This window comes from Dasypus novemcinctus, chromosome X, assembly GCF_030445035.2.
Source record: "Dasypus novemcinctus isolate mDasNov1 chromosome X, mDasNov1.1.hap2, whole genome shotgun sequence".
Lineage (NCBI taxonomy): Eukaryota > Metazoa > Chordata > Mammalia > Cingulata > Dasypodidae > Dasypus > Dasypus novemcinctus.
In genome coordinates, this window is record NC_080704.1 from 189,132,500 (window position 1) to 189,420,857 (window position 288,358).

General features: G+C 40.4%; 1 protein-coding gene, 1 non-coding gene and 2 pseudogenes across 7 annotated transcripts; 1 reads left to right on the top strand and 3 right to left on the bottom strand.

Annotated features, from left to right (window-relative positions):
• The first annotated feature begins 9,584 nt into the window (after positions 1-9,584).
• LOC101420430 (myotubularin-related protein 10-like) lies at positions 9,585-16,021 on the top strand (annotated as a pseudogene).
• Positions 16,022-38,782: 22,761 nt separating this feature from the next.
• On the bottom strand, positions 38,783-191,454 carry LOC101420875 (zinc finger protein 705D-like). 6 transcript variants are annotated; one of them, XM_071213093.1, is made up of 8 exons: positions 190,914-191,454; positions 178,307-178,554; positions 165,035-165,120; positions 160,440-160,466; positions 156,413-156,539; positions 155,573-155,665; positions 154,927-155,018; positions 38,783-42,896 (listed from the first exon to the last, which is right to left on the bottom strand). In XM_071213093.1, exons 3-8 carry the CDS (start codon positions 165,065-165,067, stop codon positions 42,837-42,839), a joined length of 432 nt encoding a protein of 143 aa, XP_071069194.1. In that variant the 5' UTR covers positions 165,068-165,120; positions 178,307-178,554; positions 190,914-191,454; the 3' UTR covers positions 38,783-42,836. The 6 variants fall into 6 exon arrangements, with proteins under 6 accessions (XP_071069194.1, XP_058147997.1, XP_071069195.1 ...); XM_058292012.2 differs by lacking the exon at positions 38,783-42,896 and adding an exon at positions 151,153-154,473; XM_058292014.2 differs by lacking the exons at positions 38,783-42,896; positions 160,440-160,466 and adding an exon at positions 116,824-119,108.
• LOC101419998 (small acidic protein pseudogene) lies at positions 123,085-126,189 on the bottom strand (annotated as a pseudogene).
• LOC111766163 (U6 spliceosomal RNA) lies at positions 132,587-132,693 on the bottom strand. Its single transcript, XR_002798277.1, has one exon. It is a non-coding gene; the product is annotated as a U6 spliceosomal RNA (small nuclear RNA).
• Positions 191,455-288,358: the final 96,904 nt, after the last annotated feature.

Below are 288,358 nucleotides of genomic sequence, written 5' to 3' on the forward strand. Positions count from 1 at the left end.
TAGTTCTTTCCGGAATGTTTTGTAGAATTCACCTGTGAAGCCATCTGGCCCTGGGCTCTTCTTAGCTGGGAGATTTTTAATGACTGATTCTATCTCTCTGCTTGTGATTGGTTTGTTAAGATCATCAGTTTCTTCTTTCGTCAATATGGGTTGCTTATGTGTTTCTAGGAATTTGTCCATTTCCTCTAAATTGTCATTATTGTTGGAATATAGTTTTTCAAAGTAGCCTCTTATGATAGTCTTTATTTCTGTGGGGTCAGTGGTGATATCGCCTTTCTCATTTCTTATTTTGTGTATTTGCATCTTCTCTCTTTTTTTCTTTGTTAGTCTCGCTAAAGGTTTGTCAATTTTGTTGATCTTCTCAAAAAACGAGCTCTTGGTCTTGTTTATCTTTTCAAGTGCTTTCTTATTTTCTATTTCATTTAGTTCTGCTCTTATCTTTGTTATTTCCTTCCTTTTTCTTCCTGTTGGGTCACTTTGTTGTTGTTTTTCTAATTCCTTCAAATGTGCAGTTAATTCTTCAGTTTTTGCTCTTCTTTTTTGATATATGAATTTATGGCTATAAATTTCCCTCTCAGAACTGCTTTTGCTGTATCCCATAAATTTTGGTATGTTGTGTTATCATTATCATTTGTTTCAAGGTAGTCATTGATTTCTTTTGAGATTTCCTCTTTGACCCACTGTTTTTCTAAGAGTGTGCTGTTTAATTTCCAAATCGTGGTGTGAAACCTGGGCCTCTGTCCCTTGCAAATTTCCGGCTTGACTCCACTGTGGTCAGAGATATTGTTTTGTATGATTTCAATCTTTCTGAATTCATTCAGCCTTTCTTTGTGGCCTAGCATATGGTCTATCTTGGAGACTGATCCATGTGCGCTTGAGAAGAATGTATATCCTGCTGTGTTTGGGTGTAATGATCTATATATGTCTATTAGTTCCAGCTCCTCTAATATACTGTTCAAATGTTTTGTTTCTTTAGTGATTCTCTTTTGAGATGTTCTGTCCAAGGTAGATAGTGGTGTATTAAAATCCCCCACTATGATTGTAGATGCATCTATTGTTTCACTTAGTTTTTCCAGCGTTTGTCTCACGTACTTAGAGGCACCCTTGTTAGGAGCATAAATATTTATGATTGTTCGATCTTCTTGACAGATTTTCCCTTTCACTAAAATGTAGTATCCTTCTTTGTCTCTCACAATTGTTTCACATTTAAAGTCTATTTTTTCTGATATTTAATATAGCTACTCCTGCCTTTTTTTGGTTATTGTTTGCTTGTATGATTGTTTTCCAGCCATTCACTTTCAATCTCCATGCGTCTCTGGGTCTAAGATGTGTCTCTTGTAGACAGTATACAGATGGGTCATATTTCCTTATCCAATGTCCCAGTCTGAATCTTTTGATAGGTGAGTTTAATCCGTTGACATTCAGTGTTATTACTTCCAAGGAATTATTTGTGTTAGCCATATTTTTATTGGATTTGTGTTTGTCATATTTTGTTTGTATTTTTTTTCCCTTCTAATTTATCTTTTTTTGTTGCTCTTATACTCTCCTCCAACTATGCCTGTCCTGTTTTTTCCTTTCTTCCTGCAGAACTCCCTTTAGAATTTCTTGAAGGGGAGGTTTCTTGTTGGTATACTCTTTCAGTTTCTGTTTATCTGCAAATATTTTGAACTCTCCATCATGTTTGAATGTTAGTTTAGCTGGATAGAGTATTCTTGGTTGGAAATTTTTTTCCTTTAGTACCTTGACTATATCATACCACTGCCTCCTTGCCTTCATGGTTTCAGATGAGAAATCAGCACTTAATCTTATGGAGCTTCCCTTGTATGTGATGGTTTTCTTTTCTCTTGCTGCTTTTAGGATTTTCTCTTTCTGTTGAGCATTGGATAATTTGACGAGTATATGTCTTGGGGTGGGCCTGTTGGGGTTTATGACCAGTGGAGTGCGCTGTGCTTCTTGGATATGTACGTCTGTCTCTTTCAGTAGATTTGGGAAGTTTTCAGCCATTATTTCCTGCAGCACTCCTTCTGACCCCTTTCTCTTCTCCTTCTGGAATACCTATAATACGTATATTTGAGAGTTTTGCATTGTCATTCAGGTCCCTAAGTCCTAGCTGGATTTTTTCTATCTTTTTATTGACCCCTTCTACTATCTGTTTGATTTCTGATGTACTGTCTTCCACATCACTAATTCTCTGCTCTGCCTCTTCTAGTCTGTTGATATTTGCTGCAAGTGTATTTTTGATTTCTTGAACTGTGGTGTTCATTCCCATTATGTCTGTTATGTTTTTGCGTATGTCTGCAATTTCACCTCCCAGTGTTGTCTTCATGTTGTTAACCTCTTTCATTACTTCATCAAATTTGTTGGTGATAAATGTTCTGAGATCTTTCATTGCTTGTGCGAAGTTCTGCTCCCCTTCCTGATTTTTAGTTTGTTGATTGGATTCAGCCATGTTTTCCTGATTACTGATTAGGTTTGTCAATTTTTGTTGCTTTCTGGTCATCATTTTATCTTGACGGGTTTAATCAGTTCCTTAGCTTCTTTGTCTAGTCTTGGAGATTAATTAGCTGTTATTTTTGCGTAAGTGTTATATCTTCTTTTTGTCACTTTGTTCTTCTTATTCTAATTTCTTGTTGCTGGTTAAGTTCACTTTAAAGGAAAGTATTAGTGCGGGGAAAGGCAATTGTGTAAGCAAGGAAAAAGTGTAGAGTACTATTGGTGATATATGTTAACAAAGCAAGAATATGAGATCTGGGAGGATGGAGGTTAGATTCATGTAAATTGTGTAGAGTTATAGCTGTAGGTAGAGTACCTATTGTGGTTGTTTTCTTGTGGTCTTTAATTTGTTCTAGGTTCAGTGCGGGTTTTCATGCGTTTCTAGGAATTTCTGCATTTCATCAATGCTGTCAAGTTTGTTGCCATACCATTGTAGAAAGTATCCTCTTGTGATACTTTCATTTCTGCTGGGTCAGTGTTAATGTGCCCCCTTTCAATTTTGATTTTATTTATTCACGTCTTCTCTCTGTTTTATTTGTTAGACAAGCTAAGGATTTTTAAATTTTATTGATCTCAAAGAACCAAAATTTGTTCTATTGATACTCTCTTTTAATCTCCATTTTATTTATTTCTGTCCTAATATTTATTGTTTATTTTTTTCTGCTTGCTTTGGGATTGGTTTGCAGTTCTTCTTTGATTTCCTCCAAGTGTCAAGTTAGGTCTTTAATTAGATTTTTAATTTCCATCTTCATTCCATTGTGATCAGGAAAGTACTTTCTATAACTTTAATCTTAATTTATTTAAATCTGATTTATGTCCCAGCATAAGTTCTACCCTGGAGAATGATCCACGAGCATTGGAGAAGAATGTATATCCTGTCTTTTGTGGCATAATACTCAATAAATGTCTGGTAGGTCTCCTTCATTTAGCATATTATTCAAGCTCCCTGTTTCCTTATTTAACCTGTGTCCAGATGTTCTACCAATGTTGATAGTATTTTGTTGAAGTCTCCAAATATTCTGTAGAGACATCTATTTCTCCCTTCAGTTTTGCCAGTATATGCATCATGTGTTTTGTGGTACCTAAGTTAAATGCAGAAACATTTATTATTGCTATTTCATCTTGGTAAAGTGTCCTTTTTATTAATATATAGTGACCATTTTCATCTCTTATAACTCTATTGTGTTTAAAATTTGTCTGGTATTAGTATCACTACTTCAGATATTTTTTATTTTTTTAAAGATTTATTTTACTTATTTCTCTCCCTTCCTCCCATTGTCTGCTCTTTGTGACCATTCCCTGTGTGTTCTTCTGCATCTGCTTGCATTATCTGGCAGCACTGAGAAAGAGCATCTCTTTTTTATTTCATTGTCTTGTTGCATCAGCTCTCCGTGTGTGTGGCACCAGTCCTGGGCAGGCTGTGATTTTTTCACATGGGGCAGCTCTCCTTGCAGGGCTCACTCCTTGCGTATGGGGCACCCCTATGTGGGGGACACCCTTGCGTGGCACAGCACTCCTTGCATGAGGCAGCATTGCACGTGGGCCAGCTTACCACACCGGTCAGGAGGCCCTGGGAATTGAACCCTGGACCCTCCATATGGTAGACAGATGCTCTACCAGTTGAGCCATGTCCACTTCCCCAGGTCTTTTTAAAAAATTATTATTTGTATGGAATATCTCTTGCCAACCTTTCAGTTTCAGCTTGATTGTGTTCTTAAATCTAATGTGAGTCTTTTTAGTCAACAAATAGATGACACACACTTTTTATTCATTTTTTCATTCTATATCTTTTGACTGGGTAGTTTAATTCATTAACATAGAATGTTATTACTGTACGGGCATTATTTATCCATTTTATTCCTTGGTTTTCCATTGTCATATCTTGCTATCTTCTTTCTGTTAATCCTTCCTTATTTATCTTCATTTCTGAACTCTTCTCCAAGCCTTTCACCATTGTCTTTTCTTTTCAGGCTGTAACACACCTTTTAGTATCTCTTCTAGATCCAGTCTCTTGGTGACATGCTATCTAGATTTTTGTTAATCTGTGAAGTCTTTAAACTCACCTTCATTCCTGAAAGATAGATTTTCAGATAAAGAATTCTTGGCTGCATGTTTTTCCTTTCAGTATTTTACCATTGTCTTTTTATTTTATTTTATTTATTTTTAATTAAATTGTGTTTTTATTTAAAGATACATAGATCACAAAAAGTGTTACATTAAAAAATATAAGAGGTTCTCATATACCCCATGCCACACCACACCCCACTTCTCCCATATTAACAACCTCTTTCATCATTGTGGCACTTTCATTGCATTTGGTGAATACATTTTCAATCACTGCTGCACAGCATGGATTATAGTTTACATTACAGTTTACACTCTCCCCCTGTCCATTCAGTGGGTTATGGCAGGATATATAATGCCTTGCATCTGTCCCTGCAATATCATTTAGGATAACTCCAAGTCCTGAAAATACCCCCACATCTCATCTCTTCTTCCCTCTCCCTACCCTCAGCAGCTACTGTGACCACTTTCTCTGATCAATACTACAGTTTCTTCCATTACTAGTCACAATAGTTCTATAGTAGAATACTAGTAATTTCACTCTAATCCATATTTTATTCCTCCATCCTGTGGACCCTAGGTTGATGATGTCCACTCCACCTCTATATTGAGAGGGGGCTTTGATCCACATGTTCACCACTGTCTTTTTAATCTCCATGGTTTCTGCTGAGAGATCAGCACTTAGACTTATTGAGATTCCCTTGCAAATGATACATTTCTTTTCTATTGCTATTTTCAGAAACATCTCTTTCTGGCATTTGACATTCTGAGTAGTAGACATTTCAAAGCAAATCAATTCAAATTTGCTCTATTTGGGTATGTTGTAATTCTCTAAAGTGATATTCATTTCTTTCATGTTTGGGGATATTTTGGTCGTTATTCACTGAAGTAGTCTTTCTGTCCCATTTCCACTCTCTTCTCCTTTTCAGGCACTTATAATGTATTAGTTTGTGTTCATCATGCTAATATTCAATTCCTAGAAACCCTATTCAATTTTTTCCATTATTTCTTCTTACTGTTCTTTTGTCTTTTCAAATTAATATGTTCCACCTTCAAATTCACTAATTATATCCTCAACGAATTCAAGTCTGCTATTTTATGCCTCTAATATATTTTAATCTCATCTATTGTGTCTCTCATTACCATAAACTCTGTACTTTACAGGCTTTCAAACTGTTCTTTATGCTCATACAGTATCATCTTAATATCTTTTATCTCATTAGTCACATTTTCCTTCAAATCCTTGAATTGATTGAGATTTGTGTAAACATCATTGATTAGCTGCCTTTACTCATGCGTCTCATCTGGATTCTTGGTTTATCCCTTGGTCTCTGCCATATCTTCTTGTTTCTTAGCATATCTTGTTATTTTTTGTTGATATCTGATTGAGTTGGCGATTTTACTGTTGATTGATTACTCTCTCGCCAGTGTTTTTTTAAGATTTATATTATTTATTTCTCCCACCACTTGTACATGCTCTCTGCACCCTGTGTCCATTTGCTGTGCATTCTTGTGTTTTTGCTTGTCTTCTCTTCTTGTGTTCTATTTAGGAGGCACTGGGATCCAATCCCAGGACCTCCCAATGTGGGAGAGAGACACTCAATTACTTGAGCCACCTTAGGTCCCTGGTTTATTATGTCTCTCATTGTCTTTCCTCTGTGTCTCTTTTTGTTGCATCATGTTGTTGTGCCAGCTAGTAATGTGGGCCAGCTCTCCACATGGGCCAGCTTTCCGCATGGGCCAGCTCTGTGTTCAGGCAAGCTCTCCATGTGGGCAAGTTCATCTTTACCAGGAGGCCCCAGGAACTGAACCCAAGACCACCCATATGGGAGAATGGAGCCCAATTGCTTGAGCCACATCAACTTCCCTCTAACCAGTGGTTTTATTTCACAGCACTTCTTGATTTATGGCTTTTTTTCCTAAAACTTAGTGGTTTCCCTGTTTAAGTTATGTAAACAGGGGCAGGTAGCCCCTAATTGAGCATATACCAAATCTAAGGTGCCTGGGAAAGAAACGGGATGCAAGGGTTGACTTTCTTCACTTTCCTCACTGGCCATTAGAGGGTGCTCTTTGGCAAGTCTTTCCACTGTGATGAATGCCTCAATTTCCAATGACTTCCGAGCCAGAGATTCAAAACTTGCTTAGTGGTTAAACTCACTGAACAGAATCCACTCTCAGGCCTCTGCTGCACCCTCTCTCTTCACTAAGGGGAATATGTCCTTCCCCTTTTTGTTGGCTGCTCAGCTGCAGGTTTTATGGATGCTGTTCACCTCAAGGGGGGATGGTTGCCATTCCAAGCTGGGGGGTCAGCAACTCACAGTTTTCCTTTTGGCCTCTTAGTCTCTCCATTCTCTGTCTCTCTTGGATGGTGCATGCAGGACTCCCCTCTTACGCAGGTTCCCAAAGTAGCACCCTGGGATAACTTCTGTGCTTTCCTCCTATTTTGTGAGAGCTTCAACCTATATCAGCTACTCTGATGCCATCTTCCCAGTATACACACCATTGATTCCTGTTGTTAGAGTTTCACTTTTGCCAAAAACTCTAATTTCACTTAATTGCAGACATTTAGGAAAAATTAGATCACATACTAATTTTTAAAAAGCTTTCCATTGCTCTTTGCTATAAAGGGGCATGGCTTATTTTCATATTTATGAGGAATCTGAATACATGAGTCCCCTCTTTCATATCTTTCCTCATGAATATTGATTTATTATTTTGTCCAACCCATCAGAACTAGAGGCCATATTGAGACAGATACTCTCCTGAGGTTCATTAATGAGAGATTTTCATATAGTTCCAGCATCTGTTATAGGACCATTTGTAATGGGAGATATTTATTTATTTATTTATTTATTTATTTCTCTCCCCTTCCTCCCACCCTGATTGTCTGTTCTCTGTGTCTATTTGCTGCATCTTCTTTGTTCACTTCTGTTGTTGTCAGCAGCATGGGAATCTGTGTTTCTTTTTGTTGTGTCATCTTGTTGTGGCAACTCTCCATGTGTGCGGCACCATTCCTGGGCAGGCTGGACTTTCTTTTGCGCTGGGCGGCTCTCCTTACAGGGTGTACTCCTTGCGCGTGGGGCACCCCTACGTGGGGACACCATTGCGTGACACAGCACTCCTTGTGCGCATCAGCACTGCGCAAGGGTCAGCTCCACAGGGGTCAAGGAGGCCCGGGGTTTGAACCGCGGACCTGTAATAGGAGATATTTAAACTTAAATTCTCACCACCTATGAGTGTTCCATTTTTTCAGGATATATGGGATGAATGATTAATCTTCCCTAATTAATCTCCTTCAGTAAATTTAACTTATTGCCCTAGGACCATTTACATAAATGTATGTACCACCAAGCAGGGAGATAAGCAACTCCAGTCAGTCAATGATAACCACATTAGAAAATAATGCAAGAGGAAAAACCCTCTCTCATCATGGTGAAGCCAGACAACATTACTAATATTATTATTATTTGTAATATTATTGGTAATAATTTGTTCCAAGGTTTGGGGGAAGCAGCATAAACCAAGAAAAAGCCTATCAGATGCAGATCTGCACCATTCTGTTGGCTTTTTCTTTTTCCTGTTATTGTTCTAAGTGCTTTCATTGATTTGCTTCCAGAGGCTGAAACCTTCCAAATAAGTCATTCTTTCAAATAAAGATGTCAAATGCTGAGGGCCACATGCCATAAAATTTGGCTAATACAAGCTCTGTAGTACAAAGACCTTGCTGACTTGTCTATCTCCAGTTGAACAAACAATTGAGGCAAATGGCCCATAATAATTGGGTTAATTGGAGGATCTGACTACAGGTTAAAGCTGCAGTTCCAAACTCAGTCACAAGTATTTCAATTACCAAACCTGACAATATTAGCAACATGCACCCAAAAGAGGTCATATGATTTAAAACCTATTTACAACAGTTTCCTACTCACCACTTATCTAGAAAAACCTTGAACTATTGGGAGATTTTATATTCAGCTACCATTAATTGGGGCTTATCTAGTACTAATTTGGTCATGACTTTTTGGTCAGATTACAGCAGCATCAACTCTGCTAGCTGTGTACTGATAAAACTCCTTGATTTAATAAATATTTGCAAGTTAGACTCTTGGCCTAATGTTATCTTCAAATTCTACAAGCAACTAGAGGCCTGGAACTGCAGTCCACAGGACCTGTGTGTACAGTCTCTTGGGTGGGGCAGTGGGCCCCTTATGGGAATGGGTCCTGATGCCAGCATAGGCCCAACCCCTGGCCCTAATCCTCCTTTTCCAGCAGTTGTTCCTTCATGTCCTGGCCTGTCAGTCTGCCAGTCCCTGCTTGAAGCTGGGCCTGGGCTTCAGGACCTTAAGCTATAAGCCCAGAAGCATCTGGAGATGTCCAGAGCCCTCTATGATGTCACTGGTAGTGGCAGATCCCAGATGAGGCAGCAGCAGCATGTTCTCCATCAAGCCACCCAGATCCATGTTAAGATCTTATCTCCTGTTCTTGACTAGACTGTTGAGAAATTTAATTCAGAACCAAAATTTTAAAAACTGAAACCAGGAAAGTGCATGTGGCTCAAGTGATTATGCTCCCATCCATCATAAAGGAGGTCCAGGGTTTGATTTCCAGGGCCGTCTGGTGAAAGCAAGCTGGCTGTGAGGTGAGCTGGCCCAAGTGGAGAGCTGTCCCACATGAAGTACTGGCCTGTGCAGGAGTGCTGGCCCATGCAGTAGTGTTGGCCCACATAGAGTGCTGACCTGCATGGAGAACTGGTACAGCAAAATGATGCAACAGAAAGAGATACAGAGGAGAGAGAATAAGAGATGCAGCAGACCAGGGAGCTGAGGTAGCACAAGAGATTGAGTACCTCTCTTCCACTCCAGAAGATTCCAGAATCAGTTCCCAATGCCACCTAAAAATAAGATGCACAATCACAGAAGAACACACAGCAAATTAAGAGAGAAGAGAGTGAGCACACACATACACACACACACACGCACAAAGGGGAGAAATAAATTAAAAACTCTTTAAAAAATAAATACAAGTAAAAATTGGAACCAATCCTTTTTCCAGGAGAAATTGTCATAAATGAAGTCAATTTTTGTATGAAAATGCAGTGCAACACACAAGTCAATATAATTAGTGGGGAAAACGGACTGACAATAACTTCAAACTTTCCTTTATTCTTAACACTTTGTAATGAAGATCATTCTTATACTAATAACCACAATCAACATCCACCACCAAAATCACTATCTTATGAAGTCCTTACATTATTCATTAGCTTCCTTTCAATTGAAATATTACATCCACAGACTACATCTTTCAGCTACAATCACATTTATAAATCAGCAGTGCAACTTATCATAATGTATTATCACCAACTCTATTCATTTCCACACATTTACAATAAACATTATTAAAATGTCTACATGCATTAAGCATCTGCTCCCATTGTCTTATGCCATTTTATTAGAGGTTTGCAATAATTAACAAGCTGCAGCTCAGTTTCCCCTGATATGCACTGGGAAAAAGGCAAACCACCTCCCCCTTGTCTGAGGGCAAGGCACTTTCCCACAGATTAAACAAAGAAATCCCATAGATACAGGAGTAAAGGGAGATAGAGATCTTCACCATCTGCATATCAGAGAGAGATAGAGATCTTTACTACCTCTACCTGTATATCAGGGAGAGACAGAAACCTTCACTATTTACATATCAGAGGGAAATAAAGAAACCCTTAAAAACCCTACAGATCAAAAGAAACATTTACTCCTGCAACATTCCAAGAGACCATAAACTCCCTAGTCATTATAAGGAAAATTTTCACCTCTAGAGCTTCCTATTGGTCCCTGCACTTCACTCAGACCTTCAACCCCCCTCCCACTATCATTTCCCTGCCTATGAAAGTTCTGTATAAATTCAAGTACCCCCTTTCCAAGAGGGAGCTGAAATCTCTCTTCAGACCCCCACCATGCTGGCAGGGGGACTGAAGTCTTCAGACCCCCTCTGTTGGGAGAACTTCTCAGGAAATAGATTTTCTACATGTGGTCAGTCAGTCTCCATGTCCCAGTGAATGCCATTTTTCTCCAACACATTCTATTTTCTAGGATGGTATAAGGGATATGGGATTTTTCTCTTTGGGTAATGAAAACATTCTAAAATTGAGGTGGTGACAGCATAACTCTGACAAATATAAGAGCCACTGAGTGTACGTTTTGAATGGATTTTAAAAAGCATGGGCTTGTATAACACAATGAATCCTTTGGTGGATGATAGACTGTGGTTAACCATACAAATATGAGAATATTCTCTCATGAACTATAACAAGTATATACTAATACTGGGTGTCAGTAACTGGGTGGGTTGGGGGAAAATACACCTAATGTAAGATACTGGCTACAGGTAATAGTAGTGTTTTGATGATGTTCTTTCATAGTTTGTAGCAATTGTTTCACAACAATGCAAGGATCTGGTGTTAGGGTAAAGTATGGGAGCAGTATATGATGATATACATGTTTGTTTTGTAAGTTCACAACTTTTACTATATACTTATTGTTCATGGATGTACATATATGAATGACAAACTTCAATTTGAAAAAAGTTTTATAATATTTCCTTTGTTCCAGATGATCCAATGCCTTACAAAAATTCCATTATATGTCCCTTTAAAATGTATTGAGCAAATCATCACAGTAACGACCACAAAAAGAAGCAGAGGGAAGTGGATGTGGCTCAGGTGATAAGGTCTCTGCGTACCATTTGGGAGGAACCAGGTTTGATCTCTGAGGCCTCCTGGTGAAAAAGAAGAGAAAGCATGCCTGTGTGGTGAGCCATTGCCAGTGTGGCTGGCTGAGTACTCATGCAGTGAGCCAAGTGCCTGCATGGTGAGCTGAGTGCTCATGTGGGTGGGCACCCACATGGTAAGCCAAGTACCCACATGGGTGCCCTCATGGCAAGCCAAGTGCCCACACAATTGCCCACGTGCTGAGCTAAGTGCCCATTTGAGTGCCCACATGTTGAGCAAGTGCCCATGAAGTTGAGCTGAGTGCCCATGCAAGTGCCTGTGTGGCAAGCTGAGTGCCCATGTGGTGAGCCAGTGCTTGTACAGTGAGCCAGTGCCCACACAAGTGAGTCATGCAGGAAAGGTGATGATGCAATAAAAGAGAGACAAGGGGACAGTCAAGGTGAAGTACAGCAGAGATCAGGAACTGAAGTGACACAATTGACAGGGAATCTCTCTCCACATCAGAGGCCCCCAGGATCAAATCCCAGTGAATCTTAAAGGAGAAAGGTGAGAAGAGAAGAAAAAAAACAGAAATAGATACAGAAGATCACACAGTGAATGGACACAGACAGCAAAAAACAGCAGAGTGGGAGAGGGGGAGGGGAAGAAAAAATTTTTATAAAAAAATTCCTAAGCCCCAAGCAGAAACTGAAATTTAATCCAGCAGAATTTATTTATTATGAATAATTCAGGATTGTCAGATTTTGCTTTGATGAATCAGGTCCCAAAACTACCAAAAAAATACATTTTACAATAGCTTATTGTTCCTAGCCAACAGACCTGCAGCTACCCTTTGTATTTGATTATGTGGGGGAAACCTACCACAATTCAGCCACCAAAATAAATGGATTCCCCTCAGGAGAAGGTGGTGGAGCTGGTGGTTGCAATAGCTAAAAACTCCTGTGTTTGAAACTTACGCAGATTGGGACAGGGAAATCAAGAGGATGGGTGATTCTGGGTGGAGAGTTTGTTCCATTAAGAGGGTAATGTGATATCCACTTGCATTCTACAATACTTTGCAGTGCCAAATTCTTTAGCAGAGCAAGACCTAAAGATCTTTTCCCATTCTTTTGTTGGAAGAAGGGCATCATTGTTGTGCTGGAGCCACCCTAAAGGCCTTGGTGAGAACGGCCCTCATAATAGTTGTGTTGCAGCACTGAAAAATACATCAAAGGATCTGTAATGCAATAACCAGAAGTCATCCACAGAGACATGATTTTTACAAATTGGATTTGGATTAGACCTTGCCTAATAACTAAGAAATAAATGTGGCATTTGTAACACTTAAGAAACTATGTGTTAATGCATTTTGGAAACACAAAAGAAATGGCTATCTTCATTGGAAAGAACTAGGTTGTTAGAATGTGAAAGGGTATTCCTTAAACATTTTATTTGAGCCAAAAATTAGCACTATACTTGATAAATGTATGTCCCAGAGACTTAAATCTTTGGTGTGTCCATGTGCCATTTGAGACCTGAATCTCAGCAAAGTTGCAACACCTACTCTCCTGTTCATTGGACTCACCCAGGACAACTAACAATGAAATAATGATGGACAACACCCATCCCAGGGAACAGAGAGTGTCTGAAACTGCAAGCAAGATTTCCATTTATCTGCCCAGTGGGGTCTAAGCTCTGTCTCAATTAGAAGCAGAAGGGGCATCACCACCCTCAAATCCTCAAGATTGGGTAAAAAACAATGGACTAAAGTAGAATTATGATTATTCTACTATAAACTTATTATTATTCTAAAAATGGAAGAATTTTTATCACTAATGTGGAGAGAGTGGCCTCCAGAGGTTCTGAGGAGAGGGAATCATTGTAATATGGGGGCACTTTTGGGACATTAAAGTTGTCCTGCATGACATTGCAGTGACAGATACAGGCCATTGTTTATTTTGTCATAACCTACAAAATTGTGCAGGATGGAGTGTGAACTATGAACTGTAGTCCATGGTCAATAACAATACTTCATATTTGTTCACCAATGGTAACAAATGTGCCGCATTAATGAAGGATGCTGTTAATGAGGGAAAATATGGGAGGGGTGGGTATGGGCACATGGGAATCCCTTGTATTTTTTGTGTAACATTTGTCATCTAAAGCTTCTTTGAAAATAAAAAAATTAATTAAATAAAAGAAACACACTAGGATCCTCATTCCCTGGCAATGGTGGAGTGGCCACACCAGCTTGAACACTGTACCTCCAGATGTCTTTCACTGGAGAAAGAAATAAACATAATTTTTTAAGAAAAAAATCATTCAATGGAAATTGTGTACAGGAAGGAAAACAAACTTCTCTCTGTAATCCTACAAGAGGAAGAGAGGAGAGATTTGAGTTATTTCATACTTTCTCTTATTCAAGTGATGCTGGATCCCTATTTTAGGACAATTGCTGTATTTTAGTGTCTGATACAGAAGGAGTGACTCATGGCTGCCTATCAGTTCCTAGACAGATCCTACTATTTAAAGAGATTGGAAATAGTGTCTCCCTTATTTTTGCCATTTGGATGCCACATGGCAACTGTTAGGACAATATCCAGTGGTGCTGGGGTTCTCTGAAATTTCCTTAGAGTCCTGTAGAACAGTAACCCCATCTCACTCTTTGGCACATTCCTATTTGATAAGTAATCCTCATAAAGAATATTATCCACAATGGATGAAGAATTGTGCACTCACAGTAAAATGTAGCTTTGAGATTAATAAGTGACCAGAGAACAAGTTCCTATGAATGATTCATGCTTAAACTACTCTTTGCTTAATACAAACACAGGAGCTCATTGACATGGGTCCCTGCTCTGTAGTTTCTGTTTTTCCCAAGGAATCATAGCAACTATCTAAGATGATGAACACTGAACATGGAAACTATGCATTCCTATAGTTTTTAGTTACTGACACATTTATAGAGTAGAGAGCTTTAGGGCATGATGTCCCTCCTCGTGGGACCTGGCCACTCTCCTGAGTATGGACATTGTTCTAAAGACAACTGACACACATTGAGTTGCATGACCACCCTTGGATCATTATTTGGTCTCATAAAAGTGGAGCCCCTTTTGGTTGCTGGTTGAAGTCTCACCCAGGAGGGGACACTCTGCCGGGGACTGTGATTCCAATTGGAACTCTGGCTGACTGTTGAAGGGACTTCCCAGCCTCGTGAAATTCCAGATGTTGATTTTTCCCCTGATTTGGTGAGTGGTTGTATATACCTTCATTCTTTCCTATGTCATTAATTATTTTCCTTTGTGATTGCTCAATTGTTATAATCATTTGACATAAACACAAACTCATTTGATTAAATAAAGTTGCCTTTGCATAAGCATTTAAAGTTTCTTCCTCTTCCTTAACAAAACACTATTCAACTGGCCTCACCAGCAGGTGAAGCCAAGCATGAAATTTGCTATAAATGAAAATATCCAATTGGGTGGTGAAAAGCACTTGAACTTCCTCTTGGTTTGGGCCTGGTCTCTTCAGGTTACAACTAAAGATCACTCCCTTTTCCATATCCCTTTACCATTGAGAAGAGCATGACTTATGTACAGAAAGGCTCTGTGAAATCTTTTAAATGGTCAGAGAAAAACTATAGCTCCATACTAAGAGGACTGCCAACCTCCTTCAGGAATGGATTCATTAGCAACAAAGAACTGTTTTGAAGGAACAACTCATTAATTTTATTTATTTTTTAAAAGATTTACCTATTTTATTTCTTTCTCTCCCCTTTCCACCCACCCCCCCCCGCCCCAGTTGTCTGTTCTCTGTGTCTACTGGCTGCGTCTTCTTTGTCCACTTCTGTTGTTTTCAGCAGCACGGGAATCTGTGTTTCTTTTTGTTGTGTCATCTTGTTGTGTCAGCTCTCTGTGTGTGCGGTGCCATTCTCGGGCAGGCTGCACTTTCTTTTGCGCTGGGCGGCTCTCCTTACGGGGCGCACTCCTTGCGTGTGGGGCTCCCCTATGCAGGGGACACCCCTGCGAGGCAGGGCACTCCTTGCGCGCATCAGCACTGCACGTGGGCCAGCTCCACACAGGTCAAGGAGGCCCAGGGTTTGAACCGCGGACCTCCCATGTGGTAGACGGATGCCCTAACCACTGGGCCAAGTCCACTTCCCACTGGGCCAAGTCCACAACTCATTAATTTAAAAACTGAATGGGAGAAGATGTATCTTCAGTGGTGAGCACCTGCTTCCAATCTATGGGTTCCTGGGCTCAATCCCAGTACCTCCTTTAAAAAACTGAAGCCAGACTCTCTTCAGCACATGGACAGCCAAGATAGCAGCTTGGAGTAGTAATTTAAGGAATGGTTTTCCAAGGTGGTATACCTGCATGGTATTATTCTGCAATGGTACTCTGGAGCACACATAAAACTGTGGAAACTTTGATACTTCTGCTGGGTTCCAAAGTCACAGGTCAATTGTGACAGCTTTGTCACTACCTTCCATAGGCTTTCCTCCTGGTGGATGAAGTCAACCTGTTAGGCAGGACACTCCTGCAGCACATGAGAGGCCCTTTGCAAGCTTGCTTCCCAGAGGTGGAGCAGAGCAGGAGATACTTCTTAGCTGGCAAGCCTCATGAGGCCTCTATTCTTCATTTCTGTTTTCCCCTGCAGGGAATCTATGCAGACAAATTATTCTAGGAATGCAGGAAGCAAATTTTTAAGTGGGGCCAAAATATCTTTATCTACTAGATAGTAGCAAATGAGGACTAAATGTAGTATTTTCTTAACATTTGAAGAGAAGCTGCAGTTTTTTTTTCCTCTGAATTGAAATTGCTAACATAGGCATTTGAAGGTCTAGTAATTTTATATGTAAGAATAATAGTTGATGTTTCCACTATTTAAAAATCTGAGTTATACTTCCTTCATATTAAAAAATATTTTTTAATGTGAAGGAAAAAAAGCATAAATTTTATTTTTTCATTATTTAGAGAATACTTTATTAGTTTCTGTAAACAAACCCATCTAGATAAGACCTTACCTATTCATACAATGTGTTACCCCCGTGCAAATGGAAAAAAATAAATTTAACATTTCTTGACCAATATGGCTGTTAATTTCTGTACAATATCAACTCAACATGGTATTACTGGGATACTTTTTCCAAACTTGACAGCGCAGCTGAGGTTTTCAAAAATTCAAATTATATATATGTGTCTATATTATATTTATATAAAAAGACAAATAGCAGTATGTTGTGCATCAATAATAGCAACAGGTTTTCCAGGTTTGGCAGTCATCCAAACACAATTACAGACAATCTGGTATATACTTTTTTAAAAAAGAAAAAAAGTTTAAAAAAAACCCTCAGAAAACAGCAAATTCTGTTACTGTTATGGTACATGGCTCCATTTTTTATTAGCTACCCAATTATCATCTGGAATTAAAACATTCCAGAATAATGCCATTAAAAACAGGTCTGATGTAGCATGGTTGTCTTTCTGTCTTTATAGGTCTTGTTTGTTTTAGGGGTATTTTCATGCAGACATTCTCCTATTTTAACCATGGTGGAGGTAATCAGATTTGTTGCTGCATTTATTTTGTCTACAACTATTTTTTCTACCACCTACTAAAAATTACCTGATCCTTGGTCAGATCAGCAACCCAGAGAAGCAGGCAGCAGGAAAAATAACCAGTTAGTGTTTAGCAGTTTTCCAGAAACAACTGCTAACCCCCCCAAAAGGCTAGTAGGTTTTCTTGTTTTTCTGGTTACTGTCTGTTCTCTCTAATGGGATTCACCTGATGCAGGTTCAGTGTTCTAAGACCATTCTTTATTAGTTCCAATCACCTTGTTTGGGGCTTCAGATCATTGTTTGAAATAATGAGTTTGGTTTAACTCTGTAGGAGTAATTTAAAAAGGATATGCACTGTTGCCTGTACCAGTGGGTTTCCTGAGGGCTCTAGAGACTTCTAGACACTATATACAAGGCAGACAATCTCAGGCTTTGAGCACCCTCACCTTGGAATATGCTCCCCAATATAACAAAGTTAAAATCATTTATCATCTCCCTACACATTGCTCTTCTTCCCTTATATTTGAGCCAATAATTAGCACTATGCTTTTTAAAGATATGTCTCAAAGACTTAAATCTTTGGTCTGTTCATGTGCCAGCTGAACCTTGAATTTCAGCAGAGTTGCAACACCTACTTTCCAGTTCATTGAACTCACTCAGGACAACTAACAAAAGGATGATGATGGACATCCCAAAGAACAGAGTATTTACAACTGCAAGCAAGACAGTTCCATCCATCTGCCCAATGAGGTCCAAGCCCACTCTCAATCAGAAGCAGGTTGTGTATTACCATCCCCAAATCCTCAAGAATAAGGAATGAATAAACATAATGGGGGAATGCAACTATGGACTAAAGTAGACATTATTAATATAGCAATGGAAGAACTTGTATCATTGATGTAAAGGCAGTGTCCACCAGCAGTTCTGAATGAATGGAGAGAGAAGAATAGGTGTAACATGGGGCATTTTGGGGACACTGGTATTTTCCTGCGTGACATTGTAATGACAGATACAGGCCATTATATATCTTTTCAGAACCTATAAAATTGTGAGGTGCAAAATGTAAACTATAATGTAAACTACAGACCATGATTAGTAGCAGTGTTTCAATATGTGTTCATCAATTATAACAAATGTACCACACTAAGGAAAGATGTTAATGTGGGAAAGTGTGGAGGGGAAAAGGGGGAGGTATACGGAAACTTCCTTATATTTTTTATGTAACATTTATGTAATATAAAGTTACTTTAAAAATAAAAAACTACAAAAAGAAATAGGAACTCTTTCTCTGATTGCTGAAATCACTTTTAAGGCCTACAATGAATTGGTTGAGAGATAACTCATTGCTGAAAGCAAGTTTATCAGTTGATTGCAGATGTAATCAGTCATATATACAATCAGCTTACTGATGATTAAAGTCCTTGAAATGGGGAAACAGACTTGGCCCAGTGGTTAGGGCGTCCGTCTACCATATGGGAGGTCCGTGGTTCAAACCCCCGGGCCTTCTTGACCCGTGTGGAGCTGGCCCTTGTGCAGTGCTGATGCACGCAAGGAGTGCCCTGCCACGCAGGGGTGTCCCCTGCGTAGGGGAGCCCCACGCGCAAGGAGTGCGCCCCATGAGGAGAGCCGCCCAGGGCAAAAGAAAGTGCAGCCTGCCTACGAATGGCGCCGCACACACTTCCCGTGCCGCTGATGACAACAGAAGCGGACAAAGAAACAAGAGGCAGCAAATAGACACAGAGAAACAGACAACCGGGGGAGGGGGGGATTAAATAAATAAATCTTTAAAAGAAAATAAATAAAGTCCTTGAAATGCCCTTATATTACAATTACTCCAGCACTTGCTAGAAAAACACCTAGGCAACATTACCAGGCTGTGTTGACAAAATAACCTAATCATCAGAGCCCACCCCTGTTAATTTGAACCTATACACATTATCTTAAATCATACCTGAAAAAAAATGTTAAGTGATATCTACTGTGAAATTTAAAGCATTTCCTGTCAATAATGTAATTAACTTAGAAGGGCCTTTGATATTAAGGTATGAGTATGAGCGAAATATAATTTCAGTTTTCCATTGCATATTGGAAATAGTCTTTGCACATGGGCCTTCATAACATTAGCTGGGGCTCTCCAAAGCCATGTTTCTCTCCATCTGAATGTCACTGAAGACACAGAGGGCCTATGGGTATAATTCTTAGAGAGCCCTGGGAGCTGCCTCTCTGGTTGAGAATGCTGGCTGCTCTGGAACACCCTCCATGCAAATACAGGACTTGCTTGCAGGCATTTTTGCTAACCTGAAAAATGTCAATATTTACATTCTGGTAAACTCCCCTTTGCAAGAAGGGTAAACTACAATTTGCTTAGGAAGTAATAGAGGTGACAAGACAGATGACCTGCACAGAATTCCCTCTTCTCCCTGACAAGATTATTAACACTAAGGAATCAGAACAGAGGGCAGGGAAATAAAAATGTGCTTCTCAGAACACTGCCTTTTTCTTTTTATAAAGAACAAAAGAAGCCTCTCCCCCGACCCCATTCCTGGCTTTTGGCAGCAATATCAAGAGTAGAATGAGAGGCTGACAAAGGTGTCATCTTAGTCTGAAACACCCTCGTTTTCAGATTGTTGGGAGCCTAGCCAAAACTGTGAGGGGGTTAGCTTAGCTTATTACAGCAATGATTTTAGCTCCATTCTGCCCCCTCTGCCCACTCTGTTTGAAAGAGATGTTTTCAGGGAAGCGGACTTGGCCCAGTGGTTAGGGCATCCATCTACCACATGGGAGATCTGCAGTTCAAACTCCGGGCCTCCTTGACCTGTGTGGAGCTGTCCCACGTGCAGTGCTGATGCACTCAAGGAGTGCCGTGCCATGCAGGGGTGTCCCCTGCATAGGGGAGCCCCACACGCAAGGAGTGCACCCCATAAGGAGAGCTGCCCAGCACAAAAGAAAGTTCAGCCTGCCCAGGAATGGTGCTGCACACATGGAGAGCTGACACAACAAGATGACGCAACAAAAAAGAAACACAGATTCCCATGCCGCTGACAACAACAGAAGCGGACAAAGAAGAACATGCAGCAAATAGACACAGAGAACAGACAACCGGGGGGGGGGGGGCGGGGGAAGGGGAGAGAAATGAAAAAAAAATAAATCTTTTTAAAAAAAGAGATGTTTTCAGATTTGGTTTTACTGTTTAGAGTTTCTGAAATTGCCATCTTAATTAAGATTTTAAACATTTTTATACTAAAGTGTCCAGGTTGCTTATTTCACTTTCTAAAACAAGTTTTTTTTCAAAATACCGTGTTTTACCTTTTATGTAAAGAAAAGTTATTTCTATTTTAATTAATTGCCTTTTAAAAATTGCATGGTAGTGTATCTGGATTTAGAGACAGAAGTTTTTTTTATAAAAAGCTTTGGGGAATTAATCTTCCTGGTAAAGTCAATATTTCTGCAAACTTGTCTAGAAAGTAGGGACTATATTAAATTTATACAAATAATATTATTTTCACTTAAATTTTTTTTGAGGTAACAGGGCTGGGGATTGAACCCTGGGCCTTACATGTGGGAAGTTGGTGCTGAAACCACTGAGCTCTACTGTCTCCCACACTAAACATTTTATAGTTAGTGGTTGGAAACTAGCCCCAGTCCCCTTAAAGTATAACAAAATATTCTGTCACTGAAATTGTAATATTTCTCCCTTTTTCATTAAGCTACTCTGTTTTTGGAGGTACAGGGGCTTGAACCTGGAATCTGATATATGCAAAGTAGGCACTAAACCACTGAGCTATACCTGCTCCCATTTAAGCTGATTTTTTTTTATTACAAATTGTTCTAAACTCACTATTTTCATTTGCTTGAGCACCTATTTGTCTTATTTTCTTCCCTCACATATTCACTTCAAATCCAAATTGCTTTATTAATTTTTAATTTAAAAAAATTAAGTACAATTAGAACTGTTAAAATAGATGTGCCTATTTTTGTATGATAATCAAATGAAGTAAAACATATTCATTTGTTTTATTTTTGCTGGTCAGTTATTATACCATGATTATTGTGTGTATGAGTCAGCCAAAGGGGGGCTGAGGCAAAATACCAGAGATTGTTCAGCTTTTATAAAGGCTCTTTATTTGGGGTAAGAGCTTACAATTATCAGGCCATAAAACATAAATTACTTCCCCCATCAAAGTACTTCCACAAGTTGGAGCAAGATGGCTGCCAATGTCTGTCAAGAGTTCAGGATTCCTGGGTTTCTTTCTTCCTGGGGCTCTGTTTCTCTTTGGTCTCAGCTACTGTGCTCTCTCCACAAGGCCGACTGTAGACTATCAGATAAACAGTTCTGTCTCTCTTCCTGTAGCTTCTGCCATGTGTAAGGAGGCTGTCTATTCCTCTGTGTTCTTCTCCTGTGTGTTCACTTCCCATGCTCCAGCTCAAAACTACCAACTCTATACTTTATCATGTATTTTCTCTGTGAGTCCCCACCCACCAAGAAGTGGTGACTCAATGCCCTACTGATATGACCTAATCAAAGTCCTAAACATAATTTAATCAATTAAAAATGATTCCTCTGGAGAGAATCAACAAGATGGCAGTGGAGATAAGTGCTCCCAGAGTCAGTTCCTGCTACAGAGCAGTTAGGGAACACCCAGAGCTCTCTCAATCTAGCTGAAGCACCTGTTTGGGGGCTCCAGGAGGCCAGAAGAGCATCCTGCAACAAACTTGAAGGAATGAAAGGAGGAGACTGCCCATCTGCAGAGAAGACTCATAAGTAGATTGCTCCTTGCCATGAAGGCCAGTGCCCATCTTCCACTGGGGGCACAAGCTGCCTCGGGAGATGTTCCATGGCTGGAATTGAAAGCTACACTTCCCCAAAATGGGGGAAGAAGAGATGTTTGGGCACCAACCTCAGCTACTGATGAGTAAATTCAGCAGGCTAAAGTATAATCCTGAGAACATCTAAAGTTTGAGCCTGTCCAAGTCAGAAAGAGGTTGGTAGCTGCCGTCTTAATTCCACACCTGGCACAGGTGGAAGCAGGGTGGACTAAAAATCAGTGCTGGTAGGGACTGGCTTCTTTCTATCCAGATCAGACTGCAGTCTAGCCTAGGCCCCAGGCCCACCTCCAGCAGGGAGGAAGCTGTGGGAACCTGCACTAGCTTCTCTGGGAAATTACCAGTCAAGCCATGGAGGCTGGTGATTGTCCTACTCTGGCAGCATGAGCCACCCCAGGAGCTATTCTGTGGCTGGAATTAGAAGCTCCATTTCCCAAAAAAAAGTGGAGGAGGAGACAGTTGACTGCCAATTTTGGCTACTGATTGGTAGACTTGGCTGGCTAAGATATAACCCTGGGAATAGCTGGGGTGTGAATCTGCCAAAGTCAGAAAGAGGATGGTGACCAGTATTTTGAATCTTGCCCCCACCCTGAGGGGAATCCCAGCTGACCTAAAGTCACAGTGATGATAAGAAATGGTTTCTTTTACCCAGATCAGCCTGTAGCCCTAGACTAGGCTTCAGCCCCACCTCCAGCTGGGAGGAGGCTGGCGGGCCCTGCACCAGCTTTTCCAACTGCAATACTGCAGGTAACTTTGAGTGGTCCAGATTGAAAATCAGAAGTCTACTGGGACAACTCTGGTCATTTTGGACCTGCACTACATAGATTGCTGCCTACACCTGCAGCTCCATCCCCACCTCATACAGGGGAGAAAGGGGCATGAAGCTTCATCAGTCTCTCTGGGCAACTACAGTATAGACCTGCATGACTTGTATTATTCCACACAGCTGTGGCTCTGTTCTACCACTGTAAGAAGTGAAAATTAATTTAATTTTCACATAAAGGAAGAAAATATTAATTAATGTAACCTGGCATCCTACTGCCTCAGTCTCACACTCCCGGGTTAAAGAGGAACAAAGGAAACCAGTTTAAGCCAGTCCTAAAGCCAATAAAAAGGAGGCACAAGAAAAAGCTAAGTCAATACCAATTCAGCACTAAATTCCATTCCTTATTTGGCAAAAGGAACAGGTTAAAGCTAAAATAGTTGAAATGTGAGGGGGAAGTGGTTAATCAAAAACTAAAAAATGTGTTTGCTTGGGAAAGTTAGACTTCTCAGATAGGCTGTAACCTCTGAAGTATCTGCTCTATGGAGAAACAGAGGAAGGGCTTGCATGCTAGGCTTAGGGGTAAAAATTGTGTCATTTTTCTTTGTTCAGCACACCACTCATGTTTTCTGGTTGTGTGCCCCTTCTTGCAAGGATGAAAATAAATTCTTTTCTTCTCCACAACTGGGTGAGCCTTATTTTCTTCCAGAAGAAAATTTCTTTCTTACGGCTATGGGGGCTCATCCAGGATTCTGAAGCTTAAGAGAGCAGACTTCTGGGGTGGAAGACAGGGAGGCACACCCCACAGTTTTAGTGGTCTTGGGCTCCACCGGTGGTTGCCTTGCCTCTGGCAGTCAAGAGACCTGAGAACAGATGCTTAGATCTGCTGATTGTGGATGAGAAAAAGGGAAGGGAAAATCTGCCTCTCATTGACCAGGTAATTCCATGCATGGACCAAGGTAAGAACAAACGCTATTAAGTATTACCTTGGTGGTCAGAAATTCTGTTGAATCTGAGGTTGATTGTGCATGCAAGAGACATGTGACATACTGTGTGAAGTGAGTGTGGAGTCCCAATTTGCATTTCCCTTCTCCAGCGAGGGAAAGGGCTGGAGAGGAACAAAGCAAAAGATTCAAGAGAAAGAGACCCAGACAAGATTGAGAATGGGAAATAGAGGCAGTCAGTCATCTGGGATAAAGGGAAAGGGGGTATCTGTAGGATCCCCAGAAATATTCCTCCAGATAGTCCATTAGGAAGGATTTTAAGGCATTGGACCAGGGGAAAAATCAAAAAGAAAATAATTAAGTACTGCTTTTGTATCTAGACCAAGCAAAGTATTTTACCATGTAACATATTCTGGCCAAAATACGGGGCAGATGAGGATTGGCTTTGTGCTGACCTTATACTGTATGTTAATGGGAAAACACCCTTCTCCAAAGAGAAGTCTGACCATGCTGTATGCTGGTTAAAGGGAAAGGAGGGCACTCTCTACCCTATAATAGCTGAAAGTCTAGACCCCAAGGCTAAGCTTGCAGAAACTAAGGCTGCAGAAACTAAACTAAAGCTGCAGAAACTAAACTCTAGGACTCCCTATTGAATCTCCCTCCTCCTTACATTCTCCCTCCTCTCCCAGGAGAAGGGCCATTAGACTTAGAGGGCCCAATAGAACACATTTTAAACCCTGAGGAACTGGAAAATCAAGTGGGGCTAACAGCCCCACTGGTTACAACCCACCAACACCTGAGGAAAGAATTGGAACAGTGTAAAAAAGGTATACAAAATTTTCCAGTCCCCAGAGCACCTGAGAAGAGAGTAAAAGATCAAAACTCTGTTGAGCCTTTGTATCCACTGAGAGAAGTACCAGTGGTGCCAGGGGAGATTAGCTATATAAATGCCCTGCTGATGTGTACTTTTGAAGTTAAGAAACTTCAAAAAGGAGATGGAATCACTAGTGGAAAATCCAGCAGGGCCAGCCAAACAAGTAGATCAATTCCTAGGTCCTAGTTTATATACCTGGCCTGAACTTATGTCCATAGTGAATATCCTCTTTATGGGAAAAGAAAGAGGAATCATGCAGAGGGAAGCTATGAAGAAGTGGGAAAGGCAACATCCCACTGGTCAGGGGGTAATGGCAGCAAAAGAGAAGTTCCCAAACACAGACCCAATTTGGGATAATAATGACCTGAGGGACAGAGAACAAATGAAAGATCTTAGAGACCTCATTATACAGGGAATGGAATTGGCCTTACCTAGATTTCAAAATTTGAATAAAGCCTTTGAAATAGCCCAAGAGAAGGATGAGACTCCTTCTGCTTATCTGCAACGATTGAGGGACCAAGTAAGGAAATAATCAGGAATGAACCCTAATGAACCTGTGTCTCAGGGAATGTTAAAAGTCAGCTTTGTAAAGGGGTCTTGGTCTGATATTCAGAAGAAGGTTCAGAAAATAGAAGGATGGATCAATAAGTCATTGGAAGACCTATTGAAAGAGTTCCAAAAAATGTGTTTGTAAGGAGAGAGGAGGAAAAGCAGAAACAAAAAGCAAAGGTTATGATAGACAGTTAACCAAATGGTTAAAAAAAAGATTGGGGATGAGTCAGGGAAGGAATAGGCAGAGATGAGATAAAGATACTAAAGGGGCAACGAGAATGCAAGGCTCTGCAGTGTGCTATCACTGTGGGAGGTCTGGTCATTTCAAAAGGGAATGCCCAAGTTTAAAGAAGGAGAGTTGGATAATCCCTCTCATGAATTTCGAGGATTAGGGGGACCTGAGGCTCCTCACTTCCAAAGCCCACCAGAAGCTTTTAATAAATCTAAGGGTGGGCCCATATCAGGAAGAAATTATATTTTTAGTAGTTACTGGTGGAGCCCAGTCCTCTGTCACTTATCTTCAGAAAGGAACCAAACTATCTAGCAGTTCCCTTACAGTCTCAGGGGTAAAAGGTGAAAGATTTGAGGTCCCCATTCTTTCTCCCACTAGTATTTGTTAGGAAGACAATCATATTGTAGGCCCCTTGTACATTCCAGAAGCCAGGAGTAATTTGTTGGGAAGAGACTTATAATAGTATTCATGGGTCTGGATTTGGAAGTAAGGGATTGGCAGATAGAAGTAGTCTTAGCCATGCTCGCCGAAGAAGATGAAAAAGAAGTGTGGGTAAGAGAAGGGAATAGAGGGGATTGGCACATATCACCTATTCAAAGCAAATTGAGAAAGGGAGGGGAAATTATTTGTCAAAGACACTATCTTATTCCCCTTAAGGGAAGGCAGAGACTTCAACCCATCATTGAAGGCCTCCTTCAGGATGGACCCTTGGAACCCTGCATGTCCCCCTTCAATTCTCCTATCATGCCCATTCAGAAATCAGGTGGTAGTTGCAGGATGGTACAGGATCTAAGGGCCATTGATCAAATTGTTCAGGTTTGACACCCAGTTGTCCCAAACAAGTACACTCTCCTTAGTAAGATCCCTTCCCATCATAGTTTAGTGTAATAGATCTAAAGAATGCCTTTTGGGCCTGTCCCCTTGATCCAGAGAATACAGACTTGTTTGTCATTGAGTGAGAGGATCCCTTTATCAGAAGAAAACAGCAATATAGGTGGACAGTTTTGCCCCAAGTCTTCACTAAATCCCCCAACCTCTTTGGACAAGAACTGGAAAAAGTATTAGAAAATTTTACAGTCCCTTCTGAAATTTCCCTTTTACAATATGCAGATGATATGCTAATATTAGGTGAAGAAAGGCAGATAGTGGCCTGAACTACAAAGAGCTTATTGAATTTCCTGGAAGATCAAAGGCTAAGAGTGTCAAAAAGTAAGCTACAATTTATACAAAAAAAGTCTAATGCCTGGGTCTTCTCATTAGTGAGGGAAGGAGGAAAATAAATCCAGAAAGAATTCAGGCCATTACTGAACAACTTCTTTCACAGACCAAAAAAAAACTAAGAAGAGTTTTGGGATGGGTGTGATATTGTAGATTATGGATAGATTCTTACGTATCCCAAACACAAAGTTTATACCAAAAACTGTTGGAGGAGGAGCATGACAAATTACAGTGGAAGGAGGGGGAATTAAAGGCCATAGAGGGGATCAAAAGGGCCCTGTTCTAGCCCTTCCCTTCCTCAAAAGCATTTTCCATCTGTTTGTTACAGTATATAAGGGGACAGCCTTAGGAGTCCTAACCCAGATCTGGGGAGGCCAAAGGAAGCCTGTGGCCTTCCTTTCCAGAATCCTGGACCCTGTCTCCAGGGGATAGCCAGGGTATATACAGGACATGACAGCAACTGCTTTCTTAGTAAAAGAAAACAAGAAACTGACCTTTGGTGGGGCCTTAGTTGTTAGCACCCCTCATCAATTCGGGACTATTTTGTTTCAAAAAGCAGGAAGGTGGTTAACAGATTCCCAAATTCTAAAATATGAGGTGATCCTAATGGAGAAAGATGATTTAATACTGACAATTGATCACAGTCTAAACTCAGCCTCTTTCCTTTGGAAAGGGTCCAACTAGGTAAAAACTGCTGAACATAATTGTTTAGACTTAATTGAATACAAAACCCGAGTCCAGCCTGACCTAGGGAACCTTCCCTTACATTTGGGGGAATAATTGTTCATAAATGGTTCTTCTAAGGTCCTGGAAGAAGAAAGGCAGAATGGCTATGTGGTTGTTGATGGGCTAACTTGTGAGGTGAAAGAAGCTGACTGCCCAATGATTGGTCAGCTCAGACTTGTGAGCTGTATGCATTAAATAAAGCCCTTAAATTGTTAAAGGAAAAAGATGGCACAGTCTACACAGATTCTAAATATGCCTTTGGCATGGTCCACATCTTTGGAAAAAATTGGGGAAAAAAAGGGAATTGATCAATAGAGGGAAGGAATTAGTTGAATGTGGAACTTATAAAACAAGTGTTAGCCAGTCTGCTCTTACCAAAAAAAAAATCCCTGTACATATAAATGGGCATCAGAAATGTCACACTTTTAAAACAAAAAGCAACAGATTAGCTGATGAAAGGGCCAAAGAGTCTTCCCTCTGTTCCCCTCTGGAACTAATGGTCCTAATACCCTCCACCCTCCCCCCCAAAAAATTGAAATCCCTGTATTCTCTGAAAAAAATTAAAATAACTAGAGCAATTGGGGGTGACCTTAGATAGCCAAGGGAAGTGGCTCCTTTCAATGGTCAGATGTTGAATAAGCAAATAATGAGGGAAGTACTAGTGGTTTTTGCACCAAGGGAGTCATTGGGGAGTACAAGCCATGTGTGACCTGGTCCTCAAACATTTTGGGTGTGTGGGTCTTTATACTATAGACAAACAAATAAGCAAACAGTGCATAATCTGTCAGAAAGTTAATAAGAAAGTTTTAAGAAAGCAAGTGCCAGAGGGGAGGGAGCTGCACCTCAGACCATTCCAGAGCCTTCAGGTTGATTATACTGAAATGCCCCCCATGGGTTGACTAAAGTATATTCTGGTTATTGTAAATCACCTAGCAGGGTGAGTAAAAGAATACCCTCTTGCTTCAGCTACAATATCAGGGACTTCAAAAGTTATCCTTAAACAAATCATTCCCCAGTATGGGTTAGTAGAAAATATAAATTCAGACAATGGTAGTCACTTTACACTCAAACTGTTGCAAAATATTATGCAGGGTCTAGGTGCCACGTGGAATTTCCATACACACTGGCACCCACCATCCTCAGGGAAAATGGAGAGAATAAACCAAATATTTTTAAAAATCTCTCTAAGTTGGTCTTAAAAACCAAATTACCATGGGTTAAATGTTTATAACTCTGTTAAGAATCTGAACTGCCCCTAGGAGGAACTGGGAATTTCCCCTTATGAAATGTCTTTTGGTCTGCCCTACCCTGGGAAGCCTGGAGAACTCCCTTCCTTTGAGTCAAAGGATCTCTTTCTTCAAAATTATATACTGGCCTTGTCTTCTACTCTGTCATCCCTCAGATATTAGGGTTTGCTGGCTCAGACTCTGCCTCTTGAATTTGCAGCCCACCAACACCAACCTGGTAGCTGGGTCCTAACAAAGCTGTGGAAAAAGCCCAAACTCCAACCGACCTGGGAAGGACCTTATCAAGTCTATCTGACAACCGAAACAGCAGTCCAAATGGCAGGAAAAGGCTGCACTCACTACGCTAGAGTTAAATGACCAGTACCTGAATCCAACGATAAGTACCGAACAACTTTGTCTGAGTCTTGGAAAGTAATTTCAGGCACAGATCCCTTAAAGATCACACTGAAGAGACAATAATGTGGGGGGAGGGTGTTGAGCTGTGTATCATTCTAGTCAACAATATCCCTAGTCCTATCAAAATATCAAAGGAGGAATTCAAACCTTAAGTTACAGGTAAAAGTAATCTTACTAGCCATGATGTTTCAAACTCAAAAAGTGACTAACCCCATCAAATTAGTTATAAATATGACTGAACGTCTGAAGTCCCAGACCATGCAATTTGATACCTGCCAAGTAATAAACTGTGGGAATTTAGAGCACCAGCAATGACTGAGTGGAGAAAATAAATACCTATGCCGAAAGCCAGTGGGGAATGGTTACAGTCAAGCTCCCACCCCTTGCCCCTCCTGGGATGATGTATAGTAAACTACCCAGTTTAAGGGATAGACCATAAATATGGAATGGGTCTCCCCAAGTTCAAGGCCATTAAAGGGTAAAATAACCTTTTATAAAGGTAATGGCCTGCCAGACTGCAAAAATCATCAGTGCAATCCAGTAGTAATAACTATTAAAAAGGCAAAGAAATTAGAAACTGGAAATAGCACCAGGGACCAAGTAGTCAATAGAGTGCATGGAATGGGAGCAGACATTACAGGTAAAAATCTTCTGGGGAGGTTCTTTATCCGAGTCCTTCCTCCCCCTGTAGAAATGACATCTACAATGCCCTCTCCAGCTAACCTTTCAGAAATACCATGGGAAAACCAACCAAAAGCCAGTTCTCTAATTCAAAATAATCCCAAAGTAGTCAGGATACTGAAAGCAGAAGATTTAAAACAAGCCATGGAAATACAGACAGGTGTGAGGACACAAATGCCTGTGTAGAATGAATCAAACATAGAGTCCAGAGTCTGAACAAAAGCAACTGTTATGCTTGTGCAACAGGCTGGCCCACACCTCATATTGTACCCTTTCAGCTAGGTATGGAAAAGCATAAAAGGGAGTTTAAGTGCATAACACTTCTCTTCCAAAATACTACTCTGTGAAAATTGTAGTACATTGTTCTCTCTCTTCCCACTGGCCAAAAACAGAAACATCAAGGCCATACCTGCCTTCCATCTAGTCCTAGGGAATCACTTTGCTTGTCTCTCTAGACAGGGGAAAGGATTCCAGGACCTTGGAACCATGGCCTCATGTACACGAGTGTGAAATGTGAGCAGTGATAGTACTGACAATTTTTCCAGTTTAATCATACCTCGAGCAGACCTGTGGTGGTACTGCAAAAAGGGTGTTCTCTGACCAATATTGCCTGAGAGGTGGGGCAGAACCTGTGCTCTAGTCCAATTGGATATCCCATTAACATTGGCATTTGGAAAAAAAGCAAAAATAACATCCAAGGAAGGGAGAGAGAAGACAAGTCTACTTGGTTCTTTTGACAAGTAGATGTATCTAGACAATATAGGAGTTCCCTGAGGAGTCCCAAATGAATTTAAAGCTAAAAATCAAGTGGCAGCTGGGTTTAAGTCATTCTTGTTCTGGTGGGTCACCATTAATAAAAATGTAGATTGGATTAATTAAATTTATCATAATCAACAAAGATTTATTAAATTACACCAAAAATGCAGTTAAAGAAATTGCATAACAATTAGATGCTACTAGCAGAATGGCATGGGAAAATAGAATGACCTTAAATATAACGCTAGCTGAAAAAGGGGGAGTCTGTGTTATGACTGGAGGTAGTTACTGTACACTCAACCCAATAACACTGCCCCTGACAGAACTATCACTAAAGCTTTACAAGGCCTAACAGCCCTATCTGAGGAATCAGCAAAAAATTCTGGCATTAGCAATTCACTCACAGGATGGCTTAAAAATTGGTTTGGAAAATGGAAAGGGGTTGCACTGTCCATCTTAACTTCCCTCATTTTCTCAACTGGGATGCTTACCACAGTCAAATGTTGTATCATTCCATGTGCCCGAGGACTGTTCAAAGACTCATTGAAAATGCCCTAACCAAACAATTGCCCAACAGTATAAACAAAACAATATACCTCCTTAAAAAAAAAAAAGTCCTTATAATAGAGAGTGAGAAATAACACTTTAAAATTTTTTGAAGAATGGAAATGTGGGGGTAAAAAGTTTTTAAAAAGAGGGGTGATTGTAAGAAATGAAAATAATTTAGTTTTCACAAAAAGGAAGAAAACATTAATTAATGTAACCTACTGCCTCAATCTCCCACTCCCAGGTTAAGCAGAAACAAAGGATACTAACTTAGGCCAGTCCTATAGTCAATAAAAAGGAGGCACAAGTAAAAGCTAAGTCAATACCAATTTAACATTAAATTCCATTCCTTATTTGGCAAAAGCTAAAATGGTTGAAATGTGATGTGGGAAGCAGTTAATCAAAAACTAAAAAACTTGCAGGGGAAAGTTAGACTTCTCAGTTAGGCTGTAACTATGAAGTATCCAATCTATGGAGAAACAGAGGAAGGGCTTGTGTGCTAAGTTTTGGGGTATAGATCGTGTCAATATTCTTTTTTTTCTTTTATTTTTTATGGGTATCTGTGTTTCTTTTTGTTGCATCATCTTGTTGTGTCTGCTCTCCGTGTATGCGGTGCCATTCCTGAGCAGACTGCACTTTCTTTTGAGCTGGGCGGCTCTCCTTATGGGGCACACTCCTTGTGCATGGGGCTCCCCTGCACTGGGACTCCCCTGCATGGCATGGCACTCCTTGCACGCATCAGCACTGTGCGTGGGCCAGCTCCACATGGGTCAAGGAGGCCCAGGGTTTGAACTGCAGACCTCCCATGTGGTAGATGGACGCCCTAACCACTGGGCCAAGTCTGCTTCCTGCATTATTCTTTGTTCAGCATGCCAGCCAGGTTTTCTGGTTGAGCGCCCCTTCTTATAAGATTGAAAACGAAATCTTGTCTTCTCCACAATCAGGTGAGCCTTATTTTCTTCCATAAGAAAATCTCTTTCTTACACCCCTGGCAAAGGAGAAAACTGGGAGATGCTTCATCTGTCCCTGGGGCAATGAGGACAGCTTAAGCCTCCACAGCTTACAGCAACAACTACATCCTTGGCTCCTACTACACAACCAGCAAGGGAGAAAGGGCAGGAAGCCCTAAACTAAAGAGAAAAACTGCATCCACAGTAAATACTCTAGTAAGCCAGCTGCCAAGACACCAACAAAAACTATAATCCACACCAAGAAACAGGAAGCTATGACCCAGTAAAGGAACAAGAGAAGCCTCCAGATGATGTAAAGGAGTTCAGACAACTAATCATAGATGTTCAAACAAATCTCCTTTAAAAATTCAATGAGATGGCTAAAGAGATTAAGGAATTTAAGGAGACACTGGATGAGCACAAAGAAGGATTTGAAGGCATACATAGAAAAATAGCAGATCTTATGGGAATGAGAGGTGAAATAAATGGAATTTTAAAAACTCTGGAATCATATAATAGCAGATTTGAGGAGGCAGAAGAAAGGATCGGTGAGATTGAAGAAATGGCCTCTGAAAGTGAACATACAAAAGAACAGATGAAGAAAAGAATGGAAAAAATGAACAAGGTCTCAGGGAACTAAGCGACATCAAAATGTATGCAACCATATGTGTTATAGGTATACCAGAAGAAGAAAAAGGAAAAGGAGCAGAAGGAATATTTGAAGAAATAATGGTAGAAAATTTCCCAACCCTATTGAAGAACATAGATAACCATGTCCAAAAAGCACAACGTACTCCCATCTGAAAAAAATCTGAATGGACCAACTCAAAGACACATACTCGTCAGAATGTCAAATGCCAAAGACAAAGAGAGAATTCTGAGAACAGCAAGACAAAAGCAATGCACAACATATAAGGGATATCCACTAAGATTAAGTGCTAATTACCCACCAGAAACCATGGAGGCAAGAAGACACTGGTCTGCTATATTTAAGATACTACAAGAGAAAAACATCCAGCCAAGAATCTTATATCCAGTAAGACTGTTTTCAATAATGAGGGCAAGATTAGAATATTCACAGATAAATAGAGACTGAGAGAATTTCTAAGCAAGAGACAAGATTTTCAGGAAATATTAAAGGGTTTGCTAGAGCCTGAAAAGAAAAGACAGGGGAGAGACCTGAAAGAGAGTCTAGAAATGAAGATTATATCATTAAAAGGAGCTAAAAGTGTTAAAAGAGTGGTGAAAATAAAACATGACAGATAAAGCTCAAACAGTAATAAACTTAACCAATGATGCAAAGCACTTGTATTCAGAAAATTGCAACTCAATGTTAAAAGAAATAAAAAAGGCCTAAATAACTGGAAGAGATTTCCATGGTCATGGATTGAAAGACTAAATAACATTAAAATGTCAATTCTACTCAAATTGATAGATTCAATGCAATCCTGATAAAAATTTCACAAGCATTAAAATAAAGAGATGTGATGTGGGAGCATTTTCAGGACTTGGAGTTGTCCTGGGTGGTACTGGGGGACAGTTACTGGACATCATGTGTCCTCTCATGGCCCACTGGGTGGACTGGGGGAGAGTGTAAACTATAATGTAGACCATTGACCATGTGGTGCAGCGGTGCTCAGAGATGTGTTCACCGAGTGCAGTGAGTGTCCCATGATGTTGGAGGAGGTTGTTGTTGTGGGAGGAGTGGGGTGACAGGAGTGGGAGGTATATGGGGACCTCATATTTTTTTAATGTAACATTTAAAAATAAATAAAGACAAAAAAATGAATCTACTTTGGCTGTCTCTGGGACCCTGCTGAGGCCTGCATAAGCATGACCCCAGGTAGTGGTTCTCCTGAGGGCTACAGAGACCCACAGATTCTACAGTAATGGCAGATGGCTCTGGAGTTCAGTGCCATGTAAGTTGGCCCTACTTTGGAGTTTGTGTTCCTGAGTGTGATGGAGTTGGACTCAGATGTGACCTTTCTACACATGCTTCTCCTGTTACTTTTACCAGACCTGTTGTTGGCACTGGGGTTGGTGTATACTCAGGAGACCTGAATCTCTGGACTGTCCATGTGACAGCCAGGCCCTGAGCCTCAGAAGACTTGCAACTCCTACCCTCTGGTTTATTGGACTTACCCCAGCCAGCTAACAGGGAGGTGAAGAAGGCCAACCACCACACCAAGGAGCCAAGAGTGCCTACAGCAGCAAGCAGGAGAATTGCATCCATCATTCATGTGGAATCTAAGTCCCCTCCTGATATAGAGGTGGAGTGGACATAACCATCCCAGGGTCCACAGGATGGCGGAATAGAGTATGGATTAGAGTGGACTTACTGATATTCTACTATGGAACTATTGTGATTAGTAACGGAAGAAATTGTAGCACTGATGTGGTGAAAGTGGCCACAGTAGCTGCTGTGGGTAGGGAGAGGGCAGAAGAGATATGATGTGGGGGCATTTTCAGGAATTGGAGTTGTCCTAGATGGTACTGCAGGGACAGATGCTGGACATTGTATGTCCTGCCATGGCCCAGTGGGTGGACTGGGGAAAAGTGTAAACTACAAAGTAAACCATTATCCATGTGGTGTAGCAGTGCTCCAAAATGTATTCAGCAAATGCAATGAATGTCCCATGATGATGAAAAAGGTTATTGATGTGGGAGGAGTGGGGTGGGGAGGTTGGGGGATATATGGGGACCTCATATTTTTTTAATGTAGCATTTAAAAAATAAAAAGAGAAAAAATAAAATAAAGTATGGTAACTATAAGAAAAAATGAAAACAATCATAAAATTTATTTGGAAGGGTAAGGGGTCCTGAATAGCCAGTAACATCACAAAAAGGAAAAGCAAACCCTCATCTCCAGACTTTAAATCATATTACCTAGCTATAGTGGTAAAAACAGCATGGTACTGGCATAAAGACAGACACATAGACCAAGGGAACCAAATAGATGGTTCAGAAATAGACCCTCACATGTATGGTCAAGTGATTTTTGACTGATCTATGAAACCCACACAGCTTGGGCAGAACATTCCATTCAACAAATGGTGCTGAAATAATTGGATATCCATAACCAAAAGAAGGAAAAAGGACCCCACTCTCACACTTTATCCAAAAGTTAAGTCAAAATGGATGAAAAATATAAAAATAAAAGCAAGAACAATAAAATTTCTAGAAGAAATTGGAGGAAAATATCTTTAAGACATCAAGGTAAGTGATGGGTTCTTAAAGGAGATAAGAGGAGGACTGAGATGGGCTACTGATGTTTCATGTATGTAGAAGTTATAATTAGCTTTACTGTAAAAGGGTGAAAATGTATAGAGTCACGGTAACACATATTGAGTAACAGCTAGTTTACTAATAGGGATGTGGCTGAAAATGGTAGTCTAGGTATGTAATTGCCAACTGAAAGAATGCTAGAGAATAATCTAGGAACTGAACAAAGCACAGCAAACCAAGAGTGGATGAGAATTGTGGTTTATGGTACAGACACAAGAGTGTATTTGTGAGCTAGAGCAAATGTACATCACTACTGCAGGGTGTTGGGAATGTGGAGAAATACAGGAAAAATACAGCTGGAGTGACATATGGACTGTTGTTAGTAATGATAAAATATTCTTGTAGCTATGTGAAAGATGTACTGTGTTGATAATGAAGCAGTATGGAAAATGTGAGCCAAATGTACAGTATGGACATGATAAAATCAAATATTATATTATCTGTAGAAAAATTTTCCCCACGGTGTGGTGTGTTGATGGAGGGGTGTTGTGTGGGAATTCTGCACATGTGCATGATTGTTTTATAAGTTTACAACTTTTGTCATAAAAAAATATATTTAAAAAATAATAATACAGTGGGTTGGGGGAAAAACACACCAAATATAAGATAAGGACAATGATTAGTAGTAAGATTTTGACAATACTCTTTCATAATTTGTAACAAATGTCTCATGACATTGTAAGGTGGTATAGGAGGGTTGATGTATGAGACCCCTGTACGATGTTATGCATGTTTGCTTTGTAAGTTCACAACTTTTACTATACACTTATTGCTTATGTATGTTCACATATAAATGATATAAAGATAATAATAATAGGGTTGGTTGGAGGAAAATGCTTTGGTTAGTAGTAATATTTTGACAATGCTCTTTAATCATTAGTTTAAAAGGTTTAACAATAATGCAAGTTATTGGTGGTAGGGTGAGTTACGAGAGTCCTGTATGGTGTTTTATATGTTTGCTTCGTAAGTTCACAACTATTATTATACACTTATTGTTTATGTATGTTTATGTATGAGTGATATACTTCAATAAATTAATTTTTTAAAAGTGATTCCTCTGACAAACTAGCTTACAAACAACCCAATAACTGTTTTTGGAATTCATGAACAATGCCATATTGCTACATTGTGTCACAATTATTCATGCATCATCTGAAAAACAACTATAGCAGCCTTAAGTCCTGCCCATTGAAAAGCTCTTGGCAACTCTGCTAACAAAAGGCACATTGTGGTGACAAAGTCATGAGTGGCTTGCATACACTGTTCAAAGGCATCTCAGCACTCCAAGTCCCACAGCCTGTGGGTGAAGCCTCAGTGGTGGATTATTTGATGATTTTGGACTCTGTTTGAACTTGAAGAGGTACACTGTCTTACTGTTATTCTCTTTTGAAAATCAATTTTAAAACAATGTTAATTTATTTTAAAGAAGATAGCAATGTGTCCTAACAAATGATGAAAACTATTAACACACACTTCAACAAAATATACTTGTTGTAGCAGCAACATCAAGTAGTTAAGACGATTTTGAGAGAAAACTAGAACATTTGTTCCTAAAACTGATTATGATTTGAATTAAAGTAGGATGAGCAGGAAGGTTAAAGGTGGTACTCCATGGTGTGGTGGTTGACATTCTTCAACTCCATGTTAGCTGAGTGGGGTAAGTCCAATAAATCAGAGTGTAGGAGCTGATGTCTGTTGAGGCTCTGGGCCTGGGTATCATATTGTCAGTCCAGAGATTCAAATCCCCTAAATATATCTTAAACCCCAGCACCAACTACAATTCCAGTAAAGTAGCATGCAAGTCTTGTGAAAAGAGATCCCCTCTGAGACCAGTTCCATCATGCAGAAACACCAGCTCCAAAGAAGGGCCATCTGACATGGCAGTGAACGGGACATTGTAGATTCCCCCAGGGCCCACTGGATGGAACGTGGGAGAGTGTGGGCTATGATGTGGACCATTGACTATGGGGTGCAGTGATGCTCAGAGATGTACTTACCAGGTGCAATGGATGTGTCATGATGATGGGAGAGAGTGTTGCTGTGGGGGGAGTGGGGGGTGGGGGCGTTGGGGTTGAATGGGACCTCATATTTTTTGAATGTAATATTTTTTAAAAAAATAAAATAAAATAAATCTAAAAAAATAAAAAGGTGGTACTGTACAACATTGATGAATATGAAGGACATTCTGAGTGGTAAACAACATGTCCACGGGGAAAATATTCTACAAGCAGCTAAACCTCTTTTTAATGCCATAGAGCTAAAAAAAACAATACCCATATCAATCCAAGTGGGTATCCATCTGGAGAGAATGCCCCTGTCCCACATCCCAGATGATGTCATCACAGCCCAGAAGCTCATTGCTACAGAGGACAGCAATTCCCCAGCCCAAGAATTCACAGTTGGAGTTGATTTACTCCTGCAACCTAACCAATTGTCAGGAGTCCCAACTATAACTGATTTTGGAAACTCTTGCCACCCATGAAAGACCTCAGACACCCTCAATTTTCCAGTCACTAATCACACTGTCAAGTCCTGCTTTAAAAAGTGAAAGACCCACAAGAATGAGTGATTTTCCAGGTAGTGCAGTTTGCTTGCCCTGTGAACAACATTGCTTGGTGATACCTATAAAATTGTAATTTAATTTATGACCCCTCATAACTGTAATACTAATTTTACCTGTTAAGTGCCTGTGAGACCCATTCCAATAAGTTCACATGGTCTCCAAAATTAAGGTAACTGCCATCACCTCTCTTGCCCAAAAGTGGGCCTTACTGAGGTATTCATGCTATGTGCTCTCCTTGGTGAAACAGAATTCTGCTGAGTGCCTAATGTGCCATCTATTCATGCCAATCCACTTTCTTTCCCTCCCCCTTTGTCATTATTCATCATGAATAGTCTCTCCTGGGAAATGGACTTGGCCCAGTGGTTAGGGCATCCGTATACCACATGGGAGGTCCGCGGTTCAAACCCCGGGCCTCCTTGACCCATGTGGAGCTGGCCCATGTGCAGTGCTGATGCGCACAAGGAGTGCCCTGCCATGCAGGGGTGTCCCCCGCGTAGGGGAGCCCAACGCACAGGGAGTACGCCCCATATGGAGAGTTGCCCAGCGCGAGAGAAAGTGCAGCCTGCCCAGGAAGGGCACCGCCCACACTTCCCGTGCCGCTGACGCTGACAACAGAAGCGGACAAAGAAACAAGACGCAGCAAATAGACACAGAGAACAGACAATGGGGCGGGGGGGGGGGGGGGGGGGACTAAATAAATAAATAAATCTTTAAAAAAAAATGAATAGTCTCTCCTACCCTAACAATGCCTGTCTGTCTTGCTCTCCAAAAAACTTCAGGGAAAAGTAAATCCAAACCCATCACCCCAGGTCCGTGGATATTTACACAGATTTCCTATGTATACATACATCAACCGAACTAGTCTCTTATGCACTGACAAACTGCAGCTACTGGATTTGCCATCATCCTGCTTCTAAACCTTTATCCAACTCATATCTGGCTCTGAAATGGAAAATATTGGGAAAATAAAACCTCTTGCAAACTTCTACCTCCCCTGAATCTAGGGTGCCTATCCCCTCATTGGCAACTGAGGCAATTGCTCCCATGTTTCCTAAATTCACAATAAGTATAAGTGACCTAATGGACAACTCCACACCCTTTTGGTTGTTTTTTGTGCTGCAATCCTGGGTATGCTGGTGTGAGTGAATATGCTTACTTAGCATCTATGTGAATCAGGAATGACTCTGAACAAGTCCTAGCTCCCAGGAGTTTATGATCTATGTCAATCACCATCAGGGATACTCACAAGGAAAATCAGATTCATAATTACACACATTTGCAGAAATAGACATAGAAAATACACGAGTCTCATATAATTTCTGTGCATTATTTCAGAGGTCAGTGTGAAGAAGGGAGAAAAAATCTGTAAATTTTTGCAAATAAGTACAAATCAAATGAATGTTACTGTTAAGCAATTTTATTATCTATTCATTATATCATGACATCATTTTAAATATCATATAGGAATTATTTTCCTAAGTAATTTAATTTAAGAAAAGAATATAGTTATTTTCCACATCAATAAAACAGTTCTTATAAATGTACAAACTTAGTAAGATCAGATGAATTCATGCCCTCCTCCACCTGCTGTGGGGGTAAAATACAGTCATAAAATTGTAAAAAAAATTGTTTACATTGATCTTATTCTTATTCAAAATTCAATTCCATTATTAGTCCACTTTGAATAGTGGTACCTTATGCATTTCGAGAAATTAGGAAAAGGGAATGCATGCAACAATCTTTTATAGTTACCTAGTTATTAACCATATCCAGTGATCTTGTAACCATTTGGTGCCATTTCCTTTCACCTGTAGGAATTTCTTTAGTATTTCTTGAAGGAGAAGTCTTGAAAAATCTCTCAGTTGTATTTAAAATCTTGGAATGAGGGAAGCAGACGTGGCTCAAGGATTGAGCTCCTGCCTACCACATGGGATATCTGGGTTTCAGTTTCTGGTGACTCCTGGAGAAGACAAGCAAGACAGTGAGCTGGTGCAAAGGGCAGGAATGGCATGCTGATGCAATGAGATGATACAAGGAGACACAAAGAGGAAAGACAATGAGAGACACTACAAAGCAGGGAGCTGAAGTGGCTCAAGTGATTGAGTTCCTCTCTCTCACATGGGATGGTTTCTGGTGCCTCTTCAAGGAAAGACAAGCAGAAACAGAGAGCACACAGTGAATGGATACAAGGAGCAGGCAGAACAATGAGGGGATAACAGATAAATAAAATAAGTCTTTAAAAAAGAAAAAAAATTTGGAATGTGTATAATTTATCCTTCTTTTTTAAAAGAAAATATTCTATTTTGAAATTATATTACAAAAGATATAGTACATATTAAAAAGATCATACAGCATTCCATGTTCTCATAAACCAGCATCATCTAATGTTACCTCATATAACCACAGAATATTTGTCAAAAATGAGAAATCAACATCATTACATCATTAGAATAGTATGTATTAAACTACAGAATTATTCAGTTTTCACCAATATTTTCCAATAATGTCATTTTTGTGGTTCAATCACCCAATCTAGAATGTGATGTTGCATTTAATCATCATGTCTCTTTAGTTTCCACTCTGACAGTCCCTCAGTCTTTCACTGTCTTTCATGACCTTGACCATTTTTTAGAATACTAATCATGATCAGTAAATTTGTCCTCAATTTGGGTTTGTCTGGTTCTCATTTCTAGATTGAGTTTATGGATTTTTGGGAAGAGTACAACAGAGATGAGGTGCCCTTCTCATCATATCAGGTGGTGCCTGCTGTCAATATGTATTATAGTGGTGATGTTACCTTGTTTCCTTGGCCAAGATGGTATAAACCAGATATCTGCCTTGTGAAGTTATGTTTTCTTTCTACATTCTCTTTACTGCAAGTGAGTCTCTGAATCCAGGCACACTCAAGACAAAGGGAATTAAGGTCAACCTTCTGAAAGAAGAGGCATTTTCATACATCAATTTGCCTTCATTTTTGTAAAATACTTTTGCTCTATATAAAAGTATTGGTTTTACTTTTGTTGTAACTCTTTGAACAAATCAACCTTCTCTCTTCTGGCCTCCATTGTTGATGATTATGTCTGCTATTAATCATCTTGATGTTCCTCTAAATGTGGTGAGTTCTTTTTCTTTTTCTGCTTTCAAGACTTTCTCATTTTGGGGGTTTCCATATTTTGGCTATGATTTGTCTTGGGGTTGGTCTTTATTTTTTACATACTTTGGCTTGTTCTGTTTCTTTGATATGTTTATTATTTTTCATGAGTTTGGGGAAGTTTGATGTCATTTTTTTCTTAAGACCTCACTGATCGTTTATTTCTCATTTATGCATATTTCAGATTGGGTGGGACAGCTCTGCTGATTTCATTTGAGCTTGGCTTCAGGCCACAGTTTCTATTCAGGACTGCTTCAAGTGATTTTGTCTCCTGCAGTAAGAAGGCTTCTCAGGACAAGTAATTTTCATGCTGGATAACAGTCTATGAGAGAACTTAGTGGCAACTTGTAATTCCTCTTATGAACTAGGTTCAAAACTCATACCCTTCATTTCTTCCCACATGCCACTGGCCAAGTCCAACCTCAATGGGGAGAAAAACATGTTCGTTGCCTCTTTTGAGAGGAATTGCAAAGTTGCATGACAAAGGACAAAGATATGCACAGTTTGATGCCCCAGGGACAGTTACCGGACATTGTATGTCCTCCCATGGCCCACTAGATGGAACGTGGGAGAGTGTGGGCTATGATGTGGACCATTGACCATGAGGTGCAGTGGTGCTCTGAGATGTATTCACCAAATCCAATGAATGTCTCATGGTGATGGAGGAGATTGTTGCTATGGGGGGAGGATGGGGTGAAGGGGGTGGAGGGTACATGGGGACCTAATATTTTTTGAATGTAATATTAAAAAAATAAAGACAAAAAAAATAAATTCTGCTAATTTTTGACAATAAAAAAAAAGATAGGCAGCGGACTTGGCCCAGTGGTTAGGGCGTCCGTCTACCACATGGGAGGTCCACGGTTCAAAGCCTGGGCCTCCTTGACCTGTGTGGAGCTGGCCCACATGCAGTGCTGATGCGTGCAAGGAGTGCTGTGCCATGCAGGGGTGTCCCCCGCGTAGGGGAGCCCCACGAGCAAGGAGTGCGCCCTGTAAGGAGAGCCACCCAGCGCGAAAGAAAATGCAGCCTGCCCAAGAATGGCACTGCACACACGGAGAGCTGACACAGCAAGATGACGCAACAAAAAGAAACACAGATTCCAGTGCCACTGACAACAGAAGCAGACAAAGAAGACACAGCACATAGACACAGAGAACAGACAACTGGGGTTGGGGGGGGGGAAGGGGAGAGAAATAAATAAATAAATAAATAAATAAATAAATCTTTTTTTTTAAAAAAGAAGATATTAAGAGAGCCCAGTAGTTGGTGCAAGAAAGGCTTAAAGAGAATGGAAGCTGAGAACATAAACTGAGGTCATCTGAGAGCTAACCCAGCTGTTCCCAGAATGGAGAGATCACAGTGTTTCCTTGTTTGCTTGACTAAATAACTAATGAATTTATTTATTATGTTAAAATGGTGGTGTTGATTGGACTGAGCAAGGGAGAGTTTATCTTTGACAATTAGTAATGGCAGGCAAGCAGATTTGGCTCAACTGATAGAGCATCTGCCTATCACATGGAAGGTCCAGGGTTCAAACCCAGGACCTCCTGATCCATGTGGTGAACTGGCTCATGCTCAGTGCCCATGCACACAAGGAGTGCCATGCCATGCAGGAGTGTCCCCCACATAGAGGAGCCCCACGTGCAAGGAGTGCACCCTGTAAGGAGAGCTACCCAGAATGAAAAAAGCACAGCCTGCCCAGGAGTAGCACCACACATATGGCGAGCTGACTCAGCAAGATGATGCAACAAAGAGACACAGATTCCCAGGGCCACTGACAAGAATACAAGTGGACATAGAACACACAGTGAATCGACACAGAGCAGACAACTGGGGGAGAGAAAGGAGAGAAATTTAAAAAAAAATCTAAAAGAAAAAAACCTTTAAAAATTTAGTAATGGGATTAGGTACCCAAACAGAAGAAAGAATGGGAAAGAGGAATTACTTCCAAGAGAAGAAAAACATTTGCCCGAGGAAATTTGCCATTAAGGGGAGGAGGGGAAAATTGGTTAATAGCAGTGAAAGAACATCCAGGTAAGTAAGGGCATCTCTTTGTTTATTTCATTATATATGTAGATGTTTAAGCTCTTGCACTAGGTTTTTACAAGATGGACAACACTGAAAAATTATTTCTCCCACAGAACTATAACCACACATTCCCAAACAGTATAAATATATAGTTGAATTAACATTAACATGCATCATCATTTTATCAATGACAAAGTAAGACAAATTATCAAACATCCAAATATTAAGTTACACAGTTCAAAAGGCATATAGAATACCAGATGTCTGGGAGTGGATTCAGCTCAAGCACTTGGGTGCCCACCTACCAAATGGGAGGTTCCATGTTCAGTTCCCACTGCATCCTAAAGAAAATGAGCAGACAGAGTGAGCACAATGAGCACACAGATGAGGGAGCCATTTCAGGGAAGGGGGAAATAAATCTTTTTAAAAATTAGATGTCAGCTGAAGTCATTCACTGAAATTTAATCCTTTTTTGCAAGAATTAGGAAAGAGAAGGGAAAAATTACACTTCAAACAAAATAGCTGGTAAACAACTTCCAATAGATATGGAAAAAATTACAAGAATTTTAGAAATTTTATGATTAAGAATTATGGTAGCTACCATGACATAGCATCTCTATCTTTTAAAATATATTTATTAAATTAAAGAGATGATTCTACATGTTCTGCACAAGATGAAAGCAACACTTTACTAAAAATATTTAATAGCCTCCTCCCATTCATTTGTCAGGCCCTCACAGGTAAATTTCACTCCAAATTGCAAACAGCAAATTAAATATGAGGCTTTTTTTTTCCTGTCTGGAGATATTAAAGTCATGTGTGCTTCTGTACAATGCAGATTTTCAAAATAGAGGTTTTCTCTGAAGTTACAAAATGAGATTTTATAGATAAACATTAAATAATCACCATAAGACTCAGTAAAAATCCCACCAAAATTCAATGGTTGTGCAAACCCGATGCATACTGGTATGAATGTGGGAGAAGTAAACATAATGTGAACAGGCAAATAACCATATAGACCTTACTTTCAGTGTTTGAAATGACTGAAGGAATAAACCACATAAGGTCTAGAATGTTCATAGTTCCTGGGGATTTTATGTTCTGTATGAAACTAAAAATATACAAGTATTGTGCTGGGTAATTTGGCTCCTAACATTAAAGCAGGTTAGTATAGGGGAAATGAAAAAGGGTCACAGCTGAAGACCTGGCAAAAGACATGCCCAGGAGACAACATGGCCAGTACACCACATGGCCAAGTGACCCCAATCAGAATCCTTTTGAGAGGAAATCTGTGAGAAAGATCCCATGAGACCCTGGCCATTAGCTACCATTTGGAACTCTTTCCAGGGTCAAGGGGAATCCCCAGATACCTTCAAGCAAAAAGTCTCACCATTGGCCCCTGAGAACTAAGAGGGCAGCCAATCAGAAGAGCAAACAGCCCCTCCTCAACATTATGAAGGGGAGAAGGAAAGACTTTAAAAAGACTGACCTGGGGTCCCAGATGTGTGACTCATCCTGTAGCACACCCACAGTCCATATCCGGGACCGTGCACTCTTTTCTTGTTTCTTAATAAACTCTTTACTCCCTTGCCTATCCCTTAGCATGTCCTTAAATTCTTTTATTGACATAAGCCAAGAACCTAGAAGCCCAGAACTCAGAGCCTTCTGCAAGCAATCTCAAGCTCTCCTATATTTTGATAAGATCCTGGCATGGGAGTAGAGTTAAAGACTTATAACTCAATACTGCATGATTTCAGGAAAGGTCTATTGTTAGATATGATAAGCCCATTTTAAATGCTGACCAGCAAGAATCCAAATAGGCTGATCATAGCCCACAGCGGTTGCAATTCTGTCAAATTTGTATTGTGGTCAAACTGTTTTTCAATGCCCTATGGAAGCTTTGTTAGGCTTCTTCAACAACATATTGGGTAATATGTCTGGCAAATTGGGTACTCTTTCAAATTCCACTTCCAATGCAATAGTATCAGGCACCCCAATTTTATTGAATACAACAGTTTTTTCTGTGACCATTGGAGTCTTTGAAGTGCAACCACATTTTAGGATGATACTTCTCCAAATATAAAAGTTGCTTGCTGTTAAAAACTCCATGCCACCTTTGTCTTATGAACTGTACTACATCTTTGTATTTCATTCCACCTCAATCAATGCTAGAGCAATAAGCACTGGAGCTCTCCCAGACCGGGTGGCACTCCGCTATGCTTGTGGGCTGGACAGCAGTCTGCGGTGTGTGGCGAGCCTGCCTTCACAAGGAGGCCCTGGGATGCAAACCCAGGGCGTCTCATATGGGAGATGGGATCCCAACTGATTGAGCCACAGCCACTTCTCAACATCTCTTACTTTTAAGATGCATTCTATTTGAGCATGTTACTCTATTGATGAGAAAGATCTGACCAACAGACATCTTATTACCTTGCAATGTAGTTCCTGAGACATACTCTTTGTGGCATGCTGTCTCTAGATGTCTATTCTCATTTTTAAAAATTATTTAGGGAAAAAGATGTGACTCAAGCAGTTGGGCTCCCTCCCATTTACCATATAGGGTTTGATGGCCAGGGCCTCCTGGTGAAGGAAAGCTGGCTCATGTGGTGGGTTGTCCCATGTGGAGTGCTGACCCATGCATGAGTGCCGTCCCATGCAGGAGTGCCACCCTGTGTGGGAATGCCACCCTGTGTAAGAATGACCCCCATTGAGGAGTGCCACCCTGTGGAGGAGTGCCAGCTAATGTGGGGAGCTGGCACAGCAAGATGATGCAACAAGAGACACAGAGGAGAGATAATAAGAGATGGAGCAAAATAGGGTGCTAAAGTGGTGAAAGAAAATGATCGCCTCTCTCCCACTCTGGAAGGGTCCAGGATCACTCACTCTCACACTCTTGAAGGCCCCAGGATTGGTTCTCAGAGCTGTCCAATGAGAATACAAGCAGACATAGAAGAACACACAGTGAATGGACACAGAGAGCAGACAACAGGGGAGATGGGAGGAAGACAAATAAATAAATAAATCTTTAGTGGCTATATGGGTTATACCAAAGAGCTGTCCTTTGTGGTTATTTTATTACTGGTGGGGCTGAATATATTTGTGCCTGTGTTTGCTGATTACTTACTATCCCATTCTTTTTGTTCACATCCTTTCCTTCTGTATACTAGGGACTGAGTGGTTTTGAAACAGGCTAGTAAGATATGGAATCAATAGATGAATCTGGAACCTTGCAAGAAGTCTACATGGACAGCAATAACCCCAAAATGGCTGCTAGAAGACCTTCTCCAAGATTGTGCCACTCAGAAGAAGACTTCCTCCAGAAGCCAGAAGAAGCCCCAGATATTCCCCAAGGACATTATCATTGGGCCCTCATGGGAGATTGAGGGGAGAGATAATCAATCAAAACAGTAAACAGCTGTAACTCCTCCCCTGCCATTAGCAAAGGGGTGGAATAACTACCAGTTCAAAAAAGCAGGCACAGGGCCTTAAGCTTTCTCTCTCTCTCATGCACTCTCTCACCTGACGCCCCTGTTCCTGTCCTCTGTGCACCACAGATGTGTTTCATGTTTAAATTCTTGCTTTATATCATTACGAGGTCTTCTGCCAAGTAGACATTTAACAAATTCCTTACTCCTCCACTCCTTTATTTTTTTCTGACCATAAGTGCTTCAGTATAAAATGTTATAAAATAGTCACCATCCTCAGGATGGAGGAATAAAATATGGATTAGAGTGGACTTATTGGTATTATACTATACAATTATTGTGACTCTAGCAATGGAAGAAATTGTATCATTGATGTGGAGACAGAGGCCATGGGAGTTGCTGAGGGCAGGGAGAGGGAAAAAGTGGCATAATGTGGGGACATTTTTGGGACTTGGAGTTGTCCTGAATGATGTAGCACAGACAGATGGAGGACATTATATATCCTGCCATAACTCACTGAACGGACTGGGGAGAGTGTAGACTACAGTGTAAACTGTAGTCCATGTGCTGTAGTAGTACTCCAAAATGTATTCACCAAATGCAATGAATGTGCCACAATGCTGAAAGAGGTTGTTGAGGTGGGGGGATGGGGTGTTGTGTATATGGGAACGTCTTATATTTTTTAATGTAACATTTTTTGCAATCTATGTATCTTTAAGAAAAAAAGATAATTAGATTTAAAAAAATGATAACTGGGGCTTTCCATGACTTTAAAATTGGCTATTAGAACAACTAGCAAGATGACAGTGAAGGAGCTCCTAGAGACAGTTCCTGCTACAGGGCAGTTAGTAAACACTGTGAGCTATCTGGAGGTAGCTGAAGCACCTGTTTGGAGGCTTCAGGAGGCCAGAAGAGCATCCTGTAACATCCTTAGGGGAATGGAAGGAGGAGACTGCTCATCTGCAGAGAAGACTCATAAGTAGAGTGCTCCACACCACAGAGGCCAGTGCCCATCATCCACTGGAGATACAAACCACCTCAGGAGCTGTTCTGCACTGGAATTGAAAGCTCCACCTCCCAAAAACAGGGGAGGAAGAGGTGGTTGGGCATCAACCTCAGCTACTGATGAGTAAATTTGGTGGGCTAAAGTATAATCCTAAGAACAGCTAAAGTTTGAGTCTGTCCAAGTCAGAAGGAGGCCTGTAGCTGCCATCTTAACTCTGCACCAGGTGTGAGGGGAAGCAGGGTGGACTCAAAATCACAGTGCTCATGGGGATAGGCTTCTTTCCATCCAGGTCAGGTTGCAGCTCAGCCTAGGCCCCAGCCCCACCTCCAGCAGGGAGGAAGTGGGGAGTCCATTGCCAGCCTCTCTGGGAAATTACCAGCCAAGCTGCAGAGGCCAGTGATTGTCCTACTCTGGCAGAACAAGCTGCCCTAGGAGATGTTCTGTGACTGGAATTAGAAGCTCCATTTCTGAAAAACAGGGGAAGAGGAGACAGTAGGCTACCAATTTCAGCTCCTGATTAGTAGACTTGACTGGCTAAGGTATAACCGTAGGAACAGCTGGGGTGTGAATCTATCCAAGTCAGAAAGAGGCCAGTGGATGTCATTTTGACTCCACCCCCAGCCTGAGGGGAAGCCAGGACCAAGAATCATGGTGACAGTAGGAACCTGTTTCTTTCCCCCAGATCAGCGTGCAGCCCTAGAATAGGCTTCAGCCCCACCTCTGGGAGGGAGGAACCTGGGAAGCCCTGCACCAGCCCATCCTGGTAATTGCAGGTACCTTTGGATGGCAGACTGAATAATCAGAAGTCTACTAGGGAAAGTGTGGTCATCTTGGACCCACATCGCATAGATTCTGCCCACACCTGCAGCTATATCCACACCCCAGGCAGGGAAGAAAGGGGTGTGAAGCTTCATCAGTCTCTCTGGGCAACTAGAGTCTAGGCCTGCATGACTTGGATTATTCTACAGTGCTGTGACTCTGTCCTATCCCTGGAAAAGGAGAAAGCTGGGAGAAGTTTCATTGGTCCATAGGGCAATGACGGCAGCTTGAGTCTCCACAGCTTATAGTATCAATTACATCCTTGGTTCCTACTGCACAACAAGTAAGTGATAAAGTGCAGGAAGCCCTAAACTAAAGAGAAAAACTGCATCCACAATAAATACTCTAGTAAGCCAGATGCCAAGACACCAACAAAAAATTACAATCCACACCAAGAAACAGGAAGCTATGGCCCAGTTAAAGGAACAAAATAAGCCTCCAGATGACATAAAGGAGTTGAGACAACTAATCTTAGGTGTTCAAACAAAACTCCTTAATAAAGTCAATGAGATGGCTAAAGAGATTAAGGATATTAAGGAGACACTGGATGAGCACAAAGAAGAATTTGAAAGCATACATAGAAAAATAGCAGATCTAATGGGAATGAAAGGTGAAATAAATGAAATTTTAAAAACTTTGAAATCATATAATAGCACATTTGAGGAGGCAGAAGAAAGGATTGGTGAGATTGAAGAAATGGCCTCTGAAAGTGAACATGCAAAAGAACAGATGAAGAAAAGAATGGAAAAAATTGAACAAGGTGTCAGAAAACTCAATGACAGCAAAAGCATGCAAACATACATTATCATGGATGTCCCAGAAGGAGAAGAGAGGGGAACAGGGGCAGAAGGAATATTTGAAGAAATAATGGTAGAAAATTTCCCAGCCCTATTGAAGGACATAGATACCTGTGTCCAAGAAGCACAACATACTCCCATCTGAAATAATCCAAATAGACAAACCCTGAGACACATACTCATCAGAATGTCAAATGCCAAAGAGAGATTTCTGAGAAGAGCAAGAGAAAAGCAATGCATAACATGTAAGGGATTAACAATAAGATTAAGTGCTGATTTTTCACCAGAAACTATGGAGACAAGAAGACAGTGGTCTGATATATTTAAGATACTATGAGAAAAAAACTTTCTGCACTATTTTATGTATTTTTAATGGAAATTGTTTTAAGCCCTTTAAAACCAAAATTTTAAAAAGAGAGACTTACATAACAATTATTTTATTCTATATTATAAATTTCACTGAATTGTCAAATAGTTTTAGGCTTTTTCAATATGAATGATCATTTAAACTATCTCACTGTCTTTCAGTTAGTCCCAAGAATTAAGAATATGAATAAAATTAAAATAGATTCTGTGAAAAGAAGAAAGTAGGCCCATAGAATTGTTACGATATAAAAAGTTTTGCTTCGCCTATGAAGCCATCTTTTCTTGGACTTTTCATTTTGGGGATTTTTTTTTAACAAATCAGTTTTATTGATTAATATTTATAAAGTATCAGACCATCCAAAGTGTAAAATCAATGGTATTCTGTTGTGCATTCATCACTCCAATCACTCCCAGAGCATTTTCATTATTTCAATAACAGTAATAATACTAAAAAACAAAAATGAACTGTAGCATTTTGATATAGTTATGAATTCCAAAAAGAGATATTGGATTATGCTTGTAATCTGATCTATACCTGGGCATGACTGAGTTATGATTAGGGCATTGAGTCCCCACCCCTTGGTGTGTGGGGACTCACAGATAAAAGGCATGGCAAAGAACAGAGTTGAGGGTTTCTGATGTTGGAATTTGATGCTGAAGACTTAAGCTCGAGCCCCAGGAAGTAAACTCACAGAGGAAAGAGAAGCCAGCCCCAGGAAGAAAGGAACCTTGAACCCAGAGAAAAGCAAGCCCCAGGAACGTAGGAACCCAGGAAGCCTGAACCCTTGCAGACATCAGCAGCCATCTTGCTCCAAACAGATTTTGGTGAGGGAAGTAACTTATGCTTTATGGCCTAGTATCTGTCAGCTCATACCCCCAATTAAATACCCTTTATAAAAACCAACCAATTTCTGGTATTGTGCATCAGCATCCCTTTGGCTGACTAATACACCAACCAAGCAAACAAAACTCATCATCTCTCAATCTATCTATGCTTCCCCTGACATACATGCAATTGTTTCCTTCTCTCTAGTTTATTTGTACTTACATTTTGTAAAAACAGTCATATATGCAATGTCACCATATTCATATTTTACATGAGGTTTTACTATGTTATACAGTCTCATGTTGCATTTTTTAGCTTTCCTTCTAGTAATATAAATGTCCTTAATATAAATGTCTCCTTGGTGGGAAGCGGACTTGGCCCAGTGGATAGGGAATCTGTCTACCACATGGGAGGCCCGCGGTTCAAACCCCGGGCCTCTTTGACCGGTGTGGAGCTGGCCTATGCGCAGTGCTGATGTGCACAAGGAGTGCCCTGCCATGCAAGGGTGCCCCCTCGCATAGGGAAGCCCCACATGCAAGGAGTGCGCCCCATAAAGAGAGCCACCCAGTGAGAAAGAAAGTGCAGTCTGCCCAGGAATGGCGCTGCACAGACAGTTGACACAGCAAGATGATGCAACAACAACAAAAGAAACACAGATTCCCCTGCCACTGACAAGAGAAGCGAACAAAAAGAAGAACACCCAGCAAATGGACACAGAGAACAGACAACTGGGGTGGGTGGGGGGAAGGGGAGAGAAATAAAAAAAGTAAATCTTAAAAAAAATAAAAATAAATGTCTCCTTGGACCTTCTCTTTCAACCACTGTCATTTTGGGAATAATTTTGATGACTGTTTCAATTTCACTTTTTTGTTTGGTTTGTTGACGTGTTCTATTTCTTTTAGGTTCAGTGTGGCTTCTTCATGTTTTTTAGAAATTTGTCCATTTCATCAATGTTGTCTAGTTGGTTGGCATACAGTTTTTGATACTTATAGTATCCTCTTATAATCTCATTTATTTCTGCTGGTCAGGGATAATGTCACCCTTCTCATTTCTGATTTTATTTATTTTTCATTTGTTAATCTAACTAAGGGTTTATTGATTGTTTTTGTTCGTTTGTTTTTTTTTTATGATCTGCAAAATTTTATTTAGCAATAGCTGGACAACTCTTACAACTCCAAATCATCAAGGAACAAAAAAAAAAAAAAAAAGAGAGTAACCCATCTCAGTAATAAAGACAGAAAATAATCTGAACAAACCACATCATTTTGAATGCAAACCAGTAATGTCTTCTAGAACACCTCCTGCACAATCGAACACATGAAATACATAACAAAGGAGGCGGGTAAGGGCGAGCTTGTTAAAAAGCAATCAGGAGTCTCAACAGATCTTGCTCAGAAAGTCAAACAAGGCAGGATGCTGAATTAAAAGAATGCAATGCTACAGGAAGGAGGCACTTTTCTAAGAAACAACTTTTGGTTCTCTTGATTTTCTCTACTGTTTTTAATTTTCCATTTCATTTCTTTCTGCTCTAATTTTTGTTATTTCTTTTCTTCTGCTTGTTTTGGGATTGATTTCCTATTCTTTTTCTAATTCCTCCAGGTGTGCAGTGAGGTCTTTTATTTTAGCTCTTTCTTCTTTTTTAAAGTGAGCATTGAAACCTATAAATTTCACTCCTACCATTCCCTTTTCTGGAACCCCTATGTTTTGTTCTCATTTTCATTTTTCTTGAAGTATTTACTGATTTCTCTTCCAAATTCTTCTTTAAACTTATTATTTAAGAGTATATTGTTTATTGTCCATAATCTGTGAATTTTCCTTTTTAACACCTGTTATTCATTTCCAACATTTTCCCATTATGATTAGAGAAAGTGCTTTGTATAACTTCAATGTGTTTAAATTTATTGAGATATGACTTATGTCCCAATATATGGTCTATTTTGGAGAAAAATCCATGAACACTTGAGTAGAGTATATATCCTGCTGTTTTTGCAGTGTAATGTTCTATAAATACTAATATTTATTAGACCTAGTTCATTTATGATATTAGGCAAGCTTTCACTTTCCTTAATTATCCTCTGTCCAGGTATTCTATCTAGTGCTGATTGGCAGTGTTGAAGTCTAAAAATTACTGTAGAGACAGCTACATCAACTCCCTCATTGATATTTTTTCTAACTTTATCGCAAACTCTAAAAATAAAATAATAGACAAAAGGCAGCTTAACAACCTGTGGAAACATTAATCTAAAAAATTCTGTCCAGGCACATTTATCTTATTAATCCTAAAAACAACCCTACTTGTTTCTCCAGTGTTAAGAAGATTACATGAATGCCTCCTCCTTCTTCCACGGACCAGCGGGCAAGAAGGCAGGACAGTCGGCATGGCCACCACGGCCAACCCCACCCCTACTCCTTGGGCTGAGGCCTCGGGCAGCCCTGGAGGCCCGGTGCCCCCACTCTGCCCGCCCCGGCCTCAGTCGGCCGCCCCTTTAGCTGTCCTGGGCTTCTCTCCCTGCCCCGAGAAGGCTCAGGAGCCGAAGGAGCAGCACCAGCTCTTTCTGTCAACGCTGCCGAGGGAGCAGGTCAAGGACTGTGCTGACTGCGAAGCCAAAGGGACCGCTGCTGCCGCCTCCCTGGCCGGGCTTCATGCGACTGGTCCCTCGTGGCCCCAGCAAAGCAGCGGGCCGTGTCCCGCCGCCCTGGCCTCGACAGGAGGGAGGGCGGCGCTGGACTCCTCGGAGCTACCCTCACCTCCGCGGGGGCGGCCGGGAGGTCAGGTCCGCGGGCGGGGTCACTGGTTCCACCCTCCCCTCCTCCCCGGTAAGGGGCAGAGCTGGGTCCGCGTCTCCACGCTCGGGCTTTCTCTAAGCTCCGACTCTCCCTGGCCGGCCCCAAGCCCGGCTGGATGCGGACGACAGCGGGGCAGGGCCTGGGGTTCAAGGGCTGCTCTCTTCCTTCTCTGCTCATGGTGGGGGCCGCCCGTAGTTCTAGTGCCCTGCCTCCGCCCGCCCTGTCACCCTGTCCTTCCTTTCTGCTTGGATGCTTGGTTTTCCAGGGGAGCCCTACCACCTGCCCACCTGTCAGCTTCCTGAAGGAGGATGGTGGTCTTTTTTAGAGGATGGTGGTCTTTTTTAGTGGCTAGGAGTGTTATTGAATAAAATAAATGGAGAGAAGTCATAGTGATTATTAATAGTAGTAGTAGTAGTCCTAGTATTGTATTTATGTTTACACATTAGCCAGAATGAAAAGGAATTCCATTACTTGAGTCTCTTGTACAGTGGGCTTATGTTCCTCAACATTTTAATAATTAGAATCTTTCTGACAAACTAGACAGAAGGAGAATATGTGGTCACTGGTTTGTGTGCTTCATAGTTGCTGAAGGTTTGTTTATAAGTCCAGAGATAGAAAAGACCTAATTTTAGTTTGTTCTGCTACAGCCTTTGAAATAAACTATTTTTAGCCTGTAAAAAAAAGAGATGCATAAATGATTAGAGATTGGTTAAATGTCATGACCTGTATCTCCTTCTTAAGGAAGAAATGGAAGAAAAAATTTTTAATCATATTCATATCTCATAAAACTAAGCCCATATTATTTTTACCTTTAGCATTGATATAGTACTTTCTTTGCCATTTCTACAAAACAGATTACAATATTACTGGTAACTATATTCTATAAATTATATTAGTTGTATTTTTCCTATTTATCGCCAAATTCTTGACATCTTGTAGTTGAAGAGTGTTCTGGTATTTATAGTATTAACTACAATCCTCATCTACCACCAAAATCAATATGTTATACACTCTCTGGATTATGCTTATGCTCTCTTTCAGTTAACATTAACCTCCCTAGACTACATCTTTCAACTACAATCCCATGTTATAAATAAGCAGTGTGCCTAATATTATAATGTGCTACTGTTGACTCTATCCATTAAACATATTTACAATTGACCTTATTAAAAATTCTACATACATTATCATCTCTACCTTCTTAACCAGCATTCTGTCTTCTGCTAACCTATACTCTATAGTGTAGTTCCATAAACTTACTACGCATATTGAGTGCATATCAGTGAGAATATACAATATTCATCTCTTTGTCTTATTTCACTCAACATAATATCCTCAAGGTTAATCCTTGTTGTCACATGCATCCTGACTTCATTACTTCTTTTTTTATTTTACTTTATTTCTCTCCCCTTCCCCCACCCCCACTGTCTGCTCTCTGTGCCCATTCACTGTGTGTTCTTCTGTGTCCACTTGTATTCTTGTCAGCAGCACTGGGAATCTGTGTCTCTTTTTGTTGTGTCATCTTGCTGCATAAGCTCTCTGTGTGTGCAGCGCCACTCCTGGGCAGGCTGTGCTTTTTTCATGTGGCACGGCTCTCCTTACAGGGTGCACTCCTTGCGCATGGGGCTCCCCTACTCATGTAACATCCCTGCATGGCACAGCACCCCTTGCATGCATCAGTACTGTGCATGGGCCAGCTCCACATGGGTCAGGAGGCCCTGGGTTTGAACCCTGGACCTCCCATGTGGTAGGCAGATGCTCTATCTGTTGAGCCAAATCCACTTCCCCCATTACTTCTTATACCTCAGTGGTACTCCATAGAATGTATATATCACATTTTGTTTATCCATTCATCAGTTGACAGGCATTTAGGCTGTTTCCATCTTTTAGCCATTGTCAGTAAGGCCACTGTGAACATGGGTGTGCAAATATCTGTTAGCATCCTTGTATTCTGTCCTTCTGTATATATTCCTAGGAGTAGGATTGCTCGATCATATGGCAGTTCTCTACTGAGCTTTCTGAGGGACCGACAAATCATCCTCCACAGAGGCAACACAGTTTACATTCCCACCAAAAGCAAATGAGTGTTCATATTTCTCTACATCCTCTCCAACATCCATGGTTCTGTTTTTTTTTTTTTTTAAAGTCCCATTCTTCAAGGCATAAAAGAGTATCTGATTGTAGTTTTGATCAGCATTTCCCTAATAAGTAGTGATGCTGAGCATCTTTTCATGAGATATTTTGACCATTTGTATTTCCTCTCTGGAAAAATGTCTATTCAAGTCTTTTGTCCATTTTAAGTTAGTGTCTTTCCTTTGTTGAATTATGCAATCACTTTATATAACATGGAAATAAAATCCTTGTTGGACATGTGGTTACTGAAGATTTTCTCACCTTCTCAAAAAAATTGTTTGAAACACAAAAGTGTTTCATTTTCAGGAAGGCCTAAGTCCTATTCATCTATTTTTTTTTTCGTTGCTTTTGTTTTGGGTGAAAGGGCCAAGAAACCTCCACTTACCTCAAGATCTTAAAGTTCTCCCTACATTTTCTTCTAGGAGTTTTATGGTTCTAGATTTTTACATTTAGGTTTTTGACCCATTTTGAGTTAATTTAAGTTAATAAGGTTTGAGATAGGGGTCCTTTTTTTTGAGATATGTGTATCCATTTTTCCCAGCAGCATTTCTTGCATTTCTTGAAGAAACTAACTTAGCTAGGTTGGTTTTCACAACCTTGTCAAAAACCACTTGACCATAGATGTGAGGGTCTATTTTGAACTCTTGATTCAAGGACATCAATCAATCGATCTTTATACTAGTACATGCTGTTTATTACCGCTTTAGGTAAATAATATGTTTTAAAGTCAGGAAATGAGAATCCTTCAACTTCATTCTTCTTTTTCAAGATACTTTTGTTATTCAGGGGCCTACGTCCTTCCACATAAATTTGATAATTGGCTTTTCAAGTTTTACAAAGAGGGCTGCTTGATTTTGTTTTGGGATTACATTAAATCTATAGGTCAGTTTGGGTAAAATTGACATCTTAGTGATATTTAGTCTTCAAAGACATGAACACAGAATGTCCTTCAATTTATTGAGGTCTTCCTTGGTTCCTTTGAACAGTGTTTTGTAATTTCTTGAATAGAGACCCTTTATGTCTTTGGTTATTTATTCCTAAATATTTGATTATTTCAGTCAATATTGTAAATGGAATTTTTTCCCTAACTTCCTCCTCAGTTTGCTCATTAGTAGTGTATAAAAACTCTATTGATTTTTTGCATATTAATCTTGTATTCTGTTATTTTGTTGAAGTTGTCTATTAGTTCTAGTAGTTTTGCTGTGGATTTTTAAAATTTCTAATTAGGATCATATCATCAGGAAATAGCGAAATTTTACTTCTTCTTTTCCTATTTTGGTGCCTTCTGTATCTTATACTTGCCTAATTTCTCTAGCTAGAACTTCTAACATAATATTAAATAACAGCAGAAAGAGTGGACATCCTTGTTTTTTTCCTGATCCCATTGGGAAAAATGGTCCTTCACCATTCAATCAAGTGATTTTTTTCCTTCAAGTTATTAATGTGGTATATTACACTGATTGATTTTCTTATGTTGAACCATCCTTGCAGGCCTCTTATAAAACCCACATGGTCAGGAAGTGGACATTATTCAAGCAGTTATTCACCTGATTCCCACATGGTATGTACTATGTTCAGTGCCTGGTGCTTCCTAAAAACAAAAATGAATAATAAGTAAACAAATGAAAAAACTAACTCAGGGGAGCCAATGTGGCTCAGGGTTTGAGCACCAGCTTTCCACATATGAGGTCCTGTTTCCAATCTCTGGCACCTGTACCTCAAAACAACAACAAAAATACGATCATGGTGTATCACTTTAATTTGCATTTGAATTTGGTTAGGAAGCATGTTGTTGAAGATTTTTGCATCTATATTCATTAGAGATATTGTTTTATAATTTTCTTTTCCATAATAGTTCTATTTGGCTTTACTATTAAGGTGATTTTTGCCTTCAGAGACTGGATTTTGTAGCATTCTTTCCTGTACAAATTTTTGGAAGAGGTTGAGCAAGATCAATGTTAGCTCATCTTTGTGGGGTTTTTAAAAAGATTTATTTTTTATTTATTCCCCTCCCAAGTTGTCTGCTCTCTGTGTCCATTTGCTGTGTGTTCTTCTGAGTCCACTTGTGTTCTTATCAGCAGCACCAGGAATCTGTGTCTCTTTTTGTTGTTCATCTTGCTGCATCATCTCTCTGTGTATGCGGCGCCACTCCTGGGCAGGCTGCACTTTTTTTGCATGGGGCAGCTCTCTTTTTGGGCTCACTCCTTGAGCATGGGGCTACCATATGCGGGGGACACCCCTGCATGGTATGGCACTCCTAGTGCACATCAGCACTGCACATGGACCAACTCATCACATGGGTCAGGAGGCCCTGGGTTTGAACCCTGGACCTCCCATGTGGTAGGCAAACACTCTATCAGTTGAGCCAAATCAGCTTCCTGAGATCATCTTTGAATGACTGGTAGAATTCACTATGAAGAAATCTGGTCTTAAGCCTTTCATTTTGGGGAAGTTTTGATGACTTTCATTTTTTAAAATTATGCTTGCTTGTTGAGGACTTTGATTTTTTCTAGGGTCAGTGTGGATTGTTCATAGGTTTCTAGAATTCATCCATTTCATGAATATTGTCAAGTTTGTTAGCATACAGTTGTTAATAGTATCCTCTTTTGATATTGTAACTTCCGCTGGGTTAGCATTAATGTCCTCCATCTCATTTCTTCTTTTATTTGCATCTTCTCTCACTCTCTCTTTTTTTTATTTAAACTAGCTAAGGATTTTTAAAATTTTGTTTATCTTCTCAAAGAACCAACCTTTGGATCTGTTGATTTTCTCTTTTGTCTACTTTTATCATTCATTTTATTTATTCCTGCTCTAATCTTTGTGTCTTTTCTTCTGCTTGCTTTTGGATTGGTTTGCAGCTCCTTTCCTAGTTCTCCAGATGTGCAGTTATGTCTGGTTGGAGCTCTTCTTCTTTGTTAAAGTAAGCATTGAAGGCTATAGATTTCATTCTCAGCACTGCCATAAAATTTTTAGTAGGTGCAGGGGATTTAACCCAGGACCTCATGCATTTGAAGCACATGTACAACCACTTGAGCTACATCTGCTCCACTGCCATAAGTTTTTATATATTGTGTCTTTGTTCACACTCATCTTGAGATATTAACTGATTTTGTTTGCAATTTCTTCTTTGATTCACTGGTTATTTAAGAGTGTATGGTTTAATCTACATATATTATATAGATTAATCATGTTTATGATTTTTCTTTTTTTATACCTGTTATTAATTTCAAACTTAATTCCATCATGACAAGGGTTTTCTCATAAATTTCAATTTTTAAAAATTTATTGAGATGACTTATGTCCCAACAAAAGTTCTACCCTAGAGAAAAGTCAATGAGAACTTGAGAAGAAGGTATATCATTTTGTTTTGGGGTGTACTGTTCTATCAATGTATGTTCAGTCTACCTCATTTATCTTATTATTTAAGCTCTCTGTTTCCTTATCTATCCTTTGATCAGATATTCTATCCACTGCTAAGATTAGTGTGTTGAAGTCTGCAACTTTTATTGTAGAGACATCAATTTCTCCCTCCAGTTTTGCCAGTGTATGCCTCTTGTATTTTGGGGCATAAGTTATGTCCATAAACATATATTATTGCTATTTCATCGTGCTGAATTGTCCCATTTATTAATATATAGTGACCTTCTTCATCCATTACAACAGTTTTGCAGTTTAAATATATTTTCTCTGATATTAGTATCACCCCTCTAGATATTTTGTGATTACTATTTGCATGGAATATCTTTTCCCAACCTTTCACTTCCAGTCTAATTGTGTCTGTGCATCTAAAGTAAATCTTGGACATCTGCATAAAGTGGCATTGAGGTAGGTAGGTGGGGCCCGACTCTCTCACAGAAAGGAGTGAAGAAAGGGTGGAGACTTGTCCAAGGGAACTGCTTTGAATGTATATAAAACTGGAAAGGGCTTTGCATCATTCAGGAGGGACCTGCCCAAGGTTAAGTTGCTCACCTCTGCCACTAGAAACAGCACTTGTGACCCCTCCTCAGTGCAAGTGGTCTTGGTGCAGCCCGTGGTTTGCTGCTGCCAACAGAGTGGGAGGGAGCATTCTCTGGGAGGGGGAGGTGTCTTCCAAAGAGTGGTCTCTTTGCAGTGGGTTTGGCCAGCTGAGCTCCTTTGAGTCCTGAAGAGACCCTAACCTGACAAGGAGAGTGGAGCAGGGATCTGCTCAGGCAGGCTTTCATTCCCAGCCACGCAGGGAGAGAGAGGAACTAGATTAGACAGGGGCAGAAACAGGCACCTTAGGGCTCCACCAAACTGTTGGAAGACTGTCCCACCTGAGAGAAAAGGGGCAGATGGAGCCAGATAAGCTCTTTGAAGTCTAGTTAACCTGTGGAAACAGTTTAGTTCAGTGGAAGTATTCCTGCCTTGTGGATATGAAGCTGCTGCTTTGATTCCCAGGTCTACTTAGAGAAGTTATACAGAGAATGTTTCACTGGGTTATCAGGTAACTAGCTGCTTCCTTATGACAGGGAACATACAGACATTTTTATTTGTTTTGCTTTAGGTTTTCTTGGATCTGTAATTTTTTTGTTTTTAAAACTTCCTTTGTTTTCCTCTCCTTACTTTGCTTGCTAAAACCTGGTACATCATCTGTGGAGAGCAGGCTGCAAGGTGATTGACTGATGAACACTGGCAGCCTGAGAAGCTCCTTAGAGGCCTAAGAGGGAAGGCTCGTTTTCCTGCATTGTTGTTGTTGTCTGTTTGTGTCCTGTTTGATGTGTTTTCCAATTCTTTGTTTCCTTTTTTCTTTTACCTATTTTTCCACTTCATTTCTTTCTTTTCCTCCATTTTTCTATCTTCTGTGTTTTGTTGTTCTTTCATTCAACCTCTTTTTGTTTGGCCTTCAATATTTTTGTTTCACTTTTTTCCTTTCTTTTTCCTCATTTCCTCTTTGCTCATCATTCAAGCCTTTAAATACATTCTATACATTTTTCTCTATTTTGTTTCTTGTCTCATTTTTTTCTATTCCAATTTTTATTCTTATTCCTTTTTAATTATGATTTTTTACTTGTGTTAATTATCTATTTTCCTAGGTTTTACATGGTTCCTCTTCTACCTTTGTTTTTATTATTACTATTATCCTTTTCCTCTTCTTATCTCTTTGTATTTCTCAGGTCCTAATATTTATTTTTCAAGGGAATACAGACAACAGCAAGGAATTAGAATAAGAGGAGCCAAGTGTCAAAGAAAAAACTTAACACACATACCCACAAACAACAAAATGAAGCCCTAGAGTAGAAAGAGAAGCTAATCAACCAAACAAGCACCTCAAGATAAACAAATGCCTAGAGACTACCAAAAATTACAGGCTAATACTAAGAAACAGGAAGATATGTACAGTCTAATGAACAAACTAAAATACAATAGGAGATGCAGAATGTGGAACAACTAATCAAAGATGTCAAAATATGAATCAACTTAATGAACTGAATGAAGAGATTAAGGATATTAAGAAGACACTGGGGGGAAGCGGACTTGGCCCAGTGGTTAGGGCATCCATCTACCACATGGGAGGTCCACGGTTCAAATCCCGGGCCTCCTTGACCCATGTGGAGCTGGCCCATGCGCTGTGCTGATGCACACAAGGAGTGCCATGCCATGCAGGGGTGTCCCCCGCATATGGAAGCCCCACGCGCAAGGAGTGCATCCCATAAGGAGAGCTGCCCAGTGCAAAAGAAAGTGCAGCCTGCCTAAGAATGGCACCACCCACATGGAGAGCTGACACAACAAGATGATGCAACAAAAAGAAACACAGATTCCTGTGCTGCTGACAACAACAGAAGCAGACAAAGAAGAAGATGCAGCAAATAGACACAGAGAACAGACAACCAGGGTGGGGTAGGGGGGAAGGGGAGAGAAATAAATAAAATAAATAAATCTTTTTAAAAAGACACTGGGAGAACACACTGAAGAAATTGTAAACATACATAAAAAGATAATAGATATGGTGATGAATGGCACAATGCAAGAATTCAAAAATACACTGGAAGCATATAAGAGCAGATTTGAGAAGAGAGAACAAGAATCTAAAATGTGGAAGATATTCATCTGAAATCAGACAGATAGGAAAAAAGATAGGAAAACATCCAGCAGGGACTTAGGGATTTGAGTGACAAAACAAAACACACAAAAATATGCCTAATAAGCATCTCAGAGAGAGAAGAGAAGGGAAAGGGGACAGAAGGAGTGTTAGAGGAAATACTGTCTGAAAAATTTCCCAATTCTTCTGAAGGGTATGAATGTACATGTCCAGGAAGTGCACAGAACACAGAACAGTATAAACCCTGAAAGGCCTACCCCAAGATATACACTTGTCAAAATGTCCAGTGATCATGACAAAGAGAAAATACTGAAAGCAGCAAGAGAAAAGACATCCATCATAAACAAGGGAGGCTCAATAAGATTAAGAGCTGATTTCACATCTGAAACCATGGAGGAAAGAAGGCAGTGTTATGGCATAGGCAAAGTGCTAAAAGAAAAAAGAAAACTACCAGCCAAGAATTCTGTATCCAACTAAGCTGGCATTCAAAAATGAAAGAGAGTTCAAAATATTCACAGAAAACAGAGATTAAGAGAGTTTTTCAATAGGAAATCTTCCCCTCAAGAAAGGCTAAAGGGATTCTGCAGGTTGAGAGGAAAAAAACAGAAGAGAAAGTGTTGGAAGAGAGTGTAGGAAAGAAAATTATTGGTAAGAAAAACAAACAAAAAAAAAAGAGTAATAAAAACCACATATGGCACAAATAAAGCTAAAGAAAATATGGCTAATGTATGTAATTCTTTGACAGTAATAACATTGAATTTTAATGGATTACACTTTCCAATGAAGAGACACAGAATGGCAAAATGTATAAGGAAATAGGACTGATTTTTATGCTGTCTACAAGAAACTCACCATAGACCCAGGGAAAAAAGGAGGCTGAATGTGAATAGGTGAAAAATAATTTTACAAGGAAACAATAACCAACAAAAGGAGGGAATAGCTATACTAATATCAGACAAAGTAGATTTTATTGTCTTTACTTGTTTTTTAATGTTACATTAAAAAAATATGAGGTCCCCATATGCCCCACACCCCCTTTCCCCCACTCCTCCCCCCATAACAACCTCCTCCATCATCATGAGACATTCACTGCATTTGGTGAATACATCTCTGAGCACCACTGCACCTCATGGTCAATGGTCCACACCATAGCCCACACTCTCCCACAGTCCACCCAGTGGGCCATGGGAGGACATACAATGTCTGGTAACTGTCCCTGCAGCACCACCCAGGACAACTCCAAGTCCTGAAAATGCCCCCACATCACATCTCTTCCTCCCACTCCCTACTCCTAGCAGCCACCATGGCCACTTTCTCCACACCAATGCCAAATTTTGTTCAATTACTACTAATCACAATAGTTCATGAATAGAATATCAGTAAGTCCACTCTAATCCATACTCTATTCCTCCATCCTGTGGACCTTAGAAAGGTTGTGTCCACTCAACATCTATATCAAGAGGGGGCTTAGATTCCACACGGATGCTGGATGCAATTCTCCTTTCAGTTGTAGGCACTCTTGGCTCTCTGGTGTGGTGGTTGACCTTCTTCAACTCCATGTTAGCTGAGTGGGGTAAGTCCAATAAACCAGAGTGTAGGAGCTGAAGTCTGTTGAGGCTCAGGGCCTGGCTATCATATGGTCAGTTCAGAGATTCAGATCCCCTGGGTATATCTTAAACCCCAGCACCAACTACAATTCTGGTAAAGTAACAGGAAAGGCTTGTGAAAAGAGATCACATCTAAGTTCAGCTCCATCATACAGAAACACCAGCTCCAAAGTAGGGCCAACTGACATGGCAGTGAACTCTATCTGCCATGACCATAGAACCTGTGGGTCTCTGTAGCCCTCAGAAGAACCAAGAGCTGGGGTTTTATCTACTTTATCTGTCTCTGGGACTCTGCTGAGGTGTGCATAAGGGCAACCCCTCTGATAACCTCCCAGCTCTTTTTGGAGACTCATAGCCATATAAACTCATTTGTCCTTTCCATTTCCCCCTTTATTCAGATCAAAAAGCATTATTAACTCCTGGTATTATATGTAGACAGAGATATTCTGCTGGTCCGAGTTGACCCTTTTATTCAAGGTCATTTTCTAGTTACATCATCAGCTGGTACTTGGTAGTAATCCCTCGGTGCCAGGGAGGCTCATCCCCAGGAGTCATGTCCCACGCTGGGGGGAAGGCAACACATTTACATGCTGAGTTTGGCAAAGTAGATTTTAAATGCAAAACTATCTTAAGAGACAAAGAAGGACACTATATATTAACAAAAGTGGTGATCTATCAAGAAGAAATAGCAATCATAAACACCTAATCAGGGTGCCTCAAAACATAGGAGCAAACATTGGAATCATTGGAAAATTAAGTGGAGAAATAGATGCCTCTAAGTTAAAGTCCTAGTGGGGGACTTTCATACACAATTTTCACCATTAGACAGAAATTCTCAACAAAGCATCAGTAAAGAAACAGAGACCTTGAATAATGCATTAGAGGATCTGGACCTAAGACACATATACAGAACATTACACCCAAATACAGTGGGATATACATTCTTCTCAAGTACACAAGGATTAGTCTTCAGGATAGACCATATGCTAAGCCACAGAACAACGCTCAATTAATTCAGAAGGATTAAAATTATACAAAGTAATTTCTTTAAAAGCAAATGGAATGAACCTGGAAATAAGTAAGGGGCAGAAAAGCAGGTTGGGCACAAAGATATGAAGTTAAACAACACATTCTTAGACAATCAGTGAAATTGCAAAAGAAATCAGAAACTTCCTTGAAACAAATGGAAATGACAATACAATGTATCAAAACCTATGGAATGCAGCAAAAGAAGGGCTGACAGTGAAATTTATAGCCATAAGAGCCTATATTAAAAGAAAACAGAGCTAAAATCAAAGACCTAACTGTGCACCTGGAGGAATTAGAAAAAGAACAACAAAGTAAACATGAAGAAAGTAGAAAGAAATAACAAAGATTAGAACAGAACTAAATGAAATTGAAAATAAGAATGCACAAAATTTTTTTAAAAACAGAAGATGGTTCTTCAAGTAGATTAATGAAATTGACAAACTCTTAACTCAATTAATAAAGAAAAAGAATATGCAAATACACAAAATAAGAAATGAGGAAGGGGATATCACCACTGACCCCACAGAAATAAAGACTATCATAAGAGGATATTTTGGTAAATTTTATGCCAACACGATTGATAATTTAAAGGAAATGGACAAAATTCCTAAAAACACACATAATCAACCTACAATGATGAAAGAAAAAAATTGATGAACCAAGTAAACCAATGACAATGAGTGAGATTTATTAGTCATCAAAAAACTCACAAAGAAGAGCACAGGACCAGATGGCTCCACAGGCTTCACATTTGAGAAAGAAATAACACCAGTCCTGCTAAAATTCTTCCAAAAATAGTGGAGGGAACATTGCCTAACTTATTCTGTGATGCCAACATCACCCTAATACCAAAGCCAAACAAAGGCATCATAAGAAAGGAAAAAAAATTACAGATCAATCTCTCTAGTGAACATGCTAGAGTCCTCAAAAAAAATACTTGCTAATTATATTTAACAACACATCCAATGAATTATACACCATGACCAGAGGAGTTTCATCCTTGGTATGCAAGGATGGCTCAACATAAGAAAATCAATGTAATACATCACATAAACAGATTGAAAGAAAAAAATAACATGATCATCTCTATAGATTCAGAAAAAGCATTCAACAAAATACAGTACCCTTTCCTAATAAAAACACTTCAAAATATAAGAATCAAAGGAAACTTCCTCAACATTATAAAGGGCATATGTGAACAACCCACAGCTAAGATCATATTCTAAGGTGAAATCCTAAAAGCTTTCCCTCTAAGATCTGGAAACAGACAAGGATGCCCTCTGTTACCACTCTTTTTTAACATTCTGTTAGAAATACTGGCTAAAGAAATTAAGCAAGAAAAAGATATGAGGCATCCAAATTGAATGGAAAGAAGTAAAAATTTCAATATTTGCAGATAACATGATCCTGTACTTTAAAAGCCCTGAGAAATCTATAATAAAGCTTCTAGAGCTTATAAATCAATTCAGTAAAGTAGCAGGTTATAAGATCAATGTGCAAAAAATCAGTAGCATTTCTGTACACCAATCATTAGCAATCTGAGGAGGAAATAAAGAGAAAGTTTCCACTTATAATAGCTGTCAGATTTGAGGACCCAAATGGTATTGGGAATGAGAGACAAAGAAAGATTGGGATCAGGGGATCTGAGAGCATTGAAGCCTCAAGCTCATCAGACAAGTTTATTGATCTCAGGGGCTTCCTTTTATACCCTGCCAGTCTGTTAAAGCGGGCGGTTAGTTATTACCATTATATCAACCCATTCCAGTAAAAGTAGATACACAGCTAAGGTACAGGACCTACATGATTACACCTCTAGGTACAAAATCACCATGTTCTTTAACACTATTCTATAGACAAGCCTATAAATCTTGTTGCTTACTTTGCCTTGTTCCACTTGAACACACACATCTCCTTGCTGGCCTTGTGACCTGCACGCATAGCTATGGAGACAGTATGCCTCATTGGTCAAGGAAGTAACTTGCTCCATGGAAACAACATGCCTTTGTTTCCCACATTTCCCCCTTTTTGTTTTAGTCAGGGTGGCTATGCCTGTCTTAGGTTGCCCTCTTCTGAGAGTCTTACCCATCACTGACTACCAGTCAAGCTTATTGACTCTGGGGAACTCTTCGTGGGGTTTTTTGCAAGCACCAGATTATGAGCTCGTCCCATAGCATCTATGCTGTGCAGTCTTCTTTGAATGCAGTGCCCTAGACAGGCAGCAACAATGAGCAACAAGACCAATACACAGAATCCTATTCCAAGAGCTGATAAAAAATGTTGAGATTTCCACCAACTTACTGGATTATACTTGTTAAAATGTGAAATCAGATCAGAAAATATATCCTTATCATCAGTCACATAAATCTGATTATGAGACATTTCTAATTCAATTATTTCCAGAGAGATATTACTTTTTGGCCTAACAAATGATTCTTAATTTTTCCCATACTATATCTGATGAATTATAGGCAAGAGGAGTAATACAAAAGTTGCTTTAATTCCAATCACATTTCAATCCTCTTAGCAAATTTAAATTATACAGTTGATCTCCAATATACAAAACAGCCAATTCTAAATCATTAACCTGATTATTCAAGTGTTCATCAATGTGTTCTTGGCTATGCCACAAATCACTAGCATTCCTATGCCAATTATGTATATATTGCATGTAAGGCTACGGCTGCACTAGCAGCTGCAGTAATAATTCCAATCAGTCCCAAGATGCTTATAATAAGCAGTCCAATAAAGAATTTAGTCCATTTCAAGAATTCTTGTGCCATATGTAGCAGTAATTGACTCTCAGGAGATGACTGTCAATCTGCACCATTCTCACAGGTATCCAGATTCCTTTTCTTCTTCTGGCCATTGCTATTATTTCTCCATCCTGCAACACATTTTCTGATAGACATGTATATATGGCACCATTTTCATAAAACAATGAGTCATTCTTAATAGTTATCTTACCAGTTATGAAAACAAATGGATCTTTAACACAGGCTTTAAGATGATATGTTTGATTAAGGGTCAAATACCATCCTGTCTTATTTTTATTTCCCAACCATTCATAAGTAGGGGCAATTCCAAGAAATATTTTCCACAAATTCTTTTGTAGATTACGACTGTGTCATTAGCCCGAGGGCCTGGTATTCATTTTCCTTTGTAATGTTAAGATTTCCTGCCACAATAGCATAAAGAGAGAGCACACAGGCCCAAAGCCCATAGGCAGACACAAGCTGCAAGCTCACAGTTCCAGGATTTGTAAAGTTAATGTGATGTGTGGCAGCAATTGCCACAGATTTCAGTGAAGTATTTTAACCTCCAGCCATATCTCTACATTTCCCCCTTTTTGTTTTTGTAAAGTAATGAATACAGGTTGGATGGTTTTTTGTTGTATTACTCCTCAGAGCATTTGTAGCATGCATCTGGGGCTCATTCCTCTCAAGAGCAGGAGGGATCTGATGTCACAGTCATTGGAGTAAGCATGAAGGAACTTATAGGGGATGTCTATGAGCTGTTGGTAACAGGTAGCCAGAACTGCTGGGCTAGGCACAACAAGGTTTGGTGTTTATGATGTTCACCTTTTTGGTGGAGCCACTTTGCCCTTTTCTCAGATTTTAGTGGTAGGGAGCAGGATCTTCACAAAGGCATCTGCATCGACAGTCCTAAAAGGGATGTTAGAGAAGTGGGCAGGGACATGGCAGACAGTCACCTGTTACTACTAGTAGGTATCCCAGATGTTTTTTCATAGATTTGAGTGTGATTTACAACAGTCCATCATTTCTGTCTTGCTTTTAGTATTTGCAATCTACCCCTGGATAGGGATGGCAGTCTTCAGAGTAACCAGACACTATTGGGTTAAATCTTTCACTTTTAGCAAGACCTCCCATGCTGCACATAATTGCATTTTTATATTTTACTTTTGGCATCCTTCCAGAATTGTGATTAAAACCCAAGGGGTACTTGTTTAGAATTTTGCCTTTGCCACAAACTCCATCCAAAGCCAATATTGATGCTTACCACATCCAATTCACAGGCTAAGTTAATGTCCACAATTTACCTCCCTTTTATTATTATTTAAAACAGCTTGCTGGAGGTTTTCCTACTTCCATGAAGGACTTTTCCCAATTAATACATACAAACATAAAATGGTTTTAAATATTTGAACTAAGTGAGGGATGAAAGATTTTTAGTATTCCAACAATATTACAAACTATATTAACATGAGAAAAAATTGTACTTTATCAATTACAGCAGAAGTTATAGTTTTGTCTGGGTTCAAACCCAGGACCTGCTTGACCTGTGTGGAGCTGGCCCACGTGCAAGAACAACTCTTTATGAAAAAACATAGTAATTTTGTTAATCGAGACTTACAATTTTTATCATTGTAGATATCTTATTAACATTTAAACTTATGTATTAATATAAACACTTATTTAATTTTTGGCCATTTGAATAGAGCGCTTTTAAAAATTTTTTATTTATTAATTATATTACCATCCAGAGGTATTAAAATATACACTGACATTGAACAAATGGACAAACACAAAGGAATTACAACACACCAACAGAAACATAGAGTTTACAATTGACTCATAATTCTCACTTTCTTACATTTTTGGTATAGCTGTTTAAGCTGTTTAATTTCTCCATAATTTCACATCTTTTACTGTTTTTAAGATTTCTTCTGGAATCCTGTTGCCTGTAACATACAAGCCTGTTCTTGGAAACATTTTTATCAGCAATCAGTTAAGATAACTTGAGCAGCATAAATGTAGTTAAGCTCTTATTTAGCAGTTTAGACAGACCATTAACACACATTTTTTGGATTACTATGCTTTAAGACTACACTGAGACTTGAAGTTCAGGAGTAAACTATTGATTTAAAACTGAAAATTGCTTTTAACACCTTGATAAAAATTTTGTATTAATTTTATTATTTTGGTTAAATAGGCCTAATCAGAATTAGAATGGAAACAAAACAGAACACCAATGTTGCAATATTTTTCTCCTTTTCCAGTGGCTTAATTCTATTAACCTTCACTAGCCCACAGCTACATTATCATGTAGTCAGTAGGGGGTTTGCAGAGTTGCTGCCAGAATAGCTTCCTTATCTCAATTAACACTTTTGTTGTAGAATTTGAGAGAGGTTCAATTATTTATGTATAGAGAGGCCAGGACTCAGGAATGATTTTGAGAAGGAAAAATGGTTTATTGATGGCTGGCTGGACTCGGGAGCTTTCTGTTTCAATCCCGAGCCCTGAACAAGATTCTTGAGTCCCTTTTATACAGAGAGGAAAGGCCAAATGATTCTTTTGTTTCAATACTCAACAGGTTTGAATTAGTATATATATCTTCCACATCCTAGGTAAGCTGTTAGCATAGACCTTATACATTTTAGATAAGCTTTTAGCCCATTTGGTTTGCATTTCCCCTGAATATTTAAAGTTTATAGAGTTTGCATTGATAAACTGTTTCCTGGGACTGGAGTCATTGCCATGGTCACCAAGGGCAGGACTACAGCCTCTCATCATCCCACACCCACAAGTCAGGACAGACAGCTTAGGTTAAGGTTATCTCTGAAGAGACAAAGAGCCTCTCACCCAGAGCTCACATCATTTCCCCCATTATGCCAAAGTTTAACTTGCTAAGCTTTGGCATACTTATTGTTGGAGCTTTGAGGTGGATGGCTGCTTGTTGTTTTGATTGATTACTTTACTTATCAATTTTTTAGTGTAGCATCCAGGCCTTTGTTTTTAGAAGTTTAGAAGTTTTTTATTCTGGACAGCAGAATCCTGGGGCGGGGGCCCCCCTGCAGTTATTCTGGGGCCACCAGCACCAACGTAGATTTCCAGCCAGGCTCCAGATCCATCTATCAATCCTGTTTCATCTTTAAAGAGTTTACACCTTTAATCTAAAAGGGGTGCTGAAGGGAGATGATCTCTTTTCTGAAACTGCTTCCTGCTGACCATGGGCTGTAGTCATTGCCTACCAAGGTGTAAAACTTTTATTTTATTTTAACTGGAGGAAGATGGATCTGGCATTCTGTATGAAGTTGGATGAAGTTTTCATATGGTTAATAAGATGCTCACTCTGAAAGAAACAAACTTAAATAAAAATTTGGAATACCCATTTTTAAAAGAGGACATTGGATTACAGAGGTAGACAAGGTTAGGTGCTTATAAAGATGGCACTCCTTTTTAAAAGCTGGTGGGAGCAGTATATATATATATACTTTTTCTAAGTTATTTATTTTTAGAGAGAAATTGCAATAGATACTTAGCTTTGTTTGAAGACACATTTTAAGCTGTTTAATGATTGGCACTCATGTTCTCTGTCAGATGCTCCTGGTGAACTGGCACCCTTTGGGCAATTGCTTTCATTCAGGATTAGTACACCGAGTTGGAAATTTTTTTAGTTTTTAGCTGTGGGAGTGATCAGAACTGCAGAATAAAGGTTTTTTACATTTTTGTTTTAATTGTACAATTTCTAGTAATTTCGACTTGTTCAATAGGTGACTCATTATTAGCAAGCAAGCCTCATTTTTGCTACACAGCAGAGTACAGTAGAATATAGTAAGTTGACTGAGCCTGGATGAGATTCCCACCTTATTCTATAGACATGTTTATTAACTGTTTAGAAAATAAATTTTCTAAGAATTTAACATGTCTAATATACTTTTGCACTTGATCCAAAATAGAAAAGATAACATTATAATTATTAGGCATATATTTAGTACAGGATAAGAGTACAGCACTTAATATTAATTAATGTATTACTTTATGCAAAGGATTCAGAGTTGCAATTAATAGTTTACGTTTCAGGTTTGTAATACTTTACATGTTATCTCTCCACGAGAGCAGGCCTTAATGCCAATTGTGTTTAAGTTTTACTTACAGTATCCTGGTATCATGGCTCCACTTAGCATGTTCTTCATGCAATGAGCAAGTTGCATCATTGTTAATTCTAGAGTTTCCAGTATTTTACCAGCCTGGTGCATAGTGCTCTCTGGCACTATGGAACAGTGCCAGTCTGGAGGCAATATCCATTGTGCACTTGGCTGTACTGAGTCATCATTGGCTGCTACAGGAGCTGGAAACTGCAATATAGTTTCCATTGACTTCAGGAGCAGAACCAGAGGCTGATATAGCAAATATTTCTAATTGAGGGGTCAGTGACCAGCCTAGCCAATAACTCACATGGACAGGCAACCTGTAATGTATTCACAAGGCCTGGTTTGAATGCACAAGAGTTTGACAATGTTAAAGTATATTCCTTGTGTTATATATATTTTTTAAACAATTTAATGCAACACATCATATATCAAATGACTGTTTACTTATACAATTTTACCATGAAGATAATAGTAGGTATTTTATTTTAGTAATAGAGGGAAAAAATATTTTTCATTGTTAAAGTGAAAACAGAAGATTCCCAATAGAATTAAGATAACTTTTTATTACTATTTACTTAAATGTGCACCTTGGGGTGGCCTTCAGACAGGTTTTATTACCAAGAAGTTATTTTCTTGCAACCAATACCAATTCAAGTTTTTAATTAACAATGAGTTCTAGAACTAGAACTATTTAAACATTTTCAGTTTGGAAGATGTTTTACAAACTTTTTATAATTGACTACAACCACACTGGCTAAATTTATTAAATTAAAATTACTAACTAAAGAAATTTAATTTATTTCTTTAAGAGAGTATATCTACAATTTTTCATCTTTATTTTAATTTCATTAATGTGAACTTAACATTTTATTATTCTAAAGATTTTGTACATGTTAATTTATCTAATGGGTATTTTATAAACTAAGGGAGATTACACTTAAGCTAAATAAAATTGAAACCATTATAGTTTATGCAAAAATTTTCTCTTTTTATCTTTACAGGAAGCTAAAACTTTTTCTTTGTTTAAGTTATGAAAATGAATAATTTTTTTAAAAGCACATTGACTACCAGGTTTCAAAATACACTACACAATTACTTAATTCATTTAATCATAATCCCAGAGAGATTTTTCCATAGTTTTTATGGACTTTTCTTTACTTACTGAAATTTATCAACAGAGCCACTAATTACCTTTATTTTTGTTGGAAAGAAATCTTCTGGAAGAAAATAAGACTCACCCGATTGTGGAGAAGAAAAGAATTTATTCTCAATCTTGCAAGAAGAGGCACACAACCAGAAAATAAAACTGGCGCCCCGAACAAAGAAAAATGACACAATTTATACCCCTAAGCCTAGCATGCAACTCTTCCTCTGTTTCTCCATAGATTTGGATACTTCAGAAGTTGCAGCCTATCCAAGAAGATCTAACTTTCCCACACAAAAGTTTGTGACTTAACCACTTCCTCTACCACATTCCAAACATTTTAGTTTTTACCTGTTCCCCTTTGTCAAATAAGGAATGGAATTTAGTGCTAAATTGGTATTGACTTTGCTCTTTCTTGGACATCTTTTTATTGCCTATAGGACTGGCTTAAGCTGGTTTCCTCTGTTGATGTTTAACCAGGGAGTGGGAGACTGAGGCAGTAGGCTGCCAGGTTACATTAATTAATATTTTCTTTCTTTATGTGAAAACTAAACTAATCTTTGTTTTTTACATTTATGACTGACAAAAGGTTTATACTGGGAAATTACAGGGCAAACTGATTCTTAATTCCCTAGCCTAGTAGATGGGTTTAATCTGCCACACCTACTCTTGCCTTCAAAGCTCTTGCAAAGAGGAGGCCCTTTCCCAATAGTTTTATTATCAGATTTTTATATGACTTTTTCATCCTGCTTAGTCTAATTTGGGCTCTAAGAATATTTATTCACATATATAACTGCATATTTAATTTTTAATAATTTGAATAGAGCTCTTTTAAGAATTCTCACTTGTTAATTTGATACTATCATTCTGATGTATGAAGACATACACTGAGCAAATGGGCAGACACAAATAGAGTTAGACACAGAAACACAACTTATTGATGTTACTTATAATTTGCATTAATTTATATACTGTTTAGCTTAATTTGGGGTCCAGAAATATATATTAATTATATAACTGCATATTTAACCTCAACAATTTGAGCAAATAGGCAGATATGAATAGTTTGACACAAAAACATAACTTTAGTTACTTAAAACTTCCATTTTTTTATAAATAAGTGTGACTGCAAAACATTTCAAAGACTCATGAAACTTTTCTTAATTTGCACTATGACTGTGCAGTTTTACACTATGACCATGCAGTTTTACACAAGAATTTTGTTTCTTAACTAATGGCTTGTAACTAAAATGTTTCCAATGTTTTAGCACCAATTTTTTTGTTTCAGAACTTTATATTTTACTTTGAATTTAGCAGAATTTTGGATAAGCAACAAGATTAATTTTATGTATATTTATTTAGGCTATTTGAAGCCTCAGGGAGACAGACTGGTTTCTCTCATGAATTGCCACTCTTAGGAACACTGATAGTTAAGGCAGGAGATTTCCTTTTTTTTTTTTTTTTTTTTTTGCCCAGTCCTTGGAGATAATAAAACTCCAGTGATCGTTTAAACCTAAGGGCTAAGAATTCCACCAGGCAGCAATTATTTTATGCTTGGATTCATTGGATTCATGAGAGAAAGCAGGGTTACTAATACCAGGACAGGAGACAGGGATGTTCCAGCTTTTTTCTGAACTGTAGGGGCAGAAGCTATCATGAAATAACCATAGGCAAAGACAAGGGGTGAGGTCCGGCTTGAAGCAACCATAAACAAAGGAAAGGTTAGTTTAGAATTTAGACTTACAATAATAGTTTCAGGCTAAATTTACTCCATTATAATTTCAGTTATTATTTTTCTGTGTTTTATAATATAAATGCATTTATAAATTATTTTAACTCTTAGTTACAGTTTTTATTAATTTTTTTAAACCTGTTAATTTTATAACACTTTTAAACACCTTTCATTCACATTATAACATATTAAATGAACTTAACTATTACTTTAATTTTTCTTTTAAGGTAAAAGAACAAATCTCTTGCAGTTAGTTTGAAATAAAAAGCTACTTTTCAGGATTTGATTTCTAGAACATAATGTTCTTTTAAAAATGATAAGATCCTTTCTTCTTCAAACACTGAGGAAATGATGAGGTTAAAGCACAAGAAGCTATTTTGATAAAATAGATTTTCTTTGTATATTGATTATTCAGGAAACTTTTACTAAAAGAGGTTAATGACTTGACAGACTTTGAGAAAGAACAAAATTTTTAACTTTGCATCAGTATACTACTTGACACTAAACCTTTTAAAAGTTTATAGACAGACTTATCAAATCTTACTCAATTTTAATCATAAAAATTTTTCTTCCACAGACCTTCTACGCTTTCAGTATTCATTCAGGTTTTGTCATACACTCTACTCTTTCCCAATAATCAATCATTTTATCTTAGGACAAAATCATCTCCTGTTTCCTTAACAATAAACACACATTCCATGGTAACATACTAAATTACCAGGCAAACTTCTTACAACATATAATTGCCATTAACACTAAACAAGTTTGTTAAAATAATGAACTTTTCTTCACTTTAAATACTTAGTAGCATGTAATACCAGAAACAGTTTTTTAGAAGCAAGTTGGCAGGGGAAGCTGGCCACCAACAAGTTTTCCTGTTATAAAATTACCTTTTATTAGTAGTATTATCAATTCAGGATTTGTTTAATAAAGACTTTTTGGAATTAGCCATTTAAATACCTTAATCTGAACAATACTTTGTTAAACTTTTTATAATTATTTATAATTTTAAGACAAATTTTACCTTCACAGAACACATTCCCTTACTTAAAGTTACCACAATACCTTCTAAGAACCTGGGCAGAATGCAAACGTATTTTGGCTTTGACACGCTAGGGAGGGAACTTTACTGCATTTATTTTGATTCTGCTTTTCATCCCCTTCACTTCCCCCCTTTCCAGGCAGTTGGGTACACAACAATCAAATAGGAATGTGGCTTATGAATAGAAGGTGTGTATTCACTGGAAAGGGGCAAGCCATCCCCCCTTTCCAGCTTTCTGCTAAAATGGGCAGACAGAACTTACTCAAATTTGGCACCCCTCTCAGGGACCCAGCCACCCTGACTGGGCAGCCCCAACAAACCCGGGTGCATGGCACAGACACAGGTGGCCTCCAAGCCCCGGCAAAGGGGCATACCAGAGATGAGGCAGCAGAGCATGTGTAAACATCCAGACTGCAGTTTTACCCCATAATCAATTCATCCCCTTTCCAATGGCAAGGGAGGGTTCCAGCTCAATTAAATTATACCACTTTACATAACCATACAACTCCAACACAAGCATTGAGCTGACAGACAGAAGCACAAAGATTACTATTCTGATCCACAAGTTCTCTCTCTATATATTTTTCCAGTATGGCTGCCTCCGCAGCCATCACAAACCTTAGAGAGAACTTAACATTAACATCTGGTATAAAGCAAATTCATTCACAATTCAGCACCATAACAAAAGATTCCAGCTGACCTTTTTCACTGTTTAACTTTACACTCAGACCAAGCTTCACTAGAAAATCTGATCCATTTTCCTGTAACCAAGATTTTTTAAAAATCCAGACCAATTTCCAGGACGTTAGGACTTGAACCTATAAACATTCCTTCCTATTATAATCAAGCCTCTACTCTTTCAGTGGATATAAGACAAGTACCAGATTCTAACATGCAGTTAGACAAACCCAACACACCAGGGCTTTTTCCCAGATTTTTTCTCCAGGACATTAGGACTTGAACTTATAAACAACCCTCCCTATTAAAATCAAGCCTCCACTCCTTCAGTGGATGTAAGACCAGTACCAGATTCTAACATGCAGTTAGACAAACCCAAAACACCAGGCTTTTTCCTGGTTTTCCTCCTTTTTCCAGACCTAGAGAGAACGGCTTCCCCCCAATTTTCTGGGGCTACTAGGGTTCTCTCAGGAGGTGATCAGCCTCCCCCCCCCCAGCAATTAAAGCTAGGGCTTTCCCGACTGTGCTCACCCAGGGAGTCTTACCTTCTTCCATGTTTGGAGTTCTTTTTTGTTCCCAGAATCTTTCTCTTCAGACCTTCCATTGCCCTCAATTTTTGTCTGGAAGATTCTGGTGGAGCCCACATCTTTTCTGGATTAAATTTAATCTAGGGGTGCCCAGATTGGGGTTCACCTGAGTCCTCCTGGCTTCCTCAGGGATTTGGAAGTGGCAGCAAAATGCTACCATCTCTGGCCTTTGTTTGAAATCCCAGGAGAGCCCCCAAAATGTTGTAGAATTTGAGAGAGGTTCAATTATTTGTGTATAGAGAGGCCAGGACTCAGGAATGATTTTGAGAAGGAAAAAATGGTTTATTGATGGCTGGCTGGACTCGGGAGCTTTCTGTTTCAACCCTGAACCCTGAACAAGATTTTTGAGTCCCTTTTATACAGAGAGGAAAGGCCAAATGATTCTTTTGTTTCAGTACTCAACAGGTTTGAATTAGCATATATATCTTCCACATCCTAGGTAAGCTATTAGCATAGACCTTATACATTTTAGATAAGCTTTTAGCCCATTTGGTTTGCATTTCCCCTGAATATTTAAAGTTTATAGAGTTTGCATTGATAAACTGTTTCCTGGGACTGGAGTCATTGCCATGGTCACCAAGGGCAGGACTACAGCCTCTCATCATCCCACACCCACAAGTCAGGACAGACAGCTTAGGTTAAGGTTATCTCTGAAGAGACAAAGAGCCTCCCACCCATAGCCCACATCACTTTAACAGAGAGTTTTCTTACAAGCCTGATTTCACTAACAAGGATTTTATTTAGTATTTTTGCCTGTTTTAAATCTTTCAATAGTTTAAAAGGTATTGGCTCAGGATGAAACTAAACATCCCCTTGCGGATTATTCATATCTCATAGTATCACATGTAATGTTACTGGGAAAACAGATAATAATTGCATAGCTTCAAGGTCCCCCTGTCTGGATCCCTGCAATAAACAGTGCATCAAAGGTGTTTGCAGAGTTGGATTAGGAACAACAATCTTATTAACATAAGACAAAGCATCAGCAACATTTGAAACACTTCTAGTTTAGGCTTAGTAACAGAAGGTAATTCAGTAGGTGCAGATGGTTGTATTGGATGCATAGAAGATATTTCATTAAGACACTTCATTGAGTTTTTGTTGATGAAAGGTTTAGTATCAGGATGAGGGAGAAAACCTGATGGTTCCCCATTCAACTCAAGCTCCTGTTCTTGTTCCAATTTACTTTCTTTTATTTCAAATTTATTTATGGGCTTAGAAAAGACAGTAATTCCATCTTTCTCTCCTTCTTCAGACTGTAAAGGATTTAAAGCTGCTGCTATCTGGTGGCATAAGGGCCATACTGATAATGAGATGAATTCCCTTTTTTGATATGCTCTTTGTAGTGCCTTCATTACTTGCTTCCACTGTTTAAGGTTTAAGAGATTTTTACCTTGTGGCTGAAACCAATAGGAATGTTTTTGAACGAGAGCAAAAAGTTCAAGCAAGTCAGCTATTTTTACTGATACTCCAATAGTATTTAAAAGAGTTTTAACACTTGATCATATTCTTCCAGACAACCTGGTTGATTACTCATACCCTGATGCTAGCGGAAAGCAATGATTTTAAAAATTCTTACCACAATAGAAGACTCGAGTCACCTTGATTTTGACGTCTCACCAGACCCTTGGAAAGGTCTGCAGTTTCCACGTTCCCAATACTGCAATGGAAGAATCTCTACAAAACTCATTTCTTTGGGCCCCATGTTGGGCACCACTTGTTGGAATCGAGGACACAAAGGATATTGGGAATGAAAGACAAAAAAAGATTGGGATCAGGGGATCTGAGAGCATTGAAGCCTCAAGTTCATCAGAGAAGTTTATTGATCTCAGGGGCTTCCTTTTATACCCTGTCAGTCCATTAAAGCAGGCAATTATTCTTAGTTATTACCATTACATCAACCCATTCCAGTAAAAGTAGATACACAGCTAAGGTACAGGACTTACATGATTACACCTCTAGGTACAAAATCACCATGTTCTTTAACACTATTCTATAAACAAGCCTATAAATCTTGTTGCTCACTTTGCCTTGTTCCACCTGAACACACACATCTCCTTGCTGGCCTTGTGACCTGCATGCATAGGTATGGAGACAGTATGCCTTGGTGGTCAAGGAAGTAACTTGCTCCATGGAAACAACATGCCTTTGTTTCCCACAAATAGCAACTAAAAGAATCAAATCCTAGGAATAAATTTAACTAATTATGTAAATGACTCATATATGGAATACTGCACAACTCTGTTAAAAGAAATCAAAGAATAAATGGAAATAAATAAGTGGAAGAATATTCCCTATTCATGGAGGATATCCATATCCAAAAGAATGAGAGGAGTGCTAGCTCAAACCTTATACAAAAATTAACTCCAGATGTATCAAAGATCTCAATATAAGAGCCAAAACCATGCAGATCTTGTAAGAAAATGTAGGGAAGCATCTACAAGATCTGATATTAGGAAATTAGGAAATAGCTATTAGGTAAATGCAAATCAAAACCACAGTGAGATATCATCTGACACCATTAGACTGGTGGCTACTAAAAAAATCAAAAGACTACAAGTGTTGGAGAGGATGTGGAGGAATGGGAACCCTCATCCACTGCTGGTGGAAATGTAGAATGGTAGAGCCATTGTAGAGGACAATTTGGTGGTTCCTCAGGAAGCTATAGAACTCCCATATGATCCACAAACCCACTTCTGGGTATATATCCAGAAGAATTGAAAGCAGGGACATGAATAGATATTTACACACCAATGTTCATAGCAGCATTATTCACTATTGCCAAAAGTTGGAAACAACCCAAATGTCCACCAACAGATGAATAGATAAGCAAACTCTCCTATATACTTACAATGGAATATTACTCAGCTGTAAGAAGGAATGCAGTAGTAACACATGGGCTAACATTGATGAATCTTGAAGACCTCATATTGAGTGAGGCAAGCTGGCACTGAAGGACAAATATTACATGATCTCAATGATTTGAATTAAGCAAATTGAGCAGACTCACAGAACTAGATCCTGGAAGATAGGTTTTCAGGGGATAGAAAGGGAGTAGAGGATTGTAAGACAATGCCCATATGGGAAAGATCTATGAGGAGATAGAAGGGTATAATTGTGCATTGGGTTGTAATGACAGTGGTGCAGTGTTGCTATTGGCCTGGGTAGAGCTTATCTGTGAAGGGGTAGGGTAGGTGGTAGTTTGGACTGTCCATGGAACTGGCAGGGAGAGTCAGGTGTGGGAGCAGGTGAACACTGGGATTTGTGGATATGTGGTTGAAACTACAGTTTTGGGAATATTCTTTTCTCAAATATGGCAGGGGAGGGTTACTGGTTTAGGGTGTTGGATGTGGGGTGCACATGGAATATGGCACACCTGGGGCAGGCTTCTAGTAGTGTGTAAGTGTTCATCTTATCATATTGTATTGTATCACTGAGTAGAGACCTACACAATGAATGAGATTTGCTGGAATCCCATCCTGGGGAGTCCTGTTAAGTTCTGAGAGAGAGAGGCAGAAATCTCATGAGAGCATAGACTGTGCCTAATATGGGAGGACAGGCTAGTATGTTAAGCCCTCAACATAGTTGCAAGTACCAGAATCTTGTTCTTCAATGGGTGAAGCTTGGTGGTTGCTGTGGGTCCCAAGGGGAGGGGGAAGGAAGAATACAACATATGGAACATGGGGTATTTTGGGGGGCATTGGAATTGTTCTATATGATCTTGCAATGATGGATACAGACCAAGTTAATTTTCATCAAAATTTATATTGTGTATGATCTAAACTGTAAACCATAATGCAGTAATAAATCATTGACCATCACTAGTAGCAATGTTTCAATATTTGTACATCAATTGTAACAAATGTACCATCCACATGTAAAATGTTAATAGGGGAATGGGGAAAAGGGGGAGGTGGTTGGATATATGGGAATCCCCTATGAGCTGTACATAACTTTTCTGTAGCCTAAAGCTTCTTTGAAAATAAAATGAAAAAAAATAAGGCAAAAGGGGAATATATGGAGCAAAAAGTCACCGTAAATACAAAACAACAGATCTTGCAGTGATGAAAGACATAACATCAATTTTTATTTCAAAAGTCTTTAATTTTTGTATTTTAATTGTTATTTTAAAGACCATCATTATTTCATTTTCTTATTAATTTTACTTGATTATTTTGTTGGCTTCATTTTTGAAGAAATTTTGGATCACAGAAGGGTTACAACTGTGGCAAGGGAGGATCATTCATATGGAGTGTCAGTGATGGGGGATGCATGGGAGGAGGTTCACCTTGGGCATACCTATAAGGCATGAATGTGTTCAAGTGTTCATGGGGCAGTGTCACTGTGGGTGGAGACCCACAAAATAGCTGAAAGAATATCAAATTCCCATCCTGGGGAGCTCTGTCACATCCTCTAGTGGGACAGCAAGAATCCCCCAAGTACAGGGGCAGTGACTACAAAAAGAGGGTGGATCATTGACAGGCCCTTGATATTGATGAATGTACAAATGAACCTTTTCTTTTGAAATTGAAAGCTAACCTATGTTGCCTAAGGGTTTCCTTCTGAGAGCCTCCTTGTTGCTCAAATGTAGCCTTTCTCTAAGCCAACATCTGCATATGAATGAATGTACTATCTTCCCCCTGGTATGGCACTTTGACTCTTTTGGGGGATGAGCCTCCCTAGCACAAAGGGATTACTACCAAGTGCCAATTAGCAATGCAACTTGAAGAAGATCATGACAAAAAGGCAGAAAGTGTAAATATGAATGAGTTTTTATGGCTAAGAGACTTCAAGGTGAGTCAGGAAGTCATTCCAGAGGTTACATGCATGCAGGTCTCAGCAGGATCTCACTGACTGCCACAGTAAATATTGTCTCAAACAGTGGGTCTCCTGATGGCTCTGGAGATATTCAGACACAATAGGCAAGGCAGAACTCAGGAGTTTGGCACCCCTCCTGCAGGCTCTACTTTGGAATTTATGCTTCCCAGTGTGACAGATTGCACTCATTTGTGGTTTTCCTGCACATGGCTCTTCTGCCCATTCTATTTGAACTCATAGATAGTACTAGAGTTGATAGGTGTATTAAGAGACTTAAGTCTTTTGGCTTTCCAGTGCTACTTGGGCCCTGAATCTCAACAGAGTTGCAACACCACTCCAGTTCACTAGACTCACCCAGGACGACTAACAAGGTGATGATGATGGGCAACAGACATCACAAGGAACAGAGATTCTGCAATTGCAAGCAAGATAGTCATATCAATCTGCCCCCATGGAAACTAAGCACCCTCTCTATTAGAGGTTGAGTGCTGAGAAAACTTGATATCTATTATCAAAAAAAAAAAAAAAAAAAGGAAAGAAAGAGGACCCCTATCTCACTCCCTATACAAGAATCAACTCAAAATGGAACTAAGACCTAAATATGAAAGCCAGGACCATAAAACCACTACAAGAAATGTAGGGAAACATCTTTAAAAACTTGTGGTAGATGGAGGTTTCTTGGGCCTTACAGCCAAAGCATGGGCAACAAAAGGAAGGACAGATAAATTGGACCTCTTCAAAATTAAATACTTTTGCACCACACAGGATTCTGTAAAAAGTTGAAAAGGCAGCTGACTCAAAGAGAGAAAATATTTGGAAATCACATGTCCAATAAGCATTTAGTATACATGATATTTAAAGAGGCATTACAACTCAAAATAAAAAGAAAAATGACTCAATTAAAATATAGGCAAAAGACTTGAATTAGCCATTTGTCCAAAGAAGAAACACAAATGACAAAAAAAAAAGTTCACTATCACTAATGATTAGGGAAATACAAATCAAAACTACATTGAGCTATCATTTCACACCTATCAGAACAGCCACTATTAAAAATACAGAGAACAACAAGTTTTGTCGAGGATGTGGAGAGATAGGAATTCTTATTCACAGTTGGTGGGACTGCAGAATGGTATAGTCACTGTGGGGGACTAAAGAAGTTAAATATAGATTTGCCACATGACCTTGAAATACCACTACTGGTATATACCCAGAAGAACTGAGAGCAGTGACAAGAACAGACATTTGCACACCATCATTCATAGTGGCACTGTTCATGATTGTCAAAAGTTAGAAAAATTCTCTGAGGAAATTGCACTCTGGAGCATTTAGAAAATGATGTCTTTTTGGTTCCATCACTCAGTCCTCAGTTAGAGAAGGTTTTCTTTGAAACCATTTGCCAAGCAGCTTTTCTCAATCTCTTAACAGCCTTTAATGCTTTCAAATGCCATTGCTGTCTTTTTACAGACAAAAATACTTTCTTAAATAATTTCTGATTTTGGCAAAAGTGAATAAATTCATGTAATATGACTTTTCATTCAAATGAATAAAAATAATAAAGTATAACTCAGGAGCACCACTTATTTCATACTAGGCTCTATTCTAAGCATTATATAAATGCATATATAAGTGTTCTCAACAGCTAAATCGGGTAATTTTTTTCAGGTGAATAATCTGAGACACACAGAGGTAAAAGAGAGAGCTGGGATTAAAATTCAGTCTTTCTCTTGGAGTTGTCCGGGTGATGCTGCAGGGACAGTTACCAGACATTGTATGTCCTCCCATGGCCAACTGGGTAGAATGTGGGAGAGTGTGGGCTATGATGTGGACCATTGACCATGAGGTACAGCAGTGTTCAGAGATGTATTCACCAAATGCAATGAATGTCTCATGATGATGGAGGAGATTGTTGTTAAGGGGGGAGGATTGGGGTGAGGGGGTGGGAGATATATGGGGGCCTCATATTTTTTAATGTAATATTAAAAAAATAAATAAAGACGAAAAATAAATAAAAATTCAGTCTTTCTGACTTTAGAGCCAATGAGTCTAATTACTACTTTATGCAGCCTCTTTGAGATGAAAATTAGCTATAAATTGGACTCTTGACAAATAACACAAAGAACCCTTTTAACTCCTTGTTTCCTATACATCAAGGGCACAAATATTTGTTCAAAAGTGGAGTTTTAATGTGCTACTCAGATATTCAGAGCCAAAAGTTCTTTCACCTAAATGTTGTCACAGTCTACTCTCTGTCCAGATTTAAATTTATTCTTAGTCTTAAGTTTGACTTAAATGTAAGTTTTGTCCAGGATGCTGATGCCTCTGAAACTTAGGTAACTACACGAAGTCTTGTCCCTCCCCCAAAAGTACTAACAAACTATTTCAAAATGGTTCAAATATGATAGTGAGGTGAAGAAAGTTGAAGAGTAACTCCAAGTTTCCCTAGAGCATGTTGGGCCTGTTCCCTGTGTAGATGGTTGTCCTGGATATCTGTCTCCCTTATCTAGGAAGGGAGATCTCTTCTATGGCATTTATTTTAGAAAAAGCATGAGATAAAGGACATCTAATCAGGACCCAGCAGGTTTAAAATGCCTGGTAGTTGACTCTGTACAAAATTAGGCAGGACTCATCATGAAGCAGCCCCTAGAACATCTGACTTGGAAACTACTTTATGAAAGGAACAAGGTTCTGCAGTAAGAAACAAGAAACCATAGGAGATATTTCTAAGCCCTGGAAACACAAGAGACCTGCAGCCAGAAGTATTGTCTTGCTTCACAAAGTGGGCACCAAGAGCAAGAATCTTGGAGGCATAGATGAATAAACTCCAATCAGCTAGTGACCTTCCAGGGAGGTCAAACAAACATTTCACAAAAGTGATGAGATAAAGCTTAGGCTGGGGTAGCTCCCTCCCTACATCCAGTGTTACTGATGTAGGCTATAGGTGGGAGGTTGTTCATCTCTTCATAGATAACCTAAGCTGTATGTGTCCTGACCTGTGGGTGTGGGACAGTGAGAGGCTGCAGCCCTGCCTTTGGTGACCATGGCAATGACTCCATCCTGGAGAAACACTTTAGCAATGCAAACTCTATAAACTTTAAATATTCAGGGAAAATGCAAACCAAATGTGCTAAAAGCTTATCTAGAATATATGAAGTCCATCCTAAAAACTTACCTAGGATGTGGAAGATATATGCTAATTCAAACTTATTGAGCACTGAAACAAAGAACCATTTGGCCCTTCCTCTGTATAAAAGGAACTCAGATATCTTGTTCAGAGCTTGGATTTTGGAATGAGAATCTCCAAGACTAGCCAGTCATAAATAAATCATTTTTCCTTCCCAAAATTATTCCTGAGTCCTGGCGTTTCTTCTATACATAAATAATTGAACCTCTCAACTTCTACAACATTACCATTTCTGACCTTTCTTTAACTAGAGAGGAGAGGGACAAATGCTGAAGGGAAATCCCTCTGGTAGTAGTCAAGACAAGAAATCAAGACTTTCCACATCATCTGGTAATTTGGGGTCCTGAAAATATGGTTGCAATTGAATAAAAGTGACAAAATGATTCCTATTTGGGATTCCCCAGAACAATGATTATAGACATAGTGACCATATATTCTACTTTGGCCTTTGCTCAGATATCTCACTCTTTTGGTCTCAGTGTGGTGCAGCAGTGCTCCAAAATGTATTCACCAGGTACAGTGAATGTGCCATGATGATGGAAGGGGTTGTTGATGTGGGAGGAGTGGGGTAAGGGAGGTGGGGTTGTAAGAAATGAAGATTAGTTTAGTTTTCACATAAAGGAAGAAAATATTGATTAATGTAACCTGGCAGCCTACTGCCTCAGTCTCCCACTCCCGGGTTAAGCAGGAACAAAGGAAACCAGCTTAAGACAATCCTATAGGCCGTAAAAAAGATACCCAAGAAAGAGCTAAGTCAATACCAATTCAGCACTAAATTCCATTCCTTATTTGGCAAAGTGGAGCAGGTAAAAACTAAAATGGTTGGAATGTGATGGGGGAAGCGGTTAATCACAAACTTTTGTGCAGGAAAGTTAGATCTTCTCAGATAGGCTGTAATTTCTGAAGTATCCCATCTGAGAAACAGAGGAAGGGCTTGTGTGCTAGGCTTAGGGGTATAAATTGTGTCATTTTTCTTTGTTCAGGGTGCCAGCCATGTTTTCTGGTTGTGCACCCCTTCTTGCAAGAGTGAGAATAAATTCTTTTCTTCTCCACAATCAGGTGAGCCTTATTTTCTTCCAGAAAAAGATTTCTTGCTAACAGCTTTGGGGGTTCATTTGGGATTCTGGGGCTTCAGAAAGTGGACTCCTGGGGTGGACGACAGAGAGGTAGTTTTGGACTCCACTGGCGGGCCGAGAACAGACACTTAGATCTGTTGATTGTGGACAAGAAAAAGGGAAGGGAAAATCTGCCTCTTTGTTGACCAGGTGACTCCATGCATGGACCAAGGTAAGAACAAAGGCTATTAAGTATTACCTTGGGGGTTTGGAATTCTGATGATTCTGAGGTTCACTGTGTGTGCATGAGACATGTGACATATGGTGTGAAGTGAGTATGGAGTCCCAATTCACATTTCCCTTCTCCCATGAGGAAAAGGGCTGGAGATGGACAAAGCAAAAGACTCAAAAGAAAGAGACCCAGACAAGATTCAGAATGGGAAATAGAGGCAGTCAGTCAACTGGGAAAAAGGGGAAGGAGGTATCTGTAGGATCCCCTGGAGACATTCCTCCAGGTAGTCAGAAGATTCAGGAAATAGAAGGATGGATGAATAAACCACTGGAAGAGTTTTTCAGACAGTCCCAGAAAGTGTTTGTAAGGAGAGAGGAGGAAAAGCAGACATAGAAGGCAAAGGTTATGATTAACACAGTAGATGAACTGGTTAGGAAAAGACTGGAGAAGTCAGGTTGGGAACAGGCAGAGGCAAGATAAAGATGCAAAATGGGCTTATTTAGATAAGGGGACAAGGAGAATGCAAAGCTCTGCAGCGTGCTATCACTGTGGGAGGCCAGGTCATTTCAAAGCGGAATGCCCAAGAGTTTAAACAAAGAGTTTAAAGAGAGTCTGGTAATTCCCTCATGAATTTTGAGGATTAGGGGGGGGGTCTGAGGCTCCTTACTTCTAAGGCCATGGGGAGCCTTTAGTAAATATAAGGGTGGGCCCATATCAGGAAGGAATTACATTTCTAGTGGACATTGGTGCAGCCCGATCTTCTGTGACTTATCTCCCCAGAGGAACCAAATTCTCTGGGAGTTCCCTTACAGTCTCAGGGGTAAAAGGAGAAAGATTTGAGGTCCCTATTCTTTCTCCCACTAATATTTGTTGGGGAGACAATCGAATTGTAAGCCCTTTGTTTTACATCCCAGAAGCCAGGAGTAATTTGTTAGGAAGATACTTAATAGTATTCATGGGTTTGAATTTGAAACTAAGGGATGGGCAGATAGAAGCAGTCTTAGCCATGCTCACTGGAGAAGATGAAAAAGATATCTGAGAGGAAGTGTGGGTAAGAGAAGGGAATAGAGGGGTTTTGCAGGTACCCCCTATTAAAATTAAATTGAAAAAGGAAGGGAAAATTATTTGTCAAAGACAATATCCTAATCCCCTTAAGGGGAGGCAGGGACTTCAATCCATCAATGAAGGCCTCCTTCGGGATGGACTCTTGGAGCCCCTGCATGTCTCCCTTCAATTCTCCTATCTTGCCCCTTCAGAAATCAGATGGTAGTTGGAGGTTGGTACAGTATAAAGGCCATTAATCAAATCATTCAGTCTGACACCCAGTAGTCCCAAATCCATACACTCTCCTTAGTAAGATCCCCTGCCATCATAAATGGTTTAGTGTAATAGATCTAAAGGATGCCTTTTGGGCCTATCCCCTTAATCCAGAGAGTAGAGACTTGTTTGCCTTTGAGTGGGAGGATCTCTCTACAGGAAAACGGCAATATAGGTGGACAGTTTTACCCCAAGGCTTCACAGACTCCCCCAAACTCTTTGGGCAGGAATTGGAAAAGTATTGGAGAAATTTGCAGTCCCACCTGAAATTTCCCTTTTGCATCCCAAACCAAAGGGTTATACCAAAAACTTGGAAGAGGAGTCTGACAAATTAGAATGGGAGGAGGAGGAAGTAAAGGCCTTAGAGGGGCTCAAACAGGCATTGGTGCAAGCCCCTGTTCTAGCCCTCCCCTCCCTCGAGAAACCTTTCCATCTCTTTGTTACAGTAGATAAGGGGACAGCCTTAGGGGTCCTAACCCAGATCTGGACCCTGTCTCCAGGGGATGGCCAGGATGTGTTCAGGCCATGGCAGCAACTGCTCTCTTAGTAGAAGAAAGCAGGAACCTGATCTTTGGAGGGGCCTTAGTTATTAGCACCCCTCATCAGGTCAGGACTATTTTGTCTCAAAAAGCAGGAAGGTGGTTAATGGATTCCTGAATTCTGAAATATGAGGGGATTCTAATGGAAAAAGATGATTTTTTTTTTTTTATTTTTTATTTTTTAAAGATTTATTTATTTATTTAATTTCCCCCCCTCCCCTGGTTGTCTGTTCTTGGTGTCTATTTGCTGCGTCTTGTTTCTTTGTCCGCTTCTGTTGTCGTCAGCGGCACGGGAAGTGTGGGCGGCGCCATTCCTGGGCAGGCTGCTTTTTCTTTTTCACGCTGGGCGGCTTTCCTCACGGGCGCACTCCTTGTGCGTGGGACGCCGTTGCATGGCACGGCACTCCTTGCGCATCAGCACTGCGCATGGCCAGCTCCACACGGGTCAAGGAGGCCCGGGGTTTGAACCGCGGACCTCCCATGTGGTAGACGGACGCCCTAACCACTGGGCCAAAGTCCGTTTCCCGGAAAAAGATGATTTAATACTGACAATTGATCATAGTTTGAACCCAGCCTCTTTCCTTTGGAAAGGTAGAAACTCCTAAACATGACTGTTTAGACTTAATTGAATACCGAACCCGAGTCCGGCCTGACCTAGGGGATCTTTCCTCACATTCGGGGGAAAATTTTGTTTATAGGTGGGTCTTCTAAGGTCCTGGAAGGAAAAAGACATAATGGCTATGCTGTTGTTGATGGACTAACTTGTGAGGTAAAAGAAGCTGGCCGACTGCCCAATGATTGGTCAGCTCAAACTTGTGAGCTGTATGCATTAAATCAAGCCATTAAATCGTTAGAGGGAAAAGATAGTACAGTCTACACAGATTCTAAATATGCCTTTGGCATGGTCCACATCTTTGGAAAATGTTGGGAAGAAAGGGGATCGATCAATAGCAGAGGGAAGGAATTAGTCCATGTGGAACTGGTAAAACAAGTGTTAGCCAGTCTGCTCTTACCAAGGGAAATATCCATGGTACATATAAATGGACATCAGAAATGTCATTTTTGAAGCAAAAGGCAACAGATTGGCAGATGAAAAGGCCAAAGAGGCTTCCCTCTGTTCCCCTCTGGACCTAATGGTCCTGATACCCTCCATCCCCAAAGAAACTGGAATCCCTGTATTCTTTGACAAGGAAGTAAAAGAACTAGAACAACTGGGGGTAACCTTAGGTAGCCAAGGGAAGTGGCTCCTCTCAGATGGCCAGCAGATGTTGAATAAGCAAATAATGAGGGAAGTACTAGCGGTTTTGCACCAAAGGAGTCACTGGGGAGTACAGGCTATGTGTGACCTGGTCCTCAAGCATTTTGGGTGTATGGGCCTTTATACTATAGCCAAACAAATAAGTGAATGGTGTATAATCTGTCAGAAAGTTAATGAGAAAGTTTTAAGAAAGCAAGTGCCAGAGGGGAGGGAGCTGTACCTCAGACCACTCCAGAGCATTCAGGTTGATTATACTGAAATGCCCCCTGTAGGTTGACTAAAATATGTTCTGGTTATTGTGGATCACCTGACAGGGTGGGTAGAAGCATACCCTCTTGTTTCAGCTACAGTATCAGGGACTTCAAAAATTATCCTTCAACAAATCATTCCCCAGTATGGGTTAGTAGAAAACATAGATTCAGACAATGGTAGTCACTTTATATCCAGAGTGTTGCAAAATATTATGCAGGGTCTAGGTGTTACATAGAACTTCCATACACCCTGGTATCCACCATCCTCAGGGAAAGTGGAAAGAATGAACCAAACCTTAAAAAAACATCTAAGTTGGTCTTAGAAACCAAATTACCATGGGTTAAATGTTTACCTATAGCTCTGTTAAGAATCCGAACTGCCCCTAGGAAGGAACTGGGAATTTCTCCTTATGAAATGCTTTTTGGTCTGCCCTTCCCTGGGAAGTCTGGAGAACTCCCCTCCTTTGAGTCGAAGGATCTCTTTCTTCAAAATTATATACTGGCCTTGTCTTCTACTTTGTCATCCCTCAGAATTGGGGTTTGCTGGCTCAGACTCCGCCTCTTGAATTTGCAGTCCACCAACACCAACCTGGCAGCTGGGTACTAATCAAGTCGTGGAAAGAGTCCAAACTCCAACCGACCTGGGAAGTTCCTTATCAAGTCTTGCTGACAACTGAAACAGCAGTCCGAACAGCAGAAAAAGGCTGGACTCATTACACTCGAGTAAAGGGATCAGTACCTGAACTGGATGATAAGTACCCAACAACTTCATCTGAGTCTTGGAAAATAATTTCAACCCCAGATCCCTTAAAGACCACACTGAAAAAACAATAACTGAGGGGGGGTGGTGGTGGTGGTGGAGAGGGTTGAGCTGTGTATTGTCCTAGTCAACAATGGCCCTAGTCCTATCAAAATACCAAAGGAGAAATTCAGACCTTAAGTTACAGGTGAAAATAATCTTACTACCCATGCTTTTTCAAACCCAAGAAGCAACTAGTCCCATCAAATTAGTTATAAATGTGACTGAAGGTCTGGAGTCCCAGACGGTGCAGTTTGATGCCTGCCAAGTAATAGACTGTGGGAATTTAGAGCACCAGCGATGGCTGAGTGGGGAAAATAAATACCTATGCCCAAAGCCAGTGGGGAATGGTTACAGTCGAGCCCCTCCTTGCCCCTCCTGGGATGATGTATGGTGGACTACCCAGTATAAGGGATGGACTGTGAATATGGAATGGGTCTTACCAAGTTCAAGGCCATTAAAGGGTAACATAACCATTTATAAAGGTAATACCCCACCAGACTGCAAAAGTCTTCAGTGCAAGCCAGTAGTAATAACTATTAAGAAAGCAGACAGCTTAGAAACTAGGAGCAGCAGCAGGGACCAAGCGGTTGATAGAGTCTATGGAATGGGAGCAGATGTTACAAGTAAAGATCCTCTGGGGAGGTTCTGTATCCAAGTCCTTCCTCCCCCTTTAGATATGACATCGACAACACCCTCTCCAGCTAACCCTTCAGAAATGCCACAAGAAAACCCACCAAAGGCCAGTTCCCCAATTCAAAATGATCCCAAAGCAGTTAGGATACTTAAGTCAGAAGATTTAAAGCAAACCATAAAAAGAGAGACAGGATATGGGGACACAAATGCCTGGGTAGAATGGATCAAATATACAGCCCAGAGTCTAAACAAAAGCAGCAGTTAGGCTTGTTCAACAGGCCGGCCCACAGCTCATATTGTACCCTTTCCACTCAGTATGAAAAAGCATGAAAAGGAGTTTAAGTGCATGATACTCCTCTTTCAAAATCCTATTCCTGGTGAAAATTGTAGTAGGTTGTCTTCTCTCTTCCCACCAGTCAAAAATGGAAACATCAAGGCCAAACCTGCCTCCTGTCTGGGCCCAGGGAATCACTCTCTTGTCTCTCTAGACAGGGGAAAGGATTCCAGGACCTTGGAACTATGGCCTCATGCACACAAGTGTGGAATGTAAGCAGTGATCATACTGACAATTTCTCCAGTTTAGTCAGACCTCAAGCAGACCTGTGGTGGTACTGTGAAAAGGATGTTCTCTGACCAATACTGCCTGAGAGGTGGGGCAGAACCTGTGCTCTGGTCCAACTGGCCACCCCATTTACCTGGGCATTTGAAAAAGAAGCGAGAATATCAGCCCAGGGAGGGAGGGAGAAAAGAAGTTTACTTGGTTCTTTTGATGAGTGGATCTATTTAGACAATATAGGAGTTCCCTGAGGAGTCCCAGATGAATTTAAGGCTAGAAATCAGGTAGCAGCTGGGTTTGAGTCATTCTTGTTCTGGTGGGTCACCATTAATAAAAATATAGAGGGAAGCGGACTTGGCCCAGTGGTTAGGGCATCCATCTACCACATGGGAGGCCCGCAGTTCAAACCCTGGGTCTCCTTGACCTGTGTGGAGCTGGCCCATACGCAGTGCTGATGTGCGCAAGGAGTGCCCTGCCACGCAGGGATGTCCCCGCATAGGGGAGCCCCAAGCACAAGGAGTGCACCCTGTAAGGAGAGCCGCCCAGAGCAAAAGAAAGTGCAGCCTGCCTAAGAATGGTGCCGCCCACATGGAGAGCTGACACAACAAGATGATGCAACTAAAAGAAACACAGATTCCCATGCCGCTGACAACAACGGAAGCAGACAAAGATGACACAGCAAATAGACACAGAGAACAGACAACTGGGGTGGGGGGGAGGGGAGATAAATAAATAAACAAATCTTTAAAAAATATATATATAGATTGGATTAATTATATCTATTATAATCAACAGAGATTTATTAATTACACCAGGAATGCAGTTAAGGGAATGCAGAACAATTAGATGCTACTAGCAGAATGGCATGGGAAAATAGAATGGCCTTAAATATAATGCTAGCTGAAAATGGGGGAGTCTGTGTTATGACTGGAGGTAGTTACTGTACATTCAACCCAATAACATTGCCCCTGACAGTGATGTGGGCTATGGGTGGCAGGCTCTTTGCCTCTTCAGAGATAACCTAAACTGTGACTTGTGGGTGTGGGATGATGAAAGGTTGCAGTCCTGCCCTCGGTGAGCAGGAGACAGTTTAACAATGCAAGGTCTATACACTTTAAGTATTCAGGGGAAATGCAAAGAAAATATGCTAAAAGCTTATCAAATGCCTGAGGTCCATGCTAAAAGTTTACTAAGATGTGGAAATATATGCTAATTCAAGCCTATTGAGAACTGAAACAAAAGGACCATTTGGCCTTTTCTCTCTGTATAAAAGGGACTAAAAAATCTTGTTCGGGGCTCGGGATTCAAACAGAAAGTTCCCGAGTCCGGCGGCCGTCAATGAACCATTTTTCCTTCTCAAAATCATTCCTGAGTCCTGGCCTCTCTATACTCAAGTAATTGAACTTCTCTCAAATTCTACAACAACAGAACTATCACTAAAGTTTTACAAGGCCTAACAGCCCTATCTGAGGAATTAGCAGAGAATTCTGGCATTAGTAATTCATTCACAGGATGGCTTGAAAATTGGTTTGGAAAATGGAAAGAGGTTGCACTGTCCATCTTAACTTCCCTCATTATCTCAGCTGGGGTGCTTACCACAGTCAGATGCTGTATCATTCCATGTGCCCGAGGGCTAGTTCAAAGACTCATTGAAACTGCCCTAATGAAACAAATGCCCATACAGTGTAGGCAAAACAATCTGTACCCCCTTAAAGCAGGAGATTCTTATGATGAAGAGTGTGAGATAGCACTTAGAAAATTTGAAGAATGGAAATGTGAAAACTAAAAAGAGTTTAAAAGAAAGAGGGGCTATTGTAAAAAATGAGGATTAGTTTACTTTTCACATAAAGGAAGAAAATATTGAATAATGTAACCTGGCAGCCTACTGCCTCAGTCTCCCACTCCCGGGTTAAGCAGGAACAAAGGAAACCAGCTTAAGACAGTTCTATAGGCTGTAAAAAAGATACCCAAGAAAGAGCTAAGTCAATACCAATTCAGCACTAAATTCCATTCCTTATTTGGCAAAGTGGAGCAGGTAAAAGCTAAAATGGTTGGAATATGAAGTGGGAAGCAGTTAATCACAAACTTTTGTGCAGGAAAGTTAGATTTTCTCAGATAGGCTGTAACTTCTGAAGTATCCAATCTATGGAGAAACAGAGGAAGGGCTTGCGTGCTAGGCTTAGGGGTATAAATTGTGTCATTTTTCTTTGTTCGGGGCGCCAGTTTTATTTTCTGGTTGTGCACCCCTTCTTGCAAGATTGAGAATAAATTATTTTCTTTTCCATAATCAGGTGAGCCTTATTTTCTTCCAGAAGATGATTTCTAATGGGGGGTATATGGGGACCTCATTTTTTTTCTTATTTTTTGAGTGTAACATTAGAAGAAAATAAAGAAGAAAAATAGTGACACATTTTGTCTGATAACTTCAACTATCAGAATTCTGATTCAGTCAGGATGAAATAGGCACATTTCTTGCAAGTCCTCCCTCTTACAACAAAAATCCCTGGACATAACACAAAAACATAGAAAGACTCTGAAGAGTGGAAGGGGAAAACTGAGTTGACTAAGGACCTCAAGACTTGAAGGAAAATGTGGCAGTGAGTTCTCTGTGCCTTCTATATATCCCAAATAGGGTGCTAGAGAAGCCTACCTCCCAGAACTAACTGCTGCAGAAAAAGAGCTTGCTACCCCTAGCCAAAGGACCAGGAAAAGGCACAAGAAAAACTTTTTTAATAATGTCTACCCATCCACCCAAGGTGTCAGTGGAACTGAACAGGCAGCTGAATGACCCCTCCAGCTGGCAGCAACAAGCCACAGTGGGGATTTGCAAACTGGTGCTTTGCTTTTGTAGGGATGGTGTGAACAGGGTGCATCAGGCAACTGAAACTCCTCCCTCACTCAGCAACAGTGAGATGGAATGACTCAAAGCAAGTTGGTGATAGTCAATACTTTGCTTTCTCTTTCTCTGCTGCCTCTCTCCCTGGTTTCAGTGAAGCCAAACTTGGAGCTGAATATTTATCCCATCCTTAAGCTAAAAAATGGGGTTGAAATTGACAAAGTGAGGTGAGGTCAGTTGTTGCTTCATTTTTGCTGGGTAGTGTCTATTGGATCCAAGTAGCAAGATAAATATCCACCTTTATTTGGACATTCATCCTGTACTTCAAAAGGGCAACTGCCTGCAAAGGAGAAGATTAAATAAGATCCAGTCTCATAACCCCAGTGTCTAAGGTACAATAAAAAATCACTGGTCATGCCAAGAATCAGGAAACTTTCAACTTGAATGAGAAATCAATAGATGCCAAAAATGAGATGGCACAGATGGGATTGCCTCAGAAAGATTCTAAGAAAAAGAGTATATAAAAGGGATGGGAAGGAAAGATAGGAAAAGAAGGGAAAATGGGGGAGGGAGGGAGGGAGGGAGGGAGGGAGGGAGGGAAGGAAGGAAGGAAGGAAGGAAGGAAGGAAGGAAGGAAGGAAGGAAGGAAGGAAGGAAGGAAGGAAGGACTGTAGGATATACAAGCTGAACAACTTACCCTTAACTCATACCTTGTAATGGCCCCCATTTCACTCAGAGGAGAACCCAAGTCTCAAGTAAGCTGTTCCTCCCTATCTTGCCCTGGTCCAATCTTCCCCCACTCCTAACCTCAACCTCATCACTGACTAACCACCCAATTGCTTCCCAGCCCCACTAGTTCCCTGGTTATTTCTTGAACACACCAGGAACTCACTCCCACATCAACATTTTTATGGGATTCTCTTCCCTAGATATCTGCATGCCTCCTTTATTCTTTCTTCAAGGATTCCTCAAGTGATGTTTCTTGGAGATGCCCTGAATGGCAACCTTTAAAAATACATTCTCCTCCCCAACACTACCCTCATCCAGTACCTTGCTCTCACTTTCAATTCTATGGCAGTCTCACCACTTCATGTATTAAATAAGCTACTTATATATTAAGTATATCCCACCCACCCCACCTAGAATATAAGCCCCTTCAGTGCTGGCATTATTTAGTGTTTTTTCATTGTCCTATGGCCACAAGAGGAATTATGTCTGGCACAAAACAGGCCATCCACAAATATTTGTTGAATAAATGAATGAATGAATATTCTTGGCAACATCTCTACCATGACTAGGGGAGCTCTGTCATGTAGTGTCATATAGTGTATTGTCATTGATCTGTCTGTCCAGGGCAGATCTGTGACAATACATCAAGGTGCCCACAGTTATATGTTTAGCACTTAGTAGGTGAGGTACTGTGCTAACTGCAGTACATTAATTATTCCTTTAATGGTCTCCATAATCCTGTCAGGAATTATCTTACCCTATTTTACAGATGGAAGGGAAAGCTGAGCTTTAGAGTGGAAAGGAGAAGTAATAGTTGTCGTACAGAGACCAAGAGGAAGATCCTAGACTAGAGCAAGTCAGGAATATCCATCTCCAAACCCCAAGCTCTCAATCTCCAAATTATACCACTTACCCAGTCCAGAAATCCAGGTCTACAAAAAGAACACAATAATGTGGTGTATACAGTCAGCAATGTAATGGTCTGTCTGGAGTAAAGGACTTTTAGAGTTTCCAGCAGAACTAGACTACATTAATTTTATCATAATATATTGCGGGCAGCGGCGGGCCTCCGGGAGGGTCGGCGGTTGGCCGGGTGGGCTCTCTGGATGGGGGCTGCCTCGTGGTCGAAGGAGAGCAGGGGGTTCGGCATGAAGCCGTTGGGCCCTCGCTCTCTCCGCTCAGGCACGGGGGACGTCCGGTGCAAGCAAGAACACCACGGAGACAAGGTCTAGGCACAAGTCTACTTTATTGTTGAAGGGGACATGGTTTTATAGGGTCTAGGGATACGTAAAGGGACTTGATTGGTGCCGGCGGGTGCTGTTGCTTGCGTAGGCGGTTACTGGACAGTAGGCGGTTACTGGACAGTAAGCTGGCTAAGAGGTTAGGAGCAAGGGAGGGGAAGGGGAAAGTGTGGGCTGTCTAGATAACGTCTAGGTGGAAGACAGAGAAGGGGAGAAGGAGGGGCAGCGCCGGCTGCCAATACTGGGCGGGAAGGAGACGGGGACAATTGCTCCCTTTTGTTTAAAAGTATGTGCTTCGGGGGAGGTGAACTGGTGGCAGCAGGGGCAGTATGGGACGGGGTACTGGGGTAAGACGAGGGGAGGAGGGAGACCACGAGGACCGGCTGGTGGCGAGAAGCAGAGGGCCCTCCCAGCTGCTCTCAGCTGCAGAGGACACAGCGTCTGGCCAGGACACATGTGCCTGCTGCTGGGGTCGGCGCACGCCGGCGCCTGGCGCGGGCCGAGCTCTGCCAGCAAGACGGGGTCGTGATGTTCCTGAACCCCTCGCCCGATTGGGGGAGAAGGAGGGAGATGAGTGAGGAAAGGGAGACAGGAGGTTACAGGCGTGCGGTTCGGTGTTTGCGGCGGGGGCGGGAGGAGCGCGGCGGATGGCTCGGTGGTGGCTCTTTAGTGGCGAGGCGTTGATAATGAACCTGCACAAAGGAGCTGAATACCGCGTTGGCTTGGTCTTTGGCGAGGCGGACTATTTTTTTGACGGCCCAGGGTCCTACAGTGAGGGCTAAGATGATGATGATGAGTGGGCCTAAAAATGGAAGGAGGTATGGAGAACACTGGAAAAATAGTTCGCATTTTCTCGCTCTTTGCGGCGCTTATCCAATCCCTCCTGGACCTTTCTCAGGTTGTCCTCGACTAAGCCGGTGGAGTTGGCGTATACGCAGCACTCCTCTCCAAGGGCGGCACAGAGACCCCCTTCCTTAAGGAGGAGGAGGTCGAGGCCGTGGCGGTTCTGGAGGACTACCTCAGAGAGAGAATTGAGAGAATTTTTTAGATGTTTTACAGCATTTTGAAGGTAGGTGATATCTTCGTCGACGGCCTGTCTGAGAGAGGAGATGGCAGAGGACTGTGTGGCGAGGGCAGCGATCCCTGTGCCTGCCCCTGCAAGACCTAGAAGGGTAGCGACTGTTAGGACTGCGGTGACAGGCTCTCTCCTTTGTAAGTGGAGGGAGGTTTGTCTGCTCAGCACGCAGCGGAAAAATTCGTGGTCAGAATGGTAAATGACTCGAGGAGCGAGAAGGATGAGCAGGCAAGTCTCATGGGTAGCATTGAGGGTGGCGACATTGAGGCAGGGGGTTAGCCCGGTGGAGGTGCAAAGCCATTGGGAGGTGTTAAGGGGGATTAAGAACTTGGCGGAAGCGCTGGGAGAGGAGTAGTTAGAGCAAGCACTAAGGGAGGGGTGGGAACCTTGAGAATGAACACAGCGTCCTGTGGAGGAAACAGATTGAAAGGTTAGGGGGACGGAGGAAGTGTTCCAGTTGCACTCGGCTGGGTATACTGAAGTGGATTCATTGAACGTGAAGTTAACGGCGACAGGCTCATAGATAGGAAGGGAGGGGGAGAGGCAGAGCCAACAGTTCTTGGTGAGGTTGGGGTGAGAGGTATTTAGAGATAAGTAGGATGCATAGATTAATGCGAGAAGGGGAATGGAATACTTGGTAGGGGGGGCCATGGCTGGGGAGCGATGGACGAGGGGGGGTGCCGCTGGAAGGGGGAGGAGGCGGGGGGATTGAGGACTTTACTGGGGCCAACGGCGAGAGGTGGGGATTCAGGCGTGGGCAGTAGTTTTCTGATGATGAGGAAGGCTTCCTCTTGCCAGCGCTGGAGGGTTCAATTGGAGCATTGATGGGCCGAGTTGACAACGGCCGGGGAGATGAAGGGAAGCATGACGATGAGAGCAATGGGAAGAACGGAACTACCCGCGTGGCGGCGAATCATCTGTGGAGACAAAAGAGAGAGAGAAAACTACAAAGGAAACAGCGATGGGAAGGAGGCAAGTTAGGTAGGCAACTCGTTAGGAGGATCATTGGTGTCAGCGTTAGCGGAAGCCTCGGTGGTGTGGGGCTTGATGAGACGTCCTGAGACCCAGATGGGCTGCGGCTCTGATTCAGGGAAAACGCAGGCGAATCCCCATCCTTGGGCTAAGAGAGGGGCAGGTCCATGCCATTGGGTGGTCTGCGGGTCACACCAGAGGACAAGCAGTGCAGGGGTGGGCTGGAAGGTAGGCCCCCAGTGCATGTGGACCGGTGAAAAGCCTTGGGCATTGAAGGTCATCAGGTTGTGTCGGATCAGGGCCTCTGTGACAACGTCGCGAGGGGTGCGACGCGGCTGGTCGGCAGATGTCTTGAGAATGAGGGTTTTGAGAGACTGGTGAGCACGCTCTACTAGGCCTTGTCCCTGCGGATTGTAGGGAATGCCGAAGTGATGGGTGATGTCATAGAGCTTGAAGAATTCGGCAAAGGAGGTGCTCCGGTAGGCAGGTCCATTGTCTGTCTTGATGTCCCATGGAACGCCCATGAAAAGAATAGATTCTCTGAGTGCTTGGATAGGGTGCTTGGCCGTTTCTCCGGTGAGCGCGGTTGCGTAGCAGAGATGAGAGAAGGTGTCGATGGCTACGTGGAGGTATTTCCATCGGCCAAACTGGGGGACGTGAGTGATGTCCAGTTGCCATCTGGAATTGGGGCGGAGCCCACGAGGGTTAACTCCCTGCGGTTGGAGTGGCCCCAAGGGCAGCAATGGAGCGCACGTTCGGCATGACCGCACAAGGTGTTTGCAGGTATGGATTGGGAGGTCTGGAAAGAGTTTGTGGAGGCCAGCTGCTGAGAAGTGAAATCTGGCATGCAGCAGCTTGGCCTGATTGATGAGGTCTCCGACCGCGACGGTGGTCTCGGCTGGAAGCAGGTGAACGGCCTGATCAGCAAGGTGGTTGCCGTGGGCCAGGGGCCCGGGAAGGCCGGAATGGCTGCGGATGTGAGCGATGAACCAAGGCTGTCAGCAGTTCTCTATGAGCTCTTGAAGGTCCAGGAGAGCGACGTTGATGCTTTCACTCGCTGAGTTGTCGGGTGGAAAAAACGCAGAAAAGGCGATGACTTGGCAGACTTGTAGGCAGTAGAGGCTGTCTGTAAAGATGTTCAGTGGACAGTGGGGATGGGTTTGGAGTGCTAAGATGACAGCACGCAGTTCGGCCACTTGCACAGAGGATTGATGGAGGCGCACATGTGAACGTGGCTGGTGCTCGCCGGGTGCGAAGACAATGGCGGCAAACTTAGTCTTGGAGGCGTCTGTGAAGATGATGGTGGTGTCTGGAAGAGGCTTGCTGGACGGAAAAGGGAAATGGCCGGGGGCGGCGATTTCTAGCAGGGGAAGGCCCTGCAGTAACCGATGCTGTGGAAAGTGGTTATCGAAGTTGCCATGATAAAGCTCCATAAGAGTCTGCATATCAACGGAGCTGTGTAGCAGGGTGGTGACTTGCCCGGTGGTGAAGGGCCACACAATGGTGTCAGGTGGGCACCCATAATGATGGGTGGCTTGTGTGACTAGGGCGGTGGCGAGCTGAACGAGTAGGGTGGTTTGAGGTCCAATCTTTCGGAGCTTGCTCTTTGCCATATGGACCCAGAGGAGTGGTCCGTCTTGCCAAAGAAGGCCAGTAGGTGTTCCCCGAGTGGGTAAGACTAGGCCTAACAACGGTTTCCCAGGCTCATGTCGCTGGAGTTGGCACTGTTCGATGGCTCTATTTACCCGGGCCAGGGCATTTTTGGCCTCGTCGGTGAGGCGAATCCTCTTTCCGGGTGCAGATGATGGAGGAGCGTTGGAGCAGAGTAGCCGGTACAGGAGCTGGAGTTGCTCTGTGGTAAGCGGCAGCGCTGGGCGCAACCAATTGATCTGTCTGCAGAGTTGTTGCAATTCGAGGAGCGTAAGCAGGTCAGGAATTCTGATGTGTGGCATTTGGGGCGCAACGGTGGAAGTGATGGAGAACCCTAGGAACTGGTAGGGTGGATGAACCGTTAGCTTCTGTGTATTGACTTTGAGATCTAGGTCTCGAAGGTGGCGCAGCAGTTGCTCCAGGACTGTGTGCAGGCCTGACTCTGAGGGATGGGCCACGAGCAAGTCGTCCATATAGTGGATGATGTTAGCGTACTTCACGAGTGGCTGGATGGCTTCGCATACATACATCTGGCAAATGGCAGGGCTGTTTCGCATGCCCTGAGGCAGAACGCGCCAGTGGTATCGCAGTGCCGGTTCCCGATGGTTGGTCTGAGGAACCGTGAAGGCGAATTTCGGTCAGTCGTCCGGGTGCAACGGGATGGAGAAAAAGCAGTCTTTAATATCTATCACTGCAACAAACCAATGCCGGGGCACCGCGGTAGGGTGGGGGAGGCCGGGCTGCGGCGATCCCATAGGCTTGATGTGTTTGTTGATTTCTCTTAAGTCTTGAAGTAGACGGGACTTCCCGTTCTTCTTTTGAATGAAGAAAATTGGCGAGTTGTATGGGCTGGTGGAGGGCTCGATGTGGCCCGCGTGAAGCTGCTCATCAACAAGCCCCTTAAGAATGTCCAATTTAGGGATTGGGAAAGGCCATTGCTCCACCCAAATGGGCTCCTCTGTATCCCATTGCAGAGGAACGGGTGCTGGAGGTCGAACGCGAGCAATGGCCGAAACTACTGGGGGGGCAGCTGCGGTGGCGTGGCAGTGAGAACGGCTCCCGACTGATGCAGGATATCACGGCCCCAAAGAACTTGCGAGATTTCCTTCAGAATGAGGGGGCGGAAGGTTCCCTGTCGACCTTCTGCGTCTCTCCAGACAACGTCCTGGGCAACTTGCTGGGAGGGCGCTTGGCCGGTGGCTCCCAGCACTAGGGGGCCATCGGTCAGAGGGAGGTGCCCAGCCTGGTCGAGTGGGATGCAGGAAATTTCTGCTCCTGTGTCGAGTAGCCCTGTGAGCCAGCGGCCGGAGACTTGGATAGAGAGAAGAGGCCTGGTGGAGGGTGCGATGGGAACAGACCAGAGTACTTTCATGGACGGGGGCGCTGAGTCGTTGCGGCCTCTTTGTTGCGGGGCTGAGGCCTGCCCCCATGGCCGTTTAAAGGCTTGCGGCTGGTGTTAGGGACGCGGCAGTCGCGGGCCCAGTGGTATCCTTTTCCGCACCGCTGGCACGGAGTGGAAGGAGGCTGTGGTGGATGGCCTATGTTGGGCACGTCCGGCGGCGGCCGTGGCTTGTTGGGGCAGTCTCTAGCAAAGTGGCTGAGTTCGCCACAGCGGAAGCATTCGTTGGAGGCTGAGACGGCAGCGAGGACAGCCTGGGCCACGGCGGAGGCCTGGGCGTTGACTCCGGAGCAGGAGAGGACCCAGTCGTGGAGGGGCTTGTCTCTCAGCGGCCTGATGATCGCCTTGCAAGTTGGGTTTGTGCCCTCCTGAACAATGTCCTTGATGAAGGAGGTCTGGGCCTGCGTGCCAACGACCTTGCGCTCGGCCGCGGCCTGGACACGCGCCATGAAGTCGGAGAACGGTTCCTCTGGTTTCTGGAAAAGTCTGGTGAGTGGCTCGGGCGCGGAGGCGGCGCAGTTGCGGAAGGCATGGAGGGCACACTGCCTTAGCTGGATGTAGAAGCCTTGAGGGAGGGCGACGTAGCTCTGTGGCATGGCGTAGCGCCCCAGTCTGAGGAACGCATTGGCAGGATATCGGGTGCCATCGCGGGTGTTCTCGGCGATTTGTTTTTCGTTCTCGGCAGCGAAATGTGCGCGCCAGTCAATAAACTGCCCCGAGGGAAGTATGCCTCTCGCGAGGGATATCCAGTCGTAGGGGAGACAGCGGGAAAAGGTCATACGTTCAAGGAGGTCTTGAGCATGGGGGCTGGCGAGACCATCCTCTCGGATAGTGCTGTGGAGGGTTTGCATGTCTTTTGGAGAGAAGGAAATCCATACTTGGGGGTTTGCTCGAGAACGATTGGGATTTAGCGGATACATATCAGCGATTGGAGCAGTGGGGGGCTGGAAGAGAAGATTATTAGAGCGTGGGAGAGGGTGTCTATTCGGCGGCACATAAGATGGCGGGCGCTCGTACGCATCATCTAGGTCGTCATCAGAAGATGGCGGATGAAGCGCTTCCGGTTCCGGGTAAGGGCAAGATGACGCTGGTTCCGGGTAGGGGCAAGATGGCGCCGAGGCAGGAAGGGGAGGGTACAACGGCGGATAGTCCTTCCGTGAAGAAGCAGGAAGGGGCGAGGAGTGCGGCTTCTTCCTCTTTTGGGAGGAAGAAGGAGGGAGCGCGCCTTCTTGGGTGGGCTTTCCTTTGTTTCGTGAGGAAGAAGGCGGAAGTGCACCATCCTGGTCAGAGTCAGAATCAGCGGCGCAAGGGGGGTCAAGCTCAAGCGCGGCCTCCAACTGAGCTGAGAGCGATTCGGCATCGGAGTCGTTACCGGGAGTGCCATCTTGGCGGCCGCGCCCTTCCCCTGACTCATCCACGGTATCGCACGGGAAGGCCTTGGCCTCGGGAGTGGGCACACCTTGCAAACAAGCGCGAATGGCCACAAGAGCGGGGAGGAGGCCGGGGGGAAAGACCCGGCCCTCATGTTCCATGGCTGAGGCTACTCGTTCGATCAGCCGGGCATAAGTCTGAGGACTCCAGAGCGGGCAGGTGATGAGCCAGGGATTGAACGGGAGAAGTAAGTCCCAGTAGCACTGAAGCTGGCGGACGGAAACTCTAACCTGGTTAGTTTCCAGGAGGGCAGCCAGGGCCCGAACCTGCAGGACCTGACGGGAGGAGAGCGAAGCACCCATTCTGGTTTGAATGGAAGACACCGAAGAGTCCCTACCTTAAGCGAAGCGTGGGGGGTAGGCATCAGAGTGGGCCCCACCCACATTGGGCGCCAAATGTGGGCAGCGGCAGGCCTCTGGGAGGGTCGGCAGTTGGCCGGGTGGGCTCTCCGGATGGGGGCTGCCTTGCGGTCGAAGGAGAGGAGGGGGTTCGGCACGAAGCCGTTGGGCCCTTGCTCTCTCCGCTCAGGCACGGGGGACACGCGGTGCAAGCAAGAACACCACGGAGACAAGGTCTAGGCACAAGTCTACTTTATTGTTGAAGGGGACATGGTTTTATAGGGTCTAGGGATATGTAAAGGGACTTGATTGGTGCCGGCGGGTGCTGTTGCTTGCGTAGGCGGTTACTGGACAGTAGGCGGTTACTGGACAGTAGGCGGTTACTGGACAGTAAGCTGGCTAAGAGGTTAGGAGCAAGGGAGGGGAAGGGGAAAGTGTGGGCTGTCTAGATAACGGCTAGGCGGAAGACGGAGAAGGGGAGAAGGAGGGGCAGCGCCGGCTGCCAATACTGGGCGGGAAGGAGACGGGGACAATATATCAACAACAATCTAACAATAAAGAGGAAGAAACGGATGATGGTGAGAGGGAAAATTCTGTTATTTATTGGAGGATTAATATGAAGTGCAAAGTGACTTTCTTCAGACCAACTTCTATAAATATTATTTCTTGATTTTGATAAGTATTGGTAAGAAGAACATTTCGAGTTTTGCTTTGACAACTGTGCAAATTGCAAATATGTTGCAAATTATGGGCAGTTCACATCCCTTGGTCATGAATTGAGTTCTAGTAGCATTTACAGGATGAACTAAAATGTGCATGAACAGAAGGTCATTGCCTACATGTGTTGATGGTCAGGAGACCAGCTGGAGACAGTAACAACTTCTCTAGGGGACAATTCTAGGTCAATTTCAACCACAGGCAATGGACACTTAGCGTCCAGCTGGAGAACATTAAGGATAAAGATCCCCATGCTAATTCTCACCAGGCAGGTACTTTAAATGTATTTTATCAATAGCTATGTGTGTCATTAGAATAAAATAATAATAGTGACAATTTTTAAAAAATGTTTGTAGTTTCAGAAATATCTTTCAACCTTTTAAATCTCAAGAGCTTAAGTTCATTGAAATGACTGTGCAGAGTGGTTAGCAAGAGGCCTTTAAAACAACATATCAGCTTTTGAGGAGATAATCTACATTTCATTTTCAACAGCTAAACAAGCATGCCATCTCACCTGAGAAAAATGTTAGGTCTAAAATGTGAGAAAATGTCCAAAATTATAAAGAGCTGTTAAGTGTTTCCCTTTTAAATTGACCATGTGCTTGACACTTTGGTAAGTAACAGGGACATAGAAAGGAAAAATACCCCATTCCTACGCTGGGGAAATTTGAAACCCTAATGGAGAAAACAGACTTAGAAATCCACTATTATAATATAAACCAATAAGTTCCACACAGAGAGAGGAGCAGAGAAGAATATAGAGGGAGAAATCAATTTTTCCTGGACAGTCAGGAAGAGGCACCATTTCATCCAATGTAAAACAATAAGAGGGTTTTCCCAGGGTGAGAAAGGGGTGAGAGGAACAACTAAAATATTTATGAAGCAAGAATTGAGAATCATAACCTACACAAATCTGATTAATTTCTTGTGGAAAGGAATGCCTTGTCAGGAAGTGGAAGAAATAAAATAAATATGCAACATCATGACTGGCATCCACACACAGTGTTTTTCAACATTCAAATGTCTGAAAACTGGTCATGGCACAATGGTAACAAGTCAGAGGAAAGGATTTTGAAACAGAACAATAAACAAAATCTCTTGTAGAAGAAAGAGAACTGATCATTAAGAATTCAAATTTGTTTGTCATAGTAACTCCCTTCAGAAGAATTTAGAAGCTTCTTATTTGGAGCCTTTCCCCTACTCTGTCTGTGTAAATACCATACCCAAATTTATGACATTCACAAAGCAGAGAGCATTTTGACATGCAGCACTACTTACATATATAGGATGTCCAGCTTTTCTTAGCAAACCTATGACATCTTTGATGGCATCTTCTGATTGGCTTTTATTTCAGTTGCCAGAAGCCAGAGCCAAAGCTAACTTTCTGGACTTTTGACCTGTGCAGGTGCTCAGGGACTTATGCTCAGAAGAACTTGTGCTTGTTTTTCAATGCACTGCTGTCATCATCCTGAAATTCTTAACCATTTTAACTTTGAACTTGTGTTCTCTAAGTTAACACAGAAAGGGAAGTGAAGCAGAAGATATACACAATATGCTTATCTACCACTTCTTGCCACCCTACTAGCAAGTAGTAGTAACAATGTCCCAGCAGCACAAAATTACAATGAACCTATTATGGGTGGGAAATCAGCAAGAATCAATGTGAGTATAAAGGTAGGCATGTTACCTCTATGAGTAAAGGGGATGCTAACAGCTCCAAGAGGCCACACTTTTATTTCAACTAGAGCTTACTTAAAAGGCAGAAGGGAGGGAAAAACCTTCTAAAATCATGAACAACCAAGAACCCTTATCATATCTTTCTTACTCATTAGACACTTACAGTGAAAATGATGAAAGAATGAAAGGGAAAGATAAGGCAACTAATAGTTCTTTTCCCTGAGTCATTCCTTATTCATCATTAAGCAAAAGATAGAAAGTGCTGGTCAAATATGCACATATCAAAAAGCAAAATAGGAGGCGGGGCAAGATGGTGTCTGAGTGAGTGCACCTCATAATCTCTCCTGCAAAGAAGCAGCAGCTGGCGGCCTGGCTACTGTGATTCCTGAAGGCTTTGTTGTGCTGGGGGGTTCCCAAGCCCTGAGAAGGCTGTTTCGGGTGCTTGCAGGGCGGGAGGTGACTGGATGTCAGTTTGGTGAGACAATGACGGAGGAGATTCTTGAGAGAGGTGGAATTTTGGGTTTCTGACACGGAGGTCAGAAGTTGTGGGTGGAGCCCCTCCCCCTAGGGCTGGCAGCCTGGCTGCAGTTATCCCTGAAATCTTTGTTGTACTGCGGTATTCCCAAACACTAAGCAGGCTGTTTCGGGGGCTTGCAGGGCAGGAGGTGTCCGGATGTCGATTTGGTGAGACAGTGACAGAAGAGATTCTTGTGAGAGGTGGAATTTTGGGTTTCTGACATGGAGGTCAGAAGATGTGGGCAGGACCCCTATCCCTAGGGCTAGTGGACTGGCTGCTGCAATTCCTGAAGGCTTTGTTGTGCTGCGGTGTTCCCAGGCCCCATGTTAACCAGATATGTGGTTCCCAGGTCTGTGTTCCCTAAACAACCCTGGTGGCCCATGCTCCAGAGACTCACACACCTTGAGTCTGCAATATCACGGACTTCCCATGCCCAAATCCACCATGCTCTGAGGTCCATCTGAGGTCCTTGATTACCCTAGCCATCCGTGTTTTGTGTTGTTGTTTTTTTCTCTCTCTCTGCTGGAGCTTGGAGGAGTGTACCAGCTGACTTGGGGAGAGTCTGGGAAGAAAGGAGAGGCGAATCTGCTGAGAAAGCCCAATTTACCTAAATGTCCTGGGATAGGAAACTTGGTCTGGGAGAAGGTGGAGTCAGAAAATCAATTAGACCTCCCCTAGCACACCTAAGAGGGAGGGAATATAGGTGATATCCAAGCTTCCAATAGCATATTTGGGGGTTCTGGTGAGGTGTAGGTGCTCTCATACTGGAAATAAAAAGTCATAGTCTTCTGTGTAGAGTTAGTTCAACAAGGACCTACTTGAGTCTCCTACCAGACCTCTCAGGCAGTTTTCCTGCTGTCCAGGGAGAAAGAGAAGTGAGGAAGGGAGAAAGGGGGAAGGCCGGATCCCTAAGTGTAATATTTACCTGCAAAGAGGATTCCTAGCTTGAAACGTTGGTTCTTTTTTCTTTCTTTCTTTTTTTTGTCATGGTTGCTAATACTGCATTGTCTCCTGGTCTTTTCTCCCATTTTCCCCCCAAGGTCCTTTTTCATTTATTTATTTTTTCTCTTTTTCCTTTTCTTGCTTATTCCCCCCCCCCCCTTTTCTTTGCCCCCATTTATCTCTTCTCTTTTTTTTCCTTTTCTCTCTTTTTCTTCTTATTTTATTTTATTTACTTTATATAATAGGTGCTGGAGGGAGTGCTTCACACTTGCTGTGTTTCCTCATCCTCCATTTCCTCTTTTCTGTGTGTATTGATTTTGGCCACCTACACTATCCCCTTTCCCCCACACCTTTCTATCCTCCATCATTTGCTGTTTCCCTTACATTCTACCTCCCTTTCTTTGGCCCATGTCTAACTTCTTATTTCTAATACTTTTGTTCTGTTTTCTGTCTCTTATCCACTCGCTATTACTGTCTTTCTTTTCTCTTTTCCTCTCTCATAAAAACAGTGGCCTTAAAGTTCATACTGTATTCCTCCCCATATTCAGTTGTCTATCTCATTATCAGTGCTCTACTTACTGCTATAACTCTCCACAACTTACATGAGTCTAATATCCATTCTCCTAGATCTCACATTGTTGCTCTGTTAACATTTATTACCAATACTACTTTATACATTATCTTTTCTTACTCATTTTGCTTTCCCTGGCCCTAATATTTTCCTTCAAAGTGAAATTAGCCAACAACAAAAAAAGAGTAAGAAGAACAAAGTGGCAAAGAGAAGACATAATACTTACACACAAACAACACCTAATTAATCCCCAAGAATAGACAAAGAAGCTAAGGAACTGATTAAACCCGTCAAGATAAAATGATGACCAGAGAGCAACAAAAACTACAATCCAAAACAATAATCAAGAAAACATGGCCGAATCCAATGAACAAACTAAAAACCAGGAAGGGGAGCAGAATATTGGACAAGTAATTAAAGATCTCAAAACATATATTTGAGACCAACTTAATGTAGTAAAGGAAGAGATTAATAATATGAAGAAAACACTTGGAGAGGAAATTGCAGACATATGCAAAAAGATAACAGATATGATGGGGATGAACACCACAGTTCAAGAAATCAAAAATACACTCTCAGCAAATAGCAGCAGATTAGAAGAGGCAGAGGACAGAATTAGTGACATCAAAGACAGTACATCTGAAATCAAACAGATAGTAGAACTAATCAATAAAAAGAGAGAAAAAATCCACTTAGGGACCTGAATGACAATACAAACATATGTATTATAGGCATCCCTGAAGGAGAAGAGAAGGGAAAGGGGACAGAAGGGGTGTTGGAGGAAATAATGATTGAAAACTTCCCAAATCTACTGAGGGAGATGGATGTACATGTCCAGGAACCACAACGTACCCCAAACACCATAAGTCCCAACAGGCCCACCGCAAGACATATACTTGTCAAATAATCCAATGGCCAAGACAAAGAGAAAATTCTAAAAGCAGCAAGAGAAAAGAGAACCATCACATACAAGGGAAGCTCCATAAGATTAAGTGCTGATTTCTCATCTGATACCATGGAGGCAAGAAGGCAGTGGTGTGATATAGTCAAGGTACTAAAAAAAATTTCCAACCAAGAATACTCTACCCAGCTAAGCTAGCATTCAAAAATGATGGGTAGTTCAAAATATTCACAGATAAACAGAAACTAAGAGAATATGCCAACAAGAATCCTACCCTTCAATAAATACTAAAGGGAGTTCTGCAGGAAGAAAGAAAAAAACAGGAGAGGCAGAGATGGAGGAGAGTGTAAGAGCAACAAAAAAGACAAAAAGAGAAGGACAAAATAAACAAAATATGACAAACACAATTCCAAACAAAATATAGCTAACATAAATAATTCCTTGAAAATAATTACACTGAATGTCAATGGATTAAACTCACACATCAAAGGATTCAGACTGAAAGATTGGATAAGGAAATATGACCCATCTATATGCTGTCTACAAGAAACACCTCTTAGACCCAGGGATTCAAGGAGGTTGAAAGTGAATGGCTGGAAAACAATCTTACAAGCAAACAATAATCAAAAAAAAGGCAGGAGTAGCTATATTAATATCAGACAAAACAGACTTTAAATGTGAAACAATTGTGAGAAACAAAGATGGATACTACATATTAGTGAAAGGGATTATCTTTCAAGGAGAATGAACAATCATAAATATTTATGCTCCTAACAAGGACACCTCCAAATACATGAGGCAAACACTGGAAAAACTACTTGAAAGAATAGATGCCTCTACAATTATAGTGGGAGACTTTAATACACCACTGTCAACTTTGGACAGAATATCTCAAAAGAGAATCAATAAAGTAAAAAAAAAACTTGACCAGTATATTAGAGGAGCTGGATCTAATACACATATACAGATCATTACACCCAAATACAGCAGGATATACATTTTTCTCAAGTGCACATGGATCATTCTCCAAGAGAGACCATATGCTAGGCCACGAAGAAAGGCTCAATGTATTCAGAAAGATCAAAATCATACAAAATAATATCTCTGACCACAGTGGAGTGAAACTGGAAATCTGCAAGGGGCAGAGGCCCAGATTTCATACCAAGATATGGAAATTCAAGAGCACACTCTTAGAAAAAGAGATAATCAAAGAGAAAATCTCAAAAGAAATTAATAACTACCTTGAAACTAATGAAAATGATAACACAACATACCAAAACTTGTGGGATGCAGCAAAAGCAGTACTGAGAGGGAAATTTATAGCCATAGATTCATACATCAAAAAAGAAGAAACAGCAAAAATTGAAGAACTAACTGCACATTTGGAGAAATTAGTAAAAAAAAACAAAGTAACACCACAGGATGAAAAAAGAAAGAAATAACAAAGATAAGAGTAGAACTAAATGAAATAGAAAATAAGAAAGCACTTGAAAACATAAACAAAACCAAGAGCTTGTTCTTTGAGAAGATCAGTAAAATTGACAAACACGTAGTGAGACTAACAAAGAAAAAAAGAGAAGATGCAAATGCACAAAATAAGAAATGAGAAAGGAGATAAAACCACTGACCCCACAGAAATAAAGACTATCATAAGAGGATACTTTGAAAAACTGTATTTCAACAAAAATGACAATTCAGAGGAAATGGACAAATTCCTAGAAACACATAGGCAGCTTATATTGATGAAAGAAGAAATTGATGATGACAACAATCCAATTTCAAGTAAAGAGATAGAATCAGTCATTAAAAGCCTCCCAAAAGGTGGCAGACTTGGCCCAGTGGTTAAGGCGTACGTCCATCACATGGGAGGTCCATGGTTCAAACTCCAGGCCTCCTTTACCCGTGTGGAGCTGGCCCATGAGCAGTGCTGATGCACAGAAGGAGTGCTGTGACACATAGGGGTGTCCCCCACATAGGAGAGCCCCATGTGCAAGGATTGTGCCCCATAAGGAGGGCCTCCCATTGTGAAAGAAAGTGCAGCCTGCCCAGGAATGGTGCTGCACACACAGAGAGCTGAAACAACAAGATGATGCAACAAAAAGAAACACAGATTCCCATGCCACTGAAAACAACAGAAGTGGACAAAGAACACCCAGCAAAAAGACACAGACAACAGACAACTGGGGTGGGGGTGGGGAGGGGAGAGAAATAAATAAATAAATCTTTAAAAGAAAAAAAAAAAACCTCCCAATTAAGAAGAGCCCAGGGCCAGACGGCTTCACAGGTGAATTCTACAAAACATTCCAGAAAGAACTAATGCCAATCTTGCTGAAACTCTTCTAAAAATTCAAAACAGAAGGAACACTACCTAACTCATTCTATGATGCCAACATTACCCTACTACCAAAGCCAAACAAAGAAACCACAAGAAAGGAAAACTACAGACCAATTTCTCTAATGAACCTAGTCACAAAAATAATCCACAAAATATTTGCTAACCATATTCAACAACACATTAAAACAAATTATACACCATGACCAAGTGGGATTCATTTTGGGTATGCAAGAATGGTTCAACATAAGAAAATCAATCAATGTAATATACCATATAAACAGACTGAAGGAAAAAAAAATCACATGATTATATCTATAGATGCAGAAAAAGCATTTGACAAAATACAGCACACTTTCTTGATAAAAACACCCCAAAAGATTGGAATACAAGGAAATTTTCTGAACATGATAAAGAGTATATATGAAAAACTCACAGCCAACATCATTTACAATGGTGAAATCCTAAAATCCTTCCTGCTAAGATCAGGAACAAGACAAGGATGCCCACTCTCACCTCTTCTATTTAACATTGTCTTAGAAGTACTTGCTCGAGCACTGAGGCAAGAACCAGAAATAAAAAGCATTCAAATTGGAAAGGAAGAAGTCAAAATTTCATTATTTGCAGATGACATGATCCTATACATAGAAAACTCTGAGAGGTCTACAACAAAATTCTGGAACTCATAAATGATTAAATGAGTTTAGTAAAGTCGCAGGTTATAAGATCAATGTGAAAAATCAGTCACATTTCTGTACACCAGTAATGAGCAAGCTCAGGAGGAAATCAAGAAACAAATACCATTTACAACAGTCAATAAAAAAACAAATACCTAGGAATAAATTTAACTAAAGATGTAAAAAACTTATACACAGTGAACTATACAACACTGTTCAAGGAAATCAAAGAAGACCTAAATAAATGGAAGACTATCCCCTCTTCATGGATACGAAGACTAAATATCATTAAGATGTCTATCCTACCAAATCTGATCTACACATTCAATGCAATCCCAATAAAAATCAACACAGCATTCTTAAATGAACTAGAAAAACTAGCTATGAAATTTATTTGGAAAGGAAAGAGGCCCTGAATAGCCAAAGACATATTAAAACAGAAAAACAAAATTGGAGGAATCACACTACCTGATTTCGAAACATACTACAAAGCTACATTAGTGAAAAAAGCATGGTATTGGCACAAGGAGAGACACACAGACCAATGGAACCAAATTGAGAGTTCTGATATAGTTCCTCATATATATAGTCATATAATATTCAAAAAAGCCACAAAACCCTCTCAACTGGGAAAGAATGGCCTATTCAACAAATGGTGCCTGGAGAACTGGATATCCATATGTAAAAAATGAAAGAGGATTACCAACTCACACCTTATACAAAAATCAACTCAAGATGGATCAAAGACCTAAATATAAGAGCTAAGACCATAAAGACTTTGGAAAGCAGTGTAGGGAAGCATCTACAGGATGTTGTAATAGGAAATGGCTTCACGAACTTCACACCAAAAGCACAAGCAGAAAAAGAACAAATAGATAAATGGGATCTCCTCAAAATTAAAGCGTTCTGCACCTCAAAGGAGTTTGTCAAGAAAGTGAAAAGAGAGCCTATACAATGGGAGAAAATATTTGGTAACCATATATCTGATAGGAGACTTTTAACTTGCATATATAAAGAACTCATATCTTGAAAATAAAAAGACAACCCATTTAAAAATGGGAAAAAGTTTTAAACAGACACTTCTCTAAAGAAGAAATGCAAATGGCTAAAATGCACATGAAAAAATGCTCCAAATCTCTAGCTATTAGGGAAATGTAAATCAAAACTACAGTGAGATACCATGTCACTCCCATATGAAAAAAACAGAAGACTACAAATGCTGTAGAGGATGTGGTGGAATGGGAACATTCACCCACTGCTCGTGGGAATGCAGAAGGATCCAGCCATTCTGGAGGACAGTTTGGCGGTTTCTCAAAAAACTAGCTATAGATTTGCCATATGACCCAGCAATTCCACTTCTGGGTATATACTCAGTAGAACTGAAAACAAGGACATAAACTGATATATGCACACGAATGTTCATAGCAGCATTGTTCACTATTGCCGAAAGTTGGAATCAACCCAAATGCCCATCAACAGATGAATAGATAAATAAATGTGGTATATACAATAAACGGAATACTACTCAGCTTTAACAATGAATACACTACAAACACACATGATAACATGGATGAATCTTGAGAACTTTATGTTGAGTGAAGCAACCCAGGCATTGAAGGACAAATTCATCTTGTTGTGTCAGCTCTCCATGTGTGCAGCACCATTCCTGGGCAGGCTGCACTTTCTTTTGCACTGGGTGGCTCTCCTTATGGGGTGCACTCCTTGCACATGGGGCTCCCCTACGTGGGGGACACCCCTGCGTGGCTTGGCACTCCTTGTGTGCATCAGCACTGCACATGGGCCAGCTCCACACGGGCCAAGGAGGCCCGGGGTTTGTACCGCAGACCTCCCATGTGGTAGATGGATGCCCTAACCACTGGGCCAAGTCTGCTACCATGACTGGTTATTAAGAAAGTGGAAAATGGGGACAAAACCTGAATGAATACAGAAAGTTCATAAGGTTTATAGAAACGGAATTTTTGTGGTCAAATTTGGTAAGTTTTGATGGGTCTAGCTATAAAGTTATAAAAGAGTATCAAATAGTATACTGATGCAAAACTAAAATTTGGTTCTTTCTCTGTTAAAGTGACAAAGTTTCTTAAATAATTAGTCTGTTTCAGTAAAAGATTATTAGTTTTTCTCCTGAAAACTCAGTACACAAAGCAGAAAATGTTTTATCCAAATAGCTTCTTATACTTTAACCTTATCATGTTATTTGCTGTTTTAGAGAAATGTCTTCTCACTTTTAAAAGTACACAATGTTCAAACATGACCTTTAAAATTTTGCTTTCTCAATTTAAAACCCTGGAAAGTATCTTTTAATTTCACATTACTGAAAAAAGATTCATTCTTTCACCTTGTAAAAAGTGAAGAGCTAAAAATAGTTAAGTTCATTTGATATGTTATAAATTAAGAGATGGACTTCAGTGTTGCCAAACTTTCTTGTGCATTTAAACAAGGCCCCCCAGTGCTGTGCATGGTGCCTCTCCATTTGAGTTATTGTCTAGATTGGTCATTATGACTCTGAAAACAATAAAACTATCCGCTACATCACCTGCTCCTGCTTCTGAAGAAGATGGAAGTACACTGTTGCTTCAGACACCTGCAGCTCCCCTAGCCAGAGATGGCTTGCTCTCCAGGGCCAATGGTGCTGCACTATGCTGGCTGTGTGAAGGATATATCCAGTGGAACAATAGTTATCAGAGTAATGTGAGTAAAACCCAAATAGGCACAATTTGCATTATGGCCTGTTTCCATGGAGAGACATCATGTATGTTATTGTAAACCTGGAGCATAGATAGATTAACTGCAGCTCAAAGAGAAACTTGTGTGTTGCTTAGTGTTAAGTACTGTACTTGATTAACATAATATCTCCTCTATACTGGATCATAGTATTGAACATACTAAAACTTTTGGCAAACTTGGTTCATTTTCTAAGTAGTTAATGAACTTGTTTATGAGATAAAAGAATGGCTTTCTTAAATGTTGCCTTTATTTTGCTTACCATATGCTTTTCTTTTTGTTGCCTATATTTTTTTTGTGAGTTTATGTGTAGAGCATCCTCCAAAATGATATGAAAAGTTTCTTCACCCCTAAAAAGCAGAAAACAACTACAGAAGATGAGCCCATTGCCCATTTTCCTTTTCTGAGGAATATTTACAAAATACATTTTAAGAATAAGAAGAGTGTAAACAAAAGAGTTTGTTTACAGCTGGGAAAATGTGATTACCAAAAATTTCTTCTCTTAAAAAACTCTGAAAATTCTAATATACTGATTAAACTAGTTTTCTATTAATCTAATTTTAGAAGTTTAATCTTTGCACTTAGTTACTGAAGTATATTAGCAAGGCTTTCTCATTTTTGTTTACAGGGATAAGATAATGTCTCAAAGCAAAACAATTCAGACTGCTGTCAGGAGCAATTTATGACCCAGTAAATCTCTAACTTTTCTCAGGAACAAAAGGCTTGATATCTTTCAGCACTTGGCATAACAATATCTAAACTGTAACTTATTAGCCACTGAAATCAATGACAATTGAACATGCATGAGCCAATGCAGTATTGACAAATTTCATGTACCCTTCTCATAATACCCCTGGCATCACAGCATCACTTGTTTTTTTTTTCCTTGTTTTTCTTCTCACCTAAATCTTTTCTCTTTTTTGCCTATAAAAATGCTAGCTAACATTTTCACTTTGAACTGCTTTTGGGAAGTTTCCCCTAATCTTTGCTAGAGTACTTGCAATAAATTACCTTCTCATTGAAACATGTTTCTCCCTTGTAGCACCAGATCAGGCAGATCCTTCTTTTGAAATGAGCTTTGCATATAGTAACACTCCTGCACAGCCTTTGCAGACAGATAAGCTGTAATGGTAGTTAATTGATTTGGATGTAGCATCTTTACTTTTCTGGGTGGATCACTGAGCCTGTTCACCTCCAGAGGCTTTGGCCCTCCGTGTTGGCTCTCTGTCCTGATAAACATGAATTCAAAGAGGACGAGTGTCCAGGCAGTTCTTGCAGAGATGGTGTCCATTTCTCAAGTGACAGAAACAGGAACATCATCTGGAACTTTATCCTGGACTCTAGCAGATGAGCTATTCCCCAACCATGGGGTCTCACTAGGGACCACTCATGTCAAAAAGTGTAAGAGTGAGGCAGCAGAAAAAGTGAGAAAACAATGATATCAGTAGATGTACATACCACAGAGATCCAAAGTGTGTGTTGGGGGCTCCTTGCAGGAGAGGAAAGCTCATGAGGCACCTCCCCTGGTGGTCTCGACTAACCAGACTGGCAAGGCAAGTAGGCAGTGTCTAATAGGGGGCAGGAAGGAGTATGAACAACTATGTCCCAAAGAGTGTGAAAATTTTTAATTCCATCCAGGCCTTCCAGATCTAGCTTCCTAACAGTGTATGTGCCAAGGAGGAAGTGTGTGCTTCACTGAACAGTGAGTTAGCTTGGTATATAATCATCCTGTTTCTGTATTTACCATGTCTTGACTAATTTTGAACTTTTTGTCTGAATCCCATGGATATCAGGGAATGGTAACACAGGTACACTATGTGTAGTAGAGGGATGTTTGGCCCATTGTTCCTGTGAAGGAAGGAAAAGGAACATTTCTTGCATAAACTATAACGGTTTCAAATTTCTCTGCCTTAGATGTAATCTCCATAATTTTATAGGCTACTAATAAAATAAATTAACATTATACATACTAAATCTTTGAGATGATGAAAATCATTAAGAACTTTAAGATTTTTTTGTATTTTATTTGCTATTTTAAAACTATCATTATTATTTCATATTCTTATTAATTTTATTTGGTTATTTTCTTGGCTTCATCTTTGGAGAGGTTTTGGATCACAGAAGGGTCACAACTCTGGCAGGGGAGGATCATTGGTGCAGGGTGTTGGTAATGGGGGATGCATGGAAGAGGGTTCATTTGGGGCATGCTTTTAAGGCATATGAATGTGTTCAAGTTTTCAGGGAGCTTTGTCACAGTGGGTGGAGATCCACACAATAACTGAATTGAATTCCCACCCTGTGGAGTTCTGCTACATTCTCTAATGGGACAGCAAGAATCTCCTGAGGTCAGGAAGTGTGGCTTGTGAAGGAGGATGGACCATTGCACCAGGACTATGATATTAATGAACCTTTTCTTTTGAAATTGAAACTTAACCTAGTATTATATATTGCCTAAGAGTTACCTCCTGTGGCCTCCTTGTTGCTCAAATGTGACCAATGTCTAAGCAAACTCAGCATATAAATGCACTACCTTCCCCCCAGTGTGGGGCATGACTCCTGGGGATGAGCTTCCCTTGTATTGAGGGATTATTACCACCACCAACTAGCAGTGTGCCTGGATAAAAGCCTTGACCAACAAAGGTAATGGTAAATACAAATGAGTTTCTTATGGCTAAGAGACTTCAAAGTGAGTTGGGAGGACATTCCAGAAGTTGCATTTATACATACCTCAGCAGGATCTCATTGACTGCCACAGTAAATAGTGCCTCAAATAGCAGGCTCCTGAGGGATCTAGCAATATCCAGGCACTACATGCAGGCAGGCAGCTCAGGAGTTTAGCAGACTTCCAGTGAGAATTACTGAAATTTATGCTCCCCAGTGTGACAGAGTTGGACTCAGTTGTGGTTTTCCCTACACATGACTCCTCTGCCCCTTCTAGTTGAACCTATATCTAGTACTATATTGATAGGTATATGTCCAAGAGACTTAAATCTTTGATCCATCCATGTGCTAACTGGGTCCTGAATCTTAATGGAGTTGCCACACGTACTCTCCAGTTCACTGAACTCACCCAGGACAACTAACAAGGGGTTGATGGACAATTCTCATCCAAAGGAAAAAGGGTTTAGATGAGATCTTTCCAGCTTTTTTTCAGTAGCAGCGGGCCTACCACAATCTACCCTAAAGCTAACCAACTGTGTAAAAGAATTCAAGGACAAATGCTGTTGGCCATCAGCTACTGGAGAATGCAGCCTCTGAAGGCAACTTGCATTTCTCACACTTGTGGTCTAGTATGTCATGGCTGGTCCATTTTGGGGTCTACTTACCACCATCTTCTTTATCCTTTTAGTAGGACAGTGTAATTTAAAGTCTAACTAAGTTTATTTCTTTCAAGATCAACACCCTCCAGAAAGAGATATTAATTATGTGGGATTTCATCCAATTCCCACCATGGTGCCAGACCTGTCTTTCCTCAACCTCAATATAATAGCCAGTGGATTTTATACCCTTCCAGGCAGGGACTTCTCCCCCTAACCAGAAGGAAGTAGCTAAAGAAGAATGACCACTGCCCTTCAGCTCCCCTTTAAGAACAAGGGTGTAAGGTCTCTGAGGGGGGACTTGAGGCATGTTAGTATAGCGAAAGAGGGAAGGCAGCTGTACCTGACAGAGAACATGGCCATAGACCCTGCCCACAAACCGTCTGCTACTGAAAAAAGCTGGAAAGATCCCAACTAGACCCTTGTCACAAGGTCCAGGGTCAAGGGGAAGCCCCAAGTAACTCCAAATAACAGCTTCTCCATTGGGCCTCTGAGAGTTAACAGGTGTGGCACCTAATCAGAACAGCAAACAGCTGGGGCACCTTCCCAACATTAGGAAAAGGGAGGAGAAAAGGCTTTAAAAAGGTCTAACCTGCACATCTCACCACATAGCGTGCTCAAACCCATGTTTTGGGTTTTGTTAGTTATCTCATTTCTAGTTTTCTTATTTCTTAATAGACGCTTTACTCTCTTGTCTACCCTATAGCATGTCCTTAAGTTCTTTTATGTGACATAGTCAAGAACCTAGACACCCAGAACCAGAACATTCTCCTAACATGGGACGTGTATAGGATGGGGTCCAGGGGCAAAGGGTAGGTGTGTTCCATTGGCCTATCCCTGTTGTTCCAGGGAAGGCAGGGAAGGCCAAGGGTGGTCCCTGGTGTTCACCATTTGCTTGCAGATGCCAAGATGTAAAGGACATGTTGGCTGAAAAGGAGCCTAGCAGATGAGGGGGATTGGCCTCAGAAGTCTGGATCTCCACTGTCCTTGCCAGGTGTGGGCTTGAGCAGGCCTGGGAGCTCTATGTAAGGGCTAGGATGCAGCTACCTATCTGTGCTGTTGTGGACAGAGTTACAGTTGAGATGACCATGCAGATGGGGGAAGGAACATGAGGTGCTGACTAGACGAAGCCATTCTCTGATTGGTGGTGATCTAAAGAAGAGGAATAGAGAGATATGCATCTAGCAAAATGATCTGACATTCCCAGATGGTCTCTCATCCAAGTACTAACCAGGCCCTACCCAGCTTTGCTTCAGAGATGAGAGACATCAGTCATGTTCAGGGTGGTAGTGCAGAAAGCTGTGTTTGCCATAGCCTGTAACTTCAAGAGTCTGTATGGACAATGCTGTGAAGACTCACCCAGCATGAGGAACTGAAGGTACTTAGTTCCTGGCCCCTGCTTGCTGCCAGCAGCCACAAGGGCACCCTGGTGCAGCACTACACCTCCTGTTTAGTTTGTACCTACACCCTTGGGTGACATGGGCAGCAAAAAAGAAAGCCAGGTGGTGAGACCACTCTGCAGTGTCTGGCTACCCAGAGAACCAGAGTCTAAGGGCAACTGGGGGTCACAGACACTTCACCAGGCAAGTTACAAAAGGAGATCCTCTGCTTTGCTTCTGAAATCCCACCAGGCCACACATCTTCAGGGGTTATGCCCTTGGCTCTGCTGTGCCCTGCCAGCTTAGCTCAGTTCCTAGAAGGGCCCCCAAACACAGCCAACAACCACACCCACCCCTTTCCCAGTCCATGAATGCCCCTGCATACACTGCAGGAGCCCAGTATTCCTCAACCATTCAACCAGAACCACCAGCACTACTGCTGAATCCCCAAGCTGGCAGCCACACAGCACAGGTGACCCTTCCTGCTGGGTCTATCCAAGAGATTTGACTGAGCACACCAGGCCAGGGTGAACTGGAAGCCACATATCTTGTTTTCTGCCCAGGTCTCAGGAACATTTCTTCTCTAGCTAGCCCACTCTGGGCTGTCCCCTTGCCTATATTCCCACTGGGGGCACACTTCCCATCTGGCACCTTACTCTGGGTGAGTCCACAGTACCCCTGCTATAGGCCAGCTTTGGGTGAGCAGAAGTGGGATTCCATAAGGTGGTGCTCAGGCAGAGGCCACTTGGTGCAATAGGCAGAGTCGCCACTCACACTTCCCAGGTCTTTGTTGTATGTGGACAAGCTTCCTCAGAAAGGCCCTTTTAGCTCTGAGCTGAGGCCCCAGGGTTGGCAGTGGGGTTAGGGGAATATGCTGACCCACCACACCACTCCTATCCTGACAGGGTTCTCCTCTGGCTTCCTTCTGCCAGAGTCCTGCAGGCCTGTGCTTGTTCAATTTTTCTTGCAATTGTGTCTCAGCATCTCCAGAAGTATTTACCCAAATACAACAGGTAGTTTCGCAATGTTGTTAACATAAGCACAGCTCTTTCCGATACAAGGGTCTGCCAGATATGGTGCACACAGGAGAAACACATCTTACAGAGAGAAGGCGATTTGTTGCAAGTGCACAAGCAAGGACCTGGGGGAATCTTCTCCAAACCAGTTCAAAGTGAGAATGGAAGCTAGGGTTTTACAGGCAAAATAAAAAGAAAATGGGATAGGTGAGAAAAAGACAAGTTAAAAAAAAAAAGTGATGCTTCCAGGGGTCTTGTGAGGGGAATATGTGCAAACTCTCACTTCTGCATCTTCTCAAGCATATTAAGCATGCCCTTGGTTTAGCCAGGTTAAAAAAAAAAAAAAACACAGTTTAGATATTGACATGCAGGTGTCTAGTCCAAGGTTTTTGTGATTCCTTTCTCAGCCAACCACCCAAGGATATCAAGAAGTTTTGGTCTCTTGAGGACAGTTACAGATTTACTGAGTTCTTCTGAACCCATTCTGTCTCGTTTTGCTTTGAGACATTATCTTATTCCTGTAAACGAAATTGAGATTTTCTGGTTAGTATCCTTTGGGGAACTAAGTGCAAAGAGTAAAATTCTAAAATTAGATTAGGAGAAAACCTGAAGAATTAGTGTATTAAAATTTTCAGAGCTGCTTAAGAGAGGAAATTTTTAGTAAGCACATTTTCCAGCTACCAATGGCAAAAACGAGTCCTTGTTCAGCTAATATATAATCAAGTTTGACAATGCTATTGTCTAAAAAAGTTTAGACAATGAATCAAAAGCCTGTTGCTATGCAGTTCTGGCTCTGGCAGTAGATTAAGTTCTCCTAATGTGATTGACAGATTTCTAATTATGTTTTCATTTATCTTGACCTCAAGCCAAGGTAGCAACCATCTGCCAAAAGAGGCAAATCCAGGATCATGAAATCCCTGGGTAAAACCTTTTTGTCTGATAATATAGATTGTGGTGACTAGTCCAGTGAGAAATTTCATAAACATTATAAACTCCCAAAGGTGCAGGAAGGATAGCAAGTGCACATTGCCCAGACATTCACCAGCTATTAAAAGCCCAGGCAAATGCATTGTCAAAGCCCTTGTAATATTTACCAAAAGGTAAAAAAGTTTAAAAAAAAACAAGAAATTATATTCATGCAACCTATCTGCAGGAAAGACATTTCTAAGATCATGTCATCAGTAAGCATCAATACAGTGGACCTTGTTTTCCAAATAGTTACCTGGGGATGGAATAAGTTAGGAATTCAGTACAATCAACTGACTGTAATTATGTTAGGGATTGAATGCTAACCCACCAAAAATCTCTAATAGTTTGAAATTAGGGGAAAATTAAACTGAATGCAAACCTCTAACTGGATTTCTTGTAAAAAGACAATTGCATAAACATCATTCACATAAACTTTAAATCATCTTGAATCTCAAACTTGAATAGATAGCTTTGCAATTGGGATGCTATAATAAAGCAAATCTCCATGTATGGAGGAGAATAATGTGTATATGAAACTAACATGGGCAAGATTTTTGTTGGATAATATCACTAGAGAATTAGTCTAGGATTCATATGTAGGGAAATGTAGCAGTTTGATATAACTGATGAATTCCAAAAAGAAATATTGGATTATGCTTGTAATCTGATCTGTACCTGGGCATGATTGAGTTATGATTAGGGCATTGAGCCCCCACCCCTTGGCAGGTGGGGACTCACAGATAAAAGGCATGGCAAAGAACAGAGTTGAGGGCTTTTAATGTTGGAGTTTTGATTTTGGAGTTTGACACTGAAGACTTAAACTGGAGCCCTGGGAAGTCAGTACATGGAGGAAAGAGAAGCCAGCCCCAGGAAAGAAAGGAAACGTGAACCCAGAGAGAAGCAAGACCCTGGAAGGGAAGAACCCAGAAAGCCTGAACCCTCACAGCCATCAGCAGCTGTCTTGCTCCAACACATGGAAATAGACTTTGGTGAGGGAAGTAACTTATGCTTCATGGCCTGGTATCTGTAAGTTCCTACCCCAAATAAATACCCTTTATAAAAACCAACCCATTTCTGGTATTTTGCATCAGCACCCCTTTGGCTCACTAATACAAGAAATGAAGACTTTCATGTATGTGGATGAATATTTTATAGTCTTTCATTGAATTCCCCATAGTAGACATCTTACACCCAAAATAATTCCTTTAGATGTAATTATTTGCAAGAAGATTCCACATACAGAACCATAGTAACTCAACATGCATTAATTGACATGTCAAATAAACCATATTTCAGTAAACTACTTGGAAAATATTCATTTACAAGTGATCTTTTGATCAACATAAGCAAAATCATACTAGAAGTATATCGTATGAATGTCATTGAAGTGCTGTAGCCTTTACTGAAATCTCAGTTCACAAACAATACAGTGAAACTTGCTTTGGAGAGAAATTATAAGGTTGCCTTCCATGTGGGAAAGTTCTCCTTAGATTTTTTCATGTTAGGCAACATGAGATAATTCACAGAGGAAAGGAGCCCTATGAATGTCATGAATGTGTGACAGTCTTCATTCATTGCTTTTCACAAAAAGAATTTGAGAGAACTTACATTGAGGGAAACCATATAAATGTCATCTATGTGGGAAAGCTTTCACTCATAGTTCTGCCCTCAGGTCACATGAGAGAAGGTGAACAGGACAGGATCTCTAAGTATAATTTAAATGGGAAAATCTCAATTTTTCTAACCTTCAGCAACATAAGATCAATCAAACTGAAGAGAAACCCTAAGAATGTCATCAATATGGGAAAGCCTTTAGTCAATATTCTGACCTTAGATGGAATGAGAGATGTCATTCTATAAATCCTTTGAATATGAAAGTTTTCAACAATAGATATCTCTTTAAAGAAGTCCCTTTAAACACACCGGAGAGCTCACATACTGAAGAAACACTGTCTGCCATCAATAGGAAAGTGCCCTTAGTCATTAATAATAATTAAGATAATCTAAGGAAATTCATAAGGCACAGAATCCATATGAATGTCCTCTATGTCCTCTATGTAGTAAAGTCCTTAGAAGATGGTCTAATGATATACCATATGAGAGAATTCACCATATAAACCAATGGAAGTGGAGAGTCAGAGTAATCAAATGTGAGAAATTATGTGTTTGTACTCAATATAAGAATGCCACAATTTATAATTTAAATAAAATAAGTGAATTCCACAAGGGTGAAATACAAGGACTGTAATCACTGTGCACTATTGATGTAGGCTATGGGTGGGGGGCTGTGCATCTCTTCATAGATAACCTAAGCTGTGTGTATCTAATGGTGGGAGCTGCAGCCCAGTCCTGCCCTTTGTAACCATACCAACCACTCCAGTCCTGGGGGGGGGGGGGGGGGGAGACAAAGCTCTATAAATTTAACTATTCCAGGAAGATAAAAAACAAATGTTAAAAACTTATCTGGAATGTATAGAGTTCATGTTAAAAGCTTACCCAGAATGTATAAAGTTCATGTTAAAAGCTTACCCAGAATGTAGGGGATATATGTTAATTCAAACTTATTGAGCACTGAAATAACCATTTAACTCTTCCTCTGTATCTGCATAAAAAGAACTCAGAAATCTTATTCAGGGCTTGGGTTTTGGATAAGAAGCTCCAGAGCCCCGCCGGTTGTAAATAAATTTGTTTTTTCCTTCCCAAACTTATTACTGAGTCCTGGCCTTTTCCATATGCAATAATTGAACCTCTCTCAATGTCAACAACATTATCACTCAAACATAAGCCTTGGTGTGCTAAATAAAACTTAGTTTAGGGATAACTATGAAAACATGAAATTGCTAAGTGGATAAAACCCCTTGGGGGTGTTCCAGAAAGTTCATAATGGAGAGTGTTTTCAAAGGGAAATTATTTATTCAGTGATTGGGGAGCTTATATCTTTTTTTTTTTTTAATGGGAAACTGCTTTCTTTTTATTTAGGTCTTATGGAGAAAATGAACCTTGGGCACATATTACCTTTTAAAAAAAATCAGTTTTACGTATTCTTATATAGCTAGCACCAAATGACCAGAGAAATAATTTATGTAAAAACTGGCCAAACTTTATCAAAACTCTAACATATGATATAATTCAAATTATATAAAGACAGCTTGGGTTCATAACATTCCAAATGTATGACAGTTTTAACTGCCGTAGCAGGTGAGAATGTACTTGGTCTCATGTCGCATTGGTCCAAAAGAGTAGAGTTGAATTAGTAAGACTAAACTAAGTACCTAATTTTTAGTTAACGTTAATTTAGATTGTTACTGTCAGGTGAAGTATCCATGATGCACAGTTCTACTATAGCAATGTCTCATGGAAGAATAATATTTTTCATGAATGTATCACAGTATCAAACATTTTATAAGAGAAAAATATAAAGGAACAAAAAATGATGAACAGCTATCACAAACAAAGAAAATCACAAAACATTACCTGTTTCAAAAGGTCTCCCCAATAACTGCTTAGAAGGGGTAAAAAGGTGAGGTTAGAGGATTGATGATGCTAATATGAAAGGAAGCTAAGTACTGTCTTTATTTCTTATTTTACATAACTCTTACTCTTTACAAAAATGGTTATAGTCACATCCATAAAAGTGTAACCCAAGGCATCTGAAAGCAAACACTCTTTGTAATTATTTAAAAGAGCCTTTTTAAAAATTATAATACAAAGGTCTGTGCTCTATAAGCAGTCCTCCACTGTGCCTTATAACAATAAGGGTTACTTTCAATACAAAGCTTTAGTGTTTAGTTATGAGAACCACTAGATTTAACAAATATCATTTAATAATTGTTCTTTGCATCTTTTTGGTTTTTGGGATCCTCCACTTCATCAGGGTGTTCAGTAGCTTGGAGCTCTTCAGCATATTCTTTTTTTTCTGACTCTGAATCACTTTCAGAGTCATCTGGACTTTCAGGATCAGGAGAATCATTATCATCATCTCCAGCCACTTCACCCTCTCCATCATGATCTTTTACCTCACTGAAGCCAAGTCCACAATGTCTTTGATATCTTCCTGGTAATTTACTGTCCATACTCTGCTGGTATTGAGACTCCAATTCTTCATTAATTTTCTTGTCTTCTTCCCCTGTTTGGAAGTGAGATATTGATTTGTGATCTCCTATAACAAGATGACCAGTATGTTCCTTCTTTCCTGCATCCATTAGTCTCAAGGAGTTTTGTTTTCTTTCTTCATTATGTAAGTCTGCGGCCTCCCAAATGCTAAATCCAAGATCATCGTCTGGGAGGCTGAACGCTTCATCCCATGTGGGTGGAACTCCCTGGCAGCACTCATTGTTGTGAGGATCTGGACAGGAAATGCCAAAAACCCACTCACCCTTTTCCTCAGCCATCAAGGTATGAGCCTGCAACCTGCCACCCACCCAAGCAGCGCCACTCAAGGGGGATCTTATATCTTGTCTCTGTGAGGGCTATTGTTTGGACAAATGCTCAAGTATCTCAGGACCAAGTTATGAAAGTCAGTGGTGGAAATGCTATAAGTTTGGGAATAGGAGAATATGTGAAATTTTTTATTTCGAGGTCTTCTAAGGTAAATGAATATGATTCTATGGCTGCCTTGAATGGGCCAGTGGTGGATATTTCTTTAGTGATTAAATATCTAAAAAATAAAAACATATAGTTGATTTGTTTCTGATCTTTGAGGAACCAGTACTTCATTTCATTGACTAGATTTATCAGTGGGTGAGAGCATCCCACAGACAGCAACTCACTGAGCCAAGCAGAAGTCCAGAATGTTTCCCTTGTCTCTTGCTAGTGGCCTAATAGGGAGTATCAGTCTCAACCCACTGCAAAACTCATCTTGTTTGTTATAAAATAAGTAATAGATTTCCAAAACTATAATGCCCATATGCAATGCCATTATGATGGTACAGATGTGAAAATCCACTCCTTGACCTTAATTTTGGAAAATTTATAATCTGGAGTATCTCTCTAGATACCTTACAGTTAGTTTCACACATAATTTTAAAAGACTGCTGAATGCTTTCCTACTAAAATTGGAACTAACAGAGGTATTTCTGTTCTTACCACTACACCTCATATTTTATTAAATATTGAAAGAAAGAATGCTTTACCCTAAATAGAGACCAAGAAAAGGATGCCTTCTCTCATCACTTCAGTTATATATCAATATAATGGTGGACTTAGGGTAATAAATCAAAGAGTGGAAAGAACAATCAGAAAACCTGGAAAAGAAAACTGTTTTTGATTGTAGATGACATGACTGGGTATACAGAAACCACTACTAAATTAGCAAAAACTCTTTTTTAAAAGATTTATTTATTTCTCTCCTCTCCACCCCTCACCCTGGTTTTCTGTTCTCCGTGTCTATTTACTGCATCTTGTTTCTTTGTCCACTTCTGTTGTTGTCAGCGGCACAGGAATCTGTGTTTCTTTTTGTTGAGTCATCTTGTGTCAGCTCTCTGTGTGGGTGGCACCATTCTTAGGCAGGCTGCATTTTCTTTCACGCTGGGCGGCTCTCCTTATGGGGTGCACTCCTTGCACATGGGGCTCCCCTATGTGGGGGCCGCCCCTGCGTGGCACGGCACTCCTTGCATGCATCAGCACTGCACATGGGCCAGCTCCACATGGGTCAAGTAGGCCCAGGGTTTGAACCACGGACCTCCCATGTGGTAGACGGACGCCCTAACCACTGGGCCAAGTCCGGTTCCCAGCAAAAACTTTTATAGGTAATTAGTAACTTTACTAAGCTTGGAGTGTCCAGAGTTAAAATAAACTCCAATTTCTATATACTAGAAATTTAATGAAAGAGGAACTTTATGTTCCTGGGACTGTAATGGTGTCAGTGTTTCATGTCTAGTTCAGTGGTGGATCTACCCAGCAGTAGGAACAGTCATGGGAAATTCAGTTATTTCATGGCTGTCACTGAGGGAAAGTTCATTGTTCTCATCCTCCAGGTAGGAATTATCCTCAGACTCTCTCCCACCAGTATCTCCGGACTCATTGGGTGTGCAAAGCATTTTGAGGCATCCTGCATTGGCTATGTCATTCCATAGATGTCTATCATTATATAGCCCTTGCCCTTGATATCAACATGAGTAACATAGATTGTGCCTTTCTACAATTTCAGTTGTTTCCACAAGCCCCTTTGCCATACCTGGGAACTTTTGATTCTCCAATCATGTTCTGTCCATGTTCCTAACATGATATTGTTTATGATTCCCACCACGAGGCAGTAAACATTGCATGCATGTGTTTTGGGGTCCAAGTGTTCCAGGGTTAAGCAGACCACTCATAGTTCAGCACATTGGGTACTTTTCCTCTGTGCCATAGTTGGCTTATTGTCTTTCTGAGTCTAGGTATACAGCAGCTGCCACCCATGGCATGCCAATGGTTTCAGCTTGGCTTATCCATCAGTAAACAGCATTGGATGGACATCCTTGAACTGGGGCCCTCTGGATTCCAGTGCAGGGAGGGGAGGGCCTTCATCTCATATTACAACAGAATCGTTGTTGAGGGAGGGAGGCTTCTGCCACCACTTCATGTAAGCATGTAATTCTTTGGAGGCACAGGCAAGAACAGTCTTCAATTTACTACTTCATTTGATGATACTCTGTCATTGGGCACATCCTGGATATTGTCCTGATTACCCAGGACCCATTATCTGATAAGGATTTCAAGACTCAGGAGGATCTGAGAGCTCTTGGCAATCCTTACCATTTCTATTTCCACCATGGCCCAATAACAAGTCAGAAGTTTCCTTTGAAGCACGAGTTCTGAGTTTTGTCTGGTAACTATATGGCCTAAAAGCACGTAGCTCTGCTTTCCATATGACCCAATATAGTAATGCCAGGAGGGTGTGAAGATGTGGAATATGCTAGCACCAATATGCAAATAGCCTAATAAACCACTGGGCTTTCTTTTTGGATGTGGGTAACTTTAGGAACACTAAATTCTCTTGTACTGCCTCAGGGATTCAGTGATGACTAGAGCTGATATACCACCAAAGTAATTGACCTGTTGAACTTGCATCTTATTAGAATTTATGATCAAACCAAATTGTCAAATCCCACTTAGCAATGCTTGCTGTCTCTGGGGAGTTTGTTCCTTACATTGGCCCACCATCATGAGATCAACAATATAATAGGGCACTTGGATTTCTTTGGGAAGGTGTAGCTTACTCGAATCCTGTCCCACTAATTGATGGCAAATAGTGGTTGAGTTTAAATACACATGTGGCTGTTCAATGAAGATCCACTGTAGGCCTTGCCATTAGAAAGATAATTGATTCTGGTCTTCCTCTCAAAGTGGGAAGGCAAAATAGGTATTCACCAGATCAAAATAGTACATGAAACAGCAGGGGAAGCCACAATGGTTTCCAAGAGTGTCACAAATGTCTGGGACTGCAGGTGCCAAAAACAATACTTCTGCATTCAAATGCCAATAGTCTACAAATAGTTACCATGCTCCACTTGTTTTTTCCAATGGCCACAACAGGCTATTATAGATGGAGATGGTGGAATGGAGGACAGCTGCAGAAAGGTCTTTTATGACTTCCTTTTCTCCACAAGGAAGGAGTATTGCCACTGTTGGACAATGCAAAGAAGTGGGAACACTGGGAGGTCCTGAGTCCAGTTCACCATCAGCCATGATAACCAGAATTTGTTGGAATTGGGGAATTTTTACTTGTTGTCATGCTTGGGGTGTGCAGTGGTGCAGGATATCAATTCCTACAATGTGTTCTTGACAGGAAGTATGGCCACAGAGGTGGTCAGAGGCCAAATGGACCAACCAATAGGGTAGCAGTAACCTCCCATCCCAAAATCCTTGCAGAATGCCCAAGGTCTCCCCTCTTCATCTTCTGGAATGATAGTGACTTGGGTGTCTGTATGCAACAATGCTATAAAGATTTGCTCATTGCTCCCAAATTGTATATACATTGAGGCATATGGCCTAGGGTCCTGGAGGATTATTGGTGTTCTTGGCCACAATCCTCAGCTATTCTCAATTCAGTCATGTCTTGTTTAAAAGAATCCTCCCAGGGACCAGACTCTTCACTCACATTTGAAGGTGGAGGAAAGAGCTCTCCAACTTGCTCTTCCTCTACTCCCCATATTTGGCAATTGAGGGCAGGAGATCTGGAAGAGTTAGATTGCCCCTATTAAGCCTGTGGCCCTTATTCTAGCTTATATTTTTCCCAAAGTTCTCCACTGGAGATCTCATCTACATATTCCAGGTAGTTGAAGCCACAATCTCATTGACCTCAGTGTGTAACTATACAGCTAACTCCCTGGAATTCCTGGGTAGGTTCTCAAAGTTCAATTTATTGCCACACTTCCTCCATTGGGTGGAAACAACATGCTTATTCCCTCTACCTGTGGGCCTTTACCTCTACCCATTCTGGTAGGGCAGGGGTGAACCTTCAGTTTAGCCCACAAGAACATCAGTCCTGTTTTGTCCGAAATGCTCTTGTACAAACGGAATGCAAGGGCAATGAAAATAATGGCCAAAAAATCCCAAACATATCCACTCCATTCTGTACTTCCCCATGCACTCTGCTTGCCAGACTAAAACCTGTAGAGCAATTTGCTCTATAGTGCATATGGGAAGACAGGCTCAGGCACAACTTTTAGTAAATGAATACTTTATTCCTTGCACAGAATAAAATGTCCAAATTGTCCATAAGAGCAGGGCAAAAGATTCCATCATGGCCAGTCTCCCAGGAAGGCTAACTGCTTGTACCAGCATTGGAAGTTGACAGCTCTGTATGTTCCTCCCTGGAGAGGAGAGTCTTGTGCTGTTTGAATGTTCAGTATTTATATATCACAGCACGTGAGGATCTGGCAATGAGACTTCTCTCCCTGATAAGCAGTTGGGGCTATGTATTTCCAGTTTCTGCTTTCAAGGGACATTCATACCTTTCCATTAGACCCAACATATGCATCAGGCTTTGGAAAGGAAACATACTGAGGCATGCATACACAATAGAGGTGGGAATAGATAAGGGCTGGAAGATAGTCTCGAATGTGCTCCCTGTAAGCACCAGTTATTGTATATTGGGCTATTTTGTCATGTCCTGAAATAGTGTTGTTGCCCACTGCAACATTAAATTCAGGTGAGCTCAAAGGAAACAATCCTCAGAATCAAATCCCACCATTTTGCAACAGCAATCATGTGGAACTTCTTCCAGGGATGCTCTGGTGACATTTAGGCTTTCAATACAAAGGAAGATTTCCTACCCAAGGTAGAGACACTCTGTATGGGGAGTCCTTGGGCTTCTAAAGATGACTCCTATGGCCAGTGGACTCTATCCTTTCCTTCTCATCTATAGAGTTGTTTCCTTGAGACACTAGGCAAAAAAAAACAGTACACCAGTCTGGTCCACCATATTGACATTTTGGCTGGAACGATGTGGAGTGATGGTTAAATGCTGATAGAGCTGAAAGATTTGCTTAGGGCGATGGCTCCAGCAAAAGCCTCTATCAATTTGAACAAAGAACAAATTGCCCAGGAAACAGGCAGGTAGGCAGACAGGCAGGTAGAGAGGGAGACGGACATATCCAAGGGACCCAACCAACACAGGCCAGCAGGATTCCAGCATGAAGATACCAACAGGGACTGCCAGCAGCTGAAGCAAATCCCCCACACCCCTGGGCCTCCTTCCCTTGGGTTGGAGAGCTCAAGCTGGCTGCAGGTCGACCTTGTGCTCGGATTTGTTCTCCAGGATGAGGGAAGACAGGGCTGAGTATCCTGAGCTAATAGAGCTTAGAGTCAAATGGGTGGAGACCACTGAGAAACAGAGCAAGAAGTCAATCTAGCCATCTAGGAGGCTTGCAGTGGAAGGGCTCCCTTCTGAAGAGAATTCTGAAGTGTCCCCCAAGAGATAGCCCATTAGGAAAAAGAGCCCTCAAGAGGCAGGAAGTACCTGATGCAATCCCAAGGTCTTAGAAATGGTGTCAAATGTGTTCCACTCACCCTCAGGATGATCAGGAGCTCTGTGAATGCCCAGGGCAGAATCCACTGTGGCAGGGAAGCCTAGTGGGGTGGTGACCATGGGGGGTGTGGACAGTGTGGTTGAGGTCTTTTTTGGGGGTTGAAGTATTGGGTCAGCGCCATGTCTAACTCAACTGCACAACCAGGGCCATAGCTATAAGCCTCAAGGGCCTTTCCAACAGCAAAGTCACAGGAGATGGCAGTGGAGGCTCCACTCACTGCTCAGGACTCTAGAGGCTGCTGACAGGGAATCATGGGGAGACTCCAGAGCCACACATCTCCTCGCAGACACCTTGAGATATGCGTATCCAAGGCCATCTAAGTTCCAAGCTCCAGGGGCATCTCCTCCCAGTCACTCATGCCTTCAGATGACCTACTTCCAAGTATGAGTTCACCAGTCTCCATCACAGTCCCTGGCTGGGGTTTCCCACTATATTGGACCACATCAGAGTCATGATTTGTCTCCTATTGCTGAGTTGAACAGAAGCCCCATTTCAGTGTGTGTTGATTGAATTTGCATGGGTGGACCAGGTGAGATCTTGGTGCGTGGCTCCCCCAGCCCCAGCCCTCTGAGTAGATGTCAGCTTTCCACCTTGAGTAATTCTGGTTGGGCTCTGATGGCTGAGGACAGAGTCTGGACCGGAATATGTGTACTTATTTTATGGAGGTCAATAGCAAGAATGCTGTGGCCACCTGGACAGAAGGACACCTAGTGGGATGGTTGCACCCTATGGGAAGATAGGCATGGGGACAGCTTGGCCTGAGCTCCCTAGGAGTGATGTTCCTGAGGGTTGGGTGGAAAATGAGGCCTTGGGCATCCTCCTGACACTAGCCTGATGCATTCTATCAAGTCTGCTGTGTTGGTGGGGCCTTGACCAGGTGGGCTGCCCAAGGACATTCTAGGAAGGGCCTGCAGGGCTGGGCACTGGGCAGGCAATCAGTGTACAGTACTGGTTCTAGTTGGGTCACAGCAGGGATATGTGTGGGGCACTTTTGGGCTGGGAATGTGGGTGTGTGTGGTTGTACAGGGATGGGGTGCTTTCAGGGATTGAGCCAGGCTGAAAAGGGTGGGGAAGCACAGAGTGCCCAAGGTCACACAATCTGAGGATCTCTGACTTGGTGGGATGTCAGACTCCAAGTGGAGGCAAGCTTCTTTGGAAATTGCCTAGCAAAGGGCCTGGTACACCAGGGAGCCCTTGGCCTTGGGTTTGCTATATGGGTAGCTGGGCACTGACAGAGCCATCTCAATGTCTAGCCTGCTTTCTGGCTGCCACCCTGACCCTCAGGTTGTGAGCAAAACCCAGGAGTGAGGTGTACCATTCTGGCCTTGGAACCCAGATGACTGGTGGCCATTAGCAGGTCCAGTGGCCTAGATCTAGGCTCCAGGGGCCTATAGACCCTGCAGCTGGACAAGTTTTAGTGCCTTGGGCAGCACAGGCTCTTGAGGCTCCAGGCTCTGACAACCAGCATCTATGGCTATACCACCCTGAACATGTCTGATATAGATTGATGCCTGATTTCTAAAGCTAATCTGGGTGGGGTCTGGTTAGTTCTTACATGAAGACTGCTTGGGAATACTAAGTGTTGTAGGTTTTTGACAACAGCATTTCTCTCATGCATGCGTGCTCTCTCTCTCCCTCCCCTCTCCTTTTGGCAGCACCTACCCACAGCATAACTCCCTCACCAATGCCTCCTGTCTCTCTGCAACAGCCCTGCACTGGTACCATCATCTCTACCACACTCTATACCATTGGGGCACAGGTAGGCAGTTCTGTCCCAGCCACTCATTGGATCATCCCAATCAGCATAAGCTCCAGGCCTGGTAAGGGCAGCAGAGACCCCAACTGCAGAAGCAAAGAACCCTCACATGCTGGACCTCTTCTTGGTCATTGGGGCCCTAAGTCCCCTTGGCACCTGCATGCAAATGGGCCCAAAAGGAGCCACCCTTGACCTCTGTTGCCTTCACTGACACAGCATTGATAAGAGGGAACTATCCCTTCCCTTTGCAGCTGGGCCCTATCCTACACACTCCCATTGTACATCAGTCTCCAGAGTGTAAGACCCATCACCCATGCCTCAGGCCCTGTTAGACATGTTCATGACCACTGATCTCTAGCAAACATGCATGGCATTCTCAGCAATTTCAGAGTGCCCCCATGTAGATGAATGAGAACCAACACTCTTGGAAATAGGGAGACAAGCACACAGACATACCAGTGGCCATTTAGTCCTCCCACACAGACAGGCAGGTTTCAGAAGAGAAGATGCTATGAGAGACTGCCAGTGGCAGCAGTGGCACATCCTGGGGAATCGATCTAATTCCCAGCCCTAGGCCAGTGCCTTCCTCTCTTTGTCCAGTCCAAGCATGAACTTCTGGCTCACCAGTCCCTCTCGATCCTGAGTTCTCTTCATTGTCCACCAGTCACCCACTGGATCAGAGAGTCCAGGTCCAGGGCCTGAGACCTCCACCAAATCTGGCTGCAGATCTGAGCTTTCTTTGCTCCAGATCAGAGGGCCCAGGCTGGCTGCAGATCTGCCATGTGCTGAGATCCATTCTTAAAGATGAGAGGAGAGCTGGCTGTGTGGCTTGCTTTCATGGAACATAAGAGTTGAGTGGGTGAAGACCAGTGGGAAACAGAGCAGGGAACCGCTCTAGGGTAGGGGAGGTTTACAGAAATCAGGCTCCTTTGCAGGGGAGAATAAAGAAGTGCTTCTATGGCAAAGTAATAGTTCACTGAGAGATCACATAAGTGCCTGAAAGCACTTCAATCTATGCTTTCCCAAAGTCTTGGAAATAGCACACATTTTCCCTTCTCCTTTGTGCAGGACTTCAGGATCTCTGGATCCACCCAAATCAGAATCCACTGTTGCACTAAGCCTTACCTGGAATGGTGCCAGGTGCAGGTAGAGATGGGGTTGGCATGAATTTACTGGGTGTGGGTTGTGGGGGCAGCATCAGCCCAAACCCTACTGCAGACCCCAGGGCCATAGCTCTGTTCTTCAAGTCTTTTTTTTTTTTAATATGGAACACTTCACGAATTTGTGTGTCATCCTTGCACGGAGGCCATGCTAATCTTCCCTGTATTGTTCCAATTTTAGTATATGTGCTGCTGAAGTGAGCACCTGCAAGGCTTTTTGAAAGCCAGCCCACAGATAGAAAAGGTGCAAGAGGTGTGAGTAAAAGTCGAGTCCAGGACAGAGTGCTTATAGTACTCATGGAGGTTCAAAATGGCTGCTGAGCACATGACTGTAGATTAAGAAAAAGGATGAATATGGTTAAGCAGAAATCATCATTTTCCCAGTTTGGCAAGTCAAGGTATCTCAGCTTTCTTCTCTCTTTTTTTTTAAAAAGATATGTTTTATTTATGTATTTCTCACCAACCCCTCATTGTTTCCACTTGCATTATCTCGTTCTCATCCATGTTTCTTTAGGAGGTACTGGGAACCAAACCCTGGAACTCTGATGTGGGAGGGAGGTGCCTAATCTCTTAAGCCACCTTCCTTCCCTGCTTTGTTGTGTCTTTCATTATGTTTTTCTTCTTGTGTCAGCTTGCCACACCTACCTGTCATGCCAGCTCACTGTCTTATTTATGAAGCACCAGGAACTGAACCAGGGACCTCCCATGTTGTAGGTGGGAGCCCAATTGTTTGAGCCACATTGTTTGCCTCAGCTTTCTTCTTTATCCAACCTTCAGTTTTTATGATAGCTTTCTAAGGGGCTTGTGATTGTAACATTACAATTTTATAAATATGTTCATTCTTACTTTTGTACTTCAGTGTACAATTTATCTGAACATTGTTTTCATACAGTTCATGCATAAAAAGAAAAGGTCTCATTGGATTTTAACATTTTTATTACTCCTTTTAACATATTTATATTGTTATATTAGTTTTCCAGTTTTTCCAAACATTTAATTATTCAGGAACTCCAAGTATCTTAAATCCTTACCATATGTATCCCACATAGAGAAATGTCAGAATAAGGCACAGGAGTTTATTCCACCTTGTGTGTACACTGGTAACTGATAGCCATTAGATAAGTAGTTTGGATTGCTAGCTCTACAACCCTAAAGATATCTGTCATCTGTCAGAGCAATATTCTTGCATTTTCAAAGAAGAGTGGGTATGTATCAAATAGAGGTGAAGAACTAAGGTTTGTTCCTTTCCACCCACTGTGTTACAAATATGAAACTAATTAAGAAACATTCCACTCATCTCACAAGGTATCAGTAAGTACAGTAATCTCCACTTTTGGCAAGAATATGTGCGGATATTGGTTTAAGTACAAGGCATATGCGCCAGGGCACAGGTAACTCTCACATAAGGTTATATACCATAAACTATACAAACTGTGCCCTCAAAAATGATACATATCAGTATTTCTCTGATACAGATTTTGAAATACAAAATTAATTTTCCTACACTCAATCTCATATATTTGGTTGCAACTTATCCTTAGGATAAAGTCATTCTTTGCTCTTCTGAATGAATCACAGCCATTTAAATGAAAGATTATAGATAGTATCTTACTCTCAGCTTTCCCTCCCTGTCATTTCTGGTTCTTCTGATTTCAGTGAGGGTTTTGATGATATTCAATCTTGTCCAAAACATGCCTTCTAATGATTTGGGAATCTACTTTAAACCCCATGGCACAAGTATCCAAAGGTGGCTGACAAGTGAGAATGGCTCAGTTAACTTTTCTCCAACCGCTCAACTTCTCACCTTGTGCTACTATTTAGTCTTTCACCCCTTATTTCTTATGCCAACTCATCTACACTCCCTCAAAGGACCTACTCATTTTTAACTAAAAAGTCTGCCTCCAGGACTTTTCTCTCAAAAATATGACCTTTGAGCTGTAAAGTTTAACCAAACAACCATTTGAGCTCTCTGAGAAGAGATCAAAGGCATACAATAATCGTGGTACCATTTATGCTTCTAAGAAGCCTGGAAGTCTGTGGTATCTGATCTGAGTTTGCTCCCATTCACTCTCCCACTACAGCTTGGTCATTGTAGAGGTGCTATGAAGGCAGGACATGCAATGAGACCAGGAGCACATCTTACACAGTCGAAAAGGGCTCATTGGATGCAGATGAAGGTAAGTGACTGACTCCCTCCCATGTTTGAGGTCCTAGTTTCAATCTCTGGTAATTCCTAAAAAAAGGGTCTCATTAAATATGGAGCAGTGGGCACACCCATTTCTAGTAGCATAATCAGTTGATATGATGATCTCAGTGACAGGATATTGGGGATGACCTAGGGATGTGTTGTAGGGAAGCACAGGTCTAAATGGGGCTCCATGCAGGAGCAGTAGAGGGCAGATAGGGTCCTGTGGCTGTTTGATATAATTATGAATTCCAAGAGTAGATACTGGATTGGTCTGTACCTAGGCATAATTAAATTATAATTAGGGCTTTGATTGGGCCACGTCAGTAGGGTGTTGAGTCTCCACCCACTGAGTGGTAAAAGACATGGAAAAGGACAGTTAGGGGTTTTGATGTTGGAGTTTGATGCCAAAATCTTAAGCTGGAGCCCTGAGAAATAAGCACACAGAGAAAACAGAAGCAAGCCCTGGGAAGAGAGGAGCCCTGAGCCCCCAGAGAAGTAAGACCCAGGAAGAGAGCAACCCAGGAAGCCTGAACCCTGGCAGCCATCAGCAGCCATCTTTCTTCAACATAGATTTTGGTGAGGGAAAATAGACTTTGTGGAGGGAAGTAACTTATGCTTTATGGCCTGGTATCTGTAAGTCCTACCCCAAATAAATACTCTTTATAAAAGTCAACAGACTTCTGATATTTAGCATCTGCACCCCTTTGGCTAATACAGGCCCCATTATTCATATACTCCTAGCTGATCCTGAGGCTATACACAAGCATGTAGGAGAACTGAAAAGGCACAGCAGAAAGGAAACATCAGAGCAGAAACAAAAATGTCAGGGAACTTTCAAAAACTCTCTATCCCCATAGACTGATGAACAAAGGATTGAACACTTACTGGTCCAAGTTGGTTGAAAACTACCTCTGCCCATTTATTAGTTGACAGTTAACCCACACAGAAATGGGAAGTCAGAAAAAATTATGTAATATGCTATATAAAATATATTACATATTTGTGTTTATGCATATACACGCACACACATATATGAAGAAGAGACATATATTGTTGTATAGTATAGTGGAGAGAAAAGTAATAGATTTAGTCCAAGCAAAACCAAAATAAAAACATGAATGAGAAAAATTAACAGCAGCAACAGTAAGCACCATAACAATTAAAACTAAGACTCCAAATATGCTAAAATATATTAAGTCATCCAGAGTGATCAGTTTTCATAAATGAAGGTGATTCATGCACAGGGGGAAATCCAGTGCCTAGGAATGGTCCATAACTATCTTCAGAAGTCTTTCAAATGAAGACATCAAGCAGCTATTATAAATATGTTCCAAGAACTAAAGAAGGTCATGTTTAATGAATGACAAGAAAAGTATGGCTACAATGAAGCAACAAAAGGAATTTCTAGAGAGGGAGATAAAAATTATGTTAAGAAAAGGACATTTTAGTGTTAGTGAAACAATAATTCATGAAAAATTTGTAGAGGAATACAACACATGATTCAAGAAGGCAAAAGAATGAATTTTGAACTAATAAATATAATCCATTCTTCAGAACCCAACTAAAAATTACTGACAGGAAATTAATAGAACCTCAATCACCTGTGAGAAACATCAAATATACCAACATCCATGTAACAGAACTCTTAAAAGGAGTGAAGAGAAAAGGGAAGAAAAATATTTGAAGAAATAAAGACCAAAAATTACCTAGATTTAATGATAAACAATATTCATGTCCAGGAAGTTTAAAAAAACAAAAAACAAAACCCTGCTAGGATGTATATAGAGATCTGCACATCACAGATAACTATGAAAACCAAATACAAGGACCCATAAAAGGAACCAATGTCTAGAAGAGAGATGGGAACTCTCTAAGTTTCAGGGACCTTAGCTCAGCTTATATCAAACCAACAATAGCTCTTTTGAAAAGCAGGAATTAAAAAGACTCTGTAAGGCATTTCACTTGTAGCTTCAGCCAGAAAAACACAAGGAAGAAATTATTTCTCAATTGGTCCTGGAACTGTTTATGATGAATGGATACTATAGAAATAGGTCCACTTTGAGAGGGAACTGGGATTCAAGTGGAAGAATCCTGGAGAAACTCATCGAAGATCTGACCAATGATTGCATGAAGTCACCTGATTTTGTCCATGTCCACAAGTAGGGACAGGAAGCCCACCTCTCAGGGAATATAACTTTAAGGGAAGTCATTCATCTCATGCAAAAAAATGCCAGAAGGAACCCCAAGAGGAGTGAGCATGAGGACACCCTTCCATGGTCCCAAAAATATTCCCCTTCAAAGAGAAAAAGCAGATGAATATCAACATTCTGTGATATTCCAATCAAGTAAATGACAGTATTACTATTTGAGGTTATCAAGTACCTTCCCTGGTTATTCTTCAGGAAGACAACAGCCCTAAGCCTGAAGAGGGGTATGGATCTTGGGAGAACCTGCATAACTTCAGAAGAGCAGAGCTTGGTTCCTCCATATCCCAGGAAGGATCCCTAGGAGGACACTCTTCTCAAGATGTCCCTATGGAGGTGGAACCAGTTTCTTCCCAGGATAGTCCCAGGATAGATCAAGTAGCCCTAAGCCTATCCCTACCAACTGAAGCAATGATGGAACATCCAAATGTAAAAAAGAAACCAAGAAAATGTCCACAGATCCCCAAAATCAAACAAGTGTGAGAAATGTCCCAGGATCATTAGGTACTAGCTCAGCTAGACACCCAGAGAAGACAGAGGAATGTGAGACCATTTGTTAGTGCCAAGCGCCAGAAAGGTTTCTTCCAGACATCAGGCCTAATGTGCACCAGAAGATTCACAAAGTGGAGAAGTCCTTCGAGTGTAGCACATGTGAAAAGTCCTTCAGTCAAAAAACCAAATTGCAAGCTCATAATCAGAGAAGCTACTGCTAGTCTTCTACATACTACTGCCATGTAAGGACCCACCAGAAAATTAATTTCAAAACTGATTCTGCCACATCAGAAGCGTCCTCTGCTACTGTTCCCATATAAGTAATATTTTTAAATAATCCAGTATGTCTAATCATTCCTGCAAAATGGTAATTATTTTAGTAGGTAGATCATTTAAAGATTGGTTACTTAGTAGAATTATTCTGTCTTATGCTTTCCTTTATTATGTGACACACTTACTCAAAGTTTAATTCAGACAGAAAAAGAAAATTAAACAAAATCAAGTACAATGAGAAAATCTTCAAAGCAACAAGAGAAAAATGATGCATTACATGAAATGGAGTATAATAAAATTTTTGTTTTGTTTTTTAAAAAGATTTATTTATTTCTCTCCCCCTTCCCTCCCCCCCAGTTGTCTGTTCTCTGTGTCCATTTGCTGCGTGTTCTTTTTTGTCCGCTTCTATTGTTGTCAGCGGTATGGGAATCTGTGTTTCTTTTTGTTGTGTCATCTTATTGCGTCAGCTCTCTGTGTGTGTGGTGCCATTCCTGAGCAGACTGCACTTTCTTTTGTGCTGGGCGGCTCTCTTTTTGGGGCACACTCCTTGCACTTGGGCTCCCCTATGTGGGGGGCACCCCTGCATGGCACAGCACTCCTTGTCCGCATCAGCACTGTGCATGGGCCAGCTCCACACAGGCCAAGGAGGCCCGGGGTTTGGACTGCGGACCTCCCATGTGGTAGACAGATGCCCTAACCACTGGGCCAAGTCCACTTCCAGTATCAATAAAATTAATGGATGGTGGCCACAAAGCTGTGGAATGACATGGTCAAAGTCTTGCAAGAAAAACATTGTCAAGCATGAAGTCTATATCCAGCAAAATGAAAGTAAAATAAAGACAATCCAAGATAGACAAATACCAAATATTTAAGTGGTTGGCTTAAATAAGAATTATTGACTCACAATTTCAGAAACTAGCCATCTAAAGTGAAGATGTCAGCAAGGCTACGTTTAATTTCCAGTCAGTCATTCTGGTGATAGCAGTGCTTTACCACATGATGTCTTATACCTATGCCTCTGACTTTGTCCTTTTGATGTTTGCCAAATTAATTCTGCTTATAAAGGATCCCGTACAATGTCAACTATAATCCATGCCACGTAGCAGTGCTCCAAAGTGTATTCACCAAATGCAATGAATGTGCCACAATGATGAAAGATGTTGTTGGTGTGGGAGGAGTAGGGGTGTGGGATGTGGGGTATATGGAAACCTTTTATATATTTTAATGTAACATTTTCTGTGGTCTATGTATCATTTTAAAAAGACAATAAAAAATTAAATTAAATTGATAAAAGGATCAATAATAAGGTTCTATTTACCAATAGGCTCATACCCAAATTAACAGAGATTAAGAATAAGAAATTGGCATTTCTGGGGACAAATAATTTCAACTACCACCATGCATAACTTACAAGAAAACTGAAAGGAAGTACTTCAGACTGAAAAGAACTTACTCCATTTGCAAAGCAATGAACAGCACAAGAAATGATAAATAGGTGAGTTAATATAAAAGCTTCTATAGGTGTAACTTTTATTTGTTTTAATTTAAGAGATGTAAAATTATATAAATCAGTAATTATATTGCATGCAGCTTTTGTAACATATAAAAAATATATATCATAACAACCTAAAGAAAAGGGGGAAGAAATGGAGGTATATTGGAGCAAAGTTTCTATATTTCTGGATTGATCTGAAGTAGGCTGTCATAAAAATAAGCATATTTCAATCTTTCAATTAGAATCCCAAAGGAATAACTAAAGGAAATGTTAAAAGTAAACAAATCAATATAAATGGTACACTAAATAATAACTTACACAATACAGAAAAACAAATGAGAGAAGACATAGAAAATGAATAGCCACTAATATGGGATATATAAATCCAGAAATGCCAACAAACCCATTGAATGTGAACTGCCTGCATAGCATAATCAAAGTTAGAGATCATCAGACTGGATGAATTTACAAGATCTAACTATGTATTTTCTACAAGAGACCCACCTCAGACTAAAAACACAAATAGAGTGAAAATAAAATGATGAGAAAAGACGTACCATTCAAACAGAAACCATTAGGGAATTGGAGTAATTATATTAGTATCAGACAAAATAGACTTTCCAAGAAATATTACTAGAGACAAAGATGTATATTTCATAACAAGAAAATCAATACATGAATAAAGTATAACTTTAAACATATGCATACTTAATATCTAAGCCTCAAAATACCTAAAATAAAACCCAGACACCTACCTCAGCAATAACCCTGTGAAGAAGGGGGCAAGGTTACTGTCTCATGATCTTCCCCAATTCAGTTCCTCATACTTGATGCTGCCAAGTTCATAGCATTTAGCCTAATTGTTTTAAGTACATGTTTACTAATTTGGCTAATGTAGATCACATTCTCCCTCTGAATGTCCAACCTATACTAGTTTTAGTATGTACAGTTGATATATGATGAATGCTTTTACATAAAAAAACAGGAATAAATGAATGAATGGATGGTACCCCACACAGAGATGGAGAAGCAAGGAAGCATAGCATATTCTAGGGATTGTTTTAAGTCATCCCAAATGCCTTCAGTAGCATTTTCTAAACTGAATTCCTAGTGACGTTAATGAGTTTTCAATGAAAAACAGGAGTTCAGTACTCAAAATTTATAATCTGTTCTTTTCATGGATATTCTTTATGCCCATTACTGTGTTTAAACCAATTTCCCCACTCTCACAAATTATTTGTTCAGAACTGTATTAATAACTTGAGGATTTCTCCCCTGAACCCTTTATAGAATATCCTGACCTCTAGTGTAACATAAATTTGATGAGATGGTAGAGTGAAACTGGAGAGATGAACTCTGGCCAGACCATGAGATTTTTGGTATGAAATATGGAGGAATTTGGACTTTACTGTGCAGACTACATAAACAAATGAAAGTTTTTTTGATAAGGTTTTTATACTTTTTAATAGCATCAATATAGAGGAGGACCTGGAGAAAGTCCTGTCAAGAAGCAGAGGAAATAGAAGGAATTTTGTGATAGCCAGGCTACAAGTAATGAAGACTTGGGCTAAGTCTATGGCAGGAAAAACATAGAGGAAGGAAATTAAGAAAACATATTCAGGGAGTAGACACATTATCACTAAATGCACTAATGAATGAGTTAGCAGGACATGTCAAGATCTTCCATCTTCTGGCTTAAGAGTATTGGGGGTGATATGCACTCTGACAGGGAAGAGGGAGAAGCACATTGTATGAAGAGCTTTAGTGTGAGGTATCCATGAGAGTCCAACTGGAAATTCAGATGTGGGGCTGAGGAGACAGTTCCCATTAGATGTGGAAGACTTGGGTTCACTTGTATTTTGATCCAGGTAAATCCAAAGTTTGGAAGTGGCCACTCCAAGAATGTATTAGAGGGAGGGGTATATGGGTAGGAGATTGAAACTTTGGGCATCAAACAGGAAATAAATGATGGAAGACTATACTGAGAAGGAAGAAACAGAGAGGTAGGAAGGAAGTTGAAAAGGATGATATGGGTAAGCCAAGGTGGGGGTAGGGAAATATAATCAAACCTATAAACAATGATGAGAAATCAGGAAGAAAAGATTGATAAAGGAATGTGTTCATTACAGTTGAAAGCTTGAATGTAAATGGTAGCATGAGAAGAGCAGTTTCAGTGAAGTACTGCTTGGCTGAAGTGTGACAGGATCACAGCTAGCTGAACTGGAAATGAATAAATGGTGCCAGGTAATGACCTCAGACTCACCTAAGAACCTTAGCTCTGAGAGATTGAAGAAGCAGTACTTATAGTGGTAGAGGCCTTCAGCAAAGCTGTTATCTCAGTTTTGGATGAGACTTTATAAAGAGAGGGAAAGCATGCTTATGTGCCAAGGGAAAGCCAGAGAGAGAAAGGGGAGACATCTGAAGGGATTGAGCAAGGTAAGATGAGAAACAACATAGTCAAGGCCAACTGAAATAGACCTATTAATATTTTCTTATCCAAGTTTCTTGCTCTTCAATTGGCATATTTTTCTAAAACCCAATATTTAGGATAGATTAAGTAAGTTTGGCAGAAACATCTTCTAACCCATTTAACTATTCCTTACCATAGTAGGTTAGAACAAATAAGGGTTAACTTGCCCAGAAACATGTCATGTTCCTCCTGTTGCTTCTACCCTGCTCCCACCACTCTCCATATAGAGATTACAAAGTCCCACGTGATCTGCCTTCTTCTCAGCTCCCAATTGCATTGCCAACCAATTTTCCCCACTTTCTTTTGTTCCTTGAACTGGGGAACTTCTTTCCCCATTTAAAGCATTGTGACTGCTGCCAGGAAAGTTCTTTCCTTAGCACTTTGAATGGCTGCCTCCTTCAAATTCTTCATAACTAAGCCTGAAGGTCACTTCATCTCCTCACATGAAAGGATCTCTAGTCACCTATACTTTATTAGTGATCATAGTAGTATTTATTTTTTTTCTTTGGTGTGATTATGTTTTAACTTTAGAGATGTTTAGATTCATATTTACAGAAAAATTACAGTAAAAATATAGGGAACTCCCATACAACATCCCGGCACCCACACAGTTACCATTAGTATTGACATCACAGATTAGTGTGGTCCATTTGTTAAAATTGATGAGCCAATATTGAAGCATTGCTATTAATCAGTCTATAGACAATAATTCTCTTTAATTCTTCAACCCTTGCATGGAACAATGGCTGTCTTTTCTGGCACTTAATTAGGCTTGCTGGTAATAAATCACCATCAAGGTGACAGTGATTTACCATAATGCCAGATTTTCAGTACATGTAAGTACAAAACATTCCAAATTGTGAAATGAGTAAGATCAAACGTGTCAAGATATATTGTCCTCTTCCCTCTGAGTGTATACTCAACACTGAAACAATACAGAGTCACTCCTCTCCTAGTGGAGCATAAAGAGCAGCCATCTACCAACTCTGGCCTGGGTAGTTGGCAGACTGGGAGACTGGCCATGACTGAATCTTCTCCCTTCCTCTTTCAGTCATTTGTGCTAATAAACCATTCATTTACTAGAAGGTTTTTTGTGTCTGAACCTGTGTTCCCAAGATACACTAAAGAGCAACTTGTTCCACTGATTCTGGGGGCTGCAAGCAGAGTACCCAGTAAATTATGGAATGGAATTGGATGAATTTTGGCAACTATTTTCATCTTCCTTTCACACCTTCTGTTTGGTGGTGTCTTGAGCAAAACAGGAATCGTATATTTGTGGAGTAAACTGTCTATAGCTGATCAATGATCACAACTTTTGATTACTGAATTCAGATCACTGGGAAATGGCTCTGGGGGAAGTTACTGTTGCAACCTGGGCTGCACATATATGGTTACAGCCAATTTCCAACTTGTCTACAATCCTGGGTAAAGTCCCACAGTTGGGGTACCTATGGCATGATGTCTATATCCTCTTGAGGAAGGATACCAATAAATGGCTTTTAAGAATCCCCCATGAATACCAGAGAGTTGTCTAGCTAGTTTAATCCTGAGATCAATGAGGTTGGGGCACCAGTGCCTGGCACATGGGTTCTTATATCTCTTTTCATTCTAGAACCAGGATTACATTCATGCCTGCAAGAATAATATTGTGGTGAATGTGAGGCCAGTGATTGTTCAGGAGATTATGAGAACTAAAGATGGTGATGTAGAGGTGAAATCAAAATTATGAGAAATTAGGAAGATGACTAGAGTAGGGAGTACCAGTACTCAATCCATCTACCACAACAATTATAAAACAGGCAGGGAATATCTAAACCACCTATTTCAAATGTCCACAGTACAGGAGAACACTGTACAACATCCATGGAAGTGCAGGAGGAAGAGGCCAATAAACTATAGTAAAAAAACTCTAATTACTGTCTCTGAGTGGCAGCTACTGGTGTCTATCATACAATCTCACAACAGGCTACCCCCATGGAGTACAGTCCCTGGCTAGCTGCTGGCAGAAAGGTATTTAAAAATCCTATTCCTTTGGGAAGCGGATGTAGTTCAACTGATAAGAGTGTCTGCCTATCATATAGGAGGTCCAGGGTTCAAACCCAGGGCCTCCTGGCCCATGTGGTGAGCTGGCCCACATGTAGTGCTGCCATGTGCAAGGAGTGCCATGCCACGCAGGGGTTTCCCCCACATAGGGGAGCCCCACACGCAAGAAGAGCACCCTGCAAGGAGAGCCACTCTGTGTGAAAGAAGTGCATCCCACCCAGGAGTGGCGCCGCACACACGGAGAGCTGACACAACAAGATGATGCCACGAAAAGAGACACAGATTCCCAGGGCTGCCAAGAATGCAAGTGGACACAGAAGAACACACTGCGAATGGACACAAGAGAGCAGATACCCGGGTGAGGGGCAGGAGGCAGAAGGGGAGAGAAATAAAAAAAATAAATCTTTAAAAATGAAAAATAAAAAAAATAAAAAATCTTATTCCCCAAGAACAAGGGTGACACAGCTGATCACTGATCACAGCTTTTGATTACTGAGTTCAGATTACTGCGTAATGGCTCTGAGGGAAGTTATTGTTTCAACCTCCTCTGCACAAAGGAGGTTGGAGCCAATACTTCAATCTTTCCTGGACATATGCAGAGGCAGTGGTGATTTAAGGAAGCAGTAGTTCCCCGCTATGGGGGAGAGTAAGCGGATTTGCTTGCCAGCCTTAAGAAGCCATTCAAAAAGATTTTGTTGTCCTTACTGTCCTTCTCCATAGGACACATTGAAGTAAGTCTGCAACCCTTCATTAGTCTCTGGCTCTGTTATGGCTGGGAAACAACAACTTGGGAAATTCATCCCTGGGGTGACCTTCCTACCAGAATTTGCACTCTACACAAAAGCAGCATGAGACAATGAATGGAGTGTAAAAAACTACAGAAGTGGACTGTGTGAGCAAAAGCCTGCAGCTTCAAATACTCAGGAGAGGGTAGTCTATATACTAGGAAAAGAGCAGAAAACCAATCTCCTGTAAACAGTGAAAATGCAAAACAACAAACAAAGTCACAGGACAAAGCAGAGGCCCAGAAAGATAAGGAAAACCCTGTGCACTCCATTTGTCTTGACAAACCTTCCTGATAGGAGGGCTGAAGCCCACAAGATGTTTGTCTTCTCAGCTGTTTACAAAATGAAAAAAAAAATACATTCCAGGAATAAATTCAAACATTAACATTTTAGATATTAACACATAGATTGCGCAAGGAAAAAACAAAATACAAACAGAGAAATAGGAAATGAAGATCCTTCCAAAGTAAGCAGATAAAAATACAGAAAACTCCAATGAAGATGAGAATGTGGACATAATGAACAAAGTATTTTCAAAAGAGGTCTTAAAAATTCTAAGGAGCGTGAATTAAAGCCCAGATAAAGAAATAAACTATATCAGAAAAACAATAAATGAACACTATAAAAGTTTAAGAGAAAAATGTAAAAGTAACAAAACAATAGTCCTGGAGTTGAAGACCACAATAACTGGTATGAAAAATTGTCAGGAGGGTTTCAAGTGTGGATTGGAACTGACAGTGATCATGAATAAAAGACATTTGAAATGAGTCAGGCTGAAGAGGACAAAGAGAAAAAAATATTAAAATTGAAAACAGCCTAAAACATCTATTGCATACCAATATGTATGGGTCTGCCAGATGGAGAAAGCTAAAAAGGGCCAGGGGGATATTCAAAAAATAGCAGAGAAATTCACAAACTTTTAAGAAGGTGTGAATATGCAAATCCAAGAAGCGCAGTGATCACCAAATGGAATGACCATATAAAAATATTCCCCACTATTTATTACACTACCTAATTCAAAGGACGAGTGAGTTCTGAAAGCTACAAGAGAAAAGCAACATTTTACATACAAGGAAGTCCCAATTAGATTGAGCGGTGATTGATTTCTCATCAGAACTCAATGGAGGCAAGAGGGTAGAGGGCTGAAATACTTAAAGTGCTGAAGGAAAACAACTGCCAGTCAAAAATTTATATACAGTGAGCTGCTCTTTCAAAAGTGAGGGAGAGGGAAGGAGATGTGGCTCAAGTGATTGGGCTTCCATCTACTAAATGGGAGAACCCAGTTTCAATCCCCAGGGTCTCCTGATAAAGGAATGCCTGCATAGTGAGCCAGGCCAAGGCAATGAGCAAGGCCTGCCCAGTGAGCCAGTACCCATGCAGGGAGCCAGTGCCCACATGGCAACCCGTGTGGTGAGCCAGTGTCCATGCAGTAAGCCAGTGCCTGCATGGTGACCTATGTGGCAAGCTGATGCATGCATGGTGAGCCAGTGACTTTATGGTGACTCTCACAGTGAGCCAGTGCCTGTGCAGTGATCCAGTGCCCACATGGTGAGCCAGACAGCAAGATGACACAACAAAAAAAGAGAGACAGAGGGGAGAGTCAAGGTAAGACACAACAGAAACCAGGAACTGAGGTGGCACGAGTGACAGGGAACCTGTTACCATGTTGGAGGTCCCCAGGATTGAATCCCAGTGAGTCCTAGAGGAGAAAACAAGAGAAGATAAAAAAAAGGAGAGAAATAGACATGGAAAATCACACGGTGAATGGACACAGCAGAAAGAGCAGGTGGCGGAGAGGAAAAATGAGGGAGAAATTAAGACATTCTCTGTTAAACAAAAGCTGAGGGAATTCATCATCACTAGACCTGTATCACAAGCAAAGCTAATGGGAGTGTGTTTTAGACTGAAATGAAAGTACACTCGAAAGTACTTAAAACAGCCTAAAGAAACAATGATCTGTAGTACAGGTAACCATTTGGGTAATTGTAAATGCCGGCATTATTGTATTGTATTGTTTGGTATGTAACTCTACATCTTGTTTCCTACAAGTGCCTACATATGAAAGTAAATAAAGGTAGTAATAAAGACTTTTGTACTACAATGCATAAACATATAAGTGGTAACAAGTAAAAAATTGTGGGGGTTCAGAGGGTTATTAATATACATGCAAGCTATTGAAGTTAAGTAATTATCAAACTGAAGATAACTGCTACATATTTAGGGTGTTAAACTTTAAACTCATGGGTTAAAAACAAATAAAAAACATATCCATATGGAATTGGGGAGGCACTCAATATGGTACAACACAAGAAAGCAAGTTATTATGAAATAGAACTGAGTGTTCCAAGCAGGGCACCATGTAAAATGGCAGCTTCCCACCAAACTGAAAGGGATACATCAGACCAAAGAAAGGCTCAGACAAGTCAAGCTTAGTGGGCAAAGAGCATTTTATAGGGGGCTTATGTGGGGGCTAACTTGGTGGTCCAGAGGGGAGATCCTCTCTCTGACAGAATCTGAAAATGGTCATGGCATAAATCCTGATCTGTGGTGGGCAGAGAGAGCATGACATTTCTGAAGCTTGAGCCACATTTGCCACAAAGCAAGGGGAATCTCTGATACCACATGTCTATGTGCAGATGGAGAGGGCATGTGAGGAGGGAGCATGATTAAAAGTGCAGTGCTCAAGAAAGATAATCAATGTCCAGACATTCACAGTATTTTCCAGCAGGGCAGAAGTTACACTTTCACAGGAACTATGTAAAATAAGCATTTACAGTGTTGGTCAGTAGGGCTGAAGTTACAACTTTATAATAATTACTAAGGAGTCCATTGATACAAAGGTGGTCCAGCAGTTCACAGATAAGATTATTCTTAAGAGTTTCTGGGAGAGAAGTCTAAGCACACATTTTATTTATCGGTCAGGAGCTCACAGTTATTTCTCAAGGACTGCTGTGTAACTATTATGAAATGAAATGTTTCTGTGACTAGAAGGGGAAAGAACTGAAAGGGTTGTGGGAAAAATTCAAACCCATATATGCTACAGTGAGAGACAAAAAACAGTATATGACTTACAAAGGTAAAATAGAAAAATGGCAGAAGAAATTTCTATATTACCAATAGTTCCCTTAAATGTAAATGAAATAAACTCTCCTCTCAAATGGAAGAGATTCCTAAAATGCATTAAAAAGTATGAACCAACTATATGCTGTCTGCAAGACACTCATGTTACATTCAAAGTACAAATATGTTGAGGGTGAAAAGATTGAAAAAAATACCATGGAAGTTGTACCCAAAAGAGAACTGAGGTGGCTATAATCATATAGGACAAAATAGTCTTTAAATCAGAAACATATATGAGGGTCAAAGATGGTCATTTCATACTGATAAAGGGAACAATTCAACAGAAAGGTGTAACAATTATGGATATATATACACCTAACAGCAGAGACCAAAAATATATGAAGCAAGTACTGACAGATTTGAAGGGAAAAAATTTCAAGTTCCACATTAATAGTAGGAGAATTTGACATACCACTCTCAATAAAGGAAAAAAACCATCTAATAAGAATAATAAGGAATTACAGGACTTGAATGATAACATACATGAAACCAACTGGACCTAACAGACATATGTAGAACTCTGCACCTGACTACAACAAAGTACATATTCTTCTCAAGTGCACATGGATCCTTTTCCAGGATAGAATATATATTGGGGCACAGAGCAAGTCTCAACAAATAAAAAATCTTGAAATCATACAATGCATGTTCTCTGATCACAACAGAATGAAGCTAGAAATAAATAAAAGAGAAAGGGGAAATCCACAAATATGCAGAAATTAAACAATATAATCGAAAACAACCAATGAGATAAAGAGGAAATCAGCGGCATTATTAGGAAATATCTTAAGGTGAATGAAAATGAAAATACTATATACCAAAACTTTTGGGATGCAGCAAAGTCAGTGCTGAGAGGGGAATTTATAGCTCAAGATGCTTACATTAAAACTGAAGAAAGACTTCAAATCAAACATGTAACCACAAAACGGGAAGGTTGCAAAGAAGAGCAGACTAAACCAATAGCAAGCAGAAGGAGGGAAATAACAAAGACAAGGACAGAGACAACTGAAATAGAAAATGAGAAAATAGAGTAGTAAAGAACTGTAAGTTCATTCTTTGTAAAGATCAATAAAATAAACAAACTTTTAGGTAGATTGACAAAGAAGAGAGAGGATACAAATAAAGAAAATCAGAAATGGAAAGGGAGACAGTACTACCATCCTTAGTAAAACATAAAAGGGCCATAAATGGCTTCTATGGACAGATGTGCCTTAGTTTGCCACAGGCTGCTGATGCAAAATATTACAAATGGTTGGGTTTTATAATGAGAATTTTATTTCAGGTAAAAATTTACAGTCCTGAGGCTATGAAATGTCCAAATCAAGTTATCCACAGAGATGCATTTTTCACCAGTGTTAGCTACCAGTGACATTGGGTTTTCCCGTATAGCAAAGCAAAATGGTCACTATTCTCTGTCCAGTTCCCAGCATTCACTTACAGAACCTAACCACCTGAAGATCACCTGTGGACAAGCAGTCACAGGGATTCTCTCTTTCAGGTCCTCCTCTACAGTCTTGGCTGCTTTGCCTTCTTCCAAAGTTCATCTATGGGCTAAAATGCATATGTCTCCTCACTTCAGCCATGAACTGTTCTGTGGGCCCATCCTTTTGGGAGCGTTGTAATGAAATTTTGAATGCTAGTGATCCTCAAGCCATCTCTCACATGGCAGGAATGAAAATGACAGCTTCCCTTTTCTCTGTCTCATTTATGTAAGGCCCAGCCTGAGGGCAGAATTCCAAACTGTGTCACATTTCACTGATGTACTCCAACCAAAAGGGCTTGACACTCACAGGAAGGAAATAGTTCACAAACTTACTCTTTTACTTTTTGGGGTGCATAAAGGAACTTCAAACTGTCACAAGATATAAGACAATAAAATATATAACGTAGATTAAAAAGACAAATTCTTAGAAACATAAACTACCTACATTGTCTGAAGAAGGAATAGAAGATCTAACAAATCAATGATAAAGAGATTGTATTCATAATCAAAATGCCCCCAACAAAGAATAGTTCAGGACCACATGGGTTCACAGGAAAATTTTGACAAACATTTCAAGAAGACAACTTTAATTCTGCTCAAACTCTTCCAAAAAACTGAAGAGGAAGGAAAACTACATAACTCATTCTATGAGGCCAGCATTACCTTCATAGTTAATCCAGATAAAGATAGCACAAGAAAGAAAAACCACAGAAAAAATCTCATTAACTTAGAAGTAAAAATTCCCAACAAAATACCACCAAACTGAATCCAGTAGCATATTTTAAAAATCTATACAGGATGGATGACGTGATAATCATCCCTGATATGCAAATTTGGTTCAACATGAGACAATTAACATTATCCACAACACTAACAGAATGAAAAAAAAATACCCACATGATCATTTCAATCAAAGCAGAAAAAGCATTTGAAAAAATACAGCACCCTCTGTATATGAAAACACTTAGAACACTAGGAATAGAACAAAACTTCCTCCACATGAAAAGGGCATATATGAAAAACCCACAGCTAGCATCCTATTTAATGGTGAAAAACTGAATGCCCTCCATCTAAGATCAGGAACAAAACAAGGATGAGCAATTTATACACTATTGTCCAACATTGCACTAAATTTTTCCAGAGCAATTAGGCAAGAAAAAGAAATAAAGACATCCAAATTGAAAAGAAAAAAGTAAATCATTCCCTATTTGCACTTGATATCATCTTATATCCAGATAATCCAGAAAAATCTACAACAAAATTCCTAGAACAAATGAATTCAGCAGCATGTCAGGGTAGATCAATAGCCAAAAGTGAGTAGTGCTTCTATATACAATGAACAATTGGAAGAAGAAAAAATCCACTCAAAGTAACAGATTAAAGAGTCAAATATAAAAGAACATATAAAACCAAGTATATAAAGGACTTCTGAACAGAATACAATAAAACACTGCTCAAGGAAATTTTAAAAGATCTAAATAAATGGAAGGCTATTCCATATTCATGGATTGGGTATCAACCTGATGTCAATACTACCCAAGGCAATTTGTAGATTCAAAGCATTCCCAATTAAAATACAAACAAGTTTCATTTCAGAAATAGAAAAGAAAATCATAAAATTTATAAAGATGGATAATTGGCCCTGAGTAGCTAAAGCTATCTTGAAAGAGAAGGCTAAAAGTTGGAGGACTCACATTTCCCAACCTTAAAAGTTGCAACAACAACAAAAAAAAGTTATAACAAAGGCTTGGTAATCAAAAGACCATGGTAATGTCACAATGACAGACATATAGAACAATGACATAGAATTGAGATCTCAGAATTCAACCCTCACATTTCTGGCCAACCAATTACTGGCAAGGTGGAAAGACCTCTTAATCTGGAAAGAATTCCCTCTTCAACAAATGGTGCTATGAAAACTGGACCACCACGAGTAAAAAATAGATAGACCTTTATTTCACACCATACATAAAAATAAACTCAAAGTTGTATGATTCCATTTATTTAATATGTAAATATAAATCAATTTGTAAAGATGAAGTTAAATTAGTAATTATGTAGGGCTGTGGAAGGATAGAGGGATTGTGAGGTGACTACAAAGGGGTGTGGAATTTTTCTTTTTTGAGTAATGAAATTGTTCTAAAACTTTTTTGATGAAGGCACAACATTCTGATTATATTAAAACCCATTGATTACATACTTAGGGTAGATTGTATGGTATGTAAATATATCTCAATAAAACTGCTTTAAAATAAATATGCAAGAATATGCAGAAAAAGCAGCTATATACAGCAGGGGAAGCATAGAGAGATTGAGAGGTGATAAATTTCTATTTTTTGTCTTTTTTATTATTATTGAAATAATGAAAATGCTCTAATAATGATTGAAGTGATGAATACACAATTATGTGATTATGCCAAATATCACTGACTGTACACTTTGGAAGGATTGTATGCTTCACTAATACTGATGTGGGCTATGGGTGGAAGGCTCTTTGTCTCTTCAGAGATAACTTAAGCTGTTTGACTTGTGGGTGTGGAATGGTAAGAGGCTGCAGTCCTGCCCTTAGGGACTATGGCAACAGGCTCCAGTCCCAGGAAACAGTTTAACAATGCAAGGGCTATAAACTTTTAAGTATTTAGGGGAAATGCAAAAACCAAATATGCTAAAAGCTTATCTAGAATATCTGGAGTCCATGCTAAAAGCTTACCTAAGATGTGGAAGATACATATGCTAATTGAAGCCTATTGAGAACTGAAACAAAGGGACCATTTGGCCTTTCCTCTCTGTATAAAAGACGTTTGAAAATCTTGTTCAGGGTTCGGGATTCAAACAGAATGATGTGGACCATTGACTATGGGGTGCAGTGATGCTCAGAGATGAACTTTACCAGGTGCAATGGATGTGTCATGATGATGGGAGAGAGTGTTGCTGTGGGGGGAGTGGGGGGCGGGGGCGGTGGGGTTGAATGGGACCTCATATTTTTTTTAATGTAAATTAAAAAATAAATAAATAATTTTTTTTAAAAAAAAAAAAGAAAGCTCCCGAGTCCGGCCGTCCGTCAATAAACCATTTTTCCTTCTCAAAATCATTCCTGAGTCCTGGCCTCTCTATACTCAAATAATTGAACTTCTCTCAAATTCTACAACAATACATATCAATAAAATTGATTTGTTCTAACAAACTTAACTGTAAGATTTCCATATATGCATTCTCTGGCTCTTAATGTTTTAATAATGTCAAGGACAGGATTTCCAAATATTGACCATCATAAATGCATTGCCTATGGCCATTGAAGGTTTTTTTTCTGCTAGATATTTTAACAAGATGATTATTACAGTACATTTTGCCTGGATACTTCCTCTAGGGAAATTAGCAATGGGCAATAGGAATGATCTGGAGCTCGGCCTGTTACAGAGAGTAACTGTATGCATGAGTCTCATGCCCACTCATAGACTCTCGTCACTGAGCTGAAGAATTGTTTCCTCTAAGATTAGGAACAAAGAGACAAATTGTGTTCCTCTCCTTCAGATATTTAATCACTGACCCAGAAAAGGCAACTAGAGAAATATATTCATTTATGTAGGAAAATCACAGGTTTCACACATTCTTCTATCCCCAAACCTACACCATTTTCCACAGTTGATATTCATAAAATCCGCCATCAGATACCCAATCATTTGCCTATGCCCCTCAAACAATATCCCTCAGAGTAACACAATTACTGATGCACACATCCTCCCCAATCTCTGAATAAATGATTTCCCATGATTTTTCATTGACTGCATTTGCCACCATGAACTTTCTGGAAATCCCTCAAGAGATTTCATCCTCCTAATAGAGACTTTTCACTCTTATTTAATGTTTTGTGGTTCTTCTTAAACTGAGTTTCCTTTAGCACACTAAGACATAGCTTTGACTGAATGACAGTGCACAGTGATTACAGATCTATTGTTTCACTATTGTGGAGTTCACTCAATTAATTTAGAGGATAAATTAGGAATTAAGGTAATCCCACATTGAGTACAGGTGTAGAATTCCTCATATGTGATTTCTCTAGTTAATTTATCAGAGTGGTAGAAAAGGCCTCTCCAATTCCACTGTAATTATATTATATATTTTCTCACATAGTATATCATCTATCTACTGAGGGCTTTGCTATTTTGATGACATGTATATGGATTCTCACCAGTAGGAAAAGTTATTAGATTATCTGAAGTAGGATGGATGACTACAGGAACTAATAAACAGATTAAAAACAGTGTTTATTCACTGTGTGAGTTATCTGCCATATTTAAAAGTTAAATCTATGGCTGAAGTCTCTTTCATATCCAAATCTATTATACTGTTAATTTTTACATTTAAAGCAAGAATACTGACTCATGGATTTCTCTAATTTTTGGCTTTCATAGGGATTCACTCCAGTTTGATGAATCTCCTATTGTCTAAGCCTAGAAAAATAAATGTTCTCCCATACATATATTATAGTTTCTGTCCAGCATGAATTCTACCATGATGGCTGAGGGAAGAACTAAAAGTGAACATTTTCCCACACAGACAACATTCATATGGTTTCTCTCCAGTATGAGCTCTCACATGTTGCTTAAGGTAAGAGAATGTGGTGAAGGCTTTCCCACAGAGATGACATACATGTGGTTTTTCTCCAGTGTGACACCTCTCATGTCGTTTAAGGGAAGAGAATGTAGTGAAGGCTTTCCCACAGAGATGACACTGATGGGTTTCTCTCCAGTGTGACACCTCTCATGTCGTTTAAGGGAAGGGAATGTTATGAAGGCTTTCCCACAGAGATGACATTCATGAGGATTTTCTCCAGTGTGACATCTCTCATGTTGTTTAAGGTAATAAGATGTAGTGAAGGCTTTCCCACAGAGATGACATTGATGGGGTTTCTCTCCAGTGTGACGCCTCTCATGTCGTTTAAGGGAAAGGAATGTAGTGAAGTTTTTTCCACAGAGACGGCATTCATGGGGTTTCTCTCCAGTGTGAGTACTTTCATGTTGTTTTAGGGAAGATGACTGAAAGGCCTTCCCACAAAAATGACATTCTTGCAGTTTTTCTCCAGTGTGACATGTCTCATGTTGTTTAAGGGATGAGGATGTAGTGAAGGCTTTCCTGCATAGATGGCACTCATGAGTTTTCTCTCCAATGGAAGTTACCTGGTCTTGTCTGAGGTCAGAGTGTTGGATACAATTTTTAGCACTTTGGTAGCATTCATATAATTTACTTGTACAGTGAAGATGCTTATGTTCTTTAAAATATGAATAGTCACTAAGGACTGTTGGAGGTGGTTTCCTGGAATAGGATTTCTTTGTTATGTCAATCAAGGCATATTGGCTCACTGTGGATGTGTGACAGGAATCTTCTTGCAAAGAATTACACTTAAAGGAATTCTTTTGGGTGTGAGATCTGTGCTGTGGGGAATTAGATGAGAGACTGTAAAACTTTTATCCATTTACATGAATTCCTTCATTTCCCTACATATGGAACTTAGACTAATCCACTAGTGGTAGTCTCCAATTAAAATATTTGCCATGTTGGTTTCATATAAAAATTATTCTCCATATGCACAGATTTTCTCTATTATAATAATCAAATTGTAGAGGTACCTGAGCACTTTTGAGCTTCATGATGTTTCAAAGATTACATTCATGAAATCTGTTTTGTACAATTTGTTTTTTATGTGACCTCAAGTTAGAGTTTGTGTTTAAGTTAATTTTTACCTAAAATTCAAACTATCACAGATTTTTGCTGGATTAGCACTTAATCCAAACATTAATTACAAATTCATGATTTTACTGAATTCCTAATTTATTCTGGAGCTAGGTATCTATTTGGAATACTGGGTTTCACAAAATTGAACTTACCAATGACATGATTTTAGAAGTGTCTTTCCTACAGGTAGGTTGATTGAATATCGTTTCTATCATTTCCCATGTTTTAAAGGCACATTTCCTCCCTGTAGTAATGGGGGAAAAAAAAACAGAATAAATTCTTAGAATAGTATTAGGGGAAGAAAAGTTTAGAAAGTTCCAAGTATCCCTTTTAGTATGTTTCCCACATTCACGATGACCTGGGACAGAATATCAAAGTAATGAATACCTTAGGGCTAAGTACTCATAAGTAAGATAATTGTAGAATATTACAGTTAGGAAAGATTTTGAGGCATGGAATATGAGAAAAAAGTTGGGATGTCTGGAGGGTAAAAAAAGAGGGAAAAATCCTCCAAGAATAGCACCAGAATAAGGATTATTATGTGAAGGTTCAGCTGCAATAACAAACGACTATCCCTTTCCTAATGCCAATGACACTCAATAAAGTTTGAGAAGTGTATGGAACAAATATATGTGACTAAAATTTCCCCAATATCCTCAGGTACATTTTAGAAATCATAACTCATATTAGGAACACTGAAGAAATCATTACTCACTTAAGGAATCCTGAAGTTAAAATATTCAAGCACTTACTATATCATGAGACCCCTCTTCTAATGCACAGGTCTTTAGAGCTCACCTGGATGCTGGTATAGAGGAAAACCTATTCCTTCTCTCCACACATCTTCCTGTTCAAACTGGGGAAGCACATCTCTTTTGTAGACTTGATATCCTGTTTGTATAAAAAAAAGTTACCTGGGTTTTGAGTTATGACAGTAACAGGGCATGACCATGATGTACATCACGAGTTATCAAAAAATAAGATAAGCACTGAAGGTCAGCAATGCAATAATAACTTAAAATTAGATCATTGACAATATTTCAACAGAAACTGTCACACTCTTGACCTTTTGCCCATTTCAATGAGGACCACTGGCTGTTGTTACTCATGCACTGTAAAAAGTGAGACTGCATAATTGTCCTATATTCTAAGTGGAGAGAAACATGTTTCCAAAGTGACTGAATATTATGTTAAAAAATAATCCAATTAACATAAATTCCAACAGAATGATCTAAATTTTATATGGAAAAGGATACATGCAATGTTTTCACTACTGTGTTCTGAAGCCTCAGCACAGCCCTTGGAGGAGAATACTTATTTCTACACAGCCCTGAGTGCTGGAAATTGAGATCAAGAAACACATTAAATTGTGGTCATGAAGATTAAATTCTATTGGGGTGAACTAGATGTAATAAAAAATGAGGAAACATTCATTTGGGGATTTTTTTGGTGCAATATAAATTAATTAAAATTATAATATATAAAAATATAATGTAAGAGAGATGATAAAATTTGGAAAAACTTATTTGGATATCTCAATTTAAAAATGGAAGATTATTTATGATAAATATATAGGTAGATTAGATAGATGATAGATAAAAGATAGATATAGACGTAGATGAATTTTGAGAGTCTCACCTACTGAGACCAGGTTATTGATATTCTCCAGCATCACTTCTATGAACAGCTTTCTCTGGGATGTGTCTAGCAGGTCCCACTCTTCCTGGGTGAAGTCTACAACCACATCCTTGAAGGTCACTAACTCCTAAAACATCACAAATTTCTGTTCACACAGGGTTATCCTTACCAATGTCTTCAGTGGGATGTACAAAAGAACAGCACTAAAGAGGTATAAAATGTGTATATAAAATTTAAAACGTGTATGTGGTAACAGTAACATCATTATCAATGCTGAACTGCCATCTGCCTGATACACTTAGATACATACACACTCTGAACTCATTGTAAAAGAAAACCACATGGCATAAGGTGTGATATACACCTGGAAATATCCCAATAAACTTGTAATTATGCCTTCTTGTTGCTGATTATAAAGCTTTCATTTGAGCATTCATAACGAAATCAATCTTGCTCAACATTTTTAAGTAAATGTACAGACTTACTATAAGGCAAGCAATATCCATGATATATATCATTTTAAAAAATGAGTATGGTTAGATTACGTACATTTTAAAAAATGAGTACAGTTAGATGAGCTCACTTTCCTTATTTATAAAATCATTTGGCCCTTGCAGATTTCCAGCTTCATTTCACTGTGTTCAGAGAAATTACTTTGTATGATTTCAATCTTTCAGAATTCAATGAGACTTTCTCTGAGGCATAGCATTTGGTCCATCTTGGAGAATGATCCTTATGTGCTTGAGAAGAATGTATATTCTTCTGTATTTGGGTTTATTGTTCTATATATATATCTATTAGGTTCAGACCCTCTAATATACTGTTCAAAGTCTTTGTTTCTTTATTGATTCTATGTTGAGATGTTGTCCAAGTGTGATAGTAGTCTATTAAAGTCCCCCACTATAACTGTAGAGGCATCTATTTTCCCAGATTGTTTTCCAGCTGTTCACTTTCAACCTTATAGACAGCATGTAGATGGGTTATATTTCCTTATCCATTCTGTCAATCTGTGTGTCTTGACAGGTGTGTATATCCATTGAAATTCAATATTATTACTCTCAAGGAATTACTTACAGTAGCCATATTTTCTCTGGATGTCTGTATGTCATATATTATTTTTATTTCTCTTTTCATCTTTTTAGTTGTAATTACACTCTCCTCCAACACTGTCTCTCCTGTTTTTTCCTTTCCTCCTGCAGAACTCCCTTTAGTACTTCTTGAAGGGCAGGTTTTTATTGGAATACTCTCTTAGTTTCCGTTTATCTGTGAATATTTTGAACTATCCCTCATTTTTAAATGCCAGCTTTGCTGGATAAGAGTATTCTTGGCTGGAAAGTTTTTCTTTTAGTACTTTTACTAAGTCATACTACTGTCTTCTTGCCTCCATGGTTTCAGATGAGAAATCAGCACTTAACCTTATTGAGCCTCCCTTGTATGTGATGGTTCTCTTTTCTCCTGCTGCTTTTACGATTTTCTCTTTGTCTTGTGCACTGGAAAATTTGACACGTATATGTCTTGGGGTAGGCCTGTTGGGATTTATGCTGTTTGGGATGCGTTGTGATTCCTGGACATGTACATGCATCTCCCTCAATAGGTTTGGGAAGTTTTCAGCCATTATTTCCTCCAACATGCCTTCTGCCCTATTTCCTTTTTCTTCTCCTACTGGGATGTCTATAATGCATATGTTTGTTCATTTTACATTGTCATTCAAATCCCTAAGGACCTGCTGGATTTTTTTCTACCTTTTTACCTTTTAATTCTACTCTGTTTGATTTCAGATGTACTGTCTTCTACAACAATAATTCTTTGGTCTGCCTGTTCAAATCTGCTGTTATTTGCTGAGAGTATATTTTTGATTTCTTGGATTGTGCCATTCATCACCATCATATCCATTATCTTTTTGTGTATATTTACAATTTCTTCAGTATGCTCTCCAAGTGTTTTATTAATATCCTTAATAACTTCCTTCACTTCCTTAAGTTGGTCCATGATATTTTTTGGAGAGCTTTGATTAGTTGTTTGATGTTCTGCTCCTCTTCCTGGTTTTTAGTTTGTTCATTTAATTGGGCCTCATCTTCCTGATTATTAATAGAGTTTGTAATTTTTTGTTGCTTTCTGGTCATCATTTTATCTTGATGGGTTTGTTCAGTTGATTATCTTCTCTGTCTAGTCTTAGGGTGTATTTAGGTGCTGTTTTTCTGTGTATGTGTTAAGTCTTCTCTTTGACACTTTGTTCTTCTTAATCTACTTCCTTGTTGTCCTTTAAGTTCCCATGAAGGAAAATGATTAAGGCCAGGGAAAGCAAAAGAGGTAAGAAAAGAAAAAGTATAACACTATAGTATTGATGGTAAATAACAGCAGAAGGATCATGTAAGACCTAGGAGAATTAATATTAAACTCACGTTAGCAGTGTAGAGTTATAGGAATTTAAAAAGTGGAGTACCTACAATGAAATGGGAGACTGCATATTGAGCAGAATATAGTATGAATGAAAAGACCAGCATGATGAGGAGATAGGGAAAGAGAAAAGAAAGGACAACAGAAAGAGTTAATAAAAGATAGAAAACAGAGAAGTATTAGAAATAAAAAGCCAGAAAAAATTGATGTGTAAACAAAGAGAGGGGGAATGTAAGAGCAACAACAGAAGGTGGAAGATGCAAAGATGTAGGAAGGAAAAGAGATAGCACTGGTAATCAAAATCAGTACATACAGAAAAGAGGAAATCAAGGATGAAGAAGCACAGCAAACAAGAAACAAGCCAGCAGCACCTAATTGAAAAAAAACAAAAGTGTGGGGGGATAAAGAGGAAGGAAAGACAAGAAAACCACAACAACAACAAAAAAAAACAAAAAAAAAACCCAGACAAGCCTGCAAGTAAGGCATCAACCAAACATTAGGAAAAATCAGACTTCCCTCCCACAACCCTGTGAAGCCTGTCAGGTGGCTGGTGTTCACCAATCACCCTGCAGCTTTCTTGCTGCAGACCTTCAATTGGGTTTTACTGAGTAAACCAAGCCAAATTTTGTAACAAAAGAAATCTTTTTTTTAGGAAAAATAAGAGCCTGAAGGGAAGCTAATACAAGGATAATGTCTATGTTTTCTCCGTCTCAAAGTATCTGCCAGATGTTTAATATCCCAGTGAGTCACTACTCTAAGAAGAGTCAGGAACTGAACCAGAGACCTTGCACATTCAAGGCTGAAACTCCTCAACTGAGCCAAACCCTTCTTCTGGGTCAACTATAATGTTGAGAAAACTCTTTAGAAACTATAATAAGGAAGGGTTACTGGTTGAAGGTGTTTGATGGGGGGCATCTGGCACAGGGTGCACCTGGGGCAGGCTTTTAGGGAGGGTGTAAGTACTCATCATGTCAGTGTTATATAAGCAGGAGGAGACCCATACAATGAGTGGGAAGGTGTTATAGCCCCATCATGGGGAGGTCTAATGTTCTCAGAGTGGAGGGTGTCTCTCAAGAGCATGGGTGGCTCCCAATGGGGCAGGACAGACTAGTGTGTCAAGCCCTCAGCATTGTTGCAAGTATCTATGAAACTTGTCCTTCAAGCAGTGAAGCTTGGTTGTCATTGTGGGCCCCAAGAGGAGGAGAGAGAGGAATGGAATACTTGGAAGAGGGAGTACCTGGGGGGCAATGGAAGTGTTGGGCATTATCCTGCAATGATGGATACAGGACAAGTTAAAATATCACCAAAAATTTATAAAGATGTATAGTCTAAAATGAAAACCATAATGTAAACCATACTGTAATCAAAAATTTATAAAAGTGTATAGCCTAAAATGTAAACCATAATGGAACTATGGTTAGTAGCTATGTTTCAATATCTATACATCAGTTGCAGGAAATGAAACATCCACATGTAAAAAGATCGTCATTGGGAAGGAGAAGAAGGGTTTCATGTTGGGTATATGGGTGTTCCCTATATTCTATATGTGACTTTACTGTGACCTAAAACATTTTTGAAGACATATTTAAAAAAAGAATGTAGACACTGAGGAAGAAATGGAAGAGATTACCTTGCCATTGTAGATACAGGGCAACACCTATTACAGCAATGAAAGGCAAAACATAAAAAAAAAATTTTTAGGATTTTTTTTTTTTATTAAACAAGTAGCATATTTTTATTTTACTGATTAGGAAACTGATCTTCAAGCAGTTAAGTAAGTAAAGGATCCAGAATCTGAAGCCATGCCTTTGGTTACCAAAGGCCGCACACTAAAAGCAAGTCACAAATACATATATATGTGTGAAAACATTTTCATCTTCACCAGTCACCAGTAATCTAAGAAAAGGTAATTATAACAATCATTTTCACCAAACACTGACAAAGATTTTTGTTGTTGTCATTATTTTTTTTTTCACTATTTTTGCTTTTATTCAAATTTATAAACCATTTCTAGTATAAGAGATTTAGGGTTTTTTTTTTTCAAATTCTACTCAATTTATTCATTTTTAAAAAAGATATTACATTAAAAAAATATGAGGTCCCCATTTGGCCCCACCCCACCACTCCACCCCCAATAACACTCTCCCCCATCATCATGTCGCATCCACTGTATCTGGTGAGTACATCTCAGGGCATCGCTGCACCCCATGTCCCGTGTTCCACACCATAGCCCACACTTTCCCTCGTTCCATCCAGTGGGCCATGGGAGGACATACAACATCCGGGAATTGTCCCTGGGGCACCACCCAGGACAACTCCAAGTCCCAAGAATGCCTCCACATCTCTTCTCTTCCTCCCATTCCCCGCACCCAGCAGCCACCATGACCACTTTTTCCACATCAATGCCACATTTTCTCGATTATTAACCACAATAGTTCATGAATAGAATATCATTAAGTCCACTCTGATCCTTACTGTATTCCTCCTTCCTGTGGACCTTGGCTTGGTTGTATCCATTCCACATCTATGTCAAGAGGGGGTTTAGATTCCACATGGATATAGGATGCAATCCTCCTGCTTTCAGTTGTAGGCACTCTAGGCTCCATGGTGTGGTGGTTAACATTCTTCAACTCCATGTTAGCTGAGTGGAGTAAGTCCAATAAATCAGAGTGTAGGAGCTGAAGTCTGTTGAGGTCAGGGCCTGGCTATCATATTGTCAGTCCAGAGATTCAAATCCCCTAGATATATCTTAAGCCCCAGCACCAACTACAATTCCAGTAAAGTAGCATGAAAGTCTTGTGAAAAGAGATCCCATCTGAGTCCAGCTCCATCACACAGAAACACCAGCTCCAAAGAAGGGTCAATAGGATATTTTTTATTTTTTAATACCCCAATTTAATTTTTTACTTTATTTTAGTGTTTCAAAATTATTATGTACTCTATTTCTAATCTTTAAACCTTTCATTACTATTTCACTTTCCTATTAATTTATTTTGCAATATATTCGACTTCATTTTTGAAGAAGTTTTGGGTCACAGAGGGGTTCAACTATGGCAGGGGAGGAGCACTGATGTGGGTATCAATGATGTGGGATACAAGGGTGGGAGGGAATTCTTCAGGGCATGCATAGAGGGTATATAGACATATATGTATGTTTTTTGGGTATTGACATAGGGGGAAGAGTTTCATGACAACTGAGGGAGTGCTGAGTTCCCATTCTGGGAAACGCTGTCACATTCCCCAATGGACCACCAACAATCCTCCAAGTACAAGGGCAAAGACCAGTGAAGAAGGATGGTCCAATGATGTGCCCTTGAGACAAATGACTATGCCTATCAGCCTGTATGATTGAAATTTCAACTAGGTCTACAGTTGCATGGTGCCTTAGGGTTACCTCCTAAAAGCCTCCGTGTTGATCAAATGTGGCCACTCTCTAAACCAAACTCAGCATGTAAATACATTACCTTCCCTCAGCATGGGACATGATACCTGGGGATGAGCCTCTCTGGCACTCAGGGATTACTACCAAGCATCAGCTGATAATGCAACTAGAAAAATACCTTGAATAAAAGGGGGAAATGGTAAAGACAAATGAGTATGTATGGCTAAGAGACTTCAAAATGAGCCAGGAAGTCATCAGAGGGGTCCTGCTTATGAACATCGCAGCAGGATCTCAGAGACAGTCAAAGTAAATATAACCTCAGGTAACGGTTCTCCTGAGGGCTACAGAGACACCCATGTCCTATGGTCATGAGAGATGGCTCTGGAGTTCAGTGCCTTTCCAGGGGGCCCTACTTTGGAATTTGTGCTCCTGAGTGTGATGGAGTTGGACTCAGATGTGACCTCTCTACACATGCCTCTTCTGTCACTTTCACTGAACCTGTGCTTCACCCTGGGGTTGGTGTATGCTCAGGAGACTTGAATGTCTGGACTGTCCATGTGCCAGCTGGGCCCTGAGCCTCAGCAGTGTTGCAATACATGCTTTCTGGTTCATTGGACTTACCCAGGTGGGCTAACAGGGAGATGACGACGGTGAACTACCACAGCAGGGACCCGAGAGAGTCTACAGCTGCAAGCAAGAGAACTCCATCGATCAACCACAGGGGATCTAAGGCCCCTCTTGATTTAGAGATGGAGTGGACATCACTATTCCAGGTCCTCAGGATGGAGGAATAAAATATGGATTAGAGTGGGCTTACTGGTAATTCTACTATAGAATTATTGTGACTCTAGCAATGGAAGAAATTATATCATTGATGTGGGGACATTAGCCACAGGATTTGCTAAAGGCAGGGAGAGAGAAAAAGAGGTGTAGTATAGGGGCATTTTTGGGACTTGGGGTTGTCTTCAATCATATTGCAGGGACAGATGCAGGACATGATATATCCTGCCATAGCCCCCTGAGTGGACTGGGAGGGAGTGTAACTACAACATAAACTATGATCCATGCTGTGTAGCAATGGTCCCAAATGTACACATCAAATGCAATGAATGTACCAAGGTAATGAAAGAAGTTGTCAGTTTTGGAGGAGTAGATGGTGTGAGGAGTGGGGTATATGGGAACCTCTTGTATTTTTTTAATGTAACAATTTGTGTGATCTACGTATCTTTAAAAAAGACAATAAAAAAGTTTAAAAATAAAATAAAATCATGTAAAAATATTTAATGCATTTTGACAAATGCCAGTTAAGATGTGAATTGCTTTCTATCTGAACGTAATTTAAATGTCTATTATTCATTAAAATGGCAGGGAATCTTGAAGAAATATCCAGAATTCTGCAAAACTGACTAGTTTTCAAATCAGTAAGTCCTGCTTTCCTCAGTGCTACAAAATTCAGGTGTTGATTGTAATGTATAAACCCAGATGGTTCCACGTCACAAGCCAGGGTCTCTTGAGACAGTTGTACTGATACCTGGCCTTAGACTGACCATTCCTGTGGTAGGAGAACTCCCAACCTCAACTTTTTCTGGGGTTTACAAAGACCAGTTTTCATTGTCTCACTTTTACCTTCATTTCATCTGTCTGTGAAAGATTAAAAGAATCCTGTTCAGTGCTTCTGGCCTCTAAAAATCTTCAAAAATTTTCACAGAGACATAAATTTTATTCCAACTATTATACAGCTTGTGCAGTCACAATGAAGGAAAAAATAATTCCTATACATGACGTCCATTTATAAAATTTGAATAAATTTGATTTAGAAGACTGAACTTGGGAAATCTGAACAAGATAGGGGAACTGAAGTTTTTAAAAAATTATTTCAAGGGAAGTGTGTATGACTCAAGCAGCTGAGTTCCTGCCTACAACAAGGAAGACCCTGGATTTGGTTCCAGGTGCCCCCCTAAAGAAGATGAGCAAGACAGCAAGCTGTAATGATGGGCTGGCATAGCAAGCTGATACAACAAGATGATGCAATGAAGAGAAAATGATGCAATGGCCTGGCATAGCAAGCTGATGCAGTGAAGAGACACGATGAGGAAACATAATGTGAGACAACAAGCAGGAGAAGAGGTGGCTCAAGCCATTGGGTGCCTCCCTCCTACACAGGAGGTCCTAGGTTCAGTTCCCTGGTTCCTCTTAAATAGAAGATGAGCACAAATGAGTGCAAACAGTGAAGGAGAGTTAATAAATACTTCTAAAATCTTTTTAAAAAGTATTTCAAAATGTACAAATATACTCCACCAAAACTTGAAGGAAATTAAAATTGGGGTAAATATATTATTCCTCATTTCCTTTAATTTACAAAACTTCTCATGTGCTTCTGACAAATATACCTACTCCCTATACTCAAGTACCTGTAATGTTGGATTGACTGAATGCACAGCTGAAGATTCAGCCTCCCTTCTGACTGAAAACATCTCTTCTTACTCATCTGTCACCACTATTCATCATATGCCCAGGCCAATCTCAGGCACTAACATGATCCATGAATTTGTTACTTACCCAATGAGCTCATGGGATGGGTGAGAAAAAGAAAATTTCTGCCATCTCTTCAGAGAATACACAGCCTTTATGGCAGCTTTAGCCAACTCTTGCAATTACCTTGGAAGATTACTCATTGATCAGGACCTAACTTACAATAATTATTAAAGAGTCCTATATAAACCTAAGCTAAGATCCTTGAATAACTCCTGAGTACACTTGAAATATTCACACCAAAAGGAGAAACCTTCCCATCTGCTGGCAACAGAGATGCAATTTCAGTTGAAGAAGAATTACATACTCACATGTGATTGCATTGTCAATACCTTAGCCGGCATCTATCTTCTTCGAGATTTTCACTCACAACCAGACAAGCAGAAGGAGAGCAAAGCTAAGAATGGAGAAAGAAGTCTTAAGATTCAAGTCTTGACTACAATTTTCAGGTCCCCCTGCCATGAATGCCAAACTTTTCACCTAGGAGTATTCCATGCTCAAACAACAAAAGGAACATGAGGTATGCTCAAGAGAAATAAGAGAGGACTCTCCTCTCCCAGGGTCAAGATGCTGGGGGTCTTTTCTCCTCTGGCTAATAGAGATATGATTATCTTCATATAACAGATAAGAACATGAAAATCCATGAATTGTATTTATTAATTAGCCCATGATGTTCAGAGACTTGTAATTCATTGCTGATTCCAAAACATAGGAGTCCCTGACCAAAATCACATCTAGAATTGGGTCCTCACTACAAAAGGAAGCAGACTAGAATATCTCAGTTACAATTACTACTAGTTTTTGCAATAGCATTCATTCTCTCACATGCATTTCTGATTTCTGGATTCTCACTCCCTTCCTGCTCTACCATGAATCTGACATTCTGGATCCATTTGCCCTAAAACATCTTTATTCTTCCATATGTATAATGCGACCTACTCCACACTGAGTTTTACATTCCACCCAAATATATTTGGAATTAACTAAGAACCTTAAGAATATACATTATTAAAATAAAAGAAAAAAGAAAAAAAGGATGTATGTTATTATGAGGTGGATCAGACCTAAGATTAACAAAGCAATTTGTACCTCAGTCTGGGAAGAAAATGATTGTATTCAACATGTTTGGAGAATTACATATTTTTAAAAATTTAATCTTCTCAGTTACCCAACTGATAAAGGTTAATTTACTCAGTTAACAAATGTCCTAAATTGAGGTTCAGAGAGCTGAAGTAAAATGGCAAATTTATATGGCCACTGAAAGACACAGCTAGAGTTTGAATTTTTTCTCCCTATATCCCAATTTAAAATATCTTAAGGATTACATACCACACCTAAGTGTTACATGGAATGCCCCCTCTCATTTCAGTATTCATATCCTCGCCCTATTGTCAAAACTTCCTCTTTATATAGTGTGCTGCACTTACAACCATGAACAGCAAACCTGTTCAAGAAACCTTTGCATTGAACTTGCTGCCAGATTTTCTCTATGTTCTTTTCTAAGCTACAAGAAATGAATTTCAAGAGCAAGCTGGGTTAGGCCAGTAACTTATTACAGAATGGTGAGAAAAGAAATGGGGGATAATAACAGATCATGGGGCCCAAGTAAAGAGGAAAGGGCTGAAGAGTGATAAAGGGGGTTGACAGACTACAATTCCCATTATAGATTAGAAATCCCCAGGTTTACTTGTATATAATCTAGGTGAGGGGTGAAGAAGGCCAGAACAGAGGGCAGAAGGCAAGAACAGGGGTCAAAAGGCAAGAGAGGGCCAGTCTGGCCTTTGCACTTGCATTTTGAACCATTAATTATTACACCCCTTTGCTAAGGACAGAAGAGGAGAACCAGCAGTTTGCTGTTTTGATTACCCCACCCACTCATCCCCCAGGAAGGATCAATGATAAGGCCCCTGAAGAAGATCCAGGGCTTCTCCTGGCTTCCAGAGGAAATCTCATTCTGAATGGGATTCTTGCAGGTTTTTCCAACAGCCCGGTACCAATGCCGACATGTTTAATGGTGGTGGTTTTTCAACCAGGTTCCAGATCTGTCTATTGATTTCCTAAGAAGCCTGCTTCAAACCTATTTCCCAAACATTACCTTCCACCTCAGATAAATATTTACTGCCAGATGTATTATATATTCAAGCAAGCATACATATTTCAGCATATGTTTCATGAGAACATTTTTTTTTATTTTTTAATTTTGAAACTCAGATTATATAAATGTTACATAAATATGTAGGAGATTCCCATATGCCCCACTCCCAACAGCTCCCACATTTTCCCACATTAACAACATCCTTCATTAGTGTGGCACATTTGTTGCAATTGATGAACATATTTTGGAGCACTGCCGATAAGTCTGGATTAAAGTATACATTGTTGTTTATTTACACTCTGTCCCACACAATTCTGTACATTATGGCAAGATATATAATGGCCTGTATTTGTCATTGCGGTGTCATTCAGGACAATTCCAATGTCCTAAAAATACCCACCTTTCCCTCTCCCATCCCTCAGAACCTCCAGTGGCCATTGCCTCCACAGCAATGACGACATTTCTTCCATTGCTAGAATCACAATAAGTCTATAGTAGAATACCAGTTAAGTCTACTTTAATCCATGGTTCATTCCCCCATCCTGAGGATTCTGGGATGGTGATGTCTGCTCCACTTCTAATCAAGAGGGGGCTGATCCACTAGGGCTGATGGATGGAACACTTTTGCTTGCAGTTGTAGACTTTCTCAATTCCTTGGTATGGAAATTGTCCATTGTCACCTCCTTGTTAGTTGTCCTGGGTGTGGCCAATGAACTGGAGTTAAGTGTTGTCATTCCACTGAGATTCAGAGCCAAGCTTCACACGCACAGACCAAAGAATTATGTCACCTTAAACTACTAACTCTACGCCTACTAACTCTAATACTAATTCTAGGTTCAAAAAAAGGATGGAAGAGCCATGTGTAGGGAAACCACAACTTTGTCCAACTCTATCATCCTGGGGAGCATAAATTCCAAAGTAGAGCACACTGGCAAGGCACGAAACTCCTGAGCTATCTGACCTGTCTATAGTATCTGGAAGTCTCCAGAGATCTCAGGAGCCCTATTTGGGATAGTATCCCTTTGGAAGTCATTGAGATGTGCATAATCATAACCCCTGGAATGACATCCCGACTCACTTTGAAGTCTCTTGGCCATAAAAACTCATTTGTCTTTATCTTTTCCCCCTTTTGGTAAATGTTGTTCCCAGAACATTTCTGCTGTCACTGTATTTACCCTATATGTCAATAGATATCTTATATTTTCCACATCTGCCCACTAGGTGACTCTAATTTTGTGTCATGTTTATTACTGCATGTCACACAGCACATAATTAAGCTCTTGTTTTATGACTAAATACAGAATCACAACTCCTAATGCTTTCAAATACATTTGGGAAAAAGACTGTACCTTGATAATTGAGTCGTTCTTCCATCTTCCATAATCACTTCAAGTCCTATGGTTTGAATACCACATATTCCCACATTTCACATTACTTTTACTAGATGAGATTAACATTGTAATAACCAGGTTAATGATGTAATTTTTAAAAATCACCTAAACTTAGCACCACAATGTCTACAGATATTCCTGCATTCATACCCATTAGTTACTCCTTCTCTCTCATTGAAGGGCCTTGTCACCTGGATAAGATGAATGTATGCAACTGAATTCCTGGCTTTCCTGTTTCTTTTTGAAATGATTACCAGCAACTGCTCTCTCTCATCACAATCACCTCATCATTGAACCTTATAGTTTCTCTTCTATTATGAACCTAAGTGCCCACTGTGCCTATTTCATCTTTTGTGCCTGATCTCCTTTTGTTGTGGAAGCAGAGAGGATTCAGTGATCATGTATTGAAGGCCAGGACTTAGGAATATTCTGAGAAGGAAGATTTATTTCAAGCAGCCAGGCCTGGTGGACTCCTGTCCAAAAAGCCAAGCCCCGAGTGTGGACTTAAGGTTATTTTTATATAAGAGACATATGTGGTAGGGGCCAGGAGAGGTTTAGCCATTTGTTTGAATACCAGCTAAGCTTGAATTAGCATATTGCCCACATTCCAGGTAAGCTTGAATTAACATATCACCCACATTCTGTCTGGATGTAACTTTGAATACACATTCAGTCTACATCCTTTCTGAATATTTAAAGCCTATAGGGCCTATATTACTTAATTGGTTTTCTAGAAACTAGGCACACTTGGACACAGAATTAGATAATTTTTAATTCATCCACAGGTTATATTACTTTTCCTTCTTTCACCATTAATTGACATGAGCACTTTTACCCTTTACCCTCCCTCTGGAGGCTGATTATTTCCTGGACCAGTTTAGGCCCTTTTGGTGTCTCCTTCTCACCACTCAAGAATCTGCTCTCATTCCCCCCAACCCAGCAGCAACCTAGACTCCAGGGCCAGTTTTATAATGGAAGGGAGTTTTAAATACCTAATGGACTCTTAAGAACTGTCACCATAATACAAAGTCATTGTTTACTAAACATAAGGGAACTTAAACACCCACTCATAGCCTAATTCTTTGGGTCAAGCCTGTAGTAGCTGGTTACAGTTAACAGTTCCAGAGATCAGGGACTATGTCTAGAACAGTTGACAGAATACCAATGCAAAAAATCCACTCAGCAAATGCCTTTGGGCTATGATGATGTTAATCATGGCAACTTCTTAGCAGAAAATGTCCTCTTAGACTTAATAAAATAGCTCTTTCTAGTGTTCATTGTCAGAATATATCTTTTAGTCTGTTTATCTGTTATGAAATATTAAATAGAATGGTTATAAAGGAAACTGACCAGTTAAGATAGAAAGGTGAAGAGGGCCATAAAAAGGAATGAAGTTCTGACACATGCAACATGGTGGAACCTAGAATACATAATGATGAGTGAAATAAGCCAGACAAAAGAACAAATATTGTATGATCTCACTGATATGAAATAATTAGGATAAGCAAAGGGAGAGTCAGAATTTAGAATATAGGTTACCAGGGGACAGAGTAGGGAGAGAGAAGAGGAAGTTAAGGCTTACGTTGTATAGGGACACTTTGGGTTGACTATAAAGTTTTGGTATTAGATGGTGGTGATAGGAGCACAACACTGTGAACATAATTAAGAGCACTGAAATAAGCATCTGAATGTGGTTCAAATGGGAAATGTTAGATTGTATAGAAGGTAATAGAATAAAAATGTTTTCACAAAATCCATGGAACTCTACTATAGATTGAACCCTAAGTTAAATCATAGAAAACAGTAGACAGTAAAATAATAGAAATGTGCCATCACCATCAATTGTAAAAAATATTCTAAACCAATGCAAGGTGTCAATAATAGGATGGTATATGCGAATCCTGTATTTTATGCAGGACTGACCTATAAACCAAACATTTCTCTAATTAAAAAAAAAAGAATAGAGTAAGATCATATATAAGAAGATATTTCCTGTCTATTTTGTTAAAATTTCCCTCAGTGACAGGTCATCGAGTAGCTTGCATTCTTTTTTTTTTTTCCCCAAATAGCAAGCAAGTTACCAGAAATGTAATAGAATTAAACAAAACCCATTTATTATCCAGTAGTTTCTGTGTGTCAGAAGTCTGGGGCAAGGTTAGCTCTTAGCTCTGATCAGAATCTTACCAGGCAAAAATCAAGGGGTTCCAGGATTGTTTTTTCCTGAAGGTTCTAGGGAAAGTCCATGTCTAAAGTCATTTCGGAGATTGGAAAATTTTCTTTCTCATGCTTTCCACATCTCCCTCCATCTTCAAGGTAGCAGTGGAGGCTAGAGTCCTTCTCATGCCCGCAATCTCTCTGACATTCTCTTCTTCACTTCTCTGCATTTGGAGGCTCATAAACTCCATCAGTCTGCAACTGTTTAACTGACAACTGCCCCTTATCAGCTGACTGTCTTAGCCTACTACTGCTTTCCAGTTCACAGCTCAAGGAGTGTCTAGAACCTCTGTCTGTGACCCCACCATGACCTGTATCCCCATATTTCTTGGCAAATGAAGCCAAAAAGGGAAGTTACTTTCCCAAGAGTACATCAACAGGAACCAGCCCTGTATTGGGTTTAACTTCCTGCTGCCTCCCATTCCTTCTTCTAATTCCTCCATCTCTAAATTCATATATTAGGTACCTGTGACATTATCCCACAAGATTTATAGAAACTATGCAAGTACATCTGATGAACTTCCATACTATCTAGAATGATCTTCATGGTTCAGGTGGGGAGACTGGAAGAGCCAAGAGGAGGCAGAATGACTTTTCCAGGGTCACAGAACTGGTAGGAGAAGGAGTAAGGCCTGAACAGAGCTCTACCTTCTCAATACTGGGGTCTTGAATTTCTCGGGTCTTTTATCGCCTGTAGGAATCACTGTGTTGGTTTAAGTGGTGATTGAAATAGATGACATAGGAGGAGAGTCAGCAACCCAGAGGGGCCTTAGGTCAGATTTTATCCAAGGTGGGGGCACAGATAAAGACACCACAGGAAACAACTTCACTTCCTTGGAGATATAACACAACAGAACTTGGAAACCTGGTAACCAGTTACCAATATGGTAGCTACTAAGCTCACCTGAGCAGAGATGCTCAAGAGAACAAGATATTTCCTTGTTTGCCTACTTCCCAGGGACCTCACCTCAGGAAAACCCAAAGTGAGAACCTTTTCTAAAGCTGCAGGCATTGGCTAAGCTTTCACCACAGAAGAATCTGGCCATTTAGTAGGAAACACACGGTGACACAGGGCAGGGGAATGAATACCAGGTAAACACTTGGTATCATGTCTGGGCAGTCTCAAAGGAATTCTCACCCCCAGCATGTGTGTGTGGAGTGGAGGACTATTAGGGGTGGTCAGGCCTAGGGCAGGAGCAGGTTCTTGGTGGGATGGGATCCTGGTTGGCCTATAATGTTCATATCCACATCATGGCTGGCAGGACGGGAGAGGGAGTGATAAGATGGGGATAATTTGCCCAGATATTAAGCAAAAGTTCTTGTTTCCTTTCCTCATGGACGTCTGTGCAGACAGGGTTCTGTATCTAACACGGGGAGGAGAGAAACATGTGGGATTGTCCTCTGTGGTGATGGCCAGGCAGGAACCTGATTCCTCCAGGACTGGCTGCTGGGCACTGTCTTTGAAGAGTTCCATCTGGGAATTTGGTGAGAAGCTGGATAATAGAGTCATATACGCCATTTCGTCATGCAAAGAACAGGCACAACATGCTGCCAATAAGGGCCAGTGCCTGCCAGAGGTAAGAGCAGTCTCTATACCCAGGGTCCAAAGACAGTAAGGGAGGGCTTCCCAGACCCCAGCCTGGCAACTCCCCACAGTCTCTCCCAGGATTTTCCTGATTATTGGTCCAGGGCCTCACTCACAAAGGTTTCTGACCTGACATCATTCCCACAATCCCTCTGCAAAGTCCCTGCCTTGTTCAAGTGTAGCCACTGTCCCTATTCTTTGTAGTAATACAGAAAAGATGTTTTATACTGTTTTGACTTCATTTTGAACCATGAGAGACTTAGCATTTTGTGATTGTTTGGGTTGTTTTTATTACCTGACTGCAGGTATCCTGTGTATTACTCTGTATGACTGTCCTTACACAACTTCTCCAATGCCATTAATCACCATGTCTAGCAGGACTTTCTTACCAAATGAGGATGAGGGGATAATGCTATATATCCCTGCTCCTGTAACTTGCTATCCTGAGGAACATGTCACAGTGACCCTGAGACCAAGGGACTGGACTGAAGAATGTTAACGAAGGGATGCAGGCTACCACAGATATTTTTGCCACAGATATTCAGCCCCTCGCTGCTGATGGCACTTGATGTGATTCCTTTTTGGTGTATTTCAACATTGCTGCAGGGAGATCATGTTTCTCTCTATTCTAATGTTCTTCACATACCTAAGGAACGGGGATGCTGGGCTGAAGTATGTGCATACCTAAAATTTTAGTAACTTGTTGGAAACTGAGGTACAATGGTCTCACAAGGAGAGACGTGCTGTCTCCATGGCTACACTTGCAACATAAGGAATGCATGGACTGAATGCTTGATGGCTATCAAGATGATGCCACAGGCAGAGATAAAAATGAGCACATATATTTTATAGTAAATAGAACACTCAGACTTTGCACCTTGAGATAAGATTTTTTGAATTCCTTAGATCGTGCGTAATGCTACTAGTTAATTGAATGTTGCTGCTTTTTCTCACGTAGACTGGGGTATATAGAGAGCCCCTTGTAAACAATAAAGTTGTCTGATGAGCCTCTACTCACAGACCCCCTGATCCCAGCACTCTTTCTTTCTCTGTTTCATTCTCCTTTTTCTCTTTCTTTCATTCCCGATACCCTTCCAGCCCAAATCTCCAACAGTAACTAGAGAAGATAGCTTAGAAAAGGGGTCATCTCATTTAAGTTGCCAAAAGCAGTCTATGAAGGTGGAGACTTCCCTACATCCAGCCAGCCATGGATATTTTCATTTTATCCTTTGTCAATCTGGTGTCATAACAGAAAAAAGAATCACATTTTCCTCTGTTCCAATCTCAATGTGAAAATGTGTCAGCTTTGAGTTCAGCCAGGACTAACATGATGAAGGCCTTCCAGCACTGGGATTTCTCTTTCATCACCAACTTCCTATGCAGCTACAGAGATTTGGCTACCACCCAAGAGGTCCTGTACCTTCTCTTTACAAAGTGAGCACCTCACCCCAGCATAGCCATCCATTTGCCACATACTAGCAGTACATCTTGGGAATGTCAGTTCACCTCCCTGAGCCTCAGCTGGCTCCTCTGACAAGTGGGTGAGAGAGGACAAACTTTAAGGGCTAATATGAGGATTAACAGGGATAAGCCATGCAAAGTATTCAACCAGTGCCTGGCTCAGGAATAATGGGCTTCTGGGGTACTGAGGTTGTTCATATTTACTGTTTTCTTATTCCTATGAAGAACATATATTTTCCCATTTCTAAAAAAGATCTGAGATTCCATCTCTGAGGTCACCATCTTTTGGATAGGTAGAAAAGGGGTTCCTGAGGGCCAGCGGAGGAGACTCAGGGCCTCTCAGTTATCTGGGAAGGTGCTGCTTAAGGCTCATTCATTCAGAAAATAATATACCAAGGCCTGCTATTTGTAGGCACATCTCTAGGCATTTGGCATAATTCAATAAACAAATGAGACACAAATTCCTCTCCCCTGGGTTACCATTCTAGTTGGGGAGTCAGACACTTACAACCCCATCATAAGCAGTTCGTGTACACAGTATGTTAGAAGTAATGCCACCTGGTGTCCTCTAGGAATAGATGCATCCTCCCAGATACTGAAGGGGATGGCACAACCTTGGACCAACTGAAAAACTGATGAGACTTTGGGATAAGTAGGAGGGTCTCTAGTTGCCAATGAACAGTGGGCATCAATGTGTATTGAGAGAATAAGGCTCTGGAGGGGTTGGGCTGAATCCTGGGTCTCACACATCTGATGATACTCCCTAGAGGACTGAGATCTAGTGGCTTCCCCCTGCAGGAGGAAGGATCTCAAAGAGCACTCTGGATGAGACCCTGGGTCCCCGGGGAGGCAAGGGGAGGCTGGGACCTCAGGGCCAGTCCTTGGAAGAATCCATTCCTACCACAGCCCCGTTTCCAGCTCTCTTTGCCCCACCCAGTCCTCTCCACCCTGTGATCACAGTCCCAAAAAGGGAGGTGTGGTGCGCAACCCACTTACAAATCTCAGTCAAGGGAACTCAGCTGCAGTAGGGCTGAGAAAGGCTTTCTCCACAACTATCAGGAGAATAATTTCAGTGGGAGGAAGATACACAAAAACTGAGATACAATGAAAATCTTTGGGAAAACAAAGACACGAGGACATACTCTGCTTCATCTCACATTCATAAGGTATTTGAGATCAAGGTGCAACGAACAGAGCAGACACAGTCCCTGACAACACTTATTCCTGTGGTGAGAGGGGTCAAGAAAGACAGACAGAAAAGTATGTCACGCTTTCTTCAAGGGCAAAGCTGGGAAGAATAGCGAATGAGAGCTGCCTAAAACTGAGATTCTTTGCTAGACCTCTGCTCAGTGACCAAGCCTGCTACTGCCAGGACACCCAAACTGGGGTTGGGGTATGGACAACCTGGCCTGCTGAAGGTCAAGGTCAGGTACAGGGGACCAGCTACAGCAGGGGTGTTGTAGGAAGGTAGTGTGGAAGGAAAGACCAGGCCTTCTGACTCTGTTTCCTTCCTGACTACCCCAGCACCATCTCCTTCATCCTCGGCACCTGGCAGTATGGTTTCTCAGAGGATTTCTATCAGCCCCCAGACTTCCTGGACCTGCATGTGCTGCTGGCCTACCAATGGCTCAATCTGCCTGGATCAGAGCTGGATCACAGCTGGAGCCCAGCTTCTCCTTTTTTTTTTATTTTTATTTTTTTATTTTTATTATTCATTTTTAAAAAATATTACATTAAAAAAATATGAGGTCCCATTCAACCCCACTGCCCCCACCCCACCACTCCCCCCACAGCAACACTCTCTCCCATCATCATGACACATCCATTTCATTTGGTAAGTACATCTCTGGGCATCACTGCACCTCATGGTCAATGGTCCACATTATAGCCCATACTCTCCCACGTTCCATCCAGTGGACCCTGGGGGGATCTACAATGTCCAGTAATTGTCCCTGAAGCACCACCCAGGACAACTCCAAGTCCCAAAAACACCTCCACATCTCATCTCTTCCTCCCATTCCCCGCACCCAGCAGCCACCATGGCCACTTTTCCCACACCAATGCCACATTTTCTCTGTGGACCTTGGATTGGTTGTGTCCATTGCACATCTATGTCAAGAGGGGGCTTAGATTCCACATGGATACTGGATGCACTCCTCCTGCTTTCAGGTGTAGGCACTCTAGGCTCCATGGTGTGGTGGTTGACATTCAACTCCATGTTAGCTGCCAGCTTCTCCTTAAACAGCATGAGCAAGTACAGACCATTCAGGCAGAGGCAGAGGGTGAGCAGTAGTGGGGGTGGGTGCCCCTGGGCAGGTGATAGGGGAAACTGGGGGGGGGGGGGGGAGGGGCAGGACAAAGGAAAGAGCCTCAGAGGCTGGAGTTTGGCCAGGAGTAAAGATAGAAGTGACCTCAGATCACTCATCTAGTGGATTAAACTCTGGGAGCATTTCTGGGTTTGGGTGTTTGGGCTTGGGCTTATCAAAGGCAGTGGGATATATTGCTGCTTTGAAAGGCAATGGGGTAGAAGTCATGTGGGTAAACATTTCTCCTTTTTGTAGCTCAAGCACCAGCTCCAGAGGAAGGCCTACAACCAGACCCTGAGCTAGACTTCCCTGCAAGTACTACCTCTGCGATCAGATCCAGCTCCACATGCAGCTTCCGGGTTGTAGGTACCTCAGATTTTAGACACATCTCTAGAGTCAACTGTAGTGCTTGCCCCAGCAGCTGCTAAAGAGCTAGAGCGTATGGGAGTCTCTCCCTCTCCCAAACCAAGTCTTCCCCTGAGAAAGGAGCTGTGGACCCTCCTTCAGTGGGTGAGGAGGGTCCCAGCACTGATGCACTGATGCTTAATCTAAGGCCCTGCAAGTACCAAGGGCCACTGCTTCCTGGACTTTAGGACAGAAGAGATAGGAAGGAGGATTTGAGGAAGAGGTGGGAGAGTGATCAATTTCTGCATAAAAGGCAAAAGAAACTAAACACTTGGGTAGGGACACTGGTTTTTGTTTGTAAAGAGCAAGTTCTTGACAAGAATATTACTTTAAATTTCTGCTTCATAGCAGAAATTCCATAGCCTGGAATTGCAGGTTTGTTCTTCATTTCCTGTGTTAATTAAAATGAGATACCGACTCAGTCTTTCCTCCTTAAATTAAAGGTCTTGTGAGTCATCAAGTTTTGACATGTAAAAAGTTCTAAGGGTCATTCATCCTTCTCTGGTTTGCTGAAAGAACACACAAGTGCACATATTGCAGAGCAGATGTGCATTTCAGTATCACTAAACTGGGTGAGGAGCAGAGACATTCCATCAGAACTTCTGGGATGAGGATTGAAGGGGCATTTAGAGTACACAGCAAAAACCTCTGAAATATGGGTGTCTTTAAAAATCACATTTTTAAGGACCAGTTCCTGACACTTTGGAGAAAAAGGGAATAGTTTATGGTTCTCATGCTAAGATTTATTTTGACCTCTAATTAGGAATTTGCAGTTTTCAAGGTAAACTCGAGAATTCCAGCACTTATTGAAGGGAAATGTAAAAAGATCAAAACTTATGATGTGGAAAGGAAAAGGACACAGGAAGATTGCTAGCAAGTGGACTAAGAGCAGGCAGGACTGTGCATCCTCTGTCCCCATCTAGGGAGTGACGTGGTCAAGCAGTTACCTTAGATTGTATCCTCCTGAGATCCTGGTTCCTGAGCTCAGTAATTGTTACCTGGTTGACTTGTATCCAGGGCAGGCATTTATGATGCAGCTTTTACGGCTACAGCTGGGCCTCCTGTCATAAGCATTACTTATGGTTTAATTGGTACAGTTCCTCTATGGAGTAATGGACAAATTTGGTAGTGGATGGCAGCGATAATATCATGAATGTAAATAACATCACTGAATTGCATATTTGAAAGCAGGCAAATGGAAAATTTTAGGTACATTACCAAAATAAAACTTTCAAAGATAGAACTATACAACAGAGAACCCTAAAGTTAACAAAGGCATATACATAAGAGTATAATTCTAATAATACTATTTCATCAGTTACAATAAAGATATGGCATTAAGGCCAAAGAGTTAATAATAGGGAAAACTGCCAGTGAAAGGGCTATATGGAACTCTGTAGTTTATTCATGATTCTACTACAAAACTACATTTCTAATAAAAATATTTTAAAAAACAAAATGCACTTAAAAAGCAAACCCACAAGCAATATTAATTCAACAAAGATAAGAATGCTGTGAACATGCCAATTGCTGCAGAAAAACCATTTGCCAACATCGAATACCTTTTCATGAAATACAAAAATCAAACAAGCCAACCAAAATAAGACTAAATAGCTAGCATCATACTCAGTAGTGAAAGACTGTAAGCTTTCCCCGACAGGATCAGGGACAAATCAAAAATGCTCTTTTTGCCACTGCTATTCATCACTGTCCAGGATGTCCTAACATCAGCAATTAGATAAGAAAAAGAAGGCAAAGGCATCCAAATTTGAAAGGAAGAATGAAAACTATCTGTATTTAGAAATGACATGATTTATATGTAAAAAACCCTCTAGAATTCACAAAATACTGCAAAGGTTAATAAACAGTGTCAGAAAGCTGCACAAAAAGTCTATTGTATTTCTATAACATAGTAACAAACAATCTGAAAAGAAAAATAATAAAGCAATTTCTTTAACAACAGTAATAGAAAGAAAATATTTAGGAAGAAATTTAACCAAGGAAATGCAAGATTTGTTACCTGAAAACTATAAACCATTGATGGGACTCATTCAAGGAGGGGGACCTGGGGAAAACATTAGGAAGCTAACATTTATGAAAACTTATGACTGAAGCTTTTTACTCACTATGGACAGGGTACGAATTGTCCCTTGGCCACTGGTTCTTCCTGCGTTGGTACTGTACAACGAAGCCCTCGTCCTCATGGGACATAGTGACGGTCTTGGGGTCTAAAAGGGAGGTCTTCACTTGGTCTGAGGTTCAGATGGGTTAAAAAGGTCAGGCACTGTCTCCTGGAAGCCGGTGCAGCAAATGAAACTTGGAGCTCCCTGTTCCACTGTGGATAGGCTTCCCCTTCAGGCCACAATCAGAATCTCTGAAATTAAATGTTCATAGTATTCAGGGCTATAAATCTGCAAGTTCAAAGGAAATATAACTGTCAAGTGCCTTGGCGAGAATCTATGCAGACAATTAGAAGAAACATACAAGGTAAATATACAAGCTCAATTGATTTCCCCTTCCCTGCAATGAAAAATGAAATAAAAAACACAAACAAATGCATTTATAATAGTAAACACAGGCAATAAATTCCTTTGGTCAAACTTAAGAAAATATGTAACTATATCTCATAAACTATGAAAAACTTGAAAAAAATTTTAAAAGTTAAATAAATGACAAAATATTTCTTATTCATGGTGGGCAGACTTAATATTTTTAAGATCTTATACAAAATCCTGGAAAGATATTTTGTACATATTTATGAACTATTTCTACTAGAAGAGCATGCAAAACACTTAAGAAGAACAAAATTGAAGAGCCCACACTGCCTGTTCCCAATCCTTATAAGTCTACATTACTTAACAGAGTGACTTTGGCACACGGAAAAATGGAAAAGAACAATAGAGTCTGTATATAGACCCATGAAAATATATTCAAGTGAACATAATCATTCTAACAAATGGAAACGGAACTGGATGGTCATACAGAAAAAAATAATAATCAAAGACATACACTTTTAAAAAAAAATTTAAGTGTATTATTTTGAAGATACATAGACCACAAAAAACATTATATTAAAAATATGAGAGGTTCCCATATATCACCCCCCGCACACTCCTACCACATCAACAACCTCTTTCAACATTGTGACACATTCACTGCATTTGGGGAATACATTTTGGAGCAATGCTGCACTGCATGGTTAATAGTTTACATTGTAGTTTACACTCTCATCCAGTACAGTCAGTGGATTATAGCAGGATATATATAATGTCCAGCATCTGTCCCTGCAGTATCATTTAGGACAGCTACAAGTCCCAAAAATGTCCCACATCACATTTCTTCTTCCTTCTCCCTGCCCTCAGCAACTACCATGGCCACTTTCTCCACATCAATGCTATAATTTCTTCCATTACTAGTCACAGTAGTTCTATAGTAGAATAGCAGTAAGTTCATTCTAATCCATATTTTATTCCTCCATCCTGTGGACCCTGAAATAGTGATGTCCACTCCACCTCTAAATTGAGAGGGGGCTTAGATCCTCTATGGTTGATGGGTGCTATTCTCCTGCTTGCAGTTGTAGGCACTGCTCGGCTCCCTGGTGCGGTGGCTGACCATCTTCACCTCCCAGCTAGCTGACCTGGGTAAGTCCAACGAACCAGAGAGTAGATGAAACTCTGCGGAGGCTCAGGGCCCAGCTGACACATGGCCAGTCCAGAGAGTCAAGTCTCCTGAGTAGTCACCAATTCAGTCACAGGCTCAGTAAAAGTGACAGAAGAGGCATGTGTAGAGAAGTCACATCCGAGTCCAACTCCATCACATGCAGGAACACAAATTCCAAAGTTGGGCCCACTGAGAAGGCACTGAACTCCAGAATCATCTGCCATGACTGTACAACCTGTTTATCTCCAGAGCCCTCAGGAGCACCAGTACCTGGGGTTGTATCTACTTGGCTGTCTCTGGGATCCTGCTGAGGGGTGCGTAAGCATGACCTCTCTGATGACCTCCCTACCCTTTTTTGAAGACTCTTGGCCATATAAATGTATTTGTAAAGACATAAACTTTACATCATACACAGAAACTCACCCAAAAGAATTTCTAGGTGTGGCAGTTTGGTATTATGAATTCCAAAAGGAGATGTAGATTATGTTTGTAAACTGGTCTGCTGCTCTGGGTGTTATACCCATTGATTGTATTAAATCAAAACAGTTTAGGTTTACTTGATTATATCAAGATTAGGAAGATTAAGGCATTGATTCAACCATGTCATTATCATCACGGTTGAGTCCCGGCCCCCTTGGTGGGCTATATAAAGGGACACTCACTCAAGAAAACTCACGGGAGGAGATACACAGTGCAAAAGAGAGCTCCATAGACATGGAAAAGGAGAGAACTTTGAGGCTGGGGCCTCAAAACACATGAGCCATTTGCCTGATAGCTTGCAGCTGAAGAGAACAGAGCAGCTGAGCCCCAGGCCAGCCTACAGCTGAGATCTGAAGAATATGGGCCTGCAGAGTCTTAAGAGGAAAGAGGAAGGAAGAACCCTCCCAGACATCGCCTGCCATCTTGCTTCAATACGTGGCAACTGACCTTGGGTGAAGAAGTAACCTTGTGTTGTACTCTTCAGAGCCTTCTAACTGTAAGTTTTTACCCCAAATAAATACAGATTTCTGGTACTTTGCATCAGCACCCCTTTGGTGGACTAGTATACTAGGTTTATGTGTAAGAAGCAATATGATAAAAATTTGAAAACCCAACAGAAGTGGGAATCTTCATGACCTTATGTTTGCTGAGGAGTTCTCATATGCAACATCTGAAGAAAGAGTCATGAAAGGAAAAAATGATAATGGGACTTTATTTTTTTTTTAATTAAAAATTCTACTCTATAGAAAATACTGTTAACTGAATGAAAGGACCTCAAGACTGCACTGGTACAAAATTTTATAAAATACATACATCAAAAAAGGACTTGTACCAAAATATACAAAAGGCCTATATAGCTCAATAAAAAGAAAACAAACCACACAATTAAAAAATTGGAAAGTACTGAATAGACACTTCACCAATTAAGTATACAATCGGCAAATAAGCACACATAAAGATATTTAACATCATTTTTCATTATAGAAAAGTAACTTAAACCAACAATGAGAGACACGACCCACCCATTGGAATGGCAAACATCCAAAGAACAGCTAATCCAATGGCTAGCAATGATGTGGAACAAGAGGAACTTTCATGTGTTGCTGGAAGGAATGCAAATGGTACAGTCACTTTGGAAGACATTTTAGCATGTCTCATAAAGATAAACATACCTTAGCATGTGACTCATCAATCACACTCCTGGGTATGAACCCATTTGTTTGATAACTAATGTCCACATTAAAAAAAACAGTACCCATATATTTATAGCAACTTTTAGTTATAATAACCAGTCACTAAGAAAAACCAAGATGTCCTTCACTAGGTGAGTGGATAATCAAACTGTGGTACAACTATGCCTTGGGATACTACTCAGCAGTAAAAAGGAAAGCACTATCCTGCCACATATAGACATGGAAGCATCTCAAATTCACACTGCTAAGAGAAAGAAGTTGGTCAGAAAAGGCCACAAAAATGCATGATAAGGCTACGTCTGCTTGTTGCTGGGGTATGATATTGGGGACCTCTTTGAACATAATGAAACTATGTGCTCCAAGGAGTCTGTCAGAAGAAAATTCAGATATCCATGCAACTGTCATTTTCCTTTAAGATCGGGAATGCAGCAGGGAAAAGAGATGATATTAAGTGGTTTTCTCTCAAATCACGGCACCATACATGAGTTAGACACTAGTCCAGCTGCTAAAGAGACAGATACTTAAAACAAAAAAACATTCTTGCCTTCTTGTCTCTTACATTATTGCAATAAAAAGAAATACAAAAAATGAGCCCAGCAAGTAGTTTGATTTTCTTTAAGTTCTCCAGAGTTAAAACAAGTCCAGGACTCTGGTTGGGGCTTTCTTAGTTGAGAAATGTGGGTTCATGGTTCAACACCCTGTAATTTAGCTGTAGTATGAGAAGTTTGGATGAACTTGGTAGGGTCCTTTTTTAATGAGAATATATCACCATGACAGAGCACCACCTGAATGAATACTCATGGAAAATTCCACCTAACCTTTCATTTGAGCTATACTTGCTTTCATAAACTAAGTACAGGATGCCAGTAACTGCAAGACCAGTCTGAGCCACCTGCCAGTAACCACAAGACCAGCCCAAGCTAGTCCTTTCCAAACTGGCAACTGTGCTCCACGTGTAGAAAGTACCGGATGAAAGGAAAGACCACATGTGTGTGAAAAGGTTGCCTCCCTCATCTCATCCTGATCTCCCATAAAGAACCCTAACCCGGTCCTTTGGGAAGAAGGTGCTTTATGGACACTTTCTTTTCCATTCTTTACCAAAGAATAAAGTTTCTGCTCTGCTTTACTGAATCTGGTCTCATTCAACTGGCTCAAGTGACTCCAGATAAGAGAGTCAGTTAATGGGTCCAACACAATAAATATCTGGTGACTCCACGTGGACTAGCCTCAGCCCTCTTCTTTCTGTAATACAGGGTGGCGGGGAGGAGGAGGAATAAGATGGGTCTCTCTGCTGCCCAATCATTTAGGCCTCCTCCTCTTTTTTTTTTTAGGAGTTATCAGAGATTGCGGCCAGGATCTCATACATGGGAAGCAGGTGCTCAATCACTGATCTACATCCACTCCCCAATGAAAGTTGTTTTTTTGTTGTTGTTAGGGGAAGGGGGGTGGTTTTGTTTTTAGGAGGTATTGGGGATCTAACCCAGGACCTCGCACATGGGCAGCAGGTGCTTAACTACTCGAGCTACATCTGCTCCCCTGGCCTCCTCCTTTTTGCCTCTGGATTTTGCAAACGGACATCAGGAGCCAGAAGAGTAAGTCCCCTTTGCGAACACTGACAAACAGAAGTCTCTCTGGTATGTTGTCACTTTAGCAACAGAATGGGTAAAAGAGAGCTCTAAAGGAAACCAACTGGGGATGCCTGGTTGAAGGGCAATTGGTCATGATGCCTGAATAACAGGACTCCTGGTCTTGGACAGAGACCAAAGCAAAGGTAATCAATGGTCATGGAAAAGCTTTTATACCACTGGGGGTTGGCCTGGCACCCTATCTTCCTTCCTGTCTTCCTTGTCACCTCTCTGGCCATGCTGGTCCATCTCTTTACCCAGGCATACTGTATCAACTCAATCTTTTCCAATCCACCTGTATCACGGACCTCTGGAGAACATCCTAGACCCCCCATAGATGCTCTCAAAACTATGTGGTCAGCCCCAGATGGAGCCATCCCACCACCAAAGAAGACCATGAGTATTACCTGGGAACCCCACATTACTTACACTCTATATCACTAGGGATTGGCCCAGAAACCCTTACCTTCCCTGCCCAGGTAGAATCTTACAGAAAGGTCCTGCCTATTCTCACCACTGCAGCTCTTAGAGGAGCCTCATAAATCAAGAACTTTGGTGGCTAAGCAAAATAAACCCTCCTGAACCATTCTCTCTTCCTTCTTATAGGATATTTTGCAAGAAAAGGGAAGTTCACTCCCAGGAGGGCTAGACAAGACCTTAGGAGACCAGGAAACAATTTCAATGAGTCTTTCCTGAGACCATCCTCAGATTCACACCTTTGATAAAGTAGACCTAGGCACTGAGGATTCTTTTTGTCATCACTCCCCCCACTGTGTAGGAATCTCTGATCCACTGGGAGTTGATCACCCAATACACTCTCTTGCAAAATAGTCTTGGTATCAAGGTGAGCAGCTAAGAAAACTTATCTGGGCAAAATTGTGTGGGATTTGTATCCCCATAAGGCAAGAAAATCTCCCCTCAGAAGCTGACTGGGCACCGGCCAGCACACCTGATTGCCATACAGCACCCTCCTCCTGGAGTCAGCTGTGCACCAGCACACAGCCCAATTGTGTGGAGGTTCTCCTTTCCCCTGGAGCTGGCTGGGCTGGGCGGCAGGACACACACCTCACCGCCAACCATCTTCCTCTTCTCTGTAGTCAGCAGGGTGCCTGTCTGCCCACCAGATCAGCCCCTGCCGCAGGGTCACTCTCACTGGAGTTGGCTGGGTGCAAGCCCATTGCTCTCCTCACCCCTACTGCTGTGTGGACAACTGCATGCACACCAGATTGCCCTGTGGCTCTCCTCCCTGCTGTAGTGAGATGGGCACCAGTACGCAAACCTCACTGCCTGTCAGACCCCCTTCCCCACAGCTGGCTGGGCATCAGCACACACTCCCTATCACCTGGTAGCTTCCCTCGCCCCTGGATCCAGATGGGTATTGGGACACACACATAATCACTCAGAGGTTCTCCTCTCCCCTGAGCTGGCTGGGTGCAGTTCTGCCCATCTGATCATTCCCCTGGTCCCCTCTCCCCAGAGCTGCCTGGGCACTGGCCTGTTGCTCTCCTCTCCCCCTATGCTAGCTGGGTGCCAAAACACTGGCTCCCCTCCCACTGGGAGCCGGATGGCACCGGCACTCAAACCTGACTGCCCACGGGCACTACTCTCCCCTGGAGCGGGATGGACTTCAACCTGCCTGTCCAATAACCCTCCCACACTCCACACTCCCCTTGGGCCACCCAGACAACCAAGGATAGGAGTAAAATGACAGAAAGGGGACCGTTACTCGTCCATTTTTAATTGGAGACCGAGAAGAAAAGAGGAACCCTCTTTGTTGCCATTAGCAGGCCGAAATCATAGATTGTACCCAAAGCATAAGTGCTATCAGTATATATGTTAAGAGATTTTCCTTCAGAGAAAAAGGAGGCTCAGGGAAGACCCTAGGGGTCATCATGTTGAGAAGGAAAAATACTGTGGAAGGCTATCTCATTGAATCAGTTCACAGAGAGTGGTAACCACATAGCCTACTTTAAATTTATGATCAGAATTTCTATCATAAGAATCATTAGCAAATAGAATGACATCTGGGTTGGTTAAAGGGGCAGGGATAATCACTAATTGTGAAGTTACTGATTTATTGGATTCCTAAGAATTGATAATATAATCAGTGACTCCAATTATTTCCTATATATTCATACAGAAACTAGTACACGAATATTTATAGCAGCTTTATTCATAATAGCACCTAAGTGGAAACTACTCAAATGTCCTTCAACAGGTGAACAGTTTACAGAGCATCAATTAAAAGAAATGGACTACTGATACATGTAACAACTTGGATAAACCTCACTGAAATTACACTAAGTGGGAAAAGTCAGTCTCCAAAGAATACATACTACATGAACCTATTCACATAATTATTCATGAAGCAACAAAATTATATAGATGGAAAACAGACTAGTGGTTGCCAGGGATTATAGGGATGTGAAAGGAGGGTGTAGGAATGACTATAAAAAGGGTAGCACAAAAGTGCCTTGTAGTGATGGTTCAGTTAAGTATCTTGGCTATGGTGGTGGTTATGCAAAGCCACAGATGATAAAAGTGCATATGCTACACACACACACGTGTGCAGGTATAACTGTCGACATTTGAATAAGCACTGTAGATTGTACCAATGTCGATGTCCTGGTTTTGATTTTGTTCTGCAAGATGTTTGATAGTTATGATAGTTACATAACATATTACCATTAGGGGAGGCTGGGTTAAGGGTGCACAGAGCCTCATGTATTTCTTTCCAACTTCCTGTGAATTCTTCATTATTTCAAAATAAAGTTTTTTTAAAAAAGGACATAATATTCTAGGTAGCTGAAATTGCTTCATAGAGTGAGAAATATTAAGTGTTTCCCCTAGACCAAATGAAAACTAAAAAGGTAAAATGCCTAGTATAAAATTAATGCTTTATTAGTTTCCCTTGTAAGATACTTTTAGACTTTTCCTTATAAAAATCTTTCAATTTGTAACATTAATGAGTAACACTGTTGTATTATAAAGAGGATAAAGGGAAACCACTATACCAGAATATATTTAAAAAACAAAGGATGTACACTGTAATTCTCAGATTACTAAAGCTCAATTCAATTCTTCATTCATTTATGAATAACTTGACTCTAAAACTAAAGCATGCATCTATGGAACATGAATGTATTCTTATTGTCAATGGTATGTTTTCTCGATAGAGGTCCACACAGTATCTAATAAAATATTCAACTTCCATCCTAAAAAAGTTGATAATTTTGATGCTGCCATCTTTTAACAGATTAACTTAATGTTAGTTTTAGGAATAAAGGGTCAATAGAAATTAAATTTTTAATGCATTCTTATAAACCCCCTCATGAAAGACAAATCTTGCACAAGTGATAGCTTTGTGTTGAAACCAGTATTGACTGCAGACAGTATCCCAGGTATCTTGCTAAAAGGATACAGAAAGGTAGCACCAATTGGGAGTCTTTCCCTTTATAGCACTATGTTGTTATAATATGGTAGAATCAATTTGCTACTGTCCAATAGTAATAGATATATTATTACACTTTAATGAAAATATCCCCACTGTTGAATTTCACACCACGAACTCATTTGTATCTCAAAATTAAGACCCTATAACTTCTTTATATAGAAATGTATTAAAATATCACTTAACCCTGCTGCAAAAAATAAGTTACTGAACTCAAGACAAGAGCTACTTGATATGCGTAGTATTACAATGAATGCCAAAAGTGCCTATTATATATTAAGCTGCAAATTCACTCAGAAAAGCCTAAAAAAAAAACCTTGTTACAAGCATGCCCCAAGCAATAATGTATTTGATATTCAAAATTGAAAAAAATAGATACAATTATACAATAGGAAGGTATAGCTAACCTGACAAACATGAAATCTTTTATGAAAAATTTTTTTTAAAAGATTTATTTATTTATTTAATATCCCCCCTCCCCCGGTTGTCTGTTCTGTGTCTATTTGCAGCGTCTTGTTTCTTTGTCCGCTTCTGTTGTCGTCAGCAGCACGGGAAGTGTGGGCGGCACCATTCCTGGGCAGGCTGCACTTTCTTTTGCCCACACGGAGAACTGACACACAAGATGATGTAACAAAAAGAAACACAGATTCCCGTGCCGCTGATGACAACAGAAGCAGACAAAGAAGACACAGCAAATAGACTCAGAGAACAGACAATTGGGGTGGGGAAGGGAGAAGGGGAGAGAAATAAATAAATCTTTAAAAAAAATAAAAATAAAAATAAATAAAAACTAGGTATTCTATCTCTTATATAGTTACTGGCAAACTACTCAGCATATGGAATTTTAAATGCAAAACTTTAGTATCGTGAGTATCAGTCAATACATAGATTAAATTTCAGTTTATAAACTTTAGTTTATGCTTCTACAACCTGATACTTTCCCATAGATTTACTTGCTTTTCTTTTCTTAACATAGATAAGTATCAGATTCTTATTCTGTTGAAAGCAATTTCCTTAGCAAAGGAAGAAGATGCTAACCTGTTTTTAAAGGGTTTACAGTGACTGGCACATATTAGGCATTTAACTATTACTTTCCTCCTCCCCATCCAAAAAAAAAAAAAGAATGACACACTTTCCCTCTCAATCACTGCTTATTGAAGAACCTGAAGGGAGAATTCTCACGATGAAACGATGAAGGTAACAATTCTTCAAAGACAAAGTATCCTTTTTTCCTTTGCTTCTAATCCCTACTGCAGAATTTCTGGTGATCTCCAATCTTCATAATTATAAAAAGCAGAGTTATTTAAATTTTAACCATGGTTATGTTCCCTTTCCATTAAAAAGTTTGATTTTTGGTAGATTTTAATTACTGTTGCTGAGAAAATATCTACATTTTCTTCACAGGAATAAATTTCTAACTATGTCCTCATAAGCCAGTGATAAATTCAGGGTTTGTATCAATGTTTGTGCTTCATAGGTCAACTCTCACACTCACAAAGCATTCCACCAGGGATAGCCATCTTCGGAGATTCCCGGCCTTAGTATTCAGAAAGACAAAGCTTTCTTATCTTTAGTTGATGCAAAGGGCAATCTTTTCTTGAGAGTCCATGAAATGTTGCAATTGTTAAATGCAGTCTGGCAAATTAACACAAATGTAAAATTTAAAATCACTCGCAACTATTTAATGTGATTAGAACCCAATTCTCAATTTTTTAACTTTCACATTAATGAATGTGCTGAGATTTATTTCCCAAGGCAATTTTTTTTTTTAGCAAAACTGACCAGCACAATAACAATCTCAAGTCAATTCTAGCTTCATACATTATACAGACAATGGATACTTCAGGTACCCTGGCTTCACTTTGAAACAGTCTATTCCTGTTTCAGGTAAAATTGAAAAACTGAAAATAAATTGTCTAAAACAGGGTTAACTTTTTTAGTTCCATGGAACCCTTTGCCAGTCAGATGAAAACCAGAGACCCCTAAGTCCACACTGTACTGTGTATTATTTAATAAATATTATCACACTGCACTAACAAGTCCCTACAAGAATAATGTTTTTTTCAACTTAAATTCAAGCTCACAGACTCCTTGTTAAGAGCCCCTGGTCTAAAATGTAGTTGGGAGTTGAATCCTGAAATTTGAAGGAAAAAACCAAGACTATTTACTCAGTGCTATGAGCCAGACTAATTGAATAATCACAATTTTTCAAAGGCAATGTTAACACCCATTTTCCAGAAGATGACAATGACTGCTATAGATGATTAGCTCGGTTTAGAGCTATTAACTAACAAATGAGGCGTTAGAACCCCAAATTTAGCATCTCTCGAAAGTTGGTTAACTAAGGAAGATTATTTTCCTACTCTTTCCATTCCCAAAGATGATTAAATTTAGCTAGCTAAAGTAGAGAAGGCAGAAGTCAAGAAGAGCAAATGAGAAAAAATTCAAAATTGGCCAATTTGGCTACTGTTGAGCAAATTACAAGTTTAAGATGATTGTTTAAAATGGGATTTTTTAATAAGTCAAGGGTTTCACTTACCTAGGTGGATAATCCAGAGATAATTTATCTCATGTTCAGAATGTCAAAACCACCATCTACTCTTGATGTCTTAACACTAAGAAACAGCTTATTATTCAGTTTTGTTTGATTGGAGGCCTAGTATTCCACTTCCAATTTCCCTCGTTTTTCGCATTATGATCCTATATTACGCAATTTAGTTTCCTCTGAACAAGAGGCAGGCAGCAGCCAAGGCAGTTTCAGTAAAAAAAACAATGTACCTGGATGAAAGTAATCACAACTGAATGTAAGAAACCAACAATCTGACATTACACTGGTGTTGGCACCGTAGTAGAAAGTCACAACTGAAAGACCACCCTTTCCTGACTCTCCCAGTTATTAGCCATGCCATCTTGGGCAAGTCATTTCTCCGGGTCTCAGCTTCTAAATCTGCAAAGAGGAGCTACCAGTTTTGCCTACCTCACAAAGTGCTGCAAATTTCAATGGTTTCATGGCCATAAAGTGTTATACACAAATAAGGAGTTTTTCAAAGAAAATACTACTATGACCGTAAAAGACTAATTTATCGTGCATTTAAGATTAAATTCCACCAACTACATTTTCAAGAGAAGTGAACATTTATTTATAGGACTGAATTCAAATCTGATGGAACAATTAATATTATATCCAATGCAATATACTATTCTGGGAATACTAAAGAGTTTCTCTCTGATAAGCTAACTACAAGAAACAGAAAATATTAAGAGGCAGAAAAATGGGAGATAATTAGAAACTTAGTTATTTTGCCTAAATTCCTCCACTAATAAGTGTGTGAAAATACCAACCACTTAACTATATATACCCTTTAGGTAAGATCTAAAATTACTCCAGAAATAGACCTACTCAAACCCTTAAAGCGTCTTTCGACCATATCAGCACGCCACCTTGTGGACCGAAATTTCTTTCCCGACTCGCTGGAGAATGACAAGACCAAATAAAATCTAGTCACCTTGAAAAAAAGTTCATGCATATTTTTAATGGGACTTTACTACAAAAAAATGCGTCTACAACAAAGAAAACTTAATGCTCAAATGTTTTTTTTTTTTAAACGGGTAAAACTTTGTGGTAAAAGACCCATGACTTTCACCTATCTTCACAACAACGAAATTAACTAAATTCAAAGTGATGGAAAATTAGATGAAATGGACATAAACATAAGCCAAAATTTTAACATGCAAAAAAAAAGTTTTTTACTTTAAGCCCACGGTTAATTAGAATTTTAACATAGTTCTTTGGTATCATGCATCCCAATTGACTTTCTTCATGATCGAAACAAGAACCTGGGTTTCCCTACTCCGTGATCCCTCCTGATTTCTTACAGGGACCCAAGGTGAGACTTTAAAATTTCACGAAAATCTCGAAATAGCTCACTGAAGAATTGTTTTCTTACTCAGAACTGACAAGCGCTTAAAAATGGAAAGCTACAGGAGACTACCTACAGCGATAACCTACTGCGTAATACGAAATTTAGATAAAAAGGGCTTATTTCTTTTCCCGGTTGGGCTCCCCTGTGCCCCCAGGTTCTCCAGATCCAGTGGGAGGTGGGAAGAGCGTGGCGAGCCGGACCGGCTTCGGTAAGGGGCGGCCTTCAAGCTCACCCGAGGGACCCGCCTCGACCCCGGGCCCCGGGGACGCCTCACAAAGGTAAAACGGCTTCGCCGCAACACAGCCGGGAAGGGGAGCGGCTAGCGGGAGCCGGAGCGGGACGGAGAGACTGGGGGTGCGCGATGCCTCTACTGCGCCGCCACCCGCCGGTCCCGCACCTACCTTTCCAGACCGGGCCGCGCGGGCGCCGTCAGGTCAGAGGCCGAGGTCCGATCCTCGTCCGCGGCCGTGAGGCTCAGCTTGCCGCCACTGATAGCGCTGCAACGCCCGCCGCAGTCCTTGCTTCCTCTTTATTTGCGGGTCTCGCTGCCACAGAACGGCGCCGAGGAAGGAAGTGAGGATCCGTCCCTCACCCTCACCGTCCCGCCGCGCACCCCGCTCGGCCTCCGTCCCCTCAATCGGCGCTGGAGCGCGGCCGCCGCTCCGTCAGGTTCGCGCCTGGACTACTCACCCGGAAGTCGCCGCCCGCAGCCGGGCCCCGCCCGGGGAGGAGAAGGAGTAGGAGCGGCGGCCTACCGTGGAGAAGCTTTCCTTCCGTAGAGCAGACCGGCACCTTCTCCGGGGGCTGAGCGTGCCCCCGCAGCTGCCACTTCGGACGGGCGCGGAGCCTCAAGGGAAGGGGGCGTGCTCTCGCCTTTGCCGGCTGTGGCTGTTCGGAGTACCATGGCAGAGGGGTCCGGCCGTGGGCCATGCTGTGGTTGGGCACGTGGTGGCGGCAGTGGTCGCCGAGCGAAGCTTCCGCTGGTGGGCGGCACCGGGTAATGACGTGTTGGGAAGTTTGCCTCGCCGCAAGTTCACTTTTGTCAGTTTGGGCAACTTAGAAGCATTGTCCGTAATGCGATATCCCCACCTGGACATGTCTGGAGGCGAAACCAAGGAGCTATTGTTCTCTGGAGGTGGTGCCTGTCTTGCTAATCCAGAAAGGAGTCGAAGGCGTACCCCATGAGGTTTCCATGAATCCGATAAAATACATATTGTACCTTGAATGTGTTCCTTGAAGCGAGACTTGGTGTGTCTGGCCCAGTTAATGAGTACTGGCCTTACCAATATTGTTTATTCCTAAAATGAGGTGATTTATGAAGATAAGAATAAAGTACACCAGAGATGTTCAAAGGAGTTGTGGTCTCCCAGTAAATCAGATCAGTCTGAAGAAAACATTTGCCACTTGTAGCACAGGTTCCTCTTAAAGACTTGGACTGAAATCTTAAAGGCAAAATGGTCAAGGACACGAACAGAGTTCACAGCAAAAGAATAGCAGTGTTTTAAAAACAAACAGATGCTCAACCTCACTTAAAATAGAAACATACCTTGAAATTAAAATAATGAGATTGACAGAAACCAAACCTTGGAATCCCACAGCAAGGCTGTAGAGAAACGTGCTCATAAATTTTTTGGTGGGAATGGAAAGTGATTCAAGCTCTGGAGTACCAAAGTTACATATGCATTTATCCTTATACCTTGCAGTTCCATTTCTACCCTAACCTTACTCGGAACATTACGCTTCCACAAAAAGAAACAAAATATACGTTGAAGTGCTGTTTGCCTTAGTAGATGTTTGGGAATCATACATGCTCAATAGGAACTGATTGGATGACCTCCAAGTGCATACTTATTTGGGGAGGGGAAAAAAAAAGACTGGAAGGATATTTTAGAAACTAATAAAAATAATTTTCTATAGAAAGTGGTGGGGAAAGGTGGAGAGGGTAGAATTGTAAGGGTAAGGCCACATTGGAAAAATAGGAATAGAACTACATTAGGAAATAAGAATTGCAAGTGCCTTCAGATAAATAAATAACTTAAGATTGCTCCCAAGAAGAGTGCCAATAAATAACGTGGGGCTGCTCACAAGAAAGGGCTTTTAAAAAAGAAAAAAAAAACAGGCTGTCTTCAGTTAACCGCAGTGCTCCGCTTCTGTGCCTGCTTGCTTGCTAGTAACGCCCCCCTCCGGAAAAGCTATAAAAGCACCTCTTCCCTTAGGGGCTGCTCTCTCCTCTGCGTAGGATGAGGCAGTCCCAGCGTGGCTAATAAAGATCTCATTTGGAACTTTATTCAAAGTCTGAGTCTGCTCAATATCGCTGGTCTATAACAGAATTAAGAGGACAACTTCTCTGACTTTGAGCTTTTAAAGTTTTACATAGCCAATAAGTAAATAAAAAAAGGAAAATAAACCCCAAAGTTGAAAGAAAATTTAAACGAATGAATCTAACTCTCCTTCAAATTGGTAATATCTGTGGTACAGGGAGAAAATAATTACTCCCCAGGGCTTTTAAACGCAGTACTCTCACAATATATCTTCGGTTGGCTATACTCTAAAGATGAAAAAAACTGGAAAGGAATCTTCACCTGCACTCAATGGTTTATAAAAAATGGTAACATGTTACTGTGGTTTTAAAACTGTACATCATAGGATAAGTCTTTTTAAAGTTATTATGTAGAAATATTCTAAGCAGAAGAGAAAATGAGATCAAGTACAAAATAAAGATCAGAAAAACCCTGTATATTAAGTTTATATTGGAAATATCAACTTGAATATTATGATTTTATATATATATATTTCCTAGTCCTGTGGACTTCAAGGGCCTAGAAGCAGTAAGGTGACTAACTGTCCCAATTTGGTCAGGATGCTGGATTTTCACTCCTGAAACTGGAAAAGGCCCAGGCAAACCAGGATAGTTTGTCACACTTCAGTACCAATGAGCACATCTAACACCTAGGTTTTGGTTTCAAATTTCCATTTCCTACTAAAAGATATCCAGAGTTCCTTGGAGAATTGACTGATCCTAGTTTGGGGACAAAGAAAGTCCAAGATGAGTCTGAGGTATTTCATTGTGCCAGAATGCTAAGGAATTCCCTAGGCTAATGAGGGAATGTCAATAAGATATAGAATAGTCAAAACCAATATACAGGGAGCAGATGTAGCTCTGTGGTTGAGCACCTGCCTCCCATGTATGAGGTCCCCGGTTCAATCCCAGGTACCTCCTAAAAAACAGAAAACAAAAAAAAAAAGAAACACCTTTAGGTAAAAGATTACTGGGAAATAGAAATTTCATGTCGTGCCAAAGTATCACCTCACAGCTTACATATCTAATTGCAATGATATGTATATCTTTATAGTGCCACCATCTGGTGGTCACCAACTGAACCAAGTGATCAAATTTGGCATCAGTAATAGGGAACAACCTGATAACATATACCTCCAGTTTACAAAAAAAATAAAGGAAAGAGGAACAGTACTAGTGAAAACCTAAAATAATTCTAGAAAATTTCATTATTCAAAAAAAACTTTATGAAACTATAAGCAACAAATATTATTGAGCACCCAAGTTAGAATTAGCACAGTCCTCAGTATCAGTGTCCAACCAGCTTCAAGCTACCATTCCAAATAAGATATCAGTGTATGGCAAAGTCACTTATAAATTACTGTTTTAAATACCATGTGGGATTGACTTAGATTGATGTCAAATAAATTGGCCACTTATTTCCCATAAACCGGCTTTTTATCCTATAACATACACTCCTACTTTTTTTTTCTTAAAGATTTATTGTATTTTATTTTTAAATTTATTTTTGTTTACCTCCCTCCCCCACAGATGGTTCTCTCATCTCTCTGTTCATTGTTTGATCACCTTCTCCAGGAGGCACCAGGAACTGAACCCGGCACCTCCCACATGGGAGACGAGTGCCTGACGGCCTGAGGCACATCTGTTCCACAGGGGCTGCAGCTTCTGCTGGCTTCTGGCTTCTGGCATCTGCTTGTTTTAATGGGAGGCGGCATCTGCTCATCTTCTTGAGGAGGCGCTGGAATCCAAACCCAGGACCTCCCATGTGGTAGGCAGGCATCCAACTGGTAGGCAGGCATCCACTTCCCTCTACTACTTTGATTTAGGAATCACCTAATATCTAGAAGAGGGAAACCAGAGGTAAAAAGAAAAAGACATTTGTAGTGAGTCTGGCCTTAGTCTTGTGGCATCCAGGAAGTTCAGGGAGCCTGGAGATGTTCAGAACTGGTATGATGATGTCCCTGCACACATTCTGTTTCCCTTCGCTCACTCTATCCTTTCTGTCTGGAATGTTCTTCCTGCTCTTCTTTACCATGTTAACTCCAATTCCTCTTTAGCAATTAGCTTAGGAGACATCATTATTTATTTAGCTTAATATGTGTCAAGCACAGAGATTTGTGGTTTTACAGATAGGGGACTTTCTATCTGTACAAAATTTCTTGACAACTATTCTTCTAACGTCAGGGTTTTCAACTGATTTTGTTACAGAATTTTACTGTGAGCAGCATTTCCTTTTTTACTTTCAAACTGTCCCCCACTCACATGCCAACCCACTGTGTGTGATCTTCAGATTTAACTAACATCTAGATATTTTAATCACAATTGAAGCTAATGATATTTAATGTTCATTTTCTTTAAAAACCACAAAGAACTCCACTAGCACTGGCATGCTAAAACATTTTTTAAAATAGTTTGGTTAGATTTCTATCATAATTTTCACATACTTATAATTTTAAATATCCTATTTCATTGTACCCACCTCCTTGAATATAATGCTGAATTTTCCAGACTTTGTTTTGTTTTAAATTAAAATATTCATCATATACCCAAGAAGCATTTACTAGATACCTGCCACATTGTGCAAAGTACAGGGTCTACAAAGGAGATTTTAATCTCCCAAATTATGCCTACCTAGGGACTCTAAATATCTGGAGCTGCTGTTAGAGGCAGGGAATATCCATTAGTCAGCAGAGATAACAGGTGTGGATATCTCAGGGTCATTTGTTCTTGGAAACAGACTTATCCAGATCCTTGGAAATTCCTTCCTTAGGAAAAATAAAGGAAATCTTTGAAGAAAATTTCCCTATCTTGTGGGAAACAAAGGCATGTTGTTTCCATGGAAGCAAGTTACTTTCTGACCACTGGGTCATGCTGTCCCTAGAGATATACGTGCAGGTGGCTAATCTCTCTGGGAAACATAACATTCCAGCAGAACCCAGACTTGATATTTCAAGTAACCTGGGCAACAAGATTAATGAGTATATTTGTTTCAATAATATAATAGAACATTATGAGCTTTGGTAACTATCTTATCCACTGTGCACTGTGTTATTTAGAATGAGGTAATGGGAATAATTAGCTAGAATGGTTGCTGGTTCTCACAATTGCTTGGGGTATATAAAGAAGCCCCGGAGATTAATAAACTTGTCTGATGAGCTTGAGGCTTCAAAGCTTGCAGATCCCCTGGACCCAATCTTTCTTTGTCTTTCATTCCTGATACCCTCAGGTCCGTCGACTCCGATAAGTGGCACCCAATGTGGGGCCTGAGACAATAACTTCACCAGAGATCCTTCCACGACAGTATCGGAAATGCGAAACAGAAAAGCCTTCTTTAAGGTAAGAGCATCAATCAGCAGTAACCCGGGTTTGGCATTGCCGTGTATAAATATATTTTAATATTGTTTCCGCTAGCATCAGGGTATGGGTAATCAGCCAGGATGCTTGGAAGAATATTCATAAGTTTTAAAAATGCTTTTACATACGGTTGGCATCACAATAAAAACAGCAGATTTACTTGAGCTTTTTGCTTTAGTTCAGAAATATTGTTACTGGTTTCAGCCTCAGGGGCGTAATGTTTTAAATTGGAAACAGTGGAAATGTGTAATGAAAGCTTTACGAAGAGTATATCAAAGAGGGGAGTCCATTCCTTTATCTGTGTGGGCTTTGTGCCAGCAAATTGCTGCCACCTTAGATCCTTTACAGTCTAAAGAAGGAGAGAAAGATGAAATTGCTATATTTTCTAAGCCCATAAGTAAATTTGAAATGAAAGAAAGTAAATTGGAACAAAAACAGGAGCTTGAGGCAAAGGGGGAACCATCACGTTTTTTCCCTCATCCTGATATTAACCCTTTCATCAATAAAAGCTCAGTGAAGTGTCCTAATGAAGTATCTTCTGTGTAGCCAGTACAACCCTCTGCACCTACTGAATTGCCTTCTGTTACTAAGCCTAAATTAGAAATGTTTTCAGATATTGCCGATGCTTTGCCTTATGTTAAACAATTATTATCTGCTTTCCCTGTAACATTACATGTGATACCACCAGATACAAAGAATCTGTAAGGGGGGTGTCGAGTTTCATCCTGAGCCAATACCTTTTAAACTATTGAAAGATTTAAAATGGGCAAAAATACTAAATAAAGTCCTTGTTAGTAAAATCAGGCTTGTAAGAAAACTCTCTGTTAAAGTGTTAACTAAGATAAGGAAACTGTTCTGGCAGCAACTCTGCAACCCCCCTGCTGTCTACATGACAATGTGGCTGTGGGCTAGTGGGGGTTAATAGAGTTAAGCCACTGGAAAAAGAGAAAAACGTGGCAACATTGGTGTTCTGTTTTGTTTCCATGCTAATTCTGATTGGGCCTAGTTAACCAAGATAATAAAATTAGTACAAAATTTTTATCAAGATTTAAAAAGGCATTTTCAGTTTTAAATCAATAGTTTACTCCTGACCGTCAAGTCTCAGTATAGTCTTACAGAGTAGTAATCCAAAAATGTGTGTTAACAGTGTCTAAACTGCTAAATTAGAGTTTAACACATTTATGCTGCTCAAATTATCTTAACCGATTGCTGCTAACTAATAAAAATGTTTCCAAGCACAAGTTTGCATGTTACAGGCAACATGGATTCCAGAAGAAATCTTAAAAGGTAAAATTTAAAATATGATATAATGGGGAATTTAAAAACAGTTATACCAAGAAAGTAAGAATTATGAGTTAATTATAAAGTGTATGTTTCTGTTACTGTGTTGTGATTGTTCTGTGTTAGTTTGTTCATTCAATGTCAGTGTATATTTTAATACCTCTGGATGGTAATATAAATTAATAAAAATTTATAAAAGAGCTCTATTCAAATGGCCAAAAATTAAATAAACGCTTATATTAATACTTAAGTTTAAATGTTAATAAGATCTCTACAATGATAAAAATCATAAGTCTTGATTAACAAAATTACTATAAGTCCTTTTATAAAAGGATGTTCTTGCCTAGATTAAAATGAATAGCTTATTTTTCTTCATAGGATAATATGAAGGATGTAAAACTTAAATGAATATTAAAAAGGTTAAAAGTTTGTGAGAATGCTAACTGAAATTTAATACATTTTTGCAAAAAAGTGTGTTTTGTCCTAAAGTAGGATGGCTAATTTTCATAAACTCTTGGAACTTAAATGCATGTGGCAAGTTGTAGAAAGTATTGTGGTAACTTTAAGTAAAGAAATGTGTTCTGTAAAGGTAAAATTTGTCTTAAAATAATATAATTATTTTTTTTAATTATCTTAAAAAAATATAATATAATTATATGGTTATAATAATTATAAAAAGTCTTATGAAGCATTGTTTAAATTAAAGTGTTTAAGTGGCTAATTCCAAAAGGTCATTATTAAACAAACCTGAATTATTAATAATAATAATAAAAGGTAATTTTATAACAGAAAAGCTTGGGTGCAGCCAGCCTCCCTTGACAATTTGCTTCTAGGAAACTGTTTCTGGTATTGCATGCTACTATGTATTTAAAGTAAAGAAAAGTTCATTATTTTAACAAGCTTGTTTAGTGTTGACGGTATTATGTTATAAGAAGTTTGCTTGATAACTTCGTATGTGGGCTATATGAAATGTGTTTTTATTATTAAGGAAACAGGAAATTATTTTGTCCTAAGATAAAATGATTGGTTATTAAGAAAGAGTAAAATATGGAACAAAACCTGAGTGAATACTGAAAGTGCAGAAGGTTCGTGGAAAAGGAATTTTTATGGTTAAAGTTGAATAGGATTTGATGGGTCTATCTATAAAATTTTAAAGACTTTAATATCAAGTAGTATACTAATGCAAAGTTAAAATGTTGTTCTTTCTCATAGCCTCTCAAATCATTAATCTGTTTTGGTAAAAGTTTTTATCCTCAATAATCAGTATAGAAAGAAAGTCTGTTTTATCAAAATAGCTTCTTGTGCTTTAACCTCATCATTTCCTCGGTGTTCCAAGAAGGAAAAGTTTTATCTCTTTTAAAGGAACATCATGTTCAAAACTGCTTTCTCAAAATCAAATCCTGAAAAGTAGACTTTTATTCCAAACTAGTTATAAAAGATTTGTTCTTTTACCTTGAAAGAAAAATTAAAGTAATAGTTGAATTCATTTAATATGTTATAAGTTGAATAGAAGGTGTTTTAAAGTGTTATAAAATTAACAAGTTTATTCTTTCCTTTAACCCTCTGTTAATTAAAGTTGTATGAATAAAAGGTTTTCTATAAATGCTTAAGAATGTATAAAGTTACCAATATTTCAGCATAATATTAAAGAAAAGTACAATGTGGTTAATTATGGTTTTAATTATTATAAAAGAGTGTGTGTCACAGAAACAACCTCTTATCATAGATTAAAGTAACAACACTGTAGTATGCAGCAATCCCAAACACTCTAGTATGTTGCAAAAAGTTAATGTCCAGCTGTATTGCTATCACTTTGCTTTAAAACTTGCAAAGACTTTCTTTAGTGTCTTCTTAGACAAATCAAACCAGCTGCATTCCTCTATCTGTAAAAAACTCAACAATAAACTTTTGCAGTGCTTTTCAGGGCTGTGTGCATAGCCCAACCATCTTGTACAATATTTACTGATAGTAATAGTAATAAAAAAGCAGCATAAGTTATTTCTCAAAAAGAACAGGTTTGGCAAACTCCTTATTCATCTGCTCAATGCAGAGAGCTTTCAGCCATCATTAAAGTTTTATAAATGTTTTGAGAGCCCTTGAACATTGTCTCTGACTCTGAATATGTATGTCTTACTGTCAAGCATATTGAAACAGCTCATATCTTTGCTACTGATGAGTTATCTCAACTTTTTGCTGACTTGCAACATCTCATTAGGTTAAGGCAGCATCCTATTTACATTATTCATATACACTCTCATACCTCTTTGCCTGGTCCTATGACAGCAAATAATGCTCGAGCTGATTTATTAGTAGGGTGTTTACAAAGTGCTCATGATTATCATGCTTTAACTCACATTAATGCTAAAGACCTGCAAAATAAATATCAAAAGTTAACAAGACTACAGGTGCAAGAAATTATTCGCACTTGTCCTACTTGTGGACCACTAACAGTGGTGCCTTTTCAGGCTGGAACTAATCCCAGAGGCCTGACTCCTAATCAATTATGGCAGATGGATATTACTCACATACCATCCTTTGGTAAACTACAATATGTTCATGTTTATATTGACACTTATTTTAGGTGGGCTACTGCTCAAAGTGGGGAATGGTTTCATCATGTTCGCTCACACCTCTGGTCTGCTTTTGCTGTAATGAGATGCCCTCTGAAAATTAAAACTGATAATACACCTTCTTACATTAGTAAATCCTTTGAATCTTTCTGTTTAAAATATGGTATTGAACGTGTTACCAGCATTCCTTATAATCCTACAGGTCAAGCCATAGTTGAATGTAGCCATCATACCCTAAAAACTATGCTTTTAAAACAAAAAGAGGGAGATGGTGGTATTATGACACCAAAAGATCAATTGGCAAAAGCTTTATTTACTTTAAATTTTCTTAATGTTTATAATTCATCGACACCTGTGGAATGTCACTTTGGAAAATGTCACACATCTACAGTGGACACAGGAAATGAAGATCAACCAATATTCTGGAAAGATATTTTAAGCAATGAATGGAAAAAAGGCAGGATTAAAGTACGGGGGTGAGGCTATGCTCTTATCATTTCAGAAAATGGAGAACAAATTTAGTTACCTACAAAGAGGATTAAACCCCAGAATGAAGAGATGGGTTCTTCTACAACTTCTGATGATGGTGATCATAAGTAATGAAGAAGCTGCCAGTAATTACACTTATTGGGCCTATATACCTAACCCCCCATTACTTAGACTGTTAACCTGGAAAGATCCTTTCTTTCATATATATCTGAATACAACCCATATATTCCCTGGACCAATTGATGATCAATTGCCAATTAAACCCTATGAGGAAGGACAAAGAATCGATAATCTCATATTACCATTTGATTATCGACCCTTTTGCATTGGTAACCATCCTTCCTGTATGTATGTTAAAAATTGGGCCATAATTATCTTCAAAAATAATAATACTCAGTTTATTGTGACTTTGTTTCCCTCTTACAATTTAATCATGACCAAAAATCCTACTTATGATTGTCCACAAAAAGACAGTAGGGATAAAGAAGGATGGCAAGAGTGCCATATAGGAAGATGATCTGTTGTTTTTAATGATTCCTATGGAATAGTGTGGGAAAGTGCCCCTATGGGGAGTCCCATTGAATATAACGACAGATTTATTTAGCATGGTCTAAATAGTAAAAGACAACAAAAAATAATTTTTACTAAAAATAATAGTGTTTTGAAATATAAAGGGAAATGGATCCCTTCTCCATGGTGTAATATTACATCTATACACAAGCAGAAGAATCTGTGGAAAGTTTTTCTAGGAATAGCTCCTACTATAGAATGGATTGGGAATAATAGTAAGAAGGGTCAATATCTGCATTTAAATCAAATTCATCATCTTCAGGCATGTGTAAGAGATTCTTATGTGTTTGTGGTTGGAAAATTAACTATAACCAAGAATGCTCTGTTTTATAAAAGTGGGGCCTTGCATACTTGTTTGAGAATATTTTACAGAATGGAGATTTCATTACAATGGCTTGAAGGCGGTGGGGAGTGTGGATCCTAGTGCTACTGAACCTAATTTGGCAATTGTCACCTGAGAGTCAACTGCTGTTCCATATGGCTCAAGAAATCCTGAAGCGCTCGAAGAGATTTGTGGGACTGATAATAGCTGGCATATTAGGACAGATTGGTGTCATTGCAGCTGCCACTACAGCTACCATGGCCTTGCATAACATGGTGCAGACTCAACAATACGTGCATGAATGGCATAAGAATGCTAGTGACTTATGGCATAGTCAAGAACATATTGATGGAGAATTAAACAGTAGAGTTAATAATTTAGAATCAGCTGTTTTGCATATTGGAGATTAATTGTATAATTTAAACTTAAGGGGATTGAACTGTGATTGAAATGAAAGTAAATTTGTATTACTCCACTTGCTTATAATAATTCTATGTTTGGGAAAAGATTAAAAATCGTTTGATAGGTCATAAAGGTAATATGTCATTAGAAATAGAAGAATTACAGAAAAATATTAGAAATGTCTCATAATCAGATTTATGTAGCTGAAGATAAGGATATCTTTAATGATTTAATTTCTCATTTTAATAAGTTTAATCCAGTAGATTGGTGGAAATCTCAACATTTTTCATCAGCATTAGGAATAGGATTTTGTGTATTAATCTTGTTGCTCATTGTTGTCGCTTGCCTGGGACGAGAAGTATGCCGAAGACTGCACCATGTTGATGCGATGGGACAAGCTAATAATTTGGTACTTGCAAAAAACCTAATATAGTTCCCCATGGTCAGAGCGCTTGATTGGTAGTCAATGATGGGTAAGACTCTCAGAGGAGGGCAACCTAAGACAGGCACAGCCACACTGACTAAAACAAAAAGGGGGAAATGTGGGAAACAAAGGCATGTTGTTTCCATGGAAGCAAGTTACTTTCTGACCACTGGGTCATGCTGTCCCTAGAGATATACGTGCAGGTGGCTAATCTCTCTGGGAAACATAACATTCTAGCAGAACCCAGACTTGATATTTCAAGTAACCTGGGCAACAAGATTAATGAGTATATTTGTCTCAATAATATAATAGAACATTATGAGCTTTGGTAACTATCTTATCCACTGTGCACTGTGTTATTTAGAATGAGGTAATGGGAATAATTAGCTAGAGTAGTTGCTGGTTCTCACAATTGCTTGGGGTATATAAAGAAGCCCCAGAGATTAATAAACTTGTCTGATGAGCTTGAGGCTTCAATGCTTGCAGATCCCCTGAACCCAATCTTTCTTTGTCTTTCATTCCCGATACCCTTGGGTCCGTCAACTCCGACACTATCTGATCCCTGTAATTGTCCTCCTATGGCACCCATTTAATGAAAATAACAGGAGTTTTCTGAAAAGGATTCAGTGTGCCAGTATGACTAAGCATTGTCACAGTCTTCCAGCCTTCCTTGTGGCAGACCCTGCTGAGAGCCAGCCCACCAGCCAGCCAAGTTCCTCCTCTTCCTTGCTAATAATCTCACTGAGAAAGAGTTTTCACTATGTTGAGAAAGAAGGATAAGAGAAGTAAGTCCTTTTTTCCCTCCCTTTTTGTCCTTCAACTGGCCAGGAGAGGCTGTGATGTTTGCACTGATGAAAACCATCCTGTGGCCATTAGGAAACACACTGGAAAACAAAAGCCAACCTACTGAGAATGGCAGAGGATGGAGAGTTCCAGGTCCCAGGTGATGTCATTAAGCTTCTGCACTAACCCAGGAACTGCATGTTGTTGGGCTTTTTTATCAAGTAAAATATGTGTCCTTGAACCACTGTCCATCAAGATTTCTGTTACTCATAACTGAACACATCCTAACTTACACACTTAGAGAGTAAGGGTGATTATGTGATTTTAAAAAGTTTTAAAAATGGAAAGGTGTCATCAAAGCAAGATTTTTCTAAGGAAAAAATGTAATAAACCATTTCACCTGCAGGAATTAAATATTTAAAGTCTCAATTCATGAATTGTGTTTCCTTTACTCAAGCCACACATAAATTATAATTTTTTATGACATTTTGCTTTTTTAAAAGCAGTTTTATTGAGATATATTCACATACCACACAATTCATTCAAAGTGTAATTCATCCAAATAGCTCTCAATATATATAATCACATAGTTGTGCATTCATCACCACAATTGGTTTTAGAACATTTTCATTACCACAAAAAGAGAAATCCCCTACCCCTTATACCTCCTTATTACTGACACTTAGCATTGGTATGGTACCTACATTTTGCTTTCTCTGTTGTTTTTATATTATATTATGATACCCACAGGCCTGTAGTTCTCTATTTCCCACAAATTACAGAGACCCACTAGTTAAAAAAGTATGTGCCTGTTTCATCCTTGAAAAATTGCAAATCTGCACTTGTACCAGACAAAAGAAGTTGGACTTGAAGTAGTTCTGTTCTACAATTAACCACATTGAATGCCAGTTGCAAGCATCTATCAAGCACATTGTGACTTACTTTAATTGCTTTTTCCTGCCTCTTTTTAACCTGAAATTTCACTCAGGCCCACTCAGCTCTGACTCAGTACTCATCCATGTCCAGTGTCCTTATCATTTTATGTGGACTATTGCAATGACCTCCTAATTAGTCAGTCCCCGGCAACCCTCTTTGCTTCCCGCCAAAACCACATTCCACCCAGCAAGCCCTTTCTAAATAAACAACTGAATCTTCCACTCCTGGAAAAGTGGAGCAAATATATTTTTTCCATTTTCCCCTCACTAAGTGCAAATAAAACCCCTGGAGGGAAGCAGACTTGGCCCAGTGGTTAGGGTGTCCGTCTACCACATGGGAGGTCTGCGGTTCAAATCCTGAGCCTCCTTGACCCCTGTGGAGCTGGCCCATGTGCAGTGCTGATGAGTGCAAGGAGTGCCCTGCCATGCAGGTGTGTCCCTGTGCAGGGGAGCCCCATGCGCAAGTAGTGCACCCTATAAAGAGAGCCACCCAGCATGAAAGAAAGTTCAGCCTGCCCAGGAATGGCGCCACACACATGGAGAGCTGACACAACAAGATTCCACAATAAAAAAAACCACAGATTCTCATGCCACTGACAACAACAGTGATGTGGGCTATGGGTGGGAGTCTCTTTGTCTCTTCAGAGATAACCTAAGCTGTCTGACTTGTGGGTGTGAAACGGTAAGAGGCTGCAGTCCTGCCCTTGGTGACAATGGCAACAACTCCAGTCCCAGGAAACAGTTTAACAATGCAAGGTCTATAAACTTTAAGTATTTAGGGGAAATGCAAACCAAATATGCTAAAAGCTTATTTAGAATGTATGAAGTCCATGCTAAAAGCTTACCTAAGATGTAGAAGACATATACGCTAATTCAAGCCTATTGAGAACTGAAACAAAGGGACCATTTAACCTTTCTTCTCTGTATAAAAGAAACTTGAAAGTCTTGTTTGGGGCTTGGGATTGAAACAGAAAGCTCCCGAGTCCAGCTGGCAGTCAATAAACCATTTTTCCTTCTCAAAATCATTCCTGAATCCTGGCCTCTCTATATGCAAGTAATTGAACCTCTCTCAAATTCTACAATGACAGAAGTGGACAAAGAAGAACATGCAGCAAATAGACACAGAGAACAGACAACTGGGGTGGGGGGGAGGGGGAAAAAAGGGAGAAATAAATAAATAAATCTTTTTAAAAATAAAATAAAATAAAATAAAACCCCTGGACATTGTATATAAGAATCTGAAAGGTGGAGAGAAGACAGACTAGCTAGGGACCTCAGGACCCAAGGACTAACACGGTGATGAATTATGGTGAAGAGTTTGTCTCATGTATCCCAGAAGCTGGCAACCTAGAAACACCATCAGGCACAGACAAAAAATGTGTCCCACTCCTGGTAAAATGTCTGCTCCTTCAAACCCCCTGCCCCTGGGATGGCCCCCTTGTCTGTGCTCTTTGTCTCTGCTCATTGTGTATGCTCATCTTCTATAGGAGGCACTGAGAACCAAACCCAGTACTTCCTGTGTGGGAGGTGGGCACCCAACTGCTTGGGCCACATCTGCTCCCTGAGTAATTCTTAACCAGGGGTCCACAGACCCCCAAGGGATTAATGGAAAGATTTCAGGGGGTCTGTGAACTGAATTGAAAAAAAAACAAAAACATCTAATCTTTACTTTTGCTGATCTCTAATTGAAATTAGCATTTCCTCCACTTTTGAATGCATGCAATAAATTACAGTAGTATTCATTTCATATCACATTCCAGTTGTTGCATAGCTTAAAGGATGACTTATGCTCATTCATACTTGGAAATAATGGTAGTTGTTAGACCTGACACTAGTTGAGTGTCATAAAACTATCTGCTGCTACATTCTGAAAAGGGGTCAGTAGTTTTCACCTGGCTCTCAAAGGGGTCCGTGGAACAAAAAAGGTTAAGAACCCCTGCTCTAATCAGAAAACCCTGAAGGGGGCAGCCTAGCAAGACAGAAAACGCAGACAATACCTGTTCCACAGCAGCCTCTGCTATGCAAAAACACCTCTGGCACCACCCCTATCCACACCAGCAAAGGCTTCAGATAAAAGCACCAGATTATATGCTTAGTCCAGGAAAACAGCAGGGTAGGATTACTTAACCTGGATAGACAAGTCTGAGTCAGAGGTTATGCAGGTTCATCCAATTGAGAAGAAGGGGGAAGCATTTGACCGTTCACTGGGAAAGATCACCACCCAGTGGTGAAACAAGAAAAGAATCAAAATGCTGTGCTGTAGAGCCCTCCAGCCAAAGCCAAGCTTTTAGGTTTTCAGGATATCACTACTGAGGCCCAACCAGGGGAGAAATGTGCAGGTTGTACTAATCAGAATTGGCTGATGAAGCCCAAAGGGAATATGCTAGTCTGTTCCAGATCGAAGCTCTGTCCCTCTTAAGGAGGGAGAAATCAATGAATGATGGTGGGTATGTGGCAACTCTGTGTTTTCTGCTTGATTTTTCTGTAAACTTACAACTTCCCTGTTCCCGTCTCCTTCCCGCCCAGTATTGGCAGCCGGAGCTGCCCCTCCTTCTCTCCTTTTCCGTCTTCCGCCTAGCCGTTATCTAGACAGCCCACACTTTCCCTTTCCCCTCCCTTGCTCTTAACCCCTTAGCCGCCTACTGTCCAGTAACCGCCTACTGTCCAGTAACCGCCTACTGTCCAGTAACCGTCTACGCAAGCAACAGCACCCGCCGGCACCAATCAAGTCCCTTTACGTATCCCTAGACCCTATAAAACCATGTCCCCTTCTACAATAAATCAGACTTGTGCCTAGACCTCGTCTCCGTGGTGTTTTTGCTTGCACCGCGCGTCCCCCGTGCCTGAGCGGAGAGAGCGAGGGCCCAACGGCTTCATGTCAACTCCCCTCCTCTCCTTTAACCGTGGGGCAGCCCCCCTCCAGAGAGCTCACCCGGCCATCGCGTCGACCCTCCCGGAGGCCCGCAGCTGCCCACACTTCCCTAATTAGAAATAAATCCAATGAGTTGTGTCTCCAGTGAGAGATCAGGGTCACCCCAGGTTTCTGAGTTTCTGAAGAGAAGAAAAAGGGGGCAGGGGAAGGGATAGGCAGAAAGAGAGGTGGAGAATGATGGCTGATGCTTTACTGAGTGCTGCCCATATATTGTTTCATTGCTTCCCAGACCAATAGGGAAGTTAGGGCTTGGGCTAGTCAGTCCTGCTCGATAGAAGGGACGGCTGAGGCACCAGAGAGGCTTGCATAAAGGAGATCATAAGAGGTAAAGCCTCAGCTTTATGAAGTTAAGCTGATTCCAGTGGCCACTCTCTTATATGAAACAAGCCTCCCATATCAGACACATGTAAAAATGGAAACCTTTAGCAAAATAATGGTATAGCTACTGCAGAACATGTGAATGAAGCATGTTCAATATCACCAGCCTGATATTTTGATAAAAGTAAGTGCACCAGATTGATTCTATACTTGATTAATACGTATCAATAAATTTTTTTTAACTAAGTGTATCTACTTGGAGCATCTTTATTTTATACACAAGACTTTTGAACAAATAAATCTCCCTTTTAGTAGGGGAAACCTTAGATCAGGGGTTCTTAACCTTTTCTATTCCACAGACCCCCTTGCCAGTCAGGTGAAAACCACGGACCCCTTACTAAGTCCACACTATACTGTGTATTACATAATAAATATACCACACCCACACCAGCATATCACCACAAGAACAATGGTTTTTTGAATTTTCAATTCAAGCTCACAGATCCCCGCCCCCCCCCCCCGAAATCTTTCCACGGAACCCTTGGGGGTCCGTGGGCCTCTGGTTAAGAACTCCTCAATTAGATAGTTTATTCTTGTTCCCCAGGCAAATATATGAGAGAAGAAAATGTCTACCATGGCCAAATGATTCAGTGAGTTGAGTAGTGCTGCCTTCCCCAACAGAGGGATGGCTGAATGGTAATGACAGCAGTTTGGGGCAGGAGATAAGTTATAAACAATAGCAGTGGAAATAATCAGGAGCTCAGAGTCTTCCTTTATAAGGAAAACTGGGCTGTAAAAGGTCATGTTCAGAAGGATAGACATGTTTCAGGTAATCTGTTTTCACAAGTCCATTCTCTGAGCAGAGCTCAACAGTGAGAATCCTGGAGGGGAAAGTGGAGCTGCGCTAACTCCATGTAGGACCGTGTGATGGTTTGAAGCTGCACATAACTCTGGAAAATTATGTTCTTAAAGTTAATCCATTCCTGTGGATGTGGATCCATTGTAAGTAGGATCTTTTGGTGATTAGGATCTTAATATGTGACCCACTTCATTCAGGATGAATCTTAATCCTCTTACTGGAGTCCTTTATAAGAGAATGAAAAGAGAAAGCCATGAAAGCAAGAAGCTGAAAGCAAGGAAATCTGAAAGAGAAGGAAGAGACCAGTAGATGCCACCATGTGCCTTGCCATGCAACAGAGGAGTCCAGGATTACTGGCAACTGTTCTTCAGGAAGAAGGTATCAGCTTGATGATGCCTTGATTTGGACATTTCATAGCCTCAGGGCTGTCAGCTTGTAAGCTAATAAATCCCCATTGTAAAAGCCAACCCATTTCTGGTGTATTGCTTTCAGCAGCCCAACAGACTAGATCAGATACCAAGCAGATGCCCAGGTTGTGGTAATTTGGATCCAGTTCCTAAAAGATGGGACTGGCTAGGACTAGGAGGTTTCAGTGACCCAAAAAACTGAAAATAGAAAGTGAGAAAGATATACAGGGCAAATGCCAGCTGATGGATATTCCTGTTCTATGCAGATGTCTTATTAGAAGGCATGGAAAAGATAATATATATTTAATAGGTATTTTAAGGATAAACCATGATATGGCTTTGACCGAGATACTTTTTCAAAATTCATCACATGGCTTTAGCCTTCGCCTTTAGGAAGTCACAGGAAGCGCTCACTTCATTGTTCTTTTGGCCATCCCTGACCTTGTGCTAGATGAATTATTTTATAACAGCATAGGTTATCATCATATTCAATCAAGGCATTGACACCAGTCATATGATTATTCTTTTCAATATCTGGACAGTCATTAGATGTAGGTTAGACTGAAAATCTTCTTAAAATCTGTATTCATTTAAACTCTATTGGCCAGTTGAACTATGAATGTATATTTAATATTGCATGAGAATTTTTTTTTTTAATTTTAGGAGGTACTGGGGGATTGAACCCAGGACCTTGTACATGGGAAGCAGGTGCTCAACCACTTGAGGTACATCTGCTTGCCAGTACTTTTGGAAAGAGCTAAGAACATCTCTTTTTTTCTTTCTTTTTTTAAATCAAATATTTATTTCATAGTAATAAGCTTTATTTCAATTTCAAATATATATATATATATGTCAATTTCAGCTGACATGCTGGGAAATTTTTATACTGTTGAACTTTACATTTTTTTTTTTTTTTAGGCACCAGGGCTGGGGATTGAATCCAAGACTTCATAAATAGGAAGGTGGCGCTCAACCACTGAGCCACACTGGCTCCCCTGTGTTGTTTTTTATGTTTGTTTACTTATTAATTTTTTGTTTTTAGGAGGCACTGGGAACTGAACTTGGGACCTTCCATGTGAGAAGTAGGTGCTCAACTGCTTGAGCCCCATCCACTTCCCTACAGTTAATTCATTGAAATGTAAAATTAAACCATGATTAAATGTTTCAGTAAGATAATTTTAAATATTATGACTACAATTTCAGATTGACTCTGGTATTTCAGAAGCTCATTATGAATAGGGACCATTAGCTTTGCCCACATATTAATTGTAATAGCTGGCCACTAGACATTTAGCTGAAGTGTGCACTTGTCACACTTCTACATTATTTAGAAAGTGGCTAATAGAACTGTGTCTTAATGTTTCTGGGTATTCTGTGAATACTAATTTGTGTCTCTAAATAGGTATTACAACTGCCAGTTACTAAAACCTCAGTATAATTTTTGCAATGGAAACTTGTTAAATATTCACCAAACCCATTTGCTCTTCCTAGTCACGCAGCTAGATTGCATGTCCCAGCTTCCCTTGCAGCCATATGTGGCCATATTGTTGGATTCTAGATAAAGGTATGTGGGCAGAAGTGCCATATGCCATTCCAGGCCTGGCCCACAGCAACCCTTCCCATTCTCTTCCCCATCTCCCAGCTGACTGGAGAGAAAACCAAGGACCTGGAGGAGAGTGCACCCACAAATGGAAAACCAGGGACTGCTGTGTGAATGTAAACCACAGAGAATTAGGAGTTTATCCATCAGAGCAACTAATGCTGCTCTGCACTGATGCTTTTCTAAAGGAATTTCAAGAAATGTTTCAGGAAGTCACAAAAATGTCTAGAAGAACCTAAGTTGTAACTTTGCACACCACTTTCTAAATTTAAAGATCACATTTGAGATTTAGGGTTGAGTGATCCTAGGCAGGATGGTGGAGCAAGCACAGGGTTCTCTTCTAAAATTGCCAATGAAATGGTCCACAGAATATATTCAAGGCAGGAAATCCATATTTCTAGAAATCTGGATTGCCATTCAAATATCATACATGTGGGAGAATTTCTGCTAGACACAGTATGATGTGTGACCATCCCATTTAACAATGTGGGGTGTGATCACAAGGTGACTTTCCTTTTGTCTCTTCACTGTGTCATTAAATTGGCTTGATGGGCTTGTTCCTTCTTTGATTCTTGATCAAATTTCTAATACTATGACTTTTTTTCTGGTAATTCTTAGGTAATAAAAGTCATATCACCACTTTAAATCAATACAAGGATTCAGTATCTCAATTCAACACCAAAATGCCCAATTTCATGTAGTAATCAAACTATGAATTTGAGTTAAGTTTGAGACTTCTTTAGCTCAAGTCTATAGCAAGCAAGAAGCCTGCAGTGGAAGAAAAGTGTGGGAAGTTGGCTGGGGTTCTTCTCTAGTTTCCTTCTTTGTTCTTCTATTCCTCCTCTTTTAACATTCTAACCATGGTTTTGAACTTATCCATGTGTTGGGTTAGAGGAGAGAGGAGGTGTGGGTTTTTATTTATGGTGGTGGTAGGTGGCCGTGTGTGTGTGTGGGGAGCTCTTACTTGATTAGGACTATTTTGTCTGGCTCTTGCTTAAAGCTGGCAAGGATGTTCACTATTTCTGCTATTATTCAGTATTGTGCTAGATGTTCTAACTAGAGCAATTATGCAAGTAAAACATATAAAAGGCACCCAAATAGGAAAGGAAGAAGTAAAACATTCACTCTTTCCTCTGATGATATGATCCTATCTTAGAATATCCTGAAAAATCCACAACAAAATTATTAGAACTAATAGACATTTTCAGAAAGTGGCAGAATAAAAGATTAATATGCAAAAAGTCAATAAAGTTTCTATAAACTGCTAAAAAGCAAACTGAGGAGAAAGGTAGGGGAAAAAATTCAATTTACAAGAGTGACTAAAAGAATCAAACATTTTGGAATAACCAACCAAGGACATAAAGGGCCTTTATTCAAAGAACTATAAAACATTTTAAAAAGAAACCAAGGAAGAGTTCAATAAATTGAAGAACTTTCCATGTTCATGTGTTGGAAGACTAAATATCACTAAGATGTCAATTTTACCAAAAGAGAACAATAGATTTAATACAATGCTGATACAAGTTCAAACAGCCTTTTTTAAAAATTGGGAACACCAATTATCAAATTTATCTGGAAGGACATGGGCCCCTGAATAGCCAAAACTACCTTAAATTAGAAGAATGAGGTTGAAGGGCTCTCATTCCCAACTCTAAAGCATATTATTTACCTGAAGTGGCAAAAAAACCCTCCAACATGTACTGGTATAAAGATAGATTGATGGGATCAAATCAAGAGTTCCATAATAGACCCTCATATCTACGGTCAAGTGATTTTTGATAAGGCTGTGAAACAAACACAGCTAAATCAGAACAGCCTAGTCAACAAATGGTGCTGGGAAAATTGGATATCCATATCTCAAAGAAAGAGAAGGATCCCTATCTTACACTTCATACAAAAATTAACTCAAAATAGGTCAAGGACCTAAATGTAAAAATTAGAACCATAAAACTCCTGGAAGAAAATACAGGGAAACAACTTTTAGATCTTGTGGTAAGTGGTGGTTTCTTGGCCTGACACCCAAAGCACAAGCAATGAAAGAAAAAAACAGATAAATAGGTCTTAAGACTTCCTCAAAATTAAACATTTTTGTGTTTCAAACAATTTTTAAGAGGGTAAAAAGGCATCATATTCAATGGGAGAAAAACCAATAAGGGTTTTATTTCCATGTTTCATAAAGAGATCACATAACTCAATGACAAAAAAAACAATCTAATTTAAAAATGGGCAAAAGAATTCAATAGACATTTTTCCAAAGAGAAATACAAATCACCAAAATAGTACATGAAAAGTTGCTCAGCATCCCTAGCCATGGGGGAAATGCAGATCAAAACTACAATGTGATAATGTTTCATGCCATACAGAATGGCAATTATTTTAAAAAAAAACAGAAAACTATGGTTGTTTGAGAGGATGTGGAGAATAAAACACTCCTTCACTGTTGGTGGGAATGTAAATGGTGTTGCCTCTGTGGAGGTTGATTTGGTGGTCCCCCAGGATGCTAAATATAGAACTGTTCTGTGATCCAGCAATCCTACTACTAGGAACATATATAAAGAATGACTGAAAGAAAGGATGCTAGCAGATATTTGCACATCAATGTTCATAGAGGCATTACCCACAATTGCTAAAAGATGGAAACAACTTAAATGCCCATCAAACAATGAGTGGATAAACAAAATGTGGTATAAACTTACAAATAATACTATTCATATGTAAGAAGAAATGAAATGAGGATGCATGTGATAATGAAGATTAATCTTGAGGGTATTATGTTGAGTGAAATAAGACAGAGACAAAAGGATGAATATTGTATGTTCTCCCTGATATATACTAAATACTATTATTAAGCTTATGGAATTACATTACAGATTACAGGTTAGTAGGAGATAGAATGTTGGCTAAGAAAGGGGACATGATATGGAATGTATGTAAAATGTTTAATAAGGTCAATTGTAAATATTTTGCAATGGATAGAGGTGAAAACACATTATAATTACTATTACACACACTGCTTACTTATAACTTGGGATTGTAGTTGAAAGATGTAGTCTAGGGAGCTTAAAGTTAATTGAAAGATAGCTATCGGATAGTACATTGCCTGTATAATAGTGATTTTAGTGGTAGATGAGGATTGTGTTTAATAATATAAATACAAGTATGCTCTTCAACTACAAGATGTTAAGAATTTGGTGATGAATAAGGAAAAGACAACTAATATAGACTATAATTACCAATAATACTGTAATATTTTTGTAAGAAAGGCAAAGAAGGTACTATATCAATGCTAAAGGTAAAAAAAATGAGTTTAGTTTTATGAGATATGAATATAATTAAACATTTTTTCTTCATTTTCTTCATTATGAAGGAAACATAGGTCATATCATTTAATCAATCTCTGCTCATTTATGTATCTTTCTGAACACTGGAGAAATAATTGAGTTTGTTTTCAAGATTAAATATGGTAAATGTGACTGGACAGAAATTTTTAGATTAATGCTTTCATAATTTGTTAAGCTGCCTTTTGTATATTATTTTTTGAAATTGAGATAGTTAGAAAAAATCAATGAGGGAGTGGATGTAGCTCTAGAAGTTGATTTCCTGCTTCCCATGTATGAGGCCCTGGGTTCAATCCCTGGTACCTTCGAAAAACAAAACAAAAAATGAAATAAACCAACTCTCATTGGAGAGTGGATCTACCTCAGTGGTTGAGTGACTACTTTCTATGTAAGAGGTCTTGAATTCAATCTCTGGTACCTCTTGAAAAAAGAAAAAAATCTATGGTGGAAGGGTGACGTCATCAGCCAGCAACAGAAGCCATACCCTGAAAAAACCTCCGTAGATACTCTGGAGGATGGTAGAGACTGGAGAAGGGATCCACAAATGCCAAATCGAAGAAAGAGAAATATCAGGAAGGAGACTTCCATCCAGGAGATATTGGTCCTCTTCGCTTCCCTCTCAGTGGGTCCTGTGCAAAACTTCTGGGTTCTCCAGAGTCAGCAAGCAGCCTGGATCTTTCTCACTGGGGAAACAGATTTTAGAGGAACTAACAGCAGTGATTTGGAACCCCATGTGTCTCCAGGTACAGAGACCCAGTGCTGAAAACAAAAGGGCCCTCATTTGGAGGGATTGGGGAGTAAAATTGCAGCAGAATGACTGTGGCCGAGTGGTGCACTCACTACATCCAATTTCTGTTGGTTGAATTCCCTAAATGCAGAATGGACTTTTCTGGGGGTCCCACTTTTCTGCAATGACCCTGTCTGACTCTCTGAGGCAGGATAACCTAGCAGGGAACAAACTTTAGGCCAAAAAAACTCAGAGAGAAAAACGGAGAGGGAGGGAGGGTTAAACTGAACTGCTGCTGGACTGGAGAATTCCAGAAATGAAAAGTGTAAGGAAAATGGGGCACTGGGTGTGGAAGAGACTTTAAACAAATCATAGAAGCTGGGGACAAAATTCTACACAGAAAAAAAGAGAATAGATCAAGATTCCTGGAGAAAGAATCGAGGAAAGAAACTGGCAAGTTACAGCAGGTTGTTATGTTTCAGGTTCTGGGGAAAAGGGCACTTACAAGAGATAGGAACTAAGTTAAGCTTCACTTTGCGGATGTAGGGCTTAGCATAAAGGTCTCCATCAAGGACTTACTTAATTTATTTAACAATTTACCCCAGTTTGATCTGGCTCTCAGTGATTGAGAGTTGTGATAAAAATTTAAGGAGTTCAACCCATTTTCATTTAATGCCTAAGGTCTTGGGGTAGTATTTATGGTTGTTTTCATGTTGTGCTCATAGATGGTCATGATCTCAGTTTTTCCATGATCATACTTTTTAGGGGTCATCCCAGACATAAATCATTTACCGGGTCACAAGTGGTTGGGGACACACACTTAAAACTCTTGAAAAAATTCACCAGAGAGATAATAATGAGTACTATAAGTGATAAAAGGCCCAAATGCCCACTCCATAGTACATGCCTAAGCCCAGTTCCCATGATTGGGCCCAAATGAAATCAAAGTAATTAAATCAGAGTCTTGAGGAAGGACTTAGCTGGTTTAAATCATGCAGTGCATTTAATTATTTCATGCAATTGTGCCTTAACTTCCACCAAAGTGTGTACACAAATACAACAGCTGATGTTGGTAATGACAAAAATGCCTCCTTGTTCAGCTCATAAGTAACAAGTTTAGCTAATAAATCTAATGACTTGCTGTGCAGCTATTGCTCCAGCAATAGATTCAGTAATTTCTCCTATTGTGATTAATAGATATCTAATTCTGTTTTCATTTGTGTTAACCCCAAGCTAAGGTAGCAGCAATCTTCCCAAAGAACCAAATGCAGAATCATTAACTCCCTGGGTAAATCCTCTTTCCCTTGAGACTGTAGACTGAGGGGAGTAGTCCGGTGAGAAGTCTCAGATTTATTATAACTTCCTAGGGACTGTGAGGTGACCAAATGCCCATTGCCCAGACACATTTAATCAACTATTAAGGTACTTTACAACCCAGTCAAATATCTGATAACATTTCCAAAATAAAAATATTGACTGGGGAAATGGATGTGGCTCAAGTCTACCATATAGGAGGTCCATGATTTGATTCCCAGGGCTGTCTGTTGAAAGGCAAGCTGGCCATCATGGTGAGATGGCCTGTGTGGAGTGCTGGTCCACACAGAGTGATGGTCCATGCAGAGTGCTGGTCTGTGCAGGAGAGCTGGCCCATGCAGAGAGATAGCACAGCAAGATGATACAACAGAAAGTAATACAGAGGAGAGACAATAAGAGATGCAGCAGACTAGGGAGCTGAGGTTGCACAAGCGATTGAGCACCTCTCTCCCACTCTTGAAGGTCCCAGGATCAGCCTGGTGCCACCTAAAGAGAAAACAAGCAGACATAGAAGAACACACAGAGCAGATAGCAAGTGAAAAATAATGGGGTTTGGAGAGAAATAAATAAAATAAGTCTTAGAACATTTTTAAAAAATATGTTGCCAGGCAGAGCAATGTAAATACAGTCAAAGTGATATTGTTTATAGATTTATAACTAGGAATGCTATCATTTGATCTTAGTATACAAGGGTCTGTCTTATTGAGACTAGAGATAAAAAGCTGATGAAAATTTATTTTTGTTGTGAATATTTTGCAGATCCAGTACACTAAATCTGAAAGTGGACATGCATTGTTAAGGTAACTTGTAGTTGGTAGAAGTATGTGGACTAATATAGTAACTTTTCCAACTGTTCTGTGATATCTTTAAAATTCTTTCAATCAGTTGTGTCTATTGTGTGGTTGACCCTGAGCAAAAGCAGGTTCTTCCCTTCCAATATACTTTATTTTTTTGAAGATATTTTTTATTGCCTGTATTTTGAATGATTTATTATTTATTTATTTCATCCCCTTGCAGCTTGTTTTGCTGTCTGCTTCCTGTGTCCCATTTGCTGTGCATTCCTCTGTGTCTGCTTGTCTCCCTTTTTTGTTGTGTCATCTTGCTGTGCCAGCTCTCTGCATGGGGCAGGGGTCATCAGCTCTCCACACAGGGTGTGAGCCATCAGCTCTCCATGCGGGGCACAGGCCAGCTTGCCTTCACAAGGAGACCCCCTGGACATCAACTCAGGGCCTCCCATATGGTAGACAGGAGCCTAATCCATTGAGTCACAGCCACTTTAATTGTCTTTTTTTTTAAAGATACATAGAACACACAAATGTTATATTAAAAAATATGAGGTTCCCATAACCCCACTCCCCACCACATGCAATCCTCCCACATCAAGAACCTGTTTCATCAGTGTGGCACATTCATTGCATTTGATGAGTACATTTTGGAGCACTGCTAAAATGCATGGATTATAGTTTCATTGTAGGTTATACTCACCCCCAGTCCATGCAGTGGGTTAAGGCAGAAAATATGATGTCCTACATCTGACCCTGCAGTATCATTCAGGACAACTCCAAGTCCTGAAAATGCCCCCACATTCCACCTCTTCTTCCCTCTCCCTGCCCTCAGAAACTCCCATGGCTACTGACTCCACATCAATGATACAATCACTTCCATTGCTACAGTCACAATAATTTTATAGTAGAATATCAGTAAGCCCACGCTAATCCATAGTTTATTCCTCCATCCTGAGGACCCTGGGATGGTGATGTCCACTCCACCTCTAAATCAAGAGGGGGCTTAGATCCCACATGGCTGATGGATGAGATTCTCCTGCTTGCAGTTGTAGACTCTCTTGGTTCCCTAGTGTGGTGGTTGACCATCTTCACCTCCTTGTTCCCTGACCTGGGTAAGTCCAATGAATTGGAGAGTAGGTGTTGCAACCCTGCTGAGTCTCAGGGCCCAGCTGGCACATGGACAGTCCAAAGAGTCAAGTCTCCTGAGCATACACCAACCCCACATTCAGTAAAAGTGACAGAAGAAGCATGTGTAGAGAGGTCACATCTGAGTCCAACTATATTACACTCAGGAGCACAAATTTCAAAAAAGGGCCACTGGCAAGGTGCTGAGCTCCAGAGCCATCTGCCATGACCATAGGACCTGTGGGTCTCCATAGCCCTTAGTGGCACCACTACCTGGGGCTGTATCTACTTTGACTGTCTCTGGGATCCTGCTGAGATGTGTATAATTGCCACTGCTCTGATGACCTCCCAAATAATTTTGAAGTCACTTAACCATATAAACTCATTTGTCTTTACCATTTCCCACTTTAAAAAAAAAAGATTTATTTATTTATTTATTTCTCTCCCCTTACCCCCATCCCGGTTGTCTGTTCTCTGTGTCTATTTACTGCATCTTCTTTGTCCACTTCTGCATGGGAATCTGTGTTTCTTTTCACTGTGTCATCTTGTTTGTCAGCTCTCCATGTGTGCGGCACCATTCCTGGGCAGGCTGCACTTTTTTTCGCGCTGGGCGGCTCTCCTTACAGGGCGCACTCCTTGCGCATGGGGCTCCCCATACACGGGGGACACCCCTGTGTGGCAGGGCACTCCTTGCGTGCATCAGCACTGCGCATGGGCCAGCTCCACACAGGTCAAGGAGGCCTGGGGTTTGAACCGCGGACCTCCTATGTGGTAGACGGATGCCCTAACCACTGGGCCAAGTCCGCCGCCCATTTCCCACTTTTAATCAAGGCCTTTTTGTAGTTGCATCTCCAGATGGTGCTTGGTGGTAATCACTTGGGGCCAGGGAAGCTTATCCGCAGGAGTCATGTCCCATGCTGGAGGGGAGATAATGTATTTACATGCTGAGTTTCCCTTAGAAAGTGGCCACATTTGAGCAACATGGAGGCTTTCAGGAGGTAACTTTTAGGTACCCTGCAGCTCTAGGCCAAGTTGAAATTTCAAGCACACAGGCTCATGAACATAGTCATCAATATCAAGGGCACATCACTGGACCATCCCTCTTCACTGGTCTTTGCCCTTGCACATGGGGGATTATTTCTATTCTGTTGGGGAATGTGACAGATCTCACCAGGGTGGGAACTCAGGACCCCCTCAGTTGTCATTTGTAACTCTACCCACTATGTCAATACCCAATGAACATATGAAGATATCTATATACCCTATATGCATGCCCTGGAGAACTCCCTCCCTCCCATGCATCCCCCATCAATGACACCCCACTCTAGTGCTTCTCCCCTTGCCACATTTGAACCACTCTGTGATCCAAAACTTCCTCAACAGTGAAGTGGAATAATCCCAAATTAAATTAGTAGGAAAATGAAATAGTAGTGACATGTTTAAAGATTAGAAATAGAATATGTAATAATTTAGAAAATCTAAATTAAAGTAAAAAATAGATTGGAGTATTAAAAATGAAAAGTACCATAAAACTTTTTTTGATGTGTTGCCTTTTTTCACTGTAATAGGTTTTACCCTGTATGTACAGTGGCAAGGTAATCTCTTCCATTTCTTTCTCAGTGTCTACTTCCTTTTATTACAATTTTTATAATTATGTCTTCAAAAAAGTTTTAAGTCACAGTCAAGACACATATAGAATATAGTGGCCTCCCATATACCCAACATCAAACCATTTTCCCCCTTCCCTAGCAGTAATCTTTTTACATGTGGATGTTATATTTCCTACATCTGATGTACAGATACTAATACACAGCTACCAACCATGGTTCCATTATAGTTTACATTATGGTTTATATTTTAGACGGCACCCTTTTATAAATTTTTGGTGAAATTTAACACGGCCTGTATCCATCATTTCAAAAATCTTGTGGAACACTTCCATTACCCCCCCCCCCCAGTTAATCCCTCTTCCATCTATTTTATTCCTCTCTGCTCTTCCCTCAGGACCCATAGTGACATCTAAGTTGAAGGACAAGATTTATAGATACTTTTAACAATGCTGAGGGATTGGCACATTAGTCTGTCTTCCCCCATTGGGAGCCACCCTTGCTCTTGAGAGACATACTCCCCTCTGTTTGAGAACATCAGGCCTCTCCAGGATGGGGGTAAAACACATTCCACTCATTGTAAGGGTCTCTACCCACTTATATAACATACTATGACAAGATGAGCACTCACACACTCCCTAGAAACCTGCCCCAAGTGCACCCTGTGTCAGATATCCCCATCAAACACCTTAAACCAGTAACCCTTCCTTATTATATTTTCTAAAGAGTTTTCTCAACATTATAGTTTCAACCACATACCTGACAATATCCCATGTTCACCTGCTCCCCAACCCTCCTCCCAATTCCAAGGACCATCTGACCCCTCCTCCCAAACCTAGGCCCCCTCAAGCCTGCACAACCTCATTCAATATTATCCCTATGCCCCAGTCTTATCCTTTCACTACACAACTACTTATGTCCACTTTATTATAGATTTCGCCCACGTAGGTGTTGACTCACAACCTCCCTCCATCCCCTATTTCCTGTAAGCCTATCTTCCAGTCTCTATCTCTATGAGACAGTTTGATTTGCTTAATTCATATCAGAGAAGTCATGTAGCATTTGTTCTTCAATGCCTAGACTGCTTCACTCAACATAAGGTCCTCAAGATTCATCCATGTTATTCCATGTGCTAGTACTGTATTCCTTCTTACAGCTGGGTAGTGTTCCATTGTATGCATATACCAAACTTTGTTGATCCATTCATCTGTTGATAGGCATTTGGTTTGATTCCAACTTTTGGCAATAGAGAATAATGCTGCTATTAACATTTGTGTGCATATATCAGTTCGTATCCTTGTTTTCAGTTCTTCTGGGTACATACCCAGCAGTGCAATTGCTGGGTCATATGGCATATTTATAGCTAGATTTTGAGGAACTGCCAAACTGTCCTCCACAATGGCTGGATCCTTCTACATTCCTGCTAGCAGTTGATAAGGGTTCCCATTCCTCCACATCCTCTCTAACACTTGTAGCCCTCTGTTTTTTTAATAGCAGCCAGTCTAATGGGTATAAGATCATCTTATTTTAGTTTTGATTTGCATTTCCCTAATATCTAGTGATGGTTAGGATATCTTTATGTGCTTTTTAGCCATTTGTATTTCTTGTTTGAGAAGCATTTGTTCAGATCTCTTGTCCATTTTTTAAATTGGTTGTTTGTCTCTTTATTTTGGAGATACAGGATTTCCTTATATATGCTGGATATTAGGCTCTTATCAGATATATGATTACAAAATATTTTCTCCCATTGGGTAGGTTGTTTTTTCACTTTCTTGATAAACTTCTTTGAGGTGAAAAAGGCTTTAATTTTGAGGAAGTTCCATTTATCTATTTTTCCTTTCATACCTCATTTTTTTGGGTGTAAAGTTCATGAAGCCATTTCCTATTTCAAGGTCCTATAGATGCTTCCCTATATTTTTTTCCAAGGTCTTTATGGTCTTGGCTCTTATGTTTAGATCTTTAATCCATCTTGAGTTGATTTTTGTATAAGGTGTGAGATGGTATTCCTTTCTCATTCTTTTGCATATGGATATACTGTTCTCCAAGCACCATTTGTTGAAGAGGCCATTCTTTCCCAGTTGAGTGGGCTTGGTAACCTCATCGAATATCAGATGAAAGTATATACAAGGTTCTATATCAGAACTCAAAATTCAGTTTGATTGGTCAATATATCTATCCTTGTGCCAATACCTTGCTGTTTTGACCACTATAGCTTTGTAGTATGTTTTAAAGTCAGGTAGTGTGATTCCTCCAATTACATTTTACTTTTAATATGTCTTTGCATATTTGGGGCCTCTTTCCCTTCCAAATAAATTTCATAGTTAGTTTTCCAGTTCAGTAAAAATGTTGCATTGATTTTTATTGTGATTGCATTAAATCTGTAAATCAGCTTGGGTGGGATAGACATATTTCGTCTTCCTACCCATGAACTGCAATATTCTTCCATTTCTTTAAGTCTTCTTTGATTTCCTTTAACAATTTTGTGCAGTTTTCAGCATAGAAGTCTTTTATATCTTCAGTTAAATTTATTCCTAGGTATTTGATTATTTTATTTACTATTGTAAATGGTATTTTTTTCTTGATTTACCCCTCAGATTGCTCATTATTGGTGTATAGAAATGCTACTGATTTTGCACATTGCTCTTAAACCTGTAACTTTACTGAACTCATTTATAAGTTCTAAAATATTTGCTGTAGACTTCTCAGGGCTTTATTGATAGATCATGTCATCTGCAAATAGTGAAGCTTTTGACTTCTTCATTTCCAATTTGGATGTCTTTTAAAAAATTTTTATTGTATTGTTTTGAAGGTACATAGATCACAAAAAAAGTTACATTAATGAATATAATAGGTTCCTATATACCCCACTCCCCACACCCCACTTCTACATCAACAACCTCTTTTGTCATTGTGGAATATTCATCGGATTTGGTGAATACATTTTGGAGCACTGCTAAACCACGTGCATTATAGTTTACATTGTAGTTTACAATCTCCCCCAGTCCATGCAGTGGGTTATGGCAGGATATATAATGTTCAGCATCTGTACCTGCATTATCATTTAGGACAACTTCAAGTCCCCAAAATACCCCCACATCACATCTCTTCTTCCCTCTCCCTGCCCTCAGCAACTACCATGGCCACTTTCTCCACAGGAATGCTACAGTTTCTTCCATTACTAGTCACAGTAGTTCTATAGTAGAGTACCAGTAAGTCTACTCTAATCCATATTTTGTTCCTCCATCCTGTGGACCCTGGGATGGTGATGTACACTCCACCTCCATATTGAGAGTGGACTTAGATCCCACATGGTTGATGGATGCAATTTGCCTACTTGGAGTTATAGGCACTCTCGGTTCCCTGGTGTGGTGGTTGACCATCTTCACCTCCCGTTAACTGACCTGGGTAAGTCCAACGAGTCAAAGAATAGGAGTTGCAACTCTACTGAGGTTCAGGGCCCAGCATACACATGGCCAGTCCAAAAATTCCAATCTCCTGAGTATATACCAACCCTAGTGCTAACCACAGGTTCAGTAAAAGTGATGGAAGAGGCATGTGTAGAAAGGGCACATCTGAGTGTAACTCCATCACGTCAGGAACACAAATTCCAACGTACATGACATGGCGATGCTCACTGACATGGCACTGAACTCCAGAGCCATCTGCCATGACTGTAGAACCTGTGTGTCTCCATAACCCTCAGGAGCACTAGTACCTGGGGTTGTATTTACTTTGACTGTCTCTGGGATCCTGCTGAGGCGTGCATTAGTGTGATCTCTCTGGTGAGCTCCCGAGTCTTTTTTGAGGACTCTTAGCCATTTAAACTAATTTGTCTTTACTGTTTCTCCTTTTATTCAAGGCCTTTTTGTAGTTGCATCACCAGTTAGTGTTTGGTAGTAATCCCTTGGCATGAGGGAGGCTCAAGCCCAGAAGTCATGTCCCACACTGGGGGAAAGGTAATGCATTTGCATGCTGTTTTGCTTAGAGAGTGGTCACATTTGAACAACATGGGGGCTCTCAGGAGGTAACTCTTAGGCACACTGCAGCTCTTGGCCTAGTTCAAATTTCAGGTACACAGGCTCATAAGCATAGTCATCAGTATCAAGGGATCATCATTGGACAGTCCTTTTTCACTGGTCTTTGCCCTTGCACTTGGGGGATTGTTTCTTTTCCACTGGGGAATATGACAGAACTCCCCTTGCTAGGAACTGAGCATTCCCTCAGTTTTTGTTTATATCTGTTTGCCTCAGTGCTCAAGCAAGTACTTCTAACACAGTGTTAAATAGGAGGGGTGATTTTGGTCATCCTCGTCTTTTTCCTGTTCTTACAGGGAAAGATTTTAGGCTTTCACCATTGTAAATGATGTTAGCTGTGGTTTTTTTCATATATACCATTTATCATGTTCAGAAAGTTTCCTATTCCTATCTTTTGCAGTGCTTTTATCAGGAAAGGGAGCTGTATTTTGTCAAATGCTTTTTTCTGCATCTATCGATGTGATCATGAGACTTTTTTTCCCCTTTGATTTGATATGTTTGTGGAATGTGTATTAATCAGTTAAAGGGGTGCTGATGTAAACTACCAGAAATTTGTTTGGTTTTTATAAAGGGTATTTATTTTGGGTAGGAGCTTACAGATACCAGGCCATAAAGCATAAGTTACTTCCCTCACCAAAGTCTATTTGGAGCAAGATGGCTGCTGATGTCTGCAAGGGTTCAGGCTTCCTGGGTTCCTGCATTCCTGGGGTTTGCTTTACTCTGGCTTCAAGGTTCCTTCCTTCCTGCGGCTGGCTTCTCTTTCCTCTGTGTGCTGACTTCCCAGGTCTTCAGCATCAATCTCTAACACCAGAAATCTCCATATCAAAAGCTCCAACCCTTTCCTTTGCCCTGCCTTTTATCTGTGAGTCTCCACCCACCAAGGGGTGGGACTGGGTGGGGACTCCACACCCTAATGATAATTCAATCATGCCCAGGTACAGATTAGATTACAAACATAATCCAGTATTTCTTTTTGGAATTCACCAATTACAGCAAACTGCTACAGGTTGTATTATATTGGTTTTCTTTTCTTGAGACATCCTTGCATACAAGGGATAAAACCCACTTGGTCATGGTGTGTAATTCATTTGTTCTGTTGTTGAATATGATTAGCAAGGAATTTAGCATCTAGGTTCATTAGAGTGATTGGTCTGTAATTTTCCTTTTTTTTTAATGGGGTTTTTGTCTTTATTTTTTAAATATTATATAAAAAAAATATGAGGTCAGCATATATCCCCCACCCCCCTCACCCCACTCCTCCCCCCATAACAACAATCTCCTCCATCATCATGGGACATTCATTGCATTTGGTGAATACATCTCTGAGCACCGCTGCACCTCATGGTCAATGGTTCACATCCTAGCCCTCACTCTCCCACATTCCACCCAGTGGGCCATGGGAGGACATACAGTGTCTGGTAACTGTACCTGAAGAACCACCCAGAACAACTTGAGTCCTGCAAATGCCCCCACATCTCATCTCTTCCTCCCATTCCCTACCCCCAGCAGCCACCATGGCCACTTTCTCCACACCAATGCTACATTTTCTTCAATTACTAATCACAATATTTCATGAATAGAATATCAGTAAGTCCACTCTAATCCATACTCTATTCCTCCATCCTGTGGACCTTGGAATGGTTGTGTCCACTCCACATTTATATCAAGAGGGGGCTTAGATTTCACATGGATGCTGGATGTAATTCTCCTGCTTTCAGTTGTAGGCACTCTTGGCTCCTTGTTGTGGTGGTTAACCTTCTTCAACTCCATGTTAGCTGATTGGGGTAAGTCCAATAAACCAGAGTGTAGGAGCTGAAGTCTGTTGAGGCTCATGGCCTGGCTATCACATGGTCAGTCCAGAGATTCAGGTCCCCTTGGTATATATTAAACCCCAGCACCAACTACAGTTCTGGTAAAAGTAACAGGAGAGGCTTGTGAACAAAGATCACATCTGAGTCCAGCTCCATCACATGGAAACAGAAACTCCAAAGTAGGGCCAACTGACATGGCACTGAACTCCATCTGCCATGACCATAGAACCTGTGGGTCTCTGTAGCCCTCAGAAGAACCAATACTTGGGGTTGTATCTACTTTATCTGTCTCTGGGACTCTGCTGAGGTGTGCATAAGGGCAACCCCTCTGATAACCTCCCAGCTCTTTTTGGAGACTCATAGCCATATAAACTCTTTTGTCCTTTCCATTTCCCTCTTTGACTCAGGTCAAAAAGCATTTTTAGCTCCTGGTATTATATGTAGATTGAGATATTCTGCTGGTCTGAGTTGATCCTTTTATTCAAGGTCATTTTCTAGTTACATCATCAATTGGTACTTGGTAGTAATCCCTCGGTGCCAGGGAGGCTCATCCCTGGGAGTCATGTCCCATGCTGGGGGGAAGGCAAAGCATTTACATGCTGAGTTTGGCTTCGAGACTGGCCACATTTGAGTAACACGGAGGCTCTCAGGAGGTAACTCTTAGGCACCCTGCAGCTCTAGGCCTTGTTCTTATTTCAGGGGCACAGGCTTACAAGCATAGTCATTAGTATCAAGGGCTCATTGTTGGACCTTCCTTCTTTTTTGGTCTTTGCCATTGCCCTTGGGGGATTGTTGCTGTTCCTTTAGGGACTGTGATAGAGATCCCCTGGCTAGGAATTCAGCACTCCCTCAGTTGTTGTTTTTAATTGTTTCCACTATGAAAATATCCATTTTTATGTACCCTGAACATATGCCCTGTAGAACTCCCTGCTAACCATGTGTCCCCTGTCAATAACATCCCACACCACTATTCATCCCCTGCCATTTTTGAACCTCTCTGTTATCCAAAACTTCTTGAAAAGTGAAGCCCAATATATTGCCAGGTTCCCTTAATAGTAAAATGGAATATAGTGATGAGTTTAAAGGTTAGATATAGAATACATATTAATTTTAAAAATTAAGGTAAAAATAAATTGGGATATTAAAAAATTAAAAAATGCAAAAGCTTTGTTTTTGATATTTTGCCTTCCATCACTGCAATAAGTGTTGCCCTGTATGCAAATTGACAAGGCAACTACTTCCATCTTTTCTTCAGTGTCTACGTTCTATCTTATTCTTTTCTTTTTTCTAATTATTAAGCTTATCTTCACAAAAGTTTTAGATCACAGTAATTCATATATACAATATACAGTACTCCCACATATCCAACATAAAACCTTTTCCCTTCCACAGCAATAATCTTACATATTCATACTATATTTACTGAAATTGATATACAAATATTGAGACAATAACTTTGAAACAAGGTAACATTTGTGTTTACATTGTGGTTTATATTTTAGACTATGCAATTTTCTAAATGTTTAGTTATCTTATATTTTACATTATGATTTACATTTTAGCCTATCATCAGCCCCTATATATTTTTAGTGTAATTTTACATGTCTTATATCCATCCTTGCATAATCTTGTGGAACACTTCTATTGCTCACACAGTTACATTGGTTCCATTTATTCAATGCCTCTTTCCCCTTCCCCTTAGGGCCCACAGTGACCATCAATCTTCATTGCTTGAAGGGACATGTTCAGAGATACTTGCAACAGTGTTGAGGGCTTGACATGCTCAACTGTCCTAATGCCCTGGGAGCCACCATTTCTCTCAAGAGATACAATTCCCTCTATTTGATGGTATCAGTCCTCCCCAGGGTGTGGGTATATCTTCACTCTTATTATATGGATTTCTAGCCAATGATATAACCCACTTTGGCAAAATGAGCATTCACATATTCCCTAGGAGCCTGTCCTGTGTCAGATTATCCCCTTTAAGCATCTTAAACAGGTAACCTTCCTTATTATATTTTTGAAAAGTTTTCTCAGCATTATACTCTCAACCAAATACCTGACAATATCCTATGTTTTTATGTTGCCACCCTTCCCCCAATTTTTGGGCAATATTACCCATCCTCCCATCCCTGGCTCCACTCAAGTCTGCAAAGCCCCATCCAAAGATAACCCTATGCCCCCATTTTATCCCTTCCTTGTACAAATACTTACCTCCAGCTTATCATAGATTTCACCTGTGTAGGTGTCACCTTACATCCTTCCTTTACCCCCCCTCCCCCGATTTCCTTTAAGCCTATCATCCAGTCTCTAGCTCTCTGAGGCAGCTTGGTTATTTATTTCATATCATTAAGGTCATGTAGAATTTGTCCTTCAATGCCTGGGTTGCTTCACTCAACATAAGGTTCTCAAGATTCATCCATGTTATCACATGTGTTTGTAGTGTATTCGTTCTTAAAGTTGAGTAGTATTCCATTGTATGTATATACCACATTTTATTTATCCATTCATCTGTTGATGGGCATTTGGGTTGAGTCCAACTTTTGCCAGTAGTGAACAATGCTGCTATGAACATTGGTGTGCATATATCGTTTTGTGTCCTTGTTTTCAGTTCTACTGGGTATATACTCAGCAGTGGAATTGCTGGGTCATATGGCAAATATCTAGCTAGTTTTTTGAGAAACCACCAGAAAGGCTGGATCCTTCTGCATTCCCACCAGCAGTGGATGAGTGTTCCCATTCCTCAACATCCCCTCCTTCATTTGTAGTCTTCTGTTTTTGCATAGCTGCCAATCTTATGGGAGTAAGATGGTATCTCATTGTAGTTTTGATTTGCATTTCCCTGATAGCTAGAGATTTGGAGCATTATTTCATGTGCTTTTTAGCCATTTGTATTTCTTCTTTGGAGAAATCTTTTTCCCATTTTTTAATGGGTTGTTTATCTTTTTATTTTCAAGATATAGGAGTTCTTTATATATGCAAGTTATAAGTCTCCTATCAGATATATGGTTACCAAATATTTTCTCCCATTGTGTAGGCTCTCTCTTCACTTTCTTGACAAATTCCTTTGAGGTGCAGAAGGCTTTAATTTTGAGGAAGTCCCATTTATCTATTGTTCTTTTGCTGCTCGTGCTTTTGGTGTGAAGTTCATGAAGCCATTTCCTATTACAAGGTCTTGTAGATGCTTCCCTACACTGCTTTCCAAAGTCTTTATAGTCTTGGCTCTTATATTTAGGTCTTTGATCCATCTTGAGTTGATTTTTGTATAATGTGTGAGATGGTAATCCTCTTTCATTCTTTTACATATGGATATCCAGTTCTCCAGGCACCATTTGTGGAAAAGGCCATTCTCTCCCAGTTGAGAGGGTTTGGTGGCTTTATCGAATATTATATGACTATATATATTAGGATCTATATCAGAACTCTCAATTTGGTTCCATTGACCTGTGTGTCTCTCCTTGTGCCAATACCATGGTGTTTTCACTACTGTAGCTTTGTAGTATGTTTTGAAGTCAGGTAGTGTGATTCCTCCGATTTCATTTTTCTTTTTCAATATGTCTTTGGCTATTCGGGGCCTCTTTCCTTTCCAAATAAATTTCATAACTAGTTTTTCTAGTTCATTTAAGAACGCTGTGTTGATTTTTATTGGGATTGCATTGAATGTGTAGATCAGTTTTGGTAGGATAGATATCTTAATAATATTTAGTCTTCCTATCCATGAACAGGGAATAGTCTTCCATTTATTTAGGTCTTCTTTGATTTCCTTGGACAGTCTTGTGTAGTCCTCTGTGTGTAAGTTTTTTACATCTTTAGTTAAATTTATTTCTAGGTATTTGATTTTTTTGTTGACTGTTGTAAATGGTATTTGTTTCTTGATTTCCTCCTGAGCTTGCTCATTATTGGTGTACAGAAATGCTACTGATTTTTGCACATTGATCTTATAACCTGCTACTTTACTAAACTCATTTATGAGTTCTAGAACTTTGTCGTAGACCTCTCAGGGTTTTCTATGTATAGGATCATGTCATCTGCAAATAATGAAATTTTGACTTCTTCCTTTCCAGTTTGAATGCCTTTTATTTCTGGTTCTTGCCTCAGTGCTTGAGCAAGTACTTCTAAGACAATGTTAAATAGAAGAGGTGAGAGTGGGCATCCTTGTCTTGTTCCTGATCTTAGAGGGAAGGATATTAGGATTTCACCATTGTAAACGATGTTGGCTGTGGGTTTTTCATATATACTCTTTATCATGTTGAGAAAATTTCCTTGTATTCCGATCTTTTGCAGTGTTTTTATCAAGAAAGGGTGCTGTATTTTGTCAAATGCTTTTTCTGCATCTATAGATATAATCATGTGATTTTTTTCCCCTTCAATCTGTTTATATGGTGTATTACATTGATTGATTTTCTTATGTTGAACCATCCTTGCATACTGGGAATTAATCCCACTTGGTTATGCTGTATATTTCGTTTATTGTGTTGTTGAATACAGTTAGCAAGTATTTTGTTGAGGATTTTTGCATCTACGTTCATTAGAGAAATTGGTCTGTAGTTTTCATTTCTTGTGGTGTCTTTGTTTGGCTTTGGTACTAGGGTAATGTTGGCATCATAGAATGAGTTAGGTAATGTTCCTTCTGTTTTGATTTTTTGGAAGCATTTCAGCAGGATTAGTATTAGTTCTTTCTGGAATGTTTTGCAGAATTCACCTGTGAAGCCGTCTGGCCCTGGGCTCTTCTTATTTGGGAGGTTTTTAATGACTGATTCTATCTCTTTACTTGTGATTGGTTTGTTCAGATCATCAATTTCTTCTTTCATCAATATAGGCTGCTTATGTGCTTCTAGGAATTTGTCTGTTTCCTCTGAATTGTCATTTTTGTTGGAGTATAGTTTTTCAAAGTATCCTCTTACGATAGTCTTTATTTCTGTGGGGTCAGTGGTGATATCTCCTTTCTCATTTCTTATCTTGTGTATTTGCATCTTCTCTCTTTTTTTCATTGTTAGTCTAGCTAAGGATTTGTCAATTTTATTGATCTTCTCAAAGAACCAGCTCTTGGTTTTGTTTACCTTTTCAAGTGCTTTCTTATTTTCTATTTCATTTAGTTCTGCTCTTATCTTTATTATTTCTTTCTTTCTTCCTCCTGTGGGGTTACTTTGTTGTTTTTTTTACTAATTCCTCCAAATGTGCAATTAATTCTTCAATTTTTGCTGTTTCTTATTTTTTGATGTATGAATTTATGGCTATAAATTTCCCTCTCAGTATACTTTTACTGCATCCCATAAGTTTTGTTATGTTGTGTTATCATTTTCATTAGCTTCAAGGTAGTTATTAATTTCTTTTGAGATTTCCTCTTTGATCCCCTGTTTTCTAAGAGTGTGCTGTTTAATTTCCATATCTTGGCATGAAATCTGGGCCTCTGGCCCTTCCAGATTTCCAGTTTCACTCCACTGTGGTCAGAAATATTATTTTGCATGATTTTGATCTTTCTGAATTCATTGAGCCATTCTTTGTGGTCTAGCATATGGTTTATCATGGAGAATGATCTATGTGTACTTGAGAAAAATGTATATCCTGCTGTATTCAGGTGTAGTGGTCTGTAAATGTCTATTAGATCCAGCTCCTCTAATATACTGTTCAAAATTTTTGTTTCTTTATTGATTCTTTTTTGAGATGTTCTGTCCAAAGTTGATAATTGTGTATTAAAGTCTCCCTCTATAATTATAGAGGCATCTATTCTTAGTTTTTCCAGTGTTTGCCTCACATATTTGGAGGCACCCTTTTTCGGAGCATAAATATTTATGATTGTTCTTGAAAAATTATCCCTTTCACTAATATGTAGTATCCTTCTTTGTCTCTCACAATTGTTTTGCATTTGAAGTCTATTTTGTCTGATATTAATTTAGCTACTCCTGCCTTTTTTGGTTATTGTTTGCTTGTAAGATTGTTTTCCAGCCATTAACTTTCAACCTCCATGAATCCCTGGGTCTAAGATGTGTTTCTTATAGACAGCATATAGATGGGTCATATTTCCTTATCCAAGCTCCCAGTCTGAATCTTTTGACAGGTGAGTTTAATCCATTGACATTAGTGTTATTACTTTCAAGGAATTATTTATGTTAGCCATATTTTGTTTGGACTTGTGTTTGTCATATTTTGTTTGTTTTTTTCCTTCTCTTTTTGTCATTTTTATTGCTCTTACACTCTCCTCCAACTCTGCCTCTCCTGTTTTTTTCTTTCTTCCTACAGAATTCCCTTTAGTATTTATTGAATGGCAGGGTTCTTGTTGGCATACTCTTTTAATTTCTGTTTATCTGTGAATATTTTGATCTCTCCATCATTATTGAATGCTGGTTTAACTGGGTAGAGTATTCTTGGTTGAAAGTTTTTTTCTTTTAGTACCTTGACTATATCATACCACTGACCTTTTTGCCTCTATTGTTTCAGATGAGAAATCAGCACTTCATCTTATGGAGCCTCCTTTGCATGTGATGGTTGTCTTTTCTCTTGCTGCTTTTAGAATTTTCTCTTTGTCTTGAGCATTGAATAATTTGACATGTATATGTCTTGGGGTGGGACTGTTGAGATTTATGGTTTTTGGGGTGTGTTGTCCTTCCTGGACATGTACATCCATTTCTCTCAGTAGATTTGGGAAGTTTTCAGCCATTATTTCCTCCAACACACATTCAGTACCCTTTCCCTTCTCTTCTTCTGGGATGCCTATAATACGTATGTTTTGTGTATTTTGCATTGCCATTCAGGTCCCTTATTCCCAGCTGGATTTTTTCTATCTGTTTATCGATCAGTTCTACTATCTGTTTGATTTCAGATGTACTGTCTTCCACATCACTTAATCTGTCATCTTCCTCTTCGAACCTGCTGTTATTTGCTGAGAGTGTATTTTTGATTTCTTTATCTGTGGTGTTCATCACCATGATATCGGTTATCTTTTTGCATATGTCTACAATTTCCTCTCCAAGTGTTTTCTTCATATTGTTAATCTCTTCCTTTACTTCATTTAGTTGGTCTCTAATACACATTTTGAGATCTTTAATTGTCTGATGCTCTGCTCCCCTTCCTGATTTTTAGTTTGTTCATTGGATTCAGCCATGTTTTCCTGATTATTGGTTTGGTTTTTAGTGTTTTGTTGCTGTCTGGTCATCATTTTATCTTGACGGGTTTAATCAGTTCCTTATCTTCTTTGTCTAGTCTTGGGGATTAATTAGTTGTTGTTTATGTGTAAGTGTTATGTCTTCTCTTTGTCACTTTGTTCTTCTTACTCCATTTTCTTGTTGCTGGCTAAGTTCATCTTGAAGGAAAATATTAGGGCGAGGGAAAGCAAAATGAGTAAGAAAAGAAAATGTGTAAAGTAGTATTGGTAATGACTATTAACAGAGCAACAATGTGAGATATGGGAGAATCGATATTAGACTCATGTAAGTTGTGTAGAGTTATAGCAGTAAGTAATACCTGTAATGAGACAGTCAACTGAATATGGGCAGGAATATAGTATGAATTAAAATGCCATTGTTTTCATAAAAGTGTGAAAGTGAAAAGAAAGACAATAATATCAAGATTGGATGAAAGGACAGACAACAGAACAAAGGTATTAGAAATAAAATTCAGACAATTTGGGGGCCAAAGAAAGGCAGGTGGAATGTAAGAGAAACAGTAGATGATGGAGGATAGAATGATGTGGGGGAAAGGGGATAGTATAGGTGGGCAAAATCAATACACACAGAAAAGAGGAAATGGAGGATGAGGAAACACAGCAAGTGTGAAGTGCTCCCTGCAGCACCTGTTATATAAAGGAAATAAAATAAAGAAGAAGAAAAAAAAAGAAAAGAAAAAAATTATGAAGAGGGGGTGGACAAAGAAATTGGGGGGAAACAAGCAAGAAAAAGAGTAAGAGAAAAAAAACTAAATAAATGAAAAAGGACCTTGGGGGATAAAATGGGAGAAAAAACCAGGAGACAATGCAATATTAGCAACCAAGACAATAAAAGAAAAAAAAGAACCAATGTTTTAACCTAGGAATACTCTTTGCAGTCAGATAATATACTTAGGGATTTGACCTTCCCCCTTTCTCCTTTCCTCACTTCTCTCTTTCCCAGGGCAGCAGGAAAGCTGCCTGAGAGGTCCGGTAGGAGATTCTGTTGGACCAACTCAACAGAGAAGACTATGGCTCTTCATTTCCAGCATGAGATCACCTACACCTCACCAGAAACTCCAAATATGCTACTGGAAGCTTGGATAGCACCTCCTACAGTCCCTCCCCCATAGGTGTGCTAGGAGAGGTCTAATTGATTTTCTGACTCCACCTTCTCACAGACCAAGTTTCCTATCCTAGAAAGTTTAGGTAAATTGGGCTTTCTCAGCAGATTCACCTCTCCTCTCTTCCTAGACTCTCCCCAAGACAACTGGTACACTCCTCCAAGTTCAAGGTGAGAGAGAAAAAAACACAAATACTGAGGGCTAGGGTAATCAAGGACCTTAGTTGGACCTCAGGGCATGGTGGATTCAGGGATGGGAAGTCTGTGATATTGTAGACTCAAGGTGTGTGAGTCTCTGGAGCGTGGGCCACCAGGGTTTAGGGGACAGAGACCTGTGAGCCACACATCTGGTTAACAGGGGACCTGGGAGCACTGCAGCACAGCCTTCAGGGATCCCCGCAGCTGGGCGCCAGCCCTAGGGGGATGGGTTCTGCCCACAACCTCTGACCTCCATGTCAGAAACCCAAAATTCCACCTCTCACAAGAATCTCTTCTGTCACTGTCTCACCAAATCGACATCCAGATACCTCCTGCCTCGCAAGCCCCTGAAACAGCCCGCTCAGGGTTTGGGAGCATCACAGCACAACAAAGATTTCAGGGCCCATCCCAGATGGGCCGCCAGCCCTAGGGGGAGGGGTTCCACCTCCAACTTCTGACCTCTGTGTCAGAACCTGAAATTTCCACCTCTTACAGGAATCTCTTCTGTCACTCTCTCACCAAATCGACATCCAGACACTTCCTGCCCTTCAAGCCCCTGAAACAGCCTGATCAGGGTTTGGGAGCACCCCACACAACCAGTTTCAAATTCTTTGTGTTTAGCCAGTATCTTCTTAATGTCCTTAATCTCTTTAGCCATGTCATTGAATTTATTAAGGAGATTTGGTTGAACATCTATGATTAGTTTTCTCAACCCCTTTATGTCCTCTATAGGTTATTCTTGCCCCTTTAACTGAGCCATATATGCTTGTTTCTTGGTTAGCATTGTAATTTTTTTGTTGGCGCTTTGGCATCTGGTTTACTTGGTATAATTTTTTTTTTTCTGTGAAATTTATTGTTTCCATATTAAAAGATTTTTTTTTTGAAGGGAAGTATTCTTTTTTTTAAATTTTTATTTTTTTATTTTATTTTATTTACTTTGTAATAATATTACATTAAAAATATATATATATGAGGTCCCATTGAACCCTACCTCCCCCACCCCACCTCTCCCCCCCCTCAGCAACACTCCCTCCCATCATCATGACACAGCCATTGCATTTGGCAAGTATATCTCTGGGCACCCCCGCACCCCATGGTCAACGGTTCACACCATGGCCCACACTCTCCCCCATTCCATCCAGTGGGCCCTGTGAGGATTTACAATGTCCGGTGATTGCCCCTGAAGCACCATCCAGGGCAGCTCCATGTCCCAAAGACGCCTCCACCTCTCATCTCTTCCTGCCTTTCCCCATACCCACCAGCCATCATGTCCACCTTTCTCAATCCAATGCCACCTTTTCTATGTGGACATTGGATTGGTTGTGTCCATTGCACCTCTATGTCAAGAGGAGGCTCAGATTCCACCTGGATGCTGGATACAATCCTCCCACTTTCAGTTGTAATCACTCTAGGCTCCATGGTGTGGTGGTTGTCCTTCTTCAACTCCATCTTAGCTGAGTGTGGTGAGCCCAATAAGTCAGATTGTAGGTGCTGGAATCTGTTGAGGCTCAGGACCTGGCTATCACATTGTCAGTCCAGAGATTCAAATCCCCTAAATATATCTTAAACCCCAACATTAACTGCACCTCCAGCACATTAGCATGAAAGTCTTATGAAGAGAGATCCCATCTGAGTCCAGATTCGTCACACATAAACACCAGTTCCAAAGAGGGGCCATCTGACCTGGTAGTTAACCCCATCGGCCATGACCATAACTCCCATGGGTCTCTTTAGCCCTCGAAGGAACCGATATCTGGGGGTTGTATCTGCTTTATCTGTCTCTCTTACTCTGCTCAGTTGTGCATAAGGGCAATCCTTCTGCCAGCCTCCAGACTCTTTTTTAGAGACTCGTAGCCATATAAACTCATTTCTCCTTTCCATTTCCCCCTTACATTAGGTCAAACAGCATTTTAAAGTCATGGTATTTTATGTAGACAGGGATATTCCGCTGATCCGCGTTGAACCTTCCGTATGAGGTCATTTTCCAGTTGCATCATCAGTTGGTAGTTGATAGTGGTCCCTCGGTGCCAGGGAGACTCATCCCCGGGTGTCATGTCCCACGCTGGGGGGAAAGCATTGCATTTACATGCTGAGTTTGGCTTCGAGACTGGCCACATTTGAGTAACATGAAGGCTGACAGGAGGAAATTCCCAGGCACAATGCTGCTCTAGGCCTTGTTCTTATTTTAGGCTTATCAGCTCCCAAGCATAGTCATTAGCGTTATGGGCTCACACTTGGTATAATTATTCTGGGTGCACTTTTCCTCTTAGTTTAGTGCTTTCTTGCTACTTCTCCCTTGCTGGTTGTGTAGTAGGGGCCAAGGATATAGTTGGTGCTGATGGGGAAGAAGGCTCAATCTGTCCTCATTACCCCAGAGGCAGATGCAACTTCTCCCAACTTTCTCCTTTACCAAGGATAGGGACAGAGTCTTAGTTGTGTGTAATAATCTAAGTAATGCAGTCCTAGACTGTTGTTGCCCAGAGAGACTAAAGAATCTTCATGTCCCTTTCTCCTCTGCCTGCAGTGTGGATGGAGCTGCACATGTGGGCAGCAATCTATGCTGTGAAGTTCCGAAATGACCGCAGTTGCCCTGTTAAACATCTCACTGTCCATCCAAATGTACCTGCAGTTACAGGGAGAGGCTCGTGCAGGGTCCACCAGCTTCCTCCCTGCCAGTGTTGGGGCTGGGGTTTCGGCTAGAGCTCCAATCTGATCTGGATGGAAAGAAGCTGGATCCCTACCAGCACTGAGATTTTCAGTTCACCCTGCTTCCCATTGTGCCATGGGTGGAGCTAAAATGACAGCTACCAGCCTGTCTCTGAATTGGACAGGTTCAAATTGAGCTGTTCTTAGGTTTATACTCTAGCCTGCTGAATTTACTAATCAGTATGGGAAGTTGGTCCTCAAGCATCTTTTCTTCCCCCACTTTTTGGAAGTGGAGCTTCCAATTCTATCCTATGAATAGCTCATGAGGCAGCTTGTGTCACCAGTGGTGTTTGGGTACTGGCCTGTGTGATGTGGAAGGTTCTATTCATGAATCTTCTCTGTAGATGTGCAATCTCCTCCTCCCAAATTCATGGACATTGCAGGATGCTCTTCTCATCTCCTGGAACCCCAATAGGTGCGTTAGATAGCTCTGGGTAATTACTAACTGTTCTGTAGCATTAACTGTCTCTCGGAGCCCCTTGCTCTGCCATCATCTTGCTGGTTGTTCCTGAATTACTTTTATTAAAGGCGCAAAGTACACCTTTGAGGTTCATTGTCTTATAAATGGATTACTAATGTGCCAGCATTATTTCTTGAAAAGACTTCCCTTTTTCAACTGCATTTCCTTCGACCTTTGGCAGGAAAAATCAGTTGACTATATTAGCACTGGCCATACCTGGGTTCCTTATGCTGTTGGCTTGATAGAAGTGCCTATCCTTTCCCTACAACTACACTCTCTTGATTACTTGGGCCTTATAATAAGACTTTACATTGGGTAATGTGAGTCCTCTGACTTTTTTCTTTTTCAGATACAGTTTGAATCTTCTAGTTTCTTCTCTCTATATATACATTTTAGACTCTATCACTGTCTAGTAAAATTATTAATGGGAATTTGTAATTAAATTAATCTATTGATTAACTTGGGGGAATTGACATCTTAACTAATATAGTCTGAATTTTGTACCACAGTTGGACTTTGTCTTGGTCCACATTCTGGCAGGGGTGTGTTAAAGTGTGTCCCAGCTGAATCAGGTTGGGCTTTAGGTCAAATTACTGAAGACCGTTATAAGCAGAGTGAAAATCAGACACAGAGAGAAACCATGGGGAGCAACCAGAAGCCAAAAGTCAATGGAATGCAGAGTAGAAGGGAGAGGACATCACCAAGTGCATTGCAATGTCACAGATGATCCAAGGACCAAGGAAAGCTGGCAACCAGCCCCAGGGAACACAATCTTCTGGGAGAAAGCACCACCTTGAGGAAAATTCGACTTTGGATTTATCCTTGCCTCAAAACCGTGGGCCAAAAAATTCCCATTATTTAAGCCAACCAATTGTGTGGTATATGTTTAGCAGCTGGGAATCTAAAATATTAACATTGAGTATTGCAATCCACGAACACAGAATATCCCTCCACATGTTTGGGTCTTTGAATTCTTTCTTCAATGTTTTTAATTTATAATGAGAAATACCTGAAAAAAAATATATATATATTTATACCTAAATACTTCATTTTTCAGGTTCAATTCAAAATAGCATTGCGTTTTTTTTTAATTTTTACTTTTCAATTCGAATTGTTCATTGCTGGCATTTAGACATATAATTGACTTTTGTGTATTGACCTTTTATCCTGCAAACCTTAGAACACTCACTTATTAGTTCTAGTTTTTCTTCTTTTTTTGTATATTCTTTTGAATTTCCTACATAGACAGTTACATCATCTACAAATAAAAAGACTTATTTCTTTTTTTCCAATTTGGATAGGTTTTATTTCTTCTATCAACTCATTTTACTAGCTTGGAATTTCACTACTAGGATGAATTGTCCTGATAAGGGTAAAACATCGTTGTGTTTTTCCTTAGCTTATGGGAAAATCATTCAGCCTGTGACCAGTAAATATTATGTGAGCCATAGGGTTTTCATGGATACTTTTTAATAGGTTAAAGAAGTTCCCTTCTCTTCATAGTTTGCTGAGTATTTTTATAAAAACTGGATGCAGAATTTTGTTGAAGGTTATTCTGCATCAATTGATATGATGATTGGTGTTTCCTATTTAATTTCTTAACATGGTGGGATTCATTGTCAACATTTTTTCATTTATTTTTTTATTTCATTTTTTAAATTAAAGTTAATAGAACACAAGGAATGTTACATTAAAAAACATCTGGGTGATGCTGCAGGGACAGTTACCGGACATTGTATGTCCTCCCATGGCCCACTGGGTGGACTGTGGGAGAGTGTTGGCTATGGTGTGGGAGAGTGTGGGCTATGGTATTGACCATGAGGCGCAGTGGTGTTCAGAGATGTATTCACCAAATGCAATGAATGTCTCAAGATGATGGAGGGGGTTGTTGTTATGGGGCAGGAGTGGGGTGAGGGGGGTGGGGGGTATATGGGGACCTCATATTTTTTGAAAGTAACATTAAAATAGCAAATAAAGACAAAAAAACCATAAAAAAACAAAAAAATATATAAGAGGTTCCCATATAACGCTCTCCCCAACTCCTACCACATCATTTTTGTAAATTGTATTATTTGAAGACAAATACATCAGAAAAAAATGTTACACTAAAAATATAAGAGGTTCCTGTACATCCCTATCCCCTCACCCAATGCCTCCCACACCAAGAACTTCCCTCATCATTGCGGTAATCTCATCGCACTCAGTGAACACATTTTGGGGCACTGCTGCACTGCACAGATAATAGTTACCCTGTAGTTTGCACTCTTCCCTAGTTTATTCAGTGGTTCATGGCAGCGTGTATAAAGTCCAGCATCTGACAGTGCAATATCATTAAGGAAAACTCAAAATCCCAAAAATGCCCCCACATTACATGTTTTCCACCCTATTCCTGCCCTCAGCAACTACTGTGGCCACTTTCTCCACCTCGATGCTAAAATTTCTTCTATTATTCATCACAATAGTTTTATAGTAGAATATCAATAAGTCCACTCTAGTCCATGTTTTATTCCTCCATTCTGTGGAACTTGGGATGGTGATGTCCTCTCCACCTCTAGATCAAGAGGGGCCTGAGAGTCCACATGTGTGATGGAGGCAATTCCTCTGCTTACACATGTAGGCACACTTGATTCCGTGGTGTGGTGGTTGTCATCAGTTTTTTTTTTTAAATACAGGTATCATAGTTTACAGAAAACTGATGGAGAGAGTACAGTTTAAATATACCACCCCCATTATTACTAATTTGCATTACTATGCTACATTCATTACAATTGATGAAAGAATATTATTCTAATTGTAGTAACTGTAGCCCATGGTTGACATTAGCAGTTTCAGTAATTTGTGTTTTTCTAAGAATTGGTCTATTGCATCCAAGTTACTGAATTTATGACCATAGAGATTTTGTACTATTCCTTTATTTCCTTAATGCTGTAGATTCATTAGAAATGTTCCACCTTTTACTTCTGACAATTTGTCACATTTCTCCTTAGTCTGGATTAGTCTCTCTAGCTTTTGTTCAATTTTTTAGATGTTTTCAAGGAAATTTTTTGTTTCTCTGATATTGTTTTTTGTTTTCCTGTTTAAAACTAATTGATTTCATTCTCTAATCTTTATTATTTCCTCTCTTTGGTTTGCTTTAGATTTAAATTGCACTTTTCTTTGGTTGTCTAAGTTGGACACTTAGGTTCTTGAATATAGATTATATCCTTTTCTAATATAAGCATTTAATGCCATATTAAATGGCTCAAGACCTCAGGCATAAAAGACATGCATTCACTTTAAGTATAGCATGATCCAAGGCTTCAGATATGCAAAACCACTCTTCTCAGGCAGAACAATCTAGTGGCTAAGAACTTTCCTCCAAGTTCCTAGCCAAGAGCCTGTCCTTAAGACAGGATTTTATTTGGAACATGCGGCTTTTGAGTAACCCAAGTCTGCTGAAATATACTTTTTATAAAACAATCCCATAAGGAAGCATTTATTTGAGATCAGTATAAAAGCATACAAATAAAATTTGTATAAAACACAAACCAACACTGAGGCATAAGACAGATAGCAAACAAAGTAAAATCAAAGAAAGCTAAGTAGCAGGTATATTTAGTTGGACACAGGTGTGTTTTCTACCCTAGAAAATCTTTTATGAATTAATCATCTTAAATCAACAAGACCAATCTTCATCCTGGTCTTTCAAGATGGGTTACTTTAGCATTTGCTCCTCTTTTCTCTAAAGTCCTCCTTTAGTATGCCTTGCAGTTGTTTTGTTGATTGCCACCACCTCAATGTGCCTTGCCATATGTACTGTGTTGGCCACTGTAGTCTGCATATCCCTACCCATATCCATCGTTCCCATAGTTATACCCAGTGTCATCTGATTTTCCATAGCTACTGTAGTTTTGATCACCACCATAGGCAGAGCTGTAAATTCCATATCCTTGATCATCATGGTTAATAAATCCTTGGTTCCAATTTTGGACCTGACCTTGTCCATGACCCCTAGTACCATTTCATCCATCAGCTGCAGCCCCTCTTCCTCCTTTCTTTATTGCTGTTGCTGACTATATACCTCTTAGGGTTGTGCAACTTTGATTTCACACCTGCAAGTTCCAATCTGATGATATTTGCTCTCTAATAATTTATTTACTGGCTCTTCGTATGTATATGTAATAAAACAAAATCCTCTTCTTTCATTTGTTATTGTATCCATAGTAAGTTCAATATTGTCAATCTCTGCAAATGCTCCAAATTATGCTTTTACTTGTTGTTTGGAAGAATCTGGGCTCAATACACCCACAAAAACTTTTTGGAGGGTCCTGTCCCTTTTTATTTTTAGGATTTATGTCTTCTTCCCCCCTCCCCTGTTATCTGATCTCTGGGTCATTCACTGGATTCTTCTCCGTCCAACTTAATCACCTCAGAGGGTTCCAGGAACGGATCCTGGGACTCTCTGGAGTGGGAGAGAGGAGATCACTCTCCTGTGCCACACCAGCTCCCTGCTTTGCAACATCCCGTACCGCCTCTCCTCTGTATCTTCCCCTATTGTGTCACACTGCTGCACTAAATGTTCACACAGGACAGCTTGCCTGTGTGGTGCAGCACTCCTGGGTGGGGCAGAACTCCTTCATGGCGTAGCACTCTGGCGAGGGCTGGCACTCCGTGTGCGCCTGCGTGCCTTCACCAGGAGGCCCTAGTCAGTGAACCCTGGGCATCCCATAGGGAAATCGGGAGCCCAACAGCTCAACCCACATCAGCTTCCTCGGTTCTTTCCATTTTAATGCTTCACCCACTTTTGGGGTCTTTCAATTTGCCATCCAGTTTGTGTTCTTCATTTCCAAACCTAATCAACACTTGCAGCACTGAAGCCAGCTAGTAAGATAGGGAATCAGTAGATGGATCTGGAACCTGCAAGAAGGCTACATGGACTTCGGTTCCCCCAAGATGGCTACTGGAGGTCCCTTCCCAAAATTCTGCCATTTAGAACAAGATTTCCTTCGGAAGGCAGGAGAAGCCCGGGATATTCCCCAAGGACTTTATCTTTGGACACACCCAGGGCATTGATGGGTGGGGTAATCATTCGAAACAGTCAACAGCTGGCAGCCCTCCTATGCCATTAGAAAAGGGGGGAATAATTAACAGTTCAAAAAGCAGACACATGGTTTGAGTGCTTTGTCTTGCCTTCTCCCTGTCCTGGTGCCAGTTCTGCCCTGTTCATTCCTTTTGTATCCCTGCTCTCGCTGTGTCCCCTGACACAGAGCAACACACAAGTGAAACCTGGGCATTTATAATCTATAATGGGGAATTATACTCTGTAAATCAGCTCTTTTTTATCACTCTTCAGGCTCTTCCTCAACCTGGGACCCATGGTCTGTTATTTTCTCCCATTTCTCTTTCCTCCCTACCTGAATGAAATACTGGTCTCACTCCATTGACATGCTCTTGAAATCCTTTCCGCAGCAGATGATTGTGACGAACACTGCCAGTTTTGCACCCTATCAAGACATGGTGATAATCTAATTCAGTTTCCCAGTCAGGATGACAGAGGTGTTTGCTAAGCCATCCCGGAGGATCATCCTTTTCCCACACCCTGGGTCTTTATGGACGGCATCCATACATGTGGTCACGATACAGTAATTTCCGTGTTCCAAATCAGTTGGGCAAGATCATATTCACCCTGTTTCCATGCACAGGCTTTCACGGTGACTTGTTTCCACTAAGTACATTGTGTCACATGGCTCACCTCCCTCCTACAGGGAGGATGTGGCCATTATTCAGAATTATTCCTATCCCTGATAACTCTGCCAGAGAATATGTTTTATTCTGATTAATCTCAAAGTGCAGGCAGTGATATTGCATCAATGTTAGTTACCCTTGCCCTAGCGAATGTCCATCAGTTTGAGGTCCCTAAGATTCCAAGGCTTTATCTTTGGGGCTCAGAGATTTGGATGGTAGGCCATGGCCTCCTGTCTACTTTGTCCTCCCGCTGAATTAAACTACTAAATTATCTCAGTTGGATCCTAGCATTACCCAGCATTAATTTGCATTTACCTGATCCACTTTGCCAAAGAGCCACCATCTTTCCTGCCTCATTCCCATCATATGCCTTACTATTCAAAGAGAAGTCTCTCTATTTAGCACATTCAAGTTAACAAACCTTTTCCCCCATGAATGCCATAACCCACTGAAATAGAATTCAGTTTGTACCACTTACTGTGGTAGATTGAATGCCAAAATAAACATGTTCTTTACCTTAATCCTCATTCTGATGGGTACGAACCCATTGAACACAGGAACAACTGACAAATGTGGGCCTTAGTGAGGAAACTGGAGGCTTTATAAAGGCAATATGGAATCTCAGAAGTCAGAAAGGAGAGAACATTGCCATGTGATGGGAGGTAGAAATGCAAACCAAGAAACTGCAAGGCCTCCCCACAGCCAGAAGCAGAACTCTGTGGTCTTGGGGAGAAAGCAAGCCCTGTCCCTACCTTGATCTGGGACTTTTTCTAACCTCAAAACCATGTGCCAATCAATTCCCACTATTTAAGCCATCTCATTTTGTGGTATTTGCCATGGAAACCTGGCAAAACTAAGACAGTTTTGGGTACGGAATTGAGGACTTGATATTACAAATACCTAAAAATGATTGTGGGATTGGAGTTGTGTAATGTGTAAAGATGGAAATAACAATGAAGTGCTTTGTGCAAAAAAGCCTAAACTGCTTTCAACAGACTGATGGTAGTAATGTGGACATTTACGTTATTACAAGTGAATTCTCAGAAAAATATGATTAATGTGTTTCCAGAAACTGGAGGCAAGGTGGTTCTTGTTATAAAGTGATAGAGAATTTGGCAACGTTGTGCTCTAATGCTAGATGGAAGGCAAAATCCACAAACGATGAACCTTGATATTTATTTGAGGAGATTTCCTACCTAAGCATAGCAGGTGAGGGCTAGTTTTTTCTTGCAGCTTATGGAAAAAACAGGATAATCTAGAATTGAGAGTAGCCATGAAGGAGAAGACATTGCCATGTGACAGAGGCAACCAAGAACCGCAATGATTTCTCACAGCCAGCATCAGAAATCCTCATCTTCAGTGAAAATGCAAGCCTTGCCAATGTCTGAATTTTGTATTTCGCCTAGCCTCAAATCCCTGAGCCTATAAAATCTGGTTATTTACATCAGCCCACTCTATCTTTTGCCATAGAGCCTGACAAACTGAGGTACCCACCATGTCATAGAACAGCCCATTTCTCTCCCAAACCCTTTTCTGCCATGTGTGCCAGTACTCCTAAGTCCAGTTTCCATGTTGTTGACAATGTGAACTAAAGGGATGGGTACAGTTAGGGTACATGATCTGTGCACAAATAATGATCAGTCCCCCACAGTAAGTTAGATGAATGGTAGCCCCATGCCTATGTAATTTAGTCTGAGTATTCTGTAGGGCCTAGCAAGTTTTCCTTGCCCTATGGGGGCTCCCATTCCCCGCGGATTTCAGACATACCATATGGTACCTACAATTTGATTCACATCAGGAATTTATCATTCCTTTCTATCCTTCCCATCCACATAAGCGAGAATGATATGGGTTTCTGCACAGCACATTGGGAATGTTGGTCAGGCAACCGTTCAATTTGCCCCTAATAACCAGGGGCCTTTCTAAGTGTTTGAACCTTGAGATTTCGAGTTTCACACTGATCAGTCTGCCAGGAGTTGTACACCACATTGCGTGATGGTCCAGAAAGGAGCAGGTCCCAGAAACACCTGCACACATGACATTCTTTGTAATAGACAGAATCTGAAAAATAATAGATGTTGGCATGTTATTAGAATGGCCCTTAGTCATCTACAATTGGTACAGTCCATCATCATAACTTATGATCAAAATGTCCCCCAGAGCAGTGTCACACAGGTTTGTAGCTTGTTTCTTTCTGGTTAGGTGCCTAAAGCACAGGTGGTTTTGCAGGTATATGGCTCCAACCATTCAAGCATCTGATATAATTGTACTAAGAGACATTATCATTCTCTTGTTTGGAGCCTCTTTTGAGGCATTAATGAAATACCGGATTTCCCTCACTGCAGAATCCATTTATTCATTCCTTGACTCTAAAAGACTATTTCTCTTTTTATTTGTCAATAATTTTAAAAATATTTATTGGAGATAAAATTCACATGATCTAAAATTCACCATTTTAGCCATTTGAAGTGTACAATCTAACAGCTGTTAATATATTCACCACGTTGGAGAACAGTTACCAATATTTAATTCCAGAACATTTTCATTGGCCTCAAAAGAAAACCTGGGCCTATTAAGCTGTCAGTTCCACTCCCCTCTGCTCCCACCCTCTGGGCAACACAAATCTGCATCTGTCTGTGAATTTGCCTGAGCTGGACATTTCACAGAATCAAAATCATGGACATGTGGCCTTGGTGTCTGGCTTCTTTCATTTAGCATGATATTTCAAGGCTCATCCATATCGTAGCATATATCTGTACTTCATTCTTTTCTCTCGTGAACAGTATTCCATTGTGTGCATATATAACAGCTTGTCCATTATACTAACCAGCTTGATACTGATATTGCATCCATTATTAAAACACTTTCACTCCTCATAAAGGAGAGGACTCTCATTAAAAACAAAACTAAAGAAACAAATTCCATCATTTCAAAATATGAATGTTCCAAAAACAAAATATAAGGAGACATGTGCATGACCTTGATATATCAACTTTTAATTGTAGTTTATCCAGTTAATTTAACATAGATGTCCTCCTTGCTTACCATCTCTTTTCTTTGCTTTACTTTTTGTGGTGCTTTGTACTTATTTAAACACTAGCATTTGAAAAGAGGATACCCAGGATAAACAACTGTACAGTATATGAAGTTCCATGATCCAGATTTAAGTTTAACACACAAATTTCCATGTGTTCTATTTCAGATCAATATGTGTCTAACTTGCTTCCCACTCATTTGGATTAAACAGAATTCATCATTTCTCCTGCATTTTAGGGCATCACACATCTTCCTGCTGGCAACCTCATAGAAGCTCCTCATCAGTCCTCAATTTTCTGACCTCTCTGTCTGACTGGCAGTGTGCAAAACCAGGGACACTTGCCAAGCGACCTCAATTGGTAAAATCCAGGTATTCCTCTCACGGAGTTTGGATGCCCATAGTTAGGAACATTGTTTCCCTTTTCTTGTAATTTCTCTTTCTTGTCCTCTCCAGCAGTGACTCTTCCTTGCAGCAAGGCAAGGTTGGTCCTCCTTCTCCCTAATCTAACATGCTACTGAGTACTTCTCACTGCCCTGCACACAACCCCCTGGTAATGTACTTCCCACTCAGGGTTTCTGTCTTCCCTAAAAGGTGGCATGCACGTGTCTTCAACCAGGGAAGTGCCATGGGATGCACTATCATCCTCCCTCTTCCCTGAGTGAGAAATTCATGTGGCAAACCTTCCTTCCTTTAAAATGACCCTCACTGTGTTGTGAGGGACATGAATCATGTGCTCTTAGGAAGCTCAGTCCTTTGAGTAGTAAGGTATTCGTGTCCAGGCTCAAGTTTTACCAGTAGGGCCATTTGTCCAAGTAGTGAAACAAAGCATGTAAGCAGGAAAAGCAAGAAAAGGCACCCCGATTACATGATATTTTATCTTGAAAATTTCAAAGAATATACAAGAAAACTCTTAGTGCTATTAAGGAGATTCAGCAAAATATAAAGACAAGATCAGCACACAAAAATTAGTCTTGTATAATACACCTACGGTAAACCATTCCATTCTAAACAGCATTTAGAAGATAAAAATTACTAGGAATTCATTTAATCAAAGAGGTGCATGACTTTTATAGCAAAAACTACAAAATTCTGCTGGACGAAATTAAGGAACATCAAAGTAAATGGAAAGCCATCCTGTATTCATGGATTGGAATACGTAATCGAAAGATGCCAATCCTATGCAAAATCATCTAGAGATTCAACATTACCCTTATCAGTATTCCACCAGACTGTCTTTTCTTCTGAAATCCCTAGTCTGATCCTGAAATTCAAATGAAATCAAAATGGTTTCTGATAGTCAATTCGTTCTTGAATGGGAGAAAGAATTTGGAAGACTCACACTTCCCCATTTCAAAACATACTACAAAATGACAGTAATCTAAACAGAGTGGTACTCACATAAGGACATAGACTTAGACCAATAGAATCGAAATAACTGTCCAGAAATGACCAACTAATTTAAGACAACTGACTTTCAACAAGGGTGCTGAGTACATTAAATAAAGAACAGTATCTTCCACAGATAGTTCTGCAAAAAATGGATATCCATGTGAAAAGAATGAAATTGGTCGCTAACAAGTGACCATTTCCAAAAATTAAATGAAAAGTTCAAGGACCTAAAGAAAGAGCTAAAACCATAAAAATCTTAGAAGATAATATAGGGGAACAGCTACATGATTTTGGATTTTGCAATTAAGTCTTAGATATGACAGCAAAATTGCCCATTTTTATTTCTTCCAAATTAAAATCTTTGTGTATGAGAGTGTAGGCACAAAGTGAAAAGGTAACTTAAGTACTGCAGAAAATAGCTGCAAATCAAGTATGTGAGAACGGCTTAATATCCAGAATATATAAATAACTTTGAGATCTAAACGACATAATGTTAAACATACCAATTTGAAAATGGACATCCTACTAGGATAGATATTTATACAAACAGGATTTACAGATGGTCAATAAGCATATGAAAATATAGCTACATTATGATCCACTAGAGACAAACCAATCAAAACCAAATAAGATACCACTTCACACCCTCAAGGATGACTTTTTTAGAAAATGAAAATAAGTATTGGAGAGAAAGTGGAAGCTGTAGGCTGGAGGGCTCCTTTCTTTCTGGGCATGGTCTCTTGAGCTATAACCCCTCAGGCAAATGGCTCATCTCTGTCCTGGTCTATAGCTCTCTGAACCTTCTCCTTTCTGTCACATGTCAGGGCAGAAATGAACAAGTTCTCTTCTCTTCTGTGTTTATGGAGCTCTCTTCCTTCCTTTGACTTCTTCTTTGTGTCTTCTTGAGTGACTGTGTATAGCCCATCAAGGAGTTAGGGATTCAATCCTGAGGTATATACCCTATTAATATGGTTGATTCAAATGTCCTTAACTGATTTAATTAAGTAAATTCAAAATCTTTGAATGTGATATAATCAAAGGGTATCACTCCAAGAAGAACAGACCACCTTACAAACATCAATAACTTTATTTGGCATTCATAAATAATATCAAACCACTACAGGGGGAGCTATTGACTGTTGGGTGTAGTATTTCCAAATTTTGTAGATTAATTTTCCTCACTCTGAGGAAGGAGTTATTGCCTCAAAGGAGGCAATAACCCCTCATAGCCTCCTTTGAGGATGGACTTTTCCAACTGCCTTGGTCTTGGTAAGACATTGTGCCATTCCGTTTTCCCAGAAAAAAAGGGCTTAAAAATTGTTGTAATTGGAATCCACACTATGTTTTTTCCTCTTTGAGGATTCTGTTGATTAATTAAGTAGGGTGAAACACCTGGCCTTCTGAGGACATTTAGTTGCTTACAGCCTAGTGTGCACAGTAAGCACCACCATGAGGTCGGGGGCCTGGAAGTGATATATGTCTGCACTTTTTGCCCTCCCTGGAATGTCAGGCCATCTAGGGTCTGGTACCCGATGTCACCCCCACCCTCACTCCTGCAAACACACTCTGCCCATGGGCTAGAGTTAAGAAGGAAGTTTGTCTTCATGCTCAGTCCCATCCCAGGCCTTCTAATCTATTGTCTGGTTCACTATGGACCTGCCACTCTGACCCCCATCCCTGTGTGACCCTGCCTCCTCTCTGCTCACACCTGCCTCTTCCTCCCATGCCACTATCAGAGAACTCGCAGACACACATCTCCTTTTCACAACTTGTTCATTTTATTTGAATCGTCCCTCTCAGTCTGTTCTGGGGATTTCCGAGTCAGGCCCTGTGCCTGATTCAGCCTGGCCCTTTCTGAGGAGGCTAGCATCGGGATCCTCAGCAGGCAGCTTTGAGGTACCCGGCTTCATTGGTGAGTTGGGAAGTGGCTGCCTGCTCAGGTTGATCCCTGAAGGAGAGAGCAGCTCCAGGGTCTCTTGGGCCTTCTCTTGCACATTCTCATCCAGGTTCTTGCTTGGTGTTTGGTAATGGGTAAGTTGTGCTGAGGCTTGAGTGTTCTTATTCATTTCTGACTTACCTGGAAAGGTGTCTCTCTTCATCGAACTTCTCTGACTAGATGATCGCACTCCCATGGTTTTTCTCAGTACCTGGAGGGACAACAGGGAGAGGACAGAGGGCACCGGTCTGGAGTAATAGTTAGGGGTTTCTTGGAAGGGGAAGGGGGCTTCAGGAGAATGGGTGAGTGGTTAGGACTGGGTTGGGGCAGGCACAGGTTTGGGGATGGAAGGGGAACGGGGCTTCAGGAGAATGGGTGGGGGTGAGGAGGTGCTTGTGGCAGGCAAGGAGAGGGAGGGAGTCCTGGGGGTGTGGGGCCAGTGGGGAAGAAGAGGATGCTCTTGGGTGGGGTCATCTCACATCAGCGTTCACGATGCCTCTGACCCTGGGTCTAAGGCGATAGGCGGTCCCCTTCTTACCCCCCTTAGTTTCAGACTGTGGAGCTTCTTCTAGTTTGCTTGTCACGCTCTCCATCTCAAGTCCTCCTGTTGTCTGCAGCAAGGCTCCTGACCTCCCTATATATACCCTTCCTGAGACAATGGGGAGCCATGCCCTTCAATTTTATTGGTCGTCAAGGCTCTCCCCAGCCAGTGGGAGCACTGGGGAGCTGAGATGTCACATTGCACCATCTGACACCTCCACCGAGTGGCGGGAGGAGGAGGGGCAGGGAAGACCAAGATGCGGTGGTTGGAGAAAGGGGCATTTGTTGGTTCCCCTCTAGAGCCTTCCAAACCTCCCAGGCAGCCGTCCTCACCTCCCCGTCTTCAGTGCTGGAGGCACACATGGCAGGGGGAGGACGTCTCCTTCAAGCCTTTTCCCACACATGGCAGGGGGAGGGCACCTTCTCCAAGCCTTTCCCGAAGCCACCCCCATTCAGTGGTTCATTCCATTCTCTCACCCGTCACCATGACCTGGTTTGCTTGTGCCTTACCTAAAATGCCTCATTGCAGTGTGGCTGAACTTAAGTCCCTGTGGTTGTCAATCATCCCACTAACCTCCTACAAATTTCCTTTATTCTAAAGACCTTTCACTTCTTAGCTATAGGGATCTTTCCCATCCACCTCCACTGCCAATGTCCACGTAGCCCTCCTTGGTTTTCTGTTTTCCGTGTTGAAATCACTGCTTTCAGACTGTCAGATCTCAGAGAATACACTTGCCCCATAGGGGGTCCTAGCTGTGTCCAGTTCAGGATCATGTTCATCTCATTGAGGGTAGAATCCATTTGGGTTTTAACCGTGTAGGAGAGGAGGCAGAGACCCACGTGCCGGAAGTTGTGCTGAGTGTTCACGTGAAGAAAACTACGCAATTGGTGGGATGGTGGGGGTGTCTGTGGGAGTTGAGTGTGTGGGAGGGGGGTTGATCATTTTGCTTGTGCATCTAAGAAAATAAGTCCTCCAGATTAGAAAAGGAGAAGTAAAACTATATTCAGACTACAGATATCTTTATTCAGACTACAGATAGTTTATGCAGAAAATTCTATCATTCTAAATTTATGCTTCTAGAGCTAATAATTACAAGATCAATATACAAAAATAATCTTTTCCTGTTAGAGAGAAACAATTGGAAATCAAAATTTTAAACATGTGCAATTTAAAATTAGAAGATATAAACTATATGAAGATAAACCTGACAACAGATGTAAAACATGCATACACTGAAATCTACAAAAAATTGCAGGCATAGATTAACAAAGGCCTAAATAAATGGATAGTTATACCTTGTTCCCAAGTCAATATTGTGAAGATGTCAATTCTCCCCAAATTCACCAAGAGATTCAATGCAGTCTCAGTCAAACTCTCAGAGGACTTTTTAAAAAATGTATCCCCCCACACCTCCCCAATTCAGCTGCCTTGTCTGTTTGCTCATTGGTCATTGTTTTGCTCTTTCCCTGTTCACAGGTTTTGTTTATTCATTGTCTGGTAATTTTGTTTTTTTTTTTAGGAGGCACCAGGACCTGAATTGGGACCTTCCCTGTGGGAGGTGGGTGCTCAACTGCTTCAGCCACATCTTTTCCCTGCTCATGTATTTTTGCTCATTGTCTGCTTATTGTTTTTTTCCTTTTACCTTTTTCTGTTTTTTAAAAATGCATTGAAGTATCTCACTCATACATAAACATACCTAAACAATAAGGGTACAGTACTAGTTGTAAACTTACCAAACAAACCTATATACTATCACATAGGACTCTTGTACCTCATCCCACCAGCAACACCTTGCATTGTTGCTAAATATTTTTTTTTTTAATTAATTTTTTTATTTTTTATTGACTTTGTAATAATATTACATTAAAAATATATATGTGAGGTCCCATTCAACCCCACCCCCCCACCCCCCCTCTCCCCCCCCCCAACAACACTCGTTCCCATCATCATGACACATCCATTGGATTTGGTAAGTACATCTTTGGGCACCTCTGCACCTCATATACATTGGTTCACATCATGGCCCATACTCTCCTCTATTCCATCATGTAGGCCCTGTGAGGATTTACAATGTCCGGTGATTACCTCTGAAGCACCATCCAGGGCAGCTCCATGTCCCGAAGACGCCTCCACCTCTCATCTCTTCCTGCCTTTCCCCATACCCTTTGTCCATTATGTCCACTTTTCCCAATCCAATGCCACCTCTTCTATGTGGACACTGGATTGGTTGTGTCCATTGCACCTTTATGTCAAGAGGAGGCTCAGATTCCACCTGGATGCTGGATGCAATCCTCCCATTTTCAGTTGTAATCACTCTAGGCTCCATGGTGTGGTGGTTGTCCTTCTTCACCTCCATCTTAGCTGAGTGTGGTAAGTCCAATAAATCAGATTGTAGGTGCTGGAGTCTGTTGAGGCTCAGGATCTGGCTATCACATTGTCAGTCCAGAGATTCAAATCCCCTAAATATATCTTAAACCCCAACATTAACTGCACCTCCAGCACATTAGCATGAAAGTCTTATGAAGGGAGATCCCATCTGAGTCCAGATTCATCACACATAAACACCATTTCCAAAGAGGGGCCATCTGCCCTGGTAGTTAACCCCATCGGCCATGACCATAACTCCCATGGGTCTCTTTAGCCCTCAAAGGAACCAATATCTGGGGGTTGTATTTGCTTTATCTGTCTCTCTGACTCTGCTCAGTTGTGCATGAGGGCAAACCTTCTGCCAGCCTCCAGACTCTTTTTTAGAAACTCGTAGCCATATAAACTCATTTCTCCTTTCCATTTCCCCCTTACTTTAGGTCAAACAGCATTTTAAAGTCATGGTATTTTATGTAGACATGGATATTCTGCTGATCCGCATTGAACCTTCCGTATAAGGTCATTTTCCAGTTGCATCATCAGTTGGTAGTTGATAGTGGTCCCTCGTTGCCAGGGAGGCTCATCCCCGGGTGTCATGTCCCACGCTGGGGGGAAGGCATTGCATTTACATGCTGAGTTTGGCTTCGAGACTGGCCACATTTGAGTAACATGAAGGCTGACAGAAGGAAATTCCCAGGCACAAAGTTGCTCTAGGCCTTGTTATTATTTTGGGTTTATCAGCTCACAAGCATAGTCATTAGTATCAGGGGCTCACTGTTGAACCCTCACTCCCTCCCGGTCCCCACCACTGTACCTGGGAGACTGTCGCTGCTCCCCTAGGGACCACGACAGTGTTGCTAAATATTTTTGACCTATGATTAATGAGCATTGTCAAAACATCACTACCAACCAAACTGTTTCCCCCCCACTCACCCTATTATTATTTTATATCATTTACATATGAACATACTTTAACAATAAGTGTATAGTAAAAGTCGTGAACTTACAAAGCAAACATGCACAATATGGTACAGGGGTCCCATACATCAACCTTCCACCAACACCTTGCATTGTTGTGAGACATTTGTTACAAATTATGAAAGAATATTGTCAACATCTTACTACTAATTGTAGTCCATATCTTATACTTCATGTATTTTCCCCCACCCCACCATATTATTATTTTTTAAATATATGTTTTTAGAACAGAAGGTGTAAACTTATAAACAATCATGCATATGTAAAGAATTCCCATACAGCTCCCTTCTATCAACACATCACACTGTGATGGAACTCTTGCTTCAGATAAGGTAATATCATCTGATTGTTACCACATCCATAGTATATACGTTTGGCATACTTTTTCCATACGGCCCATTACCAACACATAGATGCAAGAATATTATATTATTACTGCTAACCACATTCCATAGGATGCTCCAGTTCTATTTTTCCCATGCTTCTCCACATTCCCACCACTCTGTAATAGTGATGTAAATGTGCTCTAGCTAACAAAGGACACTCTTGCATCTGTACCATGAACCACAATTCTCATCCACCTCTTGGTTTACTCTGCTATTCAATTCCTAGATCATTCTCTAGCACTCTGTCAATTGCCATTTACATCCGTAGACTACCATTTTCAGGCACATACCCATTTATACAACTAGCTGCTTTCATTGTGTTACCATCCACTCTACACATTTCCACACTTTTAAATTAAAGCTAATTAAAACTTCTACATTCATTAAAGAGCAGTAGTCTGTCTCAGTCCTCCTCGTATCTCCTTTAAGAATCCACCACCTACCACCAGGTCTTGAAGATATTTTCCTACAACTTCTTCTAGAAGCTTTATGGTTCTTGCTTTTATTTTTAGGGTTTTGATCCATTTTGAGTTAATTTTTAGATAAGGTGTGAGATAGGGTTCCACTTTCCTTCTTTTGGCTATGGAAGTGAGTCCTTTCAGCATCATTTGTTGAATGGACTGTTCTGCCTGAGCTGTGTGGGTTTGATAGGCTAGTAAAAAATCACTTGAATATAGAAGGGATGGTCTGTTTCTGAACCATCAACTTGATTGCTTTGGTCTATGTGTCTGCCTTGATGCCAGTACCATGCTGTTTTTACCACTATAATAGGTAATATGATTGAACGTCTAGAGAGGTACTTTAAGATATTTCCGGCTGTTCTGGATCCTTTACCCTTCCAAAAAGTTTTGATGGTTGTGTTTTCAATGAAAAAAAAAATGCTTCTGAAATTTTTACCAGGATTGCATTGAATCTGTATATCAGTTAGTGTGGAATTGACATCTTAATGATATTTAGTCTTCGAATCCATGAGCATGACATGTTCTACCAGTGATTTAGACCATTTTAAAATTTCTTTTAACATTGACCTGTTGTTTTCTAAATACAAGTGCTTTACAAGTTTGGATAAGTTTATTCCTGACTATTTCAATTTTATCTCTCATATTTTATTTTCACCACTCTTTTGACACTTTTAGTTACTTTTATTGAAATAATCTTTATATTTAGGCTCTCTTGTAGCCCTTTGTCTCCTGGCTTTTCTTTTCAGACTCTAGCACCCCCTTTAGCATTTCCTGAAAATCTGGTCTCTTGTTTAGAAATTCTCTCAGATTCTGTTTATCTGTGAATATTCTAAACTCGCCCTCATTTTTGAAAGATAATCTTGCTGGATATAAGATTCCTGGCTGGAAGTTTTTCTCTTGTAATATCTTAAATATATCATACCGTTATCTTCTTGCTTTCATGGTTCCTTGTGAGAAATCAGCCCTTAATCAGATTGGGTATCCCTTATGTGTTATGCATTGCTTTTCTCTTGCTGCTTTCAGAATTCTCTCTTTGTCTTTGGCATTTGACATTCAGATTAGTATGTGTCTTGGAGTTTGTCTATTCAGAATTTTTCTAGTGGGAGTACATCGTGCTTCTTGGACGTGGATATCTACTTCCTTCAATATGGTTGGAAAATTTTCTACCATTATTTCTTCAAACATTCATTCTGCCCCTTTTTCCTTCTCTTCTTCTGGGACACCCATGGCATGTATGTTTGCACATCTTTTGCTGTCATTTATTTCCTTGAGACCTTGTTCAATTTTTTTCATTTTTTTCTTCATCTGTTCATTTTTTTAAAGATTTATTTTTATTTATTTCTCTCCCCTTCTCCACCCCCTCCTTGTCTGCTCTCTGTGTCATTCACTTTATGTTCTTCTGTGTCTGCTTGCATTCTTGTCAGCAGCACAGGGAATCTGTGTCTCCTCTTGTTGCATCATCTTGCTGCATCAGCTCTCTATATGTGTGGCACCACTCCTGGGCAGGTTGTCCTTTTTTGTGTATGGGACAGCACTCCATGTGGGGTGCACTCCTTGTAAGTGGGGCTCCCCTACATGGGGGATGCCCCTTTGTGTCAGGGCACTCCTTGAACGCATCAGCACTGCATGTGTGCCAGCTCATCACAGGGGTCAGGGGGCCTTGGTTTTGAACCCTGGGCCTTCCATATGGTAGGCAGACGCTCCATCTATTGAGCCAAATTCACTTCCCTCATCCGTTCTTTTGTATGTTCACTTTCAGAGGCCATATCTTCAAGCTCACTAATCCTTTACTCTACCTCCTCAAATCTGCTATTATATGATTCCAATGTGTTTTTGTTTTTATTTTTTCTTTAGAGATTTACTTTTATTTATTTATGTCCCTTCCCTCCCCCCCGCCCCCGCTGCAGCAGTTGTCTGTCTCTGTGTCCATTTGCTGTGTGTTCTCCTGTCTCCAACCCTTATTAGGTTCCTTTCTTGCTAAGGATGCTTTGGCTGGAGCAGTTTCTACTAAAGGTGGGCAATGAGAGGTCCTCTCCTAGAGCAGGTGGTAAATGGGAGCATTCTCTGCAGATAACGTTAAAACAATTAGAAAGCCAGTAAAAGCTGGTCTTGTGTTTGCTTTTTTTAAAAAAATTATTTATTTTTTTATCCCCCCCTCCATTGTTTGCAATTGTTATCTGCTTGTCTCTTTTTTAGGAGGCACCAGGAACCGATCCTGGGGCATCCCATGTTGGAAGGAAGCACCTAATCACTTGTGCCATCTCCACTCCCTGGTTTTTTTTTTTAAGTTACCATCATACTCCAGCCTTTCTTAATAATTCCAGCATTAAAATGCTCTCCTTCCAAAGAAATCTTTTCTCTTTCATTTTTCCAAGTTTGTTTATGTTCTGCTGGGGATAAATGTTTAAACATGTGTACTGTATAATTGATGTAGACTTAATGGCACATATTTAATTGTACAATTTGATTAATTTTGACATATGGACACCTGGGAAACTAGTACCACAGTCAAAACAGTGAATATACCCAGCATCCTGCAAACCTGTCTTGTGCCGTTCTGGCTCAAGTCCCTCCATGCACCCCCAGCTCCAAGCAACCGCTGTTATGCTGGCTTTCACTGTTGATTAGTTTCACTTTATAAAGTTTCATAAAAAAGGATTAACACACCATGTACTCCTTTTTCTTCCTGCTTCTTTCCCACAGCATAAATATTTTGGAGTTCATCCTTGTTGAATGTTTCAGTAGTTTTATGGTTGAATAATACCCATGTATGAATATTCTACAATATCTTTATTCATACGAATGTTGGTGGACATTTGGGTTGTTTCCAGATTTTGATTATAGCAAATAAAGCTGCTATGAACATTTGTGTACAAGTCTTTGTATAGACATAATCTTTCATTTATCTTGGGCAAATATGCAGGAATGGAATGTCTGAGTCATTTGGTATGTGTAGGTTGAACTTTTATAAACAAACTTATTCCAAAAGGGTTGTTCTGTTTTATATTCCCACCAGCAATGTGTGAGTGTTGCAGTGTTCCACATCCTTACCAAAACTTGCTATGGTCAGACTGTGTAATTGTAACCATTCTAATAGCTGTGAATGGGTATCTCATGGTGGTTTTTATTTGCATTTCCCTAATGGCTACTGATGTTGAGCATCTATAACTGTGATTTATTTGCTGCGTGGATGTAATTTAGGGGGGTAGGTCTCTTAAGTCTTTTCATTTGGTTGTTTCTTTATTATTGAGTTTAGAGAATGATTTATATATTCTCCCTACAAGACTGTAGCTCATGAGCAAGTCAGGCCCTGAACACTGTTGCAAGTATCTCTGGACATGGCTCCTTGGGAAATGGAGGAGCTGTGGGCCCCAAGGGGAGGGGAAAATGGATGTTGAATGGATGGAACCAAGGTAAATGTGGGGGTAAGAGAGGAGTTTCGTGAGAGTACACAAGGATGGATATAAAACATGTAATATTACACCAAAAACATATAGGGGACGACAGACTAATAATGTAAACCATAACGTAAAACATAGGATAACTAAAAATTTAGAAAACTGTATATCCTAAAGTATGGACCACAGTGTAAGCACAGATGTCACCTTGTTTGAAAGCTATTGTCTCAGAGTCTGTACATCAGTTTAAGTAAATATGATATGAATAAGTTATAAGAATATCGCTGTGGAAGGGAAAAGGTTTTATGGTGGATGTGTGGGAGTACTGTATATTGTATATATGAATTACTGTGATCTAAGGCTCTTGTGAAGAGAAGCTCAATAATTAGGAAAAAAGAAAAGAAAAAGATAGGATGTAGAATTTTTCCAAATCAATACATATTCTATATCTAACCTTTAAACCCATCGCTATATTCCATTTTACTAGTAAGGGATCCTGACATTATATTGGACTTCTCTTTTCAGGAAGTTTTGGATCACAGAGTGGTTCAATAATGGCAGCGGAGGAATACTGGTATAGGATGTTATTGACAGGTGATATATAGTTGACAGGGAGTTATACAGGGCATATGTCCAGGGTGCATGGTAATGTTTGGATATACTCATAGTGGCAACAATTAAAAACAACAGCTGGGCGGGTACTGGGTTCCTGGCCAGGAGTGCTCTGTCATGGTCCCTAGGGGAGCAGCAGCAGTCCCCCAGGTGCAACGGTAAGGACCAGGAAGGAATGAGGGTCCAACAGTAAGCCCCTGGTACTAATGACTATGCTTGTGAGCTTATACGCCTGAAATAAGAACAAGGCCTAGAGCAGCACTGTGCCTAGGAGTTTCCTCCTGACAGCCTTCATGTTACTCAAATGTGGCCAGTCTCGAAGCCAAACTCAGCATGTGAATGCAATGCATTCCCCCCAGCATGGGACATGACACCCGGGGATGAGCCTCCCTGGCACCAAGGGATCACTACCAAGTACCAGCTGATGACGTAACTAGAAAATGACCTTGAATTAAAGGTTCAATGTGGACCAGCAGAATATCCCTGTCTACATATAATAACAGGAGTTTAAAATGCTGTTTGACCTAATGTAAGGGGGAAATTGAAAGGACAAGTGAGTTTATATAGCTATGAGTCTCCAAAAAGAGCCAGGAGGTTATCAGAGGGGTTGCCCTTATGCACACCTGAGCAGAGTCCCAGAGACACATAAAGTAGATACTACCCCAGGTATTGGTTCTTCTGAGGGCTACAGAGACCCACAGGTTCTATGGTCATGGAAGATGGAGTTCAGTGCCATGTCAGTTGCCCCTACTTTGGAGTTTGTGTTTCTGTGTGATGGAGCTGGTCTCAGATGTGATCTTGTCCACAAGTCTCTCCTTTTACTTTTACCAGAACTGTATTTGGTGCTGGGGTTTAATGTATACTCAGGGAACCTGAATCTCTGGACTGATCATGTGACAGAAAGGCCCTGAGCCTCAACAGACTTGCAACTCCTACACTCTGGTTTAGTGGGCTTACCCCACTCATCTAACATGGAGTTGAACAAGGTCAACCACAACACCAGGGAGCCAGGACTGCCTGCAACTGAAAGCAGGAGAATTGCATCCAGCATCCATCTGGAATGTAAGCACCCTCTTGATATAGCTGTGGAGAGGACATAACCATTCTAAGTTCCACAGGATGGAGGAATAGAATATGGATTAGAGTGGACTTACTGATATTCTATTCATGAACTATTGTGATTAGTAATAGAAGAAAATGTGGCATTGGTGTGGAGAAAGTGGCCATGGTGGCTGCTGGGTGTAGGGAGTGGGAGGAAGAGATGTGATGTGGGGGCATTTTTGGAACTTAGAGTTGTCCAGGGTGGTGCTGCAGGGACAGTCACCTGACATTGTATATCCTCCCTTGGCCCACTGTGTTGAATGTGGGAGAGTGTGAGCTCTGATGCGGCCACTGACCATGCTGTGCAGTGGTGCTCAGAGATGTATTCACCAAATGCAATTAATGTCTCATGATGATGGAGGAGATTGTTTTTATGGGAGGAGGAGTGGGGTGAGGGGGGTGGGGCTATATGGGGACCTCATATTTTTTGAATGTAATATTTTTAAAAAAGACAAAAATATGCAAACCAGGAGAAAAATATAGAGTAACATCTTTAAAGTGATGAAAGAGGATTTAATGATATCCTATTCATGAACTATTGTGGTTAATAATCGAGAAAATATGGCATTGGTGTGGAAAAAGTGGCCACGGTGGCTGCTGGGTGTGGGGAATGAGAGGAAGAGATGAGATGTGGAGGCATTCTCGGGACTTGGAGTTGTCCTGGGTGGTGCTCCAGGGACAATTGCCAGATGTTGTATGTCCTCCCATGGCACACTGGATGGAACGTGGGAGAGTGTGGGCTGTGGTGTGGAACACAGGACATGGGGTGCAGCGATGCTTGGAGATGTACTCACCAGACACAATGGATGTGTCATGATGATGGGGGAGAGTGTTACTGTGGGGGGAGTGGTGGGGTGGGGGTGGTGGGGGTGAATGGGGACCTCATATTTTTTGAATGTAATATCTTTTAAAAAATGAATAAATTGAGTAGAATTTGGAAAAAAAGATAGCTAGAGGATAATCTAGGAACTGTATAATGGTGATTTTGGTGGTGGATGATGATTGTGGTTAATAGAAACACAAGAATGTTCCTCTATTACAAGGTGTTAAGAATATGGAGATACATGGGGAAAATGCAACTAATGTAATATATATATAATAGTTAACAGTAATATTTTAATATTTTTACAGCAATGGTAAAGAAAGTATTAAGAGTGTGTCAATGTTATGGGTCCATAATGAGGGGTATAAAAGGGTATGGGATTTTTCCTTTTGGTGTAATGAAAATGTTCTGAAATGTACTGCGCTGATGGCAGCACAACTCTGATGAAACTGAAAGCCATTGGATGTGCACTTTGGATACAAAGCCAAAGGGAAATTTTGAAATAATTTCTGAGATCTAGATTATCAGAGAAAATTGTAAATGTCTATATTGAAACATTTTCTGGAAACATTTTCTACTATGAAGTGTAATATTTTTCTTATGCAATGTTAATAAAGTATTTCATTAAAAAAATAAAGTGATGAAAGAAGTGTCAACCCAGAATTCTCCAGATTTATATAGCGTATACCTAAAAAATATCAAATCTTAAGGAGGAATTGAGACATTCTAAAGCTAAACAAACAAACAAACAAAAAACACAAGAGAATTAATTGATAACTAACATAAGGCTATGTTAATAAAAAAAATAAATATTAAAGGAAGATTTTCAGATGGAAGGAGTATGATACCAGGAAGAAACTAGGATCAACACAAAGAAAAGTAGGACACTGGAAATGGAATAAACAAAGTAAAATAAAACTCATATTTTCATCTCATTTATAATTGTTCTAAAAGCTAACTCTTTAAAGCAAAATTAGTAGCAAAATATTAATGGAAATAGTACTAAAGAATGGGAGAGAGGAATTTGATTTATACTGTTGTATGATTCTTATATTTCACATGAAATCCTATAACATTATTGAAGGAAAATTCTAACTATTTAAATATGCACATTACAATTCTAGAGTAACCATTACAATTTTTAGAGAGTTTTAAAGTAAGTCAATAGTGCAGATAATATAGAGTCATAAAACTATTGAGTCAGAAAAAGAGAAAAAATAAGGAACAAAGAAAAATAGAAGAAAGCTAGAAAGACAGTGGATTTTTTGTCAAAGATTTATTTTATTTATTTGCTCTGCTCCCCGCCCCCCCCCCCCATTGCTTTGCATTCACTGTCTGCCCTCTGTTCATCTTTTTTCTTTTCAGGAAGCACTGGGAACCAAACCCAGGACCTCCCATGTGGGAGGAAGGTGCTCAATCACTCGAGCCACCTCCATGCCCTGCTTATTGTATCTCTCATTGTGTTTCCTTGTTGTGTCTCATCATTGCTTCATCTCACTGTGTCATCTTGTTGTAGAATTTGAGAGAAGTTCAATTATTTGAGTATAGAGAGGAAAGGCCAAATGGTCCCTTTGTTTCAGTTCTCAATAGGCTTCAATTAGCATATATATCTTCCACATCTTAGGTAAGCTTTTAGCATGGACTCCAGATATTCTAGATAAGCTTTTAGCATATTTGGTTTTTGCATTTCCCCTAAATACTTAAAGTTTATAGCCCTTGCATTGTTAAACTGTTTCCTGGGACTGGAGCCAGTTGCCATTGTCCCTAAGGGCAGGACTGCAGCCTCTTACCGTTCCACACCCACAAGTCAAACAGCTTAGTTTATCTCTGAAGAGACAAAGAGCCTTCCACCCATAGCCCACATCATTCCCCCCTTTTGCCAAAGTTTAACTTGCTAAGCTTTGGCATAATTATTGTTGGAGCTATGAGGTGGATGGCTGTTTGTTGTTTTGATTGATTATTTATCAGTCTTTAGTACAGCATCCAGGACTGTTTTTAAAAGTTTAGAACTTTTCATTCTGGACAGCAGAATCTTGGGCAGGGGCCTCCTGAAGTTATTCTGCTGCCACTGGCACTCACGTGGATTTCCAGTCAGGTTCCAGATCCATCTATTACTTTTATTTTACTCTTAAAGAGTTTACACCTTTAATTTAAAAGGGGTGCTGAAGGGAGACGATCTCTTTTCTGTAACTGCTTCCTGCTGGCCATGGGCTGTAGTCATTGCCTAATAAGGTGTAAAACTCTTATTAATTTATTTTAACTGGAGGAAGATGGATCTGGCATTCTGTACAAAGTTGGATGAAGTTTTCATATAGTTAATAAGATGTTCGCTCTGAAAGAAACAAACTTAATTAAAAATTTGGAATACCCATTTTTAAAAGAGGACATTGGATTACAGAGGTAGACAAGGTTAGGTGCCTATAAAGATGGCACTCCTTAAAAGCTGGTGGGAACAGCATATATATTCTTTTTTAAGTTATTCATCTTTAGGGAGAAATTGCAACAGACATTTAGCTTTGTCTGAAGACACATTCCAAGCTGTTCAATGACTGGCACTCATTTGCTCTGTCAGATGCTCCTGGTGAACTGGCACTCCTTGGGCAACTGGCTTCACTCAGGATTAGAACACTAAGTTGGAAATTCTCTTCGTTTTCACCTGTGGGAGTGATCAGAACTACAGAATAAAGGTTTTTTACACCTTGGTTTTAATTGTACAATTTCTAGCAACTTTGACTTGTTCAAAAGGTGACTCAACATCAGCAAGCAAGCCTCACCTTTGCTACACAGCAGAGTACAGTAGAATATAGAAGTTGACTGAGACTGGCTGAGACTGCCACCTTATTCTATAGACATGTTATTAACTGTTTAGAAAATGATTTTACCAGGAATTTAACATGTCTAATATACTTCTGCACTTGATCCAAAATAGAAAAGATAACATTACAATTATTAGGCATACATTTAGTACAGGATAAAAGTACAGCACTTAATATTAACTAATGTATTACTTAATGCATAAGGATTCAGAGTTGCAATTATTAGTTTTGAGTTTCAGGTTTGTAATACCTTACATGTTATCTCTCCATGAGAGCAGGCCATAATGCCAATTGTGTTTAAGTTTCACTTACAGTATCCTGGTATCATGGCTCCACTTAGCATGTTCTTCAATGCAGTGAGCAAGTTGCAGCATCCTTGATCTTAGAGAGATTTTCCAGTATTCTACTAGCCTGGTGCATAGTGCTCTCTGGCACCATGGAACAGTGCCAGTCTGGAGGCGATATCCATTGTACACTTGGCTGTACTGAGTCATTATTGGCTGCTGCAGGAGCTTGAAACTGCAATATAGTTTCCATTGACTTCAGGAGCAGAACCAGAGACTGATATAGCACATATTTTAATTGAGGGGTCAGTGACCAGCCTAGCCAATAACTCACATGGAGAGGCCACCTGTAATGTATTCAAGGCCTCGTTTGAATGCACAAGAGTTTGACAATGTTAAAGTTTATTCCTTGTTTTTTATATATATTTTAAACAACTTAACACAACACATATATCAAATGACTGTTTACTTACACAATTTTACTATGAAGGTAACAGTAGGTACTTTAGTAATAGAGGAAAAATATTATTTTTCATTGTTAAAATGAAAACAGAATATTTCCAATAGAATCAAGACAACTTTTTAATTACCAGTTACTTAAATGTGTACTTTGCAGTGGCCTTCAGACAGGTTTTATTATCACAAAGTTATTTCTCCTACCAATACCAATCTAAGTTTTTTAGTTAACAATGACTTCTACAACTAGAACTATTTAAACATTTTCAGTTTGGAAGATGTTTTACAAACTCTTTATACTTGACTATAACCACATTGATTAGCCACCTCATGTTTAAATAAACTTACTAAATTACAATTACCAATGAAAGAAATTTACTCTTTATTTAAGAGAGCATATCTACAATCTTTTTCCTTTAGCCTAATTTCACCAATGTGAACTTACAATTTTCATTACTGTAAAGATTTTGTACATATAATGTTAATTTAGTTTATAAATTAACTATGGGAGATTACACTCAAGTTAAATAAAATTGAAACCATAATAGTTTATGCAAGGAATGTTCTCTTTTTCCCTTACAGGAAGCTAAAAACTTCTTTTCTTTGTTTAAGTTATGAAAATTAATAATTTAAAAGCATACAAACTACCAGGTTTTAAAACACATTACACAATTATTTAATTTTTTTTTAAATCATAACCCAGGAAAGATCTCGCCATAGTTTTTATGGACTTTCCTTTACTTACTGAAATTTGTTAATAGAGCCACTAATTACCTTTATTTTGTTGGAAAGAAATCTTCTGAAAGAAAATAAGGCTCACCAGATTGTGGAGAAGAATTTATTCTCAATCTTGCAAGAAGGTGCGCAGAGCCAGATATGGCTGGTGCCCCGAACAAGGAAAAATGACACAATTTATACCCCTAAGCCTAGCATGCAAGCTCTTCCTCTGTTTTTCCATAGATTGGATACTTCAGAAGTTACAGCTTATCTGAGATCCAACCTTCCCACACAAAGGTTTGTGATTTAACTGCTTCCTCTATCACATTCCAACCATTTTAGTTTTTACCTGCTCCCCTTTGTCAAATAAGGAATAGAATTTAGTGCTGAAATGGCATTGACTTAGTCCTTCTTGGGCATTCTTCCACTGCCCATAGGACTGGCCTAAACTGGTCTCCTCCACTGCTGTCCAACCCGGGAGTGGGAGACTGAGGCAGCAGGCCGCCAGGTTACACCAATCAACAATTTTTTTCTTATGTGAAAATTAACCTAATCTTTGTTTTTTTTTTATTTTTATTTTATGGCTAACAAAAGGTTTAAACTGGGAAATTACAGGGCAAACTGATTCTTAATTCCCTAGCCTAATAGATAGGTTTAATCTGCCACACCTAGTCTTGCCTTTAAAGCTCTTGCAAAGAGGTCCTTTCCCAAGTGTTTCTATAATCAGATTTCTATGACTTTTTCATCCTGCTTAGTTTAATTTGGGCTTTAAGAATACTTACAAATATAACTGCATATTTAATTTTTAACAATTTGAATAGAGCTCTTTTAAGAATTTTTATTTGTTAATTTGATATTATCCTGATGTATGAAGACATACACTGAGCATTTTTCTTTTAAATGGGCAGACACAAAGAGTTAGACACAAACACAACTCATTGATATTACTTATAATTTGCATTATTTTATATACTGTTTAGCTTAATTAATTAGGAGTTCAGAAATACATATTACTTATATAACTGCATATTTAACCTCAACAATTTGAGCAAATAGGCAGATATAAATAGTTTGAGACAAAAACATAACTTTAATTACTTTAAACTTCTAATCTTTACAAAACAAGTGTGACTGCAAACATTTCAAAGATTTCTGAAACTTTCCTTAATTTGCACTATGACCATGCAGTTTACCACAAGAATTTTCCTTCTTACTTAATGGATTGTAATAACCAAAATGTTCTCAATGCTTTAGCACCATTTTGTTTTAGAACTTTATATTTTACTTTGAAATTAGCAGAATTTTGGATAAACAACAAGGTTAATCTTATATATTTACTGAGGCTATTTGAAGACTCAGGGAGACAGACATTTCTCTCATGAATTGCCACTCTTAAGGACACTGACCGTCCAGGCAGGAGACTTCTCCCCCTCCACCCCTCTTTTGATTTTGGAGATAATAAAACTCCAGTGGTCATTTAACCTTATTCCATCAGGCAGCAATTTATTTAGTTTACACTTGAATTCATGAGAGAAAGGGTTACTAATACCAGGACAGGAGACAGTGATGTCCCAGCTCTTCTCAATTATGAAATAACCATAGGCAAAGGCAAAGGGTGAGGTTAGGCTTGAAGTAACCATAAACAAAGGAAAGGTTAGTTTAGAATTTACACTTGAATAATAGTTTCAGGCTAAATTCACCCAGCTATAATTTCAGTTATTGTCTTTCCACTGTTTTATAATATAAATGCATGTATAAATGATTTTAACTCTTAGTTACAGTTTTTATTAGTTTTTTTAAAAACCTATTAATTTTATAACACCTTTAAATACCTTTCATTTGACTTATAACATAAATGAATTTAACCATTACTTTAATTTTTCCTTTAAAGTAAAAGATTAAATCTCTTGCAGTTAGTTTGAAATAAAAAGCTACTTTTCAGGATTTGATTTCTAGAACATAAATGTTCTTTTAAAAGAGGTAAGACTCTTCTTCAAACACTGAGGAAATGATGAGGTTAAAGCACAAGAAGCTATTGATAAAAGATTTTCTTTGTATATTGACCTTACTCAATTTTAATCATAAAAATTTTCCTTCCACAAACCTTCTACACTTTCAGTATTCATTCAGGTTCTGTCCCACACTCTACTCTTTCCAATAATCAATCATTTTATCTTAGGACAAAATCATCTTCTGTTTCCTTAACAATAAAAACACACTCCAAATATCCCACATACTAAGTTACCAGGCAAACTTCTTACAACATATAATTGCCATTAATACTAAACAAGCTTGTTAAAATAATGAACTTTTCTTCACTTTAAATACTTAGTAGCATGTAATACAGAAACAGTTTTTTTGGAAGCAAGTTGGCAGGGGAGACTGGCTGCCGAATAAGTTTGTTATAAAATTGCCTTTTATTATTATCAATTTAGTTTTTGTTAAATAATGACTTTCTGCAATTAGCCATTTAAATACCTTAATTTAAACAATGCTTTGTAAAACTTTTATAATTATTTATACCCTTAAGACAAATTTTACCTTCACAGGACACATTCTCTTACTTAAAGTTACTACAATACCTTCTAAGAACCTGGGCAGAATGCAAAGGCATTTTGGCTTTGACACCCTAGGGAGGGAACCTTACTGCATTTATTCTGATTCTGCTTTTTACCCCCTTCACGGCAGTCGGTGCTCAGCAATCAAACAAGAATGCAGTTTATGAATAGAAGGTGTGGACTCACTGGAAAGAGGCAAGCCGCTTCCCCCTTTCCAGCTTTCAGGCCAAAATGGGCAGACAGAACCTACTGAAATTCAGCAACTCTCCATGGGACCCAGCCACCCTGACTGGGGCAGCCCCAACAAACTTGGGTGCATGGCGCAGACACAGATGGCCTCCAAGCACCGGCAAAGGGCCAGACCAGAGACAAGACAGCAGTGCATGCACAAATATCTAGAGTCTGCAAACATCCAGACTCCTCAGTTTTGCCCCATAATCATTTCACCCCCTTGCCAATGGCAAGGGAGGGCTCCAGCTCAGCTGTAACTCTACTTTACATAAGGACACAACTCCAACACTAGCATTGAGCTGACACAGACAGAAGCACAAAGGTCACTAAACTGACCCACAAGTTTATATATATTTTCACCATGGCTGCCCCCACAGCCATCACAAACCTCAGAACACTTAACATTTGGTATGAAGTGAATTCATCCACAATTTAGCACCATAACAAAAGATTTCAGCTAAACTTTTCCCACTGTTTAAACTTTACACCCAGACCAAGCTCCACCAGAAAAGCCGATCCATTTTACTGTAACCAAGTTTTTTTTTTTTTAATCCAGACCAATTTCCAGGACGTTAGGACTTGAACCTATAAATAGCTCTTCCTATTAAAATCAAGCCTCCACTCCTTTAGTGGATATAAGACTAGTACCAGATTCTAACATGCAGTTAGACAAACCCAAAACACCAGGGCTTTTCCCCGGTTTTTCTCCTTTTCCAAAGCCTAGAGAGAATGGCTTCCCCCCAATTTTCTGGGGCTACTAGGGTTCTCTCGGGAGGTGATCAGCCTCCCCTTCCTAGCAATTAAAGCTAGGGCCTTCCAGACTGTGCTCACCCGGGGAGTCTTACCTTCTTCCATGTTTGGAGTTCTTTTTCATTCCCAGAATCTTTCTCTTCAGACCTTCCATTGCCCTCGATTTTTGTTGGGAAGATTCTGGTGGAGTCCACATCTTTTCTGGATTAAATTTAATCCAGGGGTGCCCAGATTTGGGGTTCACCTGAGTCCTCACGGCTTCCTCGGGGATTTGGAAGGGGCAGCAAAATGCTACCGTCTCTGGCCTTCATTTGTTGTCCCGGCGGAGTCGCCAAAAATGTTGTAGAATTTGAGAGAAGTTCAATTATTTGAGTATAGAGAGGCCAGGACTCAGGAATGATTTTGAGAAGGAAAAATGGTTTATTGACGGCCGGCCGGACTCGGGAGCTTTCTGTTTGAATCCCAAGCCCCGAACAAGATTTTCAAACGTCTTTTATACAGAGAGGAAAGGCCAAATGGTACCTTTGTTTCAGTTCTCAATAGGCTTCAATTAGCATATATATCTTCCACATCTTAGGTAAGCTTTTAGCATGGACTCCAGATATTCTAGATAAGCTCTTAGCATATTTGGTTTTTGCATTTCCCCTAAATACTTAAAGTTTATAGCCCTTGCATTGTTAAACTGTTTCCTGGGACTGGAGCCAGTTGCCATTGTCCCTAAGGGCAGGACTGCAGCCTCTTACTGTTCCACACCCACAAGTCAAACAGCTTAAGTTATCTCTGAAGAGACAAAGAGCCTTCCACCCATAGCCCACATCACAACCAGGTGACTGATCGAAGTTCTGCCCACTGGGAGGATTTGCCCTAACCACTGTACTTCAGGGGTATCCCAGACAGGGGCCATAGTGCTGCATCTGTCCACTTTTGGATGGTACCTGCATATCATACAGAACCATCTGTAAACCAGGCCTGAGTTTTCTCTTCCTTAGTCAACTGATTGTAAGTGACTCCCCAAGAGGCCAAAGCTGTGGGCTGTGAAAGAGAAGGTAATATGGCAGGGTTGGTGACCATGGATATTTGGGCTACTTCCTCAAGTAACTTATGCATGCCTTCAGGACCCACTCAAGCCCTATCTTGTATATACCACTTCCACTTTATTAGGGAGTGCTGCTGTGCATGCCCAACTTTATGATTTGGAGGGTCAGGTAATACCCAGCTCATGATAGGCAACTCAGGTCTCATGGTAACTTGATGGCCCATAGTTAAGTGTTCAGTCTCTACTAAGGCCCAGTAGTAGGCCAAAAGCTGTTTCTCAAAATGGGAGTAGTTATCTGCAGAGGATGGCAGGGCTTTGCTCCAAAATCCTAAGGGTCTGCATTTTGAATCTCCTATAGGGGCCTGCCAAAGGTCCCAAACAACATGTCTATTTGCCACAGAACCTTCCAGCACCATTGAACCTACTGGATCATATGGCCCAAGTGGTAGTGCAGCTTGCACAGAAGCCTGGACCTGTTGCAGAGCTTCTTCTTGTTCCAGTCCCCAATCAAAACTAGTACTTTTCTGGTCACCTGGTAAATGGGCCAGAGTAGCACATCCAAATGAGGAATGTGTTGTCTCCAAAATCCAAAGAGACCAACTATGCGTTGAGCCTCTCTTTTGGCCATAGGAGGAGCCAGATGCAACAACTTATCCACTTATCCTTCACTTTAGAAGGGATAGCTCAACATGCCCCACATCGCTAGACACCTAGAATTTCACAGAGGTGGAAGGACCTTGTATTTTAGTTGAATTTATCTCCCATCCTCTCTCATGCAAATGCCTTACTAATAAGTCCAGAGTCTTTGCTACTTCTTGCTCACTAGGTCCTATCAACATGATATCATCAATAGAATGGACCAGTGTAAGGTCTTGTGGGAGGGAGAGAAATGATCAAGATCCCTGCACACAATCTTATGACATAGGGCTGGAGAGTTAATATACCCCTGAGGCAGAACCCTGAAGATATACTTCTGGCCATGCCAGCTGACAGTAAACTGTTTCTGGTGATCCTTACTAATAGCAATTGAGAAAAAAACATTTGCCAAATCCACAGCTGCATATCAGGTAAGAGGGGATGTATTGATTTGCTCAAGCAATGAATGATACCACATCTGCGACAGCAGCTGCTACTGGAGGCACCACCTGGTGAAGTTTATGATAATCTACTGTCATCCTCCAAGATCCATCTGTTTTCTGTACAGGCCAATAAAGAGAGTTGAATGGGGATGTGGTGGGAATCACCACCCCTGCATCCTTCAAATCCTTGATGGTGGCACTAATTTCTGCAGGCCCTCCAGGGATCCAGTATTGCTTTTGATTTACTATTTTGCTAGGTAGGGGCAGTTCTGGTGGCTTCCACTTGGCCTTTCCAAACATAATAGCCCTCATTCCACAAGTCAGGGATCCAATGTTGGGATTCTGCCATTTTTGGAGTATGTCTATTCCAATTATGTATTCTGGAACTGGGGAAATAGCCACAGGATGGGTCTGGGGACACACTGGAACAACTGTGAGACAGACCTGAGCTAAAACTCCATTAATTGCCCAAACTCCATAAGCCCCTACTCTGAATGGTGGACCACAGTGACGTTTTGGGTCTCCTGGGATTAACGTCACCTCTGAGCCAGTGTCTAATAATCCCCCAAATTTCTGATCATTTCCTTTTCCTCAAAGCACAGTTACTCTGGTAAAAGGCCATAGATCTCCTTGGGGAAAGGTGGGAGGAAGATTAATAGTACAAAATTTGGGCAGTTTAACAGAATCCTCCCTCAAGGAGATCTGGCAACCTCCTTATTCAGGGGACTCTGAGTCTGTAAACTGTCTTAAGTCTGGGAATTGATTAAGTGGCCATGATTCTCTGCTTGTATAATTAGATTTAGGGTTTTATTCACTCAACCTAGAACTCTTCTGCTTATACAGATCCAGAAGAAGTTTAGTAGACTGCCCATCTATTTCACTGTTAGGTATCCCATGATGTATTAGCCAATGCCATAAAAACTCTACAGGACTCAGACTATTTAGAGTGCTTTTTTGAATCTGCCTTTCATTGTAGTAGCCATGCCCACCTTAACTTTGGTGATTAACTGCTGATAATTGACTTTTACCAGACTAACATCCAATCACCCCATAATGTTTGAAGATTCTAATTCCATCACAGCTCTCCCTATATTAATATCTGAGCTACAGAGAAGAGCAACCACAGAACTCTTCAGGGAAGATGGAGTTAATCTTACAAATTTATTCCTCACAGTCCTGATTAAAGGTGTGTTCTCTGGACATTCCTGGGGTGGGTGGGCAGCTCTCAAATGGTAAATCCATTCTAGCATTCCAATCTCCCTAAACCTTTGAATTCCCTCTTCTACTGTGTACCAGGGCAAATTGGGCATCTCAACCACAGACATGCTAGGCCATCTTTTGGCCCATGTTTCAGCCATGCAAACAAACTGTTAGAACCCTTTCTAACTCCTCGAGCTACAGTGTTGAATGCAGAATTTCTGCTTAGTGGGCCCATATCAATAAATCCAGCCTGATCCAATTTTATATTCCTTCCACCATTATCCCATACCCTTACTATCCATTCCCACCCATATTCACCTGCTTTCTGTCTATATAAGATGGAAAATTCATGCAGATCTTTCTGACTATACCTTACTTCATCATGGGTCACGCTTTGTATTTCACCTTTGGGAGCTTGTTGCGATTTTAGTCTAGTAATAGGTCTCGAAGTCAAGAGAGGTGGTGGGGATGGGTAAGGGGAAGAATTAGAAATGCCTTGCAAGCTACTGACCTTAGGTCATTCCCACGCATTTTCCTATGGTGAGAGAGGATTAATCTCTTCAGGCAGGGATTGGAGGGCAGTTTCCTCAGTGCAGACTGGAGGCTTGGCAGTGCATGCTGGAATTTGGCTGGTAAGTGCCTCAGGGCTGGGAGGAGATCCAGGCTCCCTGGGGTAGACTGGAGACTGTGCAGGGCAGGCTTCAGTTTGGCTGTTACCCACCTCAGGACTGGAAGTTGTTTCGGATTCCCTGGGGCAAGCTGGAGGCTAGATGATACAAAGTTGACAAGGTGTGGTCTGGACAGTGTAGGCCATCCAAATGCAGGCTTATCTGGTAAAGTCTCAGCAGAATTCAGGGTTCCAATGTCTCCATCAATATCATCACCATCGCATATGTCTCCATCCCAATTCTCTGGATTCCACTCTTTTCCAATGTCTTCACTTTTTAAACTTTTTTTTTTATTTTTTAGGAATTCTTTTTTTCTATTTTTTTAAACTGTTACATTAAAAAATATGAGGTCCCCATATACCCCCACCCCCCTCACCCCACTTCTCCCACATCAAGAACCTCTTTCATCATTATGGGACATTCATTGCATTTGGTGAATACGCTTTGGAACACTGCTGCACCACATGGACAGTGGTTTACATTGTAGTTTACACTCTCCCCAATTCACCCAGTGGACCATAGCAGGACATACAATGTCCAGCATCTGTCCCTGTAGTACCATCCAGGACAACTCCAAGTCCTGAAAATGTCCCCACATCCTATCTCCTCTTCCCTCTCCATACTCTCAGCAGTTACCATGGACACTTTCTCCACATCAATGCTACAATTTCTTCCATTACTTATCACAATAGTTCCATAGTAGAATATCAGTAAGTCCACTCTAATCCATACTTTATTCCTCCAGCCTGTGGACCCTGGGATGGTTATGTCCACTCCACCTCTATATCAAGAGGGGGAAGGGGGCTTAGATTCCACATGGATGATGGATGCAATTTTCTTGCTTGCAGTTGTAGGCCTTCTTGGCTCCCTGGTATGGTGATTGACCTTCTTCACCTCCTTTTTAGCTGGCTGGGGCAAGTTCAATAAACCAGAAAGTAGAAGTTGCAAGTCTGCTGAGGCTCAGAACCTGGCTGTCACATGGACAGTCCAGGGAGTCAAATCTCCTGAGGATACACCAACCCCAGTGCCAACCACAGGTCTGGTAAAAATAACAGAAGAGGCATGTGTAGAAAGGCCACATCCGAGTCGTTCTCCATCACACACAGGAACACAAACTCCAAAGTAGGGTCAACTGACATGGTGCTGAACTCCAGAGCCATGTGCCATGACCATAGAACCTGTGGGTCTCTATATCTCTCAGGAGAACCAGTAACTGGGGCTGTATCTACTTTGGCTGTGTCTGGGACCCTGCTGAGATGTGCGTAAGTGTGACCCCTCTGATGACTTCCTGACTCTTTTTTGGAGACTCATAGCCATATAAACTCATTTTTTTCTTTCCATTTATCCCTTTTATTCAATGTCAAAAAGCAATTTTTAACACCTGATATTATATGTAGCTGAGATATTCTGCTGGTTTGAGTTGACCCTTTTATTCAAGGTCTTTTTCTAGTTACATCATCAGCTGGTTCTTGGAAGTAATCCCTCAGGGGAGGCTCATCCCTGGGAGTCATGCCCCATACTGGGGGGGAAGGTAATGCATTTACATGCTGAGTTTGGCTTAGAGAGTGTCAATGCCTTCACTTTAACTTCAGAAACCCTGTGGGGTTAAGATTTTAGGTTCCTTTGTAACTCCACTACTTGTACAATGAGAATTTGAGTTTGGTTCTCAGATATTTCAAACCTGTGGCTACAGGAGTCGAGATTTTCTTTCAGAGCACACATAGAAATTTTCCCACCATCCATTCAATGTTCAAATTTCAAATTTGAAGCCTTTAACTCATCTATTTCTTTTGTAACAGAATCCAGAGTATCTAGGAGTAGCCAGCCAACATAATTATACTGTTTGACTCCACTGAACTCTGTTAAGGTGTTGAAAACACTCTCATCCAGATTCTTGCTTCTTATAAGTGTGGAAGTAGGGGAATCCAGTGATGCTATTTTGCATATCTCAATTGCCAACTCATGCCATGGACTGTTAGCAGCCTCTTCGTTATTGGAAAGGAAGTCGTCAGTACCCTTGCATCCAATTAGAGTAGAAAGACAATTGCAAAACTCCCAGAACCACTTCAGACACACATGTTTAAGTCTCTGTTCCTCAAGAACCACTCTCAGTACCAAGCAGTATTAGTCAGGGTTCTCTAGGGAAACAGAATCAACAAGAAATATCTGTCAATAATATGCAATTATATAAGAGTTTCTCATGCAGCCATGGGGATGCACAAGGCCAGGTTCTGCAGGTAGGCTGCCAACATGGGCTGCAATGAAAGTCCACTGAAAGTTCTTGACAAGATCTGAGAGATGTTAGCTGTCCAAAGATGAGCTGGGAAATTCTCTCTCAATGCTGGAATCACTTCCCCTTTTAATGAATTCACCTGATTGGGTTAAGTGTCATTCATTGCTGATGACAATCTCCCTGATTGATGTAATTATAACCGACTATCTAGGATTTATCACTACAGTGAAGCCAATGGTGAATAAAGTCCAAAGATGCCCTTGCATTACAGTTAGCCCAGTGTTTGCTTGACCAGACAACTGGGCACAATTACCTGGCCAAGTTGACACAATAGCCTAACCATCACACTTTTCTTGGGACTCTTACTTTTCTTAAGAAAACGTTACTTTTGTTTTAAAACTTAACTTACTCGTTAAAATCTGCAACAAAACCTGCAGAGGGTAGCCTGCTTTTCTTTAGTTTTTGTCTGACTGCTTGCTTGTGGGTTTGTTGTGTTTTCTTCTTGTCTTTCTTTCCTCTTTCTCCCCACACCCATTTTTTAAAATTAGTTGCTGCTGACTTGTTTCTTGTTTGCTGTTTTCCCTTCCTTGATTTTCCATTTTTTGTGTTTACTGATTTTGTCTACCAACAGTATCTATATTCCACCCTTCATCTTTTTATCTTCTGCTTTCTGCTGTTGTTCCTACATACCACCTCTCTTTGATTAGTCTTCAGTTTTTCTGTTTTTTTTTTTATTTCTAAGTCCTCTGTTTTCTTTCTTTTATTAACTTTTTTTTTTGTTTTTGTCCTTCCTTTTCTCTTTCCCTCTCCCCTCCTCATCCTGGCCTTTTAATCCATTCTATATACTTTTCTATATTAGGTTTCCCATGTCATTGTAGGTACTCCATTTTCATTCCTATCACTCTACACTGCATACATGAGCTAAATATTTGTTTTCCTAAGTCTTATATGGTTCCTCTTCTAAGTTTTCCTATTATTATTGCTATTAAAAATTGTTTTCTTATCTGTTTTGCTTTCTCTGGCCCTAATATTTTTCCCTCATGGGAAAATACACAACAGCAAGGAAATAGAACAAGATGAACAAAGTGTCAAAGAGAAAACTTAACAAACAAAACAGCAACTAAATAAGACCCTAGAGTATAGAGAAGCTAATCAACTGAGTAAACACATCAAGATAAAAAGGTGACCATCCAGCAATAAAAATTTACAAACCATACCAAGAAACAGGAAGTTATGGCCTGGTCTAATGGACAGATGAAAAACCAGGAGGAGATGCAGAACATTGAATAAATAATCAAAGCTGTCCAAACAAATATCATGGGCCAACTCAATGAACTGAAGGAAGAGATTAAGGATATTAAGATGACACTGTGAGGGAGGGTGGGGCAAGATGGCATCTGAGTGAGTGCACCTTATAATCTCTCCTGCAAAGAAGCGGCTGAGTAGGGTTGGAATCCTGCTGGACTGGGCTGTTTCAGGTGTTTGCAGGGCAGGAGGTGTCTGGACATCGATTTAGTGGGACGGTGACAGAGAAGATACTTGTAAAAGGTAGAATTTTGGGTCTCTTTCATGGAGATCGGGGCTGTGCAGGGGACACTTCCCCCTGGGGCTGGCAGCCTGGCCCCAGAAATTCCTGGAGGCTTTGCTCCTCTGGGGAGTTCCCAAGCTCTGAGTGTGCTATTCGGGGGCTTGCAGGGTGGGAGGTGTCTGGAAGTCGATTTGGTGAGTCAGTGATGGAGGAGATTCTTGCAAGATGTGGGATTTTGGGTTTCTGACACAGAGATCAGAGCTTCCAGCTAGAGCCACTCCCCCTAGGGGGGGCGGCCCATCTGCAGTGGTTCCTGAACTGCTTGTAGTACAGTGACACCCCCAGCAGGCTGTTTCAAGGAGCTTGCAGGGCAGGAGGTGTCTGGAAGTCGATTTGGTGAGACAGTGATGGAGGAGATTCCTGCAAGACGTGGAATTTTGGGTTTCTGACTCAGAGGTCAGAGCTTCCAGCTAGAGCCCCTCCCCCTAGGGCTGGCAGCCCATCTTCAGTGGTCACTGAATTGTTTGTAGGGCAGCGGCACCCCCAGCAGGCTGTTTCAGGGGCTGGCAGTGTGGGAGGTGTCCTGAAGTTATTTTGATGAGACAGTGACAGAACAGACTCTTGTGAGAGGTGGAATTTTGGGTTTCTGACACAGAGGTCAGAGTTTATGGGTGTGACCCTTCCCCTAGGGCTGGTGCCCAGCTGCGGGGATCCCTGAAGGCTGTGTTGCATTGCGGTGCTCTCAGGGTCCCTGTTAACCAGATGCGTGGTTCCCAGGTCTTTGTCCCCTAAGCCCTGGTGGCCCACATTCCAGAGACTCACACCTCTTGAGTTTGCAACATCACAGACTTCCCATCCCTGAATCCACCATGCCCTGAGGTCCATCAGAGGTCCTTGATTTTCCTAGCCCTTGACATTTGTGTTTTTTTTTCCTTTTTCTCTTTTTTCTCTTTTTTTTTTATTGTCTAGGTTGCTAATATTGCATTATCTCCTGGTCTTTTCTCCCATTGTATCCCTCCAAGGTCCTTTTTTTGTTTATTTAGGTTTTTTTTTCTTTTCTTCTTTTCTGTTTCTTGCTTGTTTCCCTCCCTTTTCTTTGCCCAGCCCCTTTTTTCTTTCTCTTTTTTTTCTTTTCTCTCTTTTTCTTCTTATTTTGTTTTATTTTATTTATACAATAGGTGCTGCAGGGAGCGCCTCACATTTGCTGTGTTTCCTCATTCTCCATTTCCTCATTTCTGTGTGAATTGATTTTGGCCACCTACACTATCCCCTTTCCCCCACATCTTGCTATCCTCCATCATCTACTGTCTCTCTTACATTCCACCTCCCTTTCTTTGGCCTCCAAATTGTCTGACTTTTAATTTCTAATACCTTTGCTCCATTTTCTGTCTTTTATCCACTCTTGATGTTATTGTCATTCTTTTCTCTTTCCCTCTCTCATGAAAACACTGGCTTTTTAATTCATACTATATTCCTCCCCATATTCAGTTGACTATCTCATTATAGGTACTCTTCTTACTGCTATAACTCTACACAACTTACATGAGTCTAATATAAATTCCCCTAGATCTCACATTGTTGCTCTGTTAGCAGTCATTACCAATACTACTTTACACATTTTCTTTTCTTACACAATTTCCTTTCCCTGGCCCTAATATTTCCCTTCAAAATGAATTTAGCCAGAAAAAAGAAATTAGAGTAAGAAGAACAAAGTGACAAAGAGAAGACATGACACTTATGCAAGAACAACTAATTAATCCCCAAGACTAGACAAAGAAACTAAGGAACTGATTAAACCCATCAAGATAAAATGATGACCAGACAGCAAGAAAACACTACAAACCAAACCAATAATCAGGAAAACATGGCTGAATCCAATGAACAAACTAAAATCCAGGAAGGGGAGCAGAACATTGGACAAGTAATTAAAGATCTCAAAACATATATTAGACACCAACTTAATGAAGTAAAGGAAGAGTTTAACAATATGAAGAAAACACTTGGAGAGGAAATTGCAGACATACGCAAAAAGATAACAGATATGATGGGAATGAGCACCACAGTTCAAGAAATCGAAAATACACTCTCAGCAAATAGCAGCAGATTAGAAGAGGCAGAGGAGAGAATTAGTGACGTGGAAGACAGTACATCTGAAATCAAATGATAGAATTGATCGATAAAAAGATAGAAAAAATCCAACTAGGGCTTAGGGACCTGAATGACAATGCAAAATGCACAAACATACGTATTATAGGCATCCCAGAAGGAGAGGAGAAGGGAAAGGGGATGGAAGGGGTGTTGCAGGAAATAATGACTGAAAATTTCCCAAATCTACTGAGAGAGATGGATGTACATGTGCAGGAAGCACAATGCACCCCAAACATCATAAACCCCAACAGGCCCACCCCAAGATATGTACTTGTCAAATTATTCAATGCTCAAGACAAAGAGAAAATTCTAAAAGCAGGAAGAGAAAAGAAAACCATCACATACAAGCGAGGCTCCATAAGATTAAGTGCTGATTTCTCATCTGAAACCATGGAGGCAAGAAGGCAGTGGTACGATATAGTCAAGGTACTAAAAGAAAAATATTTCCAACCAAGAATACTCTACACAGCTAAACTAGCATTCAAAAATGATGGAGAGTTCAAAATATTCACAGATAAACACACTTAGTAACTCACAGTTTGTTGTTTCAGCTTCTTTGTCTCTCTGTCCCTCACCCTCCTGGTAGTTGTGAAGCACTGCCCTGGTCTGCTGACACCCAGTGCAGGTCCATTGGGCAGCTTTTGGCTCTTTCTCCATTGTTCTTGTGAGAGAGCTGAGCCTCGCCTGCCTAATCTAATGCTATCTTCCCACAATCCCTGAGTCTTGCAAGTATTCTCTCAGGGCTCTCATGGGGCCCATCATAAAGGGGCAGCCTGTCTTGGCTGCTTCTCTCCTGTACCATCTTTTTTTTCTTACACTTTTTAAATTAAAGTTAATAGATCACAAAGAACTTTCATTAAAAAACATAAACATAAAAAATGGAAGAGGTTCCCATACACCCCAATCCCCACCCCCCACTCTATCTTTTTTGTAAATTGTATTTTTGAACACATATATACCACACATAAAAAGTTACATAAAAAAATATGAGTTTCCCATATATCCCCCACCCTCCCACCCCACTCCTCCCATACCAACAACCTGCTCCATCTTGATTTTGCAAAATTCTAAACAGAAAGGCCCAGGTCCTTGGCTCTCTGAGTTCTCATTGTTAGCTTTGACTGAAGTTTTCAGTGGGGCCTAGCTCAACAGTAGTACATCAGCCATTGCCATTAGATAGATTACACTATCATAAACCAGCCCTGGACCGTGAGCTGCCTGTAGCTTACCTTAATGTCACAAGAGCATTGAAACTACTGTCTCTAATTAGCCAGTCAAGTGACTTTCCTCCATACACGAGTCCTACCAAATCCAGTCAATCAAAGTTTATGAGCTTGTTTCCAGTCAGTGTCCAGTCTCATCTGCCCTATCCCACCTCTGCATCATTGTTGTTGCTGTTGCCTGAACTTGGAATATGCCCTCCCTCCCAGCCTTACAAGTTCTGCCTGTTGAAATGCCCTGTTCTTCAAGGCCAAGCTCCCATTCCCACTCCTCTGGGACACCCTGCTGAGACTCTGTCCTGGCACATATCCTCCCTCTGCTGACTCTCTTGAACAATACTTATATCCCTGTCTTAATATTCTTTGTAGACCACAAGTGATAGGTAGGTAGAGATAAGGTCTTATTTCTCCTCGTATCTATCCATCCCTTGCCTTACTCCACCCTCCACCCACCTTCCCCCTACCCTTACACCTCATATCTGGGACTCTACCACACTGTCCTGCTCAGAATCAACAATCAGAAAGTGCTGGCTGACTTGGAAAGCTTGAAGTGTCAGGATGAGTAAATGACTGAAATTCTTCCATCTGCATTAGCCCTGGGAAATTAGACAGGTTTTGAATGTATGCCACACAGAATCCCAATACTAATACTGGTATTAAGTGTTTTGGATTTCAATATATAAATCTCAGTCATAATTAAGACCTCAAAAACTCTATAGATTTCTCCCACCTCCACAAAAAAGAAACATTTCTGCAAACAAAAATGAACATTTACTTGAATTTGAGAAACTTGTGCATTCTGATTGTTTAAAGGAAACTTTAAAGCAGAAGGGAACTGAACAGTGTTTAATTCAAAGAGTTCATTTGATTACTGGTGAGACATACAATTCCCTGTGTAAACGACAGCAAAGTCTGCATTGTCAATTAAAGAAAAGAACACAAATTTGAAAGTTGAATCCATACCTTATCTGATTTGAAATCTGTGTTATTTACTGATGAGGCTTATTTGAGATCAGATCTCTCTGCTTAAACACTAAATCAAGCTTAACAGGGGATAATGCAAATAAACTATGTTCTCTCAAACTGTTTTTAGTAGTTTCATTTGAAAAGGAAATTTAGCTGAGCTTTTTTTTTCTCTTTATTTTTTTTGATGTTACATTAAAAAAATATGAGGTCCCCATATACCCCTCACCCCCTCACCCCACTCCTCCCACATCAACAACCTCCCTCATCATCACGGGGCATTCATTGCATTTGGTGAATACATTTTGGAGCACTGCTGCACCACATGGATAGTGGTTTATATTGTAGTTTACACTCTCCCCCAGTCCTACCAGTGGACCATGGCATGACATACAATGTCCAGCATCTGTCCCTGCAGAACCACCCAGGACAACTCCATGTCCTGAAAATGCCCCCACATCATACCTCTTCTTCCCTCTCCCTACCATCAGCAGCTACCGTAGCCACTTTCTCCACATCAAATTACAATTTCTTCCCTTACTAGTCACAGTAGTTCCCCATCAGAACACCAGTAAGTCCACTCTAATCTATACTCTATTCCTCCATCCTGTGAACCCTGGGATGGTTGAGTCCAGTCCCCCTCTACATCAAGAGGGGGCTTAGATTCCATATGGATGATAGATGCAATTCTCCTGCTTGCAGATGTAGGCACTCTTGGCTCCTTGGTGTGGTGGTTGATCTTCTTCACCCCCCTGTTAGCTGGCTGGGGTAAGTCCAATAAACCAGAGGGTAGGAGTTGTAAGTCTGCTGAGGTTCAGGGCCTGGCTGTCACATGGACAGTCCAGAGATTCAGGCTCCTGAGTATATTGCAGTCATGGAAGTCTCTATACATTTTTATGAGACATGAACTACAATTCATGCATTCATAGTAAGAGAAGATGCTCCCTTCTGACTTCTGAATATAGCATGGCTTACAAAGCACTGGGTTAGTGCTCAAGAAGGTCTGGGTTCCAGTTCTGGTTTTCCTGCTGATTTGGGCAAGTCCCTTCTCATTCCTGGGCCCTGGTTTCCACATCTAGAGATAACTGACTTATATTTTTATTTTCTTTCAATGAGTCTTGGACAGCAAAGTAAAGATAATTAAATTGAATTTCTCCAACTGTTTTATGTAATTGATTATTATTCAGTTTTATTGTGATCACACCCTATAGTTTCTAAGAACTCTAACAACTTAAAAGATTGGCATGGCATCAATATTTTTTTAAATGTCTGGAGATTCCTTTCTCTGGAAGCATTAACCTTCCCATCTTTGCAATGAGTCAATGTTAAAATTTTTTTTCAAACTCTCAGTTTCCTTAGCTGTATTTGTTATTATAGAGAAGCAGTATTAAGCATATTGTATCAAAGCAACATCCCTTAGCTTAACTTCCTCACTCTTATTTGTACCTAGAACCCACTGTTTAATGCATGCCCCTGCCATGTTGTGGCAGTGATGGGCCAAGAAGATGCAGATATCAAAGTATATTGAGAAATTGGATTGCTAGCACTCAGAACCTGGCCACTAACTTTTGCGCATCTCACCCCAGCCATGGATGCCTGTGGACCATCCATTCATGGGCCTTGACACAATAATGTCTGTGAAAGCACTTAGCACTGTGCTGGGAAATAATAAGTGCTGAAGAAAGGGAAATGTTCTCTTATTATCTCTCTCAGCTTCCAGGGCTGCTAACAAATACCACAGGCTGGTTGGCTTAAACAAAGGAATTTATTGTCTCACAGTTTGGGAGGCTAGAAGTCCAAAATCAAGATGTCAGCAGGGCTGTGCTTTTCTGAAGTCTTTAGCATTCAGGTGCTGGCTTAGTGTCTGCCTCTGACACATGGTGATCTGTTTCCTTCTGTCACCTCCTCTGACTTTTACTTCCATGTCCAATTTTCCTTTGCTTACAAGGACCCCAGTCATATCGGATTAAGGCCTAAACTGAATAAGGTGGCCTAATCTTAGCAGGATCTTCAAAGATCCTACTTACACATGAGGTCATAACCATGGGACCAGGGCTAGAACTTGAACATGTCTTTGTGGGAGAAATGACTCAATCTATCATATCATTATTATTAGCCTGGCTGGTAGGCCAAATTGTACAGTAAGCAAAGGTTAGGGCTAGACTTAGAAGAAATTATTTGTTCTGACCAAAATATATAATTTATTATTGTTTTCAAAGCTATTTCAAAGCTATTATTAACAGCTTTGTTGAGGTATAATCAACATACAATAAACCGTACATATTGAAAATGTACAAATCAATAAGCTTTGAAAGCATCATCACAATCAAGATTGTGAACATCACCCCCAAAATCTTCCTTGTGCTCTTCTCAGGTAAGCATTCACCTGCTTTCTGTCTGTATAGATTAGCTTACATTTTCTAGAATGTTACATAAATGAAACCATACAGTATGTACATTTGGGAGGGGGTCTGGCTTTTCTTCACTTACATAATTATATTAATATTCATTCACACTGACTGTGTCACTAGTTTATTTCTTTTATTTTTTTTTATTGCTGAGTAGTATTATATGCTGATTACATCATTATACAATTCTTTATCCAGTTGTTTGTTGATGGACATATGTAAAACTTTTAGTTTTGGGCTACTATGAAAAACAGTGTTATGAACACTTGTGTGCAAGTCCTTATGAGGACATGTGCTTTCATTTCTCCTGGGAAAATACTTAAGAATTGAATGGCTACATTATACTGTAGATGCATGTTTTTAACTTGTTATGAAATTGCAAAATTGTTTTCCAAAGTGTTTGTGCCATTTTACATTCCCATTGACAGTGGGTGAGAGTTCAGTTCTTCCACATCCTTGCCATCACATGGTATGCTCAGGGCTTTTTAAAAAATTTTTGCCCTTCTAATGACTAGGAAGTGGAATGCCATTCTGGATTTAATTTTTATTTCCCCAGTGACCATTGATTTTGAACATCTTTTCATGTGCTTATTAGCCGTTCCATACATCTTCTTTGGTGAAGTGTCAGTTTAAATAATTTGCCCAAGATTTTTTTTAAACTTGGCTGTTTGTTTTCTTATTATTGAGTTTTGAGAGCTATTGATATTGTGGTCATAAATTCTTTATCATATATATAGTTTACAGATATTTTCTCCCTGTCTGTTGCCTGTCTTTTAATTACTTTTACAATGACTTTCAAAGAATAGAGGCTTTTAAATTTAATGAAATACAATTTACCAGTTTGTTCTATTTTAAATTGTTCTTTTGATATCATATCTAACATATCTCTGCCTAATCTTAAGTCATAGTGGTTTCTCCTTTACTTTCTTCTAGAAGTTTCCTAGTTTTAGGTTTTACATCTGAGTTTATGATACATTTTGTGGTAATATTTGTATCTGGTGTGACGTGGATCAGTGCTCATTTTTATTGATATCTGAGTTAGTCAGTGTAGCAGTTTGGCATTGTTTATGAATTCCAAAAATAGTTATTGGATTATGTTTGTAAACTGGTCTGTCAGGGGTATCACTTTTAATTAAATTATGATTAGGACTTTGATTGGGCCATGTCAGTAGGGTGTTGAGTCCCCGCCCCTTGGTTGGCAGGAATTCACAGAGAAAAGACATGGCAAAGGACGGAGTTGAGAGTTTTGAGCTGGAGCTCTGGAAGTGAACACACAAAAAGAGAACACAGAGTCATCTTTATTCCTCCGTATTCTTCTCCTTTGTGTTTACTTTGTAGGGCTCCAGTATTAAAACTACACTGTCTGCTCTGCCTTGTGGTTTTCCTGGTGAGTCCCTGCCCACCAAGAGTGGGGGAATCAATGTCCCCCTGATGTGGCCCAGTCAAAGCCCTAATCACAACTCAATCAAGTAATATGCCCAGAGGAACTGACCAGTTCAGAAACACAATCCAATATCTATTTTTGGAATTCATAAGCAATATCAAACTACTACAATATCCAATTGCTTCAGCACCCATTTGTCGGAAAGACTACACTTGCTCTATTGAATTGCCTTTAAAATTTTGTCAAAAATCACTTGTCCATATATGTGTAGCTTTATTTCTGGACTCTCTATTTTGTTCCCTTGATCTGTTTGTCTAGTTTTATGCTGATACCACATTGCTTTGATTATTGTAGCTTTATAATATATCAAAATCAGACAGTGTTCATCCTGGAACTTTGTTATTTTCTGAAGTTGTTTTGGTTTTGGAACTTTCATTTAAATTTTTTAAGCAGATTGCCATTTTTGATCAAAAAACAACTTGACTATTGATTGGGATTGTTTTTAATCTGTATACCAATTTTGGAAGACTTGACTTCTTAACAATATTGAATCTTCTGGTCATGAACAAGAGATATCACTCCATTTTTAAGTCTTTGATTTCTTTGAGCAATGACTTATAGTTTTCAGTGCACAGGACCTTCACATATTTTGTTAGATTTTTCTCTCAGTATAACATATTTTTGTTTGCTATTATAAATTTTTAAAAATGTCAACATATGATCATTTTTTTAAATTGGTAGAATATTTTATTGTCATTTATAATGAGGTGGCAGTTGAGTATATATTCTTCATATGTGATCTTTCTTTTTTGTAAATAAAAAACTTACAACTTAATTTTTAAACAGCTAACAGCTGGTTATGTGTTCAGAAAACATGATTAGTTTAATTCATTAATGCTGGCTTCAAGCTTTTCCTTATTAGCTCCAGAAAATTTACTCACCTTCTGTCCCTTTTTATAAAACTGAAATTTTGGCATGCATTTGACTTCATGGTCTGCAGCAACATCTTGACAGCCATCCACATCTCCTTCAAGGAATACCACCTTGTTATACCTGTCAGAGTCGGAATGAAAGAAAGGCTTGGTCATTTTACAAGCCCCACATTATGTGGCTGGGAAATCAACTACTATAATTTTAGGTCCAGCACCATTCAAGGCTGCCTGAAAATCTTCCCTGCTCTCGATCTGCTTCACCATTTTGGTTGCTGGGGGTGGTCTGATGAACAAACATGGCAAGTGGGAAAAGGACCCAAAAAGCAGGACAGAAGCTGGGATTGATTGATTATTGATACCATATAGAAATAAAGTAGATTTTTGTGTACTGATCTTGTATTCTGCAACATTGCTAAACTCATTTATTAGTTTTAGTAGCATGTTATCTGTGAATAACATGAATTTTTACTTCTATTCCCATCTGGATGACTTTTATTTCTTTTTCTTGCTTAATTGTCTTGACCAGAACTTCCATTACAGTGTTGAATAGAAGTAGTGAGAACAGAATTTCTTGTCCTGTTCTTGATCTTAGGTAGAAAGCATTCAGTTTTTCACCAGTAAGTATGATACTAACTGTGGGTTTCTTTCTTTCTTCTTCTTCTTTTTTTTCTTTCACATTGTGTATATCGGGTTAAGGAACTTCTCTTCTGTTCTTAGTTTGTTGAGTATTTTTATTATGAAATGGTGATGGATGTTGTCAAATCCCTGTTCTGAGTCAATTGAGATAGTCATGTGGGTTTTTACTTTAATCTGTTAATGTGAGGTATTACATCCAACCTTGCATTCCTGGGATAAATTTCACTTGGTAATGGGTTATAATCCTTTTTATATGTTGCTGTATTTGGTTTACTAGTATTTTGTTGAGGGTTTTTGCATCCACATTCATAAAGGCTATTGGCTTTCTTCTCTTGGATTTTCTTTGTCTGATTTTAGTATTAGGGTAATATAGACCTCAGAGAATTTAATTGGAAAGTGCTCCCTCCTTTTCTAATTTTGGAAGAATTTTTATTTTACCATTTGGCGTAATTTAGCAGTGAAGCCATCTGGTCCTCAATTTTTCTTTTTGGGAAAGTTTTTAACTACAAGTTCAATTTCATTAATGGATATAGAGATATTTGTGTTATCTATTTCTTGAGTGAGCTTTGATAGTTCATGTCTTTCAAGGAATTTGCCCATTTCATCTAAGTTGTCAAATTTTTTGAGAAATAGTTTATTCATATTTTCTCATTATTTTTAACATCTGTAGAATCTATAATGAAGCCACCTTTCTCATTTCTGATATTAATTTCTGTTTTCTCTTCATTGATTCTGACCAGTCTTGCTAGAGGTTTATCAATTTTATTTTTCTTCTCAAAGAACCCCCTCTTGATTTCTTTGATTTTCTCCTTTTGTTTTTCTCTCGTTGGTATTGTTTTGATCTTTATTTTATTTCTTCTACTTTCTTTGGGTTTAATGTGTTCTCACTTTTCTAGAATATTAAGGTAGAAAGTGAGGTCATTGATTTGAGACATTTCATTTTTGCAAAAGTAGGCAGTCATATAAATTTCCCTGTAAGTACTTCATTAGTGACATCACATAAATTCTGACACATTGCTTTAAACGTACATTCTAATTTCCCATTATTTGTTCTTTTTTTATTTTTAAAGCAGCTTTAGATTACATAAATGTTACATAAAAATATAGGGGATTGATTTATTCTTTGTTCCATGATTTATTTAGAAGTATATTAATTAGTTTACGAATATTTGGGAATTTTCAGACAAATATATCCTGATTTCAAAATTTAATTCCACTGTGGACAGAGAACAAATTTTTCATGGCCCGAATCCTTTTGAATTTATTGAGACTTAGTATACCACCCAGAATATTATCTATATTGGTAATGTCCCACATGAATTTGAAAAAAATGTGAGCTCTGTTATTGAAAGTATTCTGTAAATGTCGGTTATGTCAATTGTGAATTTGTCTACTTCTCCTTGCAGTTCTCAGTTTTTGTTTCATATAGTTTGAAGCTCTGCCATTAGGAACATAAACATTTAGGATGTTTTTGCTCTCTTGATTAATTGACTACTTTATCATTATGAAATGACTTCCTTATCCCTGGTAATATTCTTTGCTCTGAAATCTACTTTGATATTAATGTAGGACCCTGCTCTGTGGCTAATTCCACTGTCCTTTATATCCAGGGACAAAGAACTAAATGAGAGACCCTCTACCTAGAGAGGTAAATGGGATTGACTTGATCACAGAGTTTCTCTTTCGAAAAGCTGGAAGTTTGTTATAGTTGCTCATTTACCAAAAAAAAAAAAGTTCCATCACTGTCCTTCTGTGAGGTAAGCTCCGTTTTTCCAGAAGCCTCAGAAGAAGAAGGGCAGTAGAATGACAACAGTGCCAACACTAATGTAAGGTAGGAAAAGTAAGGACACATGTCAAGAAAGGGTCAAGCCCTGACCTAGGTGCACTCATCAGATTTAGGTTTTAGTTTGTGGCATGTAAATACTCAGCACAACACTCACCATGTGCATATCTGACCCTTCCCACCTAAATTGGTAAAATCAAAGTCTAGGTGTCACATCCTCTGAGGTGAACATGATCTTCAGATTTGAAAGAAGTCTAGTTTACCCACTGAAGTCTTGAGAACCTGAAAGCAGTGATTTCAACATGGAAAACAGAAAACTGGGGAGAGCTACGTGGACACTGGCAGTGGGGGTGATGGAAAAGGTCCCTGTAGCTAAGAAGTGAAGGGTCTTGAGAATAAGAGAAATTTGTAGGAGGTAAGTGGGATGATTGACATCCACAGGGACTTAAGTACAGCTGCATTTCAATGAGGGATTTTAGGTAAGTATACACAAGCCAAGTCATGGTGACAGGTGAGAGAATGGAATGAACCACTGACTGGGGGTGGTGTGGGGAAAGGTGTGGAGGAGGCACCCTCCCCCTGCCATGTGTGGGGAAAGTCTTGGAGGAGACGCCCTCCTCCTGGCATGTGCGCCTCCAGCATTGAAGACCAGAGGTGAGGACAGCTGCTGAGAGGTTTGGAAGGCCCTAGAGGGACACCAACAAATGCCCTTTTCTCCAACCAACGCATCTTGGTCTTCCCAGCGCCCACCCCCCCCCAGCCCCTGCCACTCTGTGGAGGTGTCAAATGGTGCTTTGTGATGTCTCAACCCCCCAAGGCTCCCATTGGCTGGGGAGAGCCTTGAAGACCAATCAGATTGATGGGTGTGGCTCCCCATTGTCCTGGCGGAGTATATATAGGGAGGTCAGGAACCTTGGGGTAGGCACCTGGAGTACCCTGCAGTACGTGAGAATGGCAAGAGTGAACAGCAAACTAGAAGAAGCCCCCAAACCCAAAACCAATGGGAAGGCCCGCCGCCGTAGGGCCAGGCGCAGAGGCAGCGTGAACCCTGATGTGAGATGACCCCACCCAAGAGCCTCCTCTTCTTCCCCATTGCCCTCAGCCCCAAGACTCCCTCCCTCTCCTTGCCTGGCACAAGCCCCTCCTCACCCCACATCCCTTCTCCTGAAGCCCCTTTCCCTTTCCAAACAACCCCTAACTCTTACTCCACACCGGTGCCCTCTGTGCTCTCTCTCCCTGTTGTCCCTCCAGGTGCTGAAAAAACTCATGGGAGTGCGAACTTCTAGTCAGAGAAGTTCAATGAAGAGAGCCACCTTTCCAGGTAATTCTGAAATGAATAAGAACACTCAAGCATCAGCACAACTTACCCATTACCAAACACCGAGCAAGAACCTGGATGAGAATGTGCAAGAGAAGGCCCAAGAGACCCTGGAGCTGCTCTCTCCTTCAGGGATCAACCTGAGCAGGGAGCCACTTCCTGACTCGCCAGTGAATCCAGGCACCTTGAACCTGCCTGCTGAGGGCCCCGATGTTAGCCTCCTCAGAAAGGGCCAGGCTGAATCCGGCACAGGGCCTGACTCGGATACACCCAGAGTATACTGAGAGGGACCATTCAAATAAAATGAACAATTTGTGAAAAGGAGATGTGTGTCTGTGAGTTCTCTGATGGTGGGGTGGGAGGAAGAGGCAGGTGTGAGTGGGGAGGAGGCAGGGTCACACAGGGATGGCGGTCAGTGTGGCAGGTCCACAGTGAGCCAGACATTAGGTAGAAGGCCTGGGACGGATCTAAGCATGAAGATAAATTTCCTCCTTAACACTAGCCCATGGGCAGAGTGTGTTTGCAGGGGGTGAGAGGGGTGATATCAGGTACCAGATCTAGATGGGGTGAGGTGTGGGAGAGGGCAAAAAGTGCAGACATATATCACCTCCAGGCCCCCTACCTCGTGGTGATGCTTGCTGTACAGCCTAGGCTGCAAGCAACTAAAGGCCATCACAAGGACCAGACATTTCCCCCTACTAAAAGTCAAGGAAAGCATCCGTGATGACTAAAATACCAGAGTGTGGATCTCAAATACAACACTACTAGGGCCAATATCTTGCTAAGGAATATTGGGCTGGAGCAGTGGGGTAATGGGTACGATCTCCATCCCAA

Bases quoted from the DNA above. Each gene is read 5' to 3' on its own strand.
- LOC101420875 (XM_058292012.2), bottom strand. From the start codon at position 165,067: ATGCCGGCTAAGGTATTGACAATGCAATCACAT. The intron at 160,467-165,034 runs GTGAGTATGTAA...TTGCTGTAATAG, and splicing joins TATTGACAATGCAATCACAT to GTGTTGCCCTGTATCTACAA. The intron at 154,474-154,926 runs GTAAGTTCAATT...AATTCCCCACAG, and splicing joins CTTCTAAAATCATGTCATTG to CACAGATCTCACACCCAAAA.